The following is a 288,358-nucleotide window of genomic DNA, read 5'->3' on the forward strand; positions in this document are numbered from 1 at the left end:
TCAGGAAAGAGATCATGTCCACAGGCATCACAGAATTTCTAACTCAATAAGAGCAGTGGTCCAGCTCTGTTCTTCATACACACCACTCCTGCCCCAACCAGGAACCTGCTTCCATGCCAGAATCCCCTTTGCTTTTCTGGCTGCAGCTTCACCCCACCCAAGGGAAACTTCCACCAGGAGTCTCCTGCTTCCCATGGAAAGACCAGCAGAGGGGCTATGTCTGAGGAGACTGTGACTGTGGATCCTCTCACCATGAGCAGGAGAGAATGATGGACTGGGCTCTTTACACCATGTAATAAGAGTCTAGCAAAGGAGGCAGAGGAACAGGGTGAAGGACCAGGTTGCCAGACAAACACCCACCCATGCTCCAGGCTGAGCAGCATATTGGTGCTCTGTTCTTGAACCTCCTCACTGGAGGTTTGCTTGCTGGCTTGCAGTGTTTTCCTCTGGACAGGGTTTGCTGGTAGATCTGGATCGGAAAGATTGAGAGAAGCCTATTTGAGGTAGCAATCCTGGCTTGATCCTACCTTATTGTGATGCAAAGGATGGTTGGTGGGCTGGGGGGTGTCCCCTCCCTGGTACACGGTTCCCAGCTGGCACATTAAAGCAGTGGTGCAAATGCAGAACTCCAAAGGAAGGTGACTGTTCTTTCTGCTCTTCTGCAGGGGCAATACTGGGGACAGTGGTACACTGGAGGATGCCCCAGTTGTCCTGTGGAAGTGGTGGATGAAAATGGTGGGGTTTTCCAGTCCAGAGCTCCCCTTAGCAGTAAACTCACTGGAAGGTGCAGTTACCCAAATCCAAGGAGGACCCAGATCAGATCAGTCACTTCCTGGGAGAGTCTACTTCTCACTGACTTTCCAGGGTGTTTAGGTGACTCATTCAGATGGCTGCAATGTAGACGCTTAAAGCAAGTGATGTGAATTCTGCTTCATGAGAAAAGCTAAAAAAAGCGAGAGCAGAACAAGTGAAGATAAACAAGCAAAGAAGGTGTGACTTCACCCACAGCAAGGACGATGAATTAAAATGTCGGCAGGGACAATGGTGCTCTACACAGGGCAGTAACTAGCAACATGCCAGTGCTTGTTTTAAAAGGAAGACTGATTGTAAGCCCTGTTCCTAGCTAGAAGCAGGAATCAAAACAGGGAAATTGAGCACCACTCTTATTTTCTTTACTTTGTGCAACTTATAAGGAAACTTACTGTGGGAGAAAGCCCTGCCAAGAGCCAGGATTCTTCCATTGTGACAACAGAAGTGTCTACAGACTGCTGGGTAACTGCTAAGGAGCTTTCCTGCATCACAGAAGATCTGAAGCATTTTCAAAGTGAACATTTTCTAGGAATATAGCACATAGCCCACTGACATTGAATATGCATGACTGCAGCCTCAGTATTCCTACAATGAGGGAGTGATGGGTGAGCATCTGAGTCCCCCAGGCAGCTGCAGTGCCATTTCAACTCACCCACTTTTTCAAGAGATTTTTGCCATTGGTAAAGTGCCTGCTGTGTGTGCAAGTGTTAGGGCAGACACAATAAATACAAGGAGGAAGTAATAATTAGAAAATATCCTTCAGACATTTACCTGACAGTGGACTATCTGCTGCCTGCTCTGATTTCCTTTGTAGATTTCACCTTTCTCCTGGGCAATATTCATATGTAAGTGACCAGGGGAACTGTTGGGCCAGGTTCAGCTCAGCAATTATAATTCTCTGAGAGTAGCACCTGGATACCTTATTCTGTATTATGGTCCCCTTGTGCTTAATCCTTAAGCGATGTAATATAAGGCAGTCTATACCTTCACAAATGTGACTTGAGCAGAGAGGAGAAATGCATGCTCCATGGGTCAGTACTAGTGCTAGTGCTTGCCCCATCTCTGTGTGATCCCACCTTTTTCTAGCAAAGCCTAGCCCTAGGGCAGTTCTGCCTGCCCAATTGCAGTTTATGTCCTGACTGGGAACTAGGAAGCACAGATGGAGCACTCTGAGTTTGGAATTAGTCTGATTTCGGATCCACTTCTTTGGGCCAACTTTATCTCTTCCAACATTGTCTCCAGTGTCTTTGGACTCTCCAAAAGGAGCAACCCTTTGCCCGGCCTGGGTATTGTTCTTCAAGGGCTGTGCAGAGCCAGCTGCTACCGTCACAGGTCATCATGGTCCTGTCTGAGGAGCTGTGGGCCAAGCAGTCTTATTCCTAAGGCAAAATAAACAGTATCTCCTTCTTTATTTGACATTTAAATGTTATTTTAATGCTTAGCTCTTTTTTTTTTTTTTGCTGTGCTTAAAGGTTTCTGAGGTATTTTAATCCAGTGCTATGTAAATGAGCAATGTCTTTATCTGTTGAACGTCAGGAGCAAAGCATTTATCTACTCTAGCTGTCTGCTAGAATTTTAAAGGAAGTAAATTCCTAAATTTCTTAGGCACTAAACCTCCATTGTGACATGCCTCTGTATGGCTGGGGGCACTTGCTAAATTCCTTAGGAAAAAATTGGATCAGACCCAGGGGAAACATCCAAAATACCTTACTTTAATGACAATGCCAGCTACTGAAGCAATTATTTTGAAAGCATGGAATTTAAATATGATATTAAAGTGAAAGTAGCTCCATGGTTATAAAAAGGGAGATAGTAATAGAAAAAAACACCTCACTAACATCCACAAACAATAGAAAGCAGCCCAAGCTCAGATGTTATCTAAGGTATGATACAAACATAACACAAAAGCTCAATAAGTAGCCTGTTGTCCTTATGTCAACATTTACCTCACAATAAAACCAACCTGATTGCTTTGACCATCTCTTTGTTCAGTGAACTAAATGAAGCTCTGCCTACCTCTGGGTGCAAGGGCTCTGGTTGCCAGACAGCCCCAGTACAGTTTCCCAGTGGAGTAAGAGGCCAGCTGCTATGTGGTAATGTCATGCCTGGAGGCTAATGCTATGGCTCTGGAGGGACAGTTGCTGCTGCCAAATGTTGGTCCCACTCTGGCTGGGCATATGGCCCTATGTTTTTCCCTTATTTTGCTTTTGATGGAGGGGACTTTTAAAAATATTCTAATTATGGGCACATTTCTAAGGATGTGAACAGATAGCCCACAGCTGGGTCTTGAAGCATGAACTGGAAGAGGGGAGAGGGCTGATGCCTATTACTTTGTTGCATGTTCTTCTATGGGTCTTCTAGTGATGTGGAAGCACCATTTCCTCCTCAGCTGCCAGCAAAAATCTGGCCAGCTCTGTAGTTCTGGGAAGAAGCCAGGGCTACAAATGATCTACATGTAGCCTTGTAGTCACAAGTAAGAATGTCTTCCATGCACATAGCCATGAGTGGGCAGGTGGCTTTGTGCTGAGGAACTGCAGGGATCCTGAGAAGAAGGAGCTTGTGCTCTGATGGTGGGACTGGGACCAACTGCACTGGTCAGTACGAGGCAGGATGGAACAATCTGGGTACTCCAAGGAGGGCTTCATTGATATAAATGAAGATGTGCATAAATGAATGCTAAAAAAGAAGCTCACGACCCGGGTCATCAGGAGAGCAGACTTTGGCCTCTTCAGGGATCTGTTTGGTAGAGTACCATAGGATACAGACCTGGAGGGAACAGGGGCCCAAGAAAGCTGGTTGATATTCAAGGATCACCTCCTCCAAGCTCAGGAGCGATGCATCCCAACAAAGAGGAAGTCAAGCAAAAATGCCAGGAGGCCTGCGTGGATGAACAAGTTGCTCCTGGACAAACTCAAATACAAAAACAAAGCCTACAGAGGGTGGAAGCAAGCACAGGTAGCCTGGGAGGAATACAGAGAAATTGTTTGAGCTGCCAGGGATTAGGTTAGGAAAACAAAAGCCCTGATAGAATGAAATCTGGCCAGGGATATCAAGGGCAACAAGAAAAGCTTCAATAGGTACGTTGATGATAAAAGGAAGATGAGGGAAAACGTGGGCCCTCTCTGGAAGGAAATGGGAGGCCTGGTTACCTGGGACATGGAGAAGGCTGAGGTAGTCAACGACTTTTTTGCCTCAGTCTGCACCAGCAAGTGCTCCAGCCACACCGCCCTAGTCACAGAAGGCAAAGGCAGAGACTGGGAGAATGAAGAACCATCCACTCTAGGAGAAGGTCAGGTTCAAGACCATCTAAAGAACCTGAAGGTGCACAAGTCGCTGGGACCTGATGAGATGCACACATGGGTCCTCTGGGGAACTGGCGGATAAAGTGGCTAAGCCACTATCCATCATATTTGAGAAGTTGTAGCAGTCTGATGAAGATCCCCTGACTGGAAAAGAAGAAACAAAACCCCAATTTTTAAAAAGGGAAAAAAGTAAGACCCAGGGAGCTACAGGCCAGTCAGTCTCACCTCTGTGCCCAGCAAGATCATGGAACTGATCCTCCTGGAAACTACGCTAGGGCCCATGGAAAATAAGGAGATGACTGGTGACAGCCAACATGGCTTCACTAAGGGCAAATCATGCCTGACAACTTTGGTGGCCTTCTACGAGGGGGTTACAGTGTTGGTGGATAAGGGAAGAGAAACAGACATCATCTACCTGGACTTGTGCAAAGCATTTGACACTGTCCCACGCAACATCCTTGTCTCTAAATTGGAGAGGCATGGATTTGAGGTTTGGACCACTCAGTGGATAAGGAAGTGTCTGGATGGTCACACTCAAAGAGTTGCAGTCAACAGCTTGATGTCCAAGTGGAGACCAGTGATGAGTGGTGTTCCTCAGGGGTCATTATTGGGACCGGGGCTGTTTAACATCTTTGTCGGAGTGTGGGATTGAGTGCACCCTCAGCAAGTTTGCTGAGGACACTGAGCTGTGTGGTGTGGTCGACATGCTGGAGGGAAGGGATGCCATCCAGAGGAACCTTGACAGGCTTGAGAGGTAGGTCCATGCAAACTTCATGAAGAGCAACAAGGCCAAGTGCAAGGTCCTGCACATGGGTTGGGCAATCCCAAGCACAACTACAGGCTGGGCAATGAATGGATTGAAAGCAGCCCTGAGGAGAAGCACATGGGGGTATTAGTGGATGAAAAACTGAATATGAGCCAGCAATGTGCGCTCGCAGCTCAGGAAGCCAGCCATATCGTGGGCTGCATCAAAAGAAGTGTGGCCAACAGTTTGAGGGAGGTAATTCTGCTCCTCTACTCGACTTTCATGAGAAGGCTCCAGAGAGACCTTATAGCAGCCTTCCAGTAATTAAAGGGGGCCTACAGGAAAGATGGGAAGGGACTCTTTAACAGGGAGTGTAGTGATAGGACAAGGGCTAATGGTTTTAAACTGAAAGAGTGTAGATTTAAATTAGTTATTAGGAAGAAATGCTTTACTGTGAGGATGGTGAGACACTGGAACAGGTTGCCCCCTCCCTGGAAGTGTTCAAAGCCAGGTTGGTTGGGGTTTTGTGCAACCTGGTCTAGTGGAAGGTGTCCCTGCCCATGGCATTGGATTGGATTGGAACTAGATGATCTTTAAGGTCTCTTCCAACCCAAGCAATTCTATGATTCTATGTTAGCTGTGCAGCCACATTAAGCTCTCCTGTCAGAAATACAGTCAATTAGCAACATCTACTCACTATACTGAGAAGGATCCAGAACATAGAGCTCATTTCATCCTCAGGCCAATGTCCCCAAGGTTGACAAATGATGCCACAGACCCTAACAACCACCCTACATCCCACTGGCCAAAGCCATTTGTGTCTGGAAAAGGACATCAGAATGGCAAGATATAGGCATCTAAAATTTGCATAGAGGAGTATTGCTCTGACTGAATGGGTGTATTTGAAATAGACCATTGGGCCATGCTCAAATATTCTCTCACGATTTTTAATCTCCTACTGGGGCAAACAGTTTCTTCAGTGAGGTCCTCTGAGAGGGCTTTCCAGGCTGTCTTTTTGCCATCTGTGTCTTAGTTGGCATTGATTAGATTTTGAAAGGAATTAGCAATCAGTAAATCCCTAGAGCCAGGGAAGCAGGAGAGCTATTGCTTTTCCATTGCGTATTTTGTATAGCCATTGCTAACTAATTAGTTTCAGTAAAATGTCCTTAACATGCAGTCCTTCAACAGTATGCCAATTTTTTCAACTTTTTCACTCAGACAGTCATGCTTTCCACATAGGCAGTCTTTTAAGGTCTTGTTAAGCTGTGCCTGGAAACTGGGAGGTAGGTAACAAAAGAAAAGCCAGATAATTTTGGGTCCCTACACCTCACATAGTTCACCATTGCTTTTTCCTTTTACCCCTCTGCACCCTGACACATCTTCACAACATGGCCCAGGGTATATCTTTGACATTGACTTGTAAAACCACTACTCCGGCTTCAGAGTCCTCACAGCTGGAGCTGGAACTAGTGAGATACGTGCAGAATGAATAAATAAATACACTGACAGCAAAATGAAGGCTAAGGAAACTGCCTCCCCTTGCTTAATCAGGCAGAGGACCTGGTGACAAAGGATATGGAAATGGTTGAGATACTGCTTTTTACTACAAAGGTTTGCCCTCAGGCCTCTCACGTCCTTGACCCTTCTTGCAGTCTGTGGGAGTGAAGTGTGTCCTACAGCAGAGGAAGATTGAGCTAGGGAGCATCCAAGCCAATTTGACATATGCAAGTCCATGGGGTCTAATTGGATGGATGCCTCCAAGAGTGCAGATGCAGCTGGCTGACATCATTGTGAGGCCACTATCATCTTTGAAAAGTCATTTGGAGGAGATTCCTGAAGGCAAGTGTTACACCCATCTTCAAGAAGGGGAAACTAGGAAACTGTATGTCACTCCCTGTGAAAGTGATGGAAACCTTCCTCCTGGCCAGGCATGTGAAAGACAAACAGGCATTCATCAAGGGAAAATTGTGCCAAACTAACCTGATTGATTGCCTTCTGTGACAAGACTAGCTGTGTTGTCAATAGGAGGAAGCAGTGGATGTTTTACACCCTAGTGCTAGCAACACCTTTGACATGGACCTGTTAGAGCAGATCCAGAGGAGGGCCACATAAATGACTGGAGGGCTGGAATGTCTTTACTATGAAGAAAGGTTGAGAGAGTTGGGATTGTTCGACCTGGAGAAGAGAAAACTCCAGGAAGACATTTCAGTACTTGAAGAGGGTTTATAAGAAAGGTGGAGACAGACTTTCTACCAGGGCCTGTAGTGATAGGACAAGGGGTAACTTTTAAACTAAAAGAGGCTAAATTTAGATCAGATATAAGGAAGAAATTCTTTACTATGGGAGCAATGAGACACTGGACCAGGTTGCCCAGAGACGCTGTGGATGCCTCATCCCTGGAAGGCCAGATTGGATGGGACTTTGAGCAACCTAATCTACTGGAAGGTGTCCCTGCCCATGGGAGGGGGGGTGGACTAGATGATCTTTGAAGACCCCTTCCAACAAAAAACATTCTGTGATTCTATGTTTCTATGGTCTCCTGTTATCACCTCACAGTCAGATTGGTCAGATAGTGGGTGATAAAGCAGATGGAATACTGGCTGGACTGCCAGACCCCAAGGGTTGTGATCAGCTGTACGAAGTCCAGTTGGCAGCCAGCTGCTAGTGGTGTCCTTCAGGGAATCACACAGAGATCAACACTGTTTAGTGTCTTTATTAACAACCTAGATGATGGGACACAGTACAATCTCAGCAAGCTCATGGGTGATGGATGGGACATTGGTCAACACCTTGTAGAGCATGGCTGCTGCTCGGAGGTACCTTCTTTGCTGTGAGGGTGGTCCATCCTTGGAGATATTCAAAACCTGAATTGACAAGGTCCTGGGCAACCTGTTCTAGCTGACACTGCTTGAGCAGGGGGCTTGGACAAGATGATCTCGTGAGGTCCCTTCCAACCCAAATGATTTTGTGATTCTGGAGCCAGCAAGTTGAGGAAAGTGAATCTTCCCTTCTTTGGAACTTTTGAGACTATATTTGGAGCCCTGTGTCCAAACTTGCCTGTGGTACAAGAAAGACACTGATATACTGATGCAAGTCCAACAGAGGCCATCAAGATGATCGGGGGCTGAAACATATTATGTACAAGGAGGGGCTCACAGAACTGAGTTTCTTCAGCCTGGAGAAGAGAAGATGAAAAAAGATCTCATTGTTGTCTGCAGGTACCTAATGGAAGGGCATAGCCAGTCTCTACTTGGAGGTGCACAATGAAAGGACAAGATGCAGTAGACACAAGCTGTAACACTGAGAATTCAAATGGGATATTAGGAAATAATTTCATTGTGGAGATAGTCAATCAGTGGAACAGGATCCTAGAGGAGTTGTGGACTCCTGATCCTTCATTTGAAGCTGAGCTGGACCAGGCCCTGAACAGCCTAATCTGCTCAGAGTGGCAGGTGTGTCCAATGGTCTCCAGAAGTTGCCTCCTGTCTTTTCTTCTTTATGAGTCTAGATTCTGTCTGATCAGATAGGTTGTATATCTTCTCCCTTTTAAAATTTTCTTTCTGCAGTGTAATTTTGGACAGGTTTTAGATCAGCACAGCTAGTTTCTTTTTTTCATTGTTCAGCTCCCCCACGAAAAACCCACAATGAGACAATGCCAAATACAAGGAAGAGAAGAAGATGAACCAAAAAGGAACAAAAATTCATTCAAAATTTTGGACAAAAAAAGCACAAACCCCCCAAAATAATAGCAAATCAAGAATTTAGAAACCCAAATATTCAAAAATTTCATAAAATATTTTGGAAAAAATGTATTTTTTCCAAATGCAAAAAAAATGGAAATTATTTTAAGATTTTTTTCCCAATATTATTTTCAGTTTCCAATTTGTAATTACCTATAAATTTGCAAATTATGAGGAATTACTTATTATCTGTACGTTCTGTCTTTCCTCTGACTAAAAACACGGAGGCCAGGTTCTTCTAGATGAATCATGAACCAGAAGATCACAGATCTTCCATTCCCAGGTTGATCCTTCTCCTTTTTTTCTACTCCACCTTCTTGCCACTGAAACAATTAAATGCATAATTTTGAAACATGCATTAAAGACATAATTTTATTTGTTTGCTTGCATTATTCCTCAGTATCTGTTTTGTGTCCTTCCTCTGTCTATGTACATATAACCATCTTGCTGGCTGCTTGCCCATTGTGCTGTTGGAGGAATGCCTTCCCCTGGGATGTGCCAGTGGGACCACTGGGATTACTGGTAGTTTCCCATCAAGGGAACTGCTCCCACAGGGATGCAACACTTCCCTCCTCTTTTTCATCCCCTGCTATCATGGCAAATGGCAGTCTATGAATCTACCTCTTTATGACCCTCCATCCTCAGAGGTTTTCAGATCTTAGCTGGATGAGGCTTTGAGTAACCTCATCTATAGCTTTCAGGCTGGCCCAGCTTTGAGCAAGAGTTTGGACTAGAGACCTCCAGACATCCCCTTCAGTTATTCTGTGATTGGACTTGTGTTTCCTTATACAGGGGCTATTTCAGAGTCTCTGACATTTATGAAAATAACAGCAAAGCTGAGATACCACCACAGAGGACATCTCCACTGTTTGTCCATGTGCCTTGTCACATTGCCTGGCACACTCTTGTGTGCTGTAGGTCTTTATTGGAGAGTAATGGAACATGCACTTCCCATAGACTGCTTTTTCTCACAGCTTTGAATATTTGAATTTCTCTTAGCAAAACATTGTTAGGGACATAATGGGAGTTGACAGGCACAAGTGGTTTTGTAAATAGAATCAAAGTGTATTGTGCTTCAGTATTCAGTATTTTCTCTTGCTCTTCTCTTCACATACTTAATTTCATAATAGCCTGTAAGGCAAGGCAAGGATGGCAAATAACAGACACAGGTCTATCACTTGTAGTCAAGAACACAAATATTTAGTCAATAGCATTCACATTAATGAGCACCTGGGGCAGATGGACATTTCCTCCATAGAGAATTGGCCTCAACATCAGAGCTGAATGTCAGCCCAAAATCCAAGATTCTTGGCTGTTGTATGCAGGGATCACTGTCAAAAGAAATAAATGTTGACAGCCTGTTTATAGCCCTTTCCTTTCCATTCTGTGACTGATGATTGCTTTATGTGCAATGAGCCCAGATCCAGCCAGTAATGGATATGACAATAACCAGACTGTGTGTGGACATGTTGCATGGGCTCTGGGTACTCCCCTGTGTCAGTTCTCAACATCTCTTTCAAAGTGAAACTCACTGGATGCCCCATCCAATTTCTGTCCCACTGTAAGTGGGGTGCAGAAGATGTGCTGCTCTGTTCCTGGATGGGTTTTACCTGAGGGGAAGCAGTAGTTGCAATTACAGCTGATGACAGTTTTAATTTAAAAATATACCAATTCAGTGAATCATGAGTGCTTTGTCCTTGATTACTGGTGGACTGCTGCCTTCACCTTTGGCTCTGAGCAGCCAGAAGGCAAGCACCTGTGTCCTGTTAACCTGGAAGCAGGAACCTGTATATCTTGGGAGTTCAGTATGGACACCAAGACCTGACAGTCCCTCTTCCCCACAGCAGTGTGAGGGCTAGGAAACCTGGGGAAGGCTCCCAGGGTACGTGACTGTGGAACAGCCCTGCTGTAGGCAACTATCATGCAAAATTAAAATGCTGTGTACGACTGATGTGCCAGCATCTTTATAGTTGTTAATCATGGCATAACCCTAAAGAATGAAATAAAATTTATTTCCCAAAACCTATTTTTCCATGAAAATGTTTTCTCTGACATTGGATGGGCTGAGTCTCTTTACTAGATCTGGACAAGGTGAGCATCTGGTTCAAGGGAGCTCCTGGTTCAAGTTCAAACTATTTAGAATCTTTTCCAATTTTTTAATATCCACTTTTAAGTGTGAGCATGAGAGCATGGAGCCTCAGACAGATGTGTTTTACAGAGCTCAGCATGTATCATTTTGTTCATGGGACATCAGCTACAGGACAAACAAAAAAACTTATGTGAATCTCACTAGATGACCAGGATCAAAACAAACAGCTCTTCATTCACAGTGTGACATATGTGTTTTCATTTTAGCTAGTACTGAGAGCTTCAAGGTGGGTTGTCTTTGCCTCAGAAGAATCAATTGGCAGAGGCAGTTATTAGAAATCACGAGAGAGGGACCCTGTCTGGGAGTTCGCTCATGAATCTGCTCTCATGTCATGAATCATTCAAAGCTGTTGCTATGCCAAGCAGTGCTCTCGCTCTTCCTCTGACTGCAGTGCTGCAGTTTATCACAAGACTGTTTACAGATAAGGATACTTGCAGCATGCCTCCAAGTCCAGATATCTGCTTCCATGGCTCAATGAGTTGATTTGCACCATTCTGTCCCCACCACACTTCTAACTGACACTTCCCAGAGCTTTAATTGTTTTACTCCTTTATGACAATGGGAAATTTTCCAGTGAGACAGTCTGATGAGCAGGAGCTGCCACTCTCCTTAATGTCTAGTTGGAATTTCCCTTGCTGCAGCTTGTGTCTGTTGCCCTTTCACTGTGCACAGCTGAGAAGAGTCAGGCATCATCTTCTCTATAAGACCATTAGTTAGCTGAAGATTGCAGTTAGATCCCCCTTTCCCTTATCTTTTCCAAGATGAACAAGCCCAGGTCCTTCAGCCTCTCCTCAAGCAATGTGCTCCTGTGCCCTGATTGCCTTAGTACCCTCCAGTGGGTTGTCTCCAGCCCTGAAGCCAGTACTATATACTCTGTCCAGAAAAATGCTTCACTAAATCAGTGGAAGAATAGTGCTGATAGAGACTTCCTCTTCCCTGAGGAAGGAAATTACTGTTTAGCTGTAACATAATTTTTTTTGTTTTATGTGTAAATAAGGCCTGTGACCTCATGGAGCTTCACTGAGTAAACATGACCTCTTGGAAGCTGGCTGCATTCTTTAGCCATCTTCTGAATTAATCAGAAAGTTCAAACAGGTTCAAGCAACTTTTTGGGGAAGGCACAAGTACCTTAGTTCTTTGGGGAAGGTACAAGTTAAATTAGCAATTATAAGACAGGGTTTGTATTTTGATACTGTACCAATTTCTGAGCATTTCTCTGCTTGATACAGAGAGAGGAAAGAGAGGAGCCTCAGGAGAAGGAAGCATCAATTGGGCTCTGGGCTACAGTCCTTTGCAAGGCTGAGAAAAAAGCTTTGTAAAGCCAAAATACACCTTCTGTAGAGAAGCAGTGCCTGAAGAACTCTCCATATGCCAGCATGTAACTGTGAGGTTTGGAATATGACAAAAACGTGGAATTCAGAGGAAAATGACTCATGAAGGAAAAGTAAGTACTGTGAGATTCCTCTTTTTGAGGGAATGTCGGGGTCTTTAATTCAGTTTTCAATGTTAAAAGTGAGTTGACATCAAGTACCAAAGAGCAGACATAATTCCTGAACCAAGAGGAGGGACCTCACTTGATGCATCTGCCTTCCTTAGCCAAAGTAAATTTCTTTGACAAGAAGCCAGTACATTCTGTTGACACAAAAAAAGAGTTGTTTGGTTAATCACAACAGTAAACCTCAAGGAAGGACACCATTGGACACAGAAGAAATAGATGTAAATTAGCAATGGACAAACTTAGGCTGACAATTAGAAGGGGCCTATATATTCATTTTCTGACCATAATTTAACAGTGAGCAAAAGCAGTTTTGAGGTACTTCATTTAGTTCTCAGGATGATGCCAGTCCCCCTCTTCTTCTTTAGTCTGGGCTTGGCAAGATTTACAGAGGGAAAAATCATTATCTCTGTTCACATAAGCAATGGATCTGACTGTGATGCATCCACAGGGAGCCACACCACTGATGAGGAAGGAAGTATTTTTACTTGGACATCATCCAGGCTGTAGCCATTTTAATGTCATTTCCCTTCTCCCTAGGAGGATGAATTCAGGTGGTGGTTTCCATGCTGTTCAGAATTCACCTGAATTGCCCTGTCCACTGACCCTCCCATCTGCTGGGCGATGCAACTGTGGCAGTTCCCAGCTCTTGAAGAGCTTCAATGAGGGCAGCAAAATAATTCCAATCTCAGAGATTTTGTCTTGACTTGTGTCAGTGGTGCTGATGTTCAGTATAACACAGCAGTCTTTAAGTAAACCAGGAACAGATCAGTTCATGAATATGCACAGTGCTACAGAGGTTTTTATTACCGATTGCCACCCCTCCTGTCAGCTCAGACAAGTAAAAACACTCCCCTAGCATATCTGGAAAAGTTAAATAATTAATCTTCATCTCACTTCCCTGGGGAGTCATAGTAGAGGAAGCAGCATCACTCTAATACATTTGTTTGATCTTGAGCTAGATCAGACCAGAGGACGGCTCAAAACCAAAGATCCTGGGCTCACTCCTAAGATTGAACAGCCAATACTCTCCTACCCTTGCAAAGAAAAGCATCTGTTTTATCTTTGATTGCCTTCCAGCTACACCAAGGAAGGAAACTGTTTCTCACACCATGAAAACCTCCAGTTTTCAGCCTTTCTTCTGCAGCAAGGGAATAAAAACCTGAGCCTTTTGAAATCAAACACCCAGAAGATGCACTTCACCACCTTAGAGCAACAGTCTTGTCAATACTGGTGAGGCATTCACTCGAGATTCTGAAGAATTAAGTTTAATTCTCCTTGTCCATGTCTGGGACCTTTACCCCCTCCCAGTGTCCCAGGGACCCAGGCTCAGCTGTATCATAACCTTGGCTCAGACTGCTGAGGAAATTATTAAGCTGTGAGAAACAGCAATGGGAAATTCTTAGAATCATGCATGATAGGAAACAAAATTAGAGAGGTAGGACAGCTGAGATGGGCTCAATTTGAAAAGGAAAAATGGAATCAGCCATGTGAAAGTCAAATAAATGGATGCAAGGAAGAAACTCACTAAGAGCTGTGTGTGAAGCCCAGATCTTCTCCAAAGGACCTGCCTCAGACAGCACCAAGTGGTCGCAAATGTACCTGAGCTACACTGATGTACAGCTACAACTGCTCCAACACAGGAGTCTACAGACTGAGCATCACTACCACACTTCTTGTGACTCTGTCAACCTTGCCAATGCAGCTATATTTTTTTTCCTAGAGTTAAACCAAAGAGTAGACTTGTTTCAAAGGCTCCTTTATTTGTAGATCTTCCTGTCATACAGGTGCACATTCCTACTGTCTCTGGGCATGTGCACCTTACTGTCTTTGGGCATGTGCACAAATTCTGCCTGTGTATCCACCATGCCAAAAAAAGAAAAAAAAAAAGAAAAAAAAAAAAAGACAACATATCTCAAAAAAGAATAGTTGCATTATTTTTCTAAGCAGGACATTCAACACAGGAAATTAAATACAACACTGATTTTGACCTTATAAAGCATGAGTGAAATGAGCTATAGCTGTTATTAGGCAAGAGAGTGGCTGGATGATCAAAGTCAGAGGGAGAAGGAAAATGTATTTTTTTTTTCTTAAATACCTGAAGACCAGTTTGCACCCCAAAATTCTCTCTGGTTTTCCCAGTCAGCCTAAGGAAAACCACCAGACATTTCCTTTTTCTGCATGGAGTGAAAGTTTCTGAAAAATATCTAACATCTGTGAAGCCCTGGCATGGGAGACCAGACCAACGACTTTACAGCAAATGTTTTTCCTGTGCTATGAGGAATCTGGCCTCTGCCTACAGCATGCAAGTTCCCCAGTCAGGCTGAGTGACTGGCAGGACAGCAGTAGCTGGCTCGGGGTGGCCGCAGACCTCAGACCAGCTCGCACTCTCTTCTGCAAAGCTCTGCAAGATTCTCTGAAGTATCTCTTGCCCTGAGAGGGGAATTTATTCTTCAGTTGGAGATATAAAAGAGCCAATCTCTTTCCTTGCACATTGTATCACACCAAACACATTTCCATCCATGAAAAAACACCCACATTGTTTGAAAGGAAAATAAACTGAGAGGCATCTTCTCTAGACTTTCAAAGAAAATCAATTGTAGCTACATTTGCCTCAGTCTGTCTAGGAAATTCTGGAGGCTCAAAAGATTCACCACATATCATCTCCCAGCCCGGAAATGAAGTGATACTGCAAGGAATTATGATTTTTTTTTTTTTTTTTTTGTATAAGATTCACACCATGGTGGTGCAGTTTGAAAAGCCCCCATTTTCCTCTCATTCTTAAGTGAGGCTGTAGCTTTATGACTTACACAATACCCGGCCTCTTCTTTGGGTTTAAAAACATGTTCTAAGTCTTGAATTGCAATGGAGAATAGATAAAATGCTGCTGTTCCTGGCAGTAGCCAGCTATTTGAGGTGCTGAAGTTGGGACAACTCTGGAGAGAGCATAACATTTCTTCTGAGACTGACCTCAGGGCAGCTACAGCAGACTGGCTCAGAGTCACAAACTTTTTGCGTGTTAATGAGTTTCAGACCATCACATTGAGACAACATGGTGTAGACAGCAGACCCTGGCTATCAGCAGTAGTAAGTGTTCAAAACCGATGAGATTGTTTTCTGAAAATAACACAATATGTAAATTAGCTGCCAGAGGGGGCTGGAGACAGCTGGTTGGCAATGGTTAATTTAAAATCTATTTAAGGCCAAACGATACTGCAAAGGGACTGTGACTTCAGCATTGCTCTTTCAAGACCTTGGCTCTATTTGAATTGTTTTTATACAAATGTTTTGTCTAGCATGAACGAAGTTACCACTTCATCAAAAAAACAGCTTTCATTTCTCATTAGCGACTAAAACCAGCTTAAAAACACTAACTGCATCTCCCAGAAGAGCTGGAATTAACACTCTGGGTCTCTGAGGTTTGGGTGTGGGAGGTCTGCACTGCTAGAAGGGTACGAGCCCAAGTCGGAGGTAAGCCCACATAAGCGTCGCCTGCTGCAGTCCGGCAAGCCCATCCAGGGAAGCTCTGGGCCCAGATCTACTCTTGGCCGTAGATCATGCCCTGTTGCCCTTCAGGGCGTCATCATGATCTTGCTGGGTTACTTATCTTCCGATCACCCGAAATAGCGCGAGGGTCTGCGACACGGCAGCCTGCCAGAGCCGTGTTTCACGGCACTGGGGTCAAGGCCCAGGCTGGTGCAGCACGGTCCGGTGCGAGGACCACCCCGGAGGAGGGCCGCAAACCCCATCCCCGTCCCCTCTCGCCGGCGCAGCGCGGCCCCGGCGCCCACCCCCGGAGACGGGGATCCCCTCTCCAGGCGCCACGGGCGCGTCCCGGGGGACTGGGGCCGGTGTCGCTGGCGGCGCGGGGGCCGCTCGCTGCCCCGACCCAGCCCGACGGGCAGAGCCCCGGCCCGGCCCCTGGGGCCGAGCCGCCGCCGCCGCCGCCGCCGCCGCCGCCGCCGCGCCCGAGGAGCGGCCGGGCCCCGCGGCGCCGAGCGGAGCGGGACGCGCGGCGGCGGCGCAGGCGAGCCCAGCCGGGGCCGCCGGTATTTAGGGCGGGCGCTGCCAGAGCCGGGCGAGAGCGGGCGGGCGCGGGACGGCGGGGACGGCAGGTGAGTGCCGGCCGGCGGGGCGATGCCACCGCGCCGACGGGGCGGGCTCCCGCCGCCGTTCGGCCCGGCCGGGCGGGGGGGGCGCCCGCGGGGCCCCGGTTGAAGTTGGTTTCCCCACGGCTCCGCCGGAGGGGACGGGGCGCTCGGAGCTTCCCCGCCGGCGCCCCGACGCTGCGGCCGCGGCTGGACCATGCCCCGGCGGCTGTGGGGACAAGCCGGCCGCCGCCCCGCGACCCGTCGCCGGAGGCCGGTGCCGGCGCGGGAGCGGGGAGCCGGCGGCCGGGGGCCCGGAGCCGAGAGCGGGGCGGGCAGGAGGTGGAGGCCGGGGCCTTCGGCGGCATCGTCCCGGCTCGATGGGCGCCGGTGGATGGGGTGAGGAAAGCTCCCGCGTCGGCATCGCCCTCCCGAGCCCCGGCTGAGCGCGGACAGCGGGGATCCAAGCCGCGGCGGTCATGGGCGTCTATCGTGCAAGTTGATCTTGAAGGGAGTCTTTGCTCTCACGGGCAATTTAAATGGGTATTGCAGGTCTCTTCCTCCAGACACAGGGTAATATTGGGTAAATGAAGGCACCGCTTTAAAACTGTAAATTTCTGTGGATTGCTCTGGGGAAAGCTTTGGGTGACAGCGGCTCTGAGATTTGTCTTGTTAAGGTCGTCCCAGCATTATCCCACACCCACATTCTGGTTTGCATACCACGAGTGACCCAGCTGCCTGGCTTCTTCCTTACTCCTTCTTCACATACGGTGGTGACCAAATGTCACCTCCATTTAGGTGCTAGCACACAAGCCAGGAGCCTCGCTGTCACATTGTGCTCCTGGAGTCCTCATCCTTCCATGCTTATGTACCTGCCTGGATGCAAGCCAGGATTTCCAGGGCAAAGCCCACCATTTTCTCACTTATAGCCAGTGGACTGCCACCATGTCACAGGTTGCAGCAAATTATGACTGCGAACCACTTCAGGGATGAGCTTTGGTACTACAGAAAAGAGCAGGAGCCAGCCAAGGACAAGGACTCCCTGTGATCATGAGATGGTCCTGATTTTTTCCAGGATACTGTGGGCAGCAATGAATGAGACCTGAACAAGGACTTCAAGGAGAATAACGTTTCCCCCCAAAGACAAAGACGGTCCCTTTCCCAGTTGTGAGCCTGACGTAAACCCCAAGGAAGAAACTCCCTTTGCAAAGCTAAGTGGACAACTGACTTCAGAGTGGTAGGAATTACTTTGCCAGTAATTGTAACTTCCTCATTGCAGGAACTGTTGCCAATGGAGCGTTAAACAGATTATTCCAGGAAGAAATGGCTGGAATCTGTGAGGTTTCTCAAGACAAATTTGCTTTTGTTTTTCATGTTCTCCCCAAAGTTAAGGTGGCATCATAACAAAGGATTTAGGCTGTACATCATGCATGCTTCTCAAATATTAAAATGACCAAATATCAAGCAAATTGTCAATCTGTTGTTTTTCATGTAAGATTTTCTGGTTTTCCCATCTACCCCCAGATCCTGATGGTTTCAGAGTAGCATCCTCACCAGTCATCACTCATCCATCTTTCCTGAAATCACAGATTGTTCCTTCCCCTTTGCAGCTGATGGTCACTCCCTATATTACACTTCTGATGGGCTGGGAGGAGATTGAGCATGTGTAATGCAGGCGTGTGTAAGAACATGGCAGAGAATAAGGAAATTTAAAAAAAAAGAAACCTCTGCGGTGTGAACAATGCTGGTTTGCAGCTTTCTTAGAAATCTGGGAAGTATATTTCTCAAATTGAGACATGTCAGAATGCAGGAAGATGTGAGGGGCCTGGCTACTTTCAGTGTCTAACACAGAGTAAGCATGATGGCAGTCCTCACCTAAATGCAGAACAAAAACCAATGGCAAAGTTCACTCTCTTCTGGAATGTACACAGCAAGGCAATGCAGTCATCTTGGAGCCATTTGCCTAGCTAGAGTTGTCTTACATACAGCTCTGAGGGGAACCATCCTGATATAATAAATTAGCATAAAAAATGGACTGTTTTTTCCTCTGCCTTTTGAGTAAAGATTCCTTTCTGCCCCCTTGGCAATGCACTCAGAGATGCATGTAAAGAGAGACACCTTTCAGAGTGCACACAAATTATGATCCACCCTCCATGATCCCCAGAGTTGCAGTGCAGGACCCATTTGAGATGTTCCTTCTGTCTGTCCTGCCAGCTCCCAAACTGCCCATTACTGACCCTATATAAGCACAGAGACATTGTGCAGAGGAGAACTTAGAAATTTTACCATCTCTCAGCTCATTGAAATTGGGGTGGCTAGGGGAGTTTATTCTAAACCAGGGGAAAAATAAGCATCATCATTGCTATAAACACTGTAGTCAGAGCAATAACTGTTCAGCTTCTTATTTGCCTATGTTTCTATAGCTGGAGAGCTCTTAACAGGTCATATATGGGAATGCTACTTTAGAGTGCCTTACAAATGTTCAGGAATAAAAGGAACAAGCATTGTATGTTAGGGGACCCTGTGTCTGTATCCAAGGAAGTGAGTAAGAAGGCAGAGGAGTGTAGTGTGAGAGTGCAGTGAGAGAGGAGGGTAGAGAATTAGTAAGGAGCAACACTCAGAAAGCCAGGACATGTGAAAAATGCTGCTGGGGTTGGTGCAGTTGTCTATAAAGAGAACATTTTGGTACAATGTTCCTACCTGGTACAATCATGGGGAGTTCCTTCCTCCTGTTCATGCTCTGAAATGGTGGAGGTTGGGGGCTCTGGTGCCCAGATGACACCCAGTGGCAGTTGCTACAATCAGCTGTGTCATTCCTCACCAGTCTGTGCTTGAAGGCAATAAAAATTATCTTAATTCTTCTGCCCACATGGAGCACCACAATACCACAGTGCTGAGTCCTGAGCCAGTTCCAGACCTGAACTGTGATGTTCTGCAAAGCTTGCACTGTCTTGGGTTTTTGTTCATTTTGAATTGGCTAATTTTACACTGTATTGCAATCGAAAAAAAATCTTATGTTTTGCACCATTTTACACAGGGCAGACTTGTCTAATCCATTTTGCTTCTCCAGTGCTGAATTGGTTATTGGAAATCACATTCCAGAAAGATTGTTTGACCTGTCCTTAAAGACTTTCTATGATGGAGATTTCACAGTGTCCCCAAGCAATACTTTAAGAGTTTCACTACACTTATCATCTGGAAGGTTCTCCTAATGGCTCAGTCTTCCTTGCTGCAGTTAAATCCCTCTCCTTTCAGTGATATTAGTCACAGGCATGCGGAGCGGACTATTCCTTCCTGTTCTGCAGCAGGCTTTCATGCATATAAAGACTGTTGAACATCTCCTTCAGCTGTGTCCTTTCTAGCCCAGACAGTCCTGTTCATTCAGTTTGTTCCCATATCTTCACTTTTCTGATGATTCTCACTGCTTTCCTCTGATCTCTTTCTGTGTGGTCCGTATCTTCTTGGGAACCAGTGCCCAAAGCTGAACACAGGGCTCCCACTTGGCCTCATCCAAGGTGAACAGAACAAGATCTATTTGAGGTCTTATTCCTAGTTACACACCTGCCAAGGTCCTTGCCATTTTGCTGGGGTACAATATAACTGACACTGCTGACAGTGGATGTTGGTCCTACACTATGCAGAGCTTTTACTGAGCTGGTTACTCTCCATCACACAATAAAACAGCTGCTCATTTCTACCTGAACTGAATACCTTGCACTTGTTCTTAGACTCATGCTTAAGCTTCTTAATCCTGTTCCCTAGTGCGCTGGAACCCTTCCAGTGTCATTTCAGTGGATGAAGCATGCCATCCACTTCATGACCCAAACCATTACTCAAAGTACCAACTTCTGGGCCTCCTTGTTCCCACCGCGGTAGAATTGCTGTGTGTTTCATTCTGCATGTGTGTAGGTTAAATCCCTGTGTGCTCTCTGACACATCTAGCTGCCAGCTAGACGTCGTTCAAGCAAAAGTTGTTTCCAGTTTCTTCCTGAATTGCCTCTGGGACAGAGAGTAAGAGGAAGCAGGGTGGATGAGTGCTTCTTCCAAGAAGTGCAAGACCATGTTTCTTCAAAAGTGCATTCTGAATTTATTTACTAGGTGAGGAAGTGCTTCATGACAGGTCAGTGTGCTGCCTTCTGAAGCTACCTCATTCTTTGTGTTGGCAATAAGGGGGTATGCTCTGATTAAATGTCTATAGTTAGGCAGATCAATTCTACCATCATAGCTTGCATTTTTAAGGCTTGACTGTTTATTTAAGTGCAAGTATTAACACACCAACCAGTGCTTCCCAAAACCCTCTACAGGCAAAGCTGTAGGATACTTTCTGGAAAAAATAGAATTCTTCTTGACTTCTGGACTGGAGGAAAGGTCAGGCAAGGAAAAATGGCTAAAATGTAAAAGTGAAACTTGGTGCATTATGTATGGCCCTGAGACATCCTAGTAGACCACTGTGCTCAGAGATGAAGTCTTATGGGAATGGCTGAGCACACTGAAACCAAGTTAAATAAAGCATCAATGGGTGATCCGCAGAGCACAGTGCAGTCCTGAACTGAGCAAAAATAGTTTGCATGAGACCTGCAAGAACTTTTCCTTCTTTGCATCTCTTTCCAGCATTTATTGTTATAGATTCCAGCTGATTTTAAAAGTGCCAAGGTTTGAGCACTGAGGGCTTCTTCAAATGCACTGGGCTTTTCCAGAGCACTTAGTGTGAGCCTAATTCCCATTGTTCCATTGAATTAATGCTAACATTTTGTTGGCTTAAAAATAAAGGAATTAGAACATCATTAAACACTTGGAAAAGTCCCCTAGTCTGAAAACGGTCTAGAGGCACTCTGTAGGAAGCTGTAACAGTGATTTCCCATCCTTTTCTAAACGGGCTCTAGTACTTCACAGCAGGTACTCAGAAGACCCCTGACTGATCTCCTGTCCTTGCTCCAGTTCTCCTGCTGCCCAGCACTGCTTTCAGACTCCAGGCAAAGCTGATAGGTTCAAGCTATCAGGGCTTTTACATGCCAACATCACTCCAGGCTTCCTTTGCAGGTACTGGAAAAAAATGGGCACCACCTAAAACAGGCTTCTAGGACAGGAGGGAAAAGTAATCTCCATAGAGGGAGCCTGAGATGATTAGCAACTCTTTAGATATCAGATGTGCCAGGTCAGGCCTTCTGCATCAGTTAGACCATCCAGATCAGAGCCAGTGTCACTCTGCTTGTCTCAGATCCCACCTTGCAGGCACTTGGACATAGTCTACATTACAATCTCACACCCAACTGTATTTCATTGGCTCTTACAATTCCATGTATTATATGACTTCAAATAATAATGAGGGAGGAAACGTGGGAAAGAAAAAGTTTATTGGAGATTTTGCATTGTGCATGTTTGTTATCAGAGATTTTACAGCTGAGGGAGTTTAGGTAATGCCAGAGCTAAGTGCTCTAGCCCCTGCTCCCTCCAAAGAAATTATTCGTAACTTACTGTGGAGTATGTTTTTGCAGTGTAGTATTTGCCAGCATCACTGCCCACTAAATCCCAACCTTTCTTGTTGATAAGTAATATTTAGTTATAAGGTGTAACAGCAGTTGTAACTTGGTAGTTAACAATAGGTTGGGTAGCTAGTACATGTTGGCTGTGTATAAAGGCAAGAGAGAAAAAATAGCAATACTTTATTGAAAGCTGACCAAAAATAGAAGGTGGGGAGAAGGGAGAAAAGGTATTAAACTTTTCCAATATTTGCTTGCCAACTGTCATATTTGCTTGTTTAGAATGGGAAATGTTTTGTATACAATTTATCATATAGAGTACTGTTCCTTGTATCAAAGAAACAAAATAGGCATACCTGATTTACTTTGAAATAGTCACAATAATCCTAGCATTAGAGATTTAGTTGTGCTGCATAAACCATGCTGGAATGAACATATGCAGCATCTACTTCTCTAGAAGCATGAACTCTTTTGTACCAGCTCCCCTTACAGTCAATAAAGAGAGATGCTCAGTCCTAAAGGGCTCAGTTGCCTGTCCAGGCTGACCAGCTCTGGCTGGGTTTTAGATGTCTAAGTGGTCTGTGTTGAATCCCACCTTAACTTTGTTATTTTGTGATGCATCACTGAAGTAGGGGGCAAGGAGGGGGATGTTGAAAACAGGGCTCATATTACTGATTTCATAACTGGTGGAAAATGTTATATCCATAGCAAACAGAACTGATACATCAGTATAAACCTAATGTAATAAAACAAAGAAAATAACTTTTTTCTAATGAAAGGCTTAGAAAATGTACAGTTCATTGTATTATGCCTAGCACAATACAGTGTTATTGATCAACAGTTAATCTATACTTATGGTATTTGAGGTTTGTAATTTCCCCATGTTGGTTGGACAACTCATTAAATGCAACACCCTGAATTCCGAAACACTGTTGAAACATCTCAGAGCAAAGAAAGGTCAGGAGGCTGCAAACTAGCTATGACTGGAGTATTAGAGCTCTGTTTCTTGAAATATGTTCCAGTATTAAAAAGTTGTTTGGTGTTGATGTGAAGTACACCTGAGATCTCAAAAGCATCTTGAATTATCAGAATAACCAGTCTAGCCAGTAACACAGTAGCCTTGCTACTCCCTAAACACATGAGAAATTCAGGTGCAGACTCATGCTCTTATTGATTCAGCTCAGAGCCTGAAGAATGTTAATCATTTATTCTCCTAACACAGGTACCTGCAAAAATCAGGAATCAGGATCCTGTGTAAAATGTCAGGGTGGAATCAGTCAGTGAAAACTACTTCCCAGATGCATGGAGGTGTGAGTAGAGCTGGGTATGTGTCTAGATGCCTACACTGGCAGGTGTCTACAGGTGTGTGAACTACCTGCCTGTCACGTAGTAGGAGGAATTCACCCTTCATGCTGTGCTATGAGAGGCACCCACTAAGCTGTGGCGAAATGAGAGCCTGCACTGGGGGCAGGACCCTGATCTGTCAGCCCAGAGCACCCAGCCCTGGTTGGAGGCTGTCAAAGAGGGAGAGGAGGCTGAGACTAAGCAGTACCTCTTTCCTCCTGCCAGCAAAAGTGGTCCTGCACTCTGCAGACCTGAACCTTGCTCCTCCCTGGCTGGAGCATGAGACAATGGAGGAGCTGGAACCAGAGGTGTAAAGAACATCACTCTGCCACGTACATCAGTGGGTGAGAATAGAGGAGCAATGAAAGACTTTGCCATAAGCGCTGCATGGCTTTCCTGTGGCCTTGAGGGTTGCCGCTTCCCACAGGTGCTCTTGGCTTCTCCTTCTAGCTCATGATCCTTGCTTGAGCAGAAAACAAATGAGCAATTGCAGTTGTGGTCATCCCTCTCTCCCAGGGACATGGCAGCTTGTCTCAGGGCAACAGGGACACTTTTGTAGATTCCCCTTGTTTTGCTCTGAGTTTAGCTTTTGTAGCCAATGTTGAAATCATCTCCTCATCATATGAGGACACTTGCTTCTATTCTAGATACTCTGCTTTCTTTTCAAGGTGCTAACTGTTAAGTTCAAATGGCACATTAGCTTGTGCATAATGGACAGCAAGTAACAAAGCTCCCGTTACAGTTCTTAAACTAATCCCGCCCCACCCCCACCCCCACCCCGCTTTTCTTCTTTATTTGTGATGGCAGTGTGACAGACTTTTCAGTACATAGTGCAGCCTAATCCTACTTTATTGTGCAAGGTGGTGCATATGTATTTTATTTACTGTCAGGTTTATTCTATCTTATTTATAGCTTTTGCAAAATGTTATGTATTTCAGGCAGCTTAATCCAAGGCTAGGAAACTGGTTAGGACTGTGGTTATTTTTGAGGCATATCCAGTCCTTTATACTGATGCATGCAAACCTACTCACATTACATTTTACAGATTTTACCAATTTTTCACTTTTACACAGACTCTACCTTTCCTGTGGATCTTAGTTTTCAGTGCAATACACTATGGCATTGCCTTGTTTTTTTTTTCCCAGAAGCTGCATCCTGTTTTGATTGTGATCTACGGACTCACACATTCCTATAGCTTATTCTAAAGGTATTTCACCAAGTTTGAACAGGGTTCTCATCTCCAAGTTGGACTCCACAGACACTCTTATGCTGCATGATTGAGTCAAGTGTCCTAAATATGCAAGAAAGTATTCAAAAATTTCTCCCTCTTTTGAGTTCTGTGAAATGTATCTTTCAAAGGTGTGATTACTGTTAGGAGTGCCATCTGGTGTTTGTCAGCTTACACAGGGAGTAGCTTTATTGCTGGTCAAGGTTTCAGCATGATAGAATATACCTGTTTTATTTAGGCAATAGAGCAGCAGATTGTACATTCAAATGAAAAATTAGAATTAGTTACAAGAAGATGGGAGACCAAATGGATTTTCAGTAGTTTGCTGAAACTTAGCTCTGTTCTCAGCCATCCCTTTGCAATTCCCCTGGTTTTTACCCAGCTACAATGGGAGAGAATGAATTCTTTAATTCCTCTAACTTCAGTGTGAACTTAAAGGAAACGTTCAACTTATTAGAAGACATTTCATCTTGTTCCTTTTTTCCCTTGTTCTGTTCAGTGCAAGAGCAAATTCTGTATTTTCATTTCAACATACTTATTTTTGTATACACTGTTTACCTCACTCTGACATCGATCTGCCTGGGTGCACCAAAGCATTCTCTTTGCAGCTGAGCTTGTCAGAAAGTGTTTTCAGCTGCACCATAAAATTGCTGTCTGCAGGAATCGCCCTGTTCTCCAGAAATAGTAGCTGTGCTCTGGAAGAGACAGAAATGTGTCATGACTTTTTTTACACTCGGGACTAAGTATCTTCGGCAATCCTTGGTGGCCGCTCTCCCTGCAGGGCTGCAGCTCTGTGTCTGCGTGATGGCACTTGGTTGTAACGTGCTGTCAGTCCCACGCACCCTCCTGCTTGCAAGTTTACCTGCCTTGTCACAGCTTGGCGCTTGCTTTCTCCTCTGAGTTAACCAGGCTAGAGACCCTCTCCTGCTGCCCTTACTGTTTCAGTTTAACTGCAGAGCTGGAACACCAAGTATCTTTTCAAAAGAAGTACCTGGTTTTACGTAAGGACCCTGAACTGTGAAGCAATCCCAGTGGTTATCACTAACAGCTAAAGTGTGTTCTCTTTTCACATTGAATATGTGCCTCGCTTCACATTCCAGACCCTGAACTGAGCTTTCTGCTAGGTTAAATAGCACTGCACTGTCTAAAATTGTCTCTCCATTTAAATACTCTTTCCTTCTTTTTGATGAATGAAAAAGAATCTCCCCAATCTCTCCAGGACATCAAGGTATCATTACACACCTCCTCACCTCCTGGACTTTCCAAGTAACCACTGAATGTTGACTCAGAAACTGACCAAAAGGTCCCTCCCCATGCAACCTTTGGTACTGTTGGAGGTGTATAAATGAGGGACATGGTCAGCCCAGGTCACATCTAAGGTGAAGGAGAGTCGCAGCTGCTGAGGGCAGTCCTTGTCTCTGGTGGTCCTTCAGTGAGGAGGTGCTGTTCTCTCCCCACTGGCTACAGAAGAGGCTCTGTTGACTGCACTGCTTGCTGTGATTGTATCATCACTGTCAAGTATCTTCACTCCAGGGTCACTTTGTGCCATGGTTTCTCATCATCCTCACTGCATGCTAAGTTTGCCCCATCCTCCCTTGACTGCCAAACCTGCATGCCACTCTGGGAATGGTACTGTGGATAAATCACAGGGACAGTAGCATGAATAAAGCAAGGACAGGTTTGGCCTCCTTTGCTCCATGCTTTGTAGAAAGCCTTGCCTGCAAGTATCCAACACAACCCTGCAGTTTGCCCCAATCTATGCATTGTATGTCACACGTGCTGTGCTGTGAAAACCTCACTCTGGTAGGCCGTGGAACCACCTTCAATTTATTTCAGACACTTTGAACTGAAAAAATACCCACAGCCCATGGCCAAGGAGACCAGGTGAAGCCCAAGAAGAGATGGGCCAAGGACAGTGCTGATGCAGTCAACTCACCTGAGAGGATTTCCATCTTAAGAAGGGTGGGTGAAAAACATACTATGTCTTGCCTGGTAGGAGGCCAGAGGCATGACACGGGCTGATGCCTTCAGCTCTGTAAGCGTAACTGCAGGCACACAGCCTGCAATTACCCAGACTGTAAATTGCACATACTGAAGACAATAATACTATCTAGATATGATATCATCAGGTTCTACTCAATACTCCTCATGCTCCAGACATCATGTAAACTGTGCCTAGGCAATATGTCCCACTGGGAGATTGCTCTCAGCTGAAGGTGCCGGATGGCCTCTTCCTCCTTCTGGGCTCCGAGTTTCAGGATGTTTATGTCTATACATTTGTGTTCTGTTTTCCTTAATATGCAACTATATGTATGACCTTGTACTTGTCTTAATTTAGTGAATGCTTGAGATTTAATGTTATTTTTCTTCAGTGTGTGTAGTTTAAGCAAACAAAATTTTTTTTCTTTTTTTTTTGTCAACAGGAAAATAATTTATCTTTATTCAGGATTTTTCTTGAGTAAAAGGTAACTTAATTGAAATATTAAACTATTGGGAAGACATTAATTTTGTCTAAATGGTAACTATAATTCATTACATCCTAACATACTAATTCTAACTGGAGTCCCATTACTAATTTTTTTTTATTATATCAAAGGTAGTGATCACCAACTCACACAAATTAAGTAACAGAGTCTCTAAAACAGGCATCGCAGGGAAGTACATTCAAAAGAACTTTTAAAAGTAGCTTCAGAGTCCCTGATTCCTAAACACATATTTAAGCTACACTGTGTTCTTAGTAGTCCTTTGAATTTAATAGTTATTTATAGTATATGAAGTCATATCATTAAGCAAATGCATAAGTCATTGCAATAGAGGGCCTATAGATTTTAAGAAGCTTTTATGACCATCCTATCTGACCTTGTGCATATCCCCAAACAGACCACTGCCTTCCAGTTTCATTCATGGAGCCCAGGAGCTTCCAACCAGCTGAAGTGGATCACAGTTCTGTCTAGATACTAAACTGTGTTGTTTTTTTTTCTTAATTTTGCATATTTACAGTTCCATACGTTATACTGCGTAGTGGCACCTTACTGCTTGTAAGTGAAGGATTATTTTGACTAATTATTCTGCATAAGTCTATAGTCCCTGGTGATAATTTAGCATATGGGGAATATATTTTAATGTCAGCACAGCAAACAGCCAGAATAAAGCTCTAAGTAGGGAACAAAAATTATGTGAGTCCCATGCACTCTCATAATCTGTTTTAATCTGAAACCAATGAGTAATATTGACTAGCTGCCTTGCATGATTATTGATACATCTCCGATAGATGCTGCCCTGCCAATCAGAATGGATAACAGCTGCTCAATATGCTATATGCATTTCTTGGTGAATGACTCACAATCAAAAGACTTTTTCTGTATGCACAAGTGCATAATTTTATTAAACTTAAGAATACATGCTATTAAGGTTTTGAAGACCCCAGCAGAAATCCTACAAGATGTGTCTGTTGTGGGGTTCAGAAACCTGACCTGGAGTTACTTCTAAAAATTACTTTCAGTCATGATAGCCTTATTTGTGGTGCAGGAAACAGCCAATGCACTCTTTCTGAGTACATGATAAATAACTGACTGAGAATTTTTGTAAAAAAATTGGTTCTTTTCCTTTGGTGATCACATCACAGGAAAACATCATTTATTTATAAAAATTAATTCAGTAACTCAGTACCTGTTGAGGCATTGTTTCGTTTCAGCAAGACTTTCTCCCAGTGTCAGGCTGTCCTGTTTAGTGGTATGTTGAAGATTAATAATTCATTTGAACTCTGGACTAGTTAATTTGACTGAAAATACCATGTTGGTTTTTTTTTTCCCCACAGTCGTTGACAGCAGTTGGAAGCAATTAGGACTACTAATAGGCTTGTTCATATACAGGTGGGTCGGTGATATCCACTTCATTTTATTTCACATTGCTGGAATTGTTCTAACACTGAACAATGGCTGATACTTGCAATATATGGGAAAGGCTCAATATCACTTTTCTCAGTAACTGAAATCAAGATTGGACTTGGCTTTAGTTTTTAAGTAATACAGTCATTGTCTTTAATATTGCTAATCAATCTGTCTGGTGGTTTTGGTTTAGATTTTCTCCTGCGTGGGATGTATGATCAGCCCAGTGTTCAGGTAAAGAGGTTTCTTAGACTCTAAAAGTGACAACTCTATTACTGAGTCAGAGAGTTAAAGGGATCGTAAAGGTATGGGGAAAAAAACCAACAGGGACGACGAAGGAAATTTCTCACACAGAAGCTAGATTAACTTTAGCATCAGTGTTCACTGAAGAGAATTTGGAGGATGTTTAGTGGAACCTTTATTTCTGGCCAAAGTGAACCATAACAAATCTTCACTATCGGACAGTGCTCAGCTAAAGAGTTCGATGCAACTCAAGATCCAAAGTGCAATGGTATCAGCAGGTTTTTCAGCCTCTACTTAAAACTCCCCTTGCACCTGCCAACTGCAAGACAGCTACTGTGGTACCAGTTTCCAAAGACATCTGGGCAACTGCTTATCCATAAGCCTGATGTCTGTACCTAGTCAGTTTGCAGAAATTATAATAAACAATAGTATTATTTTACACATAGTAAATATGGTGTTTTGGGGAACAGTCAAAATGACTTTTGTAAAAGTAAGTTATGCCTCACAAATCTGTTGAAGGAATTAAGAAAAGCTGATGAGTATAGGGATTGAGTGAAGTCCAACTGATATAATTACTTGGACTTTCAGGAGACTTCAGGTGATCTGGAAAGTACATGAATAGTGGGTTGATGACATCTGCTGAAGAAACAAAGCTTTTCAGGGTAATAAAGACAAGGACTGACTGTGCAGACTAGTAAAGAACCTTAGTTAAAAAGTGGGAGAAGGAATACAATACAGATAGATGTAAAAAGTGGGCAAACAGGAAAAAATGCTGATGTTGCCACTCATGGCTTTGGAATTATATTAATTGGGACTCTTCTGTGGAAATGTCAGATCAGTGCTATATAATGATTAAAAAAGCAAAGTAAATCTCAGGAATCATTAGGAAAGAAATTGAGAAGAGAACAGAAAATACGATTATGCTGCAGTATAAATCTATGGTGCATCCACATCTTCAACACTGTTTGTGGTTCTGGTCCCTCTGCCTCAAAAAGAATGTATCAGAGTTGGGAAAGCATCAGAAAAAGTCAGCAGGGTTGAGCTGAACGTATGGGCCATTGTTGGAGACAGGTGCCTGGATTTGATGGACTTTGGTCACTATCGCCATTCTTACCTGCAAAAATTCTTATAAGTTGAAAATTTGCTCAGTGTGACAAAAATAGTCGTTAGGAAAAGAGGTTAGCCTTACTGGAAAAAAAAAATCAAGAAAGTAATAGTCTAGTGTGAAATATGAGACTCTTCTAGGTCCCCTTTATTGGAAAAATACACCTCAAAAGAAAAAGCATGTCTAAAAATAAGTTTGACTCACAGAAGGTGGATGTTTATGAAAAAATCAAACATGCAAAACCAACCATGTTTCTTATGTTAGGATTCAGGAGCTCAAAAGAGGCTGTTTGACACCAAAGTGTTAGTGTTTCACGTAGAATATGTGATGCTCTTTCTCCACAGATTCCTAATCGGTGACTCTCAGTTCTGTGTCAGATGGCATGAAACTGTACCAGTTATGACTGATAGAGGTGTTTTTCCTCAATGGTTGGGAGGAGGCTTGCCTGGTGATTATCGTCTTGGAAAAGTTTGTTGTGTCTCCTTGTAGCCCTCACAGCATGCTTCAAAGCTGTTCATGACCCATATTCAGGATCTCTTTCAAGAAGGCTTGGGCTGGCATAATGTAAGTGACATTCTGGTACTCAGGAGGAGATCTGAGTGAAAGGTCGCAAGGAAATCTGTCTGAGGTTGTTTTCTTCAGGTTTGTAAAGATTTCAGGTTACACTAAGTGAATCTAAAGAAAAGTATGGAAAGGCTGTAGACTGTATACTGTGATACCTCAACTTCCACAACTCTTGTATCACCATTCTGGACTAAAACAATCGCTTTCTTTTTCCAGATCCCCTTAAACACTCTATTCTTCGTCTTTTGAGGGAATCACCACTCCATAAGGGCATGCATTACAATCATTCACCATGTGCACGATAAGGAACACCTCAGTACTTGGAACATGCTGTGAGCTTCAGTGCCAGCGTATTGAATTCTGATACCCAACACCTGACTTCAGCATTTGAAGACTGAGTGCTGAAGAGAAAATCTGAATGGTCTGGAGGAATAAATTAAAATACAGCTCTGCACTTTTCAAAAAGAGGTCTTGATTTACAAATCTGGCAGAAATTACATTTACAGAAGGAATCCAGACAGTATTATTTTATATCTTTGGTCCTCTACTAATAAAGTGTCCCTTATAAACATAAAAAATGTGACATTCAACTATTAGAGAGGAAGGGAAAATACTCCTGAGGATAGCTTTGTTCCAAGCACAGGGGCATCAATTATATGCCCAGATGTTTTCAGCTTCTCACTCTTCAGTACTGACTTATGGAGCTTTGCAGAAAATTAGTTCAGAAAGGAGGTGCGAATAAAAGATAATAGAGAATCATTTAGTTGTCTGCAAGATGTAAATGAAAACCACCTAAATGCCCACCACTTACAGCACCACTTGTCATATACCAGAATCATGTCTGCATGATTATGTTAACATTTTGCTTTAACAATGATGTCATTGATGTGATGTGATGGAAAATCTAGCTTAGGAGAGTACCTCATCTACTGTGTAAGCTGAAGTTTTCAACAAGTTAATATTTCTTCAGTGTTGGACTCTAGTATGAAACATTCTATTTCAGCAAAAAGTAAGCATCTTTCTTCATCATCCCAGAAAGATTACACTGGAAAGTGGAGAGTGAAATCAGAGCAGAGGATGACTCAGTATAACCATTCAGCAGAGCTCTCTCTCCAGAGCTCAGCAAATAAGTCATTAAATTTCACTGAAACACCACTGGCTTTGGATGAAAGGACACTATTAGGGCTGAAGATTTCACTGTCAGTCCTTCTGTCTGTTATAACTTTGGCAACGATCCTTGCAAACATTTTTGTTGTTATTACAATTTTTCTGACGAGAAAGCTCCACACACCTGCAAATTACCTCATTGGCTCCTTGGCAGTGACTGATCTTTTAGTGTCTGTCCTGGTAATGCCCATCAGTATTGCTTACACTGTCACCCACACGTGGGCCTTTGGCCAAGTGTTGTGTGACATCTGGTTATCATCAGATATCACGTGCTGCACAGCCTCAATCCTACACCTCTGTGTTATTGCACTGGACAGATACTGGGCTATCACAGATGCTTTGGAATATGCCAAACGCCGGACTGCTGGCCGAGCAGCGCTCATGATTGCTGTGGTCTGGATGATATCTATTAGTATTTCTGTGCCACCATTTTTCTGGAGGCAAGTGAAAGCTCATGAAGAAATTGCAAAGTGTACTGTGAACACAGATCAAATTTCCTACACAATTTATTCCACTTGTGGAGCTTTCTACATCCCAACTGTGCTCCTTCTGATATTGTATGGTAGAATTTATGTAGCAGCTCGATCCAGGATTCTGAAGCCGCCCTCATTATATGGGAAACGTTTTACTACTGCACACCTGATTACCGGCTCTGCTGGGTCTTCCCTCTGCTCCATTAATGCCAGCCTTCATGAAGGGCATTCCGATTCAGGTGGATCCCCCATATTTATCAATCATGTTAAAATAAAACTTGCAGATAGTATCCTGGAAAGGAAAAGAATTTCTGCTGCAAGAGAAAGGAAAGCTACCAAAACTTTAGGCATTATTCTGGGAGCTTTCATTTTCTGCTGGCTGCCTTTTTTTGTCATGTCCTTAGTCCTACCAATCTGCCAAGATGCTTGTTGGTTTCATCCCATCCTACTGGACTTTTTTACATGGTTAGGTTACTTAAACTCATTGATCAATCCAGTCATTTATACAGCTTTTAATGAAGAATTTAAACAGGCTTTCCAAAAACTAATACGTTTCAAAAAGTGTTCATCTTGAGCCTCTCCTGTTGTGTTACTGACCTTTGTGGAATCTTGCAGCCTACCTGGGAACTTTCTGTGCTTTTACGCTGCTGCTACCCTGTTCTGTGCATGTAACTGGGAACTTCTTGCCAGTTTGGTACTTTCTGTCTGGAATTCTGTATCCCATAACAGAACTTGTCTGTGGTCTATGCAGTGATTGTTTGTGTATGTAAGATCAACACATGAAGTAAGCTTTGTAACAAGTGAAGGAGTGTGAACCAGATGTATGATGAGATGACACATATTATCCAAAGCTGCCATGCCTTTCTAACCTGATGGGAGGAAAAATGTGTGCATATTTGCAGGATGTCAGTATTTCTGCTGTATATTATTAACAATTTATGTAGGCTGAGAAAATTTCTGGGGAACAGGATCTGATGTCTACATTTTCTATGGCATGTATCCTATCCATTTGAAATTGATAAAACCTGTAATTTTTTCAGAAGCCTGACAGCCTGACTAAGCAGCAGGACATAGGAGGCATAGAGTGTATGTAAGTTCTGTGGATATTTCACAAATACTGCATCTGAAGCTCTGCTTTTGGTGAACTGTAGAAAGAAGACAATTTGAAAAAAATTTTACATGTTTTATCATGAATAGAATAGCCAGTGCAGAAATACCACAAAATAAATAGCATGAAAATTATTGAAAAGTACCTTGATCTTATATTTCTGTTATTTAATTTTTTGCATGCACAAACTGAAAGAGGAAAATATGGTTAGTGCCAGTGTGGAATGACTGGGACCTCAAAAAAGAGCCAGAAGGTTCACTCCCTGGTGACAAGAAATGAGGAGTTAGAGAGGAGAGAATGAAGTGACGTATCAAGGAAAACTTTCTTAGTGATTAAGGTTGTTGGGGTGGATGTGACATCACTGTCTCTGAAAGTCTTTAAGAACTAGTCAAACAAATATCTGTCAGAGATCACAATGTCAGGACCCTCCAATGGGGCTCTGGAGAGTGGAGCAGGTCCCCTCTAACCTGCACTTCTCTGTCTCTGGGATTATTTCCCCCATTCGGCAGGTGGGAAGCTGGCACATGGAGGTCTTAGTTGAAGTCTTGGACGGGACAGCACACCAAGTCATGCAGCCCAAATGTCATTCAACTTTTTAGAGTCTCTGGGCATTTTACAGCAGAAGCGTCATGTCCATACTGCATATGAGCAGCACGCATTGCTTTGAAAGAGTTGCCCCATCATCCTTCTGACTGCCCTTCCATCTCTCAGCCTGCCCAAATTAATCTCCACCATCCACTACTGTGACCATCCCAACACACTCCACCACAGCCCATGTCCACGACAACTCTTCAGCCTCTCCTTTGCATTTGCTGCACAGTCTTGTAGCTTATTCCTGTTGCTGGTGCCTCTGCTGAGGACCAGACTATAAAGTAATGCCCCAGGACCACCCACATGTTGCAGAATCAGGCAGAGCAGTTTGTGTAGGTCACAGAATCGTAGTCCCCTCTCTCACAGTACACACCTAGGGCAATTAGGGGTGCCCTGTTTGGGACACAGCTCCTCTCCCCTCCCAAGAATGAGCTGATCTAGCTTAGCCCAGCTCAAGAGATTTTCATGGTGGCACTACCTGGCCATGTCCATGCAGTCTGCTTCCACAGTGTGTCCAGAGTGCCCCCTGGCAGTAGCTGTTCTCTCACCTGTGCTCACTCCTGAACTGTGCTTGTGCATTGCCTGGGGGCATGGGAACTGACATGGGCCACAGTGATATTTGGAAATGCATGAACTGTTAACTAGTGTAGACACCCGAGTTCTCACACCTGAGGCCAGGCCCTGGCACTATTTAATTTGCTGTTATAGACATAACCTGTGTGAAGAGGTAGTGTACAACTTGGAGCTCCAGGCTCCCTTCTGGGCTGCCATACTCATGTCCAGGCCACTCATAGCTTCTACCATTGTTGGACAGATGGTGTGGCACTGCCAGTCTGGTGTTGGTCCGGTGGTAGCTGAGGTATGTAGACATCACAAAAGGTTGGTATAACCACCTCTGTCAGAATAATGGGATATACAGTCTCATCTTGAGCCTGCAGCAGGGGACCTGCGTGACTACACGAATTCGAAGAGATACAACTCCAGGATCCTGCAAGGTCTTGTCACTCAAAGAATCATTTGTGGAGACTGGGGGAAAGTCTCCTAGCTTAACATAGGACATTGCAGATTCCAGAACATTGGCATCTTCTAAAGGAGATAGACAAACAGCCAATTCCTCCCCAAAGGACACAGTCTGTGTTATTTTAGAATAATCTTTTTCATCATGGGTCTGGGTGATACCGGTCTTCCTGAGCAATAGTGTCTCACATCAGGGTTTCAGTCAGCCATTGAGCTCATGTGTTTAAGGCGCCAATGTTTAAAGATAGGCTTTATGCCCCTGGGTCCACATCACTGGAGCTCTTTGCATCCTCTACCAGCTGTACAAGGATTTGGAAGAGCCTTTCTGTTTGACATTGACACAGCAAGACAAGACTGCTTTTAAAATGACCCAGCAGCGCTGCCAGCTGTGGCTGATTCCCAGAATGAAGAGCACCCTGGAAAGTTTCCTGCAGCCATATAGCGTAAGCACTAGTATGAGAGTGCCCATGATATGACATCCCCTCATTCCCTTAGGGATCCTTTCCTGTCCCCCAACAATTTAACCTGGGAGACAGTCACAGCCTGAAGAGTATGTACTTCCAGAAGTCATGGGATCTCTGCAGACTTTCTTTTTTTGCACTATAGGCCAAGGTTTGGATATCTCTGAAGTTTCCCCTCCTTTTCCTCAGATGCCCTTTTAATGCTGTCCATCCTGCCTGCACCCTATGCTTTCTGGACCCCTTTGTCTACTGTGCTCGTCTGGCACAGCCCTGTGACCTGAGGGGCCCAGGATACAGGGAGAGTGTCACACAGCTCTAACTGCACAAACATACCTGTTTTATAGCTTGAAAACAAAAAAAAGACCCAACTAGGGCAAGTGGATAAAGGACAAACCAAGTGAACGATAAGTCACGGTGACGGTCAGAACCCAGAATGAAGGTCTGGGTTCCTCAGGGACTTGAATAACAGAAGCAAAGACAGTTTCTCTGCCTCCCCTTCAGCAGCCTGGCCAGCATAGCACTGGTGCCTCCTGCTTTGTACCAACCTCTGTGGACAGCTATAGGCTGGCATTCCCACCATATGGCTTCATGCTGCCTAAGGAAGGGCTTACCTACAGCCAGGTCCCTTACAAACTACTGATTCTCTTCCTATGTCATGTTTCAAGATGTCATGCTAGCAGTGAGCCCTCAGGTCACAGTGTTCCTGCAGAAACTTGGCAGCAAGGCTGTCACTTGGTTGTCTAAATGATGCTGAATTTTGGCCTGCATTTCACCTAGGGAGCTTCTCCACAGTGTCCTTCAGGTGGCCTCATGCCTGGTTCTAACCTTGAAATCAGAGCCTTGGAGCAGCTGATGCCAACATCTCATTAGAAATACTGATAGAAGCAATGACAGCAAATGTGTCAGTCCTTGCTCAGATGTGGGGACATGCAATATATAGAATCGGAGTAATTCAGGTTGGAAGGGACCTCTGGATGTCGCTAGTCCAAAATCCTGCTCAAAGCAGGACCAGCTGTGACATCAGACCAGGTTACTCAAGGTTTTCTTCAGCCTTCCAAGGATGAGGATGCACAACCTCTCTGGGTAACCTGTTCCAGTGCTTGACTGTCCTTATGGTGAAAAAAGACTTTCCTTATATCCAGCTTGAAGCTCTCTTTTTTCCCACTTATGTCCATTGTCTTTCAGTCTCCCACCAATCACTTCCTCAGGTCCTGGGGGAGCTGCTGTCAGGTTCCCTCAAAGCATTCTTTTCTTCAGACTGAGCAAGCCCGGTTCATTCAGCTTCTCCCTCTGCATTCCTGGGGCAAGTTCTCCACTCTCCTGACCACTCTGGTGTCCATCCATTGACCTCACTCTGGTTTAGGTATGTCTTTCTTTTACTAAGAGGCCCAGAACCAGACACAGTATTCTAGATGTGGTTTAACAAGGGCTGAGTAGAGCAGGATAATAACTTCTCTTGATTTATTAGCTATGCTTCTGTTAATGTAGCCTTCTCTGCTGCCAGGGCACACTGCTGGCTCCTGTTCAGCTTGCTGTGTACCAAGACCCCCAGGTCCTTTCCAGCAGAGCTGCTACCCAGCCACTCAGACCTCAGCCTGTATCACTGCAAAGGGGTCTTTCTTCCGTGGTGCAGGATTTTGCATTTGTCCTGTTGAATTTCATAAGGTTCCTGTTAGCTCCGTCCTCCAGCCTGTCTAGGTAACTCTGAACAGTGGCTCTACCCTTGAGTGTATGCACTGGATGCCCCAGCTTAGTGTCATCTGCAAACTTAAGTGCACTCTGTCACTTCCTGCATGCAATAGATAAAGATGTTAAACAGGACAGGTCCTAGGATAGCCCCCTCCAATACTCATTAGCAGGCTGTCCACCCATCCAGACCACAACATCCCAAACTAGATACAAAGATACTGTGGGAGTTAGTGTTGAAAGCCTTGCTAAAGTCAAGGTAAATTACACTCCTCTCTGCTCATGCACAAATCCAGTAAATGTATCATACAAGGCAATCAGACTGGTCAGGCATGATTTACCCTTTGCAAATCCATGCTGATTGTTCACCTTCTCCTTCACAGATGACTGTTCACATTCTCCTTCACAATGCTCTTGCACAGATCCAGCCTCCCAAGGCAGTACAACTGAAGGCTGCAACTTCGTCATTTTTTTCAGACTGTGTTGCAGGATTGGTTAGAGAAAATCTCTGGGCAGGACGGCATAGAAGCAGGAGCCTGAAAGAGGTCAGCCTGAGTGACCTCTGCAGCACCTTGTAGCTTAGACCACAGGAAAAAGCATCTCACAGAACAACAGAACAACATGGTTTATGTCTGCTATGTGAAGAGTTCTCATAAATAATGTTTCCCTGCTGTACCTTTATAGATGGTTCTAAGCGGTCAGTTGATTGAGATTCCTTCACTATTGCAAGCAGTCCTGGAGAAGATGGCTCAGATGGATTATACCAGTGGCCAAATGGAGGCAGGGTATGTGGAAACCCAAGTCTTGGGGAAGTCCTTAAAGAAAAAGGCCTCCTCTCCATCTCATCCCTTTGGATTGAGGGATATTATGTCTGCTTCCATGCTAATGTTCTGAGCCTGGTCTTTGTGAAGGACCTGGTGTCCTCTGTTTCTTCCCACTATTCAGATGGGCATCTGGAACCTTTCTACCCACCATCCTTCCCACAACTCCTGGACCATGAGCTGCTTGACTTTCCCCAGCCCTGTGACAGTTCCTAGCTAGAAAATTTTGCCCTCGTACATATGCAGAAGAAGCTGGGAAGAGGGAAAGGGGAGCAAGACCTTGACAGTACAGGCCGCTAGTTAGAACACACCTGGAAAGCAGAAAACACAGGGTCAAGTCTGTTCTCTAATGAGTAGTAGATGGTTTATACACAATAGCAGGTGAAACTGTGAACTTTGTCCTTCAGTATCTAGGCAGTGACATTGTTTAAAACTAGGCTTCCCAGCAGAGTGTTTTGGTCACTGACTTAGGGGTTGGCATCAGTATGCAAAGCCAAGGAAAGTTCCCAGCTGAGAATCCTGGGACTGTAAATACCTGTGCACAGGGATCTGGAGGCCAAATGTCTCCACGAATTTCTCCTGATGGTTCACCTGCCCAGTGTGAATCATAAAGCCACAGATAATCGTCCTGGAAGGGCCTCTGAGAGGCTGGCTAGTCCATGCCCATTGCTCTATCTATCTGGCTCAACTATGCTTTTGTCCTTTTCCTGCCTTGCCTACTCTTGAAGATTTCCAATGACGAACAGAATGGCAAAATGCAGCATAGGAAGATAATCCACTACTATTCTTTGGGCTTTTATAAGACACTGTTTAATTCAAGAGCAAACAAACTAGGTCCTTTCTTTGATTAGATTATAGGCTAATTAAAAAAGGCACATGGTCTAATATTACACGATTCTTAATGCTGGTAAATATTTGATATAGTGCTTCAGGAACTCATATTGGAAAAAAACAGTGATATGGAACCATCAGAGGAAAACACTAGCTAAGGATCATAAGTAAAAGATAAATAACACCCCACAGCCTCTGAGTTGAAAGGGGGAGGCTATCATGTCACAGAGATCAATGTCCATATTTACCATGTCATTAATGCTCTGTGGATCACAGTCAAAAGTACACAAATGCGTTTCACAGAAGGTACATGAGGGCTGCATGATTTCTAAGTGCCTCTCCAGTGAAGCTCTTGCAATATTAAGCACACGGGTAAGTTAAAACACATATTTTTATTTGTACAGAAGTACATATTATGGTTGTCCCAGTGGATAGTTATTTCAATGATCAAGTGGAATTTACTGGAAACAGAAGAAATAGCTAAATAAAAGTCAAAGCATGTGTGTTCACTGCAGCACCCTGCAATTAAATTTCAGTGCAGGTTATTCCTACAACTGGGGAAGTGGGAGAGTGTCAGCAATGAGTCACCATGACTGAAGGCTGGCAAGACAATGGAAGCAGAGGCTGATCAGTTGTCCCAGGATAAGCCTGAATCTTGCAATGTGAAGGGAAGATGGTCATGGAAATGGTGTTGGTTGAAGCAATACTGCCATGCTTACCAATCCAAAGATGGTTCCTTGTAAGTGGGGTACAGAGGAACAACTGTTGTATGTGTAAGACTACTCCCTCTGCAGTAAACCTTGAGAGCCCTTGAAGGAATGTCAGGAGGGATGGCTGCAGTTATGGCTCCCATGCAATTTCCATTATGACAATACACCTACTCAGGTGCTCAGTAGCTCTTGTCACTCAGAGGTAAGGATTTCCCAATGGCTTCAGCAAAATTCATTTAACTTTCCTGAATTCTGTTTCAATGCAGCCAAGAAGCTTCTGTTGAAAATGCCAATGACCAAACACATACTCCATAGACTTGTTGTCAATAACAGATTTTGCATTTAGATTTCATCACTGGTGAAACAGAAGGAGGAAATGTAGATTAGTAGGTAATGAAGTTAAGAGCCCTCTCAGCCAGATTTCCTCTAAGCCACATTCACATACACGCTATCTCCAGCTTCTGGTGGCAACAATCACATTTTCATAGCAGTTGTGTTGCCAGCATCTGTTACTGAGAGGGAAGCCCTTTTCCCTAGCCTGCTAAGGTCCATCTGAGTAGCAGCCCTGCCCTACACCATAGCAATAGTTCTTCCCAATTTGGTATTGTCTGCAAACTTGCTGAGAGTGCAAGACAGCTCATTGTCCAGGCCATTAATAAAGACATTAAACACTATCGACCTATCAGTGTGCATCCCTGAAGGATGCCCCTAGTAACTAGTTGCCAGTTGAACTTCATATTGTTGATATGACCCCATCAGCCCAACCATCCAGCCAGTTTTCCATTCAATTCACACTCCACTTATCCAGTCCAAATCTCACCAACTTGCCTACAAGTAGACTGTGGGAGACCTTGTCAAAGGCCTTGATAAAGTCAATGCTACAATCAATCAATACAACATCCAGTGCCCTCCTGTTGTCCACATAGGCTGTTGTCCTCTTGTAGAAGGTAATCAGGTTAGTCAGGCACAACTGGCCCTTGGTAAATCCCTGCTGGCTGCTAACAGTCACCTTCTTGTCCTTCATGTGCTTGGAAATAGCTTCAAGGAGGATATGGTGTCCAGTCTTTGCAGGGACTGAGTTGAGGCTGACCAGCTGATAGCAGGACCTTTCAAAGATGACAGAAAAGCAATCTTGAAATTACGTTGGCAAGCATCTTTGGCACCCTCAAATGCATCCCTTCTGGTCCCATGTGTAGGCCTAATTCAGCTGACATTTTTAAGACGTCTGCTCCAGGAAGGGGTGAAACACCCCCTAAATTCAACTGACTTTAATGACAATTATTTCTACTATCTAGGAAGGAAGACTGAAATAAGACTTGTATGGAAAATCTGTAGTGCGGATGTCTAATGTATTCAGACGAACCCTGCTCTCAGTGTGTGTAAATCCTGTTTATTATTCCCAGCAACTGCCACTCCCCATCCTGGTGGTCTCCAGATATGTCAGGTTCTGGCTCCTGATGAAGCTGGTGAAGACAGATAGGAAGATTCTTGGTCTGAGGAGGACATGACGTTCTCACTGTAATGCCATGCATATGCTTTTTGACAAAAAGGAAGATGACAGCAGTATGAACTGAACAAGACATCAACCTGCTTCTGATGTTGCTCCTTGCTTCTCAGTGCGTTCATTACTGTACCTTGATATGGCTGCAAGCTCCTAGGGGATGTAATGGTGGTATCTTGCTGATCCTAGAGAACAAGAAATAGTTACACACACACACAACCCCCCCGCCCAACCCAACAAAACTTATGTTGGTTGCCATATAGAGGGCTGATAATGATGTAAGACCAGCAAGGTATGCAGCACTGCTGCCCACACAAGCGTGCACCTGTTTCTTTTTTTCTGCTTACAGTGTTTAATAATATTCCTAAACTGTGTTGCACCTAGCACAGCCAAGGCTCCAGCTCTGTCAGGAGCTTTTAGAAACCAATTCAATAAATATCAGGATCTTATAAAGACTCTGATGTTATAAATACTTAAAGCCTGAATACCTGGAATCAGGTAATAACAGCAGAATCTCCACTTCCATTTAAAAACAAATCTAGTTTTACTTTGCAGAGAGAAGCAAGAAATTTTGATGGATACCACTGGCTCAGAAAACAGTGGGCTGATTCAACTCACTAAACTGGCAGAAAAGTATTCACTCTGTGTTAATTTTCTGCCAGTTTAATGAACTGAACAAATGCCAGAACTGGTGCAACAGAAGCAGCACAGATGCACAAGTAGTTTCAGAAGGAGGGAAGCAGAACTGCATGTATCATCAGCAGCAAGCTGTTAGATCAACTTAGACACCTCATTTAAATTCACCATAGAAACAGAGCAAATACGGAATAGCAAGAATGTCTGAAGAGTCAGTTCAGGGACTTCATGAACTGGAAGATGACTCAGATAGACATTTTTAACAGCCACTGAGAAATCTGTTCTCTGTGAGCCTGTCCAATCCCTTTTCCTCCTCACGCCTCTGGTGTTCGTGGCATCCCGCAGCCATCCACTTCTCACATTACCAAGCTGTGCATAAACTGTATGAGCTACTTTTGTTTGTTTAAACCTACTACACCCATATGGGTCCTCTGTTGTCAGACATGCTGACAGCTTCTGTTGCTTCCCCGTATTATACATGATTTTAAGGGTGTTTTTCATCTTCCCTCCACCCATCATCTCTGATCACATCTGCCCATATTACTTACACCCTGCACCCTTGGAACTAAACAACCTTTCTATCAAGTACCATAAGAAGAGAAGGCTGCCACTCCACAGTGAGAGTCTTCCAGGTAAGAAAAGGATCACTGCTTCCCTCTCAGCTTTAACCCTGCTATTCATATCTGCCCACAAGCAGAGCAGTCTTCTCCAGCCCACCCTAAGCAAATGCACAACACCAGCAGTGTAACCTCTGGCACACCTCTTCCTCCACTCCCCTGTGCCTCTGCTCCTTCTTTCTGTTCCAGCCCCTGTGTAGTTTTCTCCCATCCTCATCCCCTTTACGCTTTAGGGTGAGTTGGGCTCCCCTACTTTGCTCCCACCTTCCCTGCCAATTGTATACCTGTTGTTCAGCACCGCTGCAGTCCAGCCAAGAGCTGGGTCTGCCTCCTCACCTTGATACATCCCCCATTCCACTTGTCCCTTTCTGTCCTTTTTGTCTGGTGCTTCCATTGACTGCACTAAGTCCCCATGAATAAAACCCCCCAAAATTGCTCCTTCCCTTCAGAGCAGCCAGAGCTTCCTTATTTCTCCTCTTTTCCTCTAGGTCATGTATCACATTTCCTTTCCTGGGACAGAACTTTCTAATTCTCTAACCTCACAACACTAAGCTTTTTTCTCTGAGACTATCTGCCTAGGCAGCTGCAGGCTTGTTACCACAGTCACTGTATCACCAGCTGCAGCCATGCCACTTCTGCACCACCCACAGCGGGCAGGATGTCTCCCACATGGATCCAGAGGTCTGACATTTGTCACTCCCTGGTCTTTTTGTCACTCACTGTCTCTTCCTCTAACTGGAGTCCCCAACCGGAAGTTGGTTCAGATGCTGCCTTGGTGAAGGGCTTCTTTCTCCTCCTTTATTTCCCCTCGGCTGTTTGTTCCCTCACACCTCCCTTGTCTACCTCCCATCAGTCATGCTGGGTGGTAAGGACTTTACCTTCTGCCTTGTGCTTTCCATCCAGCAGCAGTTCATTGTCCAAATGCTGCTGGCACCTTGTGGCACAGGTGACTGAGAAGCGTCTTTCACAGTCTGTAGTAAGCGTTCTGCTCTTGATTGCATTACTGCATGATGAGGACTTGCCAAGGCCTGGGGCATGGTCACAATGGCTCTCTCTTGTATTGGAAGGATGGGTGCTGGGTTTCCAAAACCCAAAGCAGGGTGCCAGCACCACTGGTAGAAATCTGTCTTCCCCAGATGTCCCCTCAATGGCTGCTAAGTAGCCCACCTAGGTGCCTGGAAAGATCCTGCTGCAGCCAGCAGACACTGCTAATGACAATGACCAGGTGGGATCCACACAGATGGTATGAAGGATACACCAAGGAGAGGACTTGCCTTGGGGAAACACATTCCCTCTTCTGCCCTTTCTTGTCTCATCGTCTCCTGAACATTATCCCCTAGAGCCCCTGAGTCCACCTCAGTAGCAAAACTTCCACCTTCATAATGATGGAGGCTGAACTATGGACAAGGATGATGAATGCAGACCGTAAGACCCATGACTCCCTTCTGCCCTGGGACGAGGCTTCCTCCACAGAGGAGTGAAGCTGTAAGGAGGTCACTGTCCTTGGTCAGTGCTGGAACAGGGTTCACCCCTGGGCTCCAGGAAGGACTCCTCTTCAAGGGTTGTGACTTAGCTGCCATTTCCAAAGTCGGACCTCTGCCAACCAGGGGAGCAAACATAGCCCAGGAGCAGAGCTCTGGGCCTTTAGGATGTCCCTGAATGGTGAAACCTTTTGGTGAGCATCCAGCACATATCAGCGGAGCCTGCCAATGGTTAAGGGTGCCAACCAAGTCCTGCTGCTGGTCCTGCTCGTTACATACAGCCTTCTACACCTGGTACACATGATGGTGGTGCTGAGCCTGGTGGCAGGGACAGACCCCTTGCTTAGTCCCTGTCCTAGCCTGTATCCCCAGCTGTCCCACCATCAGCAAAGAGCCAACACATGGCGTGCTGTCAGGTAGCAGCAGGCACACAGCTTTCACAAGGCCTTCCTTGCCCTTGGGGAGCAGTTCAGGTGGCTGAATCATTTTCCTGATCACAAGGGTGCACCATAAATGTCAAAACCCAGCATCACTGAACATCTCAGGGTCTCAGGTGATTCTTTGTACTAATAAGACATGTCCAATAACTATCATGTTCTCAGCACTGCATTCTTGCAGGGGACTAATGTCAGTGCAGCTCCTGAGCCTATGAGGGGGAGGCTAGAGGGTGAGAGAAGCCACTTCCACCAAAATCTCCATGAGGAAGTGGAGAACATGTTTTCCTCATATCTAGGGACAAAGGTGTGCTGTTATTTACACACCTACACCTCAATGCTAGGCCCAGGGTGTGTGCACTTCAGCAGGTGTCCACCTTCCACAGATGTTTGGATCCACATGGAACCTGCAGAGCGGTTTTATCATGGTGAGTCAACAGGACTGTACTGGGGGAGAAATGCTTGGCCACTGCACACTCAGGGTCTCTCATGGGTGACTGCTCTCTGGGGCATGTTGGCCTAACCAGACTTGAACACCTGTGCTTGGATGGAGAGAAACACATTGACTTTCTACCAACTGAACTACATTTATATTTTAAATTTAACTGCCTTGCAAGATGTTTAAACCTCTCTAGTGCAAGGGTGACTTGTCTCATGGGCCTCACCTGGTGCCCACGAAGGCTGCTGTAACTTCAGGCCAGACAGATGCCATCTATTGGCACTTAAAGCCATTTAAATCATGGGCTTTGTACAGTGCTCTTTCTATCCAGACAGAAAATGCTGGATTTTTTTCTCACCAAGGCTCACTGTGTTTGCAGTCACCACCAGGTCTATGCTTTCAGACACTGCCACAAACATCTATCTCCCGCAGACAGCCTGTATGGAGCATGCTGGTATATGCCTTTCTTTAACCACATGCCAGAGCCTGGCAGCCATTTTGCATCCACCTGAAAGACCCATCCCAAGAACACATCCTTTCAGACCTCCTCAGAATGCTGAAGTACTCTTCAGGCCCAGTTTTGCTACAGCCACAAAACGGGACAGACAAATTTTCTTTAAGAATCCCCATTATAAAATTCTACCTCCATACACAAGTGGTTGTTGTCCCTGGAAGGCCAATGCTGGACCTGGCCAGTGTCATCAACATCAGATACTTCCTGAACTACAGTCAGCAAGACCAAGCAGATCCCATTGTGCTGACTTTGCATATGAGGTGGTCCACCCACAACATCTCTCAACTAATTTATCCAGAAGATGAGTGTGTCCTACATCCCCTATTTTGCTCCTACAGTCACCAGGTTCTGCAGGAGCAATGCCACCCAAGCCACTGTCACCTCTGGCCTCATAACCAGAGGTTTTGGCCTCCAAATATCTCAATGCTCTGAACTCCTTCATGTTCTCCATATTGAGAATTTGATATGGAGTTGGATCTTTTCTATTTGGCTGCACCCATCCATGTCCAGGAAGGCATTTAGGCTTTTGATACACTTTCAGCTGTTTTCACTGTGGAAACCGATGAGGACAACAGCAAGTAGATTATGCCTGAGGAAGGGCAGAAAAATATGCCAAACATATAACACCACTTTCCCAACATCTCTTCACGTTCTCCTTTAGCCAGAGGAGGCACTGTTGAGATTCCCTGGCAGCCCCTGACAGAATTTCCTTCCCTTTATTTTTTTCATGTTTTTTTGAAACACTGAGGAACCTCTGGTGCCAATATCATACTGCAGCAATGAGTTTCGCCATAAACTCTGTACAAAAGAGTACCCAAGCACAGCCCCATTCCTCTCCCAGCACAGCAAATCCAAGAAGCACATGGAAAGCACCCTAGGCTCTAATGTACACTGCTCCTGACAAGTTTGGAGCACATGCATTTAGCACATGCTGAAGTAAAAACCTACCTTTTTTTTTCCATTTCACCTCCCAGTTATACCCAGCTAGATGGATTTCAAGAGCTGGCATTAGCAAACCTCCCTCTTACCAGTTTGGAAATTAATAGTGGCATCTGTAAAGCAGAGAACCAAAAAACTGCTGAATGTGGTTGCATGGCAGAGCGCGTGTAACATGCGCCTCTGCTGCTGAATGCTGGTGTGCAGGTGGAGTTTCTTTTCTGAAATATACTTTCCCCAGTTAGAACGACTGTACACAAGCCCTCCTCAGTTTGCCTACACGTAAGGTCTTGTTCATTCTGTATCTTTGTGTGAGCTTGGACTTTGGCTGTAAACCTAGCAAATTCACTTTAAAGTGTTGATACTTCATTCAGAACAAGTATATTTCAGACTGTGCTATGGAAACAGAACCGAAGAGTAATATTTTAACTCAGTATGACACCATGGACAATATTCTATCAGAGTGTTACAAGCCAAATCATCTAGCGCTCGAAGCATCTTCCTTTGGCATTGTCTGAAATAAAACAGCATTGGAAATACAATTTCAGCTAACATACCTACTGGCAAAAGGGGACGATGCGTTCTACAACTGCCTGGTCCAGCTGCATGGCCTGGAGGTTGGAAGCGCTCACCAGCTGCTGACTGGATCCTCTATTGACTCAGCTGGGCAATTGCAGCACTGAGCCATAGCTCCTCTGTGTTCATTGCTGTACCACCCTCCAGGTCAGCATCACTTGAGTCCTGTGGCTTTGCTTACAGCCGAATAACACTTTGAGCAGCTTTTCCCAGTTACTGCTGGAAGGTCTCTTGTCTCTGATCCCATCTGAACATCTTCGGACTGCACATACCAGATGTGGAAACAACCATAGCTGGGTCCCCACTTGATTCAACACCAAGTCCCAAACTTTGCAAGAGATGACACGGAAGGATAGATGCAAGGAATGCCCTGGAGGACAAGTGTCCAGTGCCATCTGGCATACGGCTCTCTGCCCTGTTCTTAGGGAGGCAGGTCTCTGGTAGATGCCTGGTGTTAGCGGGCACGGAGGGAGCGCCTGCGAAGGCACCGGCAGTGCCCACCCCGCCACCAGCCCCTCCAGAGCCCTGAGGCGGTGGCGGAGCCTGAGCTGGTGGCAGCCCCGGGAGGAACCACCGAGGGACTCGGTCTGGAGGGCTCTCATGCACAAACCCACCGTGAACCTAGTCATCAGAGGGCCCTCACCTGCACCCTGCGCTGTCCCGCAGCCGTCCCACGACACCCACCCCCGGCGAGCTGCTCGCCCCCTCCCCAGCCTCCCCGTGTCCCTTCCGGGGCCCTTCAGCAGGCAGCAGCCCCTCGGCGCTAACACAAGGCTACCACCCGCCGAGCGCGGCCCCACCCGTTCCCCCCCAAAATGGCCGACGCTCCCTCACCACCCTCTCCCAGAGCCGGGGGAGGGCGCCGCGGAGCTGCACCGCGTCCGGGCCGGGCCCGGCAGCCCCCGCCCCCGTTGACGTCAAGCACCGCCCGGTACCGCGTCCCTCCCCTCATTGTCAGCGCCCGCACCCGCCGCCCGAGCCTGGAGCCCCCCGCGGGCTGCGGCTGCCCAAGCCTGGGCTGTCCCGCCGGCTAGAGCGCGCCGCGGGCGGGAGGGAGGCCCGGCTGCTCCCGCTGCCCAGGTAGGCAGAGGCGGGCGACGAGGGTGCGGGCGGGGGGTGCCGCAGCCCCGCCAGACCGGCGGGGCGGGGAGGAATTCGAGGCATCCGCTTTGTCTCCGCGGACAGCAGACCGCCTTCCCTGACCGGGCGGGCGCCGCAGGGCCGGGTCGCCCGCGGTGTGGCGGCGGCGGGGTCTCCGCCGCCGCCACACCGCGGGCGACCCGGCCCTGCGGCGCCCGCCGGGGCCTCGGCTCCCGCTCGGAAATGGAGCCGCCGTCGGGCTCCTTCCGACGTGACCGGAACAGCCGCTTTCCTGACCGGAGAGCGGCCCCGCCAGCGCCCGGTCCCCGCCCGGGAAGGGCACGGTCCCTCAGGGACTGCTGCGAGCTGCCTTCAGGGAAGCTCTTAAACCCGTCGGTGTGCATCGTTGGATTTTGGCGTAGTTGAGATTTTGGAGGCTTCCAGGCGCTCAAAGCATGGGATTTCTGTGAATAACCTTTTTTCTTTTTTTTTTTTTTTCTTCCCCCCCTTGCTGCAGCCACATACTCCCTTTCCTGTTGCTTATTTTTTTTAATTCTCCCTTCTTTCCCCAGCCCACCCACATTTGTCATATAATTAATAATGTTCTCCCTTTTATATGGGAGCTTTTCTGATGCTCTGCCTTTGTTAATCACTTTAGTATTCTTTGCTCCCCTGTCGTGAGGGAACCTTTCTTTTTTTTGTCATAAAATTTCTTAAAAGTACCACATTTGGCTTTGCCAGGTGTCCCACGTGCTGGTATGCAAAGCAAGTGGAATAGCAGACCTTTGGTGGTTGTCCTTGGTGACTGTGCTTTCATTGCAATTCTGCGTTGTATTTTTTTTTCTTCTAATGCTTCATCTGAAGCCTTTAAACCAATTAAACACAAGTTAAAGTGACCGTCTCAAGTAATCAGCACATTTGAGTTAGGCACAGTGGAATTAGATTTTAATGGGTACATAAATTCTGTTAAAATCTTGCACAAAAATCACAGGAAAGAGTGCTCCTCATTGCAGCGAGCGTTGCATTGGGGTTGTTTCTTATCAAGTCCTTAGCTGAGAGCCGTCTGGGCTGGCAAGCGCCTCTCCAAGTGGTACCACACAGTGATGACAGTGAAAGGGGGGAAGTATTTTTACAACTCTGGAGTAGTTTCAGGCATTCAGAGTTTAGGGAAAAAATGCAGTTACTTACCACGTGCCTACAGTCTCTTGGCAGAGATACGCATTTGGCCTGCTGGATAGTGAGGAGGGACAGTGTTCCTCAGCATTTCTGTGTGAGTACAAAACTAACAGTTATGTGCTTTGGTCAGTTAATGCAGCCCCTGGCCAGCCATCGTGTTTCGGCAGGGGCAGCATGCTCTGTGGCCGTTTTGCGTACGCAGCACTTGCAAAAGAATAATTCCTCCATTGTTTTGGCTCCGCAGTGGTAAGGATGGCAGAAAATGGTTGACGCTGCCTGCTAGGCTGAGCAACCCCCTGGGGCTCCGAGGGTCCTGAGGGAGCGATGGTCATGCGGGGTGCTGGGGTGCAGGACCCCTCCTGGGTGTGAGGCCCCCTTGTTGGGATTGTGCCCTGGCAGCTGGGGCTGGTCAGGGCAGCCAGACCTCTGTACCAGGCCAGGCACTGCGGGAAGGAGGACATGGAGACCTGGTTGCTGTATTTCTTTTAAACATGTGGCTGAAAGTTCCTGTGGGCAGGAGTGAATAGGCGTAAGGGTGTGTGGGAGACTGGAGCAATTCAAGAATAGGCAGTTCCCCATTAACTAACCCCTATGCCTCTATTCTGGTCTGAGCAGCCCTCCAGCCTCAGCTTCCCCATAATCCTATAAATGGTAAGTTTTCTTCATTCCAGTACAGGGCAATCTGACCCATTTCTACTTTCTTGGAAGTCAAAATAAATTACAGCAATGTGGGATCTTCACTAGCCCTCTGGCTTTCTCTGTGCTCTGAAAATTTGGCCCAACTGAGAATAACTTACTGAATTTATTTATTTAACATGAGTTAGGAAGTGTAGACAAAAATAGCTCTTAAAAAGGAGTACTCTTAAATGTGGCTGTTACCAGAAATGGTAATGTTTAAAAGCCCAGCATGCCTTACAGTCTAGACCATGTTATTTTGTTTGTTAAAATGGGTTGGTGATTACATCTTTGAGCATGACCTTACTGTAATATTGTACACAGACACTCTGACGTTATGCTCATCCTCCACGAAACCTTTCCTTCCCACCAAGGACTGTGGTTGCTGAGGAACCGGACGATATATGCCTCCTTCCTCATGGAAGCTTTTCAGAAAGCGTGGCTGGCGTGACTGAGCCAAATGACAAAATAGGACAATTTTGATAAAATTGTTACACTAAAATGAAGTGAATAATCTTTTTAGGAGGTCAGTTGCATTGGAAGATTCACATGATGGTGATGATTAGTAGCAGTAATAAGTTTTGCACTAACTAGTGCAATGCAGGTCATAGGAACCCTTAAAACGTATCAGAAGGAAAAGCACTGGTTGTGGTGGTTATGGCTTTGTTAGTTATGTCTTCATGAGTCTAAGGCCTGTTGTACAGTCTTTTTGCCTTGGGTAATGTTTGGATCTGCATATGTGAAGGAGAAAGCATGAGTTTTCAAATACTTGGTGACAGCTGATGGGCAAGTGTTGCTTGCCAGCACTTCCTGCATCCCTGGTGCTGGTGGTCTGCTTCATCCTTCCATACTGTTATTTCCTCTGCTTTAGGCAGGCTGCATCTTTGGAGGGCTTTTAGTCATTTAATTTGATCTCTCTGTAGCCACCAACGGTGGGATTCATGTCCCTGTCCAAGCTCAGCTGTTTGCCAGGGTAACAAGGAAAGGCAGCCTTCCCCTGGTGGTGACTGTGGCCACCCCCTGCAGACAGTCACATCTCTCTGGGTTTGAGGGTTTAAAGATGGTGACAGAATTAGTTTGGTGGAAAACCCACACACTGTTTGCCTTTAATTGTCCAGATTTTGGAGACTTCATAACCACCCTGACTCCGAGAAGGCACTGCGGGCATGGCATTCCTGTTGAGCCAGTGGCGTTTAGGTTGATGGAGCAGCCTGAAAATCAGCACTTTTAGAGATGATCAGATATGAAGTGTGGCAATTTAGGCATCTCTTTGTGTCTCTGGCTTTGTCTTAGGTTTTGGCAGTGATGTTCCCCTGCTGAGGCCCAAATCTCAGCAGATAAGGGGTTGCAAGGCCACAGTTCAGCCCTGTGTTCTTTAACCCTCGCCAGGGTGGAGTAAGATATCCAGGTGCAACAAGCAGCCTTACCTAAGCGCACTGTCAGTATGCACAGGGGCATGAACACCATGCACAGTCAGTTTCTGTTTCATTCTCCCTAAAACAGAGCTGAGACTGTTTCGGTGCTTTCTTGCAGTGGTTGTGTAGCAAACTTAATGTTTGCATTCCTGAATGTTTGAGAATTCTATGAGAAGAAACACAATCCAGAAAGGTGAATGCACTGTTACAGTAAAGGGCTGAAAGGAGGGAGGGTGTTTAGAAAATATGAGTTTTAATGTTGCACTTAGCAATCAGCCTGCTATGCAGTCCTCTGCCATGAGAGTTGGATAAGCTCTGCCAATGGTGGAACCTGTTAGGATCCACATCAATAACCCCAGGAACTAAATGGATCAGTTATTCGCTTAGGAACAAAGTTACCAAAATACACAGCTATAAAGTGTAAGGAAACATCAGCCGATAAGTTTGTTTCTGTGTGACAGTGGGCAGATGAGAGCTGCTTCTGGCTGCTGCAGCTCTGCCAACTTGGAGGAGGGACAGGGATTTTGGGAAGTGCTACATCAGTGGAGGTGGGCACTGTGGCTGGAGGAGATGGGTTTGCCTTTCCTCTCTTCCTGGCCGCTTTCTCCTCCGGATGCCCTTTCCAGCCCTACCCCAGCTGACGCAAACTCCATGCAGCTGTGTGGAGGGAGCTAATGTGGGCAAAAACCATCAGCCTCTCACCCATCCCCTTTAACCCTGCCTAATTCCCAGCCTGGCTGCAGGGTTGCTTTTGTCTGGCCAGGAGAGAGGAGCATGGGGCTAGAAGGGGGCAGGCGCAGTGCAGGGCCACCTAAAAATGACTGTAAAACTTCAGTCTGAGGATCTGGTCCAAAGTCTGTGAGGGTCACTTGTGCAGTGATAGCATGCCCAGAGCATATTAAGCATTGCTGCCTGTGTTTGTATCTCTGCCACCACCTTGCTTCCGTGGTGACTTTGGAAGTGCTGCCTTTGCAAAGTTCCTGCTCACACAAAGTGCTGCTCAGGTTTGGGCAGCAGGAGTACAGACACCACATTTAGAGGACTTCAGTGGAAAAGTTCCTGTGTTTATTAAGTCCCAACAATTTTGGCCCTGTTTCAGAGTTTCACTGGATTGAGCAAACCTCAAATATATTCTTAAAGTAACTTCTGAGCTGTATTATCTGGGGTCTGATCAGCGGTATTGAAGTTGGGCCAGCAAAATGCACTGGTCTTCCAACAAAATGCATTGGTCTCACTTGTGTAAATGGTTTGTGTGAGCTGGAAACTTCTATATTGCTCCTCCTTGTCCCGCCACAGTGTAACACCAGACATCCTGAGCCACCTCATCCCCTGCACTGCCCTGGCCCTTGGGGAATGGGTTGTCCACAACCCAGCCATGCTTGGTGCCAGCCCTCATCCTCCCTTGGCAGCAGGCATGGGTGGGCTGGCCTGGCTCTGTGCGCAGATCACATTTCTCACAGGTGGGTTTCTGGGTGCTTCAGGATGAAGCGGGAAGAGGGGGGATTTGTGCTGCCAAGTGCGGGTGCTTCCTCACCACCCTCTTGCCATCTCCCCTATTTTGGGAGGAATGTGTGGTGGTTTTGCCCCTTCCAGTCATGAAGGGGAAAGTGTAGGCTTTAATGATTTTAATCAGTACTGCGTGGACTAGCCCCTGCATGTAAACATTTATAGTTCTGAATTTACTTAGCTAATTGTTTTTTAAGTCATAGTTTGACCAGCTGTACAGCCTAGGCTGTAGTATCAAACATCACTTAGTATCAAATTAACTCATTAACTTAACCATTTTTGAGGTTTGTGATTTCAAATTGCAAACTTGATGGTTGGGGGGGCATTGGTGGATATAAATAAGATTTTTTGCCATGAAAACTGATGTTCTTTGGTTGGATTTGTGATTGTTTGGCTCAGAAGTAGCAGGACAGATTTCATTTGAACACCCTGCAAACAGCATTATGGCCAAGACCAGACACACATCCTTGAGTGTGCACTGCATGCCTCTGAAAAAGCAGAGGAGCAGGAGGAGAGAGGAGATGAGAACTGAGGCTTTCTTAGCCCTAGTAGGAATCAGCTTTGGGGGTTAATATTACAAAACTCCTGAAGTTTGGGGCTCATGTTGTCAGGCTGCATGGCAGAAGAGAAAAGCAACTGCTTCTGTAGGTAGGTGGTGTAAGAGGGATGCCTGACTTGCATCACAGCATAGCAGACCTGCCCAGCAGCTGAGGAATGTGCTTTCCAGTGGCACATCACCTTTGCTGCAGGACAGCACCTCTCCCACTCTGGGAGCCAGTGGGCAACATGTATCAGGTCATCCCAATCAAGCACTCACATCTACTCCAATGGTGTAGAAGTGGGCGACAGCAAGCATGCTGCATTGGAAGTGCCAGTGCCACAATAGGAAAAGGTGGAATAGGGGTGAAAGAGTGAGCACGTTGTTGTGTGACGTGGTCAGACCCATGTCCATACTTCTCATATATGTGTTGCAGTGTTCTAATTGACCTCTAAAGTGGTAGCTTCACCCTAAGCTGAAAATGTGCCTTTCTACATGACTGATTAGGATGAACATAAGCTCAAGCAACTCTTTAATTAGCTCAGGTCCTTTACTGTGAATGTTTACTTTTCACATTTTCCTCTGTTGTTGCATGCAATCCAGACGCTTGCAGAAAGTTAAAACAGCTCAAGGCTGTGTAGTGTGGGCTCCTGTCAGCATAGCTCTCTGCTTCCTGGTGTCCTCAGCTCTGCCACACCATGCTGCATGCAGCACGGCATCGTTCAGCTGGGAATGACAGATTTTGCTGCAGTGCTGCACCCTCATTACGTGTTGCAGCAGAATCTGTCAGACTTTTTCACATTCATTCTCAAAATTGCTTTTATATAAATTGCTTTTATATGCATTATCTGGGTTTTAAGCTACAGCACTGGCTTGTGGCTTCCCTGTTGGGTTGGTTTGAAAATCGCAGGATATGTTTCCAAAGCTGAAAGGAGGCTGCAGAGGCTCCAAGTTTGTGCTGATCATCTGATTCCACTGCAGCACTTTCAGCTGCTTGTGCCTTTGAGGTGCCTGTGCCTCACGTGGGAGTGCAGTGGGTTACCTTAAAGGGAAAATCTGATGAAACTGCTTCAAGAACTTGTTGTTACATGTGATATCTTAGTGGAATTTACCAGAATAGAAAGGAGATTCCTGACCTAGGATCTGGAACAGAGCTGCAAAAACATTAATTCATCAGGTAGTGTGAATCATTTGGAAATATGTCTGTTTTTACTGGAGAACAATAATTCCTGTGTGATAATAAATAACTGTTAGTACTGCATTGTGGTGAGAATTTGAACTTGGAGCATTAGGAGAAATCCTAATGAAGCTTCTCACTCCATTGTTTGTATACCATTTTGTATAGCTACTGTTTGGTATTGTTTTTAGTGTTGTTGAGTGTGATTAATGTCTTAGCATAAAGGTATCCTGTGCAACATGGATGTTGATGTTTCTCTGTGAGATTTGGCATGAGTATATTATAAACTGCCTGCACATGCTCTTAAATTCTCTGGATGTTGCCTTCAGGTAGCTTTTTGCATTGGGCAGAGTGTAGCAACAAGAAGAACAGTTTGGAATAGGGCATTTCTTTTTGTCTGAAATGAACTGTCACAGAGATACTGTGAAGGGGGGAGAGAGAGAGAGTATCATCATTGTTTTGGGAAAGCTATGAAACTGTGTGAAGGTGAATGTGGGAGCAATGCTGTAACCCGCTGTGAAGGTGGGGGGACCACTTTCCTGTGGTGATTGGAAGATGGGGGGGGGGGGGGGGGGCACTCTTCCAGTTCTTAATCTCTGCAGAGCGTAGACAGCAAATGAGCTCCTGATAGCCACTAAGTGTTAAACAGCTACAGATATGAGGCTGTCTTTAGGCACAGGCAGAGGAAAACAGCAACTGCTGAGTGCAGAAAAACAAGTTGTTCCCTGTTGACTGCCTTGATTGCTGTGTGGCACCTTAATTGCCGTGTGGCACTCCTTGAGCCTGGGTCACCTTCCCTGCATCTTCCCTGTGCAGCAGTAGTGGCAAGCCCCATTCTCTAGCTTTCTTTTACTGACTGTCTTACAACAGAAACGTGCTCCCAAGGCCTTACCCACAGATCATCTCCATTCACTTTTTCCTCTGCTGCCTACATTTTGAGCTGATTTGCAGAGCAGGGCTCTTTTCCTCCCTCCCCGCCCCTTTTTGTCCTCCCTCCCCGCCTTCCCTATGTGCCTCCAGCGACCGCTGCAGCATGTGGCTGAGGATGCTCAGCACAGTCCTTTGCCTTGGAGCCCAGCTGTGCTGTGTGTGAGCTGGTGGGGCACACAGCACCTCTACTGCGAAAGCAGGTCTGGTGGCAACAAGCTGAACGGGGTCAGCAAAGCATCAGTATCATGGCAGTGACGGCATGTGGGGCTGTGTGAGTAACAGCACAGCGGGCAGGTGAAGGGGAGAAGGTTGTTCTCTTCTGCTCAGTACTGTCGGGGTGGTGTCTGAAGTGTCATGAGAATCGGGTGGATCTTTCACTGGATCAGGTTGCTCAAAGCCCCGTCCAACCTGACCTTGAACACTTTCAATGATGGGGCATCCACAGCTTCTCTGGACAACCTGTTCCAGTGTCTCACCACCCTCTTCATAAAAAATACATTCCTTATGTCCAATCTAAACCTACCGTCTTTCATTTTGAAAACATTGCCCCTTGTCCTATCACTACAGGCCACGGTAAAAAGTCTCTCTCTGTCTTTCTTATAAACACCCCTTTATGTATTGAAAGACCACAGTAAGATCTCCCCAGAGCCTTCTCTTCTCCAGGCTGCACAAGCCCAACTCTCAGCCTTTCTTCACAGGAGGGGTGTTCTGGCCCTCGGATCATTTTTGTGGCCTTCTGTGGACCTGCTGTAGTCTTTTAGGGGACTCCAGAGCTGGACACAGTACTCTAGGCGGGGTCTCACGAGAGTGGAGTAGAGGGGCAGAATCACCTTCCTCGACCTGCTGGCCACACTTCTTTTGGTGCAGCCCAGGATACAGTCGGCTTTCTGGGCTGTGAGCACACATTGCTGGCTCATGTCCAATTTTTTGTCCACCAGTACCCCCCAAGTCCTCCTCTGCAGGGCTGCTCTCAAGCCATTCATTCCCTAGTCTGTACTGATGCTTGGGGATTGCCCCAACCCAGGTACAGGAAGCTGCAACATGGTAAATTCTGACTGGATGTAAAGGAAAATAATTTTCACCATGAGGTTGGTCTGATACAGGAACAGAACCCCAGGGGTTGTGGCATCTCTGACCTTGGAGATTTTTACAACTTGATGCAGTTTTGAGCAACCTGCTCCAGCTTTTGACACTAACCCTGCTTGGAGTGGGAGCTGGGCTAGGTTCTGTAAAATTTGGGGTTAACTTCATCCCCTTACTGGCAAGCAAGACGAGACAGAAACTGTGGGTTTCCCACTCCTTCCCTCCTCTGTAGAAAGGAACAGCGTGGTGGGGGAAGTGATGTGGTCCCATCTCAGTACAGCCAAGGCAGTCCTTCCTTCCTGTGAAACATCCTTCCTTCCTTCAGTCCAGGGAGTACAAGGGGAAAAAGAACACATAAATAACAATGTGAGGGAGCGAGGTTACCCAGCCATGCCCTGTAAAAGTGCTGGAGGGAGACCTTCTGCTGCCCAACAGTGGCTGCTGAATCCCCTGGCCATTCACCAGACCTTGGACCTCTAATTCATGGAGAGCATCAAGTCTTCCATCACAGCTCTTAGCTCAGAGCAGGGTCTGTAATGCACATGGCTGGTCTCTGCCTGCCAGTGCAGTGAGACGTGCTCACATTTTTGGCCCATTTGCCCAGTTTCTGGCACAATGCTGTGTGTCTCGTGTGTGAAATGCCCATTGTCCTTCTGAGATGCTCAGCCTGCAGGTGAAAATACTCTGTCCATAAATTCATCAAGGGTTTTGAGTGGGCTTTTTTCAATGGCATGACTGCACAGTGTCATAACACCATCCTGGCAGCTTGTCTTGGATCCTCCCTGTTGTCCATGGAGCATTAAATTTGAGGTTAATGTGTTTGTCCCCACAGCTACAAGTGTGCTCTCACAAAGGCAGCGTGTTCCTGAGAAGATCCAGACTGTGACCTGTTTGTAAATGTTATTTTATTTACTTTTTTGTTACCTGAGGGTACTTTCAGCAATAAATTGAACACAAAAGACTCCTCTTAGAGTCTTCCAATCCACCTAGCTGTCTTCATTGAATAAATCACACTTAAGAGAGTGACGTAAGCTCCTGAATACCTCCTTTCATTTGACTTCACACTTACCAGTGAACAAAAAAGATATCTTCTGAAGATGCAGGGTGAGAGCTCAGAGGGAAAAAAATTCCTGTTGTTAAGGGAGTCCAAGATCACAGTTAACATTTGTGGTACAGCCAGGGGACAGGGTACCTGAGAGTTTCTGTTGGGTGGCTGTGAAGGATTTGGAGATTACTTGCAGTGCGTTAGTTAGCCAGCCAGCCTTCATTTACCTGTGCATTGTGAAATGCTGTACGTGAGGTCCACCTAGTTCAAATGACTTTGGGGAGAATCACGCAGGCTTTTGGCTGCGTTGCTGCCCGCCTGTGAGTCAGTGCGTGTGGTGGGTGGGGTATCCGCTGCTCCTGCACTGCTAATGGCAGGGCTTCGTGCTGGAGTGTCGTGCCTCATCTTGCCTGCCTGCTGTCCTGCTGGCTCCCGGCCCACGAGGGGCTGGCTTGGCTCAGCTGGCTGCTCCCCACAGAATACCTGAGCACCTCTGGAAGAGACCCCAAGCTGGTGATGGAGCCTCGGTTTAGTAACAGCACCCAAGGTCTTGCTTTAGAGCAGAGTGCGGATTTAATTGATTGGAAAAGGAGCAGATGGAAGACAGTCTCTCATCCCTGTGCCGAAAGGTTTGCTTCGAGCCCGCGGTGATGCTGCTGGTGAAGGGGAGTCCTGCAGCCGGGCTGCATGGTGTAACCCAAGCTGGTCAGCCTTCATGCCAGAGGCATTTCAAATGGTTGACCGATTCCTCGTGCCAGAAGTGTTAACCCCTGCTGTTCCCCAGCTAGCTGTGCTGAGGGATGCTGCTAGTCTCTCCCCTTTCTAACAAATGCTTGTCCAAAAGCTGCAGACTCATACAGTGGTTCTGGTGCCACTGGGCATGTGAGCACGCATGTGAGCTGCTGCAGTCCTGCCACTGCCTGCATGCATGCAGTGCACTGCAGGCTACTGTAAAGATACAGCCCTGCCACTAGAAGCTTATAGTTCAAGTCTAAACCCTGGTTTGCTCTGGGAGCAACAGCAGTGGCACCTGTAACCTGATTCATCTTCCTTGGCTTCCTTGAGGGCCCTTCCACAAATCTGCTTGCTACTAATAGCAGCCTTCATTCAGCCCTGTGCATTTTGGCTGCAAGCACAGGGCAGGGCAGGCTGCTGAGTGCCTGCAGAACCACTGCTGTCCATACATCCCAGTGCAGTGTCCTAAAATGGTGCCAGCAGTTTCGTCTTCTGCATCTGCAATATGTGGGGCAAGTGTTGAATTTGGATCAGGGAGGCTGTGTCAGATGTCAGCTAGGCCAGGGCAAGCTTCTTGCAGACAAGCCAAGGGAAACAGCAGTGTACCCTGAAAAGGGGAACCCCCCCCACACCTCCCAGCAAGAGCAGCCTTCCAGAGACTTGGGGTAAAACTTTTCCTGATTTGGGGGATTTTGATGATCATGTTTCTAGTGGCAGGGCTGTTCTGTTCAGTGGGTGGATAGCAATGCTAATGATTTATAAAGTAGACTACAAGAGAGCAGTTAAAACTGGGCTTATGCTTGAATGTTGAATTTTATCAGAGTAATGTCTGATGAGGGTTATTGAGTTAAGGGGCTATTAGTAAAGATTAATGAAAAATTAAAATTTAGACATTTAAATCTGAATGATCATTTTTAATTCAGTTCACATTTTATTTCCTTGTGCCGTCTGTCTGAGGGCCTGTGCAGTGCCTGCTGGGCCTGCTCAGAATGAGTACCTGTGTGCAGAGAGCAGAAGAAAGTGCAGGGCAAGGTGGGTAGAGAGGACAGGGTGCTTTTCCTGAACTGTAGCTAAAAGTTGGCTGTTTGTCTAAGCTGTTCCAGAAAGATTTTCCCTACTAGTACTAAGGAGTGCTAGAGGACAATCCTGAGCCATGGATCACCACCATCAATGCTGCTTTTGTTTGTACAGTTCTTGGCATGGCTTGGCCTGGACCTTCCCAGACATCTCCTGGGGATGGCTCAGGAGTTAGCAAGGACTGTCCCGTTTAGAGGCAAAGCAGGTTTAATAGGGCAGGGGGGCTTGTTCCATACTAGTTGGCCTTGGGGCAGAGGACAGGCCTAAGCAAGGCTCACATACTGATATAGGTGTACCCTTAAGTGCTCTCTTTGGTCAGCAGGATGACAGTGCAGTCTCCAAGGGGCCATTCATCCACCCAGCCTTAGGCAGCAAACTGAGATCAAGTGAAGTTATCTGACAGTGCTACCCGCTTTCTTTTTTTTTATCTGTGGAGGGTGCCTGGACCCTTTTATATTGAATACACAGCTTTAGAAGGCTAAGTTTTGGGGACACAGGTACAGTCCATGGAGATGGGCTGTTCAAGCAGAGAGCTAAGTCAGGTTCTTTCCTCAAACCATACAACAATAGGCCTGGGTAGGACCCTGAGGTCAGGCAGTTGAATTTCCCAGTGCAGGAGAGCTGGGAGGGATGCCAAAGGGCTGCTCTGCTCACCTTTGGTTTTCAGCAGCTGCTTGGCTACCTGTGATGGTGTGGCACTGCAGCTGAGCTGGGCACTTGGTGCTGAGGCTGTGCTCCCTGCCATGGGTGGCTGAGCCCTGCATACAGGTGGGCTGTGAGCAGGACATGGGAGTGAGCCAGCAAGGAGCTGCACAGGTGGCTTGTAAGGAGAGCTGTGCCTCTGAGCCCCATACAGCACTGCGGTTGCTTCTTCAGTGCAGCACGGAGCTGCCTGCTGCCTCTGGCTGATTCCTGGATAACGTGGTGATGCCTTGGTGATCTCTTCATGTGGCCAGGTACCCCAGAGTGCGGCCCTGTAGCCAAGCCCTGAAGACAGTATTGTGTCTCAGGCCCCAAAGTCCTCAGAAAAACAGAAAAATTACTTCATCTGCTGTGTGTACAGCTCTTCTCTTCATGTGTCCAGAGCCTGACTTGCCTTTTTCACAGAAGATGGCCTTGTAGGTAGGTGGAAGCTTGCTCTTACCTCTGCATTTGCTTTCTGCAAATGGGTGAGTCCACCCATTCCCTGTTTAGGTGTTTCACTTGCCTGTGGTGCAGGACTTGGCCTGGGGTGAGTTTTGGTTTGGGTTCTGAAGTATTTTTTCTGTTCATCAGGATTATCCTCTGTTCTGGGCTCACCATTGCTCTCAGCTTGGTGGCATCTCTGTGTTGTCTCAAGTCTCCTTTCCACTCCACTACCCAAGCTGGTAATGAGACTGCTCAACAGACCGAATGGAGGGGTTGTGCTAGGAAAACCGTAAGAGAGGATAGATCACTGTTTGTTATATTATTATATTCTCTCCCCAACAACCATTGCTGGCGATGTTCAGAGACAGATTTTGGGCTACACAAACCTTTGCCTGACCTCCCTTAGGAGTTCTTACCATCTCTCTTTTATTATTGAGAAGGCTTCTCATTTGCACACTGGATCAGGGGACAATTTCAGAGAGTCCTGGGCTTTCTGGCTCGTTGTGCTTTCATCTAGACTTGTGTTTCCCTACTCTGCTTATGGGAATCCATGTGGGAGACAGTGTCAGAAGCCTTAATAAAGTCAAGATACCTTATGTCTACTGCTTCTTCAGCTGTTCAGTGTAACTGTTACCCAGTTTAACAAGGGTTAAAGAAGTTACCAGCACAGCTATGAATTTGAATGTCCCAGTTCTTTCTCCACTTTCACAAACTTACATTCTTCATACTTCGGACTCTGCCTTCAGCTTGATTTTTGAGATGAGAACCTCCCTAACCTGGGATCAGTCTCTTTTAACAGATTTTAGGCTAGTTAGCAGGATTATATGGTGCTCTTGATGATGAGCAGAGTCTTGTTCACTGAGGCTGGCACAAAACTACCTACTTTAAAAAAAAACCCCAAAACAAACAACAAATTGGTTTGTTAAATAATCTGTTGACAACTCTGTCTTGGGTTGTGACACAAGACCAGAAAATTGCCTCTCTGAAATTACATGTTGCTGCCTCCTTGCAGGGCCTTCACCTCTGGGCAAGTGTGGAGTCAAAGCCCTTCTGAAACAGCAGATGGTGAACAATACAGAAGCGAGCACAGACCTACCCATGTCCAGCCCCAGACTGCGTATTCGAGTTGTATAGCCATGCACAGTCCTCTTGGGATTTAAAACTCCAAGGACAGGAGCAGGTCACCTATGTCACCTTGTGTGTCAGCTTCAGGATCAGAGAAAGATGCTGAGTTTGCTTTAGCTTCACCTTGTAGCTCTGCCCTCCTCCAGGCGTGTGCCAATGTGTGCCTGAGATGAACCCATTCTTTACCCTTACTGTTAAGCTGCGCTGTTGTGCAATGTGGGATCCAAGGTTTTTACATCTGGTCAAAGTCATAAAGCAAAGCATAGCTGCTGCTTTGCCTGGCTTGCCAGAGAGGGCAGAGACCTGTCAATGAAGAGCCACTATCAATGGTTTCCACCTCTGCCATAATCCTTGTTTCACCCAGCTCCTGATGTTTTGTGATTATAAGCTGGGCTTGACTTTCCTACCCAAGGCCATTATGTTTGTCCTGGATGAGACCACAAGTGTATCTAGCCCAGTATTATTGTAGTGGCCAAGAACAGGGCCCTAGGGAAGAGAGCAGAAAGAGGGAAAACCTGCGGTAAGTAGTTCCTGTGTGCTCTCCCAGCCTCTGGCCCCTTGTGGCACAGGCACTTACAGAGCTGGATGTGGCTTCTGTGGATTTACTAACCCTCAAAAGACATCTGTGGTGTTACTTTACCTGTTTCCCCAAACCCATGGAAACTTTTAGTGTCCACAGCATCCTCTGGGAGAGTCCAACAGCTTATCTGCATGCCATGAGGAGCAGCATCTCTCCTTGTTTGTTGTGACTGCAAAGTCAGTGAACATTTGATCATATCCCTTTTCTCCAAGCTACTCATAATTTTCTAGATCTGTCATATTCCTCCTAGGTCATTTAATTTTCCAGGTTAAATAGTTCTCGTTTGTCAGTGATTTCCTCTGCAGAAATCATACTTTTGACCATCTTTGCATATCTTTTCTAGCTGGCAGCAGCGGCTGAGATGGGACCAGAACTGCAAACAGCTTTGGAGATTCTGGCACACAGTGGGTTGATACAGTGGCAAATTAATGTTTTCCCTTTTTTGTGTTGTACTTATTTCCTAGTAACTCAGTGTTAGATCTGATTTTTGACCACTGTGGAGCAATGAGCTGGTATTTTCCTGAATAGTTGCGGTAAGCTGAAAGCTTGCTATTTTACATGTAAAGTTAGGATTTTTTTTTCCATGTCTGTAACATAATGCTGATCTACACTGAATGTTATCTGTCCTTTCCCTGATGAGACTTGGAAGGTCCTTCCATAGGTCTTCAAAGTTAGCCTTTGTCTTTATGACCCCGAGCTCAGAGTGTCTTCAGCTGCTTTTACTAATGTGGTGGAGGAATGCATTGATGTGGGGTGACACCGAGGGCAGGTCCTGCATTGCTGGTGTCACGTGGGGGCACTAGCTTCTCTGGGAAGGTGCGAGTTCAAAGTTGAAGTGCAGATCCAGGAAGCTTGCTGGAGGTAAACCCATTTCTGCTGCTTATGTAGGTGGGAACTAATAAGAGCTCTGTCACCATTTTCCTTAAGAAATGCTGCTGGCAGCTGTGTGCAGTCGGAAGTCTCACTGATGGAGAAATGGTGCTGCCTTCTGCTTCTTCCTTCCCTGCCCCTGTGCTGCTCACTTTCACCCTTGTTCATACCTTGTACTCCTTTGTGCCGGGACAAACATTTTTCTGTCCACTATTTCTTACCTTAATGAGGTTAATTTTAGCCTAGATAATCCTGCATGAATGTGTGGGATAGGAGTGGTGAGTGTGTGTAACAGGGGGGAATATGCAGCTGAGAGTGAGGAGGCATCCAATCCAACTCAGCCAGCACACACTGCTCCAGCAGCTGCAGTGTTAGGACAGTTTGGAACATCCCTGAGCAAGCAGCAACAGACCCAGTACTTGTTTAAATGGCTGAAGCAGAAGAAAGTGTAGGAATCCAAATTGCAACGCAAGCAAGGAAACTCGTGTTTTCATCAGATCATGGACCTCAGGAAAGACAACTTGCAAACCTTGTGACCAACAGGCAGCAGAAGAAAGAGGGCCTGGGGGAATCCTTGATCAAATACTATTAAAGGGTACCTCCTTGGGTAGACTAGCTCAAAAAACCTGGAAAGTGCCAGCTTCCTTCTGGAGTGTTATTGTATAGTCTGAGGGCCAGAGAGCCATTGCTGTGGCAACAGATTTTTCAAATGCTGCTTTATTTTGGTGGGATGACCAAAACAATGTTGAAAATAGGCCATGGGACTAGGTGTGCAGCAGTGCATCAAAAGACCAGTCAGGGAAGCTGGGGAAGTCCAATAGCAGTGGGCTGGGGTTCAGTGTGATGCCCTACAGCCTTTTTTAGGTGAATCAAACATGCCACTGTGGCTTTCAGAGTTGCTTCCTGGCAGTAGCAGGCAGCCTTGGACCCTGCACTCCAGGGTGATTAGCAGAGCTGCTGCTTTCTTCTGAAATACACTTCAAACTATGAGGACAGCAGCCCTGCTGGTCCTAAAGAAGAAAAAAAATTGGGGCATGCATTAGAAAGCTAGGAACATGCACTGTCACGTTGAACACTGGGGATAGCTGGGACTGTGTGGGTGGGGATGAGAGGTACATCCCATTGTTCTGTAATTGCACTGTTGAACAGCACACTGGGAGATGTTAGCGGGTTGTTTTCTGCTTAGTATCCCCACATGGCTTTGCTTTGCAGCCACACTGCTGTCTTGGCCCCCAGACACTGGTGCAGGTGTGAAGTGTAGCTTCTTTTGGGCCTGTATGCTTCCTTTTTTCAAAACTCTGCTCTGTCCCAGTTTTTGAGATCTGCTGGGAGTTTGCTGAATTGCATTTCTGTGCCAAGGCTGGGCAGGCACCCACACACAGCCTGGTTGCCTGTCTGTCCTTTCATTTCTGTCCAAGGCAGAAAACAGATGGTTCAGTAGCTGCAGTGGTTCAAGGCAGTCAGTAGCTATGGCAACTCCCCAAGCTGTTCTGGTGTCGGGTGTAAGGGAGCTAAAAAGCTTTCGTTTTAGCACTTAAAAACTTCATTGATTGAGTTCTTCCAGGAAGAAAGTCACAAGAATAACCAGTTTTCTGTGCTACTGGGTCCATGAACTCATTTTCTTGGGAGGGCTTTTGGAGCAATCCCCAATTTCTGCAGGGTTTATAGGGATTCATGTGGAAACATCTGAATGGCTGAGCCAGGCTTTTGGCCAGGAAAGCTCACAGCAATCAAAGGAGTGTTCCTGCAAAGGAGTTGGCTGGGATGTCCTTCTACCACTCTGTTAAGGAGAGTGGAGTATACTCTGTATCAGACAGGGTGCAGAGAAACATATAACACCCTATAGTTTTCATGCCAAGAGGGATATATCAGTGCCCATATGGTTTTCGGGTATAATGCTAGGAAGAATGTGAAGGTTAAAACTGCCTACACCTGATGAAAAAAATGATTCAGAGATGGTTATGAGTACTAGAAGCTGATCTTATTAGGTATATCGTACCAGGGATGCCTTTCCCAGCTTTGTAGATGATTGTGTGGGTTTATGCTTATGGGTACTTAGCCCATTTGTAGTGTGGGACTTGTCAGATGTGCAGTGTTAGTCCTATCTGACTTGGATAGGTGTTTGGGATGGGACAGTACAAGAGCCCCAAGAAGATGATAAGAGCTCTACTGGATGAGAACAAAGGTTTATCTACCTCATATCCCATGTCCAGCAATGGCTAGAAATGGAGTCCCAGAAAGGAGGATAGGGACAGGGGAAGTATGCAATGATGCAGGCCAGAGGATTCTCCCAACCTCCAAGTTTTGGCTCTGAGACTTGCTGAGTTAGGAGTGGGTCCCTGTCTCTGTATGTACGACTTTCATAGCAAAATCCCTCAATTTGTGTAGTTGCTGCTAATGAACCCACAAGGACTTTTAGCTTGCACAACATCCTGCAGCAAGGAGTTCCCCAGTGTAACACCACGTACAAGCAGCAGCAGGGCACTGAACAGAATGAGCCCAACCAGAGACGAGTTTCAGACTGGAGAGGCTGATTCTGGGCAGTCTCCTTACATACAGCTTTTCTGAGATGGACAAGCCAGAAGCCCGCAGTACTCGAGACTGAGCAGTAGTTTTCCCTCCTGGTCTACATTCCTCCTCTAATACTCTGTTTGGTTTTTATATTGCTGTTAACATTGAACCAATGTGTTCATAAATACTGCAGTATCCCTGAGGAGTACAAGGCCCCTTTCCTTGAAAGGGGCAATGCTGGAGAATTACAGATAAAAACCAATGACAACTGGGTACAAAGTAGACAACAGTAATAGACAAAATGCTGGCCTTGTGGCTGCACAGTTGGGAAACTTCAGTTAGTCTGAGGCTTCTAAAGTCTGGATCCTGTGGCTTTCAGCTAGCCTGTGGGTGGTTCAGCTCCAGGCAGCACCTTCACGCTAGCACATGTTATGGGGGTGAATTGTTGGTGACAAGCGTGGTCCCTGAAGCCCTTGCAATGCTGAGCCTGACGGAGGTGGGGTGGAGGGATGGCAGAGTGAAGAAGGTGGAAGACCTCCATGTCCAATAAATATTACAAAGGCACTACTGAGCGGAGGCTGCTTTTCCCATGCTGTTGGCAGGATGCTGCCAAGTTTGTGACTCGCTGGAGAGATGCCCGCATAGTGTTTGTGAAATCAAATGTGACAGTAAAATCTGTTTCTGAGGACAGTACAAGTAGCAGCATGGGACACTGCATCAGAAAAGAAAAACATCTTCCTCAGCTTTGATTCCAGTGCAGGATGGGGCATTTTACTTGAAACAGTGTGCAGAAGGCAGGAAGATAATTCTTGAGGTCTATGATGTGATGAGGTCCCCAGCTGTCCCACCAACTCTTCTGCTTGCCTACAATACAGAAAAATGTTTTGCTGAATTCAAATATAAGGCAAATGTAGAGCTTGTCAAAATAGGTAACTTGTCTACTGCGTGTACAAGGCATTTTTTGATACCGGGCAGATAGGAGCAGCACGCTGAGGGGCTTTGAAAGTGTCAATCCATTTCTGATCAAGAGCTCCAGAGTACAGGTAACATCCTCCTTGCCGTGGCAAGGATGCCACCAGCTGCAGGGCTCTGTTTGATGCTTGTGCAGGTTAAACACCATTGTGTATTGCTGGAAGGAAGATGCTGCACTTGGTCACCAAATGCACAGACCTGGTCTCAGTGAGCCTTTACTTGTGAGTCTTTCCACTGGGAGGCAAGCAGTGATTTTGAAGGGGAGCCAGAGGAGAGCAGTAGCAGCTTTGTAGAGAAAAGCAAAATCTCTGCTGTGCACAGTAAAGCAATAGTGACTGCGTCTGCTCAGACCCCAGTGCTGCTCAAAGCATCTGCTGTGAGCAAATGGGAGTGGCTTTATGCTCTGCTTCTTTCACATTGGCCCTGCCAGCTCCATGTAGAGAAAATCCTGTTATAATGCCAGGAGCAGAGCAACACTGAGGAGTTTGGTGGGTGATCAGAGTGTTGGTGTAGGGTCAGTGTGACTTAGTGACATGCCAGATCCTCTCCTGCATCTGCAGAGCTGCTTCAGTCTTCCACACTTGCTGTAGATGCTATTGGTGTCTTTGTTTTAGTCTCCATGAACATTGTGGTTGCTGTGGTTATTTTTGGCTGCTTTCTCTTTATTTCACTTGTCTCTAGTCTAGCATTGTATTAGTCAATATTCAAACCACTTCCAGATTGTTTAGCTTGTTCTGACTTTGAAAATTTCCTCTCCAGCTAGATGCAGATGTTTCTGAGACAGTTCATCCCTCAAAATACAGACATCCCCAAAAGTCTCTTGGCATTTTGCCTTTGTGTTCAGTGGGGCGAGGGTGCCCCTTTCCACACCCTGTATAAGCAAACACATCATCTGCCTCTCTTCAGCTGCCCCAGGAGGTTGTTAGGTGCCTGCAGGTGGCATGCGGGATTGATGACACATAGTGGACTCTGGCTCTTATTTAGTCTGAATATCTTGGTTTATACCCTTTTTTTCTCCTGTTCCCATGACTATGTATCATTGTGTGGGGTCAAGAACCAGGTGCTGGAAGGAGCTCATAAAAGGCGAAATCAAATTAAGAAAAACTTTCCTTCTGTCTCTCTTTAACTTACTGAAGACTCTGGCCACGGAATCCTCATCTGCTGCAATCTGTGACACCCATGTCCTTTTGCTATATAAGTGGCAGAGAAATTTTGCTTTACAAATGAAGAATGACATGCTGGACTCCTCCCAGCCCATTCCACCCTGGGGCAGGGAAGAAAAATCCCACTGATGCTCTCACCATGTTGAGCTATGATACAAGCATGAATCGTCAGCAGCATTACCACATTTGAGCATGACATGTTCACACTCCCTTGCATACGTATGCAACACCAGAAACCCTTTAATTAAAACTGCAGATGTCTATGCATACAGGGCAGAATCCAACAAACACACCTAACCTATACTTGAGGCAGAAAAGTATGCATTAGAACCATAGCGTAGTCTAATCAACTCCCCCCTGACCTGCTTGGCTATCTGGGACTGCTGAGAGGACCCCCCCTTGCTACCTCAGGTTTTGCTGATGTACGTCTCCAGAGCTGTCCTTCTGCTTGAAGTGACTGTCAGCTGCCTAATACAATTAGAATACATAGTCTGGAGACCTGTGTTGCTTAAGGCTCCCTTTCCCCAGGTGTGTGCAAACACTCCCAGCATTGTGTTCAGTGCAAAAATACAGTTCCCATGGGTATTCTAAGTAATAATTTAGCAGAAAACAGAACAGGGAAGATCTAAACTCACTCCAGAATTTGGGGAGGTGGAAGGAGTAGTACCAAGTACACACTCCATCCACAAGAGCATGGACAATAGCCCTACTCTGCTCCTGCCCTGAAACCAGACCAGCTGTCAGCTGAGGGATGTAAAACCCTTAGCCTGTGTGGATTTGACAGTGTGGAGGACCCCAAGGACTCCAGCTACAATGGGGCAAATTGCTATTCTTATCTCTGATTATAGCTGTGTTTGAGTCTATTGATTTTCTATTGCCTGTGATGAGTGCTGCTCTCCAGGGTCTACTGGAAACCCCTACAGCTTCAAGAGCAAAAGAAGAAATGAATAAAAAGAGGCTGTAGGCCAAGGCATTAATAATTCTCATTCATCTTTAGGATTGGGTAAGGCTGGAACTTAACTTTTGATGGCGAGTACTGTGGAAGACCAGCAGTGCTGTCACTGGCAGCCTGGGCTCTCCCAACCACAGTGAGGGATGTTGCACTATCAGTATAAAAGCATAAGTGAAAAGATAAAAAAACCAAAGATTAAGTGCAAAATGTGCTCGTGAGAGATAGCAGAGTCTTCTAGCACTCCACAGACATGCATGGCAGCTGGCAGCATTTTTATCTTGGCATAGCAGAGAGCATAGTAGGAGTGGGTGCCAACAGTTATTTCCACATGGTCATGTTGGGCACATCCTGAAACCCAGAGCAGTGGGTGCTTGTGGGACTCTTACCAATAACCAAATCAGAGCAAGGAACATGTCATGTAGGGTAAGATGCTTCTGTGCATCTGGGGAGGAACAGTGTCACAGTCCTTCTGGCAGAGGTTATCTGTGTAGGTCTCAAGTCATAGTTAATTTAATTGCTATTCCTGAAATACAAGATGGTTATCTCCTAATTCATAAAGTGTTTCAGCTAGCATCAATGTTTCTAGCTAGAGGTTTTTTGCCTCCATGCACAGCTGTGAATTGACTGTGTGTGTTTTGTGCAGACAAGATAATACAGTCCCAGTGGAAGATTATATCCAATGATGCTGCTAAAGAAATGTTTTCCTAAAACTGTAGATAAAGATGAGCAAAACTGAGTGTGCAGAAAAAATTAAATTTAAGAACATGAAGGGTAATTGAGAGTTATGAAAGTACTCTAGTAAATGTCCTGGATACTGAATTCTTACAGCTGTTTTAACAGGATGCTGTGGCCAAAAAAGCAGGGTAGATTTAGATTAGATGTAAGGAAGAAGTTCTTCACTGTGAGGGTGGTGAGGCACTGGAACAGGTTGCCCAGAGAGGTTGTGGATGCCCCATCCCTGGAAGTGTTCAAGGCCAGGTTGGATGGGGCTTTGAGCAACCTGGTTTTGTGGAAGGTGTCCCTGCCCATGGCAGGGGGATTGGAACTAGATGATCTTTAAGGTCCCTTCCAACCCAAACTATTTTGTGATTCATTCTATGATTTGAAACCACACAGAGTCAGAAGAGCCCTGAAAGACAATCTGTACTATACAGGGGGCGGATGCAATTGATAATGATAAATATAAATAAAGTTAGGAGATACACGCACTTGTTGAGGAGGACCAGAAAACCTAATGACAAATCTGTGGGGAAAAGTAGAATCAGAATGAGTCATTTAAATAGTGAATCCTGGTAAATTCACTGATGTGTTAATAAGTTACTACTCTGAATCACCTAAATTGTGTGCCACGTTTCTCTTGTGAAATTGGGTTTTAGCTGCAAGTGCTATAATAAAGAACCTTTTAGATCAGACAAAAATCTTTTCTCTCTGTAGGTATTTACTGGCCACACCTTTTGCCTTGATATTTACTTTGAATAACAGATAGTTTGAGATTTCCCAGGCTTCCTACCTGTCTCATCGGAAGGGCATTTTTTCAAGAACTTGAATGCAGGATTGCCCTTATTCTGGTGAAATCAGTGATTTCTTAGTGTTTTAAAGGGTAAAAAAGCATTCATGACTACTTTTCTGAGCTTTCACAAAACTTTCCCCAGCTTTTCCCAAACTTTCAGCTTGTGTTTTTGACGCATGGCCCCTGGAGAGAGAGGGGCATCATTCCCAGGGGAAACGATTGCCGTCCAGATATCTGTGCCTGAGCCCATGTCTAGGTTCCCTTCATCGTCAGTGGGCAGAGTACGATTCCTCAAGGGGTGATTCTTCTCCTGTGAAAAGTCCTGTGTCCCTGGGAAGGTCAGATGAAGACACTTGAGCATCTTTTTCTCTTTGAATCTAGAAGATTCAAGAGCAATTTGTAGGTGTCTCTCTTGCTCTGTGTCCCTACTTAAGCAAGGTGAGATGTGTCATACTTGGGTGTGTAAATATACAGTTCAGTACTGCATACAAAATAATGTAATTTCTTCTATCATACTTCTAGTCAGTATTTCCTGCTGATACAGCAAAGAGAGTCTGCCTATGAGCTGCAGCAGTACATCAGCTGCTTCTGTAGAAAAGATTTCTTTTGTCATCATTTAAGCCTTTTCAATGTTTCCAGGATATAGCCCTTCAGAGTTTTTGAACCCACTTTATCAGTGACTCAGATGGCTCTGTTTAACTGAACTGTCCTCATTATATTTGCCACTGCCACAGATTTTTTGCTATTTGTGAAAATTATCATGCTCTTTTCTTCCTGTTTTGTTTTGGTTTTTGTTTGGGTTTTTGGTTTTTGGGGTTTTTTTTGTTTTGTTTTTTTTTTTCTAAAAATATAAAGTAGGGCTAGGATGAGAACTGCTCACTTTCTGGAAAGAGAGAGAAATCTGAAGTCCATACATCCATGTCAGATTGTTTAGTACCTTTACAAGCTGAGCAAGTTATTGCCTTATTGGATTTATTTAACAAGTCCTTTTAAGCATCCCCCAACAATATTAATTAGCATTAATAGTAGTCCCAGTGTTTGAATCCTGCACCATTCCTTTTGATGTTTTGATATCAGTGACAGATTGCAGAACAGTCAGGAATAGCCAGAGTAATTTAGGTTGGAATTATCCCTGAAGGTCTCTGGTTCCAGCCCTCATGCAAAGCATGACCAGCTTAAAGCAGCCACTACATCTAAGCTAATATTTTATATTGGCTGATTCCCTTCAATCTTATACGTGTGCACTTTATTTGTCATACTGATTTGTTTAGGTTCTGTTTCCAAGCACTGGGGTTAGTTCTGGCTATGCCAGGAAGTTAAAGGGCCTTCTGCTAGAAGACTTCTTGTGGATACTTTCTCTCAACATATTTGTTTGTAGAAGATGTTGCTTTATGTCTCCTTCTTCTCCTCATTAAGCTAATTAGATTGAGCTGCTTTCATCTTTTGCAGTAAATCATGTCAGGTGGGGAGGTATTGGGGAGTTGGAGGGCTGCCTCTGGTAGAGCTCTGAGTACCTCCACAGATGGAGTCCCACAGCCTCTCTGGGACCCTGGGCCAGTGTTTGACCACTCTCATGGTGTGTGGGGTGGGAAAGAAATCCTAATATCTACTTGGAATTTTTCTTCTTGCAGCTTGAATCTTCTTCTCTCACTGTGTGCCTCAGAGGAGAGCCTGACTCTGTCTTCTCTATACCCTCCTGTTCAGTAGCTGCAGGCAGCAAAAGGTCTTTGCCTTCCCTTCTTCAGGCTGAGTAAACCCAATTCCTTCAGTGTCTCCTTTTATGTCGACTGCTCCAGCCCATGGCCATCTTAGTGGCCACTGCTGGACTCAGCCCAGTACATCTGTATCTTTCTTGTACTGGGCAGTCCCAAACCAGTCACTGCGCCCCAGATGTGGCCTCACAAGAGCCAAACAGAGAGGAAGGATCACCTTCCTCAAACTGCTGGCTGCACATGTGCTGACACAGCCCAGTCTATGGTTGGCTGCCTTAGCCAGAAGGACACACTGCTGACCTCTGTTCAACTTTTCATCCTCCAGGACTCCCCAGATCCTTTTCTGTGAAGCTGCTTTCTAGCCATCATTCCTAGCCTGTGCCGGTGCCACAGGAGCACGACTCGGACTTCTTTTTGCCAAGGCTGCTGTCCACTCCTTTCTCCAGCCTGTCAAGGTCCCTCTGAATAGCAGCCCTGCTCTCCAGCATGCTGGCCACGCTTTCCCATACCTTCCAGTCCAGTATCATCCACAAACTCACTGAGAGTGCGCTCCATCCCATCATCTCTGTCGTTAATAAAGACATTAAAAGTCATCAGCCCCTGAGGGACACCACTTGTAATTCTTTCATGCAACTAATTGCTGAGTTCAATTTTCTGTTTCATTCAAAGATTTGAGTGTTTCCTCCTAAATCAGGTTCTCCTCTGGGTCTCTGAGCAGCCTCTGACATCCACAGAGGAGATCAGTGACTCAGTCCCAACATGCCTCTCCTGCTCTTTATGACCCATGAGCTGTGACAATGTAGCCAGAGGGTCTAAATCCTGACTCATGGCCCACACTGAGGTCTTCACCCAGCATTATCCTGTGTAGACACAAAGGCATGTTATTAGCCATGGTCCAGACTCTGTAGGAACCAGCTTTAGGAGCATGGTTTGGTGGAGCAAGGAGATGGGTAGTTCACCAGCAATACTGGGTCCCTTTCCAAGGATCTGTGCCTGTAACATCCTTCCTTCCTGGTGGAGACTGCATTGGACCACCTCAGGTCACCTCCTGGGGTGACTGTTTCTTCTGTCTGCAGAAGCTCTTTGTCTTCAGGGCAAGGTCACCTCTCTGCACCCAGTTGCTCACTGAGCTTGAGCCTCTGCTGGCCTCCACAGTGGGACTTCCTCAGGGTGCCAAATGTGTGTGTATGTGGGTCCTACTCCATCCAGGTGGCAACTGATGCTGCAGGAATATTTGGGATGTAGAAAAGGGAGGAAAGGGAAGAGCAGTCCCTCTGCCCACCCACCTTTGGAGGTAGCTGTCCATTTCCTACCCCTTCCCATGAAGATGAAGGGGGCTGTGGGACTGGTCTCACTAACAGAGCTTGCTGAGCCACCACCGTCTCTCTGTGGTGAGAAGCCTGTGGCCTGGGAGCCAGAGCTGCCCCCCTCCCGGCTGGCACGACGCTTATGGGCCACACACAGCCCTCTCTCCTGAGCTCTGCAGAAACAACCTGCAGGAGCTGTGGCCTGAAAACCAGCGCTGCACACAAGCCTTGCTGCGTGTCTGCCTGTGTTACGCTCTGCCAGCTGTGTCCTGGGGAGAAGGCTGCTCTCACTTCCTAACTGGTGGCTGATGCTGGGTTAACCATTAACTCCCTGCTCCGAGGCCTGCTGGGGACAGGGCTTTGTTTTCAGGGTACTGCGAAGCTGCTTGCTTTGGCCTTTCCTGTGACGCTCTGGTGATGTTTCTTGATGGGATCCTGCTGGGGTCTGAACAGCCTTTCCTGTCTGCAGACAGCCGTGCAGCAGGGCCGTGGCCCTTACAGTCTGTAGGCAGCACGAGGGAGGGAGGCCCAGGAGCGGGATGTGACCATGGTGGTGAGGGAGGGGACAGGCGCACCAATGTGCGCTGAGGTTCCTCTTCGGGTGCTCTTTGCGGTGCTCCTTTTGGCTGCCTGAGGTGCAGGAGACCAAGCAAATAGGCTGGTGACCTTCCCCCCAGAGTGAGAGAGGTCCCTCAGGAGAGGGGTTGCAGGGTGCCTGGTGTGTACCGTGAGTGTCCGGTGTGCGTTGCAGGTGCCTATTGGCAGCCCAGGCCCCCCTGCCTGGTGGGAAATGAATCACCTTCAGTCAAAGGCTTTGCACGGGGGGCTGCAGTCTCCCTTACCGGTGCTATCTCCTCCCCACATCTTGCTCTTCGCTTCTTGGCGCTGTGACATAGGAAACTCCTGAGTATTTCCTCTGCAGGGAGTTCCACAAAAATGCTGGAGGCCAAGTCCTGCTTCAAGGCAGACAGCCTGAGCATGGGCACAGGTCAAAGAGCTGCAGTCACTCCCCTCCCCTGAAGTTTGCAGTAGCCCTCTCACATGTTGGGGATGTGCCCAGGACAGGATGATGCTAATGCTGAGTGCCAAAGAGAGACTTAAGATCTTCCCAGCAGCCATTCTGGCCCACTCAGGTCCCCCATCCCTGCTTACTCCCTGCCATGCACAGAGGGGCTGTTTAAAAAAAAAGCCATGCCACCGCTGAGCTGGGAAGAGATCTACACTCAGTGCATCAGAGGGTGCCCATGTGTTATAATCACTGCTCATCGTCAGCAAAGAGGAGAGGTATAAGCGTTTGCAACTCCTCATCTCCTGGGTGGGTGAGTGGGTGGCAGCTGAGGTCAACAAGAGCTCTTGGAAGAGGAGGGAGAAACTTGAAACTCCACCGGCAGAGTGTCCTTGGGATGTGACTACAACCGAGGTGAAGATTTCTGCCGAGCATCCTGGGCTGCAGGAGAAATACTGGTAGCGATGGGCAGTGCCAAGTGGCAGCAGATTTCACACTTTCCATGTGTGAGCCAGGTGTGTGGGGGCTTACCCCATCCTCAGTGGCCACCAAATGGCTGGGGGTTGCATTTTCTAGTTTCCAGGTCTTGTTTATGGTTCCTGAATCTTCAGCTCTAAGGCATCTTCAGGACACTGGTGCAGTGCTGAAAAGAGGTGTCTACTGCATGGACATGTCCGTGCACAGCGACTCGAGTCCTACACATGCATGAACCTCCGCAGCCCAAGAGCTTTCAAGTAGGCAGCTTGTACTGACTGTTGAGCACTGGGATGAAGGTCTGCTGGTTGTGCACACACCACCTGTGCAGACCAGCAGAGGAGGGCACTTCCTTCCCTCAGCTACTTGGAACAGGTTATTTTTGGAAACCCTCTGTAACCAAAGTAAATGGACTATGGCTCTTCTCCACAGTTTCATTTCTCCTAATATAGCACTCAAAAATGTGTTTAATTAAAAAGTTATTTATATAAACATTCATAGTCTAACTTATACATTGAGAATACTTATATTCTGAGCTCTTATATTGATTTTTAAACATTTTTTCTTTCAGGGTAAGATTGCCTCTTTTCAAAGAAACTGTAACATACCAGGAATACACAAGGTGTTAAAGACCACACCATTCACCAAGACTAAGTAAAGCTTTCACCTAAAAGGAATAAAAAAATAAACATGGCAGAATTTACAGGTTACAAGGAAACCTCAAATCGGCACCTACGATTCAAATTGCAGAGTCTTAGTCGCCGCCTTGATGAACTGGAGGAAGCAACTAAAAATCTGCAGAAAGCAGAGGATGAGCTGCTTGACCTCCAGGACAAAGTTATCCAGACAGAAGGCAGCAATTCCAGCATGCTGGCTGATGTTGAAGCCCTGCGGAAAAGAGTGCTGAAGATTGAAGGCAAGGATGAAGAAATTAGGAAGGCTGAAGAGCTTTGCCGGTTAATGAAAGAAAAACTTGAAGAGGAAGAGAGCCTCACCCGAGAGCTGAAGTCAGAAATTGAACACCTTCAGAGGAGAATGGCAGAGCTGGAGAAGCTGGAGGAGGCCTTTGGCAGGAGCAAGAACGACTGTACACAGCTGTGTCTCAGCCTCAATGAAGAAAAGAACTTGACCAAAAAGATATCTACAGAATTAGAAATACTTAGAGTGAAAGTGAAAGAACTGGAAGCATCTGAGGACAGGCTGGATAAAACTGAGCAGAGCTTAACGGGCGAGTTAGAAAAACTGAAATCCTTAGCGCTGAGCTTTATCACTGAAAGAAAACATTTTAATGAAAGAGAAAAGCAGAATGAAAAAATAATCCAGGAGCTAACTCAGAAATTAGAACAAAACAATAAACTAAATAGGGCAGATCAAACTAGAAATGCATCCAACTTGCTAGAAAGGTCATCAAATAATCTCCTGGACAGAAATGATTTGAGAATTGAAGATGACTTGACTTCTGCATTGCCCTCTAAGGAGTCCAGGAGAAAGGGAAGTATGGATTACCTGAAACATGTAGAAAATGAGACCAGGAATAAATCAGAAAACCAAAAGAATAAAAATCAGGAAGACAACAAAGTGAAAGATCTCACCCAAGAAATTGAGAAACTTAAAACTCAGATTAAACGTTTTGAATCTTTAGAAGAAGAACTTAAAAAAATGAGAGCCAAAAACAATGATCTGCAAGACAGTTATTTGAGTGAACAGAATAAAAACAAACTCTTAACGGGTCAGCTAGAAGAAATAAAAATGCAAATAAAGAAACAGAAAGATATGGAGAATGGAGAGGTCGAAAATGAAGATACAAGCTTTTCTAGCAGGGGAAAACATGACAGACCTAAATACAGAGGTGTCACGGCTGATTTGACAGCTGCCAAGCACAAGTCAAGGGAGCTCTCACCGCAGCAGCGCCGGGAAAGAGCAAGGAACAGAGATTTCTCTGTCAGTAATGACAGCTACAGCCACGGTGGTAAGCAGGTGCCCAGTCCAAGCTTAATGAACAGAAAAGCAGGAAAAGCATCTGGTGTATCTGCCCTTTCAGATGCTGCTGTGACAGATACAAAAAGACTGGAAGAGAAATCTTTAGTTTCCACTTTTTCTTCTGGTCAGAAGGAAGGCTGCATCACGCAGAATGAGGGGAAGAGATCAAAAGAGCAGCCGTCTGTCCTCAGCCGATATCCTCCCGCTGCACAGGAGCAGAAATCTTGGAAAGCACCTTCCAAACCTGTTGGTGACACAGGCCCAAGATCCAAGGCTGAAAAGCCATCTCAGGTGCTCCGTGGCAACTGCCAAACTGGTGCTGATGCACGGGATGAAAAGTCAAGCAAGGGAGAATCAGTGGCTTCTTTGGCCGAGAAGCTGAAAACAAGTCAGGCAGAAGTCAGTGACTGCTCGGGAGACACGCTGCTCACCAGGGGTAATCACACGTCTTCCAACGGCACAGCTTCAGCATACAGGTACCACCTCTCATCCCATGTGTCGGCATCGGACTCCACTGGCTCTAAAGCAGAAGCAGTGAACACTTCTGCTGCATCACAGAGACAGCCCTCGGAGGGGAGGGCTAAAAGAGCAATAATCTCCCAGGAAAAAGAATTCACAGACACATCACTTGAAAGTGCAAAGCCTTCAACACTAACAAAGCGTTCCCATCGCTCCAGGAGTCAAGAAGACATCCTGCAGGTTCTTACAGGTCTTGATAAAGAAGACACAGAGCAGTCTTCAACTTCAGCAATGGATCATGTAAATGCTGGCTTAAAAATGGACTCCAAAACCATCCAGAGTAACCAGGAAAAACTTAATTCAGATGAAGAATCGGGAAGAAGCAAAAAACCAATCACTCACTCAGATTTTGAGACAAGGAAGAAAGTCAGTTCCAAGCAGTTCTCCAGTTCCAGGGGAGTTTTTAGAGCATCACTTTTTGAAAATGACAAAAACACTGTAAATGACGAAGACTCCACCAAGTGTATAAAACCATCAGATGCCAGCACTGGAGGATTTAAATCCAGAAGGTCGTTCAGCCCAAGAGAAGCTCTGAGATCAAAAGCTGTCATTAAACCTGCAATTGTTGAAAAGGATATGAAGGCAGTCATGGGAGGGACTGTTTCTGAGGCAGAGTCAGAAAAACAGAAGTCTGTTTTTAAAATGGTAACAAATAAAATGACAAGCAGCATCACAATCTTCCCTTCTGAGTCAACAGCTTCAAGGACCAGCGCAGATACAGCAGCAAAGGAAAGGCATGTTACCACCAGCAACATCACAGTTGCTCCAAATGAGCCTTCACCAATAACAAACAATCTCCCCACACCCTTCGAGATATCGATTAATAAAAGTGCTCTGAAATTATCTGAGACAGACAGAATTGGAGAGGCAGCACCGAGAAGTAAAGCAGAAACAGTGGTCTCCAGAAGCAGCTTTATGATAAAGACTTCTGAACTCACGGAGAGGAACAACTGTGAGCCGCCTTCAGAGACAATCTGCTGGAAGAGCCATGGCTCTTCAGATGCAGCTTCATCTGAAACAAAACATGTCACTGTGAGAAGTTCCTGGAGAACAAGACAAGGCTTACATTCCCTGGAGGACTCTCAAACCAAAGTGGAGAAAAGCACAGCTTCCATTACTACAAACATGTGTAGGTCCTCAGTGGACCTCTCAGAAATGGAAGGGAACAGTGCAAGAACAAACTCCCTGGAGCAGACCTCAGCAAGGACCAGTGCCACGGCTAATTCCTGGAGTGCCCCTGAACTGGGGTCCCGAAGGACCAAAAGTAACTTAAGTGCGTCTGAACTGTTGACACGCAGGAGCTATGCAAATGATCCTACAGCAGCTTCTGCTTGGCACCGGACCACGCTACCTGTAAGTATCCTATGTCAAACACTCTTTCTCTTTCAGTTGATGAGCTTTTCCAAGTTGCCTGTTAGTTGTAGGGTGCCTGATTTTAAATTCTTACAGCTTATTTCCTGAAGTGCTGCCCTCTCCCAGCTCCTGCTATCTTCAGTGGAGCATCTCGTATATGAAGTACCCTATTTAGACTTCTTGAAATTGGATCCATCTACTTGGGTCTTGTAATACCATATGAATAACTATAAAGTAGCATTTCGTCTTGCCAAGATCAGAGAAGACATAGTCACAGCTTATGTAGGACATGGTGTGCTTTTCAGAGTGGCTTTGCATGGCACTGTCAACTTGGAGCAGTCATGAAAAAATGATCAAAATGAGCAGATTTTAATAGGGCAGAGCTGTAGCTCTAATGGCAGCTGTAGAGATATAGCTCCTTTTGGTAAGAACTGCACGGTTTCCCCATGTGTAACCAGACTCTGGTCTGGAAATGTTTCCCAGGCATCTCCTAAACAGATGAGTGGTGGCTGGCTACACAGGGCTGCTCCCTTCTTGGTCTGTGTCAATATGCCACCTGAAAAGAAGAAAGAACCACAGGGATGGCTGTGTTCTTTTCCTATTCCTTTGGCTGGTACCAGTGAGGGGAGTCCCTCAAAGCTGGGCTGACATATGTAGACAGTTGGTCTGGTGAGCTATACTTGCCACCAGAGCTGCAGGCTCCAGCATATTTCAAGCAAGCTCACTCACACCAAGTGCCCCTCCAGTCCATTAAACCACATGCCGGTTCCTGCTGCAGCTCCTGCCTCTGCTCTTTACTTAGAGCTGCTCTAAGCAGCTGCTGCCATTGCCAGTCTCCAGGAGGAGACCAGCTGAGTAATCTGACAGGGCTGGTGGCAGAGGGGACAGATTCATAACCAAATGACTCTGGCGTTGACAAAAATGAGGTGGTGAAGATGTGAAAGGAATTTTACATTTGCAAAACTTCTCTTCCCTTCTCTGGCAATGAGAAGCACAGAAGAATTTGCATCATTGCTTTGCTTTGCTTTGCAGAGAGTCTGTTGCCTGGTGTTACAAAGTGCAGGTTGGCCTTCTAGCTACGTTTAGACACTGGAAATACATCTTCTCCCTGGCCAGGGTTACTCGTGGGTCACAGTCAAGTCTGTACTTCTCGTTCATGAGTCCAGGCAGAACTGACATGACTGAGGTTGTCCTTTTGCATAATGGCAGCTTATATGCTTGGGAAACAGGAAATCTATCCCTGGGCTTCCCTTTATCCTAGGACTTTGAATTCACAGCACCTGTGACCTTGAGTCTCACAGCTGAAGAGGTCTCTACTTGAGCTGGGCTCATGTGTGACCAGTCATGGAGCCCTAAAGAGCAAGCACTCACATATTTCTTTCCCATCTTTCCTCTAGCAGCCCACCACCCAGGGCTGAGTTTAGCTCTGCAGTATGTTCTGCGGATGGCCTCAAGGTCAGTCAGATCAAATTTGCTAGCTATGCAGTGTGCCTACAACAGCAGCTGAAATGTACCTGACAGAGCAATGTGCATGGTCATCCTGGGTATTCCTGATGAATTAGCTGTCTTCCAGCCTTGCCAGGGTCTGCAGTGACAAACAGTCAGGAAAGCGACCGCGTGGTTAGTTCACATAGGGCTGTTGAGTATTGAGTTAGGTATCTCTGTGCATCATACTTTGAAATAAAATCACACACACCACATAGTCACAAATCTGAATTCTTGGTCATAAATTAAGTATATTTTTATCTTGTAAATGAGGAGCATGAAGTTACCCCGAAAGACTGCAGATACACAGATATACCAGATGTTATACCAAATTTTATGTACCTGGGCAGGTCAAATTATTGCATATGCCCTTGGAAAAAAACCAAAGTATCTGCCTTTGAAGGGTGTCCTCAGACTTATAATATGCCTCATATCACAAGCAACCTATTTCTGCTGGGATTTGTGTTTCAGTTAAAGATGTAGCTATTTCTCTGGCAGAAGGCTTGGCACTGATCTATGCTAACTTTGCACGTTCAGCTCTCCTGTGAAGGCATCACTGTCACCTCTTCCCAGCTCCACTATCCAAAGTCTGAGATTGCCTTAAGAATCCTATTTGGGAAACACAGGGTCTTCCTCTCCTCCATGAAATACTCATGATGTTTGACCATTTGCTGCAGCACAGCAGGAAGCTATAGCAAGCTGGAAGCTCGGCCCCTGCCTCAGCCTGGCCCTCAGGATAGACCCAAACTGAGCACCTGGAAATAATTCTTGCAAGGAGATGCCAAGGCACAAGGTGTAATTTCAGCCTTCCGGTTTTGCACGGCCGATGTAGGCAAATGTCCCTAATGAAGCTACTTGAGGTATCGGCAGCTCTTAGCAATACTTGTGCTACAGCAGCAGCAGCTCTTCGGAGCGCTGCTTTGGGAGACCCAGAAAGCAATAGGTGCTGCTGGATAGATGCTACAGCTTGAGGACCAGCTCCCTCTAGTGCTTGCAGCCAGCCTTTCTCGGGCTCCCATAAAAGCCCTGAGGAGATGCAAGACCTCAGGCAGTCAATTCTGTTGGGCTTGTGTTTCAGATAATGAAGTTGGTATTTCTCTGGTGTGATGTTTGCTGAAAATTTGCAATGCCCAAATTAGTCCAAAGGCACTGGCAAGCAGCGAGCAGACAAGCAGGCAGCAAAGCAAAATGAATGCTCTTAATTAATTTTTCTTGTGGCTGTGACATTAATATGACTGGAGCTGGGCTGTGTGCTGCATAAATTAGGTAAAAACCTAAAGGTAGGCTTTTCTTCAAGTGAAGCTATGCATATCTTCTTATGGTGGGTGGGTCTCATCAAAAAGTCTCCCTGACAGTATCCAGGGATGTGCTGCCTCTCGCCCCTTCTCTGCTTTAGGGACTAATATAAAGTGCATCCATCACCATTTCACCCTTGCTGACTCCATATAAGCTTCTACTTAAGCAGTTATGCCACATTAGTGTTCTCATCTTTCCTTGGACCTTAGTAACTTTGTCCAAGGGTTCTGTTCTGTTTTGTGCGAATCCTGGGGATCACAGCCTGTTCCCAGCAGCTTCCCAGGTGCTTGTCAGTGACTAGCTAATTGTCCTTTGGGGTGCCATGGAGCATGCTGCGCTTCACACGGACCTGGCTCTGGTGCCATACCACGAGGTACTGGTCTGCAATACCAGCACATCAGGGGTGTAACCAGCCTGATGGCCCTGGCTCAGCTCTTTACCTACAGAACTCTCTGAGACCAGTGTATTTGGGTTGCTAGTCATAAATTCATGCTGCCTGACAGCAGAATGCTCACTGTCAGGTTGGAGGTCCTATATGCTCACCCAGGGCCTTGTCTCTAAAGACAACCACTGTATCAGAAATACAGAGGTGCCTAGCCCTTGCTAAGCTGTCAAGGTCCACCAAGATTACTGCCATTCACTAAATTAAAATTATCACCTCAGTTTTATGAGCAGCCTGGCCCACCATGATTATCTCTGGCCCATGGTTGGTTGGAGGTCCCTGTGGGACCTGTCCCTGTGTTGTGCCTATTCACCAAGGTGCTGCTGCTGCTCACATCTCACAAGGAGGAGGTCAGGTCCAGTGTTTGCTGGATGTCATCCACAGTGGGGCCAGCTCAGGGCAGATGTTTGCCTATCCAGACCCACCAGATGTCACAGCGTCTTTCTGGGAGGCCATCAAAGCCTGGTGTCCATCTCACAGATGCTTTTCTGCCAGGCACAGGGGCTGCTGCCTCTCCCTTCCCTGCTATCCTTTTTGCCACAGGGCAGGCACCAAATCTGTTCCACCAGTGCCCACAGCCCTTTCATAGGGCTGTGCACTGCGTTTTTCAGCAAACACAATGCCATCCCCAAAGTGAGCAGAGCTGATAAAGCCTTCAGGAGTACAATGCAGCTGTTGCGCTTTGCCCAGTAGCTCATTACATTATTGCAATCACACCATTGTCATGATTTGTTTTGTTTCTGATGTTGACACGATGGTACCTTACAGTGTGCTGGAAATTGTGGATAAGGAGTTTTTTCCAGCCAGCAACAGCAAAAGCACTGCTGCGGAGCTGGACGGTGACAGGGACTCCTCACCCTCATGACTCACAGCAGGGTGCTGTCTCAGTAAAAGACACAGGTACCCCAACCAGCCCTAAGGCAGACCATAGGCATCTGAATCAAAGGGTATGATCCTATGAAAACATTAGTGAGTTTAAAAGTGCCATTTAGATGCCTATAGCAGGAAAACAGTGTAGGACACTCCCATATGACATCCTCATTGCCAAGAAAATGGGACATTCAGGTTGCTGGCCACCCCCCACCCATGATAGAACTCAGAGTTAATACTTTTAAGAAACTGCTTCAGTCACTAAACCATGGGATTTTCTGCTGGTAGTCCATCATGGATACAAGCACTCTGGGCCCAGCGAGCCATGCAGGTTGAGCACAGATTTGTGCACAGGTCAGTCAGCTGAAAAGACGACTCTGCATCCATAACTTGGATTAAGATTACTGGCTGGTTTAAAAAAAAAAAAATCTTAATGAAATAGCACATAAGTGAGGACATGTCAGAGCTGGCCTTGTGGCCCAAGTCCCTCCTTGCCAAAGGGACTCAAGCCAGCACTTCGCACTGCAAACCCAGGACCAGGAACCTTGTGCTATTCCAGACCCTTTCATAGTCCTCGAGTCCCAGCCTTCTTTATTTTCCTTTGCACAGGATGAAAGCAAAGATTTTGCGCCCAGTTCCAGAGGAAAACAATATGGCTCTTCTGAGTACCTCTCACAGGTTGACACACCAGGGAAAAGGCCAGCCACCAAGATGGAGCTGCAGGACCCTGAATCCAACCCCCATGCACCACTGGGTCTCCAAGTGGAGGAACAGGTATGTGAGTTCAAGGGCCATCCAGAAAAGAGAGTTACAAGGCAAGAAGCCAATATCTGAACTGACCTCCCAGCAACGTAACTTAGAGAACTTGTCCAAAATTAATGTAAATCTTTTATGAGAAATCCAGTCTTACATTAGCACTGCCCAGAGGTGTAGTGTCTACTGTATTGCCTTGGTAAATCATTCTACTCCTTTCCTATACTGGTAAAAAAGTACTACCTTATTTTTCTGTTCTAAAAACCAGTTCTTGTTTCAACTAGCTTTATGGCTAAAAACATTCTCCAGGGAATAAGAGGCACTGCCTCCAGTCATCCTGTGGCACACATGGGACAATCAGGGTTGGAAACAAAAACATTTGGAGAGACAGAATCAGAGCTCTTAACTTACCTGCTTCAGCTGGCTGCTGTAGTATTAGGGTGCTTGTCTGCTGCTACATACCTGCTGTTCTGCCTCCTTAAACACATCTTTCTGGACACAGAAAGAAGTGGAAAATGGCCTATATTATAGTGACTATGAAAAACTTGTATTCTAGCCTTTTCATAGGGGGGTCCTTTCAGAAGAGATAGGGGTCCAGGCAGACTTTAATTCTTAGGAGCACAGCCATGCTTATATCTGTATAAAAGACTTTCTTCCTCTCTTGGCATTCCCTCTTTACCTGTGCAGCTGCCCAGAGTGAAGTGCATCTTTCCATTTATAGATCACCCACAGCAGGAAATATCTTAAGACCTCAAACCTGTCATCAGTGTATCTTACTGGATGTGCACAGGAGTTGCTGAGTCTTGATGTGAGAGCAGCAGGACTGCTGTAAGGCAGCTGAGAGCCCTACGTAGTCATGCCTTTTGATGAAGTTGCACAAAATTAAGAGCCCAGAGGAACATGGTCCAGGATGAGCTTTGCAGACTGGCAATTAGATAGGTAATGTTTGCAGTAGAGAGTAGTGAACTCACACTGTCCTTGGCAGCTGAAGAAAGGGACACCACAGTGATGCTCTGTGTGGTCACCAAGAGGTGTTACCCACAGTGACATTCATCTGGCCATATGCAGACTCCTGTACCTGAGGCTGTGCTGTGCTTCCTTTGTCTGCACAGACTGGGTCAACAGCAAATAAAAACTTGGGTAAAGTCAGGTCCCTGTAACATACACACCGTCATTTGGATCTTCTGTGTTGCCCAAACCTCCATGACTGTAACAGGAGCCTGAACACCTTGCACATGGAGATGTGCTCTGACATTAGATCAGCTCCATCTCCTCTGTGTTGTCACGTGGTATGCATCTCACTTGCAAGATCCACATGCTGGGTGTGGAAGTGGGTGCAAGGTATGCTACAGTATAAAAAAAGATAGTAGGCCCTGCCTTTGTGAGGCAGGGCCGGGTCATTCTGTTTTGGGCTTACTCCACTGTAAACTCTGATGGAGCCTGTATCTTCCAAACTGATCCTGCCACTGCTCTCCTGTGCCCCACCATCGGGCTAGTATCCTGATGGGCTTTAGGATGGTCTAAGGGCAATCACAATAGTCTTCCCCAGAGCAAAAATGCTGCCAGAGGCAGCTGCCAGTTCTGGTCAGTCTGTGATGCTGTGGGGTTCTCTCTTACAGGGTGCTTTCCGTGCCTGCCGGACAACATCTCGGAGATGAGTTGTATTCCTTTCCACTCAATGGACACGCTGCACAGTGGAGCAAGAGGCAGGACAGTACCAAGCTCACAGGCGTCACACCTGTTTGTAACCTCTCGGGAGGCTTCAGCTAGCCTGAAACCAGTTTTCTAATGCGATTTGCAAGGTACAGGAGCTTTACCAGTGAATTCTTCATTGCCGAAGAGGCAGCTGCAGAGACTTTGCTCAGGGGACTCCCACTTCTCATCTCTGTACCTGCAGTCTTAATCTTCTCCATAGGATGATAGGTCTGTCTCCATATGGAAACCTTGACTTGCATAGCCACTCTGAATGATGGTACTCCCTGGACAAGAGAGAACTTCTTGTTAATCACTTGCATTTAGACAAGATCCCAGAAGTATCCTTGTGACTACAGTCCACCAGCCCATGACAGCAGTCCTACATGGCTCCACAACTGAAAGCTTACAATTCCTAGGGGGAGTTTGCATTCTCCCAATACACCCTTATTGGCTTGGGCTGTGGTCACCTCATTACCTGTGTGGCCAGTACCCTCTGTCTCTAGGCAGGAGGAAACCATTCCCCACTGGCTGCTTACACATAAGAGGGAAAGAGAGCAGAAAATGTTGTTTAGAAGCAGTTTCTTCCCTATTGCTGTCAGTCTCCACAACAAGCTTTGCATGACCTACTGATCACCAGCTGAGATCTTGCACCAAGAACTCATCCACTGAACGAAACCAACAGCAGTTCACGCAGCAGTGAAACTTCCTCCTGACTTGGACTGGGGTGCTTTTTTACCTGAAGCTTTATGCCCATCATGCTCTGCAGGCACCAACTCTGCTGCTCATTCTCAGCAGTTGAGATCTAAAGGAAAAAGAAACAAGTGCTTTTCCTCACAGACAAGCAGAATGTCCTTGATTCCTTCCAAAAACAGGGTGGAGACAGCAGGATTGGACCCTAAGCTGAGCAGCAGTATGGCTATCTAGGCAGCCTCGGTCTGTGCCCCTCTTCAGGACCACCCCATCTACCGTGTCTGGGACCCAGGTATGATCAGAGACTGCTTCAAATACAGAGGTATGTCACCCTGTCAGTGCCCACAGGCCACTGAGTGCAGATGGCATCACTGTTGGGGGAGACACTGCCCCCTGCAGCTCCAAGAGATGCTCAGATGTTGGACCAGCATCTGCCTGGAGCAAGGTGATTGCATCTGGCTCACACAGTCAGAGCCCTGCCACTCCTTTACATCCCACCACGCAGCTGCAGAGCTGGCCCGCAGTTTTCCTGTCCTGTACACAAACACCATTGACTTCCCCCAGTGCTTTCTTCTGCCTGCTGGAAACAGACGCCCCTCTCTGTGGAGGGACAAGGACAGTGCTGCAGAAGGGAAGAGGGTTGTTTTGGAGGTGCTGTGGGAACAGCTGTGACCCAGCAGCTCCCATATCTTGAGTTGTACCCCACACTCATTCCCACATCCACCTTCCAGACAAGCAGCTACCACAGTAGTGCGCATGTGACTATCCGTACATGCACATTATATGCTGTATCTCCTCCCTCTCCCTTGGAATTATATGCCTCAATTCTGAGAGGCAAATGAATCAAGAAAACAGAGCCAGTTGGAAAATATCTATGGAAACATTTATATAAAAAAGGAAAGTGTTTCAATGACTTTTTTTTTTTAATAAAGATTGCCTGGAGGAAGGGAATTTTTTTTGTTTTTAAAAAAAGTGTTTCCTTTTGCAATTTTTAGATGGTTTCCCAAATTTGTATTTTTAACCCTTCATTTTATTCTTTTATTTTTCATGATGTGTAAGTGTCAAGTTACATAACAAGACAAAAAGATAATGATTTTAAATTAGTATGATGTGGCAGCTCTAATAATCTTATATTAATATAAATTATATCAACTGCTATCACCAGTTCATGACATGGCAATATTAGTACAGAATGGGATAAATATATCAGGTATAATAGGAAAAAAATTTTAAACTCAAAATCCAAACTAAAAGTGAAAGAAACTTAAACTCTGAAGTTAAATTCAGATTTCTGAAATGCCTCCCCCTGCCCCATGTTTATCAGGAAGTATTGAAAATTAATGCATATTTTGCAATTTGAAACCACAGTGGATTTTTTTTTTTTTTAAAAGCCTGTGAAATTGCAATATCCACCCTGAGCACCCTGCTTTGCTCAGGTTAACTGTATGGCACGATCACAACCATCACCGCCACACAAAAAAAGACATAACTGAGATCGATTGCTTGAATGGCATCACCTTCCCTTACCTCATTGGTCAATCTTCCAGGCTTTCCACGGCTGATAAACAGAATTGCAGCCTGACAAGAAGTGCCACATCTCGGCAGTGCTCTCATGGGGCTGGCTTGCTTACTAGCCTCTGCCAGCCTCAGGATGCTACGTTCTGACTCTTTGCCCTTATTTTCACGTTAAAGAAAATGTTTCCCTTCAAAACTAAATATGCTGCCTCAGGTCCTCTTCTACGTGTTGCATAGGAGACACTGCTGCAAAAAAACCCCCTGAGGCAGTGCAGCTGCTCTGCAGCAAGTGGCCCAAAATGCCTTCTGCAGTACCTGCTTGTTTAACCTGGGAGTTTGCATCTTGGAGGCATCTTAGCATGTACCTGCCTCTTCAGATTTCACAGTAATTATTTACCTCTGTTTACATTCCCAAACCTGCTGCTAAGCAGCTTTCCAACCGTATAATATATACCCAGTTACAATCACTGTGGAAGAACTGCTGCTGACGGCTTGCTTGGCATTGCAGTTCAGTCTCTCAGAGAAGCAGCGTATTTAGGAGGGCCTCCCCCCTGCCCTGTGTCACTGCTGCCCAGGACTAACAGCTTAGTTTTTACAAAGAGCCAGACAGCACATACACACTGAAGATGAGGATTGCTTTGAGTGTATAGCTTTCCTCCCAGTGATGAGCCCCATTCTGCTGCGGTCCAGCAGTCCACATCCCGCAGGACACTTGCGTACCCAAACACATCCACTAGCCCTCTCCATCTCATGTTCTTGGCATGGATCCAGCTTAGCATGGTGCTTCCAAAACTCCTTCCAAGGGAACTGGCTTCAGTCCTGGCCAGGAAAGCTCTGCATCCCTGCAACACAACATGCTAGGTTAACACAGGCTTCCTTGTACTTACCCACAAAACTCTGGCTTACCCATTAGCTTTTCAACCCCACAGCTCACCCCAGTAATGCAAATCCATGTCTGAAGTGCAAGGGAAAAACCACCAGCAGCAATAGCTGTTGGGTTTTCCCCTTCTGTCAGCCAGGACCAGGCTTTTCCTTAGCCATGGGCAACCAGGCAGTTTTACCCTGCTGCTCGGCCAGCTCACAGCATGCAGCAGGAGCCCCAGCTACTGACCCAGCAATACAGCTCTTCTGGCACTGTCTGCTCTCCTCAGGTGTTTCTCACAGGTGACGTCTCTTTCTTCAGCTGCCTCAGTGGTTTGTTCAATATTTTACAGCACATACTTTGAACTCTTGCTCTAGACTTAGTCTCACTGCTTGTAAATAATGAACACAGATGTCACTCAGTAACTGTACACTGGGTTGTTTTTACCACAACCAAGATTAAATCTGAGAAAGAAAACCCTCCTTAAAATTGAAAGGGGCCACGCCCTCTAATCATGAGTGCAATAGGAGCTGATTGTATTATTAAACTTATAGCAATGACTTCAGGAAACACGATGTGTTTTACTCAAATTGCACACTTTTTTTGAACAGCTGTAAAATAGAGTCTATGTGTAAATATTGCCATCACTGAAGAAGTATTTGTAATTTTAGCATATAAATATAACAGGCTTTCCAGTGGGCTTGATGATGCCGTGAGGCTGTGCATCAAGCACTTGGGTAATTCCAAAGTTGTAAATGTATTTGCTGTATAGAGGAAGTGTGTCAGTGCTCACTTCTCCCAAGGAAACGGAGATGCTGGTTCCTTTTGGACAGCCAGTGGCTTTCCCCAGAATGGCTGGCACCAGCCTGAGGGGTCAGCAGCTTGCTGCTTCATGGAGTGGCTTCCTTTGTGTCCAGAAACACCACTGCAGCATGCAGAGCAATGCCTCTCCAGGTGCTTGGGTGGCATGGAGGGGTGACAGCTTTGCAGTGCAACCACCAGTGCCGTGCATTGTCAAACTGCAGCTCAGGGGACACAGACGAGGGGAGACCTACAGTCCTCCTGCAGATGTTACCTCCAGAAAAGGAAAAGGGCAGGAAGCACAGGGCAGGGAGGCACACCTTGGTGCTTCAAGAGACACTTGACGAGCAATTTCCTAGCTACAGATTGAAGCAATAGGCACACTGGTGTCATCTGTAATATAGGAGGCCTCATCTCTGCCACCTTGCACATCATTGTAGTGGTCAAAGCACTGCTCCAATGTCAGCCTCCAGTGGACTGCTCTGTATGTGATGAAACATGAAGCCATTGTTTGCAGATGCCTCTGATGGTCAGTAACCTAAGGACCAAAAGGATCATCTTCCTAGGCTGCCCAGCATGCAGCACAAGCTCCTACCTTGGGGAAGCAGCACTCCAGGCTGCATGGAATGTATTTTTAAGAGAATAAATCTATTTTTTTGTATTTGCAGACATATATTTGGGCTGGGGCAGCTTAGTTAGAAGACAAATAACGCAAGAAATCTTTTCATCATCACAGACTCATCCAAGTTAAGCAAATTTTCCAGGGTTACAGTATTGCCTATTTCCCTAAACCAAACTTTGTGTCCAATAGAGCTATCATCAGCACTGTTTCACCCTCTCAAAACTCTCTACTGGCATACTCAGTAGAGGGAAGCCAGCTCTTTCCTCCCCAGGCTGCCCACGCAGTGGATACAGTTGGTGCTCACTTCCTTCCAATTCCACAGTGCTCTTAGTCTGCATGCCAAATGTAAACAGACACTTTATCTGCATGTCTCTCCTGATTCGAACACTGTCAGCTCTACAGTATATAACCAATAAAAACTTCTCTTTTTACATGTTTGTGATGTGGTATTTATAGCTCTGGCTGAATGCCTGCAGCGTCCGTTACTCAGAGGTACTGATCTGCCTTGGTGAAGTGCTGAGGCAGCTGCACTCTGCAGAACTGTGTGTTAGTGCTGAGTCCGACTACCTTGTTCTTAGGTTCTTGCCTGTATCCAGGCTGATCTCATATATCCATTCCTAGGCTGCATTTAAGACATGGACAGTGCAGACATGTGGCAAATCAAATTGAACACAGCCACTCTCCACTTTGGATGACCTGGACTTGGCATTGCTGAGAGCAGGTTGGAGGAAGGGCTTTCCTACAGAGGGAAATGAGCCACCGCTTCATTACATTTCCTTGACTCAGCCAATATAGATTGTATTGGAACCAAGATCCATTGGCCATCTCCTGGAAGAAGCTGGAGGATATAGAGGTCAGTACAAGTGGCAAAGTCTCTTTCACAGTTCCTAACTTTCTGGCACATGCAGGTACAATTAGCACCTACCATATGCAGGACAAGTCCCTGTGACTATAACCACATCATTTGGAGAGAAGTACGTTGATTTGTAAGGGGCTCTGGGCACCATACTATATTGGACAAAGCTCTTTTCGTTATATCTGGTTTATTCTGTTTGACTGCAAAACTGGATGCATTTCCAGAAGCTTTATTAAATGGGTTATTAGTATTGACTGGCATTTTAGAAGCCATCCATAGCTGTCACTTCAGCTGTTACTCTCTGGGTAGAGCTGTAACTAGAGGTGAAGTCCTACAAAGATTCCTTCTGTTAAATACCTAAGAAAACTGACTTTTGGGTTGGCTGAGACCCCTTTCTATCCCAGTTTACACAGGCAGCTATTGAACATCACTAAAGGGGTGGTTCTTCAGCTCTTAACCACTACTGTAGCTACAACACAGATGCTGCTGTGTCTGGCTTGCTAAGGACAGCAGAGATCTGTAAACGTGTAAGTGAAGAGTTACTCCATAGCTTCCACATCTGCCCTAAGTCTCCCCCCTGCCAACACCTTAAGCACGTACCACAGGGTTGTTCTTTTCCTTGTTTGTGATTCAAGGCCAGGCTCACCACTCCTATGTCAGGACATTATAGTAGGTGTACCATAGCATTGCTGCTTAGCCATGAATCTTGACTCTTTCTGAAGCCGTTTTTAATCTGTTTTTTTGATCAGTCACATCTACTTGCTTTGGTGGGTTTAAGTAGTCCTCATGTTGCCTACAAACAAATGTATTCTCTTATTACTCCAGCTGCAAACCTTTCTGCTTTAGTTGTACATGTGAGAAGGTTGCTGCTGTAAATCATCTTTATTGGTGAGATTCTGAGCCAGACCATGTATGCTGCCCGTGCCCAGATCAAGCATTGCTACTGCTCCCGTGGGTTCATGATCAGCCACTCACAGAAGTCTAAGTAGTGTCTTACATTTTAACTCTGGCATCACATCCAAAGCACTATTTACCCAAGCTACCGACGCAGCTGACAGCTCCCCTTAACTGTGTTTCCTGACCTTGCAAACTGATCTGCTTACCACCATTACCACCACTCCAATCAGAGAAAGTCCTTAATGCTCACCACCCTTGTAGACAGGTAGGGAGCACCCACCCAACTCTGGAGCCAGGCCCACTGATTTCTGGATGCCTTTAGCATGCAGCATTACTTTTCACTGGCACAGGGCAGCTGCCTGCCTGTTGCCCAGCTACTCATGTTCCCACCAAGAGCCTTCCTTCCATCAGCTTCCCAGTGTGCTTATCCTGTTAATCTTTATTAACATGCTTTTTAATCCAAGGCATCTGAAACCCAGATTTACTTCCTTGCTTTTGGCATTTGCATAGATGGACATACACAATTGTTTTCAAGTTACCTGCATTCAGCTTGCACAGGAATTCTGTGCAGCTGTCATCAGGTTATGGAAACAAGGTTTAAGGATATGTAGACCCTTCAGTTCCCAAAGACATCTGTCTTACACACTGTCCAAGCACACAGATGGCACAAAGTCAGGCACAGCAGCCAGAGCCATTTCCCTTCAAAACCACCACCAGATAAAGCAGTTGTATTTTGTATCACTTGGTGGCCTAGACACCACAGGAAAGGGAAGGTCTCTTCATTCTCAGCTTGCTGAGGATTCAAGCCAACATCTGTTAGGCCTTAGCAGACCAGGGTAAAGCAAGGGGGCAGAAGGGTGAAGGGCACCCTCCTTCTGAAGCACAGGCTCACACAAGCAAGAACGCAGTTGGGTCAGGAGGAAATAAATAAACAAGTAGGATGCTGAGGCTTTGCCACTGCAAAGCTTGGGAAGAGAAACACCTAACTTGGTCCAAGGCCTCCCTGGACTCTTCTGCAGTAGCTCCGCTCCAAGCCCCTCCTGGGACTTCAAGGCCAAGATACATCATGTGGCTCCCATTCACAGACCACGATGCCACCACCTCTCTAGACCACAAACATGAAGGCAAACCCTTCAGCCCCCTTTCCCTCCAGCCCCCTAACAGGATGGCCCCAGTCAAACAACTTCATTCATCCTTAGCAACACTCCCTTACTCAGGCACCAAGGACTCCCCTTATCTTCCTTAAACCCCACCATATTATTGGGAGCACAAGCTGTTTCCTTCTGCATAGGAAGCCCCAACACTGCCTGTCGGTGAATATATTTGACATTAACTCTTACTGACCCAGACTGGGGCCCAGCACTGCTCTCACTTCTCTGGTGCACCATGAGTAACGCCTCTGCATACCTGGGACTAATCACCTCAGTTATGATGCTGTGGAGAATAAACCAACATCCTCCTAGCAATGACAGAACTAGGCCTGGATTAGCCATAAAGTTGAAGCCATTAACTTCAAGCTCCCATCCAGGATGCTCCTAAGGTTCATCCACCAAAGCTGAGATTGTACAGGGTAAATCATGAAATAAAAACTTAGTAGGCTGAACATGACAACCAGAGGGAAGTGAAGGCTAGGACAAAATAATCCCTTACCATTTCCTTCATGAAACACCTGTGCTAGCTCCGTGTTCTCAGCTGGTGTTTTTTCTAGGCCCATGAAGATCTTACCAGCTGCAGCCCTTCCCATCCCTCCCTTCAGGAGCAGCTTGGCTATCCTGTCTCCTCAAATGGACCAGCTACCTCCAAGAACTATGATGAGTTGCCAATAAATAGGAATCCTGTTTTCTTCAAAAGCTGCAACATCACAGCTGCTTCTGAAAACAGGCACAGTGCCCAAACTCTTCACACTTCAACCATGAGGAAATGCTGGGTGGATCATACCAACCAGAACACCCTGAAGCCTGGTAAATAATATCCTAAATACTTACGCACTCAAAAAGCGTTTCCTCCTGTGCTGACCCAAACCAACTGCACACTGGAGCACACCAGGAAGATACTGCATAGAGTACTGAGAAGATGGTGAGATTTCCAGCCCCTCTGGGCTAAGGGGCACACGTGAAACATCAGGTGGGGTGTAAGGCTTGAAGGCAAATGGGAGTACATCGAGTACTCCAGTCACACTCAGTTCTGAATTACATCCTCCCATCATCGTCAGCTACAAAAAAAGTTGGCTTCTGTTGCTGAACAGGAATTTGGTAGTCTTATACATACATTGCTAGTTGCAGTAGTATTTTTTCATGCTTACCACCAAGCTGAAGTATCCTCAGTGAATCAGGAAAAAACATTCAAATTGAGCAATTTGACAAGCTTTATGTGTTATTCAGTAGTGAGGATACAATTCTGTGAGGGAGGAAAAGTCACTAAGGACAGAAGTATGTTGTCCAAACATCAGTTCTAACTCTGCCCAAGAACTTGAGATTGGAGAAATTTCTGTCCTATAACAGTGAATCATGGCTGAGGCTTGAACCTCCCCATGTGTTAAGCCATGAGCACACAAGGCTTAACAAAAAACCTGAAAAAAAGTTATGTGGGACTGTGAGGAAAAAGAAGTACTGAGTATGTGGAGTACATATGTCATACAACACCTGGGTAAGTAATGTCCATTTTCAGGTGGTTGTGGTCCACATGTCTCTTCTAACCTTGGGTAACTTCAAACACAATTCCACATAGGTGCAGCTACCCAGGGGTGGCTTGGAAGCAAAGCAAACAGTAATTTGCAAAATCTAGCACTAATTACCAGATGCTCAAGCAGAGAAGCAGCATTTGGTGCAGGTATGGAGAAAATGCTGCACAAGCTGTGTGGAAGGATGGACACACTGAGCACCACTATTGGGGATTATGGTGTCCTGCCATGAGGTGCTTACAGCCAGACTACACTCAGGTAACTGCAATCTAAAACAAATGGTTACCTACACAGATGATCTCTGCGGAGACACGTACCTAGGACCTCTCCACAAACAACTGTATTCAGGAGCTTCTGAAAGGCACGAACCCATAGATGGAAAAGCTACTTTATCATCCAGGCTGGGTTGGCATGCCAAGATATCTGTCTTTTAAGCATGAAGACTAAAAAAAAGGTAATCTACCCTTGTTCAAGTGAAATAGCCTTAAAGTTATTGGGGTGTGGCGATAGTGTCTAGAAAAGAGAACAACAGAATAACAGTGAGCAGAAGTCCCTTCATGGAGAGGTGTAATTAACACTACATTGATGGGGACCAACAAACAATTCAGTAAAACAGAGATCCAAATTTTTGGGCACATGAGACAGCAGACCCCCAAGCATAGGATATTTCCAAAGCATTTCTGCAAGAGTGGAAAGCTGTGAGCTGGGTCTGGAACATGGAAGTGGTAAATAGAAGCAATTTCCAGAAGGTCCTTGAGCTGATATACAACTGTAGTAACAATACCCAAGGTCTGTGAGCATGGCACATTGGCCACATACTAGTAAGAAAGATTTCGATGTAGGTCCTGTATTACCAGAACTCAAAGACCTAATTAACAGACTCAAAGGTCCTGAAACAATTTGGACACAGGGACATAATGAGTTTCTCTAGAGAAGTGTGGCTGGAGGGAGTCTAGACAACTAGTGCAGAGGAAATGTATAAGGTTAGGTGAGATAAAGCCCACCCTAAGTAGGTATTTCAAACATTACCACAATTCTTCCTGCAAAATCTTCCATGAAATGTCTTTGCACATCTTTTATTTGGCAGCAGTCTGAAGTTTGCACTTACTGGTACAGCTGAGTCCACCTCTAATATTTTGATACAGCATGAACATGGCAAGTTATTTCTTCAGCTCAATAGCACTTCTGGATGCTTGTGAACAAGTCACCCTGCTGCTATTTTTTTGCTTGTTATTTCATGAAGTATGTACTAAACTAGACAGTATTTGCATGAGAAACTACAAAAATTATTCCAAGTATAAACAGGCCCATTAATATAATTGAAGAAAGGCCAGTCTAGATGTCAGCCTTTCTTACAGATTCATTGGGCAAAACACAGAAAGGCTGAACCTACAGCTACAGTAAAAATATGTCTGCTTTGTTTCTTTGAAGCATGGCCACCCTTCATATGACTTTAAGGCTCCCAGTACCACATCACCATGCGTGACAGTGAATTTGGTCAGCTACTCTGCCCCGTTATCTATGTGTGTATGTTAAGAACATGATGATGCTGCGCACACAGAAGTGCAGGATGGTGAAGCCTGGGCTGTATTCCTAACATCAATATTTGCATTGGATATTTTATTGTATTTCTCAGCCTCTGTGATTGATGTTTTCCAGGGAATTTCTAAACACCATGTTGACTTGATGCCTATTAGTGCCTAGAAGTAACGGACAGACTCCACAAGCGCTGTAGGAGCTTTGCTAATAAAAGCCAACGGACTCTGTAGAGAAGCAACAGCTTTTAGTAGACAAATTGGCAAAGCTGGAAAAAAACCCCTAATTTTAAGAAAATTTGTTCTTTGGATAAGACACATTCCATGACTGATATGTCATGGAATTAAAAGGTAATTAAAAGGATGCTTTCACTCTCCACTGACCTCTCTAAAGGTGACTTGTGGGGTTTTTTGGTATTTATCCAGCTGATGCTGGTATCACCCAGAGCATAAGGTCTGGAAGCACGCCAATAGTTCTGTAATATCTGTGTGCTTTAGGGAAGAATGTCAGTGTAAGCATCTCCTGTATCTTTCAATATTGCTTCCAAATGAACAACAACAAAAAAAAAAAATCACACCTTCAGAAATTAGATACATTGGAAACTACAAAAAAATCATTGGTAAAAGCAGCAAACTCAAAAACAAATCAGCCCATGGCATCTAATTCTCTTTTGGTAAACATTTCTGGGAAAAGTAACTCACGGAATTATCACCACCTTTAAAAAGAATCTGAAGTATACAAGTAAATTAAGTTTAGTCACCTCACTTTATGGAGCCACTTCATGGCTTGAAGACTGCAAGATGAACTCTGAGCACCTTGTTGACCATAATACCCTCAGCTGAACTTTCTCAGAAATATAGCAAGAGACCTAGTCAGATGAAAAGATTAATAAGAAAAAACCTGAATCACCCCAGTGAAGTTGTTCCTCTAGGTTTATGATCCAGTCAGTTGCTAAGACAGCAAAACAGGGAGAACCCATGCTTTGCAATTAATTTCCACTACAGGCAAGACCATAGCAAATATTCTGAATTCCATACAAAGACTGTACACAAAGACCCTGAGCTAACAGTAGTTTATTGCAAAGTAGGTGCTAGCACCTGTCAAAAACACAGGCATCTGGAGAACTGAGAAATGCAAATCTTCCTGCAGATTCATCCCATCCAAAATCACAATCTGACTAGGCAATGTGTGCATTCACTCAGGATTTAGAACCCCATGGCAGATTACTGTGGCCCTTAATCTTCAGTACAGAAAGGGAGGTCCAACTAAGGAAGAACATTTTTCTTTCCAAAATGGGCACCAATCAGTTTTGTTGTCAGAAATGCAATTCACCTGCCCATGGAGCAGAGCGAGAAGTGGCAAGTCCCTGAGAATAGGTGGAAAGGTACGCTATAGAAGGTGCAACCAGACTTGATCACAAGTTTTTGTGACTGTGCCCAGCAGCCTCAAATCTGTGATAAAGGTTATCCATGATCTACTGAAACAGATCAGGCAATCCCTACAGGGAAGTTAGGGCAAGCAAACAGCAGCAAGGGGAAGAATGGCTACACCATGAAGGAGGACGCTGAAATGAAGAGTGCCTGGTGACTTAGTTACAATGCCATCTCCTCCTCTGTAGGTCACAGGGGTAGGAAGACTGCACAGACAGCACTTAAATAGAACCAGCCATTATGGGTCAGACCAAAGGTCCATCTAACAGACCTTGGCACAGGGAGCAGAAAGCAATATGCTCCTAAACACATACATTGATAGCCTGGACTTGAAGCCACCATTTGAGGTACAGCAGAAAGCACTCCTGGGATAACAGAAGCAGCGGGGTAAGAGCTGCTAACTGCTGGAAGAGTACCTGCTCAAGGAATATCACACAATGGTAGTGCTGCAAAGAGTGCGAGACCATCCTGCTCCTGGACAAACAATGGCAGTTTCACCATGTGGCCTGGCAGAGCTGAACCCCAACACTAAGTTGACTTAGCACTATGTACTCAGGCCACCTTTTCCAGGTCTCCAGCTGGCCTTGGGGTGATAGTGCTTCCCCCCAAGCTCACTGCACCCCCCATGCCAGCAATTCCACAGGATACAACCAGACTAGAGGGAGCAGTCTTTGACGTCCACCCAACCACTGCTCCCCTCTGCTTAGGACGCAAACAAAGCCACTGACCATGAGAAACTGGGCCATGCAGGGCAGGAGCTGCAGCACAGCAGCTCTGAAGTGTCCAGCAACTAGCTGCACAGCCTTATCTGTGTCTTCGCTGAGCCTCAAACACCCCTCAGAGCTGAAAGTACTCTGAGCTGTTCACTCTCTAATACCTACTAGGTCTTGGTTAGCACGGACTGGCTGAGGAATAGGTCCAGACTCCCCAGAGATAATGGAGGGCAGGGTGCAGCAGGCCACAGATCATGGTCTTCATCTTCCAGTGAAGACTCTGAAAGCAACAAATGGGCTACATCAAGTCACAGGGCCTCTTCATCTCCTCCTGGCATTCCTATTCCTTTGCTCATGCCCATCACCACCATCAGCTAACACCCACCAACTCCTTGCACACCTTCAAAAAGGGTGGGAACTGCCAGGACTTCATCTCCACCTTCTTACTTCAGTGGTCATAGTTTTCAGATGTCTTTTTGAAAAGGGAAAGCTGGACAGTCTGGTTGTCAGGTGAAAGATTAGCCCCACTCAGTCAAACCAATGGCAATGTGCAAAAGGAAGTTTGTTTACATTTGAAAGTCTTCGACAAACTACTGCGTGTTGTTTGACAGAATTAGCCTGCTGAATAATCTGCTAAGTCTCAGTCAGAACAAACATAAAGCAGAACAAAGCAGCTGAAAGTAACATCAATAGGCTGATGCAGAAGTGGCTTGATATTTGACTAGAAAATACACCATTTGGCTATGTTAAGTTGAGGACTATTTTGTTTTCCTGTGGGCCACAAGTGCTTTCCTGACTTTTTGACACTTTGCTAGAGCAAGTGGGATAACAGTCCTCATGGCAAGAGACAGCAGCACCACCAATCCCAATAGCAAATGACCCCACAAATATGGAGACCCACAGAGGCTGGAAGCCTGGTTAGAGAACATAGCACCCCAACTCTCAGGTCCCTTTCCCATCTTCAGACTAGCCAGGAGACTATATCAGCTGTTGGTGGATTTTAAACGCCTGTCACACCTCTCATCCTGGATCAGGATTTCTCTGGGTAGTGGTGCTGATAGGCTTTTACCTGAACATAAGGTAGGGAGTCTTCGGTCTCAAATTACTATTTACTCTCAAGTCACCCCCTGGACACCCCTCCTCCACGTCCTGCTGGGCTTCCAATTCCTGCCCCACTTCAGTGGCAGTTTTCTGACCAACCATCACAAAATCTGTCTTGTCCCCTGGAAGGGAAAGTGAGGATAAGTAGTGTTGCTGAGGAGTACCCCCTTCAGTAAAGGGCTCAAGTAGCAACAACCTTTACCAAGTTAGATATATGGGGAAGGCAGCACTAACTTAGACAGAGGTTCAGGATAGAGGGTCCCCCATGGCACCAAATTCAGCCACTTCAAATGGGCTTATTCCCCTAACAGCTCAAGTCTGTGCCCCCTCACAGACTATTACCCCTGCTGCATCAGAGTCCTCCCCTTTCTCACAGCTTGTTGGAAGGACTGCCTATGGAGATACCCCCCCCTCAGACTTCAACATCTAATGAGAAAGCAACCATAAGATAATAGACATAGTCAGGAAAAAGAATGATCTCCAGCTACTAAGAAGGAGACACAAGAAAACAGGAGAAGCAATGATGCTAGAAGATGGAAAGTCTGTGGCCAAAGACAATATGGCTACAAACAAGTAGGGGCTGCAGTCATGTTTGTGGGTGCATTTTCATCACGAAGAAGTGTGGGCCATGTTATTGTAGAGGGATGAGCATGGAACTAGAGGAGGTACCGGTCCTCCAGCAGAACAGAAGGTGCAAGGACAGAAGGAAGCTGGGACAGACTGCATATGTACAGACATGGGGTCAGATAGAGTGAGAACAGAAAAACTGAAAAGTAGAAAAAACCCCAGTGTGAACAGAGACGACAGTTAGATGAGATGGAAATAAACTGTAGAAAGAGGAGGATGAGAAAAGTTGGAAGAAATAAGAAAAGTCTAACGCTAACCGGGGAACGAAGGACAGGGAAAAAGGATTTACCCTGTATGTAAATAAGACTGCTCTGTGCAATGAAAGGAAGACTCTATGCACTGAATTAATAAGAAGAAAAATATCTGGAAAAGCAGCCAAACCAAAGTGATTTTCAGCATAACAATGGCAGCTGCGACATCATCTCATCAACCTAGCAGAAATGAAATCAACAGGTACACAGAGTGCCTACCTGCAGCGTGCAGAAGTCAAGAGATTAGGTCCTTCAGCTAACTTACTGTCTAGGGAACTCTGTTTCCATATAAACAAATAGGAATAATTTTTCTAGCTTTTAACTTACAAATATCCACTTCTGATCATTTTTTTTGTTGAAAGTATTTAATAAAACAGTATGCTTAGCACACTCCTAGTAATACCAGCTTTCTTTCTAAAACAGGATGCACATGGCGTAGCAGCCAATGGACCATTTTGGAGGGGTGTGATTTGCTGTTACTGGTAGGGAAACAGGTGCACCAACTTCTCAAATGCCAGGTAAGAATAGAATTGGTCAAAAAATACTATTCCTTAAAACAAAACAATAAAAACAAAACAAAACCCAAAGAAGTTTACATAAATTCTACACTAAGCTACTATTCGTAGCAACCAGCTTCTAGAGGGCCTTGTGCAATTACCAAACTGTAAATACATGTCTAGGTAGAAAAAAAACCTCCAGCTATAAGCTTGACTTTCAAAAAGTACCTGCAGAGTCAAAAAAGTCCCTGACCAGCTTGGTAGTAAAGGATTCTGTGTATGCTGACACTTCAAATAGCTATAAGACATTTTGTAAAAGGATGCCAAGTCGAAGGTTAGGTAAGTTTTTGTAAGGCCATTCTAATGGAAGTATTATACAGTAACTCATGGCTGAGTCCTTTCAGCAGGTACTGTTACAGACTACGTGAATATCTTCATCCCAAAGAGTCCACAACAGCAACACTGTGGTCTTGTCGCTCTTCTGATACCTTCTACTTTTCTTTACATGCTGGCAGCTTGTTGTGGGGGGACCCCAGGCGTAGGCTGGCGAGGCAAAGTATACATGGCCCCAAGAAATTGGTCTGCAATGCGACCGGCTTCTCGCAGTCCACTCAGTAAAGCACCATGAACGGTTGCAGGGTAGTTGCGAATTGTATGTTCTCCTGCAAAAAACAGGCGAGGAATAGGCTGGAGGGAACAGAGAACACTGTTAAGGTTTGTTCATGTTCTTTCAGATTCTGCAGCAAACAGCTATTTTAAGAAGAATGTTAAAAGTCCTCTAATCACACTACAGTCTCCATTAACATGAAGGTGGTGCATACAAAATAGTCTGTATTAAAAATATTTTAGCCTCTCCTACAAGTTACCATGAAAATATACCTTTCATTTCACAGGAGAGTTTCATGTTTGTAATGATGGTTATACGGGGAAATATTTTCCAATTATTTGCCAATATCTTTGCTTTGATACAAAGATATTAAAGCTCTACTTGAAAAACAATACTTTCAGAACCAGGTAAGCACGGGAGATTAACATCCCCAGCTGTATACCAAAAAAGCATTTGAATATCGTATCTTCAACTCTACAGCCAAACTGTTAAGACACGTCTAAGAAGAATGATGGTTTCTGATCCTGGGACGTGAACTCTAGCACAGTAAGCAAACAAAACTTCAGCAATTCACTTAAGTTAGTAGTTTCTCTTTAAACTGAGACCTAAACCAACTATTGACAGTGTCAAAAAGTAGGCGAAAAAGATATTTTTATATATTATACTCTGCAGAGAATTATTTTATCCATAGCTATGTTTATTAATGACTTGTATCACTAGAAAAAGAACCTTAATAAAGCCAAAGCCATATATCCTTCTCTGCTAGGACTCTCAGAATGGCTATTGCTTTCAAAACTTCATCCTCTCAAAGTGAACTGGAGATGACTTTGCTCCCAATTTGGGAGAAACCTTTTGATTGCTGTTCCTCTCACTCTGGCCTTCACCCTCCTTCAAATCACTACAATTCACTTAAATATGGTGATAGACAACATAAATATGGAGTATGAAACACAATAAATGCCTAATGTTATAATACTCTGTTCAGACATTACTAAATTGACTTTCTGAATAAAAATGCTTTTTTCCTAGTAAACAAATTACATGAAACCTGGAAAGGCAAAATTCATGGATGGAAAACAGAATTTTATTACAGGTTCTAATCATTCATCAGAAGATGCAAGTTATCTAAACTTGTGTTTAGATCTGTATGCAAATTACTTGGAAAAATCATCCTGTTTTGAGGTTTTTCTAAAAAGAGTTGGGACATCTCTCACCTGAGGAGCACCTGGAATGGCTGGCCCTGGAGTAATTGGCTGAGCCATCAAATCATAGTCATTTCCAGAAGATCCAGCTGCTACATAGGAGTACGATCCCCGGGCCCATGGGTCAGCACGCCAGCGGGACACCACAGTCTCTTTAGGCTGAGACAAGACAGAAACTTCAGTTGTTGACACAGTGCAATTTCTACAATTAGTACAAAATAAAAAAGATGCAAATTGCAAGAATAAAAGACACAAAGTCCTTAGGCTAACGTTAATGGTGGAACTCCCAGTTTATATTCCATGATAACACATACTAAGGTAAATAACTTGTCTTTGGTGGCAATACCTTAATTCTTTCCAATATATTACCAGAACCTACTGCACATAGCTTCTGGATCAGAACTCAGACTTTGTAGTCAGCTGTACACGCACACTGTGTAGTGTTTGCTCTGTTTCTTCTCTTATTATCAACATAATGACAATGCATACTTCCTACTCCTTTACTTTCTTTCAGCCACAGCTCATCTGAATCTCTTGATTTGACTATGACATAGGCCTATATAAGGTCTATAACTCACCAGGGAAAATGACTGCATGAGGGGTACCTACACAAATACCTATATTTCTCCAATCCATCTGGTGTGCCAAGGTAACGGTCACGATGAAAGATATTCCACTGAAAGATGCAACAGTGAGAGCATCACCAGGACTCAAACCAGTATCACTCTAAAGCATAACAGCAGTCAAGAGAAAATGGGACATCTTCATAACCTTGCAGACATAACACTGAGAAGTGGTGGGTGTGAGTCTTAAATAGCCCAGACTCTGTCCAAATGTGTAAATGTGTAACTGAGTTTTAACAGGAATCATACCCTGTAAAAATGCAAACATCAAGACAGGAAGCTCATCTCCTCTCCTTGGCCATGAAGGTATTTCATGGAATTGTTTATACTTGAACAGACCTTCCCACAAGGGAAGAGAAGGAGGCTCTATCTAGCGAGGACATTATCCAGAAAGCAATCCAGCAGGCATCATATCACATCATGGCAAGAGAAGTCTCCTGGACTCAACACCAACAGATCTGAGATGACCTCCGAGGCTGGCCTCAGCTGGACTATATCTGATGCCTTCTGCTGAGTCTGTGGAAAGGCCACAGAGAACTGGGGCCACGTTCCAAGGTGTAAGACACCACTGGGGGCTGGAGACCACATTATCCAATATAGTCTGATAACTTGAGAAAATTCTTCACCACAATTTTCAGCACTTTTTTATCCAAAAGGTAAGAAACTTGAGTGATAAGCCAGCCTTCATATACTGACTGCTTCTTGAGAAAAAAGCAACCTCACATTTCCCTCCTTGTTGGATGGAGACCACTGTGATGGCACTGTAGGTTACCACATATATGTCTGACAAAGAAAACTTTGAGCCATTTCATAAAATTCTTCATTCTCTCTAGTAATGACATGAAGCACTGCAATCTAACAGGGAATAAAGCCAGACAGAAATTTTACTTCACTGAGGTAGTTTTGAAAGTATGGCTAACCCAGGCACCATTGTAGAGCAGAATACAGAAGTACCGGTTCCCCAGTCCAAACTGCAGTAGTCTAAACAGCAACTGTGATGTTCATGTGCCCACACACCCATGTATGGGTATGAGTCAACTTTTATTTTCAGACTGACAAGCAAATGCTGTAATTAGGATTCCCTGTGAACAGGAAGAAGGATGGTTGGAGGATAAAACATGTACTACAACAGAAGTGGTACAAAACTGGAATCCTACTCTACAGGGGACATGAAGCTTGCAGAGGTTAGCTGCACAGCAGGTTGAGAAAGTTTCCATGTGTTGAAGAACAGCAGAGGGAAAAAATGGTTCTATCTGTCTTTGGGAAATGAAAACCAAACCAGAAAGACAAAATAAGACAGTACTAAGCAGCAGCAGCACAGGAACGAGGAGGATGGCTCACATTCCAATGAAGTGTTACTTTTGTTTAATTTTTCTGCTTCCCTGTTTTGGACAGATATGAGGAACTGCACTTGCACAGCAAGCTCTGCTTCATACATAGTTGTTCATCCAATACAACAGATGAGAGTGCAGTTTATCCAGACTGATGAATGGCTGTCCAGAAGACAGCCTCGAGCAAATCTCTCTATTATCAAGTGCTCATAGTACATAAGCACCTGAACTGTGAATATGTTAAAACAGAGACTCAGAGATCTCACTTATCACAACCAAGAACTGCATTCTCCTTTGAAAGACTGACCAGATATGGAGTCATTCCATAACAGAGGATTATCCGTTAATGCACTGAAATATTTTAGAAGTTCATGGAGTTCTCTAAATTTGATGTTTATCGACAGTAGAATCCATATTTCTCAAGATTCTGCAGTTTGCTAGTGTGTGGGTTTTTTCACTTGAAAATCCTACTAGAGAGCAGCTGCAGTAAAACACTTTGCTCTTGGTTCACTGTAGAGTGATTTCTACAGCACCTGTAGACAAAAGAGTCTCAAAGCTCCTCTCAAAGAGAGATCTCATTAGGAAGTGAAATCATCTTCTGAGAGTTCAGAGAACGAGCTGTGGATTTATCAGAAAGGCAAGCCTTCTTTTGTGCTCTCCAGTCTGAGACATAAAATTCAACTGATTGAGCATTTCCAAAACAGGAGATCCACTCATTAACTAAAAATCCATGCTTAGAGTCAGCTGTGAGGATTTGTCCATCATATAGAAAGAAGTAAAATACTGGGGGTTATAAGGCCATGTTCAAGAAGAGCTCTACAACTACTCTACAATAAAGACAACGAAGTGAATCTGTTCCTCACATGAAATACCAAGCAAGTAAACAGTCCAATTTACACATGGCCAAATGCTCGGAGAAGACTGGTGTGTTAAAGTTACCATGTATTTTTTCATTACTTTACTATATAGAAATCCCAGTGTAGGAGAGCTATTTATTTACAACCAATGCCATTTGTAAGAACTGCTTCCATGCTGCCTGTTAGGAGAACAGACCAAGTATTCAACTAAGTGACACACACTGTGTGTTGAACGGACTTTTCAAATCAATGTCCTAAGTATCCAAGCTTCTTTCGAGTAATATTAACTATTTTCCAAACTCCGCCTTAACTAACCATTCCTTTTACACTTATTGTGCCTAAATAACTGTTGGCTAGCTCCACAAGGAACTGATCCAGATGAAAGGTTGCCTTTACTCCCTTCCTTCCCCTTCAGCCATTTTCCAGCCAAACCTGTTTCTCTGCAGAATTCACTGGTCAAGAGCTTTACTGTACTTTAGAGAAGGTGCAGAACATGGCAGGGAATATCTAAGCAGTGCTGTCACTAGCCACGGACAACGCTGCTGTAAAGCCAGAAACGTAAAAGGTAGAAAATTTACTGAAGTGTTGGATGCTCTGGAAAAGCTAGAGTCTTACTCAGTCTAAAACAATCTTCTCAAGAAAAAACCCCACCCCAAACGAAAAAAAAAGCCCCAACCGCCAAAAAACCCAAACCCACAAACAACCCCTCCTCCCCAAAACCCCTGAACAATCAAAAGGTGGTACATATACCATATACCAAACAGTTCAATACTGCAGCAAAGCTACTGAGAATTAGAATACATTCTGAAATGCAGAGAAGTTACCCAAAGACACTGTCTGTACTAACCTGTGGCACAGCACTGCTACCAAATATGCCTTTGAGGATGGCAAGGCACCGTCCAACAATGACATCATCACTGATATTTTCCATGATTCCTGCTGCTTCTCCTGCTACCAAGGCCAACAAAATTGGTGCTGAGAGGGCAGGGGGAAGAAGAGAAAAAAACCAACTGAATTATTGAAATTGAACATTTTAATCAGGCAAGTTGGACTTGAATAGGCATTGATCTGCAGCTAAGTCATGAGGTTAAAAACTAAACAAACACAACAAAAGTAGTCCTAAATCTTCCACCATCATGTTGAATTACCAAAAGGGAAATTAATTAATATATGCTATAGTACTATTTAGAATTATCAAGAGAACTGATGTATTAAAAATTAAATACACACATTAGGAAGTACAGCATGCAGAAGAGAGGAAAGGTTTTCTTTAGTGAAGACATAACTTGTTTGACATAGGAGCTTCCACTGGGATTTAACAGTCATCTGTGCTACATTTAAGGGAACTTAATACCTTCCAAACAATCTAATTTAGGTACAATTAACATCAGCATAGCAGTTAAGTTACCTGTATAGGTACTTCAGTTGTATAAAGTATCTAGATTTCTTCATTACCAATGCACATTCACATTAAATAATCTCAATGGAGTGGAAACTATGAACAGTAGAACAATATCAAGAAAAGCAGTGATTCTAAGAAGAACTCAGAAGTCAAATGGACAGATATCAAGTAACTCAGCTGTCCATGTGATGCTGTGGTGAAGAGTGTTAATGTGACTATACAATCTACAAACAAATAGATGAGGTCATTTTACCTCTGACCAGCTATGGTAAGACTAAGCATACATTTGTGGTAGCCACAAATTCAAGGGAAAACTTAGGTAAGTATCGAAGAGCTACCAAAATAATCCAATGACAAGAAACATGCATTTCAAGAAGTGACTCATAGATACGAGCATGGTTACTTAATGAAAACTCTCTTAGTTATCTTTCTCCTCCTGGAGAAATTTATGGATTCCTAAATTTAGCAAGGGAAATATTACAGCTAGAAACAGATGTGAAGCATATTGAAATGGGAAATACAGTCCTTGTTAAAAATTTGGCTTTAACTTTTGTACAGATTTCCAAAATGATTAGCGAATTCCTTATATCCTGGTATATATGGAGATCTCCCGGTATACATTCCCAGCGAGTTACTGCTCTTTAAAGAAAACTGGCTGAAGTTCAGTTGCAATACACAGGCTGGAAGACCCAGTAATATATTCTGGTTAAAAACAAAAGCCTGAAATTCTGAAGAAGTTAAGACTAGTAAGGATGTTACAACTACAAAGATAATTACACTACGCAAGATACAATTAAGACACTTCAATACACAGGACCTCTGGGACTAGAAAGAGTTTATTAGACAAGAAAGTTACAGGATTGCTCCTCTAGTTAAACTCCATTTTATGAAAGATTAAGCCTAGTCTTTTAAACAATTGAAGGAAAGAACAAAAAACTGGTCTCCTATCATCCACAGGCATTGGGAATTTTTTTTTTTGTCATTTCAGCAGCAAAGTTTTTCCTAGTTTGCCATCCTTGACACAATGAGATCCCTGAACTTTCCAGCAATTACTATCAACGTATTTCTTCTTGATGGAACAACTACATATTAAAAATGCAGCTTCCAGTGAATTTGGTCATGATAACTTGTATTCAGACAACCCCAAAATATTTTTATGGAAATCCCACCTTTCCAGGTATGAGACCCTGTTCTGTAAGCATTTATCCAGACCTGAAAATGTTGCTATTCAGTCACCTGGATTAATTCAGAACTGTAAGAAAAAGCTGGAAGGTTGTAGCAAAACAGTGATTGTTTTGCTATGCAAATATCAAAGTGCTGCTCAGAAAAAGCTTCTGGCATGATAAGCATGTGTCACTGCACCACAAAAAATTCTCGAGGCAGTGATGTTTACTGAGCCTTGATACCAAACAGCAAGCAGAGAACGTGGTTTAGCCAGAGATTATAGATTAACCACAAAACTATGACAGAGAAAGGGCCTCATCTTTTTCATCACATTTCTAGGAAAAACAGAAGAGTGAGGCAAGAAAAGAGAGACTGAAATGTCATTGGACTTCCAGAAAACACTGAGTGTTTCTGCCATGAGTTCCTCTACCCTGTGCTGATGGAGTCTCTCCATCCTAAAGTGTGTCTACAAGGCTACAACAATAATCCAACAGCATTGCAGAGCAAGAGGCACCAACAGCACAGAGCAGCTGCTCTGGGACACGTATAGCGTTCCTGAGGCTACAGGTTTTCTCAGCAGTCATCATCTGAACTAGACTTAAACCACAGGGAGGATTCCTGTCTGAGGTACAACAGGTCACCCAACAGCAGTACAAACACATGCAGTCTTTTCATCCGAGTTTCACTGCATTCACCCACCTATCTTTAAACCCTTCTCAGAGGCCAGTTGGTCCCTGCCAACACACGACCTTTAAAGAACTTTCACAGATCTAATACAGCATGTGCTGTGATACTTCGTTTTTTTTGTTTCTGAATTAATAATTGTTCTCCGATCTGTTCAGTTTAAACAGTCTCTGCCCAAAGTGCTATGGCTCCATAAATACAGAATATGACAGAATAACAGCTTTACAAGTTCAGTCAGGTCTGCTTTAGTACTTCACAGTGTAATCATTTTAACTGCCACCTAACTATTCACAAGAAATGGTAATTGATTTTTTTCTATTTCAGCCATCTGACTTATGCTTTAGCATACAATTTTATTGCATTTCTATTTTATTTCTATGCGCTCTGCCTATTTTCATGAGAAAGAAGGTTTTGCATCTAGCAGCAAAACCTTTGTATGCGAGATTGTCTTTCAATCTAAACCAAAACCCCATCACTACTTGTTAAGTATGTAACACAGCCATCTTAAAGCCACAAAAGCAGATACAGAAACAGCCTTATTATCCAGGGCTCATTGCTTGTATCTGTCCAGTCAAGTCTTATCAAGCATTGTAACAATTAAATACCCTAGAAAGACACCTTCCTTGTACAGCAATTTTCTCCAGTTAAAAGAAAAACCTGTCCTGCCCGTGACAGGCTGGAAGAAAACCCCGTGGTACTTTAAACAGTCATCTGCAAGAAAAATAACTCATTTAATAGTGCTCACTGTATATACACCTTTGCTTTTAGTATGGCAATGAACAAAAACAGTATGCTTACTGAAAAATATCTTCCGACAACCTCTTGTCACAGACACCAGCTGCAGATTAAAAAAAACTACTAATAGCAAAGTCCAGCTGTAGAAACAGGCAGAGCAAAACCTTTTGCCTACTTAAGCATTTTCTAAAGAGGAGTTCTAAAATCATCTGTCAGTCTGAGACTCATGGTCTGTAAGTCACAACCGCTTTGCTGCTCAAAACAGGAAACAGTCATCCATTCAACAAATTGGATCCACCGCAGCTAGCTTGCCTTTCCTCCAGGGCAGACTGCATCTTAACCATATGGATGGGCCTGCAGCTCATCAGGCTGGAAAGGTAATGCTCAGCAAGAGGAATGGAGCTATCACAAAGCCTCTAGTCTGCTCCACTGACATCTGAGTGTTCAATACTCTGTAAAGGCTGCACTGCACCCCCCTGAGAAATCAATGCAGGATAACATACAGGCACTGAGTTCTGCAAGTCAGCCATGTAAGAGAATACACAAGACAATAACACCCCTTACATCTGAAAAAAATGTAGTTTATCTTGGTTAGATCCTAGCCACTTAAGTTTGAAATCCTGGGCAGCAAAGTCACCTGTACCAGAAAGGACTGGAGGTCACAGGCAAAAGGGGGTCATCTACAGTTACCAAATCATCCTAGATTAGATAGACAGTCCCATGAAAGAGGTCTGGCTTCAAACTATCAGTTGAAATTGAAAAACATCCAGGAAGCTGAGGTTTTCAAAACTAAGACTAAATTGGATCCCAGTCCCATCTGCATGAGAAGCTTAGTAAAAGAGGGGAAGAGCTCAAACAATATTCTAAGTGGCCAGAGAGAAACTCAATTTCAAAGAGACTTATGAACTAAGAAGTGGCTTTTAATTCAGAAAAGCTGCAGAGGCAAATCACCCTTTTCTTGAAGAACTCGGTACATCCTCCTGACAAAGTAGATACTGAATTAATACAACACTGCTCTTCGGCAAACAGAATGCACATTATTGGCTGTATTTTTTAAATACTATATAAACATGTTAGATAAGGTTTGGGTTTTCTTTTTCTTAATACAGAACAATAAAAATCAAAAAAGTTAATTTTTTCAGAATACCAGTGGCAATTAAATAGATGCTTAAAAGAAGCAACCAAGATAATACTGAGTAAGTCACAGAACAACTTCAATGTGCAAGACAAGTGTTACGGTAGATAGGTAGCAACACAATTTAACAGACATAGCCTCCAATTCAGCATTGGTAAACCCATACTCATCAATGTCCTGCCCTAATTTACTACAGAATTGTTTACAAGTCAGTGCTGCTCTCTGCTTCCATTTGTCTTCCTACAAATACTATCTTCTTATCATACCCATATGTGAACACTCACAGCATCATAAAAAGTGCTCTTTTCTGGATCTGAAACTACACAAATGAGACACTGGCAAAAGTAGACATGCACCCCAGCTACCTTTGTACAGGTTCCAAAACAGGAAAAGTTCTCCTCTGCTTGCAGTAGTGCTACCAACATGACCAAACAAATTGACACTTGGATCCCAGAAGACACGATCAAAACACAACACAACCTAGAAACAAAAAAAATCAAGACTTGGGAAGCGCACACAATAAAAACAAAAATAGAGACAATTACACTCATTGGTGTTTATCACTGGAAAGGTCAAGAAAGGAAAATCTGGTGAATATATACTGCATATACATAATACATAAAGGTGTATACCTACACTGCCTTCCATAGGTTAGTGTGCCCTCACAGTTTACAAATTTGCTGGTTAACAAGCTACAGCAGACATATTGAGTCAATCTACTTCTGAAATGTAACTATTTAAAAATTGTGTGGGAAATAGAGAAGAGGTCCTTACAGTTCTTCAGATAATTTTCAGCATCAAAATCTAGCAAAACAGCAGTGGAAAAAACGTTCTTCCTCTCATCCACCAAACATTTTCCATAGACATTTCAGATTCTACCTATTGCAAACCCTGGTCTGCTGCAGTTCCCTCAATGACCAAGTCACCTTGTTAAGGTTGCCAAATCCCATACGCTGCACTGCAGAAGTTTTCCACTCAGGAAGAGGCGGCACAAACTGTACTGCTGGAGGTTGCTGTTTCAATACTCCCAAGGGAAGAGTACACAGCACAGCATCACATTTGTAAATGAAAGTCTGGCTAGTAGATCGGGTATTTACAGCTATCACTTCACAGCCTGGAAAGGGAAGAGAAAACCAATCATTTAATAGGCGAGGAGGCAAGAGCATTAGATTAAATATTAAAGAAACTACCATAAAAACATATCCACATCAGAAAACATTTTGTTTATCGAGACAACTTTACACTAACAATTACTTAACTTGTAGGCAAGTGAATGTTACTGGCCACATAGCTCAATTCCAGAAAGTGTAATTTACACAGCATCTGAAAATGGTCAAACTGGGATAAACCTAAAGGTTCATTTAGGCCAGTGAATGATATTTAAAAATATGCATAAATAGAGCAAGTAGAGTGAGACTCTCATTGAGTTGCTCTCCCAGTTGACAGCTTCCTATACAATCTCAATAAGAAGCGTGGCTGTTTATCTAACCCAAAACATATAATGGGAGGGTTTTTATGAGATCAATCTTCACATCTGCTTCCAGAAGCACTTAAACCTAATTTCTATGATCATACTCCCTCAGAGCAGTTTTCCAGAGGAGGTGGCTTCATTTACCTGATGCTGTATAGCGAACCTGTCGAACTGCTGTGTTTAATTTAATATCTAGCCCTTCTGCCAAGGCTACAGGCACACAGGAATATCCATTCCTCACAGTCAAGTGACTGCCTGTGAATTCGAAGTCATCATCCTACAACAAAAGATGCATAGAAAGCATGCATTTATAATGAAATCACATAATTAAATAGAAAATAATCAGCAAATCTACACAATGGCAAAATTTTTTTCTAAAACCTTTTTTCAAAGAGTCAGATAAATTTGAAAATCTTTCTGTTAATTAGTCAAGTAGTAAGTATAGGAACTTTCGGTAGACAGTATTATTAGATTGTTTTGGCACTAACAAAAAGCTGACAGCACTTCAGTGTTTAGAAGTTATTAACATAGAGAAGCTTCCATGAGAATGAAGTAAATATAGCTTAAGTTTTTAGTGTATTGCTGAATGAATACATTAATTAGCTACCTGGTCCCAGTGCTTCAGTGAAAGCGTAGATAGGGGTGTAGCATTAGCAAATTCTAGGTTTGCAAAATGCCAGTCAAGTATTTGCCTGTCTCTTGATGACAGATAAACATCACTAGAAAAAAACAAACATAACACAAAGACATTTAGTTTGCTGGAGTATGATGTTGCAAATACTTTGCTTTGGCAAAATTTATTCACAGTCTTTTTTGAGTCCCTCCTTAGTGGAAAAATAAAAAAAGAATACAAGCAGATTCTGTTTCAAGGAGTTGGACCTCCTTCATGAAAGCTGAGCATCAAAGCCCAGCAAATTCACATTTTCAAAGTAGAGTACGTGTAAAATATTCTAAGTGAAGCTAGAAACTTAACTTTAGAAATAAAAAAGTTACATAAATAATGGCTTAAGTAGCATGTATAAAGACAACAACTAAAAACCTAGTGTAATCACACAGAGGACAAAATAATAATATTCTGCCAAAAAAAGCAGGATTGGTATGCTATCATTAGTGATGGGAATTTAAAATCTCAAAGTCTTCCTGAGATCAGGCACTGATTACAGTAAGGACTTCTACTGAAATGCACCCTGGCTAAGAACCACCTTTTTTGTCCGAGTCACCTCTAAAAATGAGGAAGATTAGTTTAAAGCTGAAGGAACTCAAACTTCATGTTTGTACCTTCCTAACCCCTTGAGTTACCATAATTAAAACAAAGCATACCATAGCATTTTTGAAACTAAGTGAAAAGTAGTAAAAAACCTGCTTTCCTGAGTATTTATTTTTATAGTTTGTATCTTTACCTTGGTGGATTGGCTTCAAGTTCTTGTAACTTCTCTTCCAGCTTTCCTTGTGTTTCTGCCAATTCATCATACTCCTAATAAGATTTAAAGCTAGCATTAAAATCAGTTTACATGTAAAAAGACCCAAAGACATCATGTAGCATCAGACTAGACCTAAGCTCAAGAGAAATCAGTGGAAGATTCATGGTTTTAGTGGAATCTAAATCAAGTTCTTTATTTTTTTCAACATTTAATCCAGCATATTTTGCCCTTCTGCTGTTCGAATATATAGAAGTCTATGCCACACTGCAGAAAAGATCAGTACACTAATATTTCAGGAATTTAAACACTTAGATCTAAAGAACATGCAGGTTCATTACAGTCCTGCAATTTTAAGGGATCCTATGGTACTGAGAGCTTTTTCATATAGGACAAAATGTTATTTCTATTCTTCTTTCTCTCTTGAAAGATTATAGTTCATATCAAACAGAGATTTTCAAAGCAGAAGCAGTCATGCAAAAGGCAAAGACATGATCTAATTCAAGCTCCTTTCAGAGGTTTGGGGTTTGTTGGTTTTTTTTCCCCTTATTTTAAAAAATATTAGTAGAACTAGGTATAAACGCAGCTATCATTTTCCTTCAAGGTAGAATAATTTGGAGAGTCCAACAATAGCAACAGGAGCACAAAGCTGTTCACTGGTGACAAAATAGAAGAGCTACTACTTATGTATACATAAAAACATTGAGCTTCCAAATGAAGGTATGTATCTTCTATTGCACAAGTCGCTGAAAAATGATCCTTAGTTCTATCTGACCTAGTTTAGCAGGGTGTCTTTCACTATCACAGAAAGCACAGTTTTTAAGGTTTCCTTTTTAAGGCATATTTCTACATCAACATACACCCAGAGAGGGGGACTAACTCTGCTTGTCAAGACAGAGCTCTGTAATGATAATCTTTGGATAGAAAGAAATATTTTATTCAGGAAATCACCTTTTCTATCTTGGAAAAAGAGCGTTTCTCTTCAAGTGCAGATTTTATTTCCAGACTATTGTGAGACCCAGCAGTACTAACTAAAGACCAAGTGTGATCTAAAATTTAGCCTTCAAAACATTAAATCCTGTCTGACGTGAACCAGCACAGACTATTACCTAAAATTGAGCCTTCATCGTGTTAATACTCTCCATCATAAGCCATGAAAGACAGGTACCTAAAGGTACTTATTGCAGCCCTGTTATCAGTATTACAATCCAGAGTTACCATCAATCACATTCTCTTGAGAGTGTTGGATCAGAGTGAGAGATGTGGAAACATTTATATTGGCTTATTTTGGCTGGCTGCTGAAGTCCTCAGCAACCACTGACTTAAGTGCTGTATGTATGTCATCCTTTACCTTGCAAAGCGCAGTGAGATCTCTGTGTTTGCTTTTCACAAGAAACTCTGCTGTAATATCCCGAGGCGGCTTCACTTCTGATGCTTCCTTATACTGTTGATGAAGTTCTTTAATCTTCTCTTTTAAATTCACCATCTTTTTCAGGTGGAGTAGAAAAAGGGAGCAAGGGGTGGGGGGAGGGGAAGGAAGAAGGGAAGATAGATTTCATGCATGTTACTGTGTAAAATGGATATTAATCTCAAACTATGCCATTATACCAAAGAGATTTCCTGATTTTGACAGATGTTACTTATATATATGCAATTCTACCTCCAAGAAACCACAATAAATACCACCAACCCCAAAACAACATGGCTTAGACCCAACATCGTTGATTTCTTACAAAATATCTTGCAAATAACTTAGGATCTGAGAGCTATCCTCAGACATTTTTAATTTGAGAAACTTCCATGAAGATGTAAAGATGTCATCTACCACAACCAAAAGTAATTAAGTAGGCCTAAAACACTGTTTCTACACTACAAATCAGATTTGTGGTAAAGAAAGTAAATATTTTAAAATAACCCCCCAAAAGCCTCAGTCATTATTAACATCTCTCAAGGAAGCTATGACACAACACTGTTTACCATGTCTGTCCTCTCCCTTTCTTTTCCCATATTTATGTTTTACAGTCTTCTGCCCAGTCACTTATGTGCTCCTCCTCAAAAATGGAGACTCCTTTGTTATAACAGTGCTTCTAGAAAGGTCTTAAATGAACAGATATGTTTAAGAACAGCATTAATGGCAACTTTCTGATATTTTTCCATGGAAGTTTTTGTTCATTTTGCCACTTTGAGGAACACAATGCTATCCTTTTGTTATAAATGTCATTATCTGACCTTGTTCAGAAGATCTTTCAATTCCTCCTGTGTTTTCACAATTTTTTTCCAGTGTTCAATCTGCTCATCCTTCACATGCTTCTCCTGCAATCTGGAAAAGGTAAGTAGTTAGTTCACCATAAAATCCTTGCATTATTGAGAAAACGCATTATCACAATCTAATTAGTGTAATGCAATAAAAGCATGTCATGGGATATTTTAGTAAATACTCATATGGCAATTAGAAAATTAATACAAGTTTCTGTAAATAAGGGATATCTGACTAGCTAAAATGAGAGTCTGAAGTTACCTACTATTATTAAAAGGCGTATTACAAGCCATTAGCTTTCAAGTAGCCTAAGTGGGCTGTATGTAGGTCAATTATCCACTATCAGTTGCTGTAGCAGTGATTTTCAGGAAGCTTTCAAGAGAAGATGTTTGTTCCTTTAACCATTTTTGGCATATTTTGCTTCAATAAACAAGAAACACATACACAAATGAGAACTCAGCAGAGACCAAACAGTTGTATTAAGTGAGTAATGCTTACCCTAGGGGCATCACAATTGTTTCAGATATCTTTTGGAAAATTCTCCACAAAACAGGAAAGTCTACCATGAAGAGAAAAGTCACTTACTGTATGACAACCTCCAGAGCCTGACCTAGAGAGACAGGCTTATTATTGAGAACATTAAAATCCAGCTGGTGACTGAGGTAGGATGTGGCTTCCAGCAGACGATTAAATTCTTGCTCCACCATTTCATCTTTCTCTTTTGGAACCTAGGAGTCAAAATGACAAACTTTCTTGTTAATAACCTATTCATAAAAAAAAAAAAACAAAAAACTGGTCACCAACAAGACATTCAAGTAGTACAAAGAAAATTTTAAAAGAAACCAGAGCAATGACACAGATTACCTTCTCTACTGCAGTCTAAATTCACAACAACTATCTGATGGCTCTTTTTCAACTGTTATTCACCCCTAACTCCAAGTATACCCTGTGTTGACTGGGAAGTTATATCAGTATCTCATTGCTCTAATTAGGATTCCTCTTCCACTCTGCAGCTGGCCACTTTTGTGCCAATGGTTATCTTCTAGCTCTGTAGATCTTTCTTGTCTGGCATTTTCCCAGACTGAAAAACTGAGGTTCACAACTAATACTTCCATCTCTGGGTACATATCATAAGCATAACAAGCCAACTTTTCCAACTGCGTATACCAAGATGTTGATTCTTTCACTATTCTTGTGGTGAAATATCTTAGAACTCCATACTGTTCTGCAGGTAGTGTCTCCCTGGAGACCTACTGCACCATGAAATGAATTTCCTTATTTCTGATGGATCTACTTTTTTGAGAGAATCTTAAGAATGAAGATACCTCCCCCAGCCCATGGCTGCCAAAGATTAGTGACTCACCTACTCTGCAATGAGTGCAAGGTTCTCCTTTTTTCTTATTACTGAAATTCTTCCATCACTCAAGGTTATTAGGTCTCAAAACGAATGATCTCTTTTTTGACACTACTATATTCTATACCATATCCACTATTTATTTCTCAAGATCATGTGCTTCTAAAACATGATAAAAATTTTGACATACATTCAGCTCACAGGCTGGAATATATACACAACAGCACTACAGAAGACAGATTATATGATGTCTAGAGCACATATATATAAATTAATATTTTTTTAACGATACATGCAGATATTTCAAACTTTCCCTACACTTATCTCCAGTCTTGTCCAATCTACAATTTCAAGATACAGACGCATGCTTACATTTCTGCTTATTTTCTGAAAAAATTGAAAATCTGTCCCAAAGACCTGTATTGCCTTCCCTGATTGATACTGCTCCCCTTCAGAATTACATGCTGAAATTTCCTCTTTAGCCAGAGCTGTACTTAAGATTCTTCTATGCCACCCTCTCCAGTAGCTGCTGCCACTCACATTTGATAACAATTGTGTTAACTCTGTAGCTATGTAACAATGTAATCTCTACCTATTATATTAAAAAAAGATTTGGGTTTTATACTAAATAGAACATGTATTTCACAATTATGAGACTATTTTCGTATATGTACCAGAAAGCTTCAACAAGGCTACTGAACATAGCAGAGGTATAAGGAAAGCTTCAAATGGCAGTTCCCAAATGCAAACTTTTTTGTCAAATTCCAGTGATATACCCACTGCTGACTTAACCTTTGTATTCTTGTACCACACCTGAATACTAGGACCTACTTTAACAACGTGGGTAACAACGTGGATACGTACTGCTGTGCCCTTTTAATTTTTTTTAATCATGAAGAAGGAAGAGCTGGAAATGAAAAGGCATGATCTAAATTACTTGGTTTCTAGGATACTTCCTTACAGTCAATCCATGGATAAGTGATTCTGTCTCTGAAGAGAAGACCCTGGGGATGAACAGGATGCTGCCGCAGCTTCTGGCTTAAGTAGAAGCCATGTCTCGGTGGGCCAGAACTTGGTACACATATCCTCAGCAGAAGTCTCAGTTGAAAACAGAGGACTTGCTACCACTAAGCACTGCCTTAAGACTTAACAGAGGCTCTCCAGAGCCACAGGGCAGACTCCACTCAACGATTAGATTTCAGATCTTTTCTGGATGAATAGGTGTACGACTGAGGGTTGAAACCTTCTTCTGAGGGTTGAAAAATTAAAATTAGAGCTCCAGTTTCAAGAAATTGCTGGGAATCACTTTTATCATTTAAGCTTCATCTTTCAAGTTCCAGCTTAAGCATCTGTTATTACACCACAAGTCAGCTGCGATGAATGAAGAAGCATTGCCCAAGCACGCAGGGATGGCATTAAGAAAATCTGAAGTTAGACAGAGTTGAAACTGAGATGCTGGACCTACAAGGGCAAGAAGGGCTCTCTACATACACAGCAGTAGCAAAAAAGTAAGGATAATGCAGACTACAGACCTGCTGCTGAACCTAGTGGTAATGGATATGGGAAAGGCTAAAACACTAAATTCCTATCTGCCTCAGACTTTATGGGTAAGGTCTGCTCTCAAGCTTCCCCAATCTCTTATCCTCTCAATGTAATCTCAACAAGTTGGGGGAATGGGCTGACAAAAACCTCATGAAGTTCAAAGGCAAAGCCTTGAAACTGTGACAGAATACCCCCATGCCTCACGACAGGCTGAGGACTGACTGTTGGGTATCAGCTTTGAAGAAAAGGATGTGAGGATCCTGGTGGACAACAAACTGAAGATGGCACTACAAAATACACACTTCCCAGCAATGTGAAGTTAGGATAAAGAAAGGGAAAAGAAATTAATTTTGATATTTACATTGACTACCTTTTCACAGCTGATATCAATGCCTTATTCAGAAGCTTAGGCAGCTGTGCAGACGGTAGAACTTTCCAAAGACTATTCAGAACTCCTGTATCAGTAAATTTTTTGGAGAAAACCAACTCACCAACTTACAAATAAAGGATCTGAAACTTGCAATCATTAAGAGCCCATCCTATATGCAGAGAAATTGACTCCATCTTCACTTCTTCAGAGAGAAGTCTTTCTCAACTAGGTAACACCATGGCAAAGACTAAAATAATAACGGCACTTTAGAGGAGTGGAACTGAAGGTATAGAACTGCTAAATCTTGGGCCATCATACAGTTGCAAGCAGCAAGCGATTTATGACTTCACTGCAGAGCTTAACAATGAGGATGTATACTCAGTATATAACTTATGTACTTTCCTCTTCAGTAAAACGCAGATAGCAGAGAAAAAGACATAGACAGACTGGCAGAAATGGTTAACCATTTAAAAGATACTTGTATTAACGTGGAAAGCTGTCAAGACAGTAGCCAAGGTATGAAGGACATGCCATTATTACTTGTACCTAGACTTCTAGATGCATTCCCTGATTTAGATGTCTGAAGTATTATCTGATGTATATTGTTTTCCAATGAGATCTTTGATACTTCCTAGGATGGCTTGGGAATTAGCTAATTTAAAAGCTACAGCTTGCCTCCTGTCAAGTGCCATGAAGTCTGCCAAAATGCCAGAGAGAGAGATATGGAACATTAGTACTCTTACTTGAGACAAGAAAGGTTGTGCTCTTGCCTATTACTGGTAGACACAAATTGAGAAGGTTTTGAGGAAGAGTGGGGTAATGAATGGACTTGGGCTCAGGAATAAGCTGAAAGTAAAATGTGAAGGGACAGTATCAAGTTAGTAGACTCTCTATGGGCAGGGTGAAAAAATTTTTTGCTTTGAAAAAGGTACTTGGACGTTACTTGACCAATACTCATTAGTAACCCAATGTGAATGCACCTTTGGAAGAAGCATATGCTGTAGAAAGCAATTTCAGCTTAAACTAAACTTCATTTTCACTGTTTATAAAGTAGTATCTTGACAGTGTCCTTTCAACAATTGCAGCAGAAAGAAATACAACATAAATAGCCTGACAGCTATTTCAGGATAAGCTTTATACAGTGGGGTGAAAATCAAAGTATTAAGATGTGAAAACATTGCAGAAACAGATAATAGGCATTTAATTTTTAGCAGTGCTAATAATCAAAGGAAAAAGTGTGGCTACATTAAAGAAGGAAAAGAAAGGATTAGTAAAATAACTGCCTTGGTGTAAGCAGCATCATGGAGTATATTAAGGAAAAACAAGAGAAAGACAACATAAGCAGTACACCTCAAAACACACAGCTTTCAAGGTACAACTGCACCACATCTGAGGGAGCAAATTTGAATTTTCTTTCTAGAGCTTCCATTTTAATTTACTGACTCTCTATCATATGAAGTAACAAGCTTTAACACAGCTTAGATCATCATCAGTTGCAGGCAATACAGAGATATGATCACAGATAGATGCACAGATACTGAAAGTCACATAAGCAAGATTATATTGGCATTTGTGGTATCTGGATGGTAGAAGATTAAAATATTGGTCATCATTACTCACACCACAACTTCTCTTACTAATTATCTGTCATAGTTAAAATGGCTTCAAATTAGATAGTTTAGTCAAATGTTCCAGAAGCTATATGTAACAGACATGCTAGGAAACAAGCAGCACACAGAGGCAATCTTATTTATTTATTTTTAAACCAGGGAAAAGCATTCTGGTTTATTATGTAGTCAACACAAGGAAGTGATAAAATTCAGTCTGGAAAATATATCTAGTTATACCTATCAAGCTTTGTTTGCAACAGGTAAGGCAACAAATTTTGTGATATGCCGTTTTAAAATATGACTAGTGTTATAACCTTCCTGTCATTACACTAATAAATGCACACATCTAAACAGCAACAATTCCTTGCTGCAGCAACCACCTTCGAACACAAGGTGGTGATGTTACCTGTGCCACCAGGTTAGCCAAAGGAACAGTAAGAACTTTTTTTGTGCTGAACAATTCCTCCCTACCCCAGTGCTGGGCAGCATGCAGCAACACTGCCAGTTTCCACCCTGACTGTGTCTCCTAGGATAAATAGCATTTGAATGTGGTACAGGAAACACTACAGAGTAATTGGAAGGAATATTCCTTTTCAGACAAACGCTCCATTCTCACTGGCTTCTTCTGTAAGTGCCTATCTGATGAGCAAGAGAAGTCCTGGACCACAGGAGCTGCATATGCCTGAGGGCCTTACCTGGAAATAAGTGATCTAGTTGCTGCATACTGTGAACAGAAAGGAGTGAGCTAGAGAAAGAAAAGCTGCATGGGCAAGCTGCAGGCATCACAGTGCTTACTAAGACAATAAAAGCATGGTATAAAGTTCAAAGTAGCTGAACTGTGTGTCTTATTGGCTAGTGTTAACAGAGGGAGTCTCTTCACATTGCACAAGGATACATCTGCCCCACTGTGAGATACTGAAGCATTACTTGGGCAGATGCTGAAACAGCTGGGAGAGGGGGAACACAGCAGTGCAGAGGCAAGCATGTTACATGAAAGACTGGCTATACAACACGAGAGCAGACTGACTGCTAGAACTGTCTACAATGCTTTCCCCGAGTTTATTATAACACCCTATTCACTTGTGTGCAGTAAGAGAAGCTGCAGGTGCCAGGTTACAACACGTTTGTGCCAAGGATCACTTTTCAGGCCCCTAGCAAGCAGCTCAGAATCCTCATTTGTCTTCTTTCAGAAGTTACTCTTGGTACCATGTTTTAAGTTTCAGGAGGTAGGAACACTTCCAGTCAATACATGTGTGAGATTCAGGACTAAACTAGGATCTCCTTGACACTACAGTGAAAAGAAATAAAGCTAATTAAGTTTGTGAATCCCAGCTCTAGAATATTATTTCTGAACTGTTGCATGTATTCAACCAGCTGACATTGGTTAGTCAATCCTTTAAAAAGTAACAAGTAAGTAGAACAGCACAGCAGACAACTGTTCCAAAGAGGAGTTAGACAGACAACTGCCTAAGGAAAAACAGTAATGAATTTGGGAAGATCAAAAGGGAACTTAGCTTCCGTAAAAAGTCTGAAATTCGAAGTTAAAAACTCAAGTGGAAAGAACAGGTTTTAGAAGAATAGGTGCAGATATGCTAGAATATTACTACACTGCCTAAAAATGGACACACACTTTCATTACTCCATCTCCCTCTTCCTAGAAGCTATCTCCTGCTAGACCAATAGCCTGGTGACAAATACACTGGAGATACTATTTCTTTCTGAAAGGCTCATGAAACAGTATCAGACTTACAGCTTGTCCATTTGCTTCATAAAGTGGGCATTTTTGTTTGATCTTAGCCAATTCCATATTCACTTGTTTGCTGACCACAGCCATGGGATTTCCTCCTGGAAAACATTTTGTATAGTTAACAACAGTACTCCTGCAAAGTTTGTCTGCAATTAAATAAAAATTCCACATTTAAAGCTATTTCAGAGACTAAACACACCAACTCCAGTGAAAAGAGCATTCCAGTGAAGTAGTAGAACACTGCCAAAGGTCTACTCTTCACAGCAATTCTTGCAATAAGGTCATGAAAAAAAACCCCTGCCCACCAACAGTTAAAGGACTATATGTAAAAAGGGCTGATTATAAAAGCAGAGTCCTAGGGTGGCAGCAACCTTAGTATGATTAAGAGTTTATAGCCATAAATGTATCTACAAAACATTTGCGAGCAGACCGTTTGAAAAGCCAAGGAAAGCTCCCACAGCTGCACAGTAATTTCAGGAGCTTTTCTAAGTGTGGTGACATGGAGATGGAACCTAGAGAATTCAGTCCCTAGAAACTTAGTGGAACTCCAACAAGTGATCCTAGTAAATACAATCTATGAAGATGAACCATGTACCCCAACTGTACCTGGAAGATGTGTAACTAAACAGATTAGAAAACAATCTAGGAGATTCCACATAGAAACATGAGAAAGGCAGAAAGCATTGACTTTAAGCATCCAGAATCACTAAACACTAAAGCCTCTCTTGTAAGCACAGCAGACAAAAGGAAAATAATGGTCACAAATGGGAAATGACAGAGAGGAGAAGAAATGTGAGCTTCCTCCATAAAATTAACTTTGGGAAAAGATTTTCAGCTCTAGCTTCCCAATGTTCTCTGATTCTGCAATCCAATCAAACCCAGAGCTTTAGTTCAAAATAAAGAGGGATGTTCAGCCACCTAATACTTTCCTGTCTTTGACTGAACAAGCAGAAGAGCGTTTTGAAGTAGGGCTAAATAAGTTCATGTTTCAAGTTCAACAACCTACCAAAAATTTTAGTTCTTCCACAGTTTACTAACAAAATCAGAAAAGATCCCATAACTTCTTTCACCTTCCTGAACCACAAGCTCAACCCCTTTAGTAGTCTTTTCTCCTCACATCTCTTCCAGATTCAAAAATATGAAGGATGTCCTTCAAACCATCTCCTTCACTACATGAATCTTTCTTTCTCCATAGCATATGCTGCCTCGTTAAAGGCAAAGGGTAGATTCTTTTGGAAAGGAAACACCCATGATGCATTAAATATAAAAATATTACAGTCTTTCACTAAGAAACCTTAAATGTGTTTTACCAGGACTGCAACTTCAATACTCTATCTGGAAATAGTTTCTATATGCAATTTAATAAAGACTAATATGACAGACACCAAGTTTTGGCAGTCAGTAAAAATTAGTTAGGTTTTATTATAGGTTTTATAATATTTTATCATTTCACTGCATTACTGAAGGGTATTCCAAACTAAACACGTGCTCATCTTAATAGAGTAACCAGTATCAATAACTGATGCCATCCTATAAACCAGCATTAAATAGGAATAAATACGGCTTGTTTGCCATTATTTTTACAACTATTTCTGAAATCACTTAGAAAGGGAACTTTTGGGATTTAAATCCTGACTCTAGGAAGGGCTTTCTCTTTAGATTGACTCTGTTCTTCATTCCCCCTCCTCCCTTTTTTTCCTGTGTAAAAGCAAAAACATATTCTATCTCTTTGGGGTCTTTCCCATCTTATAGCTTTGCTATTTATTTGCTCTTAGCTACTCAACTAATCCCCTCACTAAATTCCTACTTCTCCATGTTCAATTTCATGGTTATACTTTGGAAGATCCAAGGGAACAACTAAAAGAGTACCAAGAAATTCAGTCCAAGGACCTGAGCTCAGAGGCCACAGGCAGCTGGGTAAAGCAGCTTTAGAAAAACTTGCTCAGCACATGCAGTGAACCTAGTGCAGATACCACCCTTAAAAGGAACTGGGCAGAGGAATAGACACACTAAAAGACAGAATGCCAAGGAAAGAGCAAAAGAATTCCACTAAGCACAAGCAAACAGCAAAAGAATGGATCTACAACAGTTTGATAATGTGACAAGCACCTGTATGACTTCAGTGACCAATGAGAACTATGACACCAACAAAAATCCCAGCTTTTAGTGCAGGCTGCCATCTGTTCTGAAGATTCATTAATGAAAAATACTAACTACCAAAGAGGCTGAACTAGAACATCTACTTTTTAATAGTTAAAAATACCCAATTATTTTGGTCATGAAAGGAAACAGCGTAATGTTTCAGATTTGTAACATCTTGCCCCACAATTTTCCTCCCCGCTTCTTTTTATTCTGAAAAACTCACCAAGTCCTGTTACCACCATTGCTCCTAGATCAGCAACATAGTTCCCTTTGCGAAAGGTAGCAACTCTTCCTCCTACTCGGTCCTTTTAAAAGCACAATGTATTAAACCTCCTGTAACATTGGGCAATACACCTTACTTAAACATAATCACTGAAACTTCTACAGAACATAGTATAAGTATTCTCTGATCCTAAGGTTCAATAAACAGAATGTACACTTTTCCAAGAACCTCTGCAAATGAACACTTGATCTCAATTAATTTGCCTAAGTTAAGGAATAGCATGTTTAAGTTACATTTAAAAAAAAAAAAAAAAAAAAAAAGGAAAGAAACAGAAAAAGATGCCTAACCTGATTTGGACAGATTTAACTGTATCTACAGTAGGATCTAATGTGATTCTAAAATCAGTCCTTCATTGTCCGTGGATAGATTAAGTTACATACTAGATTTCCTCCTCCCACTTCCTACTACAAAATCCAACAGCTATGTAGGAAATTATTTAGCTGTGCTTGAGAAAACTAAATTTTAGGGTTAGAAAAACTATCAGCCAATTACGCCTATCTATTCTCCATAGAAGAGCCAGCTATCAATCAAGAAGATAACCACAAATCAACAGCCCATTTTAGAAGCAGGAAAAAAGTTTTTGATTCTTGACACATTACCGACGTAAGGATGACACTTATTTTACTACTGCTTCAAACTTAATAAGGAAAAAAAGCCACCTTTCCATATTATCAACTAGCTGGATGGTATCATCAGAAATATCAGTTACAATTGGGCAACGATCCCAAACAGCTACCAATTCATATAAAAATGTAAACTTCTATTTTTAGTAATTAAATCAGCAATTCAGAAGCATGTAAACTAACAGTCTAAAAGTTACAGAAAATGAGTGGACACAAAGAAACTACCACCTGAATCACTGAAATCATAATGTGAGAAAACACCAGACAGCCTTAAAAAATAAAAAAATACAGACTACTCAAGAAGAGATGCAGCAGTGTAGAGAAAAATGACTAAAAAATATTGTACATTATTTTAAAACAGCCTCTTGCTGGATCTACCTATTGGTTATAACAAAGATGCATAGAACAAAACCCAGGTTACAGCACAGATCACTTACTTTCAGCTTGGGGAAAAAAGCCCACAAACCAAAAAAAACCCACCAAAAGCCCAAAACCAAACCAACCAATCAAAAAAACCCACAATACATTTAGGTGAGCAAGAGACTCCTAAACGATTAGGTTGTTGTGCTCTCCTTTGCTCTAGTGGTATGGAACCTGTGAAGGACAGAACCAGCAGCTCTTGCACCCTAGCAACAAGAGCAGTAGCTAGCAAAATGAAGAGCCTGAAACATTACTATAATAAAAAACTTAAGCAGATTATTTTAATCTGTGCTAAAAAAGTGTCAGAAGTAAATACAGAAACAAAATTAAGTCAGGAAGTAAAGCACAAGATAAATTCCAATTTAATTGGTCAATGGATTTATTTATTTTAAATTAGCATCAAGCTGTTCTCAATTGATTAGATTATATGAAAAAAACTTTAACTTAAAAAAAAAAAAGGAGATTCCACTTAGGGCTGGATATAAAAGAATACCTTATTACTGGAAGAACAATCAGCTAGCTCACGTACCACGAAATGTAGCTCTATATAACTTTAAAGCTTCTGTTAAGCACAAAGTAATAAACAAGGAAAGAATTAATGTAGACTTGAAAGGTGCCAAGAAAAATATCCTGCCTGATGTTGTGTGGCAATTCCAAACAATGATTCTATTTAATGGGCAGGTTCTTGACATACAGACTTGTGCTCTGCTTTCCAGTAAAAAAATCAGTTCCTAATCATGAAAGGAAGAAGATTCCAGCCTGTTACTGGTGTAAGCATATGACACTAGCATCTGACTATACAGTCCCAGTGAGAAAAGATACACTCATTTCCTAGTGAGACAGGTTTAGTACTTAGCAATACATCCTGGCTGCCTGTAACCACACACAAACTTAACCATCTTGGGCATGCTGCTGGGATACTTAGCCTTATGCTAGTACTGAATGTGGTTACTGGTTAAGTTTCTGTACAGAAGTAAAATAGCACAGAAATTCATACCCTGGCTTCCAGAACTGTGACATCCATTCCAAAACTCTGCAGCTGGCGAGCTGCTGCCAACCCAGAGACTCCAGAACCAATAATGATCACCTTTCCAGTCTTCTTGGCTAACGAAAAGGAAAAATAAGTTACAAGCTCTATATGTGCATTACTACATTGTAAGCAGTCATGTTAAAGTTGCATTTAAGAGATATCAAAACCAAAAAGCAGTCTCCTTCTCATCAGTGGTTCTGACAGAACAAACTCTTTAACAAAATAGCCACAAAAAGAAAATTGAAGTAATTATGTACATAATATGGTAACAGTAAAAACACTTTACAATTTTTTTTAACGAGACAGGTACAAGAAAAATACACCAGTAGCTCATCTGTGACAAGGAAGAAAACAGGAGGAAAAATACTTCTGAAGGATAATTGTTTGAACAAGAAACTGATCTTTCTGCCCCAGAAGAATAAAACCTAGAAAGGACAGACAAGTTCAGCACTTGTAAAATTCAAGCATCATATAAGAATATAACAGATAAGTACTGTATTACATTTCTGTCTTTTGTTATTCAAAGAAGGAACAAAGATAACTCATTAAACAGTGACATTCACCAAATTATCTACAGAAGATTTGCAAACATTTTCCCTCTCAGTGATTTACCTAAATACATGGCTTCTCCATGCCAAAATAAAAAACGTGAACATCTATAGCCAGACAGCTCTCCAGCCTTTTTTTATTTTCTCAGCACTGCAATCCTAAAAAAAACACTCCAAAATTTGTCCTAATAAATCACAGAACAATAAAACAAAACTCTAATTAAAAACAATTTTCAAGTTTCTTACTTGGAAGGGGCTTCACTCTTTTGTAGATACCGAAGTTGATTAGACCATGCCGCTCCAGATAGCTGTGTACTCTGTGAACGAGCACCGTATCACCTACAAAATTGTAATGTTTTAAAATTATTCTGTACATTCGGCAGCACGTATGTACTAAAAACATACTCACAAGCAAACGTATCACAGCAGCAACCCAGCAAAGTCACACTGAACACATCCCTTTCTGCACCCCCAGCTGCCCTACTGAAGAATCCATCTTCTTGAAGAAGGCTGAGGTTAAAGTTTTCTGGAAACCACAAGCTGTTTTCCATGCTATAGTGCAGTTTTAAATACTGCCTGAACAGCTGTACAAGACATTAAATGCTTCTATTTATCTAGTGTGGAAGAACACCTTTTCTGAAATTGACTGCAGGAATCTGGTGAACTGCACACAGAACTGTAACGTGATTTGCCAGTATTAAGCCAAGCCATTACTGGAGCACTGAGTTCTAATTTTTGTTTTTATAAACACAATAATTCACTATTTTGCAATACTTGACAGTGTATCTGCTTTCATTTCAGCATTATTTTCTTCTTTAATTACTTTTTCTTTATCGCTCCCCTCCACCCTATTCCAGTTTATTGGAATCTTTTTTGAGAAGGGTGAAATGGCCTACATTTGCAAGCAGTAACTCCTCGCTCTTTTACTGCCTTCATCACAACTAGTCTGTTCAAGTCTTATGCAATTTTTTACTGCCTCCCAGAAAGCTTATGATTAAGAAAATCTCACAGCTGCAAACCACCATGAAGTTGTAGCAAACCTCAAAAGCTGCATGTGAATTCACTCACAGGAAACTTCTGTAACAACTCATCTTTTTACCAGCTTTTTTGAATTCTGCTAGGGATATATTTCTTTACCAGACAAATGAACTCTAACAAACCTGAAACATGAGCATACTGCAATATCCCATTCTGTACACGAACGCTCATGGAGCTCCACTAACAAAAGGACCCATCTGAAATCCTCTCTTGATTCTGAGCAGCTTTTCCACAATCAAAACTGAAAAAGAATAGCAATGATACATACAGTATGGTTTTGGCAGTAAGACTTGACTTACTATTATAAGGTGCTTCTAATTGTTGGATAGTTGCCTCAAATGTCAACTGAATCTTTGGGTTATCCAACCAGAGCTGCAGCTGTATTTAAAGAAACACAAAGACACATTATATTAAGCAATACAAAAGAGTTATTTACCATGTGCGTGTTTGTTACCAAGTACTGTTAGTAGATGAAACCTTCTAACGAGTTAAACTTTGGCAGTGCTATCCAAGCTGCACTGAGCTTTGCCTTCCAGTGTTCTTTAGAGTGCCATAGAATCCATTTTAACTTCCTACACCATTTCAAGTAAGTGGAAATGCATCAAGTTAGCAATCTCCTAATCACACATACAAGAAAACATACACTGAAAGAACAAAAGCTGCAAAACTAAAGCACCGGAATGCTTCTATGTACAGCCCTCCTTCCACCTGCATGGCAAGTATGATACATGTGATATTTTAATTGAGCATGCAACATCAGCCAGCATCTGACTTTTCAGCATCAAATTTCATGTTATTTTTGTAAAAGCTACAGAAGTATCTGTCATCTTATGAAGTTTATTTATCTCAGACCTTTAATCATCTAATCCATCTTCACTGATACAAGACACTACCATGGACTACACAGGCCACGCATGTACAAGAAAGAAACGTAGAGGGCAGTTACAGTTCAAAAACCAAGCAGGAGGAGCTGCCTGTGAAATATTAATTATGTCTCTTCATGCTAGAAAAAGAAGCACAGAATAACAGAATCACCACTGTTTCCCCAACAGAACTCCTACTTCATGGCATGGATGGCAATAGTTAATAAATAACATTTTACTGCTCAGTACCTAGATCTAGGTCAGACATAGTATCTCCACATCATTTTACATTCCAGAATTAGCCACTTATTTAGGTATTTCTCTACAATTGCACTACTGAACTTCACAGCTCCTCACAGATACCAAATTAAAGTGGAAATCATACAAATATAACGAATAGGAAAGATTAAGAAAGAATTTCCATATAATTTGGGAGGCCATTTGAGGCAAATTTCATCTTTAGCATAGTACTCTCTTCCACTTGTTTTCCAAGTAATTTTTAACAATGTTCTTTCTGATAACTTCTGAATGTGGAACTACCCATTTTGTAGTACTATGTACCACAATGCTAAGATTCCATTCTCAGTTGGAAGAGTGCAAAGCCCACAATCTATATTTTTATAAATCTTTATGTGTATATATATACAATTACTTCCATTATGCACATTAGTTTACTTTTATTTAAAATTAATTTCATCTGCTATGTTATCACCCAGTTACGCATAAGTCTTCATCTTTTGTAGTTTTTGTAGTCCTCATTTTACTACCTAAAATAACTTAGTATGTGCAGCAAATTTGCATGTCTTTACAAATTCTGATTTGTAGACCCCCTATGAATACACAGAACAGTGCAGGCCTTAGAAGATTTTAAAGGCTTCAAACCACACCTGCCCTGCACTGCCACAACAGATTATTTATCCTTACATTCTGCTTTGTAAATTTTCATGATCTGCTTTAACCAACAGTGATTTAGCAAGAGCTTTTACTGCTTTGGGTGGAGTGGTTTGTTTGGGTTTTTTTTTTCCATTGGTTGGTTGGGTTTTTTTGTTGTTGTTTTGGGGTGGGGGGGGGATTCATGTAGAAGATCACATGAAGTGGATCTCCTTTGTTCACTTTCTCATGAGTCCTTCGAAGAACTCGGATGGACTGTAAAGGGTGACTTCCCTTTATAAGAGCTACTGTGAGCCTTCCAAAATGCATTTTTACTTACCAGGTCATTCATTCAATTCTTGATTCCATTTGTTACCAGGCAAATTGGAAATATCAGACTTACTAGTCTAACTCCTTTAACCTCCGGGAACGCTGGGCATTCATGCCTTCTTCAGTATTTTCAAATCCCTTTGCCAGCTACAAGTAATAGTATGCACACTGCAGTTCACAGCTCTTCCGGAGCTCTACTTATGTTACCATTTGCTTCATCTGCTGTTCTGTAACCTCTGCTATCTTGACTGGAAGAGATTTTGCAAGTCTTCCTTGGAGAGGGATTCCTGCTTAGGAACTTCTCTAAGTTCCTCCATAGCGAATAAGGACCAAAGATCAGCAATGCAGCTTTTCTAGTGCAGGCCTGCAAATACCCCTTCCAAGCATTCCTTTAAATCTCAGTCATTTATTAGTTTCAGGGGAAGGCTTTTCTGCTTCTAATGTGTTTGTAAAAGGACTACTCACTATACATTTTGAGCAAACTGTTTTTCCAACTTTTTGGCTTACCTTGGTCTGTTTTTATGCATCTCATGACTTCCCAAAACTTACAACTTAGGTTAATTAGAGGGAGATTTCACAGGAATAGCAAAAGTCATGCTCTCAGCATGAAGATGTCCACCATGCATAAATTTTTAATAACTTCAAGTTATTAAGCACTGGGTGCTACCATGGTTAATACACTGATGTCCCTTGATCATTTAAGTCTGTGAAAAAAACTGAATGGTGCATAAGGTGTTTTCTCTCTTAACTATGGTAACAAAGCAATTTTCAAAATATTTCCTGCTTTCCTACTCTTAATTTTTCTAGTGTGACCTAAGTTTTCTAAAACACTCTTTTCTAAGTACAGGAGAAAGCCCTGAACCCTGTTTGTGTGCTGAGGAACTTAAAAGCATTGTCACAATTTAAAAGCACCATCTGCAAAACACAATATTACTGTTTTACTAAGGTTTAAACTTCAGGCATGCTTGCCTGAACTCAAGTGAATGAAGTCCCCAATGAATTACTTGAATATTGCCCCTTCTTTCTATATTTTAAGTTGCATGTAAGTTTAATGAATTGGGCAGAAATGCTACAAATGTTCAGAAGCAAGAGTTTCATTTCTTCAACATTACAATTTCTTTTATGAAATCAAAGCTGGTAACTATTCTATTCTGGGAATAAGCCACATGACTGGCTTGATGTCTCAGTATTACAGCTACTGAATGCTAAGCAAAGTAAAAAAATAAAAGCTGAGAGGTTTGCCTTATTCTAAGCAACAAGGTATTGACTGAATATTATGTTTAAGTATTCTACAGAAACTTCTTTAAACTGGGATTAAGTAATAGAACATTTGCACCAGCTTTCTGTTTGCTTACTTTTAAAAAGAATATTAGCTGAATCATGTAGTTTTGATGGCTGTTATGACTGTAATTTGGATATTGTAAATATACTGCAGATTCTTTATGCTGCCTCACAGCACTGCCTCAATCAAGAAATGGATAACACCTTCCTTAGCAACTTAGAGCATGATAGGATGCCAGAAATGAAACCCCACCATCTCAAAAAAAAAATCGACCAACTGTTAGACATGGTAACTGCCAAAAAGTCTTTGCAAGGTACACAAATGTCCTACCCTTTTTTTATCAATACTTTTACAATAAACTTACTGTGCGGTTCCTGATGTACAGAAACACCTTCTGAGTCTGCTGTGGCCCACTGATTATATCAGGGAAGCAGGCAGCTTCTTGAGAAGTCATACGGTCATGTGGAAGTCTACTCTGGAAAGCTGCACCCTCCACACCTACAATAAAAAGACAAGTTGTCTACAGGCACTCCAAAAGGAACTGCTAAATAAGTATTTTTACACTACCCTTCCTAGCCAATGCATCTAGCCATGAGGTGATATGGTGGCCAATATCATGTCATGCTTTCATTTAGTCCTTTTATTTACTTCTGCAAGACATGCAGGTTCCCAAGTCAACAGTTCTTTGAATTACAGGTATCATCTAGGGTTAATGAAAAAACTATACTACAGGGGGAAAAACCCCAAAACAAGACAAAAACCCAAATAAAAACCTGAAAAATAAGAGGCACAGGAGCACAAATCAATATAACATATAATATTATATATAAACATATATCTAAAATATAATATCAATAAAACATAACTGCTTTAGATGCTGTCCTTCATTTGTGTGGTTTCCAGTTTCTATCAGAATATGAAAAACATTTTGGAACCCATTCAATGGCAAAAGATCTATCAGATACAAGCACAATGCCTACAGTCCCCTCTCACCTGCTTTTCAAGGTTTCATTTGCACTAAACTCCTGAAGCTAGAGGAATGCATCTTAACCTCTCTTTTTGCATATTTTATATATTCACAACAGGCAGTGCAATGAAATGCAATCCTTCTTATGCTTTTCCTGTGTCCCTTCCCCAAGTGCTGTCTACAATCAACAACTACAGATTTCTGACTTTTCCTTTTAGATGCTCCACATAAGAGACTAATGTTGAGCATATACAGGAGACATTTTCTCTGTGGAAAGACTTCGTTCATAAAGACACCTGTACTTCTATCCATTCAAACACCAGCAATGAAGTAATAATACAGTTATGTACCCTACATTCCTCAATCTCATTTGAATGTATACTATATATAAAGTAACAAACCAAGACACAGCTGCATAAAGTGCTACAGCACAAGCAGAATGCAGAAAGTGAATCTTGCAGGCACAGCAAGCAAAATGAAATACTGAGATGTGAAATACAACAAGAACAACGTAAATCTTGTATGTCCTAGGAAGTGACTTAAGATCAGGACTGACAGAGGAGAGGACATTCAATCTGGAAAGATATAAGCCAATACATCCCAAGGGGAAAAAAACCCCACAAGTAACACAGTAAGATTAAGATCATTTGCTGAAACTGGAACTGCTCAAAAGAATGTAATAAATATAAAAGAAAATATAAGCTTGCAGTGCGTTACACTAACCAAGACAACTGTCTGAAAGTTTGAAGTTCATGTGCAGAAGTACACGTCACTGTACTGGGGAGTGGAATTCTCTTCTTTCAGTTCTGGTGCAAACATACACACACCTTTAACTTCAACGCATTGTTACACCCCAAAGGTGAAGAAAAAAATTTAAGCAAGGAAATGGTTGTGAAGCTAAAATAATTCATTCACAAGCAAAGATTAGAGGATCTAACTGTGTGATGACTCAAGGTAAAGAAAACTGTCTATAATATTTACAGGAATTTTACAACACAAGGAAATTAGTAAGAGAGGCTACAGAGCACTGCAAGAAAGTAAAATGCAATTAACAATAGGAAAAGTTGACACACCCACAATGCTTCTTGAGACTAATATTCAGCTACAGAATAGAAACCCGTAGCTGTGCTAGAACATCAGCTTCTCCAGTAATAAACATCCCCCAGCCCTTTTGTTGTCCTTCAGTCTAACACTGGACCAACTGTGCAAACACCTACACGTGAATGCATATGCTAAACTATGAACTCCATAAAAATTGTGCACATAAATCAAACCAAAGTTACCAATTCTCTGATACAGTACTAACATTAACAAATCTTAATTAAAGTTCTAGATCATCAAGTGTTAGCAAAGAGCTCGGCAGCACAATTTTCAGAGAATGGCTGGTTAAAGATTTGAAATGCTGAACCCGACTCCCTCTTACAGGCTTATGCTAAATGAGTGTGCCTTCTCCAGATATTTGCTAAAAAGTGTTGACTGTCATGCAGTGATCAACTACCAGGAAACTCTCAGACGTGGATTTAAAGCAACTCACCAGTTTCTTGAAAAGCTTTGCAATTTATTTCTTCAAACTGAGAAGCCAGAGAAACTGGCGCTCCTAACAGCCTTGGAAAGAACTCCAAGGTGGGTTTTTTTTGTTGTTGTTTTTTTTCAAAGCCACATGTCTTTTATGGCAATACCTGAACTTTAAAACTAAAATGTCAGAATAGCTCCAGATGAGCACTGGTGTTTAGGAAAACAAAATGAAACAAAACAAAAACACAAAAGGGTTCGACACCAGAATTTAGAAAAAAATCTAGCTATTATTAGAGAAGATACTGTTTTATTTGGCCCAACCACCAGAAGATCTTTTAAGAACTAAATGTCCTTGAATTTACTTCTGCAACTACACAGCTCAAAGTTAAATCAATTTCAGGCTGATTAAATCCCCCCCAATCCCACACCCTTACTGCTTGCATTTCATGAAAGCAACACATTAAAGGGAGTAGCAGTTCAGAACTACGCATGCTTTCCTTAGGGCAGGCAACTCTTTAATGACTGTAGGAATGGGTCTGCCTAGACTGGATTCTCATTCCCTCTTCACACACATTCGCGCACACACTTGCCACTTCCTGACATTCAGCATCAGCAACTAATGTGCTCAAGTTTTCATTATCTTCTTCCCCACAGAAGAAATCTTGAGTGATGCTGCTCATTTAAAGACTTACTGAAACTTCTGCAGATGAAAAATCCTGAAGGAAAGTTATTGGCTGCTAAATTGGACAATTGCTAAACCATACCCTCAGCATATATATAAAATGCAAAATATGCAGAATTTCCAAACAGCCAATGCCTACCTAAAAATGAAATAGGCAATGTACCCTTAAACCTACAATCTGTAACAGTCAGAAATTCTGTGCAAGTGGTAAGATCCAAAACATAACTTGGCTCCTTTACTCAGAACAGCAAGGATGCACTCTCAGATTAATATCTTGAAGTTATATTTGCTTCAAAAAGAGCAACTTGGAGGTATAGAATAGGTTCTGGAGCCTTCAACTCCTTTGCTTAAAACCCTAGTCCTCAATCCTCAAGTGAGAGCGAAAGCGGCAGAGTTGGAGGAAGATTTTCAGTAGCATTCTAAGTACTTAAAGATACCAATTCTGTGAATTAAGCAGTAAGTGCATACTGCTAGCATCAGTACTTAGGTCAAATGGCAAATGCAATTCACAATCCAGTCCACTGAGAAGCAGACTATGAATCTCCTCAACAGATAAACCTCCTGGGCTAACCACTGGTACACAGCTCAAGCACAAACCCTTTCAAAAGAAAAAACAAAAACAAAGGATCAAAAAGGTAGTCCACACTGTTTCTTCAGCAAATTAGAAAAAAGGTCTACTGTGCTGAAGCCCAGGGCTTTCTGTGTCATTCTAGGTGGTAGAAACTGGCTAGGTAAGAAATAACTTTTTGCACGTTTGAACTCCTCTGAACATGGAGAGGAGTGGAGGGATGAGAGATCGGCCTGAGGGATTTCAACATACGTTAGCGTCCTTTTCCATAGTTGGTACAGAACTCAACTGAAATTTGAAAATACCCTCACTTTTTTAACAGGTGGGTAAAAAACTCCTGTATCTCTTGCTAAGTTCTAGACAACCACACCCATGCGCACTTGCAAGCATCAATCCCTAACTTGGCGGCTCTTGCTACTAAGTGGCAAGCATCAAACGCCACCCTCACCTGATGCTTGGCCGTCTCCATACCCTCCAGAATTGTCGTCTTGAAGTCCTCCTGCTTGCCCTGTGGAAGGAAAGAGGAGAACTCAGGGACCTTACTCCATAAGTTAAACCATACTGGACATAAAGGCCCGGCAGTTGGCGTTTTAGGTATTAAATTTCACCAACTAACTAAACCCATTTTCTGAGAATCCCATCTTCTGGAACCTAGGTTCAGGGTACCAAACTCTGTAGTCTTCTAGTGTCATCCATGCTACTGGAACACTTTACATCAGACTTTATGAGAAATAAGGTAGTACACAATATGTAGCATTCCTGGTGGCTAAATACTTATGATCAACTTCATTAATGGCTAGGATTTGAATAATAAGATTACATTTCTTACTGTCAAGATCCGGTGGACGGATACCATCAGATTCTATGGATCTCAAACCATAAGAATTTGATAATCTTGTCCTTGGTACTCCCGAGTGTCCCCATATGCAAGGGGATAGTTTGAACCATTCTAAAAAGCCTCTCACTTTCAAGAGAGCCTATTTTTTTTTTTGCCATAAACCCTTCCCTGAAGCTTGATGATGGAACTTTTTTGAAAGGCTCAGACCACTTATTTTGGCTTCAGTGCTCTTGATACACCAACAATGTTCTAACAGACTAAGACCACCTTTGAAGCAAAGTACATGTCAATACCATTGATCAGTAATGTGATCAACACCCAGCACTGAAAGACATTGGTCTTTCAACGTATCCAAGGCAGGAAACATGAGGAAAGGCAAAGCACTCATCTAAAAGATCTGAAGAAGTCTCAAAATTACCTTAGCCTGCATCTAAGTCCTGAATAGCAGCCTTGACAGAACTACAACACAACCAGGCACAGGGCATTTCTACAACAGAGATGAGTACAGCTGCGATGTCTGCAGGAACAAAGCCAATATAGGTCACCTCACACACTGCTAATCTTCACAGGAGATGCTAGCTCCAAGTTTAGCTTGCAAGTGATATTCTTCCAGAGTCAGATGTTTGCCTGAAGTCTTGTCACCTTCAGAGAGCAGGAAGTCGTGGAACACTACAGAGACAGCTGAACACTGTTCAGCTAGCTGCTCCTGTACCAAGATTCCTTCAAACCAAATGCTTCAACAGTCAGCAAATTGGGTGTTTTCTAAAGCCCAAACAAACCCCCACTGAAACAAACTGCTGAGGTCAAGGTAGCAAATGGAACAGTCACTTCCTAGAGCACAAGTGCTCAAGGTGTCATCTCTAAACATGTAAGAGTAAGGTCTAACCTGAGGCTGAACAGACAATTGTTAAGATTACTCTTCAGAGTTTGGGATTGGGTCAACAGTTTTGCCAGAATGTAATTTGAGGCTCTTAGGGGATACACTAACTTAAAAGAATTTCACCTGAACTACAAATTTAACCCCTAAAGCAAGACACAGAGAGTGAAACAAATATTTTCATACTTCCGATAGCCTGGAGTAACATCTGGAATATTGTAACAATACATATCTACAGACATATAAAATAGGAACTGAAACAAGAAAGACATTTTCACTCAGCTATAGTAGAAGAGCAATAGTAACTACTTTTATATAATCAGTCTACCAGCAGGGAAGTTCAGAAACTCACAAGAGAGACCATGACAAATAATTGTATATTGACATGCCCCAGAAGTCCCAAAGCCAGGATTCTCTGAACTAATATATCTGCAATAGCAAGAGAAAATTCCTCACTTCACCTACACTGTAAGTACTTTATTCTGCTGGGAACATTGCAAGATCTGCTTCTCTTCTGGAAGAGACTAACAGAACTCAAACATCAATATTCACAGTCCAGCATAGGCCTTTAATTTGCAGGAAAAGTTTCACTTGTGCCTTCCCTAAGTTAAGAAATTGAAAAAATGCTGACATCAGCCTGTGGCATTCATTGTCCCTGAATTAGCACTGACAATGAGTAGAGGGGACAAAATTGCTCTCGGTTTACTTACAAAAAGAAATCAGTATTTTCCTCTTCTGTTAATAACAGATAAACCATTTTCAGTTTTAGGTCAAAAAAAGTATCACTATTACTGCTTGCTCGGACATAATTCTAAAAGCTACCCAGTCTGAGTACAGAAGTGTGGAAAAAAGGTCTACTAGTGCAGATAGCCTCTCCTTCCCCATAAGAAAGTCATGTTCCAGCTGCAAAGGAACAAAGCAGCAAGCAAACTGCTGACCCATGTTAACAACAAATTACTGCAGCTGAACACAACATGTGCAGGAGCAGAATCTGCTGAAAGTCTCAAGGCAACTGAATAACAGACCATGAGCTGAACAGCAATCAGAAAGGTCTACAAAGGAGTCCACTTCATACAATCATCCACTGTCTTAAAATAAATAATAGTGGCACAAGAGTACTGAATTTAATTAGGAAAACAGACAAGTCGGATGAAAGACAGAGACAGAGTACCACTAAGTTTTGGCTATTTACTTGACATTAATCTGGATCATATTCAGTCTCACACTTCCTTGGAAAACAGTCGCTAGGAACACAAGATTACCACAAAGTAAGAACACTGACAAAACTAAAAAGACAGGGGCTGGTAAAGAAAACCTTCAGAAAGCTATAAGAATGAAAATCCAATTTGGTGAGGGCAAACAAAAAAAGATCCTTAGAGGAGAAAAACAAAAGCAGCAAGCTCCTTAATTTCAAAAGGGATATTGGCAAATAACACAAATGTCATAGAACACTGAAAATGAGTTTGGAAGCTTTTTGCTATCAGACAATATTTCTCAAGTAAAAGAGAGAGACACTTTAAGGAAATTACCTTAATCATGAAATACTGTTACGCCTTTTAATACTGCTCTGCAGTAACATGCAGTAAATCTTGCAAATCCAGATGATAACAATCTGCATAGCCAAAACATCTGGAATTCCCCACAGCTGAACACATTAACTGAGCCCACCCCAAATAAGACCCACATTTTGCTGTCACCTAAAGTGTGATACTTAATAACCTCTTTCTACTGTAAACTGTCTGTGAGGACAGACTAATGAAATACCAGCTACTGTCACTATTACATTCTGAAGTTTGCACAATTAGGTTTTTCAACCCAAAAGGTCATAACCTATAACATGACAGCTTTACACCTCTACTGCATTACCTATGTTTTTGCAGGCTTTAAACATACAGAGGAAATTATTAAGGTCTGCAATGAGACTAAATTAACAGTAATACACAAGCTAACTTTTTGTATTTTGTTAAATTTTCAATATGCAAACCTGCTCTAGTATTGCTGTACTATTTAATATTTCTTATTGAACACATATTTTTGCTTCAAAGAAGTCACCAGGGAGAAAACCTCAATTATAAACATTGTTTCTATATATAGGAGACTCCATGCCTCTTCCTCCTAAGGGTTGTTTGAATTAGAAGTTTCAGTGCACTTTAACAGCCAGAATAGATGACCTGATGCTCTTGAAGCCTGCATTAATAAAGACAAAGATAGAGATCCACCAATGTACATAATTTCAGAAGCCTTTAAAAATACGGCAAGACTAGCTACAGAATGACAACTGAAAATCTGTCACCTTTCTACATCACTGCTTCATGCGTATCACAGGATTTCTAGGAATGGAGAAAGGATATGGTGATGTGAAATCTACTTATTTCTAGGCAGCTAGATATAGCCTGTTTTAAATTTAGCTGTATCTAGAGAACTAAATATAGTGCTTGCAGAGTAACTGCTTAACAGACTGTTGTGTATAGAACAGCATGAGTTTATCACTGCCTATCTTCCATGTTTCTTCATTCATGGGGTAAAACACTACTTCATTGACTATGTCTCAAACTGATTTCAATAATCATTCTTAGAGCCACAAAATGGCATCTAAGAAATATCAAAAGTGTATTAATTTTAGATCTCAAGGATTAAACTCAAAGTTTAAGCTAACTTAAATAGTAAACTTAAGATACTTTCTTAATTACACCTATTAAAATTCCATTTTTTGACAGATCAACTACAAGTATGGGCAGGGATGATTTTTATCATTGCAAATATTTTAGACAAGCATATGAGCTATGGTATTCCTGTATCAAGCCAGGAGCCAACAGCTGCAGCTGAGGAGAGATTACAGGGACAAATCCTAAGAGATAAAACACAACTGTGGCTTTTAATATATTTTCTGAATCCAAAGGCAAGTATCCCCAAACTGACTTCAATCCTATTGTCTATGTTCTCAAACCTGCCAGCCAAAAAGAAGCCAACTAAGAGCAGTAGAACTGAAGACTAACAGTTATTCACATCAGTGATGAACCAGCAAAAGTTCAACTACTAGATTTCAGCTATTGTCTAAAACCAACTAGCACACACATCATCTCATGAAATCTGTCTGACAGCTAAACTTTGCAAAAGCATGATTTTGTAGATAGTAGACTGATGTACCAACACGAGACCTAACTAATGGTGGTAGCTGTAAACACAACAGAGGTAAAGAATGGATAGGGTACTGCTAATACCATAAATTTCAAAAGCTGATTCCTGAACAAGACTGACCAAGAAACTTCCCAATATAAAGTGAATCTTTACAACTCTGTCAAAGGTAATGAGAAAAGCACTGAAGTTTAAGCAAACAGTATCCAACCAGAACTTAAGGTTAGAGTCATAGTTTAAAGCCACAGGAATCACTATACATTAAATTTGTTCTCCTGTATAGCAAACCCCCCAGTAAATCTAACATCTTTTCTTTCAGAAGAATAAGTAAATGTTGGTACATGAGCAGGTGTGGCAGCTAAGTGCCAAAGAGGCTATTCTAGTCAATAAGCTTCCGAAGACATGTCAATAAGGATCATAAGAATCTAGTATATGAGGTTTGGCTTAGTTTGGAATTACATCATGCATATACCCATCTTTATCAGGCTGCTCTTCTGCATTTTTCCCCTCCTTCAACATATAGGGCCAGCAAAGAAAACACTGCAAAACAATCATTCAAAACCAATCAAAACCAGACACAGGATTTGTGATGCTGCACCTGACCCTGCTTAATTTCTGGCAGTAAAACAGGTAAGTAGTGTCAGAAGAGAAGGTCTCTCTTTACTCACCAGATGGCTCCTCTGGCTCACTTTCATTCTCTTCTTCTGCAGGAGCTGGTGGAGGTGGTGGTGGTAGTTTTTTCTCTTTCTCAGCTTTAGCATTTCTCTCTTCTTCAGAGTAATACTCATCTTCTGACAGGTTTGCAAGACTCTCATCCATCTCTCTATACTCCACCTGTAAAAAGCACAACAGAGGATAAACACACTGAAGATACTGCTAAGTCTCACTACTAAAACAAACACTGCAAGCAACAAAATTGCTTACAGCTCAGAGAAAAGGCCCGAGTTACCTTGTCCAGAGTCTTATTATAGCTACCACGTTATAAAATCTTCAATAGCTTAACAAGTTCCATGTGGTTTTTTACCTCCACTAAAAAAAAAAAAAAAAGTCTTCAGCACCCAACTGCCCAGTAGTAGGAACTTTCTACTCATATTGAGCCCAGCTTATGTGTATTTGTTATATCATCATTTAACCTCTCTAGTTGTCTTCCCCTCCCTCACCTCCCTGTCAAATTCAAGGATCACAAATTGCCTGTCTATTCCATATGTTCTAACTTGAACTTATCTGTCAAGCATGGGTGACCACAACTGTACACAAGATTTCCTGAGGAAATCCCACTCATGTCCTGTACACAGATGTATCTTGCACAGATAGTCTCCCGTTTACTGGAAATCTTGCCCTCATACAGAGGACCACATCTGCCTCCTCCCCAGGATGGTCACACTAGTGGCTCAACAAAAGACTGAAAAAAAACCCCATCCAACTTTATTGCCATATATGTTTTTTCCTGTTCTCCAGTAAAAATAAATAATATTACCAGCTAAAAAGACTAAAAGAAACATAGAAACCCCAAGAAATAACCTAGAAAGGATACATCTCATACTGTTTAATAAACCAAGGTTTTTTTCCAAAGTAAGAAAGCTTTGTATATTGCTATTGAATTTCCCTACCTGTTGGAAAGGAAAAAAAGGACTTCTCACAATATGCAGCCTTGGGAAAAATAAAGCAAAAGCAGCTAGTGTACCTCCAACATCCTACAGGTCAGCTTCTCCCATGAGATGACAAAAGCAACTCTGCATTTCTCATCAGAAAAAATAACAAATCTTTCACAGTTGAAGTTCAGTCATTAAGAAAGGGCGATAATGGGTACATTTCAAAGTAGCATTGGGAAGCCCGTGTATAGGAAAGCCTAAATTCAGTACCACGCTAACACACTCCATGATCTTCTACCTTTCAAATATTTACGTTCGTTCCATCCTGTCCAGCACATTCAGTTTTTCACGCTGTTGAGCAAATGTTGCACCACTAGGACCTTTTGTGATCTCCCACTCTGAAGCAAGTTACAACGATCCCACAGCATCACAAGAACAGTATGACAGGTATTTGAAACTAACACAAACTAGTTTTGCTCTAAAGCCTTCCATCCCCCTTAAGCTCACACAACTGTCAGAGAACAATCAAGTCCTATAAAGAACTAAGCTTTTCGCTAGGTTTATTTTTAACCTGGATACCCTCCCCAACTGAGTTCACACCACAAACATTCGCAGTAAGACAACTTTGTGCTAGACTGAAGCGATCATGGGGATATACTGTGTTAAAAGAGATTAATGCCCTTAGCAAATAGGTATTGCCAATGCAGAGAAACATCACCGAAATACAACCCACAGATAGTGCACTAATTCCTACTTGTTAACAGGCCACTATAAAGCAAGTAAAAGCCAGGTATGCTGCCTCTGAAGATCACAGAATGGTTTGGATCAGAAGTGACCTTTGAAGATCATCTGGTTCAACCCCCCTCCCATGGGCAGAGACATCTTTCACTAGATCAGGTTGCTCAAAGCCCCATCCAGCCTGACCTTGAACGCTTCCAATGATGGGGGATCCACAACTTCTCTGGGCAACCTGTTCCAGTGTCTCACCACCCTCATTGTAAAAAACGTCTTCCTTATGTCCAATCTACATCTACCCTCTTTCAGTTTAAAAGATGCACCAGACTGACCTACCGAACAGTTCCTATACGCAAAGGACTAGCCCAGCTAGCTATCTTGTCACATAAGAGCTCTGAAGAGCAAGACATTCAATGCTACAGCTACAGTATAACAGACATAGTTCCTGAAAGTAATTTCAGCTTCCATATCAAACACACCCAGCTCTGGGCACAGCCAAGATCTTCAAAGTCTTCTGCAACAAGGTTTCTGAGAAAAAGTTTCAGAAAAAAAAGGTAATGTTCTCAGATGTTCAGAATAAGATATGAGAATTACATACCACAGGCCCAAGTTATTGGAAGCTGTTTACAGCCTTTAGATTTCATTGCTAAATCTCACCCCTAACACAGCACTGGCTCAACTGTCCAATGCCAACTGAGGGAAGCTGAAGAACGGTATACTGAGTATGGCCATCACCTTTATACCTTGCAATACCAGCATCACTCCATGCACATAATCCCCAAGACAAGCTGCTAACAACAGTAAAGTGCTCACGAAAACGTAAGACCACAAAAACACAGATGCAATGCTAGGGTGTGTTTGGTTCTTTTTTTACTGCTCAGTATCTGACCAGGAAGCCCTACAAAGTTCCGAGGACTGTTGCAGACTGCTCTCCTTTATGGAAGTGCACAAGTTCTCCCCAGACCTTATGAAGGTCAGCTATGACAATACGAGACCTTAACCCTCATTAGTTTCTTGCACGTCTGCACGTTTATCCTGCAGGAGAACTCCCCTCCACGGGCAGCACCCGCACCCCACGCACCGGCGCCGCCCGGTAACGCCCGACCGGGCCAGAGAAGTCTGCTCAACCCAGGCACCCCCGCCGGGCAGGGAGCGGTCTCGGGGACTCCCGGTCCGCCGCCCGCCCCACCGGCCCCTTCCCCGGGAGCCGTCCCGGGCGGCGCGAGCCGCCTCACGGAGGGGCAGGGCCCGGCAGCCCAAAGGCCGGAGCACGCACCACCCGCCAGATTCCTCCCTCCACCCCCCGCTCCAGCCGCGGCTCCAGGCCGGCAGGGCCGGGCCCGTAGCCCAAGCACCCCGCCCTCCCCCACCTACTTTGGCCCGCTTGCGGCGGCTGGTCCTGCGACCCTCGGGGGTCTCGGCGATGCCAGTGGTTTCGGCGCTGGGCGCAGGGGCGGCGCCGGCGGCCGGCGGCTCGGACAGACCGCCCGGGGGCGAGGCCCGCGACGGTTCCTTCTTGCGCGGAGTGCGCTCCGCAGCCCCGCCGCTCTCGGCAGAGGAGCCCAGGGCCCCTGCCGCGGCGGGAGGAGGCACCGGCGCCTCAGACCCGCCCTCGCCACCCGCCGCCGCCTCCGCGGCCTTCTTTCCCCCCGACAGCATCGCCCCGGCCGTGCCGCGCCGCCCCGCACAAAGGAGGCCGCTGGCGGGCTGGCGAGACCTCCTCCTGACGTCACTTCCGGGCCGCGGCGCGCGCGCACTGGGGCACTCGAGCCACCCACAGCCGCGCGTGCGCGGCCCTTCCCGCGAAGGGTCCGGTAACACCTGCTTCTCCTGGGATGGCGGCGGGACTGGCGAAGATGGAGGCCACAAGAGCCATGTCTCTCTGACTGCCGGCGCTGCCTGCGTGCTGTAGCTCTCGCAGTTCCACAGACATCATGGTTGCCTTCAGTTCACAAATTACTATTTTTATGTCAGGCATGTTCAGGGGAGCCTCTGGTTACTTGCCTGGCCTCACTGAGCTCATTATGAGGTACGTGTCATGCAAGCCTCCCAAGTGCCAACGTTAGATCACGTTAGCAATCTGAAACTGCACATCCGTCCACTTCCAAACCATCAGACAAATTTACCTACGCACACATCTCTTCCACAGTTTCCCTGCCTACACACTAAGGCAGATAGAAAGTGGCATGACCTGTTGCCAACCAAAATAAGTGGGAAGCCCTGTGGCCACAGCAGTCCTGTGTGGACATAAGTATGTCCACAGCACAACTCACGGAGTCTCCTGAAATGTGACAAGACTCTGCTGAAAGGGAGACGTTTGTGCCTATTTCCATGAAGCATTCCAAGCTTAGTCCTCCTCCCATCTCCTTCCAAGGTCTGGACTGGACTTTTCCTCACCACGTCCTCTCTCAAGCTTCTATTACCACCACCAGAAAAAGCTGGTGAGGCAGGGAAGGGGAAGCTGAAGCTATCAGCCTTTGGGCAGGACACTGCTGATCAGTGCCCACCAGCCCCATGGATGCCTGCGTGGAGCATACTGCTAGAGGTGTTCTGCTCCGGGTTCCCTTGCCTTGAATATTTGAACATTATTAGCTAAAGCTAACAGAAAACAAAAGCCCACTCTTGCTAATTTTCTTGCCTCTCTCCTCAAAACTGGTCATTAATCAGAACGGAGGTGTGGCTGATCCTAGTAGACATACCTTGTCAGCAAGCTGTTTTGTACTGGCTGGTCAGGTGGCTGTGTAGACACTGTAGGAGGATTTAGATACCTGGGAAGGCAGCAGTTGCACAGAAAGATTTAGGTGTGATTTCAACCATTCTCAGGAACACAGGAAGCAACTAGAGGCTGTAGAAGGTCTGCAACGTGTGGCTGATGCATTCCAGATGTCTGCACAGCAGTGTGTGGACAGGCAGAAAGAAGGTCAAAAGCACACACTGACAAACAACGCCAGTGCTGAGAAGCAACTGGAGCAGACTGGAAGGAACTCTGAACCCTTGTTCAGAGGAATTAGATGATGAAATCCAGCTGGGAGAACTGCAGAGATCAACTCCAAACAGTGACAGGGAAGAAAAGGAAACAACAGGCAATTGCCACAACAACACACTCTTCACCTGTAAGCCTATGTATTTCAAATATTTCATGCTTCCATAGGAGCTGGCATTTCCTTCATTATCCCACTTTACTCTCCTTTTGTTTGTTTCTGAAATAGCCACAAAATTAATTTTTGAGTACAAGTTTTACCTAATGGGCGAGACAAATGGTTTTCTCAGAGCACATTTAACATGTTTTCCATAGGTTTACACCAACCACCATCTCAAACTCAAAACCTGACACATTTATTTACTCTTCTGAATTGACAGATTCAAGTTAATCCTTTTATTTTTAAGGGCCATTTATTAAATGCAGTTAACATGACAAATATAGGCTCCCCATATTTGTGAAACTGTCTCCTAAGTCCATATCTATAGTTTAGCTTCATATTCACTAGAGTATAAACACAATTAGAATAAGGCATACAAAGGGCTTCCAGCAACAACTTGTTTCTTGTTGCACCTGAGACATCATCATGCTCATCATCTTATAAGGCATTTTTCCCTATGATCAGAAAAGCAAATTTAAGCTAACAGTAAAGGCTATAAGAATACTCTGACATCTGAAACAATGAGAATTTGCTTCCACTCCTCCTCTCTTTGTACAGAGCTGAGCAGAACTTTTTAATTTACCTCAGCTATAAAATCTGATTTCATTTATATAAAGTATGTGCATTCAGTCTCATCCAAAACATTTGTATGGCACATACAAACTTACATTTAACTTTTATCTTTATTTAAACAAAAGTAAATTTAATTCTACCTTTCATCAGAAAAATCTCATATAATCAACGCAGAAGCCATTTCCGCAATTCACTTTGTCCTTCACTAACCTATATGAACAAACTGTGTCTTGGGCTGTTTATATCAAAATAACGACACGGAATATTTTCTAAGTATTCCAGCTGGATTCATATTAATGGAAAACCCTCCACGGAGCAGAGGACAAACACCCTCAGAATGAAAGTTTGGCTTTGATACACTGCCTGAGCAACTGGACACTTCCATATACACAAAAAATGTAGGCAAAGGACAACAGAAATGGAGGAACTGAGGTGTAGAAAAGCTGTTAACCATTCTGCTCGCAGACCAAAGGGAGAAGAACAGAGAATTAGCAACTTTCTCTAACATATGGGTCCTGTTCTGATTCTCCATAACATACTTCCACATCCCCAGCAGCACAGTGGAAAAGGAGCCTAAACCCACTATAATGCTACTAAATACCCACTAGTGCTCATTTTCAAGGAAGCCATGGTACATTTCCTCAGCTGTAATTCATTCTTCTTCCCACACTTCAGAAAAAGGAGGTTTTATTAAGTGGCATTTTCAATTATGACAGACATGAATCTGGGAGAAAGGCCTGTACTTGCATTCAGCTTTTTAAAACACAAAATAGTGACTGGTGAGTACAAGTGTTATACAGGAAATCAAGTCACTCAAACCCTCTTCATTGTGAAGAGGGTTGAGACCGGGAAGGTTCACAGAATGCTGAGAATGGGAAAAGGATCAAAAGCAATGTTCAAGGCATTCACGAACTGAACAAAGAGGTGCTTTGAAGTCTATATTTTTGTTTTCCTCTCTTTACAAGTCTATACTATGATATGGAGATAAAAGCCAGTGTGTGTGTGTGTGTGGGGAAGGTCTTCACCACTACTTTTTCTAAATTAAGTTCCACAGTTTTGTTTTTGTTAAAAAAAGTCATTTATAATTTAATACCTGTTTCAGGATTCTGAGATCCGTGGTGCTGTTAACGTTGCACTTAATTGGCATTATCCATTTTTAAAAAGAAATTAAAAAGCAGCTCTGAACTTTGCTTCTGAGATGGAAGCACTGTCTCTGAACCAACAATGATTCCTGTCACTCTTGCTTTGCATCTTTCAAGGCCTGAAGTCTTTCTAAAAGGGGCGGATGAGAGTAATGCCACATTGAAAAGATCCAGTCAGAAACAGGGAATCCTAAATTATCTTTGTTTAACTTGATCAAAGCAGAATATAGGTCTTTAGCCTTCCCAAGCTCCTTGGCAAATGAGTCTGCTTGAAACTCAAATCGTCGGCTTAATACAGTCAAGCAAAATGAGAGAACCTGTGGAAAGAAATATATTAAAAATTATTTTTAAAATTCAGCCATCTACAAGTTCCTTACAGTATCAGTAAATACCACTGTACCTGCCTTCCCACATCCCACACATCACTGTGGCTGTAGAATGATCTCACTAAGGTTTATCCAGGCCACACCTGAAACTGGGATTCTTACCCAACATGGAGCACTAAGCCTACTTATTAAAACAAGATACCAGATGGAGCCCCTAAAAACTTCAAATTCCAACCCCCCCCCCAAGTCAAAATAAAATCATTATTTAAATAGGACAATATTTCAGCACCTGTGTCTTGAAAACAATTTACCTCATTGTAAGGTGAAAAAATGAACTGGAAAATAATCATCAAGCCTATCAGGGTAGGCTGGGTGTCATAGAAACCAAATGCAGCAAAGAGTTCTTTTCGACCAATTAACACAGCAAACAGGAAGAAGCAGAGGAAGGAATTCATCTAGAGAAAGGAAACAACATTCATGATTAAGATGAATTTTTCATCTAAGTCTAAATCATGACCTATTCATATTAGATTTGGATAGAAACACCACTGAAAAAAAGCCTAAATAGATTACCTTAGAACTAATATACAAAAAGGAACAAACAGCTGGCCTTTACCTGCTTTCTGTAAATGTATTCAGTAAAGAAACACTATTTTCTGTCAGTGAGCTAAAAAAAAAAAAAAAAGTCTAAGTAGCAAAGGAAGATGAAAAGGCAAGAAGACAAGGTAAGTGAGGACGGAGTACAGGGTAGAATCCAACTCCTTGGAATTAAGCATAGGTTCCAAAAAGTTTAAAATCAAACAAAATGTGTCTGTGCTGTGTCATACTTCTATTCCTAGAAACAATCTACACTTCCATCTAAGCCATGTGTCCCTGTGTACAAGCACTGTGCTTGCCTGGCTTTTCAGAGGCAAGAGGCAGGACCATGCCTTACCAAGTTTTCTAGAGAAGATGATTAGTATCTTTTCAATCCATTCAACTGGCTGTTTGGTCTTTTTAGAGCAATGTGGAAGGTGCCAGAATATTGTTTGTTATTGCAACATGAGACAGAAAAAAGGAGGGACGGCTATGACAGCAAACAATCAACAGAAAAAGTAGAAGACATTGCAGAAGAATCTGTGAAAATTTCTGGAAGTGAAGATAAAATCTACCTATTACAGCAAAATCATAGTATCTAGAAAGTGGATCCAAAGACAAAAGTTACATGAGTTAGAGTGGCAAAAGCATCACAATAGTTGCTATTTAGTAGGGATCAACACTGATGTCAGAAGTTGGAAGGTAATTCCGTTAAAGCAGAAAGCAAGGAGGACCTCACTGAAGTGTTCAGTTGCATGGATAAGAAAAAGCCGGTGTGGAAACAGAATGAGAGAGATTTTCTTAAACAGGAGCTTGATAGTGATGTTTACAGCCTAAAAAGCTTGTGAATAGCCTTAGAAAAAGAAGAGAACAACACTCCTGGAATGGTGCACACATCTCAAGAAAGACATGATCAGAGTTATAGAAGGTGCATAGAAGGGGAGCTAAGAAAAACAAAAAAACAAAAGGCTGGGAACTTGGGAGAAAAGAAGGGTGAATGATACCTGGAACAACATAGATCTACACCAAAGCATCCAGTAGACTGCTGATAGTAATTTAACAGAAGACACATAGCTGTGCCTTCCAAATAAAAGAATTTGAAGTAGGAGGTTTGGGAGAGAATTCCCTTGTATTGTGCAATGCCCAAAAGCATATGCATGAGTAAACAGACCATCAGGCTCCTCTTCTTCAAAGGTGAGGTTGGGCCATCTCTAGAGATTGCTTCAGTGTTCACCCCCATTTGAACATGCACCAAGAATGGCACAATAAAGTTATTTACTAATAATCAATGCACACAGTATGAGAATACAACATAAATAAGAATGCCCTCCTGTGTCAGATTTCATAATCCTCAATAGCATTTCTTCTCAGCTCTCCAAGGAACAAGACTGATATAAAGCTGCGCGTCTGAGAGTTTCTTCGAGATAATGACAAATACCTAAACAAATGCAGGCTGGGAGACAGGATACATTCCCCCCCCCCCCCCCCCCCCCCCAAAAAAAAAAAACCCCACCCAACTTTCCGTCACAGAACATAAGTATGTTGTGTGAATATACACTTACAAATCTGGAAGCAGGTATTTGGAAACAGCAATAATTACAGAACGCTCTAGGAAAACCACCAGTTTATCATAACTTACCTGGCTGATGATAATATTTTTGACAGTGTGACCTAGTTTCCAGTGACCCAACTCATGACCAAGTACAGCCAGAACTTCTTCATTTTTACATCCTTGTTTCTTATTCTGACGGAGTAACAAAGCAGAAGTAGTATCAGGTATGGCTGAACGCAACTGAGTAAACTTCTTATTTATTAGTTTGTTTTTTCCTAAGTCATTTAAGCGTCCCTAGATCAGGCCATTCCCTTTTACCAGCAGATACACAGATATAATTCCTTATAAACTTTTAAGTTCAACAAGATTTCTACCATGAGGTGGTGTTCTCTTATTTCTACATATGCAGACATGCCTATGCAAACCTGGAAGAATGCTAGAGAGATGTGCCTTTCAAACTCTCTCCTACCATCCCTTGATCCCATCCTGTTTCTTTACTCAAGAAAAGGCATTACAGTGGAAGCAGACATTCAGAGCGACAGACTTTCAACAGAGAATTGAGAGCAAAGTCCTCTCCCTTCTTCCTTCAACACTCAACATGTAGCCCTCCTCCCAAGGCACTACCGTTCCTTTAAAAACAGATGACAACATCCCAGTCCTCTGCAACAAAAGCTATCATTAGGAAAGATGAACATCTGTGCCTTTGAAGGTACATTAGCAAGGCAGAAGCAAGCATGTGGGCTTGCATACTGAGAACATAGCCAAAGAAACCTTTTGAAATGGAACAAATGATTCACATTATGACTAGATCAGTTTGAGCTCAAAATCCCCTCCTCTCATCACCCACTTCTGCAGTATACTATACCAAACCATGGATGAAGAGAATTCCACCACCAACATGGTTACAAGAAACAGAAGCTGGACTGAACATTAACCTATACATTGGCCTAACCCTAGGCTGCACGAGGTAATTCTTTCTTCTCAGAATTACTCCTTCAGGCTCTTCATTAAGTATTCCATCAGTTTTAATCATTCCTACACTCTCTCAAAGCCACAAAAAGCTGTTACAGCAGACTCCTTATGTGCAGCTGCACATCAATGGAAAGGACAATGAAAAGCCATCATCCTGTTCTGGACTAGGGCAGGGGAGGATGCACATGTGGAATCTGTACATGTATGCACATATGTGTGCCTCTTGAATCAAAATTCTTGCGTGTAGTAAATGACACAAAAATGACACACTGATAGTCAAAAGCATTTCATTCTAAGGAAAGCTTCGGTGTGGCAGTCCCAAGAGAAGGAACAGGAGCTAAAACCCTGAACAGGTCCCTTATTCAAACAATTACAAGGAAGGCCTATTTTTTACACGCAGGGAACAAATGTTTTGCTGAAGCCCCTGAGGATTTCTATGGTCTCTTTGGTGCTATCTCCAGCACTCACACAGCCCCAGAAATTCCAATAACCAGCTCAACTTTCATGTTGAAATCATCAGGTTTTGGGTTTTAGCATCTTGCTCAGGACCTTTAAAATACATTCAGAAAACACAAGGGAATATCTCACCGCAAAGTTAATGTAAATAGCACGATGAAAACCAAAGATTAACTCACTTTGGTTTTAGACTTTGTGTCTTCATTCTCACCATCTTCTCCTGCTGGCTCTTTGTTCAATGCAGAATAATCTTCCAGGAGGGTGTCAAAGAGTACTATCCGCTTATTCTTGAAGAATCCATAGAAATAAGCATTGCTATGAGAAGAACGCTTAGAACCTAATGGGGAAAATTTACATTGAAGGCCATGATCTGAATAATCCCATGCACTAAAGACTATGCAATATTACATAGAACAGATTCTTCTAAAGGAATTCTCAAAGTCCCCAGATGAACAGTAGACAAACTCAAGCAAATGAGTTTGCAGGTTGAAGCATATTTTAAAATGATCTAAGTAATGATGATCTCATTTACTGACTCCAATAGAGAAATAATTCTTTTCATCTGTAACATGTAATCACTAAAAACGAGAGCAGTCTTGTGAAGATTTAATATCCAGAAGAAAAGCACTTTCTATTGCAATTTCAAGTTCCGAGTGGAAAGAGCATTCTACATAGAACGCGTGCTGCCCTCCTGGCAAAGGGCCTGTGACGAATACGTCTAGAATTCTTTCAATGTGCCAGCAAAGATGATTCAAAAAAGGTAAGGATGAAGATGTTAGATAAGGAGAAGATAAAGGGATGAACTACAGACATCACGCAGTCCCTCAATACTATTTTTGTTTGAAATAGGCAATTTTTTACAGCTACTTTTATCTAGATGAGGTGAATCATGGACTGCTTCTGCTATCAATATACTTGGGGCCAACAAACTCATCTCTTTCCATAGAACATGGACTGTTTCAGTTGATTAAAAAGCTGTCTAGATCAATGCAGCTATTAAAACTTTGCCTATTTTTGCCTGTGGATAGGAGCTGTTGCAACATCAGGACTGAAAGAGGTCTCTAAGAGAAGTGGATTGCTCTGTTTTTTGCAGCAAAAGATACTTCAAGTCGAGGGCGTTTGCCTTCAGCTCTTACTATAAGAGTTGCACTATGTATGAGCTGCATAAACTCCTTAGGGCACAAAATATCCATTGTTCCATTGCAAGCCAACCCATGGTCTGGTCATGGTAACCTTCAGCACCAAACCAAGACAGATAACAGAGGAAGAGGCTGGTCAGAGTATGAAGCCTCAGCATCCAGTCCATTCTCAGTGAAGTAATCTGGACAGCCACAGGATAGCAATGTTCCCTTTCATCTGTGTATCATAAAGAACTTCATCCTCCACTAAGTGTTAGTAGAGAATGAACCTTTGTAATCTGCCTGTTACAGAATGAACCCTGAAATTAAAGGACTTGGTTGCACATGTTACTAAGAAGTCAGTTCTGGAGTGGGAACATCCAAGACAGAATGCAGAAAAACACCGGAAAAAAGATGTTCACACATCTCAGAAGGGAATGGTGCTGGCTCAATGCTCTTAAGGACATGAGGAAAGAAAATGGGGGTTTGGCAGCCTTCCTCCACTGCAGATCACTGCCACTAAATGCAGACATGCTGAAGAAGCCAATGCAGTAGTACACTACACAGGTACCAGAGTACCAACAATTGGCTCATAGGACTTTCACCATAGTTAAAAGCCAGCTGTGCATATGGGAAAAACTTAGTATTTGGCAAGCCTCTACACTGACTCAAGCTTGAAAAGCTTCAGCTTCGCTAGGAGAGGCATTTCTTGGGCCCCAAGTATATCAACAGCAGTAGTTCCCAGCTGCACTGAGGCAGAGCACTGGATGGATTTGGCCAGCCCAAAGTTTTGAAAGCCACAGCTCCCTGGCTAGAGAAAGCCTTCATCACCCTCTCTTACAGCAAAATTGTACCATTTCAGTTCTTTATGCCATCTCATTCTGCTTTCACCAAGGCAATAGAAACACCTCTGATCCTCACAGGTGGGGCACAAAACCAAAACAAAATTTGGGAAAGTCACTGAAATCAAGTTCAGAAAGGAACAAAATGAGGAACAGTGGAAATGGCAAATAGCAAAGTGCTCCATGAACATGGAAGTGGAGAGGAAGTGACATGGCAGCTGGCATGCTCCATGTTACAATCCATGACCTGAGAAAAGAGGATGAGACATTCATTACTATAAAGTGAAAAAATTAGTCTCATGTAGAAGGCGTGAGTACATCCAGCCATACCGTAAGAAACCATCCACGTTAACACTCTAAGAAGGAACAGGTGTTTTTAACTTTCATAACTTTTTTGTTTCACCAAGAATTTGAGACAATTAATGCTAAACTGAGATAAGAAATGATAAAAAACCCTTTTCCCTCTGGTTTAAAGTTCTAAAATTGGAATCTTGACTGCTGCTTCCATATCTGACTGTGCTATGTATTTCCATTCCACAGAGCCAAGGCAACGATTCCAACAAGATGCTGAGTTAAGGCTGTAGATTCAGCTTCACTTTTCTAACCTCAAGGCAAAAAAAGGAAAATGGTACAGAAATTGACGAGTATTACAATAGCTGAGGAATATAAGCAACTGCCCTACTACAGCATCTGCAACTGCCCTACTACAGCATCTGCAATTAAAGCTAAAAATAAACAAATTCAAAATTACAAAGTCTTTTTATTAAAAAAAAATCTCACCTTCAACAACATACACCTTAGTCAATGGGAAGTCAATGCTCTTTGCCATTGTTTCAATTTGTTGCTTGAGCTCTCCCTCAGGAAGTGGAATGAATTTATCAAACAAAGGTGCAATATAATCTGCATAGATTGTAACAAGCACCTGCAAACACATACAGATATTAGAAACAAGGCATACAAATGTGTGTTTAGTACTAAAGGTGGAGCATGAGTAAGTACAAAAAGAGGGCACAATTTCAGAAAAAACACTTGATAAAGCAGAGTCCCGTATGTTCTGTAGCAAGGCTCTCTATGGGTCATCCCCTCTACGAAGACAACTACTGACAGTCAGCAGTTCAACAGCAAGATGGGGGTGGGGGCAGGTTAATCTACAATCTACAGTCCTCAACAGAATTAGTGTAAATAGTGCTTTTGCTCTGACAGTTCATCAAGCCCCAGAAGGCAAAACTACTATGACAGCTGGGAGCAGTAGTCTTATCAGTGACAGGCTGTCACTTTCACTCACTTCACCGATACTGGAAAGCTCTCAAGTGATTCATAATGAGCAGCAGAGATGACTGAACCAGGACACAGTCCAGCTTCTTCAAATTCTTGCTAACTTGCAAAGCCACAGTCTAAAACAGGGAAAAAAATTCACATCCCCTATTTTCTTTCCCTTCTCCCAGTCGTATACAGGGCTAAGGAACTGCCTGATGCCTCTGGTCCACAATGATTAACAGCCATGTCCCAAAAAATCACTACAATGCACCTGCATCTCTTCAAACTGGCAGCAGAGGCAGCCCAGATGAGAAAGCCAGGGCTGGAATAACACTGTGATGGGAAGGAAAGCTGAACTCCCTTCCCTCACACTCTGGACCTTCACAAAGTGATTTTGATCTATTTATTTTAAAGAAAAGGACTGGAGAAAAGTTTAAATTCTGGTTAGCGAAAAAGGAACAGGACATGAGAGGCAAATGGACATCAACATTAACTTTGAAGTTATCTTGACAGTTTTTCTTCCACTGAAAACAAGTACCTTGACTTCTGAAAGTATCTGCACTGTTGAAAAAGTCCAATGTAATCTATAACTAGGGAAACTGACTTTTCCAAAGTCATAGCAAGACAGGGCATCAATATGAAACACCACTAGAAAATAAAAGTTATTTTCATTACTGTAACTGTTAAGACAAGGGTTTAAACCCCTGCAGGTATTTTGCAGCAAGTGTAGGATTGTATTTTATAGAGCAGAAATAAGCTGTCTGTTTCAGTCCAGACAAGTGTCTTCAGACCATGTAGTATGCATGCACTACTTTTAAGTTCTTATCTCTGATCTTTGTGCAATCCCTTTGTATCAGCAGGCATAACAAACTGGTAGAAGGATGCAACTCTAGGTATAATTACAGAGTTATGGAATGTGATTACAAATGGAATTTTTCCCTAAAACAAATGCTAAAGGGTAAATCTAACACCTCTTAAGGTTATTTTGCATGTCAAAGACATGTTCAAATCTACACATTAAGGCCTCAAACCATGATCAACACCCTGTTACGCTGCAGCAACACTGCAAGACACCAGAAAAGCACCAATTGTCTGGGCATGTACTTTAATCCTCATGAAAAAAATAAGGGGGAGGGGGGAAGTGAGTCTATCCGTCTTGCTACATAATCTTTCAGTACAGCAGTCTGTAGCTCTGACAAGACATGTTTTATTTTCTAGCTTTTGCTGTGTAAAAGATAGGCCAACCCCTGTTTTATCAGTTTCTGAAGTATATGTAAAATGTCAAGAAAAAAAATCTACATGGACAGCTCAATTGGAAGGGGCATGCAAAGCAAAAATAAAATACTAGTTTGTGATAGGAAAGTGACAGAGAAAGAAATGTGGTATCAGTTGAGTATGTTCTTGTTCTCACCTTGAAATTTAATGTTAGGTACTACTCACCTACATCTCTTCCTTCTACTAAACTTGCTTGATAAAGACTATAAAATGGACATTCAGAAAGTTTCTCATATGAGATCATACAACATTTTTTACAATATATATATTTTAAAGATAAGATGGCAAGAATAAAAGCAGTCAATGACTTGTATAAAGGAAGTTAAGGAAAAATTTTTCACTTTCGGTGTATAAACGAGTGCAGGCCATTTCAGAAAATCCTGTATCTTTCAATCCTGAAAGTACCAATTCTTTTAAAATTTCAGCTTAATCCTTCCATGAAAAAGCAAGTTTTTAAGGCCTTTAAGACTAAAGACTTAAAATATGAACTGGGTATCACAGGAGGAACTAGTATCTCCTCAATTTTACCAATAATACGGGTACACTAGAATAATCTGTAAGTAAGGACTGTTTCACTCACGTTGACAGAACAGTAGCTCAAATGCTGAATTATGATTTAAGAGAGCAGTGCTGAACAAAGCTTGAAAGAAAAAGAACAATTCTTTAAGAATATCAGACTCCTGATCAGAGTCTGCACGAAGCTTTCTCTAACAGTCATTTCAATACACATGAACTCACATTTTTGAGACCTAACACTATGATTTTTCAGAATACAGAGACAAAAAAAGGGAAGATGTCAGACCATAAGGACACCAGAAGTACAAAAAGCAGGAGCCAGCACAACAGAACAACAGGAAACACTGTATAATTAAGCCAACAAACAAAAAAGAGCTTGAAAGAACTCAAAGTAGCAATTGTAAGCTACACTTACCACCTAAATGGGTCACTTCTGCTACTATACTACTGTCATGGAGTTCCTCAGAAACACCTAGCTGGTAACTGCACTATGCCAGAATTAGTGGCCATACAGAAATCCACTAATCCACACAGTTTTTACTTCACATATATGTTAATCATCAATGAAGCAAAAGTACAAATAAGCAACAAATACAACCCAGATAATGAGATCTGTATCCCTTAAAAACAGGATTATGAAAATACTTTGCAGTCAAGATTTAAACTGAGCCACAACTCCTTCCATGTTGCCATGTCTTGAGAAAGTCAATGCAGCTGTTGGATATCCAAGTGCGAAATCAGATTTTCCTGCATTAATTGCAATGGCCTCCCATGTAGCATCATGATCGCATTTTTGTACAAATGCAGCCTGTGCTTTAGAAAGGAAGCTAACAAATTGCAAGTCCAAAAAAGCTATAAAAGTGATCTGAATCTAGAAGCAGTGGTGAGAAGGAAATGAAAAAACTAAAAAGCAACACTTAAGTCATGAAAGAGAAGCTTAAGAAAGAAAACAATCAGCATTTCCTACCCAGGTATTCCTAAAAATTTTCTTGATGATGCACTGCAGTTCAACCACAAAGTCTGAACTTAACACAAGAATTAGGGATAGATTGACCCAAATTTATTGTTAGGCCAACATGGCAGGCTTTATTACATTACTGTAATGTAGTAATTCTTTCACTTGTTAAGGTGCTCTTTTAATCTAAAAATGAATGAATATACACAATGGTACTTCTGTAATTTCTTCCTTGGGTGAGCAATGGTTAGTATGTTGAGCAAAAAGACAGTAAAGCACAATGTCAAAATAGAAAAAATAAAAATACAGACCTTGAAGCTTATATTAACAATAGAAAACATCAAATCCTTATGATGTATACAAAAAGATCCTTTTAATATAAGCCCTAAAAATGTCATTTACCAATTCAGTGTATAAAAGCAGCTATATAAGCAGAAGCAGAAATGGAAAATTGCTACTAATCTCAATACAAAGCAATGCAACTGAGAATTGCTGTTTGATAACCTGCAAGAAAAGCCCAATGGAAACATTACTGACCAAAGCACATTCTGCCTTGTCTTAGCAATCTGCTGGCAGTTGTCCTCGTGCTGTATTTTCAGTATCTATTCTAAAGTTTTTGAATGTTTACTTTTCAGTTGATGAAGACACTCCAGTATTCAAGAGATAACATAGAAGATATCACATTGATGTGGAAATTAACATGAGCTATTACTCCTGAACAAGTACACTGAGAGCAAGACACACTGTTAAAGTTTGTAGACACTAAAATTCTCAGGAAATTTAGATTTTTCTCCATTTTCTTTCAGTTATGTTTTTAAACCTCAGCACACTAAGCCATAAAAGTAAGCTAGCATTTGGAAGAAACCCAGACATATTCTCATACTCACCAAGGAAACAACTAATGTGAAGAGCCAGGCATAGATGAAGAAGTAGTCTCCCCCTATTTTAATAATGTAAAGCAGAAGGGATGTCACTGGTAACAGAATACACTGAGTCACGATAAACTTCTTGATAGCATCCTTAAAAAAAAATCCCAGCGTCTGTAAAGAAAGGATATCAGTGGTATTTTCAATGTAAATATTGATGTACCACAGTGGTTAATGAACTGATCCCTTCAGTGGATGCAGAGAAACAAAATAAGAAAACCTGCAAAACAGCAATACCAATGTGATAAGGAGGAAATCAGAGTCAGTTAAGAAAAGGTGAAAGAACGTTTTTACCTCCTCTCCCAGTAGCTGTGGCTCTTTACATCCACACAGACGCCAAGCCCAGGCAGATACATCCTTCCTTAGTAAGATATGACCCAAACCCTTATTTTGTGTTGCACATATATACTTTATTAAAGGAGGAAAGAAAAATTTAAGCTTATCTGTTCCTTAATTCGTTTACCAATCTCTATCCTAGACATTATGGGATTTTTAGAGAATAGGAAACTCTTAAAGAAACATAGCTACTGTAAAATATTTTGTCTTTGAAAAGTTGCCTCCATGCACCTTAACTTTCAGTTACCACTAAGCTGATTGTCTTAACTGAAAATATATAGAAGTCCTATTAAAGATTTCTGGATATATATTGGGCATTTTACTCCAAGCTTCCACTGACATGCAGTTACTACCCATGTAGCTGCCTCAGGTTTTAAAATTAGCATAACTTTAATAGAAACAATAGAAATTTCAAAGACCTCTACCTGAATGAATCTGACCTAGCGACACTACAACATGATTACACACCCAACTAGCTCTTTCAGGAATTGTTACTTCAGTACTTACAGCTACCTGCAAGGCACAGAAGTAAGGGGGTTATTATATAAAGATCCTTCCCAACAAGGCTGTATTAAAAAAGCCCACACTACATTAAAGATATGGAACTCGTCTGGAAAGAAAAAAAATACTGGTGAAACAGAATTTAATAAAAACTAAGGATTTGGGGCAAGAATTTGGATAGATGCCTCAGACTTCCATGACTATTGGAAACACAAATCAGACACAAACCCACAATTTTAGACTATCATTTACGTAGATATATTGACTCTGGTCACACAGTGAGCACTCTGGTGATACATTCTTGCTAAGTGACCATTAGTATCAGCAGTAACAAAATTGTGTAGACATGTGCCCACACAAATGGACCACTCCAGAAGATAACTGTTCCTTGCCTGCCTTTAATATTCCCAAGTAGTGTGGGCTACCCTTTCCAGCAAAACAGTTCTTAACTAGAAAAGCAAGACTTGTGGCTCTCATTCACACTAAGCAGTGCTCCCTTCCTGAAAATGCTATGGAGAAGCATGAAAGAAACTCTGTGGGTGATCCTGGACAAAGGAAAAAATTGTTTCTGTTTGATCAAGACTCTTAAACTGGTACAAGCCAGGAGAGAGAAAACAAAATACACAACAGTGTGTTCCTCCTTTATTACTTCCCCAGCTCAGCCAGAAAATGGCCTATTATATAGCTTTTTTCATTTTTTAGCTTAGTAAACAGCTGAAGAAACAGTAACTTAATATAACCTAGAAGAACTCTTAACAGAAGTGTGCTGCCAGCCTGTTTCTACTTGGCTTTCTGAAACCAGTCAACTACAATCCATTTAGTTAAAGTTTTCATTTTAACTCTTTCTTTACTTCCAGCTCCACAATCTAGGAGTAGAGCTATAAAATTGCATGGTGTCTTTCATCTTTGCCCCACCTCTTTCCTGCTTTCTAAGGCAGATGTCACTTCAAGAGAAAACATCATTTTAAGCAAGTCACTCCCATAGAAGAAAGAGTCTATCTGAAGACCATATGAAACCATATGGATTCTGCAAGCTCTCAAGACAGTTTTAAAGAAGCCTGAGCTGCTAAGTGCAGTATTTGACCCTCCACTGCTTCTGCACAGAGGTAGGACCTGATCAAGTCAAGCTCTCCATCCATCAGCTTAGTCTGCCAGTTTGCTCTAATTCTAGTGCTTTACAAGTCCCAACACTAACAGTCTTTGGACTTCTGTGTCCTGGACATAAAGGGCTTGCAGATCTGGCACCAAGATGGAACTTACTCCTCACTAAGGCAGGAGAGACATTCAAGGTGCAGGCCTGATGCGACTACTCAGGATCGACACAAAAGACAACAGTGAAGATTGCTATTGATGCATATTTAAGGATTCTGAATGTCAAAATGATGTCTAGGTTAGACCAGGGCATAAGCACATTGCAAGAATTAGGACTTTGCCAGCCCTTTCAATTTTTGAGGACTACAGAACAGAAGTGATAGCCTGAGAACAAACAAAGTACATCAATTAGGTATTTCCCCAAGTAAAAGGTTGCTTGACTCATGCTCTGGAAACATGGGAACATTCCTTGCTCCCTTGATAGGAGCAGGATGTTAGCCTGCCGGTGTGCTCACTGTAAAGCTTTGCAGAAGGGAATGGGATCTCCAGGACCATGGCTCAGAATCACCTAGGATATGAATGGTCATGTACGCCACCATTCTGACAACGAGTATGTACTTGCTGGTGAGAGAAGAGTGTGATTGTTAGAAGTTAGACATATGTTTTTAGAAGCACAAGATTTTCTTATAAGACTAGAGAGCTAAATGGAGTATAAAAAGAGCTCCGAGTTGGTCACAAGCTCAAAGCTTATGACTAACTAGAACAATCTTCAGATTTGTTTCCCAAAGACTGGAGCAGGAGCCGCCATTGGCACAGTATTCAAACATCGGGGACTATAGGGGCAGAACCAAACAAGCCTTGCAGTTTCCTGGAATACACACAGATGTCAAAGCAAAACTGTGCAGTGAGAAGTTTTATAGTTCCCTGGAAAGAAAATAGTATACCACTAAATAATTGATGCAAATCAAAATAATACAGGATGTGTCAGGATCTACACACTTCTGTTTTAAAGATGATTGAGTGAGGGTGCAAACTGGATCATTGCACTTAGAGCTTTTTTTCTTACTTATTTTCTTACTTGTTTTATAAAAAGGAATAAAAACCGTCAAATTATCAATTTACCAGGAATATAATGAATTGAGAAACAAACTGATTCCACTTCTTTAGGTCTAGCTCAGTCTTCCTGCCTCCATAGAAACTGGAAGATGAAACTGGCAAATACCAGAACATCTCTGCCCTTATTAAAATGAGCCAAACATCCAAATTTCATTCTACTGTTAAAAAAAACCCACAACAACAAACAAAACGCAAAACCCCAAACAACTGCCTAGTAGACTTGGAACAGAAAGTACCGTAGACAAAACTAGCTGGGTCCAAAAGCAGAAAACAAGTCTTATGCTCTGGCGTGAAATGGCTAGTGATGTGTCCCAGATTGAGGTGCCTCTCCCAAACAGAAAATTTGATCTCATGAGAAACTGATATTGAAACAGGTTGAACTAAGTTGGTGAGGGAAAAGCCAGGGCTGGCATTGAGTACCTGACAGAAGTACAAATGGAGAGCTGAATTCTCTAATTTAGTAAAGGCTGATACAAGAAATCAACAAGGAAAACAGAATGAGGAGGAAAGTAATTTCTCGGTTTTGTTTCACCTATTCAGTGTCCATGAGTCAGAACTGCCCCTGCCAAGCAGGGATCCAGACTTCTCAGGAAGGGCATGTGAAGGGCAAGGAACAGTCCATCCAAAAATGAACAGCTGAGGCATGAAATGTTCTTTGTTCCACTGCTAGAATACACACTTCTCTTTGCTCAGAGGCATGGGCTCACACAGAGACATTTTGGTGTGGCATGGGTACTTCTGCAACAGTCACAAACTGTCACTGCTCTTATTTTTATGCAATGCGAGTAGAAATGTTCCTAAAACTAATTATCTTTGGCACAGATATGGACATACCAGTCCATCTAACCAACCAAACCTACTGAAGACATTAGGTCAGTATAAGTGCTATCTACAATACCTGTTGATTGAAGCCATGTTTCTCTTCTATGACAAACGTGTTATATAAACTCCATGGGAGACCAGTCACTGCACTGAAGAGTGTTGCAAGCAGCAGAAATACCAATGACTGAACAATCTAAAGAAAAATATAAAAATAAATCTGGTATTTACTGACCTGTACTAACATTAATATTCTGTGTGTTAAAAATTGATTTTATGTCAGTGGTTTAACTGAAACTGGTTAGAAGATGAAGCTAGATAAATTCACAGAAATAAGACTTTTGTGACGATTATACTACTGATCACTGGAATAGCTTACTATGGTAAAGAAAGAAAAAAAAATACACTGATGAAACAGATTTAATTAAAAACTAAGGATTTGGGACAAGAATTTAGACAGATGCCTCATCCACAGCACAAAGACAACATAACCAGTAGCCTCAAATTTCTTACCTTTTTACTGTGCAGGAAGAACACATCTAGGATTAGTAAAGAGACAACACCCAAACAAAAAGCCCCCAAAACCCAACCCACCACCTCATTTGACTCAAGTAACTTTGAGACTTTTATGTTTTTATCATTTTAGGCTATTTTAATTAGTAAGCTAATTTAAAAGTCACATACTGTTATCAGTTCTCAGACTCACCTAATCATTGTGTTCACCAGAAAATATCTGTTATTTTTACTATATTGTACCCACTTTAAGTAAATGCAAGCTTAAAATATAAAAAATATTATAACAATGTAGTTCACAGACCAAACATTTTCACTTAAATTTTTTAAAGACTGCTTACCTCATATTCTGGTCCAAACCCAGCACGACCAGAGATCTGACCAGACAGATTCCAAAGAAAAGGAATTCCGCCACAGAGCAGAATCATCTTGAAAACAAAAATACATACCACAGAGGCAATATGAAACAGATCGTCATGTTATTCTACTAAAATTTCAGCATGATAAAGACCTTTTAAGGGTGAATGAGAAAAGTCTTATAATTAGGTTTTTTGTCCCCCTCTGATCTTAGCAGTGCATAAAGAAAGCCTAGAATATTTGGCAATGGTTCATTTTACTTTACAGAAGTACAGATCAGGTTAAGCTTTTTTTTTTTGCCTGGGAAATTATAGCATATTTCCAAGCCTATTTACTGTAGACTTTGCTGCTACATTGGCTCAGACATGAGGTATATTTTTCAGAAGACCTTAAAACTCATTTGCCCTAGGGTTGTAGAACATACCATCTCTAGGAGGGGTATGTGAAATTCAGCAACTTGACTGCACTGGGGGAAACTTGCCTGCATTCCACATTGCCTACCAATAGAAAGGCATTCAGAATAAGGTCGTAATTTCACTTTCGGTATTAGTGCTGCTTCAACCATTTTAAGAAAGCTTCATGCACTCCTTCTTGTGCCTGCCTCACCACATCTCCTCCTGCCTGTCTCCTGCCATACAGGTTGCCAAGGAACAGGGAGTGGACTACTTGGGACACACCATCATGAAAGAAAAGCTTGAGACAGAGCTACTAAGCAAGTGCTAACTGTAGTTCAGGGCAGGGTCTGGTAGTGTTTGTTAAACAGCTTGACTTCTAAATTTTTCACATTTACTTTCTTAGCAAGTGATGCATCACTATGCCTATAAAAAACAATCTTCAAGTAGGAAGCCTTCCAGTATGGACAGTACCAGGTTTTTATTTACTTATTTATTTTTAAAAGGCTTACTTTTTTATAACCTAAATATCAGGGTGCATTCTGAGTGTCAGCAGGAGATGGAAAGGACCAAAGCAAGCTTGTTTCTCCTTTGCTGGCTACCTCTAAGTTTCAGAGCTGGAAATCCCAGAAGCACCAAGCCCTGAACAAAGACAGCTATTAGCATGATGTTAATACTACTTATTAGTTAAAAAGAAACCCACATAATTAATGGCTGAAATAAATCAAAGCATACTAGTAATTCCAACACAGCATCTCCCCTCCAATTAACTTCCTAGGTTAATGAATCATATTTCTACCTACTAAAAGGTAGAAACCTCATAATTTCATCAACTTTGGCCACGACAGCCTCTTTCAAGTTCAGGCAGTCCCCAAAGCCAATAAAGGATGCAGTTTATGATTTAAGGAAGTGGCAAATCCAGACCATAGAGGCCACCTCACTGAGCTCTGCTGGAATCTGATAATCCCAGGACAGATTCTGAGAAATGCACACAGCTCAACATCACAGAATAGAGTAAGCCACCCTCGTGTAGAGAAGCAGCTGCACGTACCCTACACACCAGGGGTATCAGCCTGATTGTAGAATAGAATCATAGAATCATTTAGGTTGGAAAAGACCCTTAAGATCAAGTCCAACCACAAACCTACACTGCCAAGTCCACCACTAAACCATGTCCCCAAGCACCACATCCACACATCTTTGAAATACCTCCAGGGATGGCGATTTGACCACTTCCCTGGGCAGCCCGTTCCAGTGCTTGACAACACTTTTGGTGAAGAAATTTTTCCTAATATCCAATGTAAGCCTCCCCGGCACAACTTGAGGCCTTTTCCTCTCATCCCATTGCTTCTTACTAGGGAGAAAAGACCGATACCCACCTCACTATAACCTCCAGCCTCACCAATGCCGAGTACAGGGGAACAATCACTTCCTTGCTCCTGCTGGCCACACAACTTCCGATATAAGCCAGGATGCTATTGGCCTTCTTGGCCACCTGGGCACACTGCTGGTTCATATTCAGCTGGCTGTTGACCAACACCCCCAGGTCCTTTTCCACCTGTCAACCTTCCAGCCACTCTTCCCCAAGCCTGTAGAGCTGCATGGGGTTGTTGCGATCCAAGTGCAGGACCCGGCACTAAGCCTTGTTGAACTTCATATAATTTGCCCTGGGAATGAGGAATGTATGAACAAGCTGCCTGAAATCTAACAAGCAATAATAGCCTTACTTACAACCATACCATTGCTCCAGCCTTCAGACCAGAGGTTATTTTCCCTGTTAGGAGATAGGCAGCAGCCATGACAGCATAAGGGTATGCAGGAAAAGGTTCATACAGTACGTCTTCTTTTTATTAGGTTGATCACAGTAAGTGGAAAAAGCAGGCAGGTTTTTTTGGAAACACAAGCTCTTCTTCAAGTCTGAAGTGAAGCCAGCAGACTTCAGTACAATTGAGAACAAGTTCTCAAAACCTAGGAAGATGCATATCAAGTCTAGAGGTGTTAGCAGCAGCAGATGGAAGAAGATTAGAATGAGCTGGATACTCAGTGTCTCTGTTAAGTCCACTGTACACAGCTGGAAGTTCTCAATGTTTCACAAGCGATTATCTCAAAAAAATAAATCACCTTGGTTCTCTATCCCTACCATTTGGACTACTCTAAAGGTAATGACTACTTTATCACTCAGACTGCTCCAGCTGCTAATTCAGCTCTGAACTTTATTCCAAGCTTGTATTATCTTTTCAGTGTATAGCTGACATTACTGACCAGAAGCAGCTCTATATGCCTCCAAGACCATCTATTTTTTTAGACCAGTTAGTGCAGTTGGGAAAGTACTATTACCTAGATCTTTTTCTGCTCTTTAAAACATACCAAGAAAGGTACCATAAGGATGTGTTCCAACTCTGAATTTTCCAAGAAAATGTCTTGTCCTGGGATGACAATGATGACAATGGATGGGGGGTGGGGGGGGAGAGTAGAATTTCCATTCAAGTGTAATTTTCCCTTTGCAGGAACAAACTAATCAGAGAAACCTGAGGGTGTGCTTTCCTAGGGAGAAGGGAACATAAGAAGTGTGTTAACAAGGAACACAATTTTAAAGGACAGGAATTCTAAGCATGAGGGCAGCAGAGAGGACTAGCTGTGGAGATTTTCCAAAGCTCACAGCTGGCTATGATATACCTCCCTCATTTCATTCCAAATGGGACCCGAGTGTTAAACCACAAACACAAATTTTGTGACTTTAACATAAAATTTGCTAAGGAAACTCTACAAAACTCTTTCAAAAGTCCAGGGCAATGCTGCACAGAAGGAAGTGCCCAGCACCAGAGAAGTAATGTAAAATGGTCTACAGAACTCCATAAAGAAACCTGCTGCAGGGGAGACTGGTTATCAGGGATGCTATATGGTTGTAGATTATTTAGCTCTAGCTAAGCAAAACTTACATTAATGGAGCCATAACGAAGAAATGGGATGTAGGAGCCACTGGACTTGCGTTACCTTGCTTCCACAAAGCTCTGCAACCTCTGTAGCAAATCTGCAAATGCAGGCAAAGCTTGGACATCTAATAGCTTGCAGGCCCATTAGCAACCCTCCTGGGGACAGCTCACTCCCAGTCCCAAACTCGAGAAGTTCTGGGATACAGAATCCCAAGACCACAATCCATCAAGCCCAAGTAGGAACACTAACTTCTTGTTCAGAAGATGAAAATGACTGTCAATACTAGTAGAACATGGGCATACAGTGTCTCAGCTGACTGCTCTGAGACCTGCTTATTCAGGCCAGTGCTTGCTTAATTAGCTGGGAGCTTTAACTCACATATTCCATGTTTTTTTCCTTGGCTTTTGTTCATCAGTGATACTGCAACACAAAAAGCAGAGCACCACAATCAATGCAATAGCAGCAGCAGTTTGAGACACAAGTGCTTCCCAGCTGTTTATCACCATTACAGCTGAAACAGTGGAACAACATGCAGGCTAAGATGCTTGACTTAGTAACAGGTTTTGACTGCTGCTTAGGAAGCACCACCATAAGCCTGGGTTTTGTGGCTCAGTTGTGGAAGACAGCTGGATGCAATAATTTCTTTAACAGACCAATCAGCTGCCAAAATCATTGTGGACCTGTTATTACAGTAACAGGGACAGAACAGAAAGAAAAGATCATGAGAGAAAGCAAAGGCTGTGCTTTTCCTACACAGGCGGAATCACAGAATGGTTTGGATCAGAAGGGACCGACCTTTGAAGATCACCTGGTCCAACCCCCCTCCCGTGGGCAGAGATATCTTTCAATAGATCAGGTTGCTCAAAGCCCCATCCAGCCTGACCTTGAACACTTCCAATGATGGGGCATCCACAACTTCTCTGGGCAACCTGTTCCAGTGTCTCACCACCCACACTGTAAAAAATTTCTTTCTTATGTCCAATCTACATCTATCCTTTTCCAGTTTGAAACTGTTGCTCCTGATCCTGTCACTATAGGCCTTGGTAAACAGTCTCTCTCCATCTTTTTTTAATAAGCCTCCTTTAAGTATTGAAAGGTCACAATAAGGTCTCCTCGGAGCCTTTTCTTCTTCAGGCTGAACAACCCCAACTCTCCCAGTCTTTCTTCATAGAAGGGGTGTTCCAGCCCTCTGACCATTTCTGTGTACCCCCCTCTGGACCCATTCTGACAGGTCCATGTCTCTCTTGTACTGGACACCCCAGAGCTGGACATAGTACTCCAGGTGGGGTCTCACGGGAGCAGAGTAGACAGGGGAGAGTCACTTCCCTCCACCTGCTGGCCATGATTCTTGTGATGCAGCACAGGATACAGTTGGCTTTCTGGGCTGCAAGCGCACATTGCCAGCTCATATCCAATTTTTTGTCAACCAGTATCCCCAAGTCCTGCTCTGCAGGGCTGCTCTCAATTCATCCACCAGTCTGTACTGATACTGGGGATTGCCCAGATCCAGGTGCAGGATCTTGCGCTTGGCCTTGCTGAACTTCATGAGATTTGCACAGGCCCACTCGTCAAGCCTGTCAAAGTCACCCCAGATGGCATCCCTTCCCTCTTGCGTATCAACTGCACCACTGAGCTTGATGTCATCTGCAAACTTGCTGAGTGTGCACTCAATCCCACTATCTGTGTCACTGATGAAGATATTAAATAAAATTTGTCCCAGTACAGATCCTTGAGGGACAACACTCCTTACTACTTGGACATTGAGCCATTGGCTATAACTCTTTGGATGTGGCCATCCAGACAGTTCTTTACCCATCTACCAGTCCATCTGTGAAACCCATATCTCTCCAATTTGGCGGCTGGAATGCTGCGGGGGACCACAACAATTGTAGGCCTGTGTGAAGATAAGCACTGACTGCTGATCAGCTCTTTGTTTAGCAGGGCACTAAATTCAGTGGCAAGAGAGGCTCGTTCCAATCACGTATTTTCTTTAAAAACAACAAGGGAAGCTGTTTTGGCTAAAGCTCTTGAAATCAAAATAAAGCTTCAGAACCTTTTGACTTGTTGCACTTGCTAGGGGGTACTATCTCACCTTGTCCACTAATCCACTGTTGGGAGCCTATCTTCATTTTTCAAATGAAATACTGCCTCTAAAGTCACTCAAAAACATAGAAGCTTTTCAAATTCACACAAAAACTGTCTTGAGTTTTTAGTGTACCAAAAAGCCCAACAAGAAGAATATAACAGCTATACTGACACATGTAACAACATTTTTACAAGTTCATACAAAATGAAACAATGTACAGGTTAGGCTGCGCAAAACATCAGGAAATGCGAAAGTTAAGAGGGGTCGTAGTTCTTAAGTACTGGTTTCACATCGCAGTTATACAGTTACATGACTTTATACTATTTTACAATGACTCAGCACTGCATAGAGAAATTATGTGCTGTCTGAATAATCCCTTTTTATACAGCAAATACAGCCACAAACAAGAAACAAAGAACCCTAGGCCTTCCAAATTTCAGTTTGATGTAAGATGCCAGAATGCCAACAGTGCAGCTGCACAGGATCACTAAGAATCAAAGTATTTCACAGTTTAAGTACATGAAAAGTATCATATGAATGCTAGATCAGCTCAGGTACTTACAGTGCCCTCAACCTCTGAATACAGGCCTGACCAAAAGCTGAAAGTACTTTTGTCCAGCTGATACAGACGAGATTTTTCAAATGTTTCTGAATCCATAATCTGTCCTAATTCCTGTGGTACATGCGTTGTTGTTCTATACACCCGTCTCTGAAAATTTGAAAAAGAAAATTAAAGTCTACATCCAATATTTTTAAGGAGATAAGATGTAAAAGTAACATAACATAATCACATGGGCCACCACAGAAAGTAAAAAAAACCCCAAACAACACAAAACCCAAGAAATATTCCTAAATTCCTGTTTTCTATCAAGTTCCAAATATAAAACTGAAGCATAATTATTACATTATAACCAGAAACTGTCACCTACATATTAATTTATTTCCAATATAGTTACTATATAAAGATCACACACACTCATTTTTCCACAGGATATGACTTACTGTACCACAATAACAACTAAGCAGATTTTAAAACTAAACACTAGATCCTCCCATGAAAACCACACAACTTCACCAGAAAATGTATGTATGATGTGGCTGCATAAATGAGGTGCTATTTCATTTTTGGTAAAGAACTCACCACTTCTTTAAAATTTTTAAAGACTAAAAGTCCTTATTCCATCCACTGCCTTATCTCATTTCAGTATATTTATCCCTCCTCAAAGGAAAAGTTCTTACACTTTGTCACTTTAAGATACATTCTTCCTCTGACCGGAGTACTGGGCTGCAGTCTCACAGGCTGCTTAGCTGATCTAAAGGCTCACAAGTGGATGCAGCATTGCGTCCTGCCCTCCCAGCAGTGTTCTCCCCAGCTGTGCTGGGTCTGGCTGGGATGGAGTTAATTTTTTCATAGCAGCCTGCATGGTGGTATCCTTTGCATTTGTGGCCAAAGCAGTGTTGATAACACAGCAGTGTTCTGACCACTGCTAAACAGTGTCAAGGCTTTCTCTCTTCGCCAGTGAGCAGGCTGGGGGTGGACAAGAGGCTGGAAGGGGACACAGCCAGGACAGCTGACCTGATCCCAGCAAAGGGATATTCCATGCTATATGTTATACTCAGCAATAAAAACTGAAGTAGAGGAAGAAGAAAGGGGAGGGGGAGAGGGTTTGACTTCCGAGGTGGCTCTTACTTGGGAGACTGGCCAGGCATTGGCCTGCTTGTGGGAGGTGGTGAGCGACTGCCTTTGCAGCCCTTGTGAGGGCTTTTTGCCTCCTCCTTCCTTCACTTTAATTAAACTGTCTCTACTTCGACCCATGAGTTTTCTCATTTTTGCTCTTCCTGCTCTCTCACCTGTCCCGGGGCAGGAGGACAGAGCTGCTGGGTAGGTGCTAGGCTGCTGGTTACCCCACCACACCCGCGCTTTTCAGATCCTTCTATGAACTCGCTTAACTCGTTGATGTGACGGTGAGCGTCCCTGCCAGCCCACTAAAACAAGCGTGGTACAGTGCCTTGGCTCATCTGAGGGAGTGCAGCCGGTCCACAGAAGAACGGCCGTGCTCCAGAGCAGGAGCAAGTGTGAGCAGACGCAGACGCCAAGTGGGGCAGGACCCCGCTCCGCAGAGCTGCTGAGAGCTTCGCCATCCGGCGCTGAACCCCCATGGGGCGCACAGACGGACGCGGCGGGCCCTTTCTCCCTCTCAAGGCCGCTCTCACAGCCTGCCGGCGGCAAACCGCTTCCACCCACAGGTCGCGGGCGAGCAGGGCTGACACCGCGCCCCAGCCCCGCTGTCTCGGCCGGGACAGGGCCGAGCCCTCCCCAGACAGGCGACAGACAAAGCTGGGCTCCGCGCCGCTCGGCCCCGGCCCCGGCGCTGCACCGCCCCGCGCCCGGACCGCCGCCCGCCGCCCCCCACGTGAGGCCGGGCCGGGCCGGGCCCGGCACAGCCCAGCCCGGAGCCCGGCACAGCCCGCGGCCCGGTGGCGCCTGAACCCGCCAGAGCCCCCGCCGACCTGCCGGTGCGCCAAGAAGGCCTCCCAGAGGTAGACGGCCCAGGAGAAGAGCAGCACGGAGCAGAAGATGCGTTTCTCGGCCGGCAGCTCTGCCCACAGCTCCCCGGGCAGCGCCATGGCACGCGCTTCCTCCCGCCGCCCGCACTGCAGCGCCGCCTGGCGCCCGGGGGAGCAGCGGGAAGGGAAGGGCGGGGCGGGGCCGGGCCCTGAGGAGAGGTGGGCGGAGGGCGGGCCGGGCCCTGAGGAGAAGTGGGCCGGGGAGCAGGGAATGTGGCAGTGCGGGACGGGTAGGGGAGCGCAGCGGCGGGGCCGGGGAGAGGCGAGGCTGCAGCGGGCCGGGGCGCCATGTCAGCCGGCCCCTGCTGGCGCGGGGCTCCTCCGCCGCCCCTGGCAGCGCCGGCGCCCGGCTGCGGAGAGGGCAGGGCAGGGCAGGGTGGCCTCCCCGCAGGACCTGCGCGGGGCGGGGCGGGCTCTTCTTCCCGGGGAGCAGCGGGAGGGCGTAAGGCGACCGCCCCGGCTGACATCCCAGTCAGAAGCCCGCAGGACTGGGCCAAGGCTGCTCCTGGTGAGGCCTCGTGTGAGGGGAGACCTGGCAGAGACTCCCCGGGGTAGGCGTGCTGGACCTGCTGCTCCTGTGGTCACTTAGAAGAGGTGGAGGAGAGCTGTCCATATCTGCTGGTGGTATTAGGAGACATCGGCAGCACACAAGCGAGGAGGGTACCCACCAGCATTATCATGCTGGACGCCTTACACTGCACAGAAGCCTCTCCTGATGCTCAGGTGCAAAGATGTAGGGACTGATGCTATGGAAATCCCCTTCCCTAACTATTATTATATCAGTCAGTCTTTATAGTATAAAAGTGTACTAACTGTGTTAATATATATACAATAGTTCACCGCAGTGTGATGAGGTAGTGGAATTTTACTGGTATTGTTCATGCTGAAGTAAAACAAACTAAAGGACAGCCCAGCCCCAGAAATAAGGACTTTGCTCCTTGAAGGATTAGAGCTGTCCATGAAGGATAAAGGATATCCCTGGACAACCCCTGAAACCTTCCCAGCATCATCTGGCTTGGTATCCCAGTACCATATGGAGATAAGTAACTCTAGCAAGACTGACTCCAGGGGCATCAGGATCAATGAACAAGCAGCAACAATGTGCAGAAATACAGTTGCTTTGTAAAGTTTTATTATGATTAGTAATTGGTACCGTGGGTGTTAGTGATTAGCCAAATCATGTCATACCTGAAGATTTGCAGGGTATAAGAATCCTGTGTAAAGACACATTCAGGGTGCCCCAATTTGGCTGGGTCATCTTATGAGCATAGATAAATATTTACCTTTGTCATTCTATTCTTTGCATCCTGATTTCTCCTCATTTAGCATAGGCCAGTTGCAAATTTTTATTAAAGCTGAGCTGGGGTGCAGAGCAAGCCATGGTTTCCCTGTTCTCCAGAACAAGACTCAAGGCCCACTCAGAAACCCAACTGTAGCTATGATCGCAACAAATTCAAATGTTTCTTCTGGAGGCTGGCCAGGGCTGCAAGGCTGGGGTGAAGGATGTTGAGGGGCAGAGTGTGAACAAGACCCTCAGAGATGATCCCTCTAAAGGGGAAGACCCTTTAGGAGTTCTGTCCCATCTGTGCAGCCATTCTGGCATCCCAGCCTCCAGTTTGACTCAGCAAAAGGGGATCACAGAGGTACCCAGAGACAGCAGGATGCCAGGGCCCACTCAGTGATGTGCAGTACAGGCAGAAAAAAGTTTGTCTCCACCTGACTCCAACCATGAGGATGCAGCTTGACCAATGTGGAGGAGGGAGGACACTGAGAAGATTTTTGTTGTGGGCCTCTACATGCACCAGGTCTTCTGCATCCTGAATCAGAGAGAGAACATTGGCAGTGTACACCAACAAGCCCAGCTTGTGGAGCACCAACCCCATCATCTCCCTCCAGAAGAGGCAGAGGAGTGGCTTGATAGCAATGGGGTAGAATTGGTTGGGCAAGGGCAGACTTAATACAATTCTCAAGTGAATGTGTTCAGCCAGGTCAATGCTCTTCTGAACTTGCCCAAGCACTTTCTAGCAGTGTGTAGTGTCCATAGGAACAGTGTCCACAGTGCAGGTCAAAGCCAAACTCCTGCAATTTCCCCATGGGGTAGCTGTCATCCCACCCTATCAAATGTCTTTGCTACAAGGCAAAGAACAGACTGGCACTATGTACTAAGTGGAGCAAGTTGGGAATCAGCTGTCCAAGATGCTCCAACCTGAGACCAGCTCAATCTGATCAGGAGGAATCAGCACAGAGCTAGGTCACTGAGATAGCCTTTGCAACAATCTTGTAGTTTGTGCTCAGGAGCAATATTGGGTACGAGTTCTGTAGGGTGCAGAGGTGTCCCTGCTTGGGCAGGAAGACTATGACAGCCCCCACCCCTGCACAAGAGGAGCAGCACAGGCTGCAAACTTGACCCAGAAAGTGGTGAGTTTTGGATCGAGGATACTCTAGAAAGTGCAGTAAAACTTGTCAGCCCATTGATGTCTGGGGAGTTGTTAGTACACGGGAGGTTAGTACACATACACAGGAGGAATCCTGAGCTCAGCCATAGTGAGAGGGAATTATATCTATGGGGACCTCTGTTGCCAGCAGCTTGATGGAGGTGATTCTCCCCTTCTACTCGGCACTGGTGGGGCCACACCTGAAGTGGCCCTCTTGTGCTGGGCTCCCCAGTACAAGAGAGACATGGAGCTGCTGGAGTGAGCCCAGTGAAGGGCCATGAAGGGACTGGAGCATCTTTCATAGGAGGAAAGGCTGAGAGAGCTGAGACTGTTCATCCTGGAGAAGAGAAGGCTCAGGGGGACTTAACAATGTGTGTAAATATCTGATGTGAGAGAATGAAGACAAGGGAGCCAAACTTTTCTCAGCAGTGTCCACTGGTGGGACAAGAGGCAATGGGCACAAATTAAAAACCATGAAATTCCATCTGAACACAAGAAATCACTTTTTTACTGTGGGAGTGGTCAAACACTGGGACAGGTTGTCCAGAGAGGCTGTGAAGATACTCATCTTTGGAGATATTCAAAAGCTGTCTAGACATGGTTCTGGGCAACCTCCTCTTGCTGATCCTCCTTGATGAGTAGGTAGGGGCAAGGGAGATGATCTCAAGAGGTCTCTTCCAACCTAAACAATTCTGTGACCATGGGGGAGTCCCTTCTCACAGGTCTGGCAAGTGAACTCCAGAAAGGGTGCCTTACTCCCTTCTGCATCAGCTCCAAATCCATCAACATACTGTTAACCAGACCATCAAGGAAAGCATAGTAGTTGGAATTGCACTTCTGGGCCTGGCATCAGGGCACAGACATTAAACAGGTTAATTAATCAGGTCTTCTTACAGTCCCAAAGATCCAGCATGCGACCTGGTATAACCTTGGCAACCCAAAGGAAATAGGCTGGCAAAAAGCAGGGTCATTATACCCCTAGTGACAGCTGAGTTCAGTGACTGGAGCATGGTGTATGTCTTGCAGGAACATGACAAAACACCTTGCCTTCTGAAGAGGTGCACAAGGCTCCAGAGAAAACTTATCCTACTGTCCGTACTATTTAGCAACACTTATCCTGCGGTGCTCCTGAGGACTCCTGGGCAGTACTGACACTTGTGCCAGCAGTGCCATGCAGCAACTTGTGCTCATCACAGATGAGAGGTGTACAGTAGCCGTACATTTTCATCTTTGCCTAGTTTTGCTCCTCCTATAACTATAAATCTGGAATCCCTTATTCCACTCAGTGTTTTCTGGGTATTATTCTGACACAAGCACATCTGGTAATGAAATTGATATCAAGCCTTTTCCATTATATTGGTGTCTCCAATTTCAGATCCTATGCAATCAAAATACCTTTTTCACACTGCATTGTTTACCCTGCACAGATCTGAAATCCTGCCCTAACTCCAACTACACCTCTCCCAAATACTTTTCAGCTGTCTCCATCTGATAACACTAGGAAATTTTCCACCAGTCTTTGCTATTTGACAGTTTCTGCTGGTTCCTGCTGCTGCTACTCAGCAATCCTTGTCTGCAGCCATTTACATCTGCCATTCTTCCCAGTATTGCACAACATGAACGAACTTACATGCTAGAGCTGAATCACCTTTCCCAAACACAATGTTACTGCTTCTCTGTTCATACCCCCTCCTGCCCTCCCGGCTCCCCAGTAAAACTAAGATTTCAGCAGAAGGCCTGCTTGGATAAGCAGGGAGTTTCTTAGTGACCTAAAATGCAGAAGAGTAAACTCCTGATTGTTACACAGCTCCTCTCTGTTGCTTTAGCACACAGCTTGAAAGGTGTTCCTTTATTATTGGATGGATGCAATTTTTGCTACTGAGGCCAGTACCTCTGTTCTGTCCTTTCACAAGCTCAAAGAGGTCTCTTTCCTCATGGCTTCTATAGAAAAGATCTTTCCAGAACTGCTCTAATAGTTTGCAACATTTTTTCTGATTTCCAGTACAGTGTTCCTGTTGATTTGTTCTGTGCAATGCTCTCTGCAAGCTCACACAGCTTCTCTGTTATGTGAGGGGAAGACAGGAGAGGCACTCCTCAATGTGTGCATTTGCTGTCCAATCCAAGGGCCATTAGTTTTTCTTCATCCATTAGACTTTTCATTCCCCATGTACTGCAGTCTGTACACAGGATGTTTAAACTATTTTCTTCAGTACAAGTTACCCAGACTGCGCACAATAATGCATATAAAGCCTCACTAGTACTTGTCCAAATCCTTTCACAGCCACACTAAGAGAAGGGAAGTGCAAAAATTAATACTGACTAAACTGGTATGTGACTAGTTTTCTCCCCCGGTATATGTTGCAAGCAGTCCCTTGACTGTCTCCTAATAGCTGCTTTTTTTTTTTCTCCTTGCAATGCAGTATCAGTGACTCTAATTCTACTAGTAAGCTACTAGCTTAACTAGAGTAAGCTCTGTTAAGTCCTTTTTAAAATAAAGCAGGCTGGCACAACACAAATTCCATGAAGTCATTTGTTTGGCTACTTGCTCTGGGACTCCCCATTACAGACAGATACTGCTGCAGGGGAATTTCCAGAATGTGGGTTCTTTCCTTTTTAAAAACAGGGAAGAATTCAAGGTAATTGGCCCCTCCTGGTCAAGCCACCAGAGATCTGCCACAGAGACAAGCAGCTGATACAGACCAACCCTGGAGATGAGCTGAGACAGCAATAACTCAGTACACAACAGTAATTTACTCATGTGAAGGACTGTGATAGCTTATAGTGGAAGAAATGGGGTAGAAGGGACTGTTGCAGAGCACAGCCAGGCATGTTCACATTAGGAAGGCTGTGATTCTAGAGTCTGAGCTGTTATTTTTTGCCAATTCCATTCTCACCGAGTAAGCAAAGGGCAGAACCTGCACTCTGGGTAAGGAGATGGAAGCCCGAGTTTACTCTTGTAAAGAAAGAAAAGATGGAATTTATCAAAGGAAGAAAACAGGAGTACAGAGACCAGAGTATAGAAGAGGGGCAGCCTTCATAGAGGACTGGGATAGGGAGTTTGGGAAATTGGGGTAATTAGAGATGCCATGACAGTTCCAAGCGAACAGCCAGCCTGAGCAAGGATGCAAGGGCATCCAAATGCAATACATATCTCTCACATTAACTGTAGCCCCAATAGCATTAGTAAGTTGTATCTTTGAATTGCAGCCCTATTTCCTTGCACTGTAATGGTAGAAAGGTACTTAATTGTATGTTACTGTTGCTGTGTTTGTTTTCTAACGTTTCAAGGAGTTAAATTAATTCACAGAAGTGCCAGAGCTGACACAAAGGAAGCAGCAGGAGATCACAGCTGAGAACAGAGGAGAAGCAGAGACTCCTTTGGTAGCAGTGAGACATTTACTGCCTCACCTCTGTATTTGAAGCTGATGTGTATCAGCACTGCCATCAAAAGCAGAACACCAACCCCCTTCTCTCCCTTTCACTTCCTGTGCTCACACATTTACATCGTTTTGTAGCAAGGACCGAAGAACTCATCCGTGTTAAAACACTTTAAGCCTTTCTTGTCACAGTTTTTGCCTAACCCAGTTAATTCTGAAGATAAGCAGGTCCCCCTCCTCTCTGAACCAGAATAAACAAAAAATGTTTTGGGAAATATAAAGTTACAGAGCCCTACAAGGAATCAAGTATTTATTCAGACTCAGAAGACTCTTATCATACTTGATATCTGTAATGTTAAGTGAAGACAGCATAAGTGCTGCTGAAATCCACAGAGCTTGCCACAGCAGTACTGGGGACACACCATGCAGAGCACAACGAATGTGTAACCTGATAGAGACACAGTAAGAGGGGTGTTAATGAATGTTCCTTTTCAGCCAATTCTTGAGACAGCATTTTAGTGTCAGTCATTCATCTTCTTTCTACCAGTGTAAAGTATAACAGAACTTGTCTGTGGATTTTTAATCAACTTTTAATAAAATAATGCCAACTTAATTTTCTACCAGTTACCAGTTGTAACTATTTAGCAGAATGACCTGTCAAATAAATTAAAAACCAGCCTTATCTTTTCTGTAAACTGGTATGTCCCCCCACAAGACATACTAAACCTGCCCACTGCCATGAAAGAGAAGGCAATTCTCCTCTCTGAGCTCTGTTACTGGCTGTCACTTTTCTCCTTTCATAGAGGAAGCTCCAGCAATTCATAGAAGCTGGCCAAGACAGATCCCTCCCCAGCACTGCACTGCATCCTGACTAATCCCTTACCTACTTCCTTCCCTATAATTGTAAATCTTAAGACATTTTCAAGGAAGAGCAATAGCTGTCCTATTCCACCCTCACCCCCTCCAAACTCATGGGGGCATAGGGAAAAAAATTGGCGGAATACTGCTGTGGGGGAGTCAGGAGAGCAGAAGGGCTCAAGGGCACCAGCTGCAAACCTTAGAGAAGAGAGAGGAGAACAGGTTTAGCACCTGACAGGGCCAGACAAAGGCAAGGTTCCTTCATTTAAGCCTCCCCTGCTTTCTGCCATAACCATCCTCAGATTCTTGACAAGACATGCTAAGACTTAACTGGAAATTTAATTTCCCTCAAATAATTCACTGCAGCCAAGATGCAGAATTCGTGAAATACAGTGTCACAAGGCTTTATCAGCATCCTCAAATTGAAAGATCTTGCATGACCAAAGACAGACAGAAAACAACGGACAAGTGGAAACACTGAACTAACCTGTTGGCTCTGCTGAGAGCCCTGCCAGAAGTACAGAAGTCAGCCTAAAAGGTCTCTCTTTGTAATGGTATTTATAGTTTTTTACTACCATAGGAACACGGCAGGACAGCCCACAACCTTGGGGAATATAAGTATGCACAACCACTAAACATGTTGTTTTACTATAAGACCACACACCTGAGGACAGTAATTTAAAAAATGGGAGCAACATACCATGATTATGAACTTGCACCTACTCTTCTCAGGTTTCTGCTGTTTACAGTAAGAATCCTTTTTTAGGAAGTCAATGTGGTGCTGTTCCTTTGCTGTGGAACAAAATGTTTCTCCCGTATGTTCAAAAGCAAGAAGCTGGATATGTTACATCTTCACTGTGAGATAAGTTCTGGTAGCACTTGGGAGGAAAAATGATGGCCTACTCAATGATGTGAAAACAGAAATAGACAGTAAAACCTCTTAACTTCAGACCTTTACCCTTTTGTGGCCTACTTCTCTGTTACCCATCAGTGCTAGGCAATTAGAAAGACCATATAAACAAGCCTGAGAAGAAATCAGAATCAGGATGTGGATTCAAACTGTTTAGTTTTGATGGTGTAACATCTATTACCTCACCAAGATGATCATGCATTTTGTAGATTATAAAGAAGTGGAGTTCAAAGACTGAAACACACTGTCAGTATCTGAAATGGGCAAGACATTATTTCTGTAACTAGGAAGTAGTGACAGAGCAGTGCGACATTGGTATCTGTCAACAGAAATACAAATACAACTTGAGACCACAGTATTAAAAATCCCAGTAGTGCATGGGATGCCACATCCCCAGAGGAAAATGTCTCTAAGATGCTCATGTGTGACCACTGAGAAAAACCCACTCACCACTTTCTAAATACAATTCTTGGACTGAAGAATACTGCAGGGCCTGTCTCCATGCCCGACAGACAGAAACGATGTCTGTCTCTTTATCCTGTCCTGCATTGTATTCAAGCCTAAGGAAATAGCAGTAATTTAAATTAACAGCAGCAGCCACTCCACAGGATCTATAAAATACTTCAGAGATGTAATTTGTAAAAGCTTGCCCTGTGTATAGTGGCAATGTTACACACATGCAGTAACTCTTATTTGGTAAGAGCAGAATACCTTTGAGGAATTAAGTGATTCACACACAACTGTTCCATGGGATTACAGAACTACAACTGTCACAAAATTCATGCTTAATATGCAAATTTCTTTATACAACAAGTGGCAGGATTGATTTTTTTAATAGGAAAGCTGAACACTGAAGAACTTTAATACACAGTTTAAACACAGTAGGATTCTATAAAGGTAATTTTATATGATTTTGTAGAGTTCTTTAGTGGCAAGTTTGCAGCAGAGCTTATATGAACACTATACAAGAAATGTAAACTCATTCAAAGTCATAGTTTTAAAATGATCCATAATTTGGGAGCTTGACAGAAGGAAATAGGAAGATATGCTCCAAAGGGAGAGGCAAGGTTGTACCACTGTGTATTTTATTCTGTTTGTTACACTACAAGGACACATGGTACCTCCAAACAACCTGCATTTTGCATTGCTGGTTTTGACAGTGAATTCTAAGTGAACCCATTCCTAACATTCATGTCAGAACAGGTAGACAGATGCACTGTGAGTTACACTGGAGAAGATGGACATTTGCAGTAAGTCTTCATTGACGTGGCAATTTATCCAGCAGTCTTAAGCTAACTCTTGTAAAGTTTTTCTCTTTTACACAGAAGAGCTTCACCCATGCCGGGCAGAAACTCTTTTGCTCCTTATTTCTGGACAACTTCCATGGTCCAAGAATCTCTTTAATTATAAAAAGAATTAATTCACAAACTCCATGAGGTTGTTCACTGGGAATCTGTGATCATAGCTTCCTATTGAGCAGAAAGTTATCAGTGTCAGCTCCAAGAGGCAACAATAGCAAAGAAAGAAAACAACTTGAAGAAAGTTTAAGTACAATCAAACCTGAGTATCGGTCAAGTGTAAAAAGAAAGAGAAGGAAACTGCAACCGGGGAGTTAAAGTGAAATCTTATTCAGCTTCAGATTACAATATGTGCAAAAATATAGCATGGGCAATGGGGGAAGCATGGGTTGGGAGAAGCTCAGCTCTTACAATCAGAGCCGTACCATTTGCAGCATTTCTAAAAACAGTTATGTCTGTTTTCCAAGAACCTCAAGTATTCATTAGAGGAAGGTCTAGTGAATGATGTATGAACGAAGTCTAAAAGAATAAAATGCAAACTTCTCTGAAAAGTTTTCTTCTGTATATAGGTAAAAAGATCACACTGAACTGTTATCCCAGTTAAACAAATTTCTACCTGTCAGCTAAACAACTGTCAACTAACCCAATGAAAATGGAAAGCAAAAAGCCTGTGTTTAAATGCCTTCAGGTTTGCAAAGACACTGTAACTATTCCAAAACTACTATAAAAAAAAAATTAAATCACTAAGATTACATTACATGCAACATACTACCTTACATACGCCATTTACCAAAAGCTTCATCTACATCATAAAGCAGCACCATGGAAATAAATCCCATTTTTAATTTTTAATTTTTCCTCTGGTTTCTGGCTTGTGTAAGCATGTAGGACTATATTACCTTTCAAACTTCTTCTGAAAACCAAGTTGTCCCCAGGTGGCTCAAGACAACTTCAGGTCCTTGCACAGAGTAGATTTCCATCAATGTGTGCTCATGGATGGAAGTGGCAGTCAGCATCAGACGTGATGAAATTGTCTCAGGAACAAAATTTTATTACCTTCAAAGAGGACTCGGCTAGCCGAAGGAGTCATCACAAAATTGTCTCCTACCTTTTAAGTCTGCAGATAACTTGCTCTGGTGGAATCTATTTCTCTTTGCTATTCCCCATGTAAAAAGTTCTTTACTGGTCTCTTATGACAGCTAATTTATCACCACATTAAGTATCAGTCTTGTGTTTAATCATTTCATTTTCTTGACTGTACTCACAGCATTTTAACTTGTAGGAAGCAATCAATTACATCAAAACTACTTCTTAAAAGCTTTGGTACATTTTTAGGACTACATAAAGCAAAAGCTTGCATGGTGCCTTTGTCTCACCCCTTCTCCAGTCTGTGGCATATATATGTATTTTCTGTCTCATTTCAATCCTGCATTCACATCTAATTTCTCTCATTTAAAGAATTTAAAATGTTTGAATTCTTTAATACTGTCATATTTGAAGCTCTGGTTATCTAGTGGAAATACAGCTGCTTGACCTGAAACTGAAGACTCAAAACCTCAATGAATTTACTGTTCATGCTGACCAGTTTTCCTTCTTTAGGCATTGAAGGGGACAGATTGCTTTGTGGGATGCTCAAAAAAAATGGTAGCGTACTGGTATCTCTCTAGGCACATTACCTGAAGCAGTCATCACATGTTTATTAAGGTAGCAGTTAATTTCTTTTCCTGTTTTGAGATCCTGAAGATTCAAGTTATGTCTGAACATGACACAGACTTGACATTAAAAGATAGACTTTTTTTTTTTTTTTTTTTTAAAGAGACAAAAATCACTTTGGAACACACTTTAGCTACTTCAGGTGTCTAACCCTGTTGCAGGGTTAAAACCTTTTGACCCTAACTTACTTCCATTTTTAAAAGCTAGTGAGAAGATTCATGCACCATGTCCCTTTCATTACAAGAAGCTTATAGTTTAGAGAAGGGAAATGACAGGAATAGATATACAATAAACTACACTTCTCCTGCTTGGTGTACAACTTTAAGGACGCCCAAATAACTTTTGTAAATGTAGTATGAAGATGCCATTTCTGCCTAGTTCTGGTCATAACACAGTTCTCCAGATAGTTTTTTAGATAGCCTTCTTCATTCCTGCCGCCAGCCAATATTCATGGTCTTTTTTAAACAACATTTCCCAAAGTTTTCTCCACTTCCTTTCCACTGCTACTTTTCAGATGACAGTATAAACCCCAAACCACCTCAACAAAACCCAAGCCTCTCAATCAATAAGCAGCTGTGAATGCTGCTTGCTCATTAGCATCCTCACAGAGATTGGGAAGTGCCACTCACAGGGGAAACATATTCTGGGCCTCATGATGTGTCCAGAAGTATGGCAAGAAATGACACAGAAGAACAAGAAACAGATCTTAAAATACTAGATTACTCTTCTGGTAAATCTTCCAGCTAGGTTTTATTCATTATCCAAAAAGCTAACCAGGGAACCCAAAACGTGCACTGATACTTTCATGTAACACAACTCTCTTGGAAGTCTGGCAACACTCTACAAACATTTATGTTGTACCATACACTCTCAGAAGCATCTTTTTCCTTTAAAGGGAAAGATTACTAGGACTTTCTCATCTCTTAAGTGGCAAGTGCTTTCTGCCTCTACTAATTATAATTCTTTCAAGTCTGAAAAAAGCACAGAGAATATTATAAAGTGTAATACTTTACTTTTCTGTATCTGTACTCTTTCAGCAGTCTGATAAATTACCTACAAATGCATAAAACTTAAGCAACATTGTCCAATGCACTCAGAATGGTCCCAAATTAAATTACAAGTAAACCACATTAAAGACTTACTGTACAGTAAACAAATGGGTGAAAAACTGTAATTTATTGAAACTCATAACTCAAAAAATATAAGATGCTGTAGTGTACAATATGTTACACAAAGCACCCTAGGGTGCACATTCAAGTCAAGTAATAACTCCATCGCCCCCCAAACCCTGGTACCCTAGTACTTGTTCCATATACAATCATGCACATTTACTCTTCAAGAGAAAGCCCCCAGTATTCTGATGTATTAAATAGCACCAAAATCAGCATAGTCCATTGAAAAAAAATGGGGAGCTAAATTAACTTGGCCAATAATTTTGACAGATATTATACATTCATGGAATTAAACAGTCTAAACTAACCTAAACAGTGTGTACTGTAACAATTACTGTTCTAATTTGAAGTTCTCCCCATATAGCAGTAGTGGAGGCAATATGCTCTAAGCAAAACTACTTACGTACTTCCTACACAAAGCTCATCTCCCTTTTTCGTTGGAAATAAGTCTATGAGGGGTGTGGAAAACTTGGATCTTTCAAGAACAACTACTGGTCTTAAATAATGAAGCTGTTTTAAGGCAAGGTCTCCACAGTCCGTTAGTGCCTTGTCCAAGATTGCCCTCAAATTTTCTAAAGAAGGGGCAGATGATGATTCTGACAACAAGGGCTGGATTTCTGTTAGCTGCCCATGATTATTTTGGGTTATGATTACATTTTTGTCATTTACAAAGTTGTTTACTGGTGTATCCCCTTGGCCATCTCCCTCTTTTTGCAAGGTTTTATCTACTGACAACTGCTCAGGCGACTCCCATTCTACTACCTCATCAAAATCATCATCGTCGTCATCATCTTTTCCCTCACTTTCCTGAATAAATTTTAAAAATGAAGACTCAAATCCCATTGGTTTATATGTCTTTAAATCAAATGGTTTGGACACTGGAGGCTTCTGAAATTTGTCTTTTGTAGCACAAAGCACATTTCTTTTTGCATTTTGATTAACTGCACTATGTTGACATCCTTCTGGGTCTTTCTCTCTTGGCAACTCTAGTTGTAAACTGGAGAAATAAGAGCTATTCTCTCTTTCACTATTTTCAGAAAAATCTTCAGTTTTACATGTAACTGTCTCCCTGATGTTATGCTCTTCAAAACAGGCGTTCTTTGAACTGTGGTTATATTTTAAAGTGCCTGAATACATAAAGGCACTGGCATCAAAACTCGCACTACTTGTTGGGTATCTTTTTTGGTCTTCATTGCTTACATCTTGAGGATCACAGTCAGTATTTGGAACAAGAGGTTTTTCACTTTCTTGCACATAGTCAGGATTAGCTGATTTATCCTCTTTAACTTTTACACTTTTTTTATCCAAGTCTAAAGCTGTTTCAGAGCAGGACTGTTTTTCAATCATTATGCCACATTTAACACAAACAACAAGTTTCTGAATCCGTTGCTCTATATACATATTGGTCATCTGATGTGTGCGCTTATAGTGCCTCACTATACTGCTTTCCAATTTGACAACAGACAAACATCCCTGAACCATGCAAGGGTACTGGGTCTGGTTAGACTTCTCTTTGCACATTTGTAGGGCTTCCTCTTTTGTTTTGAAATTCATCAAATGCTTTTCTCTACTTCTGCTAATTCTTTTAGATTTTTCTTTTAACTGCTTCCCATTCTGCTTGCTCATGTCAAAACTGTCTTTCAAGTAACTTTGTTCATTTTTATCTTTACCTTGATTATCTTCCTCCTCTTTCTGATTTCCAAAAAGACTATCATAATATTCACTATGTCGGAAATACACATGTTGAGAGTAGTGACTGTAATTTGTGAAAAATCGATCACAGCCATTAAGGTCACAATGGATTTCAAAATCTTTGTTTAATTTTTCTTCATTGGCATGTTCTTCTATTAGGTGCTGTTTAAGCTTATTAAAGGTATAAAATACAGCAGGGCACTGGGCTTGGTTACAAGCAAATCTTGCAGATTCAGCTTCAGAAAGCAGTTTTTGATCCTCTAAGTGTTCATTGTGGAAGTCACTACAATGCTTAGCAAGAGCTTTAGAACATAAAAAACGCTTACCACACTCTTTGTATTTGCATGCAAATATTTTTTTACATTTGACAATTTCCCTTTTCGTTCTTGCTTTGTCTTTTTCTAAGCAGAGCTGTTCCTTATTATACTGGTGGACAGTTCTATAATGGCGAATCAAACCTTTCTGGTTGGTAAATGCAGAGTTGCAGCTTTTATGTATACAGTGAAATGGTTTGTGGTACTTATGCAATATATAACATAAGTTTCCTTTAGCAACTGTTCTTTTGCTTCCTCTTCCCTGTCTTGCTTCCAGTTCTTCTCTATGGCTGTCCAGAGAAGCCATGTTAGATGTTTTTCTTGTTACATTATTGTCTGTCTCTTCACTGGACTCCAAATCTGTCTCAGAACTACAGTCTTCTTTTTTAGGATGACACAGCTGTTCAGAGTGGTCTGAATGTTCAATGAATTCAATGTTGGTTGCACAGACAGGTGTTGGAACAGTGCTATTTTTATGCATGTCTTCTGTACGTAAACCTACATGATCAATTTTTTCATTAGAACATACCTTGTGAGCTACCCTCTCACAGCCAATTTGATGTTTGTTTCTATAGTGAATTCTAAGGTGTGTTTTTCTTGTAAATGATCTTTGGCAAATATGGCACTTAAATGGCGAGTACCGATGCTGGAACATATTTAACTGAAGAACCATTTCCTTTGAATAGTTATGCTTTTTAACATAATGCATTAAGAGAGCTTCTCTGGTCACAAACTCACACGTACATCCTTGACATTCACAGAAAAATGGTTTCGCTGCCAGCTGAGTAAGATACTGGCTGGGTAAATTATCTTGTTGCTCTTGAAGCTGAAATTTTGAGGTAGTTTCATCTACTAACTCAGGGCACTTGGCATCCCTAGATGAATAGGACTGTAAAGAGCCCAAAAGAGGCTTGTGTCTTGAAGAATTCTGAATGTTAGAATTTTTTAAGCTTAGATGTTTCAAGCCTAACATTAGTTCCAGCATGTTATCTTCAATATTTGATTCTTTAGAACTGTCATAAAAAGATGTTTCTGGGGAAGAAGGACAAGTTTCTTCCTTCAGGCCATTGCTTCCTTTAGCATCTATAGTACAATACGAGCTTTCTGGAGAGTCAGCATTTGTATCTGAATTATGACCTAACTCTGTACTAATGTCTGTAGGGGATTTACTGTCCTGAGTGTCACTCAACAGGTCGAGAAAGTCTTTAGTTTTCAACTCCATATTTTTTTTACCTTTGAAGTTATATGGATGGGCCCTGCGAAGGTTTTTTTGCATACTTCTGGAATTTTTGTGTGTGGAACAGCAGCCTTCAAAACCACAGGAAAGGTTTTTTTCATCAAAGCAAACTGCCACATTGGAACACTGTTGTTTCACATCTGCTGGATGGAAGACTCCTTCCTGGGACATGAGAAAACCTGAAACTGATTGATTGTGAGCCATTGTTTCAATCAGTAGAGGAGATGCCTGGCCTTGGTTTACTGCAGCATCTGTGCTGTGGTCCCCACAATGAAGGCTGCAATTACTTTCACTGTCTAGATCTTCACTGTCAGAGAGTGCTTCTTCCTTAATCTGTGGAATTTCCTGAGAGCCTGAAGGATCCAAGTTATCATTCAGACTGGAATTTTCAGATTGTTCAAGCAGCTGAGACTCTGGAAGATAACTACATTTGTCTTTTGAAACTGACTCTTCAAGTTTTAGTGTTTGCTTCACTTCCCCATTTGACACTTCAATATTATGCACTGCAAGGTGATTTTGAAATTCAGTTTTTGAATAATAAAACTTTTTGCAACCAAAGAAGTTGCAGGTGTATGATGCATCTCTGAAGTGCTGTGCCTCATGATGGTAAAGTTGCCCTAAGTCACTGAAAACAATATTACAGCCATTTAGCTCACATTTATAACGAAGATCATCATGTGTTTGTTTGTGATTGAGAAGCTCATTAACTGACCCAAATCTAGCATAACAATCCATTGACACACACATATATGGTTGAGGTCCACAGTGCACACGTTCATGCTCCCGCAAATGAAAGGATGTCATGAAATGTCGGCGGCAGAAAGCACACTTCTCTCTCCTGTTTTTCATATCCAAGTAATGTTTTGCATTCTCATCATTGTTTTGATGTTCAGCTTTCAGATGTACACTTAAGTATTTAAACTGTTTAAATACTCTAGAACAATCTGTTCCGGGACATGGATAGATGTCTCTGTCTTGTAGCTGGCAATTTTCCAGTTGGCTAAATGTGACATATTCATGTGTGTCATTTTCAAAGTTTTCAGGCAGCTGTGGCTGCTGTGACTTTTCCTGAAACACTGGGGGCGGGCTGCTGGAAGCTGTTGTCTTTTGTGGTGATCTTTCTTTTTTCAGTATTATCTTCTTTTTGGGTCTGTGTGTTCTACTAGGTGGCATTTTAACATGTTCCATTACATGTGGAACAAAAAATTCCTTTCTCTTGAACTTTTTTGTACACACTGGACATGTATAAACACCATCTTCCATATGCATCTTAGAATGATGCAGTATTCTAGCCTCTATACACTCCCTTTTGCAGAGCACACAAAAAAATTTGTACTGAAGCCATCTCTGGTATCTTTCTGAAGAACCAATTGGTTTTTTTACTCTTGCTTTTTCTTTAGGGTGGTTCATTGTGTCTTTTCCATCATAATATTTATGTTCTTTTGTCTCATCATAGTCACTAAAGAAAGTTTCTAACATGTCAGTTTCATTGATTGACATATTACAACTCGCATCGTCCTCAGAATCAGAAGCTACCTTCCCTAACAGTTTAAGGCAATGTCGCTTTAAAGTCTTCCAGTCCCAAAATTCAGGATCAAATGGCCAATATGCTTTTAAAGCTAACAGCAGCTCACAACGGAGTGAATTTGGAACCAGTGCATTTTCTTCATCAAATTTTTGATCTGGTTGCATATAGAGCTCTTCCAACACATTAAATCCACTCAAAGTTGGCTCAAGTAAAAATTCTGTGAGCTGACAAGCTCTTCTAACTTCAAGGTCTTCTGGTAAAAGGCATGCAATTGTTTTACATACTGATGTCTTCATTTCATCACTTCCATTTGATCTGATCTGAAGGGCTCTCACACATAACAAAACAGACACAGCAAGTCCTGCTTCTTCTGCCTGTTTAAAACAAACAAACAAACAAAAACCAAACAAAAACAACCACAAAACAAATGTTACTTTTCTTTGATAAGCACAGTCTCTCTAGAACTGTTTTAGGAAAAAAAACATGCAATGAGAGCATCCGATAGACTACAGCCCACTCAGAATGTATTCAGGCTTCTGAGTGTTAAGTGCCTGAGTCACGGAGCATAATCTAAAAAGTTGTAGTTTATTTTATGTGAGGAACCTCTTCTACTTTTCAAGCGAGGGCATCCACTTCACATTTAGTGCACTATGTGGAGGAGTCACACAAACTAGTTTAGGCATTCGATATTGCAAAACATCTTTCACACTCCTCTCTCTCTTCATTGAATGACTCTCAATCATGAATAAGTCAGATGTCTAAAAGAGAATGGTGTAAATCTTCCATATACACTCCTCCGGCAGCATCCACACAGGACATTAATTCAGAACATGTGGTACTGTGTAATAAGGAAATTAACGTAAATTCACACCCTGAAACAAAATAATCTTCAACAGCATAAGCAGTACAATAGCAGAAATGATTCCTGATGAAGATAATTGTCATTTCACTTTCAAACATTTTCTGAGGAGTCTATGCAACTTTGAGGTGCTGCTCAATAGTGTCAGGAAGATACCTACAAATATTACTCACATGCTGATTTTAAAAAATAATATATTCCAAATTCTACATGGACAAAATTGAAAGTTACCTTGTTCCAAAAACATACTTTCCAGCATAAAGAATCTGAATGCATGAAGTAACTATTTAGTCATTATTAGTAAAGATAAGTAACAGTTAAGATATTTATGAATAGTGCAGAGAGATGACACGTGGCTAACACAATCAAATCCACACCAGCTTAGATGGCAAAAATCAAAAAGAACTAAAAACAAGTTAAAAGAATTAGCGAGCTCTTACACTCACTGTGCACTGCCTATTGGAAGTCATGCAATTTGCTAGAGACCAATAAAAAAGCTACTTGCCCAGGAGAAGAAATTTTAATATGTTTTAGCAGGAAACACAGAAAGAACTGGTACATAGCTAACAATGTATTATGCTTTATATATAAAGTGCACATTCGCACATGTTTTAAAAGTAGAAATAGGCCAACTCTAGAGAAACTAGGAGCAAACATTACTCTGTGCAATCACTACTGGAATTCATCTTTGCCAAATCAGAGTTCTGGACTCTCCTCTATGATCTGTGAAAAGGACAATCATGTAACCTTTCTGATCTCTACTTTGACTCTAAAACAGGGCTCTGATACTTGCTCTTCTCTTATCAAATCACACTTGATAACTCACTTGGTTCACAGGATTAACTCTGGTCAGTGAAAGACAGTCCCAGACAAACAAACCTGAAGCTGTAGAGAAATGTAATTGAAAAAAGGAACCTTGTCTGTTTTATCCATAATCCATTTGATGCCTTAACTCTTAATTAACTCATATCCATATAAGAATGCAAACAGATGGGCAAATTTGGGAGGGTACTGTTAATTGAAACATTCATAAAACTGAAGTTCATGTGGCAAATTCTACTCTACATGTGCAAAACTATGCTGTTCTTCAGGAAGAAATGTCTGAACTCTTTTGAAAGTGATGACATTCCTAAGGGAAAATCCCATAATTTAAGGTCCATGATCCATGTAATACCGTAACTGAAACAGTTAAAATCCTGTTATTATCAGCTAGCTTACTTTTCCTCCATTGAAGCGTGCCTGATTCACTTTCATTCATAACTGCCCTCCACAATTCTACTCTCATATAGTGACAAGACAAAGGAAATTTCAGTCTAACCAATTCCAAGAGTCAGAGTAGCCATCAAAGGAAGACAAAAAAAATCCTATTGAGCAACTATCCAGATTAACCATAGCTATCCCTTCTGCTCTGCTTAAGAACATCATGCTATATTTGCCTCCTGGGTAGGTGGATCAATTAAAGTCTTTCCATTATGCCTCAAACAGAGATTATGAGTTTATAAAAATTGCTGTTAGGCATCTCTTGAACCTTTCTGTAACTTTCTAAAGATAGGCATCAGAATAGAAGGTAGGATTCCACATGTGACTATCACACATTTTGAAGAAAACCCATTTTCTCAGAATACAAAAATATGAGACATTTCAGCCAAGTCACCATCTCTTAGAGATGCTGCAGAATATTTCTGCTGTGCCTCACTTCTAAACAGGCATCAGCTCAAAACACAGCTATGCTTTGTTTGCAAAATACTGTCATAGTGTATTTTCAAAGTAACAAACCAACCATTCCACACTGATTGAAGGTAACTTCAATGTGTCAAGCTGACACAAAACTAATATGGCAGGCATTTTTCAGAGATTTTTATTAGTAAGTTGTTAGGCACTTATTCAGAAAGTATGAATAATAGAATAAGCTATATTTCATATCAGTTCAGTAGAATTATTAAGAAAATAATAAATTCATGTAAATAGTTCTGGCTGCAACCAAGGCCTCTGGACTGCAGCTTACTTACTTCAGATTGTATGACTCTTATCAAGAAAAATAAATGCTGTAGTGTCTTGGCAATGATGCCAAACTGACGACATCTCTCCAAAAATGAATCTAAAGAAGGATCTATTCTTCTCTGCAGTTTACTCCAGAAAAGTGTCAGTTCCCTGCAAAGAGTTGAAAGCAAAATGTAAGAACATTACAGATACACAGAATTTGTCCAGTCAACACACTTTAGTTCAGAGTTGATGCCACAACAACTTGTTATTAAAAACCAGCACACACTCCAATCAGGCCTCCATCTCTGAGAGATGCTGAAGAGAACTTTTTCTTTGCCTTACTCCTAAACAAGCATCACATCAAAACACAGTATATCTCCTGTTATCTAATGGGGAAAAACACTGGCAATGGGATTTCTCTCACTTAATGCAGGCATCTATAGCTGCACAGACTTCCTTTCTAGACAAGACATCACCTTTCCCCCCCCCCCCCCCCGCCCCGCCACACTTGCAGAGCCTTAACTTTTCACGTAGAAATTTAAAATAGGGAAGATGAATCATAGTAGCCACTTCCCTCCCACTAGGCAAGTAGCTTAGATGTTGACACCTGCATTCAAATGATGTAACTGTCACTCAGTGCTTTAAAAGATACCTCTAACAGAACACACTTTGTACAGTGTTACATAAGGGATACATAAGCTGAGGGCTTTGTCTACTGTCTTTGAACAGTTGTGTGCTTTACTGTTCATAGCATTTGAGCACAGAGCTGTTCTGTTAAGCAATTTAATATAACCAAGGCAACACAGCCATTGAATGATGCAATCTGTCACTTTGTGTTGCTTTGCCATCTCTGAGTGCCACAGAAATGGAAAAACACCAGTGATAGGATCTGTGTCTTTTACATCACTTGAAAAGTTTTTATGTTCCTTTAGTAGAGCAAATGTCACCTTTGCTAATTTAACCACTCTGTGCATCAAATTATACATATAAGTTTCTAGAAGCAAGGTCAGTTGTAGCCTCTAGAACCAAAAAAGCAAGAAAACACACCTAGGCAAACTTTACACTGAATATTAGCAAGGTTCTTCCTTTGAATTATTGCAATCCTACTCTTGAACCCTAAGCCAAGTGAACGGGAATGAGGCCTTGTTAAGGATTTGACATGGGATACATTTATTGCACAAAAATGGACAATATTTACTGGTAATAGTTTTGGGTTTTTTGTTTGTTTGGGTTTTTGTTTTCTTTGTTTTTTATCTTTAAAGGCCTAGCAATGCAGTTAACAGCCTTTCATAGACAGGAAGAGACAGCTGAAAAGCTAGATAGGTCTACAAGAAACTAACATACAAGCAGTACAATTCAAGTTGTTTTAATTTTAAATCCTAAAACAGAACTAGAGAGGAAAAAAAGGTATACACCCAGAATATTAGCAACTTTTTCTACTGCCCTTTTAGCCCCAAGAAGCTGACAAAATTAAAATTTAATTGAACATCAGGATGACTAACATGGAAGAATTGTATGAAGGGAAGCTTATGCAAGGAAGGCTTAAATATATACATATATATAGAAGTGTTACAAAAAAATTTAACTCAGGATTACCACAACAGAAACAAAACAAACTTGAAAAATAGCTTAAGACATCAGTCATTTTGTATATCTATTCAGTACATTTACACAGTTGGGAGTTGGAAGAATAGTGAGAGAAGGGCTTCACTCTGGATAATCCCTTATTCCTAAGAGTTTTTGGGAGACCAAAAAGTTTTCAGTGTTTGCCCTGTTCTCTTTCTCATCCCATCCCTTCTTTCTGCAAAGCTGAAGTATGCTGTTGGAAGGGGTCCTCAAGGATGATGATGTACAAGTGTTCCTCAAATAATCTTCATATATATAAAAAGGCAAGAAAGGACAACTCTCAGTATTTGGGCAATTTTCCATTTCAAAAGTGATGTGAGGCAGTGCAGAGAACAGAAAGAACTCCAGACAGACAGATATCTAGTAATACTTAGGAAAAAAACCCCTCTTACTACCATATCAGACCAGAGATATGTTTTTTTAAGTTGTTCTTAGCTACAGTTCATACTTAATGCCACTTGTGTAATGCTAATGATTACATTATCTTATGGATTGATGAACTGCCTGACTCCTTGGAGACTAAGGAAATCCAGCTAGCTCAGAACTACTGCCCACAGCAGCACTACTTCTTAGATAATGTTCCAAACACAGCAGATACCTCCACTCTGAAAAGTAGCATTACACGTTTTTTTATGATTATCAGCAACAATCATTGCAAAATCTTCCAATTTTGGTGAAGAATAACATATACAAACCTAAGTTTGCTTTCATCTTCAGCTGTGAAATGAAGCTTCACACCAACAGCACTAATTCACATACATCTATAGTTTACTAATCTTCTCTTGGAGGTACAGACTTGAGGCTACAGGATGAGCTGAGCTAAGCTAATCAAATAGCTTAACCTCTCTAATATGCAAGAATAATAATTAGAGGTTTGTGCTGGGTTAGAGAGTTAGCACTGTGGCACCAGGCAGATGCTAGAGCAGTGAAGACAGGAGGGAAGGCAGGTTAAGTTTTCTCTTTCTAGACTGAGAATGATGTTACAGCTTAATGGATTTAACAGCTTAAAACTTCCAGAAGCACCAGTGTTGCACTTCTTTGCTGGAACTTGCCTGACCACATGGTAAAACTAATCAAGCATTAACCTGTAGAAAGCTATACACAGTTTTGGCTGGGTTAGATTAATGTGCTCGCTACACGTCAGATTGGCCCAGAGCCAGAACAACAGACGAGGCAGACTTGTGCAGCTAGCACAATATGACAAGAATTTATCTTCCACTTTGTGGTAGCAGCAAACTGTTAGGACTAGCTCAAGTATCATGGCACCAAAGCTCCATCTTCATCCACTATGTAAGACACTCATCCACACTAATAAGAATCTCAAAAGCATCCTCACTTTCACGTGCTGTTCACAGCTGTCGACTGGTCTTTCCCTCTGTCCAAACCAGAACACTTTCAATCTGGATCACTTATGCTGGTTCACTCTGACACTGCATAAAGCAAGATACAGAGCAGAATAATGGGAATGGGTGGCTGGTAGCAAGCAGGATAGCACTGGACAACACTGCTTGCTTACAGCATCTGTTAAAGGGCAGTCAGGGGCTAGCAGAAAATGTTTCATCAATATACTGCTACTCTAAAAATCAAGAAGGACGTGATCCAGAAAATCCTGCAGGAAACAGTTTTATTTAAGGATCCTACAGGTGAGTGGAACATTTCCAAGTACATATGCTAGGGTTTGTCTGTTGCACTGAACCTGTAACAGCACAAAGAGAAGCTGACCTGCAAACAACACTGTACCAGGGGGTCTCTGTTCTTCTTACTCCCTGCTCTCCTCTCAAAGATTTTCAGTAAATGTTTTAGTCACCACTCAGTTCTGGTCTATCAAATTACATAATGTATCAGAAGTACACTATGAAAACTGATTAAAGCTTAAATCATTTATTGACTTGAAACACCGTTATGCAGGCTTATGATTAAATACACACAACAAAAAGCTACATTTTATTATTAACAATCAAAATGCAAAAGGTGTCAATGACATTGCTAGAAAAATTGTAAGTAAAGTCCAAATCATCAGTAGATCAAGCATCACACAGTAAAATAACCTCTCAACTACAGTTCTGTCTTTTTGAACCAGACAGGACCTTCTTTGAAGTGAATTAAGCAATTGCTGCCCCTTAAAACCAGCAGCTGGTCACAGAAAGGAGTATGTCTCCATTTATGTATTTGATTTAACTAAGTATTTTAAGTGTATATTTATGCTGTACTTAAGCCTATATAATGGCTAGCAAGCAACCTCTAGCATGTGATTCCTCCACATTAGTTTTAGCTGTAGGATAAGGTTAAATATGCATATTACAGCAAGTCCATCTTAACATTTCCTGTCCTTCCAGTCAGCTCTGACATTTGTCATGCTTTTGACTGACCTCAATTTACTAATGCAGAGAAAGCAACATTATCTTATGACTTTTCTAGGGTACTGATTCAAATCAGCTCTGCAATGATTTCAGTGATCACCACAGTCTGTATGGGGCAGAAGCCTCCTCATTTTTGTGAGCCATAATATCCCCTACATCTGTAATGTGTAATCTCATGCCTTATCAGTTAAGCTGGCTGATCTGACAAAAGTAATCCTCCAAATCAAAAGTTTTATGTCATATCAACCACTTGAATTCATCTGCCTTGTGGCTAAACAAGCACTAGATCTGCGTCTGCCACAAGGAAAGTCAGTGGAGGTCAATAAAAAAGGCCACTCCATCAAACAGCAGTTCACCATTAGACCAGCAAGGCATCCTTATTTTCAAGCAACACTACTTTTTAAACAGACTTAGAGGTATAGCCTCAAAGTGAGAAAGTAATTTGATGGTCAAGAAGTATTACACCAGTTTCACAAGACAGCAGTCCATCAGCAGGTGAACTTCAATCTGGGCTCCAGCACCTTGGAAGCTTTGCTCTTCAGTGGGTCCAGACTGCATCAGTTGTGTGGAATTCTGTTGTACAAGGAGTGCTATGTACGGTACTAGAATTTATACGCCTATACAACTTCAGGGTTAGACAGAAGACTTAATTCTCCTGTCTTGTCCCTGGGGGAAGGGAGCTGGAAATTGAGGAGTTTGTCCAGACAGCAGAAGAGGGGGCAACTCTGGCATGCATGGACATAGAAGCACAGTTTGAGCCAGCACCTTTCATTTGAACGACCACTAACAACAGTGTGGACATAATGACATGACTTCAGCATGAGTGACACAAACCTGCTAACACCTTCTCTAAGTAGGAGCATACTTGTGTTCTAGACTGTGCTAACATTTTTATCTTCAAGCCTTCACTGCTTGTCACCTAGGCTAGCCAATTTTAAAGCTGACATGGAATTACCTACTCATGTTACAGCTGCACCATGTTTTGTGTAGACTTAGTGTTAGGCAGGCCCCATCATGGGCCAGACTAGGATGGAGATGAGAAATCTACAGCTCTAATTGGTATCTCCAGACTCAGTCAGGAGAAAATGTAGATTGGAGTTACAGGACCTGAAAGTTTCATTCAAATTCTAATTCGTTGCAGTTCAGACTTCATACTGCAAGCAAAAAAATCTACCCACAGTTGTTGTCAGAAAAAAGAGATGTTGTTCTCTAACAATAAATGCTACATCAGTGAAGTCTGTTCTCCAGTCCCAATAGTTTCAAAGTCTCAGCTACACATGAAGTCCAACTCTCTTCATTTTCACCATAGGGATACAGCTTTTAGAACTGCTTAACAAGTCTCCTTGGACAACAGCAAATAATTTAGTTCACCCTGAAAGAATGTTAGTTGTTGGGTTTTGTTTGTTTGGTTAGTTGGTTTTGGTTTTTTCTTTAAAAAGAGACCACGGGATGGACTTCAGCCTTGTATCTGTTTGGACATGGCTCTAATGACACATTTTGGTAGTGAAAAACAGTCAGCCTCTAGAACTTTCAAGTGTGGTGGACTCTCCCCTTTGACTCTTCCACAAGTTCATTTCTCTCTACAAGGTATGCTTTTGCTCAAAAAGACGTTTCTGGCCTGAAACAGAAGCAATATGTAAATACTTCTGGCCTTTTTGTACAGATGATTGGACCAGGCTAATCATCCTGCTGACACTTAAGTGCTATGAAAACTTTTCTTAATGGCATTAAAATGTGGAGTGAGTAAATGAACAACACCACAGCTGACCGAATCCAAATTCCCAAGATATACTTGAGATGTCTGGTAATGTAAAACTTTATCCACACCAGTGTTTAAAGAGGAGAAAACTACACATTTAGCCATGCCTTGAAAGCCAAAATTACAAACCCATTTTGTAAGGGGCAGAAAACAGCTTCCCTGCTTTGGCTCTAACAGTTTGCCACTGCTGAAACAGAGATGCAAAAAGTTTATATCTCCAGCCAATTAAGACGGCAGACAAGTTTTATAGTCACAATTTGGCCAAGATCTAGCTAGTACTGCAATTCTCAGTTATAGAAATTACAAAAATATAAAAAGGCTCTCAGAGGGTGGTGGTGAAGTTAAAGGGTGCTGTCTTTGCACATTCCTACTACTTACACCTCTGTGGAAGAAGTGAAAAAAGGCAAACTCTCAGGGGTCTAACTATTCTAGAGGGAAGAACTGAATTACAACATACTTTGTGGAACCACAAAGCTTAGGGGTTTAATATCAACGCAGACAGCACTGATCCAGCACTACTTACAGAGCTACCATATTGCTGAAGCATTACTGTTAATGCCAACAATGTAAGTGCTGTTTTGTTTTTAAATGATTTAAACATTACTTTTGTCTAACTGCTTTATTACTGTAGCAAGATGAGGCCTTTTTCATTTTGTCACAAGTTATCTAGAAGGTACTTCAGTCTGATGTACTTCAAGTTAAAGATGTATCCACATTCTCTACATATTTTTGTACAATATTAGGTCAATCCTCTTGCACTGAAGCCAGTGAGGAAGTTAGGAGTAGCAGTAATACTTATTACTTACCAAGAGCAATATACATTTGCTGTTTGAAGCTGATGAGTAAGGTATGTTGTACAAAGAATAAATGCAGTGTTTTCTTGTCCCTCCGATTCCAGATTACATATGATGTCCAGGACTTCTTTGCAATCCACCTTTGCAATCTTAAAGAAAAAAAAAGAAAATTAAAAAAAGAAAAGGCACTTTATTCTCAGCATGTTTACAAAAGAAATGCATGTTTACTGTATCAAAGGAAATGGTCTCAAAACACACGAACAAAACACTATGTCTGCTTTTAATACCCGGAGCTCATACCACACCTTTCAGGTACAGAATGGCATGAGAAGTTCACATATGTTAGTTCTGATCCTTTCTCGGTATTAGTTTTCTTTGGGACCACCTTCCATTTTGGGCAGCTTAGCAAAATACTTATATACAGGCAACAGTCTCTCTAAAACTTCCCATTCCATCTCTGCAGTTGCAGGCATCCCTGTTCTCCTCTTGAAAATTAAAACCCATGTCCAAAAATGTCAAGAGATGTGAAAAAGCCAGTTTCTTGTCCTCTTTGTCTTAAGTGCTGATTCTGGACAATCACACTCCAAAGCATGATGTTAAAAATAGAAGTGTTTAGAGTAGAGACAAATCCCATGGAAGTTCTGGAAAGCATACTTAAAGGTAGTACCATGTATCAAAACAGGGCATTAGCTTGGTTATAAGTCAATTATTTTAGACCACAAACAGTAATTATGAAGTGCTTTTACTATTAAGACACTATTTTTAATACATTTTTTCCACTGGATCTATTCCACTTCACAGAATAGGCTATATTCAAGCAACATCTACTTTTATCAGCTGTTGCTACTATAAACAATTCAAACCTCTTGTTAATCATGAAAAATAATGATATATTTTAACTTCCCATTGTTATTTCTATACCAAACTAATTTTCACAGACATCTCATTTAGCAGGAAGAGCAGAAGCTGGTATATTACCCCAGTTTTCCATACACACTTGACAATGGAGTTCGTTGAGCAATGTCAACATTTCTAGGGTCCACTGACTTTTGATGTTCAACTTGAGACCCATGACTGACCTTCTCCAGCAGACATTTTTAGAGCAATTCAAAGCTGAAAGTTCTTGCAGATGTGTCAGTTCTCATTTGAAGACGACTAAAATGTAGCAGATTATTTTGGTCGGGGGTTTGTTACTGACTCACTTCTGGCAAGACAGAAACCTCAAGAACTGATTTAAGTGACAATGCTTTGCTAATTAAGGGGACAGACATCACTGCTCCTTGCATGCCAGAGATAATAAGCACTTACAATATCTGCACATGAAGTGCCACCTCCAGCAGGTTGTGGAAGATGGAAAAGCAAGCCCATACCAATGGCCACATGAAAGAATTCTGAAGGTGTTCATCACTGCACAGGAGAGAACAGTGCTGTTCTAGCTTACAGATAAAAACAAAACAAAACAAAAAAGGATACTGCTGCATATCATCTCCCTCCACATCCTTTGCCAGCAGTACCTTTCTTACATTCTCATCTACCTTCAGTACTTACAGGGACACAGGCTTTCAGCTTATGTGGGAAGTCTAGCTGAATACAAGCCTGATAGCTCCAGTCTTTTCAAAGTATTCTACCACCTCTCTCCACTCATTTATTCCTATTCTTTATAGATTACAATTTCCATCAGCACATTTTATAAAGTGAATTAGGAAAACAAAGCTAAGTGACCCAAACTTTTGTCTTTGATAATTTCCACAATTATAAACTACCATCTCCTCAATACTGCAGCAAACATTCTTAAGTAATGCAAGAGGCTGCCTGCAATGGTTTGATACAAGCCTGATCTTCCAAGTCTTGGTTTTTAGAAAAACAAAAATTGTCAGTGCATGTAAATATGGGATGTGTTTCTTCCACAGATCTGAAGACAACGTGGCAGCCTGTGATCTACTTGGCCAGGCATCACTTGACAGAGACCATGCTCAGCTTCCCAGTTCCATTAAAGGAACAATCACTGAACAACACTACCACTGTTTTAAAAACTACAAACTTAAAACCTATTTACTAGGGTTTCTTAGGCTACAGAATGAAGAAACCCCACATTTTTAATAGCCATCAGTTACTCCTCACTCAGACTTACACTGTAACAAGACCTTGAACTTCTACTGTGTGCTGGACCAGCAGGAACAGCACAAACATCGGCTCCAGCAAAGGCATGTCTGTGGTGCTTCGAGCAGCCTGTTGTCACACAGCACATTGGATTCGCTCTCCTTCTCACATAGAAATCTGATTCTTTTTGGCCGAACTCACCCATTGGCAGAACATTAACTACTGTGTAAGCAACAAGGCAATTTGTTTTCAAGTCCTGTTTATTTCAAACTTTGTCAATGGATCCATCTCATTTCAGATCTTGGGGTTTTTTTTTTGTCATTTGGTTTCTTGTTGGTTTGTTTGTTTGTTTTAAATAATATTTAAGACAAAAAGTCCAAATGCACAGCTTGAAATCACCCAACAATATTCAGTCAGTCACTTAAGTGACAAACCTGACACTTAGTAAATTAAAGTGTCTTTAGTAAACCTGGAATGCTGACCAGTGCTTCTGTTATTGTCAGAAACCCAACAAGACCAACAGCTGAATGAAATTTCAGAGACTACAAAATGAACAGTACTAAGATATTTTAAATTAGAATTATTGAAAAATGCTGCCATCCTCCCCACATTCTGTTAACAAGAAGGATGCCAGTTTACTCAAAATTATTCCATGGAACATATAAGCATGTAAGATTTATCTTGTCTTTTCTTCCATGTCATTGTAGTTTGAAGAAAAAGTTTTAACATTACAAAGATATTTCATTTCTTGTGTCGTCATACCACTAACCTAAGCCTTCTACCAGTTTTTTAGTAGGACATCATGTTAATACTCATTAAAGAAGGGGCACCCAACCTGTTTATCTAGGGAGACTTACCCTCCTTTCAGGAGCTAGATATACCATGAACCAACTAAAGGCAATTTACTTTCAGCTCAGAGACTGTAAATTCTCCCTAGCTGAGTTGGGACAACATACTCTTGAGTCTGTAAATGCAGGCTACTCTTCTGCAGCATATTACTTTATTTACATTAAATAATGCTGCTACAGCTGCAAGAATTTGGGAGCTGCTGCCTCAGAATTTAATAAAAAGACATTTTTTATATCAAAAGTATTTCACGAAGCACAGACAGTTTGCAGGGCAAGGAAGACTTAGGTTAAGTTCTTGTAATCTTCCAATCAAATTAGAAATTACAGAGGGAAGAGAATAACTTAACAATGGAAAGAACACAGTAACTAAGAATATTTTTGCAAGCAAACTCATGACAAGCAACTATCCTTTCCCAGTGTTTTAACAAACTTCATTGTCTTTTCCTCTTGCTCTTTTAAGCATACAACCCAGGAACAACTCCTTATTCTGCAGACAGTGTCTAGAGAGGGCCTCCAAAAGATGACTGTTCTTAATCTTCCCAGTTGAATTTTTTCACTGGGGTAACGGGCATTTGCTTAAATTCATACTTCCTCAAGTGCTCTAGTCTCAGATTTTTGAATGGTCTTTCACAAAGAAAGTCCAGACTCAGAACCCCCTACTTTGATGACAAGAGATGGCTATATGGAGCTCAAATGCAACCTAGAAAACAATCGCACTGACACTGTACAGAGGTGATCAGTTACGATTAAATGAATTGATCCGGCTTTGATTTTAACTGGTTGGTTCATTTTAAAACCCTGTTTTATTGCTACATGTGGCTGGCACTTGCCTTGCAGAGAAAGCCATCTCAGATTATGGAACATTTGGGGCTTCAGGCTTTTTGCAATAGTAAAGAGTGTTATTAACTAGTTGTTAACTACTGTGTAGGAGAACCTCTTTAATTAGCATTTTAATTGGTTCAATAAAATTGACAAATTCAAGCCAATCATTGGAATCAGTAAGCCAGACAGCAATTCTTAGTTCTGTTACTTTCTATGTTTCTCACTGAGCAGCATGAGATTCGTGTGAACAAATAATTACATAATCACATTATTTGTTATACGTGTGCCTTAGGATCAATTCAAGGTACTAGAAGGTACCAGAAAAGCAAGGGACAACTTTATATATATAGTGTATACACACACACAGAGTTATAACCATATATACACACATGCATATATGTATGTCCATACATATATATAAACATGTATATATGTGTGTTATTGCCTATAATAGAGATAGAAGTAGTTCACCAGCCTTAACTTTTAGGAGCTCAGCAATTTAACTTCCAAGCCTGACCTAGCCATTCCAATCACTTCCAGTTCCTGGAAAGGGATAACCTTATATTGTCTAATCTTCCAAAACAAATTCTTCCTCTTCAATCCTCCGCAAGCTACCTTCACTCATATTCACCCTTTTTGTAACATTTATTTTCTTAGCTAAGCCCTGTTCCTCCATCTACCCCATCCTACTCTGAACTTCAACTTTCACTTAAACCTTATTTCTTTTATTACAGTTAATACCCTCTTCCCCCTGCTGAGTTTTCGGTCATTGCCATCTCTTGTTCTCAAACAGTGCCATTCTTCGAGCTCTTCATCTTTCTTTTTTTTTTCCCCACCTCTTTTCCCCACTTGACACAGACCTGATAACCTTCTCCCTGAGGAAGACGATAGGTAACATGATGATATAACACAATTCTTGCCTTCTGAAAACAAAGCTGGAAACAAATGTGTTTTAGAAGTCTCAGATTTCAGCAACTCTGTAAAGAGTGCCAACTACACAATACTTGTGACCGAGCATGCAAAGAAACATGACATGCAAATCCTTGTATTGATAATTATTTATGTCAACTTTCTGACACTGTAACACCACTGACTTTACACTTTTCACAGTGTGGGCTACAGGTCCAGTTAAGTCAATAAACCATACTGTCTTAAGATACTGCTTTGATGCTTAGTGGCTTCATTTTCCCATAAAAGTTTAATTAAGTGATTACCATAATTTGATTCAATTCATCAATCTGTGTTGTAGCTTGCATACTTGACTGGCAAGTAAAGTTTTCTGAGTATCTAGGTAAAACAGACACCACAACTCTTAAATGAAACTAAGAAGTGAACACAATTTAATATGGTTTCTATGCCATTCATCATTAGTAGCCAAACCAATCAAAAAACATGTTGTAAGTTACCCATATATTCCCAACACCTCCAGTAAGCAGATTGTGTCTGCAGTGAGCTGTTAAATGCATTCATTGCTCCTACAGTACAGCAAACTGAGGGGAATCTGGGTCAAACTGAAGAGACTGTCTGAGGGTACATTTATCCAAATACATATTTTTCAAAATAAGTATTTTTAAAGGAGTGCTTTTTAAATAGTTTACAGGTTTGGAGTGTTCTTGTGATACAAGTCTGCTACTCACTCAGGAAGTGCAGACATCAGAGCTGCATTTTTCCTTTTGTATGCGAAGCTTCCCCCAGTTTCACAGAGGCTTACTGAAAATGTGCCAAGTCTCACATTTAAGAGTACACCAAAACCATATAACTCTAACAAGAACAGCAAGATTCATAAAATAACAGATGTGTGAGATCAAGATGCAACAGAAACAAGAGTTGTATGATCGCTGTTATGATTGCAATGTGTTAACACAAATCATTACTATGACTGATACTGTAGGAGGAAGACTAACTGCTAAAAATGAATTTAGAGTTCTGGAGCCACAACCCTAAAGGGGTTTTTGTTTGGTTGGTTATGGTTATGTTTTGGTTTTTAAAACCCTTCTTTCCTAGGTCAGAATGACTAGAAGAGAAGTAACTGCACTAGTACTAGTATTTGAGTCAGAAAAGACAGCTTTCCAATTATATGTTGCTTACAAGGGGAACTGAAGTTACAAGTTTTATTTTAAACTTTCAAACACATCTAACTTCAAATGCAAGCATTTAATACATACTTATCTACATCAGCAGTTAACACTTTCCTACTGCAGTCTGCAGTAGGTCATTTATCTTTTGGAACTCCACTGCAATAGTTTCACTCTTCAGCTTCAGTTCTTACTATTGCAGAAATAAATTCTAAAATGCTTGATAAATATACATTAAAAAGGGACTATAGATTACTAACCTCCTTAATGGAGTCTTCATTAGGCAGCATAGAACACACACATGTGATGTAGGCTTGGCGAAAAGATGAAACATTTGCAATTTCTGGAGAATCTGCACACAATTTTGACAAGAAAGTAGCTTGTGGAATGCAGTTGGACTTCATCAAATGTTTTATTCGCATCTGCAGAAAGGAAGGCCCTTCTCGTGTAATCAATTTATTAGCTAGGAAAAGAAAAAAGCCTTTGAGAACACACCAATTTACAGCTGACGCTTAACTCAAATTGTCTCACTGCATTCACACTTTATTTTATTACAAACTTGTATAAGTATGGTCAGCTTTCTTAGAAACTCTAGGTGTGATAAAAGTGACAGCAATAAATGGAATATTTTACCCCAAACAAATTCAGACCAACTGTGTAGGGAGAGAATGCTGGGCTATGGAAAACAGATACCCCTCCACAACCAAAAGATAACACCCATTGACATAATAAGGAAGTATGCCACAGCAGTGGCTAAAGGACACTGATTAGACTATATCGTTTTTGAACAAGACACCAGTAGTTTAGCTGAGATTTGAAATCTTCAGCTTTTAATTGTAGCTTCATAATCCAAAGAAACAAAAATATTTCAAACAAAGCATTACGTACTTTTCAACCAGAGCTTTTTCTACCCAAGTTGTTAAAGACCCACATAATGCCAAAATATACAAAATGAAGTTGAGGGTGAAAATGTTATCTTTGTGGCACTTTGGAAGAATTGTGTTTAAGACATGCTAGGCTTATGCTCTAGATCAACCAAATGCAACTAATCATTATGAGACTTGATGAACTAATTCAATAGTAAAAATGTAACTTCAAATTATTTTTTGCAATAGTCTGCAAAATTTACTTAATCTGATTAAAAACCTCACAGATTTAGTTTGATTCTCTTCCCAGATACTTATCGTAGAACCACAGAATATCTCAAGTTGGAAGGGACCCGTAAGGATCATTGAATCCAACTTCCTGCTCCTTGCAGGACTACCTAAAACTAAATCATATGACTAAAACCATCGTCCAGATGCTCCTTGAACTCTCACAGGCTTGGTGACATGACCACTTCCCTGTGGAGCCTGTTCCAGGGACCGACCACCCTCTCAGTGAAGAATCTTTTCTTAATGTCCAATTCTGAACTTCCCCTGATGCAGCTTCATTCCATTTCCTTGGGTCCTATTGCTGGTCACCAGAGATCAGCACCTCGCTCTTTGCTGCCCTCCTTGAGGAAGTTGTAGACTGTGATGAGGCCACCCTTCAGTCCTCTTTTCTTCAAGCTGAATAAACCAGTGACCTCAGCTACTCCTTGTAAGTCTTGCCCTTGAGGCCTTTCATGATCTTTGTTGCCCTCCTCTGGACACACTCTAGCAGTTTGATGCCCTCCTTATATTGAAGTGTCCAAAACTGCACACAGTACTCGAGGCAAGGCCACACCAGGGCAGTGTAGACTGGGACAATCAGCTCCCTCGACCAGCTGTTATGCTGTGCTTGATGCACCCCAGGGCATGGTTGGCCCCTCTGGCTGCCAGGGCACACTGCTTACTCATATTCAACCTGCCATCAACCCAAACCCCTAGATCTCTTTCTGCAGGACTGCTCTCCAGCCTCTTGTCCCCCAATTTGTACATATAACCAGGATTACCCCATTCCAGGTGGAGAATCCGGCACTTGCTCTTGTTAAATTTCATATGGTTGGTGACTACCCAGCTCTCTAGTCTATCCAGATCTCTCTATATGGCCTCTCTACCCTTGAGGGAGTCCACAGCTCCTCCTAATGCAGTACTATCAGCAAACTTACTTAATTTACATTCCACTCCTGCACCCAGATCATTTATAAAAACACTGGCACTAGAATTGAGCCCTGGGAACCCCACTAGTGACTGGCCACCAGCCTGATGTAACCTCATTTACTGCAACTCTTTGAGCCCAACCCATCAGTTAGTTGCTCACCCAACGTATTATGGGTTTGTCTAGCTGTATGCTGACATTTTATCCAGAGGGATACTGTGAAAGACAGCATCAAAAACTTTGCTAAAGTACATGTACTTTGCCTTAGCTGACAAAATAGTATGCTTCAAGATAGTTATGGTGCTACTTCTAGCTTAACATAAACATCTACAGAAAGGCTTGGTAGTAGTCTCCAGATTTGTTCATATTTCAAACAACCCTTGAGAATTAAGAGGAATCAATATGTTCTTATACTGCATGTAATAATACATATCAACCAAGGAACAAGCTGTCTGATGATTTGTAGAAGAAATTATGGTAATGCCTGAAATGTTCTGATAAAACACATATTAGAACTGGTGTTCTGCAGCAAGCTATAGTCAACCAGCTACCTGTAAAGCCCACAAGAGACTCTGGATTAGTCAAAAAAATAAGTTTGCTTTAGACTAACAAGTTTGTGGAAGAGCCATTGCATAAAAATATTCTTACTATGTTAGTATTTTATTATTACTGTGTGAGATGAGTACCTAAGAAACCAATAGTATATGAATTTCTGAAAGAGAGGATTGTACATAATACAAAACAAGAAAATTCTCTCATGCTTTCTGCACTTTCAATTACTGTCCAGACAGAAAAAGAACATGTTCTAACAGACACTATGCTAGTTGGCAGGGGGCTTACAATGTGCACCTAAACAGAAAACTCATTTCAGAGGCCAAGTACATACTATGTGCTTGTAGTGAGACTTGCTAGTATCCTGCAGAAGTTTGCTTAGAGGCCCATTAGAGGTCATTTTAAGATTCAAGTCTATGGTACTGGTTTCCATTTTTCACAGCAAAAACCTCTGAGCAATAAACTCGACACAGCTACGAGTGCTATGAAACTTTTGCTGGAACAAATCTGGTCAGCCATATATACAGTTGATGTCAGTTCCTTTTTAGGGCCAGACAAGAACATGTCACATTTTAAGGATCTTCGATTCAAGTAAGCACTGACGATTAACAACATGAACTACCAGTTCACAAAACAAAGCTCTGGCTGGGCACCTTGAGCTACTCTCACATCTGTCTTACCAGTGGTCCCCAACAGCAAAAACTAGGAATGCTTTTCAGACATGCACCACAAAAAGCCAAAAAGCACAAAATACAAGCTATTCAAAGAAACTAAGTTTTAGATGACTGAAATAGCATCCATTTACAACAACACCTCAGAAGATATTCTGTGAAACTGTTGTTGCACTGAAGGATAAAATGGCAGTTTGACTAAAACAACTGAAAAACAATTGTGCTAGAGCTCTTTCTGCAGCCCTTATTCAACATGCCTAACAGCAGAACTGTCATCCCTGCTGTGACCTGTAGAAAGCACATTCTGATTCCTGCTATTTCTATCAACTGGAGGCTGGTAGTCAGAAGAGAACATCACACAAATCAAAGAAGTGACACAAGTAAAAGAAGGAAGACAAACTTGATAACTAATCAGTGACTTACGATCTCCTATTACAGCTACAAGCATTTACTTGATGATTCTGAAGGTAAAAAAGGATTAAGTTAATCCAGTAGACATCTAGAGATGGTTGCTTAATTTCGGCTCCAACCATGTCCTACACAAGGCCAAAAGAGTAATCCCAGCTACCCAGACATACTGCAAGCCAAACTATATTAGACCAGCATGTGGCTTCCTGGCACAGAGAAGGGACTGAACAAAGAAATGGAAGTAAAACACAACCAGCAAGATTTTACTAATCATAACACCTGCTATAACACAGCTTCATGGATCAGTTGGTATTTCAGCAATAACTTCTGCAGTCACTGAATTACACTTGTCTGATGATGTCAAGAAGATAAACCAGTTACATTAGCAGCACAATTTAGGAGTCAAAAGATTTTCCATGCCACAATTGTTGGCATAGAGAGCAGTATTTCTTTAAGTTTTCATTTTGCCTTGCACCAGAATGTAGGGTATACAAATCTGGCACATTCATCTTGCCTTCTGAGAAAAGAGTAGACTTTACGTATGCCCTCAATCTACTTCTCTCTTCCTGTAACATTTTAGAGTTTTATGACTCACAGTGACTCATGATATGCATTATTTTGATTTCTTTGAAATGTTATTGAATAGCTGGCAACAGTTACAGGAGACTGAATCCTATACACTGCATTGTCTTTCCCAGCCTTATGTTCTCTCCTACAACACCCTGCAAATCTTCAATACCTCTTCAACATGCTCTTAGTCTCCCAAGAGGCTAACAAGAACAAAACCAACCAAATAAAACCCCTTCTATCCTCTGTAATGTAAGGACACAGGATTATTTAACTACTAAAGCATTACTTCATAGTATTTGTAGCTATTAAATATCCCCATTCCCCATCTTGCTATTTTCCCATTTTCATTACTAATAATGCTACTACTATGATCTCCCACTTTCACAGTATTTGCTGCAAACCAGAACAGCACTCTCACGTGGTACTCTCACTGTCTTTCTACATGTTGACAGATACCACAAGAGCTCTACTACTACTTAATGTTCCTGCATTGTCAGTTGAAAGCACTCAACCAATATCTAAAACATCTTGCTTGGGTGCTAAGACAACACATTCATGTAGCTTGGAAAGCTTGTTGAAAGATCTGTTAGATATGTCTAAGCAGCTATGTTGCATGTCAACAGGCCACAAGAATGACACTTTTCTCTGTTTATCTGCTCTTCGATACCCTGAAAGCAAGCAAAAAACCAAACCAAACCAAGGTTTCCAAGATTGCCACAAAAGCAAGACACTCAGTAAGAAGTGACATTTTAGGCAGATATTTGGCTTCTTAGAACTGCCCTTTATTTAAAATGTCTAACTCTTTACCTTATGATTTACTTGAGAAACCTTCCTTTGACAGACTGGTCTAACAAGGGATTCCAGACTACTCCAGACTATATGAGAATGCACTTGTATGGTTACAAAATTCCCAGAAGAGTTCCAACGAGTGTCCTGTTGCCTCTGCTTGCATTGCATGAAAGAAACACCAGTGAGGACAACTCTTCTGGGCATATATTCAGATCTAGCTGAACAGACAAATATGTACTAAATAAAGAACACTAAGAAATCAATAGTTTCAAGGTTGTCAAGTGACCTCAGAACAGGAACTTACACTAAGCCCAATTCAACATGGTCAGAGGTACGTCAATCGGTTTGTCAGCAGAAACCTTAACCCAAATTAAAAGCCAAAGGACTGAACAAACTAGTTCTATCTTATTACTGCCGAAGTCAAGAGGTAGTCTGAACCATGTCAAGGTCCTCCTGCACAGGAACGAAGAAGTGTAGCAGCATTTAGTAATATAGCCATTGATAAAACCAGTCACGTGTGTAAGACACAAATTCATCTATAATGGAGTCCACACAGATACATATGAGGAAATCACTCCTACTAGAATTCACATCAGTCCTCCAGAACAGCTCTTGGCTTGCCACAGATAAAGGGAGTTGGCAAAGCTAGCTAACCATTAGCCCTCACTGGTATACCACTCGGAGCTGAAGGTTTTCAGTAATATGGACCAATTTTGAAATGCAAGTCCTTTTGAGTAGATATACACTAAGAGCAGCAACCATGCAACTGGATTCCGAACAATACTATAAATGAAAGACTCCAAGACAGGATGTTAGTAGGGAATGCAATTCTTTTCAAGACATGTTGGAGATAGGACTAAATGCTGTTTGCAGTTCAAATATTTCTTAAGTGAATGCTAGCAAAGGCTGTAGTCCACCTTGGCTGCCTTTTTTTTTTTTTTTTTTTTTTTTTTTAAGGATTTCTAGCACAGGGAAGCAACATATCCTCTCAATAACCTTAACATGTTTGTCATTTATTTATTAAAAAATACCAACTTACACAACTCAAAGAGAGGCTACCCAAAGCCAGAAAGAAGGATTCTGCTATGGAAGTAACCTTGACTTAAAATCCCTTTTTGTGCTCCTTTAATTTTTAATAAAATGTTTTAAGCTTTTCTCCTCCTCCATATTATTTTTAACTTTAGATCACCACTGAGATTAACTGCGGTCTCGTGTGCTGTTAACAGAACAGTTAAAAGGAATACGTGCAAGTATGTAATGGTATGACTAATAGATATGAAAAAAAATTCAGTGAGTAAAAGAAGAGACTTTAAGAGAAGACATTCAAAAATTATATAAAGTGATGATAAAAGCTCCCTCTCCCTCACCTCCCAACATTTTCTGATTCAAGATCTTATTTCCGTAGTCTAAACACAATGACCTTCCCAGCCCAGAGCTTAATAAAGGGAAACCTCCATGCTCATGTCACCACTCCACATGCATCTTTTAATGCCTCTGAAAGGTGCGGACACACACAATTCCTCCCTGTGAAGCACTAAAGAAAACATTTAAAAGCACAGAATTATGAAGAACAGACCCCCTCAGGAAGCAATTTCCATATTTTTATGATGGAAAAAGAAATAATTATTTTTAAAAATGGAATTTCAAAATATGCAAACTGATGGATAGTATAGCCCAAGCAGAGATGCATTAGCAAGGACACATTATTCAGAGTGCCAGTGAGACAGTTTCATCATAAATATCATTTAGCAACATACAAATACTACTGCACAATGCAATTTAAAATACAACTCTCTTCTGGCTTCAAATCACTGGTTCCCCACCAAAACTGCACCAAGTAATTTAATAACCACATATCATCTCTAAAATCAGATTCTTACCTTCCTCAGTTTCTACTGGTTGCTGGGATAGAATTTTAAGAAGAACAGGATTTTTCCATATGCCTTCCCTTGTGATATCCACCAATATTTGGAGGTTGTTATTCCCAAATTCCAGTAAAGCATCATGTGAATCCTACAAAATGAAAAAAAAAAAAAAGAAAAAAAAGAAAAAAAAAATCATTAAGTCTTTCCTAAAAATTAAACCAATGTAATTTTACGTTATCTGTCCTAATATTTGACTGTATTCTAATAGTTTCACACCATTCTTCTAAGTTATTACAATTTTGACATGTTTGCATTGGGATTTTAACAGTACAATGTCCTTTGACTTCTCTAATCCTACAGCAAAACTTCCCAATTTCTAAGTACTGAAAGTTAACTGAAATGGCTTAACTCAAAAAACCCATTCTGCAGTTGTAACTTCTGCAACTTTTGTTTCACCGTGTACACACATACATATAAATAAAATCACAAAATTATTTTATAAAAGACAAAGGATGATTTTGTATCAAAGCACTTAGTGTCATTTAAGAAACCAGAATGAAGACTAAATAGATTTCAAAATGAGTAACAGAATGCCAAGAGTGTAAAATTTTACATTTAGTGTTAACACCAGTGAGATGAGCCAAGTCAATTCACTTCTCTGAGAATTATCAAAGCCATCGCTCACTAGTCTGAGGAAAGTTGTGTGTGAGAAGACCCTTAAGCTACAAAGAAAGCAGTACAATGGGAGAGGCTCAGAAAGGACTCTCAACTACCAAAAGGGTGAGATTGGGGTCATATGAAGATGCAGGTTTCCTGGTGCTTAGAGATGCAACAAGTCTCAGGAAACTTAAGAAAGAAAAAGCAAAGCACAACATACACAGCAGAGACTGCTGTACAACACTCACAATCTACACCAAACTGGATGATGAATAATTTCCTTTAATAAGATGAAAGCATCCTTCTACTGGATACAGATACACCGTTTCCTTAGAAACTAATCCATGTCCAGTGCATTTACTCTAAGATCCAGGGATTTCCAATCCTGACAGTTTTGATGTTGTGAAGGCTGACCCAGAGACCCTCCACACTGAACAGGTCTCCAGCGGAAGTTCATCCACCAAACCTGTATTCATAGCACAACACTCAGAGTGATCAAGGCCCTACCACTTTTAATTCTGGAAATCTGGGCAGTGAAGGAGAGAAGAAAAAAAAAAAAGAGACATTACACACAGAAGGAAGGTGAGAGTCTAATGCAGAAGAAAAAGCAACTGGAAGCAGATTCCAGCACTTGATGTCCTCAGCAGGAAAATCAATCTAGGGTGACTTGCACTGAAAAAATTAAAGTATCACCATGCAGGATTCCCTAACACTGACAAATTGAAGCCAACTAACTGTAGGCAATTTGTGGCTACATGTTCAGTAAAAATGATTCTCATATCAGTCACAACTCATTTTAAGTTTAAGAATTAGTTTGATATGTGACAATGTCCCCTAGTTCTAGTGAGCTGTGTTTTAAGTTGGCAGTACTTCTAACACTATTATTAATCCCAGGTTTGCTTTCGATAGCCTCTGTTGTATCCTCTATATATATCGTTATCAATTCCATGTTCTGAATTATCAGAATTAAATGGGGCTAATGCTATGACCACTGGGAATATCAGAGTAACCAAAGAGCCTTGTATCACGGACTGTCAAAAGACAGCAACAAACTGCATTCCGCATTGCAACACGTGTTTTTCGAGTTCCTGAGTTACCTTCTATAACCAAGTGAATCTACTATGAAAATACCCAAGACTTTCCTGTTAGCCTTTCATAGTAAAAGGCATCTTTGCCTTTAATGATTAGATGCCCTTTAATAAATTAAATATTGATGTTCGGCATCAGGTATCAGATGCTAATTTCAGACCAACTTCAGTGTTCTGATGTAACTACCTATGTTCTTTCTAATACTGCAGCAAACTGCACTCCATAAATCTCTGCACAAGAGAACCTGGATTTAACTCTTGGGCGAAGCATCTACCCACTAAGCAGTGAAGCTTTATTCCCAGCAAAAGATTCACAAGGGGAAAATTATATCCTTGCAGTGAAGGTTTCATTTACATTGATCCATAGCTGTCGTAAGTAATAGTCTCAGAAGTTTCTTAAAGGACTCCTCATATAACTACTAAACTATACTATCAGACATGCTACTTAGTAAATCCCAAATTAAAGTGAGGTATAGCTAACACAGGGTTCTTCCCTCCTCACTCCCTGATTACGCGTATCCGCTCCAAGTATATCATAGCATACTTGTGTACTGTACAGCATAAACTTGAGTATTACTTCACCGCTGAAGTCTGTCTAGTGGCAAGTTTATATGGATCCATTCATCCCCTGGATAGTCTTGTCAGTCTCTAGCATATGAAATTAAGTGTTATGGGGCTCTTCTAGGAGTTTATGCATCTGGGTGACTTTGGGGCATTCCTTCACTAAACTGAGAACACAGGCAATTTTAGAAGAAAATAATTCCGAGCAAGTACCAAGTAAAAATTTCAGCAATCAAAAGGGGACCACAGAAAGATGCTTATACTCCTACAAAGCTCATTATAACAACCACCTTCCTGCTTGCTCACCTAGCACACAATGAATTGTGAAATTTTAAAGGGTAAGCAAGAACACCAGGTGGTGTTCTGCAACACAGGTGTTAAGTATCTGTAGGAGGTCTTGCTGTCACAAGAAGCACAGGGAAGTCAAGGAAAAGTAAAGCATATTTTGTATGTTTCTGTGTAAGCTGGTAAGACAGCACAAAATGTATTCCTGATTCCAGAAACTGGTATTACTGTGCTCCATAGCTAGGCTAATCTTCTTCCTACACTACTCATGACATTGAAGTAACATGATGTCCTGACTAACCTTTAAATAAACAGGATTTCCAGCTATAACCAGACTTTAATGTAATAGGCAAGATGGGAAAGGTGGAAGGAAACAAAGCAGTTGTCATTGTTAAAATCCTATGTAAGCATTTGCCACTTTAAGCTGCTAATCAAACTTCATGTCTCACAAGGTTTGGTGCTTGACAGGGACTTGGATCTGGGATATTGTTAGAATCTGCCAAGGCTTGTCCTCAGACCATCACCACTTGCTGCTGACACACCTGGATGACAATCACACTGCACATCCGGAGTAAATACAAGGCTCTGGGGGCCAAGCTGAAGGACAGGAGCACCTATCTGGTCTTCTTTACTTTGCTGAGGAAAATATAAGACTGAAAGCAAAAGAAAGGCCAAGGAAAGTGTGAGAGCAGGCCACTAGTACAGGACATCAAGTAACATAGGACACTGAAGAAGCTAAGGCACACTGAGAACTTTGCCTCAAATTTTACTCTTAAGGTCTGCACTCTGGCCTTGATAGTCCCTATGACTAGTGGCAGAGTTGGGGGCAGTGAAGGGGCATGAAGCAGCACAACAGATGAAATGTTAAGACAATCATGTTGGCATCCATGGTACCAAACAGAAACCAAGTGTGTCAATGGAGACCATGGATGTCACTGCGAGACCTATACTAGCTCTGAAAGGTCATGGCCACTGGGGAAAGGTTCCTGGTGACTGGAAGAAACCACCATGCCCATTTTCAAGACCAAGAGGAGGAGACCTAGGGGAACTACAGGCCAGTCAGCGTAACCTGTCCCCAGAAAGACTACAGGGCAAATTCTCCTGGAAACCACATCCAGGCGCCTGAAGAACAAAAATCTGACTGTAGACAGCCACGATTTGCCAAGCACAAGTCACATTTTATCAACCTGACTACCTTCTGTGATAACAGGCTACAGATGACAGTAGTCAGACTTAGCAAGGCTTCTGACAGTCTCCCATAGTATCTTTAAAATCAAATTGTTAAAAATATGGAGAAGTGGACCATAATGCAGGTGGAAAAATCAGCTCAACTGCCAGGCTCAGAAGGCTTGTGACCAATTGCACAAAAACCAACTGGCAGCTGTCTCCTAGTAGCACTTCTCGGGGGTCAACACTGAGCTGATACTTTTAACATCTTTATTAATTGTCTGAATAATGGGACAAAGCATGTTCTCATAGTCCACAGCTCATACAGAACTTGGAGAGCAGCTGACACTGGAGTGCAGGGCTGCCGTTCAGAAAGACATTCAAAAGGCCACACAAACATCACTGACAGGGACTCATTTATGTTCAACACAGGCAAATGCAAAGTGCTGCACCTGGCAGAACCCCAGCTATCAGTAGTGGCTGGTGACCAGCTGGCGACATTCCAGTTTGGCACAACAGGCCTCTAGGGTCTGTAATTCAAGTGTAGGTCAGCAGTGAGCCCTTACTGCAAACAAGGCAAACTATGCTGAACAGTTTCAAAGAGAGCATAACCAGGAGGTTGGTGAAGTGTTTATTCCCGTCTGTCTGGTACTTTTGAGACTCCACTGGAGTACAACACTCAGTTTGTGGCTGTCCTGTACAACTCCTTTGCCACAGTGGAGCAAGTCCAGCAAAGGCCACCAGAGGGCCTATACAACCTTAGGAAGAGAGGGTGAAGAGGGAAATTTTAGAGCTGTCTACCTTCACTATACTCCCCAGTAGGTAGTTGGAGCTGGACTCTTCTTTCTGTCTAGTGAGTGAGTCAATAGACAAGTCACATAAAGGGAAATTCTGTAAAGCGTGTGTGTGGGAAGTGTATCAATGTTTAAATACTCCCGCTTCAAAAGGACTACCCAAAGTTTGTGCAATCTCCTTAAGAGACACTTAAAGCTTGGTGGGGCAGGACCCTAAGCAACCTGATTCAAGATAGCCCTTATTCTGAGTGAAGAGGTGGATCAGATAACTTGAGCTACCTTCCAGCTCCAGCTACCTCATGACTCTTCCAAAATACACTTTCAGAGGGCTGCATATTCAATGCATTTACTACACGTACTGAAAACACATTTAGTGGGAGTCAGTGCTTCTGCCCTTACACTAGTTCTTCTCTGACTGCAAGAACAAAACCAAACTAACATCAGAAGTAAGTGAAAAAGTACACATTAGGAGTTATTTCCAAACACAGAACTATACTACAGACTTCCACCTTCTAAGGAGCACAGAAGTTAAAATCCTCATAGCTGAATGCAACAATCAAGCAGTTTTGATAACTTTACCATCTCATCTTCCTTAGCAATACTCAAGATTTTCTGTAAATATTGTGGCAATGTTGATTCTATTTTTAGATAAAAATCAATTATTAAAGACTAAACTACTTCTAAAAATGATTATAAAGTAAAACTAGCAAGTGAGCTATCGCCGAGACCACCTCAAAATCAGTTGCTGATATCAGTAGAAGAGTTGGTGCTAGTTTGCAGATGCAAAGATAGCCAAGTATGATGTTTATGATTTCTGGCCTTGAGCCTGAAATATTACTCACAAAGTCAAAGGGAAAAAAAAAAAAAGAAAAAAAAAAAGGGAGTGTCACAGCTGTACCCTGAAGATGCAAGTGACTTTGTATTTTCTTATCCAGAGCTCAAACTGCTCTTAACTAACAGCATTGAGGGACTAATACATGAGCTACAACACACAAAGGTTTCAGGCTGTATTTAAGCATTTGAAAACATCACTTAAGCAATCCTTATGCTCACACAGCTGTTCCTCCTCTCAAGTCTTTCCTTCCTGTGCAAGCTGGATCAGGAAACCAAATTCAGCAAAAAGAGCCTCAGGGGAGGAGTGGGGTTTTTTTTGTTTTGTTTTTAAAAATTGAAGCATGATCAATTCCCCACTTTACACAAAGCTAAATGGCATGCCAGTAGAATCAGGCAGGTGAATGACAGACTCAGTGCTGCTGCCAAAAGATGCTCAAGTTATAGCCTCAGGACAGCTTTAAAACTGTCAGTGGAAAACAACAAACTGATCTAAATTTATATCTATGAAGTCTGCAACCACAGTCCAGAGTTTCGATAAGTGGCAGTTATGATCATATAGGAAGTCTATGTATATAATTTTATCCTCCGATTTGGGTGATGAAGAAAATAATTATGGATGTGCAGGTAGGAGGGATACTGTATCTTATCCACAAAATAAATGCAAGCCCATTTTGACAACCTCTACTTTTGACATCTCTCAACTGTGCAGCACCATGCATTAAGTCTTTTCAATACAATAGGTTGCTAGAGCATCCATTGTGCATTCCCCTCCCATATATTAACATTACAGCTTTAACCTGTATCAGTCTCAAGTGTAGGTCATACGTTAGGTCAAAGAGTAAGTCCAAAAACCCATCAGCATTTAACACCCTATGACTTTGCATTTCACCTGGAAGACTGAACTCAATGAGCTTTACTGAGCTACAGCGTTTTTCGAAGGCATTCAGCACCTGTTATGCCTCATAAAAAGGTGGAGCAGAATAGCAAGGCCCTTCCAATCAGTTTGTATGAAATAGAGGCAAGAAGTGCCAGGTTCTTCACAGTTATGACTTGTAAGAGGAGAAAGAATACCACATCTTTGAAACCGCAGGTTTTCTTGAAGAAAAACAACAGCTGAATCAGAAGAGTTCTCATTATCAGAAGACCTTTGGTAATTGGCCTACATTTCCTTTGACGGTATCATTTGTATGTTCTGATTCTTCACAAAGAGCTTCAACAAAGCATTAATAATCAATAAAAACTTATCAATTTTACTGCAAGTCTTGAGAATTTATGCCATTTCCTGGCATCATTTGTATAAAGCATACAACTCAGACATTTCCAGCTCTTAGCGTTGAGAAATAGTTTAACAAACAGGAGACAAAGAATCACCTCTTAAATTACCAATGCTTTACTGTACTTAAGCGTACCACAAGAGACACAGCTTTAGGAAGCCACAGAGAGCTCTCAGCACATACTACATATAGCGGTGTCACCCAAATATCTGTTCCAGCAACTCAAGAGATATTTATCATGAAGAAGAATGAACTACAAACAGGATTTTCAGCTCTGAAAAGCAAAGAAAGGGAAACACCAACTCCTGGTTGTACGAACTCACCCTCTCTATGCATTATACCCATCCTAGTCCCAGCAAGCACTCGCCAACCAGCAAGTTCCAAAGACCATACAAGCAGATTTTGTAATGGCACATTACACTAGTTAAGATTGTTCCCTCTTAGTGATACTTATCCCAAGTCCCTCTGCTACTGAGTTGCATGTTCTCAGGAGCCAGAAGCCACTGCCTCAGAGAAAGACAGAACAAACCATTTATCTGCTGCCAATGCTGGAATGATGTAGCTGACAAAAAATTATCATACAACTTGGACAAAGGTGAGGTACTACTGCTGAAAAGACTGCTATCCCTCAGTTTATGACATTCTGCAATCCAGCTATCCGGTGTAAACAATGTTTTCCCAACAGCAACTCTTCCCTAATCTGAGGGCTTCAGGATGCAGTACAGACCTAGCAGAGCCCAGTTCAGTTATGAGGATCATTCGCATTTCAGCACCTTTGCATTAAGGGCTGGAAAGAAGAACCTTAGAAGGTGAGAAAGAAGGGGCCTATTATACAAGCCAACCGATTTGCCGAGTCAGCACTGTGTTTGAGATTCAGGGTATCAATATTGAAATACCAAATATTAAACTCACCAACGTACGTAGCATAAATAACTAACTACTGTAAACACACTCCAATTCTATTCTAGACACTTAGCTGAACCTTTCCTTATTGGACCTACTGGAGAATATAAGGCTAATATTAATGGAAATATTTATGAAAATCTGCTACGAATACTTCAAAAGTCTTTGAAGACATCTAATGCAAGATTTAACCGTATCATAGAATCATTTAGGTTGGAAAAGACCCTTAAGATCAAGTCCAACCATAAACCTAGCACTGCGAAGCCCACCACTAAACCATGTCCCTAAGCACCACATCCACACATCTTTGAAATACCTCCAGGGATGGTGACACAACCACTTCCTTGGGCAGCCTGTTCCAATGCTTGACAACCCTTTTGGTGAAGAAATTTTTCCTAGTATCCAATGTACACCTCCCCTGGCACAACTTGAGGCCATTGCTTCTCGTCCTATCACTAGAAGAGACTGATGCCCACCTCATTACAACCTCCTTTCAAGTAATTGTAGAGCACGATAAGGTCGACCCTCAGCTTCCTTTTCTCCAGGCTAAACAACCCCAGTTCCCTCAGCTGCTCCTCATAGGACGTTCTTCTGCAGACCCTTCACCAGCTTCGCTGCCCTTCTTTGGGCACACTCCAGCATCTCAATGTCTGTCTTGTAGTGAGGGGCCCAAAACTGAACACAGTATTCAAGGTACAGCCTCACCAGTTCTGAGCGCATGGGGACAAACACTTTCCTAGTCCTGCTGGCCACACAACTTCTGATACAAGCCAGGATGCTATTGGCCTTCTTGGCCACCTGGGCACACTGCTGGCTCATATTCAGCTGGCTGTCGACCAACACCTCCATGCCCTTTTCCACCAGTCAGCCTTTCAGCCACTCTTCCCCAAGGCTGTAGTGTTGCATGGGGTTGTTGTGACCAAAGTGCAGGACCCAGCGCTGAGCCTTGTTGAACCTCATACAATTGGCCTTGGCCCATTGATCCAGCCTCTCCAGATTCCTCTGTAGAGCCTTCCTATCCTAAAGCAGATCAACACTCCTGCCCAACTTGGTGTTGTCTACAAACTTACTGATCCCCTCACCCAGATCATTGATAGATATTAAACAGAACTGGCCCCAATACTGAGCCCTGTGGAACACCACTTGTAACCAGCCACCAACTGGATTTAACTCCATTCACGACCACTCTTTGGCACCGGCCATCCAGCCAGTTTTTTACCCAGCAAAGAGTAAGCCATGAGCAGCCAGTTTCTTCAGGAGAAATTAGGATAACACCATAAACAGGTCCTGAATAGAGGGACACAAAGGACTTCATTCTAAACAATGTCAGGAAAGGGTAATATAGTAAGAGCCTATGGACAAAGTTAAAGAGAAAATACAATCCCTGGAACAGTTTACTAATGATACCAGGATTTTTCAGTCCTGACAATTTAAAGCGATCAGCAACTACTACAGTGTCACAAAAGTTGTTGTTTTTATGCCCACCCTCAATACACAACTTTTCTAAAGAAAGCATTCATGCTCTTTGTTAGGCTTGAAGGGAACCCTGTTCTGCAATCCATATTCAATTCCTGTGACAATACATCTTTACTCCCACTAAAGCCATCTTTGAATGCACTGTTTTACCTTCCTCAACTGGTCAGATTACATCTATCCCCACAGTACCTCACCAATGAGTTCCTCGCCCAGATTAACTGAGTTTACCTGTACCAAGGGCCCTGTTGTAATTCTGCCGCAATCGTTTCACTCGTATTTTACAGCATTTCCCCACCTGTGTCCACATCCTTTTGCCTGCTGCTACTGTATAAAATCTGTGCTGAGACTCCTGCCATACAATCTTACATCTTGTTTTCATTTTGCACAGGCTGCCTCTGGTCTTGCTTAGAGATAAGGAAAACTGGACACATGGGGGACTGCAGGGCATAACTACTGTCATTTAAGATTAAAGAACAAACACGTTCAGACACCAAAGAAAGCTTTTGATAGCATTTTGTATCTGGACATCAGTGACACTCCATTTTCAGCTTTAGAACAGTCCCTACACCTTGCTTCTCTGAAATACAAGCCCTTACTTTTTTCAGTCCTGGGATGAAAATTTATTTGAAGTTTCACTGACTGTCACTACCTGTGCAGACTGCTACAGAGCAACAACTACTGCAGGTGGATCTGAAAGAACACCTCTGTCCCACATTTGCTCCAACCACTAGTTACATTTGGAGTTATATTCCTCAGCAGCCACACTCGCTCCTTTTGTTAGGAAAAGAATAAGCACATTCACATCTGTCAATCTGGGGCATGTGCTAAAATATAAATTTGCAGTACTTTTCTATGGGATTTGCCTGGATTTGCCAGCACATTAACATGGTCACAGGCTTTAAACCTATAAGCCCTCTCATGAGAGCCTATGAATGATTCCTGTCTAAAAGTCTATATTGCCCTCCGTGTGACTGCATACTCCTTCTCTGATGACAAGTAGGTTCCTACTGTATTTCAGGGCAGGGTACAAATGTTCTCATTCTCTTATTTCTGCAAGAGTTCTACTTCAAAATCTCATTAGAAGAACCTGTTTGTAGAGGTCCACAAACAGTAAGGTTTCAGAGTACTACCATGTTTAATAAGCTTTGCCCAAATCTTTTACTATCTGAACTACGGGGAGCATTAGATGAGTGCTAAACCTGGAAGCCAGTTTCAAAAAGTCAGTACAAAAGCCAAGTATATTACTATACCTTGCAACAGCACATCTTGAATTTTCCCTTAGTTCTAAAAGTTGACATGAGATATCTGGGCTTGTGTCACCCTTCTACCCCTCGAATTTAATGGTTTCCTTCCAACATATTCAGCCTGAATAAAGGCATCTCATCTGACTAAAAACTTGCTCTCTACAGACAGAGGTATCAAAGTTCAATCACTTGCTTCAAAACCTAGAAACACACGTGCTTGTTACTGATTCTCCTTGGTAACAATTCTTGTTGCAGATCCCTCCAGTTAAATGCTAGTATTTCTTAGAGCTGCTTTATACCTCTGCCATAATGGGAAAAAGCCTGTATATGCCCTCCCATACTCTGAATATGAGAACATCTTGTTTCAGGTCTAGGCCATCTCAGTTACAAACTTATTATATGCCTTTTAAGTGTATGATAAGCTCATAAGGCTTAGGGGAGACCTTATCACCATGTTCCAGTATTTAAAGGGTGGCTACAAAGACTGAGACTCCCTTTTTACAAGGAGTCACAAAGAAAAGATGAGGGTTAATGGGTACAAGTTACTCCTGGGGAGATTCCAATTGGACACAAGAGGAAAAATTTTCACAATGAGAACAATCAGCCATTGGAATAATCTCCCCAAGGAAGCGATGGATTACCCAACCGTCCTGGTTTCAGCTGGGATAGAGTTAACTGTCTTCCTAGTAGCTGGTACAGTGCTATGTTTTTGAGTTTGGTATAAGAAGAATGTTGATAACAGACTGATGTTTTCAGTTGTTGCTAAGTAGTGTTTAGTCTAAAGTGAAGGATTTTTCATCTTCTTATGCCCAGCCAGCAAGAAAGCTGGAGGGGCACAAGAAGCTGGGAGGGAACACAGCCAGGGCAGCTGACCCAAAGTGGCCAACGGGGTATTCCATATCATGTGACGTCACATCTAGTATATAAACTGGGGGGGAGTGGGAGCAGAGGGGGATCGCCCCTCAGGGACTAACTGGGCATCAATCAGCAGGTGGTGAGCAACTGCACTGTGCATCATTTGTATATTCCAATCCTTTTATTGTTACTATTGTCATTTTATTAGTGTTATCATTATTAGTTTCTTCCTCTCTGTTCTGTTAAACCATTCTCATCTCAACCCATGAGTTTTACTTCTTTTCCTGATTTTCTCCCCCATCCCACTGGGCTGGGGGGGAAGTGAGTGAGCAGCTGTATGGTGCTTAGTTGCTGGCTGGGGTTAAACCACGACACCAACATTGGACACTTCTAAGATTCAGCTGGACAGAGTGCTGGGCCATCTTGTCTAGACCGTGTTTTTGCCAAGAAAGGTTGGACCAGGTGATCCTTGAGGTCCTTTCCAATCTGGTATTCTATGATTCACTCCTTGTCCAAGGATGACCGGATTAGTAAATTTAAGGGCTACCTTGTAAACAGTAAGTTTCAACTTCTTCCATCAGCTCTAACACAAAAGATGAACCTGTGGCTGACCACCCTTATTTGTGGCATCCCCAAAAATGAATGGGTTGAGAGCACAGATCTAGCATCTGCAACACCATGGCTAATAGTTACAGACTGTGTGTAATAGATGGCATAGCTGGGTATTGTCAAAATAAACTGATATACCTTCAAACTTGGTTCTGGGTTGCTGCAATGGCCACTATGATCTGCTGTAGTCACTAAGGGAGTCACAGGACTTATGCACCAGCACTCAAAATAAAGGACACATCTTTGACACCACTAAGACCATAGGATCTAAATTGTACCTACTGCGCTTCTTTCTAGTATCAAGTACATGCCACACGCAACTGTTTTTGGGGTTGCTATGATAGTAAGTATTCCATGATATTTCAGGAAAAAGAGGTCTGTCCAACACCTCAAGTCACCAACCACAGACCACCTCTGTCCCTACCACTACTAGGAGGACTACAAAGCTCTACTAGTCTGTCTCTCTCAGTATAAAGTGCCAGGTTTATTCACCTTCAGTCTACTGAAAGAGTTTCCACACCTGCTATTTCCCTGACTGCGGGTGAAACAAAAGTAGAAACTCCTTCAGAACCTCAACACCTGCATCTTCAGAGCAGCAGCAGCCAAGCCTCAGACTGACGAAATCCGCAGTCACAGAGGTATAAGGTCTTGTGGCAAGGTCTGCACAAGGACAGCTGCAAGGTCTAAGTTCACTTACTTCCAAGTACATCCAGCCAAAGTCTTTACTTCAGTAACTTATAACTGATGCTAGCTTCCAACTTCATCAGTCACAGTTAAAGCCAGAACAGGCAATAGCAACAGATCAGTCCCTGGTCCTGGAAGGGTCTATTAGTATAAACACAGCAAGACTACCACTCCTGTCTTTCAGCTCCACAAAGAACACAAGTCATTGCAGTCAGCTGGGTACTACCTCCAGACTAAAACCTTGAAAACATCTCTTCCTCCTACATAGCCTACAAAAGCCATCTTCATTTGAGTGTAGGAGTAGTAGTATTATGAGCTTGTTTCAGCACCACCTCAGAAGAAACACTTCTAGAAACCACCTGGACTAAAGACCTGTCCTACTATTTTCATCCCTCTCAAATCAGGAATCAACACTAACTTACCACTTAGATCTCCACAAAAGCTTTTTAAGTCACCTTCAAAAGTAATACTTCAGAGCTGTTACATCACTCCATCTAACTCAGTCTTACTCTCACACAAACCATTAGATAGATCAAGATTTGCTACAGTTCTCTTGCTGCAGTTACCATTGATTATGCAGTCATAAATCTGCTGTTGGCCCTACGGCTGCCAATATCACTCTTGCAGTTAGTCTTTTGCTGCTCAGAAATTCTTGCTGCCTAGGTAACAGCAATACAGGACAGGTGGAATTCAGGACAAGGGTAGAAGAAAAGGAGCATAACAGCTGCCTTTTTTTTTTTAATATGTAAATTGGAAAAAATAAATTCAGAACACTTACCTGTATGGACTGATGGAATCCTAACCACACCTCATGCGGCAATTCACTTTCAGGAATTGAAAGCAGTAGCTCAAAACAACTCCTGGAAAAGTAAGAGGCAAGTAAGCAAGCTACCTGAACACATTCTGTCGTTACGTTAAACATCATCTGTGGCACATTTTACTTAGCATTCAGATAAGAAATGACAGTAACATTGAAACATGTTTGATTGCACAAATCACTTAAAGGCCAGAAACAGCCCTAGAATCAGGAATGAGTCATCATATGGAAAGAGTGCTTTTTACTATGCACAATCTTGCTAGGATAAGATTGCAGCTACTCTTATAATCCAAGATAGTCTGTTCAACATGGCTCAGGAACATTGCATTACAGAATTTCTGCTCTTTCCTCTCACAGAGGAATCCTAATATCCATTATGAATAAAACTCATTTGATCCCAGCATGGTATCTTTGCCTAGAGTGAGAATGAAAGCCAGCTTTACCTAACTTAAAGTTTCAGATCTGTCATATATAAGAAAATAAAACTGAAGAACAGCTTGACAGAAGACCCATGCATTAGCACAGAAATGGACCTAGAGAACAGATCCCTAGCAGTATCCTAAAAGCAACAGACTGAGAAGCGATGTCAAGAAGAGCATCAGTACAGAATCAGACCTGCAGAATAGATTCCTAGAAACAGCTTATGAGTCTTTGATAGCATGGGGGGGAGAGGAAGCATTCAAATACCCATGGTGCAAACAGCAACAAGCTCAAGAGCTTACCAAAGCAAAAAAAAACCACTCACATTGATAGGCATACAAAAGATGTTCAGATTAAAGTCAGACTTAAATAGATCAGATTGTAAAATTCCCAGTTCATTAATTCAGGGAGCTGCTGTATTTGTGTAGCTCAGTTATCTACACAACACAGGTGGAGAACATCCCCTTATTTCTTCATGAAGCCAAGGTCCCGCTTAAAAATAGGACACTAGTCACCTAGTCTTGATTTCACACCCATGAAAGTTTGTTGCACAGTTGAAAATGGGATGTAACAATTAATGTTAGTATAAGTTAGCCCCATCACAGTGGCATGTGAATTTCTGCTGTGTATCAGGTTTTCCAAATGAAAATTTAGGAAAGTGGGAAGGGTTCAGAAAGTTTTAACACCTCTGAAATAATCAGCAAATTTGAGACCTATATATTGCATACAGAAGTTCATATTCCAAAAACAGAAGCAGAGGAAAGCAAGACCTACTTGATATTCCCTCATTTACACCATCAGGTCAATGTTATCCCTTTTCAAAAACAAAAAGGAAGCAACTGTATGTATTTAGCATATCCACCTCATTCCAGGGAAAAGTCTTGGAGAACAAGAATCACTGTTTTCTAGGAGACAAAGCAATGGCACGACTACTGCCTATATTGTTCTCAAACAGGGGCTATCTAACCTTGTACGGGACATATGCACTACCTAAACCCCAGCTGCTGCACAGAACAATTTGACCTAATCAAACTAAATGTGTTAACTATGGCAGTGTCTAGATTTACACACAGCAAAAATGTTCTCATAAGTCACAGCAATATAAGGAAAGAAAACTAGTCTAAGACTCTGCATGTAATAAATGCACTGAATAATCGCTATAAGCTACATCTACATTGTTAGTTCCAACTCATGCTATTTTTTTCTTCAAAACCTCCACTCCCAAATACTAAATAGAAGAACGACAGACCAACACATTCAGCCTTACCATAGACAGAAGAGCTGAGCTTGGGGAAGGGGAAAAGGAAGAGATGACCATAAAGCAAACATGAGTTTCAAAACTGCTTAGTACCCAAAAAGAATCGCTTTCCTTTCCCCCTTCCTCCTGACTCTTGATAAATAAATACAATGAACAGTTACCTGCAAAATGCTATGCCTTATCAGTTTTTAGCCAGATTCAGCAGTAATATACATAAACAAGATCAAATGGACAAATAATGAATTAACATCTGGCCACCTTTTTCACATTTCAGAAGTTTGCCTTCACCACCCAATCCTGTTCCATTAAATAGAGGTTTAGACCTGCAAAAGCTCTAAACACAATTATGCAGAAAACACGATAGCCTTCATCACTGTCATCCAGTAATTATTCACATTATCAGACACTAGAATCTCAATCATTACTACATCCATGAAAAAGTGGGCAACAGGATCAACAGATATTCCAACTGTCATAGGTCTCAATATTATAAAATAATCAGGACTTACTTCTCCCTTGTATTGTACTCAAGCTTGGCAATCCAAGTTAATTGACCAGTCCAGATGTCTAGACCCAGGTGGTTGCTACCAGACTATCAAAACCAACTTTAAACAGTCTCACAGCAGCTGAACTCTATTTTAACATAACAAAACAAACCCAACAAAAAATCCCACTAGGTACGTGTCTAATTTTCATGCATGTCATACAGAGACTCTCTTCATCAAATAAAACATTTGCAAACTTCACGGTTAATGTGCTTTTGAAAAGTCTTTTGATGCACACCTCATTTTCAGTCAACCAATCCCATCTACTTCCACTCTTAATTCCCACAAATACTTTTTCTAGAATATTACTTTTTCATATATATATATATATGATATTGATTATATAAAATACCAGATTTAAACAAAATGGCAAAGCAAGGTTTTACAAATCACTTTTCTGTACTTAACCCTTAAGGTGCTACTTGGACAGTGAAAAAGATCTGAAAGTAGATTTTCAAAGCATTGTGTATACAGAATGAGATGACAGTCTATGAAGACAAGAGGCCGAATTTATGCTTCAAGAGTTATCATCTGTTGTGGTACCACAGGACTGAGCTGAACCAAAAACTGCGAATTCTTTTGCTGTGAGTCCTCAAGTCTTCCTCAGGATTGCAACACCAAGCAGTCTAGCTTGAAATTACTCCATGAGAAATCTGGAGCTCTGGGTATATAGCCACCACATAAAACAACTTACAGCACAACGGCAAAAGTAATATCCAGATATTCCAATTACAATTTCCTTGGCAGAAAAATAGTTAGAATTCTAAGTCAATTGCCTAAGTTTTTGTGTAAGAATTGACTCAAACACACAGCTGCATAAAGACTAGCCAGACTTCTCTACTGGCAAGGGGGAGAAATGGCCATTTAGCTTAATTCTTCCTTTTGGTCCTTATTATACAACACTTCAAAATGCACCTCTATCCCTGAAAGCTCATTTCTTTACTGTAATGCAACTAAATGGAATTTAGGTATCATGGCTAAGATCACAAATCAAAATAACAGGACCACTTCATAAAGTCAAGCCTTTCTACCCAACTCTACCAGTACCACCACAATTCTTACTTAAACAAAAGCCAATTCCGAACTTTAATCACAATTTCTGCAAATAAACTGTAACTGGTGCTTGAATGCTTCCATTATTAAAAAAATCACTGATCTGAAACACTCAACTTCAAAATATCTTTTAGGAGAAGGTCTCCTAGATTTGAATTTCTTCATTTTGGAAGGAACAACGCTAGGCCAAAATCAACAGATTATTTGCATACAATTATTCTGTAATCACTTTACACCTCATTCACTATTATTTCAAGAAATAAATTTTTAAAAGTAAATTTTAAAAGCTTTCAGAATTGTGCTCATCTTTAGATTGTATTAGAAAACTTATCCTAAGCTTCTTAGAATTAAAAAGATTACTAATTATACATCGGATGATCAGCAGGAATAGTTCACTTGTTGCCAGGACTTATGCTGCACTTGCTAAGATTTGAGTTAGCTCTTAATGATAGACAGCAGAGTGGTAAATGCAAGTTAGTGAATCAAATTGCAACAGTTTATTAGGTTGAGAAATGCTTTGTTAGATAGACAAACTGCCCCATGTGCCCCCTCACAGAGGTGTTATGGAAAGCAAGCACACTGTTCCTGGAAGCAACATGTGTTAGACTCAATAGGTACAACCAGTAGGTGAGATACAGCTCAAGAAGTTTGAGGTAGACTGGTTGTCCTGGTTTCAGCTGGGATAGAGTTAACTGTCTTCCTAGTAGCTGGTACAGTGCTATGTTTGAGTTCAGTATGCGAAGAATGTTGATAACACTGATGTTTTCAGTTGTTGCTCAGTAGTGTTTAGACTAGAGTCAAGGATTTTTCAGCTTCTCATGCCCAGCCAGTGAGAAAACTGGAGGGGCACAAGAAGTTGGCACAGGACATAGCCAGGGCACCTGACCCAAACTGGCCAACGGTGTATTCCATACCATGTGACGTCCCATCTAGTATAGGAACTGGGAAGTGGGGGCGGGGAATCACCTCTCGGGGACTAGCTGGGTGTCGGTTGGTAGGTGGTAAGCAATTGCCCTGCGCACCATTTGTACATTCCAATCCTTTTATTACTACTGTTGTCATTTTATTAGTGTTATCATTATTAATTTCTTCTTTTCTGTTCTATTAAACTGGTCTTATCTCAACCCACGAGTTTTACTTCTTTTCCCGATTTTCTCTCCCATCCCACTGGGCGGGGGGGAGTGAGTGAGTGGCTGCGTGGTGCTTAGTTGCTGGCTGGGGTTAAACCACGACACTGGTCTTATCAGATGAATCCAGTTTTGCTACTTAGACCAGGTGACATTCAGATCTCCTTTCTCTTTTTATGGTTGAAAAAGCATATAAACACCTTCTTGAAGATGTAGAAGTGGTAAACTTCCTTTTAGACCAGTGCTGTCACAGCAAATGGGAAAAGGTAGAAAGTGGTCAAATATTAGCTATTAGCAAACACAATGTGAACTAGAAACAATTCTTTCTACTTCTAAAACTTTAATCTACTAATCTTAGGACCATATAAACTATTTTCAGATGAAAGTAAAATTTTCAAACCAATGGTAACAGGAATGACACCTTCCCCCCCCCCCCCCCCCCCCCCCCCCCAGTATCCTCAGAAAAAAAGCACCTGCAGAAGCTCAAGTGAACAATCAGCTTCAAGGGCTTCCAAAGGTTTGCAAGGATAGCCAGCTAAGCAAATCTCAGTGAAAGACACCATTGATATGGCTAATTCTTCATTAATTCTTCTATAGATGCAAAATGTTTGGTATAGTAATACCGGGAGGTGAGGGGAACGTGTTGTGCTTTGTGGCTGTGGAAACAAGCAGTCTGAGTTCCAACTTGACCAAAGCAGGTTATGTCCCTTCATGCCCATGGCCAAGAAGAACATTCCTGTTTGTCCACAATCATTTGCCAAATCTGTAACCTACAAGGGCAACCACTCCAAGCTTTTCTTTTATATCCTAAGGTTAGACAGTGGACCAACAAGGTCTCACACTGCATCAGCATCATGTTTCTTATGGAGGGCACAGTCTCTACATCATGTCAGATTTACCATGACCACAAAATTGACCTGGTCAGGAGGCAGAGAAAAACATAGTATATTGAGTTTTGCTCTTACTGGCTCATCCTGCTGAGAAGGATGTCAGGAGGAGGAAGTTCTTTCCCCCCATCTCCAGAAGGGATGTTGGAAGGCAAGGAGGATTTCAGTAGTAAGTAGAGCACTTTTGCTTTAAAAGAGGAAGCTTGTTCTTTTCATTTCTCATCAGGGTTCAAGCCTGAAAATACATAGCGTGTACGACAACTGTGGGTAACCCAGCAGTCTCCCCAAAAATCACAGTTACAGGGGAACAGTACACTTTCACATCCCTAACCAGGTAATAGTCTTCTTCTCTCATGGAACTTAATTTTTATCTTTAATTCCCTGCTCTAACTTCTTTCTCCCTCCCTTGGAAACTCTTACGTAGAAGAAAAACATGGGAGAGTTGAGTTAGGTATGCCATTTACCTCACTCTATCTGCAACCTCACTCATCTTTCTCATTCTTTAGATTCCTCTCAAATGTAATCATAACAAGAACAGGGGAGATTCCAGCAAGTCAGCCTCTCTACTGTCCTCCACCACAAAGTTTTCTCAATATACAAGCAACAGCAAACTCACTCCTTACACTGAAAGATGGAAGAAACCATATTAGCAGAAGCAGAATATTCTAATTTTTCCCAAGAGAAAAGCAATTTTGATAAGCAATTTTGACACAGAATTGGGATTCCTGCACCAAAATATAAAACAGTGGCAAAATATATAGAAAGTACTCCAGGTGTGGATGACCTCCATAGAAAGACAGTGAAAGACAAACTTTAAGTGACATAAGTAAGAAACAGCAGAATACACAAGCTAATTAATGATAATATGATGAACATGAGAATACTGTATCCATAAAGGGACAGTCTGCCAAAGCAATTAAGATATTTTGCCAAAAATATATGTATCATATACCAGGTAAATGATTTAGCAGTTTAAGTCTTCAGTTTCCATGTTAAGAATTTAAGACTTCCTGATTTCACGTTTTCCCTTCTTGACAGAAGGTTTAAAAGAACCAACCAAACAAAAAAACCCACTCCTAGTTCACGTATTTCTCTAACTCTAAGAAAAAAAAATACTGAAGGCATCATAGGGAGATACGTGGTTCCAAGCTGTTGATTTATATTGCAAGTTAGTACATTAGAAAAAAAGCATTTGACCAAGGAGTTCATTGCAAAATCCTTCTCAAAAAGAACACTTGAATTCAGCCCACAAAGCAAGTAAGCTACTAATAACAAAGTAAAAATAGCCCACTGAAAAACTGTCACAGAATTGCTATTATTCTATAATGATCTTTACATTCAAGGTTCTAGATCTTCACTCTCCCCCCTAGAATGAAACCTTACCAGCAAGGAGTGACCAAGGCATCAAGTTATCCTTCTCAGGCTCTGCCTAGTAACTGATTATACTCCGGTGTATGTGAAAGCCCTCAGGCTACACTCTTCAATTACAAATAGCTGCTTTGCACTTAAAACACTCTTCGAGGAACTACTATTCCAACTTAGCTGATGGACTGTAAAATAGTTCTCTCTTTTGTTTGAAGAATTGCTGTGCTTTAAGTCATGTCTACAAACACTTGTCAAAGAGCTCAGGTTAAATTACTCTACTCTGTTTTGCTATCCTATTGCAACAGCCCACATGCACAACTTAAGATTGCCATAAATACAAACCAGCTTGTCCTTTTCAGAAAGGGACATGTTCAGAACTACCTTGGGAAAGGACACACAAAAGCAGCAACCGCAGAGCAAATGATACAGGTTTATTAATCCATGCATAGTCTAATATTAAAGCTTCTGTTTAATGAGGACTACACTAAGCTTTTTCTACAGAAAATAATAATAATTTTCAGAATGTTTAAGAAAGAACAGAACCTTCTTAATACCTGCACGATTATCCAAATACAGAAGAACAAAGCCTTGTTCACATTAATTAACAAAATGCTCAAGTATATTTTTGTGGTATGATTAAAAAAAGTACTAAAGACATTTACTAGATAATAAATCATAAACACAGTTGTCAAATTAAGCATTACATTATTTCAACATCTTGCCTTTTCATTTATAAAGTACAGCTCCATTTTTTATATATTAATGTACCAACTTAAAACTTACAGCACTAGCCTGCCAAGTACCAAAAGAACATCTTCACATTCTGTAGTCAAGTAAGGTCGTGCATTAGCAAAGCTTTGGATGGAGATTCGATATACTTCCAAAAAAGGTAAAATATGTTCCGATGCACCCCGACTGCCAGCATACTGAAGTAGTGTCTGAAAGAAAATGATTTATCATTAGAAGTTCTCATAACGTACTTGTGTCTAAAAAACAAGTATCAATATGCAACATTCAGAGGGAAATTTAAAAATGGTAGCTTTTCTCATCAACAGAAGTTCTCCCTTGGTAAAGTTATCAGAATTTCTACTGGGGAGCAAGCTAGATGCAATCGGCAGAAATGTAAACTGTTAAGTTAAAAATCCAGGGAGAAGTTCTGCACTCAGCTTCTTTTGTACAACTGCCAGAGACAGAACCACATATGTAACACTGGAATCTTTATTACTAGTGAGAATGCAGAAAAATAGGTAAGATGTTCAAGGTTAAGAACATTATTCCAGCTGTAGTATTTGAAAGATATATGCATTACCCATACAACAAACATGAAGAGGACACAAAACCCAGATCGGACCGTTATGTAGTCATTTCTCAAATGCAAAATTACCTTAGATTTTACTACTTGACCATAGCAACCCTACATTATCCCGGCACCATACTGAAGAAGCAATGTAAAATCTAGCCAGTTTTAAGAGAAATCAAAATAAGTTTCAAAAATCAGCACAGGGATGACAGTAGTATCTCCCAACCATTTCAAAACTTCACTACACTACCATGTTATTTTCCTACAGGTTATAAAGTAATATTGAGAGCAAGGCAGGGCACTGAGCTAAGGACTCCTTAGCTCTACTAACAGCTTGCTTCACAAGTACCATCCCTTCTCCATATGCACGCCCTCCTACAACTCCAGACCAGTTATGCTTGTGTTCTTACCAGTTACAATCAATCCCTCTCTCATGTTGCACCCTCCCTAGACCAAACAAGGTACCAATCTTGATTAAGGCCAGCTGCGAAGAAAACAAAAAACAATGAAAAAGACTATACTTTGTGGAACCCTTAGGGCCAAGACTGTATGGAAAAAAAAAGCTCAGAGTGCCCCACCCTCTAATTCAATACAAGCCAAATTGTCCTAAGAGGATGATCAGGTCATACCAGGCTTCAAATTACTTCACTTCAAGTTGGGACTCTGACACAACCAATTTATTTTAACAACTTAAACACATGATCATATCAGATTATGACTGGAAGGAGGACACTACTGAACAGACCCTACAATGAGCTTAGAAAGCCAAGTGCAGTCATTATAATGGCCAGAAGCTTCTAAAACGAAGCCTAACTTCCAATACAGCAAAAAATAAGTAGCCAGCTACACACTATTTCGTGGACTATCTGTTGTTATGTCAGTGATCTAACTATACAATATAAGTCCTAGGGTAAAAAAAAATAAACATGCAGATATCCACTAGACTGGCACAATCATGTGTGATATTTAAGAAAAAAAAATCTATTAAAAATACCATCTAAGAATCAGTAAAAATCAAGAACGTTTTGTAAATTATTCTCTCAGAACTCAGTATCAGTAATATAATGCCTAGGTGAATGAAAGTTACTAACTTTCCAAAACCCCACACAATATTAACAAAGACATAAGGAGGATGTGGGAAGGGAAGATTGGAAGTTTACAGAAGTCATACTTAAACACAGCACAAAGATCATTAACAGAAGCTATGAATGACTAGTAACTAACTGGTCTAAGTGCTTCTTTAACAGATTAATGAAGGATTTGATAATATAACTCAAATTATATATGGCATTAGAAGCATTAAGGCTGTCAAGCTGTAATGCCTAGAGATACTCAATTGATGACTATCATAAAATCATCTGTTTAGTAAACCCAGCAGTAATGCTATCATTATAGTGACTACAGAAATAGAAGATCAAACATACAAAGCTCTGCACTTTTATAAAAATACATCCATTAAAACCAATCTATTTAAAAAGGCAAATTTAGTACTCAATTATTTTGACACAGACTTAGATCATAAACTATCAAGTCTGTGTAAACCATAAAACATGGTAGAATATTTCCTAAGATTAAATAAACTTACTAGAAAACACTGTACCTTTGCTTGAGTGCAATCCTAGCATTGAGATCGAAGTTCTACAGCTGTATTAGCAATTTGTTGAGCAGCGATTTATCAGAAACTTCTCCCCAAATAGATGAGCAATGATGGTTTTGGTGTATAAGACAGATTCAAGGCAAGAGACTTATTAAGAGCTTGAACTTTAAAGATATGTAGTTTTGAACATTATTATGCTATTAGTATTAGCATACTGACAAATAAGCAAAACACAGTAACTTTTATTACAATGGCTCTTAAAAGCCCTTCTGCTATTTCACAAGCAATATAAATTTTAATAGTCCACTACAGACTCTTCCTGGCAGTCTATATACAAGATAAAATTAGATCATTTTTAACTTGTCAGAATTAAATAATCTACATGCTTAACGAACAGTCAAGTAACAATTTTATAAGCAAATACTACCTTACAGTCTAATTACCTGAAGACTGTATTCAAACATTTTAAGTCTGGTTAATAGACATCCACTTACACTTTATTCTATCCTCTCTCCTTTGACTACAGTAACACATCTAATTGGCAAGTGAGGGAAGAGCAGAGGCCACACACATCCACCTACTGTGTAATCTACAGACCAGCCTAGGTCCTCAACACTGCATAGATTCTCATGTCCTGCAATGCTGGAATACCTGCTTAGCTGCATTTCTTCTGAAGCATCAATTTTTTGCTCAGAACCAATTTAAACATGGCCAAGTTGCCTGACCTGTTACTACAGCTTTAAGTCTCCATTAAAGAAAAAAACCCAACAACTTCCACCTCTTCTTAAACATACCTGATTGCAATTGACAGTTCTCAACTGTGTCACCTTCAATAATTTCAGCAAGCCAACAGGTTCTGGGTATTCGCAGATGGGATGCTCTGATGTCCTACAACCCCTGCTTTCCTGATAACTGTTCTTCATATTTATGATAGCACACCCTCAAACACACACACACACACTGTTCATTCTAGTTGGCTGTTTGGGTACATATTGAGTTCCCCAACAGACATGTTTTTCCTAAGGTGAATATGTAAAGCATTCACACTTGTACAATATAAAGTTGCAGAATCAACCCACTATTTAGGCTTCATGAGTTTCTTTGCTGTGTTACCCTGGACAGTAATCTTACTCCCCTGCTCAAAAATAGGGATCTTCAAGGAAATTGTGCCATCTGACATCACTCCCAAGAAGAGCTACTGGAAAGCTGCACGTGGCAGCACTAGTTCACATGTAGTAAAATGTAGCATCCAGACAGCTCAAAGCATAGGAAAGCTACTGATTTGGTTCACAGTTTGTTGTGTCCCAACAGCCTTGATAACTTCCACAGCAAAACAGAGCACCTTTCAGGACCATACCACACATGTACACACAGGATGGCAAACCCATTGCTTCCCCAAAACATTTCAGCTACCCTCATTGCAACTGCTTCCCAAGATCGTATTTAAGCCCAGTTAAATTTAGGCATGCTCTAGGCATGCTCTGCTGTAGTTTAATAAGCTTACAACAAGATACCAGTAGTTGCCTCCAAGTTGTTAATACAAAATTAAGTTGAGCTCCTTAAATTTCACTTAGGGGCAGACCTTAAGTTATTTTTAAGTTTTATCACTCAAACTGCAACATTCACAAACATGCCCAGTCAGAAGGAGAAACCAAGATGTAAAATTATATCCTAACCACGGTGGTTTGACTGCACAATGACATCACAAATTCATACTCCATTGAAGTTGCTGCATAACAGATTAGCAATTTCATGTTTTCCACTGTATCTCTTGGCGTACAGTCATGACAATCAGAAACGTCCTAAACTGATGGCAACACAAGACAGATCTTTTTCATTTTTATCTGTACTATCTATCACAGTGTTCTAAAATGAGACTACCATTCAAAGACAGCAAAAAGACCTAAAGAGATCTACATTTTCTGTGGGACAGTATTTAGGGTTTGTTTGTTTTTTAGGTAACAGAACTGTCTTCCATCAAACTCCACTGATCAAGTACCTCTAAAGCTTTATCTGTACCAATCTAATCCAGGTGACTGGATATCTACATATATTGATCATCTTGACAACCTCTACTAAGTGTTAGCTGAATATTTGTTTCAATGTGCTGATACAATGAATGCCAGTGGAAACAGTTTTAGCAAAACCTGAAACATGGAGAAAGTCACAGACATTATAAAGACCTCGTGTAAAGGTGAGGTCACAGATCGTAACAGTATGCTTAACTTGGGACGTACATAGCAGTATGCAACAGCAGCAGCATCCTTCAGTTTGAGAAGCAGGAGTTTTGAAACCTAACAAATAAACTCCTCCTTTTGTTTTGGTAAGCAATGAGCAAAACATTCTCCCAGAACGATATGGCAAAGTACACAACCTGTGGATGTAAAATGGAAGACTGTGAAGGGTAATATCACTTAACTGTAACGCAGCAGTAGGATTTTTTTGTCTCATTTGGCATTCAGTTTTGCCACTCACCATTCAAACGCAGTGGCTGTATCAGCAGAGGTGCGGTTAAACTAGCTTGTAAAACAGATTATTTAAATTTTTTTATTTTAGAAACCATAATCTCTTCAGATTCAACAGGGATGGCTCTCCAACCCAGTGACCTAACAATTATTCAACCTTAGAGCTCACAGTAAATGATGCTGGGGGGGATTAACCACTGAAACAGTTTAAGAATAAGTTATCTCCATCACTGGGACTTTAATCAAGTTCAGCTCTTCTTCTGGAAGTTAGAGGCTCGATTCAGAAATTGCTGGTCCTTAGCCTAATCTGAATTAAGCAAGTATTCAAGCAAGATCACCAGACCACAGCAGCTCATTCATGACTTATGTGAACTGCAGGCCTTCGCAAACCAGCAAGCATTGTTTATGCCACAGCAGATCTCAATCCAGGCGGAACACAGAGTTTTGATCCTGAGGCAGGTAGAGAACAGAACGGCAGAGGTCTAGGAACAGAGCCAAGACGGCACCGAGAAAACGTGGGGCGGCCCGCTTGCCCCAGGAACTTCCCGGGGCCACCAGCTGTCCAGGCCCGAGGCGCTGCCGCGGCCCAAAGGCGATCGGCTCCCTCGGTGTAACGGGCCCGGCCCCAGGCTAGCAGCGGAGCGCTCGCGGGGGCACCCCGTCGGGCAGGGCGCGCACGTCCCCGCTCGGCAGCGGCGCACGCCGCTCCGAGCCCCGGGCCGCGCCGCGGCAGCTCCGGAGGAGCGAGCGGAGGCCCGCAGAACGGCAGCCCTTCGCCGCCGACAGCGCTGGGCGCGCACCGCGGCGGGGGTAGGCCCGCCGGGCCCGCCCCGGCCCCGGCAACCCGGCCTGCAGCCCGCGCCGCGGCCCACCCCTGCCCGGCCCCTACCTGGCAGAAGCCCCGGCAGTAGGCGCGGGACGAAGCCTCCGACACCTCCTGCTCACGCAGCTCCGTCTGCAGCTGCCAGAGGCGGGCTCGGAGCGCCGCCACCAGCCGCTGCATCTCGGGCCGCGGAGCCGCCTCAGCCTCAGCGTCCGCCATCTGCACCCGGCCCCACTGCGCGTAGGCAAGGATCACGTGACCGGCAGCCACTGACATCATCGTCCTGGGACGGCATCACGTGACACGCACGTGACACGGCGCGCGTGTCGCTGTCCACGCGACCCGCCTTCTGGGGCAGCGAGCGGACCCCTCCCGTCGAGCGGGGTCACGTAACGCGACGGAAGCCCAACGCAGGCGCGCAGATCTCCTGCGGGGAGGAGGAGGAGGATGAGGAGGAGGAGGAGGGACCAGGGACCAGGGACCAGGGGGCGGGGCCGTCCGCCTCCCGCCGGCAGCGGCCGCGCGCTCCGCCCACCAGGGCCTGGGCCTGGCAGCGCAGCGCGGGCGGCCCCGGCCCTGGCGAGGGGCTCCCTACGCGGGAGCGCAGGGGAGGAGCGCGGCGGCAGCGCGGGCCGGGCGCGGGCCAGCCCCGCTGTCGCTTGAGCGTGGTTCTCCGCGCGGTCTGTGGAGTGGAGTTGCGCAGAGCGTCTCCCCGGGAGCTTCTTCTCTCGCTACCACGCAGAAACGCGACACCACCCCGGTAGATATTGGTACCGGTGTTCCTCCGGGCCTTTAGGAGAAGGTCACCGGAAGGGGCTGGAAGCTTTCAGCCTGCTGCTGGTCCCAGAAGTAGCACCAGTAGGTACCCGTGTGTTATAAAGGTAATTGCAGAGCAAGAATCTGCAGAAGATAATGACGGACACTGGGGAGAGTCAACTTGTTTAACTTAGGCTGCATTTATTTTAATCTCTTGTTTAAGAGCACACTGTTGAAAGCAGAACATTCCTGATTTGAGGAAAGCCCTGGAGGGTCTGATGCCCAGCCAAACATGGGAACCAGGAGAACAGTAAATAGCTTTCACCAAGAACTTGCAACTTGCAGCATGTCCTATGAAATAACATGGTACGCCCATGGGTCAGGAAGCTCTACAGTGCATTGATGCAGAGCCCTCTGGTTGACAAGTTGACCTGCCAAGGTAAAAAAGGAGGGCAAGCCTAGCAGCAGCAGTTGTGAAATCTCGCAGGAAGTAATCAGTGCCAGTAAGGCTTGCTTTTACCACATCTGACTGCGAAGGGAATCCATGAAGGCCACTCCAAAGTAGAGGCTGAAATAGTACGCAGTTGCATGGAGCTCCCAGGCCAGAAATATGCTGATAGGCATTTTGGCTTCCTTCATTTCTGTGGCTTAGGAAGGAGGGGAGGTGAAGTCCTAGCTGTTTCTGCAGGGAAAAAAAAAAAACAAACCCGCAACCAAAACCCAACAAACAAAACATTTTCCTTTGGTTTTAGTCTGGGTAGCTCAAAGGTGTGCTATCTCCTTTTTTGATTTGAGAATTTATGTCAGGAGGTCCTTTGGCTTGCTTATGAGCATATGGTTGGGGTTTCTACCCTCCAGTGAGACGGGAACTCTCTTTTTCCTTGTCATACTCTACCTAATTGGGCATGAACAGTGGGAAGGAAACATGTCTCTGTCCATCTGGTAAGAATTACCTGCCTTTTTCCCACCTCAGCCTCTGCAAGGCAAATGAGAAAGGGAGAGAAGTGGAGAAGTCAGGAAGACCTGGGGTGAATTGACATGGAACCATTTGGGATGCTTTCCCTACCTGCAAGCAAGTTGTGTGATTTCAGCTCATAGCTTTGTGGTACAAAGCAAGTGGAATGCTTAATGTTTGGAGAGGTGGGTGAAAACTAAGAGATGAGTTAGGAATGGTAAAACTATCACCCTGCAGATTTAAAGCCAAAGTGGGGGGGCCTTAAGAGGTGTCCTGTGAAGGAGAGATGTAAAACAAGAGCCTGGAGTTCCCAGGCCACAGATCTGCCCATGAGCTTTTGCACATCCCCATTATTGTCCTACAAGTTAAATGGTTCTGTAGTTTTCTTGTTGGGAGAGGGTGTCTCCTAGATACCAGTCTGGATTGCATGGTAGAGTGAACAACAGTCTTTAAGTATGAGAAGTCTATTGCTGGGGCGAGGGTTATTGTTCCACCTTCAGAATGCACCCTTCACCCTTTCCAGAATCTGGGAAAGTCTCCTCCTTGCACAAGACATTATATGGGGCCATAGATATAAGGAAAAACTTTTTAACTCTGAGGACAGTCAAGCAGTGGAATAGGGTGCTGAAAAAGCTTGTGCAGTCTCTCTTACAGATGTCTAAGACAAGACTGAGTAAAGCTCTGTACAGCCTCACCTGACCTCATAGCTGACCCTGGTTTGAGTAGGAAGTTGGACTAGAAGCCTCCTGGGGTCTTTTCCAATGAGAATTATTCTGTCATTCTACTGCCATTTTTTTAGTTTGGTACAGAATCTGGGGCCAGGAGCACAAGAAGGTGAGCGCATGGCCAGAGAGGTTGTCATCCTCTCCTCTGAGCTTGCTTATGTCCTGCTGTCCTTCCTCTCAGCTGGAAGGGGCAAGGGACATTTACCAGGCCTGCACTGTCAATGCCAACACCTCTTCTGGCAGTGGGAGGAGGCCGGAATGGACCCCTCATGGCAGATACACAGTCAACAAAGAGCAACCAGGCATCAAATCAGTTGGTAGAGCTGGCAGGCTTGTGATGGCCCCTGGGGAGTGTCAGTCCTTGGTTTTTCTCTCTCACCGTGCTCAGAAGAGAACCACAGCAGCCTGCCAGGCACACCTAACCTAGCACATCTGACTCTCTGTTAACTGTAGGCCACCGTAGCCTGCTGTCAGGCCCTCTGCATGCTGGCAGCTCTCCTGCCCATCACCCCCCAGGCACTGGGGAAGAGTCACCAACTGTGTGATCCTGCAGGACATCCATTACATGGAGCAGCTGCAGTGAAGAGCCAACCTGAGAGCCAGTACATATGACTTTGAAGCTTGTATGTCTCCCAGCAGCTATTAGGAAAGGAGGGAGGAGGAAAGATCCTTGTAGAAAGGCCTCTTTTCCATCGCTCCTCTCTGATGGTTTTAACCTTCTCCCCTCATCCCATGTCTCAGTTCTGCACTCCTGTTGATGTGAGGCTGGCGCAGAGGGAAGTCTCTGCATTTCATCCTGCAGCAGTGTGATGGAGCACTGAAGACATGCAGAGGGAAAAAATAGGGATCTGAGTACACCTGGAGGCGAACGGTAGACATTGCACAGAGGGCGGTGGAGGATCAGTGGAGTGTTTACATGCACATCCGTATATATAACAGGGATAAATGCATTTTATATGCGTTTGTACAACTTTGTACATATATGTTAGTTATACAGGTTTAAATGCATACATATGTATGGATAGATAAAATACGTGCTTATACTTACATACATGTATGAGAGCCATTGAAGTAGCTGGAAGATAAACCTTTCCCTTTACCCTGGAGAAACATTAAAGGCCCTTAGGGCCAGGACATTGTCATTAGCCATGTTCTGTCCCACAGGGGTACCTGGGATTTAACAACTCCTTGCCACTGGTTACCATCTGAAGCCCAATCTTTTTGTTTACATGCACTTTTTATAATGTAGTTACATATATATATATATACATAAAAAGGTATAAAGAGTTTCATTGGTTGGATTTTTTTTTAATGAGAGATAATGGAATTAATTGTAAATTTTAAAATTACATTAAAATAAAATGTGGCTTCAGTGGCCACCTTTTCTACAAGTCTGCCACAGAAGCTTTAACAGGTCTGGGGTGAGTGTACTAAGAGGGAGCAGAGCAAAGGGCCAGTCCGTTGAGTCAAATCAAGGGACCCCCACTCAACTCTTGCTCATCCAAAGGACCGACCCATCTGTGAGTCTAACTAAGAGACCCAACCAACCTCCTCCCTCTTTCTGCTCTGCTAAAAGCAGTCTTTGTCCTAGCTAGTCATACATGTTTCATTGGCATGATGTGGTGGCAAGAAAAACCTGTATGAATTTACAGACTTTTTAGAATTATGCTCACTTTAACTTCAGGCTGTTATGCCACAACTAGTATTTCAGTTCTCTGCTTCTGTCATCCGTCATGGATATTTAGCTTCAGAAAGATTTTAGAGAAGAAAACGTGGTCATATGAGGAGAAAAACACACATTAACTTATGAAGAGTACCACAACCATTAAGAAAGTCTGTCAAAATCAGGACTGTACATTGCCAGAGGAGTACAGCTGAAGAGTCAGGAATCTGTATGCAATGCAGGGAGCTACCATCAGGGTTGGACATTCCAGTAGGTATCCAGTAACACCAGTGGCCCACTGCTGGAAAGTCGCCTAACTCCTCTCTTACAAACAGGAAAAGCCAAAGTAGGAAATACCATTTGTTTGAAAGATGTTTCCATATTAGATTGCTTTCTGCATCTGCCATTTCTTTCTTTCATCCATTCCTTTCTTCTGTATATCTGCAGCCACAGAAGCACAGTTCTTTGCTGCTCCTGCCAGCAATGGTAGCACATTCCCTGGAGAGCTGCAGAAATGCAACAGCATGCAGTATGAATCTCAGCTGTTTTTTTTTCTTTTCTTTTTCCTGAGGGGTGACTAGTTCTCATTCTGTCTTTGCCCCTCTTTTTGAGTCTTTCTGTCAGCAATGTTTTGCCCTCCAGACACAACTGAAAGGGCCTTCTACTTTGACCAATGAGCTGAACGATCAGTGGTCTAATAAACAATTGCACTTTTTCTACCCCATAAAAGCCTGCAGGTAACATTTCTAGTATAAATGATGCCCAAAGAAAGTGTTCTAATGTGTTTCATGGACCACAGGCATGAAGGTTGTACTCTATACTTATGTCCCCCCTCTGGACCCACTTTGACAGGTCCATGTCTGTCTTGTACTGGACACCCCAGAGCTGGACGTAGTACTCCAAGTGGGGTCTCATGAGAGCAGAGTAGACAGGGGAGAGTCACTTCCCCCCACCTGCTGGCCATGCTTCTTGTGATGCAGCACAGGATACAGTTGGCTTTCTGGGCTGCAAGCGCACATTGCCAGCTCATATCCAATTTTTTGTCAGCTGGTATTCCTAAGTCCTTCTCTGCAGGGCTCCTCTCAGTTCATCCCCCAGTCTGAACTGATGCTGGGGATTGCCCAGACCCAGGTGCAGGATCTTGCACTTGGCCTTGTTGAACTTCATGAGATTTGCATGGGCCCACTCCTCAAGCCTGTCAAAGTCACCCCGGATGGCATCCCTTCCCTCTTGCGTATCAACTGCACCACTGAGCTTGATGTCATCTGCAAACTTGCTGAGTGTGTACTCAATCCCACTATCTGTGCCACTGATGACGATATTAAATAAAATTTGTCCCAGTACAGATCCTTGAGGGACAACACTCCTTACTACTTGGACATTGAGCCATTGACTGTAACTCTTTGGATGTAGCCATTCAGCCAGCTCCTTATCCACCTAACAATTTATCCATCAAACCCATATCTCTCCAATTTAGTGGCAAGAATGTTGTGTGGGACCATATCAAAGGCCTTGCAGAAGTCCAGGTAGCTGACATCCATAGCTCTTCCCTTGTCCACTGATGTAGTCACTCTGTTGTACAAAGCCACTAGATTAGTCAGGCACAATTTGCCCTTGGTGAAGCCATGTTGGCTGTCTTCAGTCACCTCCCTGTCTTCCATATGTTTCGACGTGTCTTCCAGGAGGATCTGTTCCATGATCTTAGTGGATGTGGAGGTGAGGCTGCCTGTTCGGTAGTTCCCAGGGTCCTCCTTTCTACCCTTTTTAAAAATGGGTGTGATGTTTCCCTTTTTCCAGTTGCTGGGAACTTCATTTCACTGCCAGAGCTTTCAAATATGATGGAGAGTGGCCTGGCAACTACGTCAGCCAATTCCCTCAGGACTCTAGGATGCATCTCGTTAGGTCCCATGGACTTATGCATGTTCAGATTCCTCAGGTGGTCTTGAACCTGATCTTCACTTACAAAAAATGTTATTCCCCTAGTCCCTGCCTTAAGGTTCAGCGGCTTGATAGATGTGGGAACAGAGATTACCATTGAAAACTGAGGCCAAAACATTGTTGAGTACCTCAGCCTTCTCCATGTCAGTTAATTTTCTTTAATCTTCCTTTTCTGACCAATGTACCTGTAGAAGCCCTTCTGATTATTCTTCACATACCTTGCCAAATACAGCTCCAACTGCGCCTTAGCTTTCCTGATCCCCTCCCTACACATCTGGACAGCATCCCTATTTTCTTGCCAGGATACATGTCCCTGGTTCCACTGCCTCTGCATTTCCTTCTTACACTATCATTTGACCAGGAGGTCCTTACTCAGCCATGCTGATCTCCTGCCTTCCTTTCCTGATTTCATACATGTGGGAATTGAGAACTCTTGCACTCTTAAGAAAAATGTCCTTAAAGAGCTGCAGCTGTGTTCAGCTCCTTTATCCCTGAGGGCAGTTTCTCAACAGTCCCATCCCCACTTAAACAACTGAAAGTTTGCTCTCCTAAAATTCAGGATCCTGACTCTACTCTTCACCTGGCCCATATCCCTCAAGATTGTGAATTCCACTAGGGCATGATCACTGCAGTGCAGGCTGACGCTGATCTTGACATGTCTAATTAGTTCATCCGTGTTGGTAAGCAACAGGTCTAATAATGCTTCTGCTCTCGTTAGGTGTCTATCACCTGGATTAAATTATCCTCAACACACTCCAAGAGTCTCCTGGACTGCTTACAGCTTGCTGTGCTGCTTTTCCAGCAGATGACAGGGTGATTGAAGTCCCCCAGCAGGATCAGAGGCTGTGAGCGTGATGCCTCCTGTAGTTGAAGTAAGAACGCTTTGTCAGCAGGCTTACCCTGATGGGGTGGCCTGGAGTAAACACCAGCCACAAGGTTTCCTGTGTTGGCTTGGAATGTACCTGTACAATGTACCTGTCCATCTCTCAGACATCCTTCACAAACAGGGTACGCCAACTGGAGTCAGCCTTCAGGTGTTTTCCTGCTTGTTTTGGGTTTGTGTGGCAGGGGGTTGGTATCAGTGGAGAGGCTGCAGGGGTGGCTCCTGTGTGAAGGGGCTAGAAGCTTCCCCAGCTCCAAGTGGGACCCAGCCTCTGACCAAGGCTGACCCAGTCAGTGACAGTGGTAGCACCTCTGCGATGATAACATAAATTTAAGAGGGAAAACATGCAGCAGAGAGGGGAGTGGAATGTGAGAGAAACACCTATGCAGATTTGGAGGTTGGTGAAGGAGGAGGGGGAGGAAGGTCGCCAGAGGAGGGGATGCCCCTGCAGCCCATGGTGAGATGGCAGGCTATCCCCCCCAGCCCATGGAGATGACTGAGGAAGCAAATGCCCACCACCTGTGGAGGAGCCCACGCCAGAGCAGGGGGATGCCCCCAAAGATGGCCATGACTCCATGGGAAAGCCCGCACTGGAGCAGTCTGTGACTGAAGATCCGCCCATGGAAAGGACCCACACTGGAGCAGTTTGTGAAGAACTGCAGCTTGTGGGAAGGACTTGTGTTGGAGAAGCTTGTGAAGGACTGTCTCCCGTGAGAGGGAACCCACGCTGTGGCAGGGGATGAGTGAGGAGTCCTCGCCCTGAGGAGGAAGGAGCGGCAGAGACAACGTGTGATGAACTGACCCCAGTCCCCATTGCTTGTCCCCCTGTGCTGCGGGCAGGGAGGAGGTAGAGAGAACTGGGAGTGGAGTTGAGCTGCGAAGGAGGGAGGGGTGGGAGAAGGTGTTTTAATATTTGGCTTTACTTCTCATTATCCTTGTTTTGATTTGATTGGTAGTCAATTAAGTTGATTTTGTTTTTTTTCCCCAAGTTGAGTCTGTCTTTTGCCCATGACTGTAAGTGGTGAGTGATCCCCCCCTGTCCTTGTCTCAACCCACGAACATTTCCGAACATTTCTTTTCATTTTCTCCTCATCCCACCAGTGCCCGGCCGGGAGGAGTGAGCAAGTGGATTCGTGGTCCTTTGTTACTGGCTGGGCTTAAACCATGACACTGGCCAGGGGAGCTGCTGGGACATGGTGGTGATCTGAAAGTACAGAAGGAGATGAGTTCTTATGAGTATGGGATGAGTTTATGGTCCATTTTGCGCTCACAAGCTGTGTGCCTGCTTCTGCTGCAGGACAATTAGGTGGTGTGTTGTCAACGCCTTTCTAGCTACACATAGAAAGCACAGCACTACTATAAGGGCTGCTATGGGGAAACTTAACTCCATCCCAGCCAGACCCAACGCAATCCCCACCCCTTACTCCATACCATTTGTGTCATACTCAGGTCCCACATAATTTAATATATTTATATATCTTTTAACCATCCCTTTGTATCTAATTCTCATTACTGAAATCCCTTCTTACTAACACTTACAACTTACTTATACTACATACTTAAACCATGTTTCTACCCAACATACAGATTTATACATTCTCATTAACTACTATCCCCTGTCCCTTAACAGATAGCTATTATTCTCCCATTCCATGGATTTCTTCCAATCCTCCAAACGTTCATAAGAACATGCTATGACTTGGGCCCCTTCTGTCAAGATGGGTGCTCAGGGCAGGAGAAGCAGCATGTTTGGTTGTTGGGCACCAACACCGGCTTGGGTTGGGCCATCATTGCACTTGCCAGGTACCTTGCAAAGCTCACTCTTCATCGGTTCAGGTTCCTGCTACATTGGTTCCTACAACATACAACCCACATCACAGATTATTTTTTCCCCAAGATTAAATGTCCTTGAGGCACACACTGGCTCTCCCCATCCTTCCACATTACCCACTGAGTACAGGTCCTTGAGCAAAGACAATCCCATGAATGGGTTTTCCTTTTCCTAAGGGAGGAGCAAACCACGACACCTTCCCCAGCCACTTCCCTATGTGCACTATGGGGACCTTACCACCTCCCACAGTATGTAGGGGTTTTGTCTGGGCAGGACCAGGATGCTTAGGAGATCCTCTGGTGTTAAATGGCAGAAGTCAAGTGGCTTCTGCTAAATTTATAGCCCAGTGCTTCCATGCCCCATTGCCCAACAGTCTCAACATAGTCTTTAACAGTCTATTATATCTCTCAATCTTTGCAGAGGCTTGTGGGTGATAGGGGATGTGATACACCTAGTCAATGCCGTGTTTCTTGGCCCAGGAGTTTATGAGGTTATTTTGGAAATTAGTCCCATTGTCTGATTCAATTCTTTCTGGGGTACCATGTTGCCACAAAATTTGCCTTTCAAGTCCTAAAATGGTGTTTTGGGCAGTGGCATCATTTACAGTGTATGTTTCTAGGCAACCAGCAGTTGCTTCTGCCATGGTGAGTATGTAGTCCTTGCCTTGGTGTGTTTGTGGCAGCGGTCCAATGTAGTCAATTTGCCAGGCCTTGTCATATCAAAAACACAGCCGCCACCCTTTATTCCAGCGAGACTTTACTCATGTGGCTCGCTTGATTGTGGCATCTTTGACATTCATGAGTGACCTGTGTGATGGCCTCCATGGTCAGGTCCACCCTCAATCATTAGCCCATCCATGTCCTGATATTTCGTGGGCTCATTAAGCTACAAATCGCTTACCCTTATGCTCCCAGTCCAGGTCCACCTGAGCTACTTCAGTTTTGACAGCCTTATCTAGCTGTTCATTGCTTCAGTGTTCTCCAGTGGTGCAGCTTTTGGGCATGTAAGCAGCTATATGATGTACCTTTAGAGTGATGTTTTCTACCCAGGCAGTGATGTCTTGCCACAATGCAGCAGCCCAGATGGATTTACCTCTGCACTGCCAATTGGTCTCCTTCCACAGCTGTAACCACCCCCATAGGGCATTAACCACCATCTGTGTGTCAGTATAGAGATAGAGTACTGGCCACTTTTCTCATTCAGCAGTCTCTAGGGCTAGTTGGATGGCTTTCATTTCTGCAAACTGGCTTGACTAACCTTCTCCTTCAGTGGCTTTAATGACTTGTCATGTAAGAGTCCACACGGCAGCTTTCCAGTTCCAATAGTTTCCTACAACACGACAGGATCCATTAGTAAACAGAGCATAATGCCTTTCATCTTCTGATAACTCATTATATGGTGGTGCCTCTTGGGCATGAGCCACCTCCTCAGACAATGCTCAAAAATATCTGCCTTCTGGCCAGGATTCCTGGGCAGTTGGGTTTCCCAACTTGAGCATGTGGTGTGATCAATGCTATCCACTTACTCCATGTAGTGCTGGTTGCATGTTGTGTAGAGGGGATGGTCTTTTTGTACATTCAGTTTAGCATGGGCAATCGCAATGCCAAGAGGAGATATGCTTCTGTACCAACAACTTCTGAAGTGGCTCGAACCCCTTCATATGCTACTAGTATCTCTTTCTCAGTCAGGGTGTAGTGGGCTTCTGATCCTCAATAACCCCGTCTCCAAAACCCTAGTGGTGAACCTTGGGTTTCTTCTGATGTTTTCTGCCAGAGGCTCCAGGTGAGACCATGATCCCCAGCTGCAGTGTAGAGTACATTTTGCACAGCTGGTCCTGTCTGGACAGGCCCAAGACCTACCACACAAGCTGTCTCCTGTTTCATCTGCTCAAAGGCTTGTTGTTGCTTGAGGCCCCACTCAGAATACTTCTTTTTTTGGGTTACTTGATAGAGAGGGCTTACAGGCTGACTATAACCTGCAATATGCATTCTCTAGAATCCTACAAAGCCTAGGAAAGCTTATGTTTCTTTCTTGTTAGCTGATGGAGACGTAACTGCTATCTTGTTCATCATACCCTTAGGGACATGACGACATCCATCCTGCCATTTTATTCCCAAGAACTGAATCTCCTGTGCAGGTCTCTTGACCTTGGTTCTTTTTATGATGAAACCAGCTTTCAGAAGAATCTGAATTACTTTTTCCCTTCTGAAACACTTTGTCTTCTTTGTTGTTCCACACGATGATGTCATCAATGTATTGTAGATGTTCAGGGACATCACCCTGTTCCAGTGCAGTTTGGATTAGTCCATGACAAATGGTAGGGCTGTGCTTCCACCCCTGGGGCAGTTGATTCCAGGTATATTGGACACCCCTCCACATGAAAGCAAACTGTGGCCTGCACTCTGCTGCCAAAGGAATTGAAATAAATGCATTGACAATGTCAGTTGTAGCACACCACTTGGCTGCCTTTGACTCCAGTTCATATTGGAGCTCTAACAAGTTTGGTACAGCAACACTCAGTGGTGCTTCAGACAACAATAGTTTGCTGTTAACCTCCACCCTCTGTCAGACTTTTGCACTGGCTATATGGGACTGTTCAAGGGTGTGTGAGTCTTCCTGACCACTCCTTGGCTCTCCAGTTGATGAATGAGCTTGTTAATGGGAGCCAAAGAGTCTTGATTTGTACAGTGTTGCCGCCATTGCACCATCCTGGTAGCAATCAGCACCTGCTGTTCTTCAACTCGCAGCAATCCCACAATGAAGGGATCTTCTGAGAGGCCAGGCAGGGTAGATAGATAGCTGTTTGATATCTGTCTTCACAGTGGCTACACCAAAAGCCCATCGGTACCCCTTTGGGTCCTTGAAGTACCCTCTTCTGAGATAGTCTATGCCAAGGATACAAGGGGCCTCTGGGCTGATCACAATGGGGTGCTGTGGTGGGTTGACCCTGGTTGGATGCCACGTGCCCACCAAAGCCGCTCTATCACTCCCCCTCCTCAGCTGGATGGGGGAGGAAAATATAACAAAAGGCTCGTGGGTCAACATAAGAACAGTTTAATAGAGTGATAGCAAAGGTCACGCGCAAAAGCAAGGAAAAAACAAATGATGTTATTCTCTACTTCCCATCAGCAGGCGATGTCTAGCCGCTTCTCGGGAAGCAGGGCTTCAGTACGCGTAGTGGTTGCTCTGGAAGACAAAATGCCCCCCTTCCGTCTCCCTTCACTTAGCTTTTATATCTGAGCTGATGTCATATGGTATGGAATATCTGTTTGGTTAGTTTAGGTCAGCTGTCCTGGTTATGTCCCCTCCCAAGATCTTGCCCTGCCCCAGCCTGCCATTGAGGGGAGGGCAAAAATGTTGGAGAGACAGCCTTGATGCTGTGCCAGCACTGCACAGCAGTAGCCAAAACACTGGTGTGCTATCAACAGCTTTCTAGCAACTGATGCAGAGCACAGTGCTATGAGGGCTGCTATGGGGAGTATTAACTCCATCTCAGCCAGACCCAATACAATCTCCACCCCTTATTCCATACCATTTGCGTCCTGCTCAGGTCCCACATAATTTAATACAGATATCTTCTAACCATACTATTGTATTTAATTCTTATTACTGAAATCCTTTCTTAGCAACACTTACAACTGAAACTACATACTTAAACCACTTTTATACCCAACGTACAGATCCATACATTCTTATTAATTACTGTCCCCTGTCCTTTAAGAGATAGATATTCCATGGGCTTCTTCCACTCCTCCAGATGTTCACACACAGGACTTGGGGCCCATCCATCAACATGAGTGATCAGGACAGGAGAAGCAGTATGGTCGATCGTTGGGCACCAACACCGGCTTGGTTTGGGTCACCGATGCACTTGTCTGGTTCCTTGTGAAGTTCACTCCTCTGCAGTTCAGGTCATTCCTGCTACATTACTTCCTGCAACATACAACTCACATCACAGATTATTTTTCCCCCAAGGTTAAATGTCCTTGAGGCACACACTGGGTCTCCCCATCCTTCCGCATTACCCAACTATGTACACCCAGGTCCCTGAGCAAAGACAATCCCACTAATGGGTTTGCCTTTTCCTGTTGGAGGTGCAATCCACACTGCCTTCCCCAGCCACTTCCCCATGTGCACCATGGGGACCTTGTCTCCTCCCACAATATGTAGAGGTTTTGTTTGGGCAGGACCAGGATGGTTAGCAGATCCTCTAGTGTTAACTAGCCAAGTGGCTTCTGCTAAATTTGTATCCCAGTGTTTCCATGTCTCATTGCCTAGCGCTCTCAACATAGTCTTCAACAGTCCATTATATCTCTCAATTTTTCCAGATGCCTGCGGGTGATAGGGTATGTGGTACACCCACTCAATGCCATGTTTCTTTGCCCAGGAGCTTATGAGGTTATTTCGGAAATGAGTCCCATTGTCTGATTCAATTCTTTCTGGGGTACCGTGTCGCCATAAAATTTGCCTTTCGAGGCCTAAGGTGGTGTTTCGGGCAGTGGCATGGTTTACAGGATATGTTTCTAGCCAACCAGTAGTTGCTTCCACCATGGTGAGTGTGTAGCGCTTGCCTTGGCGTGTTCGTGGCAGTGGTCTGATGTAGTCAATTTGCCAGGCCTCCCCATATCGAAAGCCCAGCCACCGCCCTCTGTTCCAGGGAGACTTTACTCTGGTGGCTTGTTTGATTGCAGCACATGTTTCACATTCATGAGTGACCTGTGTGATGGCCTCCATGGTCAGGTCCACCCCTTGATCACGAGCGCACCTATATGTTGCATCTCTCCCTAGATGTCCCGATGTCTCATGGGCCCATCGAGCTACAAATAGCTCACCCTTACGCTCCCAGTCCAGGACCACCTGAGCTATTTCTATTTTGGCAGCCTTGTCTACCTGTTAATTATTTCGATGTTCTTCAGTGGCACAGCTTTTGGGCACATGAGCATCTACATGACGTAGCTTTAGAGTCATGTGTTCCACACGGGCAGCAATGTCCTGCCACAATGCTGCTGCCCAGATGGGTTTACACCTGCGTTGCCAATTGGTCTTTTTCAACTGCTGTAGCCACACCCACAGGGCATTAGCCACCATCCAGGAGTCGGTATAGAGGTAGAGTACCGGCCACTTTTCTCATTCAGCAATATCTAGGGCTAGTTGGATGGCTTTCACTTCTGCAAACTGACTTGACTCGCCTTCTCCTTCAGTGGCCTCAATGACTTGTGGTGTGGGACTCCACACAGCAGCTTTCCACTTCCGATGGTTCCCTACCACACGACAGGATCCATCAGTAAACAAAGCATAACACCTTTCATCTTCTGATAACTCATTATATGGTGGTGCCTCTTGGGCACGAGCCACCTCCTCAGGTGATGCTCCAAAATCTCTGCCTTCTGGCCATTCCATGATCTCTTCCAGAATTCCTGGGCGGTTAGATTTCCCCAGTCAAGCCCATTGCATGACCAGTGCTATCCACTTACTCCATGTAGCGGTGGTTGCATGTTGTGTAGAGGGGATGTTTCCTTTGAACATCCAGTGTAGCACGGGCAATTGTGGTGCCAAGGGGAGATATGCTTCTGTACCAACAACTTCTGAAGCGGCTCGAACCCCCTTATAGGCTGCTAGTATCTCTTTTTCAGTCAGGGCGTAGTGAGCTTCTGATCCTCGGTACCCCCGACTCCAAAACCCTAATGGTCGACCTCGGGTTTCTCCTGGTGTTTTCTGCCACAGGCTCAAGGTGAGACCATGTTCCCCAGCTGCAGTGTAAGGTACATTTTGTACATCTGATCCTGTCCGGACAGGCCCAAGAGCTACTGCACAAGCTATTTCCTGTCTGATATGCTCAAAGGCTTGTTGTTGTTCAGGGCCCCATTCAAAATAGTTCTTTTTCCACGTTACTCGATAGAGAGGGCTCACAAGCTGACTATAACCTGGAATATGCATTCTCCAGAACCCCACAAGGCCTAGGAAAGCTTGTGTTTCTTTCTTGTTAGCTGGTGGAGACATAGTTGCTATCTTGTTAACCACATCCATAGGGACATGACGGCATCCATCCTGCCATTTTATTCCCAAGAACTGAATCTCCTGTGCAGGTCCCTTGACCTTACTTTTCTTTATGGCGAAACCAGCTTTCAGAAGAATCTGAATTATTCTTTTTCCCTTCTCAAACACTTCTGCCTCGTTGCCCCACATGATGATGTCATCTATGTATTGTAAATGTTCAGGGGCATCCAGTTTGGATTAATCCGTGACAAATGGTAGGGCTGTGCTTCCACCCCTGGGGCAGTTGATTCCAGGTGTATTGGACACCTCTCCATGTGAAAGCAAACTGTGGCCTGCACTCTGCTGCCAAAGGAATGGAGAAAAATGCATTGGCAATATCAATTGTAGCATACCGTGTGGCTGCCTTTGATGCCAATTCATATTGGAGGTCTAACATGTCTGGTCCAGCAGCACTCAGTGGCGGTGTCACTTCATTCAGGCCGCGATAATCTACTGTTAACCTCCGTCCTCCATCAGACTTTTGCACTGGCCATATAGCACTATTAAAAGGTGAATGAGTCTTGCTGATGACTCCTTGGGTCTCTAGGTGATGAATCAGCTCATGGATGGGAGCCAGGGAGTCTCGGTTTGTCCGATATTGCTGCCAGTGCACCGTCCTGGTAGCGATTGGCACCTGCTGTTCTTCAACTTGCAGCAATCCCACAGTGAAGGGATCTTCCAAGACGCCAGGCAGGGTAGATAGCTGTTTGACCTTCTCTGCATTTACAGTGGCTACACCAAAAACCCATCGGTACCCCTTTGGGTCCTTGAAGTACCCTTTCTTGAGGTAGTCTCTGCCAAGGATACAAGGGGCCTCTGGGCCGGTCACAATGGGATGCTTTTCCCACTTGTCCCCTGTCAAGCTCACTTCAGCCTCCAGTATAGTCAATTCTTGGCATCCCCCTGTCACTCTGGAGATCCAGATGGATTCTGTGCCCCTGTATCCTGATGGCATCAGTGTACACTGTGCACCAGTGTCTACTAAAGCTTTATACTTCTGTGGGTCTGATGTGCCAGGCCATCGAATCCACACAGTCCAGTATATCTGGTCATCCCTTTCCTCCTCCTGGCTGAAGGCAGGGACCCTCTATTGCTGTTCCTCATCAGAATATTCACTGTCCGATCCTTGCGGTACCAGACTAGAAGTCCCCTCACCAGAATTAAGGGAGGTGGTTTCAGTTCTTCTATGCCTGGAGGATCGCCAAGTGCCTTCTTGGGCCTCTACAGCAACTACGCTGACAGTCTTCTTCTTGGGTGACCCCTTCTTAACAGCTGTCTTCCCTCTCAGTTCACGTACGCGGGCTTCCAGCTTAAAGGTGGGTTCACCATCCCACTTCCTCATGTCCTCCCCTTGGTCACGCAGGAAGAACCAGAGTGTACCATGTGGCATATGCCTTGGGCTCCCTTTCCCTCTGACTGGGGCAGGAGAGGACTGCTTTCTTGAAGCATCCCTAACAGCCAAGGCTCTGTCCTGTAGGGATGAGGAAACACAGAGATTTTCCTCAAAGTTTTGGAGCCAAGAGGACACTTTCTCCACAGTTGGTGTTTCCATATCTGGACAATACATTGCTGCCAAGCTGTTAGAATACGATGCTGGGGCACCTTGAATCACCTTTCGCCACATGGCCCATGTGCACAGGACATCCTCTGGATCTCTGGAGACTTCCTCATCATCTAGATCACTGTAGATGACTTCCACCACTGCTAACTCTCTCAGGTACTGGATGCCTTCATCTGCGGTAGTCCACTTTTCTGATGAATTGACAAGATCTTCCTTGAATGGATATCTTGCCCTCACACTTGAGAGGAGCCGGCTCCAGAGACTGCAAACTGCTGCCTCTTTTCCAATTCCTCTTTCAATTCCCCGGTTTCTAGCGAGGGATCCCAGCTGTTGAGCTTCCTTGCCTTCCAGTTGCTGACTATCAGCCCCGTTATCCCAGCATCGGAGCAGCCAGGCAGCAATCCGCTCACCTGGCTGGCGGCTGTAATCTTTCTGCAAGTCCCAAAGTTCTGAGGATGTCAGGGACAGGGTAGTTTCTGCTTCCTGTTTAAGTTCCCTCACTCCTTCCTCCAATTTCTTTATCAAAGGACCAGCTTCTAAATCAAGCCTTTCCTCTTCTTCTTCTTCCCTCACTAATTGATGGTATGGACCCGTTGATCTCCTTGTCCAGTGTTTCTGTTTCACTATTGGGGCAATTACTGTAGTTGTTGTTGTTTGGGTCCGTATCTTGAGCACGGTGTCCTTAGATGCAGTCTGGGTCCCTGCCTCAACCATGGTCCTTTGAGATTGTTGAACTATGGCTCGGTAGGCATAGGCCAGGCCCCAGTACAGTGCGAGAAGCTGCTGGTTTTCATTGGGATAGGCAAGGCACCCTTCTATCAGGTGGCATGTCAGTTTGCCAGGGTTACTTGCCTGTTCGGATGTAAAATCCCAGATTATGGGAGGTGATAACCGTCCTAGGAATCTGCCCAAATCCTTCCATATACCCTGCCACCCAGGGACCAGTCACTTGAGGGCACATTTCAGTATTGCCTCACCTAAAACTTGCCTTCTCTTATACCAGGACAAGACCAGGTTCCACAATACCCATAATATGCCACCAGTATTAATTATTAGTATTGAACAGCTCACATAAGGGTGAACAAGGACCTCGGGAGCCTGCATAATAAAACCATTCACATCAATGCCTGGTAGGGAGAGGGAGATGTGTTCCCTCATCTCGTCCACAAGATAGCTCCCACAACACAGCAAAGCCATCACTGCCAGGACAAAGCACATAGATATTATTTGTATTAGCACGTTCCCGCGTTCCTTCATTCTCCCCACAAGATAGCTCCTGCAGCACAACAAAGCCATTAATGCCAGGACAAAGCACACAGCCATTATTTGCATTAACATGTTCCCAAACTCAGCAAGCTAGAGATAAGCAAGCAGCTAACAAGCTCTGTGACCTGCACAGGAGCTTGCCACTTAATAACTAGCTATAGAACGCTTAATGCAAAACTGCTGTTGTCTTGCCCCACGTTGGGTGCCAAAAAGGACTGTGGTGGGTTGACCCTGGTTGGATGCCACATGCCCACCAAAGCTGCTCTATCACTCCCCCTCCTCAGCTGGATGGGGGAGAGAAAATATAACGAAAGGCTCGTGGGTCAAGATAAGAACAGTTTAATAGAGTGATAGCAAAGGTCACGTGCAAAAGCAAGGAAAAAACAAATGATGTTATTCTCTACTTCCCATCAGCAGGCGATGTCTAGCCGCTTCTCGGGAAGCAGGGCTTCAGTACGCGTAGTGGTTGCTCTGGAAGACAAAATGCCCCCCTTCCGTCTCCCTTCACTTAGCTTTTATATCTGAGCTGATGTCATATGGTATGGAATATCTGTTTGGTTAGTTTAGGTCAGCTGTCCTGGTTATGTCCCCTCCCAAGATCTTGCCCTGCCCCAGCCTGCCATTGAGGGGAGGGCAAAAATGTTGGAGAGACAGCCTTGATGCTGTGCCAGCACTGCACAGCAGTAGCCAAAACACTGGTGTGCTATCAACACCTTTCTAGCTACTGATGCAGAGCACACAGTGCTATGAGGGCTGCTATGGGGAGTATTAACTCCATCTCAGCCAGACCCAGTACAGGTGCTTTTGCCACTTGCCCCTGTTAACCTCACCTCAACCTCCAATACAGACAATTGTCACTCCAGAGATCTAGGTGGGTTCTCTGCCTCTATACCCTGGTGGCACCAGAGTACACTGTGCACCAGTGTCTACCAAAGCCTTATACTTCTGTGTGTCTGATGTGCCAGTCCATCGAATCCTCATAGTCCAGTATACTTGGTCATCCCTTTTCTCCTCTTGGCTGAATGCAGGGACCCTCTATTCCTGTTCCTGGTTGGAGTATTCACTGTCTGACCCTTTCAGTGCCAGACCAGAAGTCTCCTCATCAGGATCAAGGGAGGTGATCTCAGTCCTATGTTTCGGGGATCACTGATTGCCTTCTTGTGCCTCTATAGCAACTAAACTGACAGCCTTCTTGGGTGGTCCCTTCCTGAGAGTTGTCTTCCCTCTCAGTTTGCATACATAGGCTTCCAGCTTCAAGTTGGGTTCACCATCTCATTTCTTCATGTCCTCCCCCTGGTCATGCATGAAGAACCAGAGTATGCCATGTGGCATGCACCTCGGGTTCCCTTCCCTCTGACTAGGCCAGGAGGGGACTGACTCCTTGGGGTGACCCTGACAACCTCCCAACCTCTTGCCCACCCCCAGCCCACTGGCCTTTGGAGGGTGGATTTGGAGAGGCACCCTTGGAGCTGTGTGAGCACTGCTCAGCAGTAGCCAAAACATCGATGTGTTATCAACATCTTTCTAGCTACAAATACAAAGCACAGCATGTTGTGAAATGGAGCGGTTTGGACCACTTAGAGAATCACTTCCAATGGTATTAGCAGAAGAAAAATTGTTTCTTGATTCACACAACTTGATGGCAAGGTTCACTCTATTAGTTAGTACATGGGTGAAATGCACACAGGAAAATTAAGTTAGAATCAGACTAAAATTAGGTATACAGAAACTGAAAATTCAGTAAGTTAAAAAAAGAGAAATATCCAAAGAAAAATTGAGTTAGAATTGATTTCTCATGATTTGTACAGAGATCGGGAATGTAAAATGGTAAGGGAGACCCTCCCCTATCCTGCTGCAGTGGAGTGAGTGAGCAGCTGTGTGGTGCTTAGTTGCTGGCTGGGGTTAAACTGCAACACTGGCATAGTAGGTGTGAAGGACAGAAACTGGCACAGTCAGTTGACTTCCCCTACTGCTGAGCTTTTCAGCATTCCGGTCATGTGCTTGAGCTGCAAAGCAGTTTCTGATTCCTACAAGGCCTTCCTGGGTGTTCTTTTGTTATAAAAGTAAGAGGGTTTGTAATTGTGCTTCAAGATATCCCATGGCCCCTGTAGCTTTCCAGAATCCATGCAGTTGACTTAAAAATGTATACTGCAAACAGAAGAGAGCTTGGTGGTGGGTTGGAAGTGGAATGGCCTGTGTCCTTCTGGGGAGGCCATGGCAGAGGTCTTTCTGTAGGTGCTGGGATTAAGCTGGACAAGCATGCATTATCCTCTGCAAACTTGACGTACTCTTGTCCTTCCTTTTGCTTCCCTCAATACCTGTCTGACTCCTAGGCTGATGGGTTGTCTTGTTTTCATTATTGATGACCCTGCACACCATTGGTAGCTGAACTGTGCGGTGCCACAGACAGGTAGCTCTTGATAGTCCCAGGAATCCCTTGGAAATGAGGGAAATGTTCAGCCCTCTTTCTGCCTCCTTCTGGACACTGCTTGCGGGTTCATGGGTATCCTCAGCTTCAGCTACCTGTGTCTTTGTGTAACCTCCTAGTAAGTGTTTGGGAGGGGGTGTTTCCCTGAGATCAGTGGTCTCCTTTCTCATTCCTCCAGGCAGCCTCATCTATCACTGCAGCTCTGGAAGACTTTCTGAAACCTGAGCAGCTGGACGGTGAAAACTGTTTTAAATGTAGCAAGTAAGATGATTACTAATGCCATAATACTAGATCCTGTGTGAATGTGTTGCATGTTGTTGAGCGTAAGTTATCTTTTCCCATAGATTGGATGCACAATAATGAGACTCAGTTGAGGGTTTTTAAAAAATTTTTTTAAATTAAGTTCTTATGGAACTGAATAGCCTTAAAATAGTGTAAGGATGTATGAGACATGAAAGCTTGTCTGGCTTTCTTGGGGGGAAAAAGGGTGCATTTCAAGGGTGCATCACACTTGGCTCTGTGCTTGGTTTCGAGGTGTGAAAAGATGGTCTGCTCCGACAGAGCTGCTTTGACCAAGTGTCATGGTTTAAGCCCAGCCAGCTACAAAGCACCACGAGGCCGCTCGCTCACTACTTCCACCCTCCCTGCACCCTCTGGTGGGGTGGGGAGGAGAATCAGAAAGGAGAAAAAAAAAGAACGTAGAACCTCATGGGTTAGATAAGGACAGTTTACTGGGACAACACAAGGAGAGAAGTTACAATAATAACAATAGTACTAATAAAAGAATATACAAAATGAGTGATGCACAATGCAATTGCTCACCACCCACAAATTGATGCTCTGTACTTCCTCTGCTGTGATACCACCTCCACCGCTGAGCCTGCTCCCCAGTTATATACTGAGCATGATGTCACATGTTATGGAATATCCTCTTGGCTAGTTTGGGTCAGCTGTCCTGGCTGTGCCCCTGTTTTAGAGTGGTTTCGAGGATTCCCGAGAAAGTAAGCACACATACACTGATTAAAAGGGAAAAAGCAAGCATTTTATTGACTACAGACATGCATTACACTAAGGTTATTTTTGCAAAGCAATTAACATACCGACCCAAGGATCATGAAGAAGACGGTCCATCCGTACATTCTTGTGCCGTCTTGCGCCGCGAACTTAGCCCAGCAGTCAGCGGTGCAAGCCCAGTCCAGCAGTCAGTAGGTGTCAGCTTTACGTGGGCGTCCCAACGGAGGCAAAGGTGACATTGCCATACACCAGCCCACTGCTCTTCGGGAAACCCCGGTGTTTATACATTTGCGGAGAAACGGTGTTGACACTCGTGGCCAATGGGTGCCAAAACACACCTCAGTTGCAACATAGGGAGCCTATGGCACATGCGCCCGCTGGCCAGGCGCGCTGCACATGCCATAGCCATCCCTTCTATTGGTTCATGGGCTTTGTACAGATGGCATTTTAACATAATCCATCAGTCATGTCAACTATGCTCTAACCAATAACGGGATTTTTGCAAGGCAAGCAAAATGCTGTGCCTTAGAATCATAGAATCATTTAGGTTGGAAAAGACCTTCAAGATCATCAAGTCCAACCGTTAACCATCCCCACTAAACCATGTCCTGAAGTACCCTGTCCACTCACTTTTTTAATATCTCCAGGGATGGCAACTCAACCACTTCCCTGGGTAGCCCATTCCAATGTTTGACAAACCTCTCAGTAAAAAAAATTTTCCTAACATCTAACCTAAATATCCTTTGCCTCAACTTGAGGCCATTTCCTCTTGTCCTATCTCCAGCCACCTGACAGAAGAGACCAACACCCACCTCGCTACAACCCCCTTTGAGGTAGTTGTAGAGAGCGATAAGGTCTCCCCTCAGCCTCCTCTTTTCTAGACTAAACAGCCCCAGTTCCCTCAGCTGCTCCTCATAAGACTTGTGCTCCAGGCCCTTCACCAACTTGGTTGCCCTTCTCTGAACATGCTCCAGCAACTCGATGTCTTTCCTGCAGTGAGGGGCCCAAAACTGAACACAGTACTTGAGGTGCGGCCTCACCAGTGCTGAGTACAGGAGGACAATCACCTCCCTGCTCCTGCTGGCCACACTATTTCTGATACAAGCCAGGATGCCGTTGGCCGCCTTGGCCACCCGGGCACACTGCTGGCTCGTATTCAGCCGGCTGTCAACCAGCACCCCCAGGTCTTTCTCTGCCAGGCAGCTTTCCAGCCACTCTTCCCCAAGCCTGTAGCGCTGAATGGGGTTGCCATGACCGAAGTGCAGGACCCAGCACTTGGCCTTGTTGAACTTCATACGATTGGCCTCAGCCCATCGATCCAGCCTGTCCAGATCTCTTTGTAGAACCTCCCTACCCTCAAGCAGATCAACCCTGCCTCCCAACTTGGTGTCATCTGCAAACTTGCTGAGGGTGCACTCAATCCCCTCATCCAAATCATCAAATAAAGATATTAAACAGAACAGGGCCCAACACCAAGCCCTGGGGAACACCACTGGTGACCCACCGCCAACTGGATTTCATCCCTTTCACCACTACGCTCCAGACTTGGCCATCCAGCCAGTTTTTTACCCAGTGAAGAGTGCCTTGTGTTCCTCCATTGTTGCATGTCCTCCCCTAACATTGTTCAACTTCCTTATTCCCATGGTCAGCATTTCAAACAACAGACAATAAACCATCTGTTTCTTGTGCTGACTGCGCTTTTCAGCTATCTACTTCTTACTCAGTGTTCATCCACGGACCAAAATTCCACCTTTTAACCTTTCCGTACACAGCCCCCTCCCAGCTTCCTGTGAATATTAACTCTATCCCAACCGAACCCAGGATACTGAGAAGTTTCCTACCATCCAAACTATTACATGTTACTTTAGGGAAACCAAGTGTTCATAAGCCCCAAAGATGTATTTATACACCTCTAGCCCCTGGTCTTGGAAAGCTATTTCATGAAGAACTTCAGGATCATTTCTGAGCCTTGTTGGTCTCTCTGTAGGTTGTGAAATATCCTAAGTACTTGGATCTTTGGTCATGCACATCACAGACAGCTGGAGAACTGCTCCTCTACACCTTCTATGCTGTCCTGGTACACAGTGGTGGCAGCTGTCATGGGGAACACTATTACTGGTATACAAAGGTAAAGAGCAACTTCCTTCCTAACAGGAAAAATGTGTGCTGAGGAAGACAAACTTGCATGGCAGTGTTACTGGCAGCCAAGGTTTTGGGGGAGAAGGTCTTCTTATGGGCTGGATTGGATTTGTTTTGGCATGCTTTTGAATCTGCAGGTTTTTTGCCTGTTTTTTTTTGTTGAGAAACCATGCAGTTCATCTCCACATACTGATACCTTCTTTGCAGGGAAGCAATGGACTGTGGTATGAGACAAATGATATGTCTGTTGTTCTTCGTGACGTCAACAGCAAGCAACAACACTCCGTGACATCAGGCAGCAAGCTTATCTATTGTTTAATGTCAGATAATAACAAATATTAAAATGTATTTAGAATATGTTTCCTTTTCATTGTTTTGGTATTGTTCTTCTCATCATCCTGAGTGTTTCTCTTTGTGCCATAGGAGACAATTACTACCTGCATCAGTTGCTCTCTTTTCCCTCCCACACTGCAGTTTTCTTCACAGCTGCCCTGCTACAGCCACGCTCCTTCAAAGAGTGGCTACTGCTAAGCTGTGGATCCATGCTGTTTCAGGTCTCCATCATCAAGGGCTTTCTAGCCGCTGCTGGATGAAGCCCCAAGCATTGTGGTCAAACCTCCTAGCCACTGCTGCTTGGAGGTGGAGGCCTAAGGCCCTCCTGATGTCCTTTTACCTGGAATGAACCAATGACCTTGTCACTCCTGGATTTGTAAACATAAGCTGATTTCTAAACATAACTCCTGCCTGTAATTTTTCCAGTGAATTCCTTACCAATAAATTAATTGGTCTTCCTTCCATTATCACAAACTGATGGTATAATAAATGAAGACCTACTTCTACTAATAAAGGGATTGTTATCCCCATTGCCAATTCCTAGCATCTAAACTTTCTCTTGACTTAATTCACCTGAGTATTGATTTATCATAGAGTATGTAGCACCCATGTCTATCAGAAATTCTAAAGTGTGATTATTGACTTTTATCATGATTTGAGCATGATCTACCACAAGTTTGCACGCCGCAAGCGTTCCAGGCTCTTCCACCTCCTGTCACTGTTGAGCGTCATACTGAGGGAATTCTGCCAATTCCTCAGCATTTTCTCTGCTTGGCGGTTTCCAGACAGGGGGATTTCCAAATCCTCTGGTCATTTGTGGCTGAACTGGACAGTCTCTCTTCCAGTGGCCTTCTTTCTCACAGTATGCACAATGATTTGGGTCTAACTGTCCTCTTCCTGTTTCTCCTGCTGCTCCCACACCCCTTCCTCCTCATACTCGTCCTATCATATTCACTCCTCTGCCTCTCGACATCGGAGTTCATCCCAGTACTACTGCCAACATACTCACTTCCTCTCTCTTTCTTCATTCCTTTTCTTTCTTTTCTGTCTCTGACCTGCTATCATATACATGTGCTGCCAGAGACAGTATTGTTTGTAGATTTTTTCCCCCTGCCATGCCAGAGCATGCTTTAGAAAGTATTTATGAAAGTCTGGAGCTGCCTGTTGAGCAAATACACTCATAGCCCAATGGATGTGATGAATAAAATAACAGAATTGTCGCCACCAGCTAACAAAAAAGAAACACAAGCTTTCTTTGGTGTCGTGGGTTTTTGGAGAATGCATATTCCAGGTTATAGTCTGATTGTAAGCCCTCTCCACCAAGTGACCCAGAAGAAGAACAACTCTGAATGGGGCCCTGAGCAGCAGCAAGCTTTTGAACATATTAAACAGGAGATAGTTTGTGTGGTAGCCCTTGGGCCAGTCTAGACAGGACAAGATGTGAAAAACATGTTTCACACCACAGCCGGGGACCATGCCTCTGGCAGAAAGCACCTGGAGAGAACTGAGGTCAGCCTCTAAGGTTTTAGAGCCAGGGTTATAGAGAATCTGAGGCCCACTACACTCCAACTGAAAAAGATATATTAGCAGCATATGAAGGCCTTCAAGCCACTTCAGAAGCACAACTCATCTTGGCATCTCGATTGCCTGTGCTGGGCTGGATGTTCAAAGGTGTCGTGGTTTCAGCCCAGCCGATAACAAAGGACTACGCAGCCGCTCGCTCACTCCTCCCGCCCCCCTCCCGTGGGATAGGGAGGAGATGGAGGAGAGAAAACAAGACAAACCCTGGAACCTCGAGGGTTGAGATAAAGGCAGTTTACTGGGACAAACACAAAGAAATTACAACAACAACAACGGCAATAATGAAAAAGTATACAAAAAGAGTGATGCACAGTGCAACTGCTCACCATCCGGGACCCGACGCTCCGCCACTTCCCCCACTGAAAACAGAGACCACCCCCCGGCCCGCTCCCCATTTATATACTGAGCATGATGTCACATGGTATGGAATAGCTCCTTGGCTAGTTCAGGTCAGCTGCCCCGGCTATGCCCCCACCTCCCAGGTTCCTGTAAAAATTAACTCTATCCCAGCTGAACCCAGGACATTATCCACCCCTTATTCTATACCATCTACATCATGTTCAGATCTTACATTTTTCCAATCAACGACTACCACTTTCTTTGTCTTATATATAAGTATATGGACTCCCCCCCTGACCTCGCACACACACACACACATGGTGTTCATTTAGCCTATGGGCTATCCCTCTAATGTGTCCATCGATTTTGGGGCTCTATCTGTTGTAACAGTTCTTCAGGATAAGAGAGAGATGGTGTGAGATGTTGGGTTGTTGTACGCTGCCTCTGGAACTTGTGGCTAGTACATTTGGTGCAACTCATGCCATTGGTCTGCAGGTCGAGGATGTTGATCTTGAGGAAATTGCTGGATGCCAGTTCAAGTTCTATCACTGTTGTACTTGGCTCAGTTTCAAAAGTCCATCCTGTAGTCATCTGGATAATTCTCACAATAATACCCTTGATATGGCATATAGACACTGTAGATACAATGACATGCATTGGCAGGTTATTTAGCAGTTAAATATCATACAGCCCAATTCACTGGCTATTCTCTCCCAAAATCAAATCTCTCTGAGGTACACATTGAACTTCCCCATCCTTCTGCATCACCCACCAGGTGTACCCAGGTCCTTGAGCAAAAACAACCCCTTGAATGGGTTTGCCTCTGCTTGAGGAAGGACTAACCCAGACTGTCTTTCCTAACATACTCCTCATGCACACTACAGGGACTTTATCCCCTTCTACAGTATGTGGAAGTCTTGGTTGGGCGGGGCCAGCCCAATTGGCGGATCCTCTAGTATTAACTAACCAGGTGGCTTTTGTTAAATGTGTATCCCAATGCTTGAAAGTTCCACCCCACATCGCTCTCAATGTAGTTTTCAGCAGTCCATTGTATCGTTCAATTTTTCCGGAGGCCGGTGCGTAATAAGGGATGTGATATACCCACTCGATGCCATGTTCTTTGGCACAGATCTCTACAAGGTTGTTTCGGAAGTGAGTCCCGTTGTCCGACTCGATTCTTTCTGGGGTGCCGTGTTGCCATAGAATTTTCTCTTCAAGGCCCAGGATAGTGTTCTGGGCAGTGGCATGGGACACAGGGTATGTTTCCAGCCATCCAGTGGTTGCTTCCACCATTGTAAGCGCATGGCACCTGCCTTGGCGTGTTCGTGGGAGTGTGATATAGTCAATCTGCCAGGCCTCCCACTGTTTATATTTCAGCCATCACCCTCCATGCGACAGGGGTTTTTGCCGCTTGGCTTGCTTAATTGCAGCACATGTTTCACATTCATGGATGACCTGTGCGATAGTGTCCGTGGTCAAGCCCACCCCTTGATCTCGAGCCCATCTATATGTTGCATCTCTTCCCTGATGGCCTGAGGTATCGTGGGCCCACTGAGCCATAAATAGCTCACCCCTACGTTGCCAGTCCAGGTCCACCTGAGACACTTCAATCTTGGCGGCCTGATCCGCCTGCTGGTTGTTTTGATGTTCTTCAGTGGCTCAACTCTTGGGTACATGAGCATCTACGTGACGTACTTTTACCACTAGCTTCTCTATCCAAACAGCGACATCTTGCCACAGTGCGGCAGCCCAGATGGGTTTACCTCTGCGCTGCCAGTTGCCCTTCTTCCATTGCTGTAGCCACCCCCATAGGGCATTTGCCACCATCCATGAGTCAGTATAGAGATAGAGCACTGGCCACTTTTCTCTTTCAGCAATGTCTAACGCTAGCTGGATGGCTTTCACCTCTACAAACTGACTCGATTCACCTTCTCCTTCGGCAGTCTCTGCAACTTGTCATGTAGGACTCCATACAGCAGCCTTCCACCTCTGATGTTTTCCCACAATGCGACAGGACCCATCAGTGAACAGGGTGAACAATGAACAGTGAACAATGCCTCTCATTTTCTGGCAGTTTATTATACAGCGGTGCCTCTTCAGCCCATGTCACCTCCTCCTCTGGTGACATTCCAAAAATCTTTGCCTTCTGGCCAGTCCATGATCACTTCCACAATTCCTGGGCGACTGGGGTTTCCTATGCAAGCCCTCTGTGTGATCAGTGTAATCCACTTTCTCCACGTGGCGTCAGTCGTGTGATGTGTAGAGCAAACTTTCCCTTTGAACATCAAGCCCAGCACTGGCAGTCGGGATGCTAAGAAGAGCTGTCTTTCAGTACCAACCACTTCTGAGGCAGCTCGAACTCCTTCATATGCTGCCAATATCTCTTTTTCAGTTGGAGTATAGCGAGCCTCGGACCCTCGATATCCTCAACTCCAAAACCCCAGAGGTCGGCCTTGGGTCTCCCCAGGTGCTTTCTGCCAAAGGCTCCAGGTAGGGCCATTCTCCCCAGCTGCAGTGTAGAGCACATTTTTAATATCTTGTCCTGTCTGGACTGGCCCAAGAGCTACTGCGTGAACAATCTCCTGCTTAATCTGTTCAAAGGCTTGTCGTTGCTCAGGGCCCCATTTAAAATCGTTCTTCTTCTGAGTAACTTGGTAGAGAGGGCTTACATTTTGACTGTAATTTGGAATATGCATTCTCAAAAAACCCACAACACCTAAGAAAGCCTGTGTTTCCTTTTTATTAGTCGGTGAGGACATAGCTGCTATTTTGTTGATCACGTCAAGAGGGATCTGATGACGTCCATCTTGTCATTTTACTCCTAAGAACTGGATCTCCTGCGCAGGTCCCTTGACCTTACTTTCTTTTATGGCAAAACCAGCCTTCAAAAGGATTTGGATTATTTTCTTCCCTTTCTCAAAAACTTCTTCTGCCGTGTTGCCCCATACGATGATGTCATCAATATATTGCAGGTGCTCTGGAGCTTCACCTTTTTCTAGTGCAGCCTGGATCAGTCCATGGCAAATGGTGGGGCTGTGTTTCCACCCCTGGGGCAGTCGATTCCAGGTGTACTGGACGCCCCTCCAAGTGAAAGCAAACTGAGGCCTGCACTCTGTTGCCAAAGGAATGGAGAAAAATGCATTAGCAATGTCAATTGTGGCATACCACTTAGCTGCCTTTGGTTCCAGTTCATATTGAAGCTCTAACATATCTGGCACAGCAGCGCTCAGCGGTGGTGTGACTTCATTCAGCCCACAATAATCTACTGTTAGTCTCCTTTCCCCACTAGATTTCTGCACAGGCCATATGGGGCTATTAAAGGGTGAGTGAGTCTTGCTGATCACTCCTTGGCTCTCCAATTGGCAAATCAGCTTATGGATGGGGATCAGGGAGTCTCGGTTGGTGCGATATTGCCGCCAGTGCACCGTCGTGGTAGCAACTGGCACCTGTTGTTCTTCAGCCTTCAGCAACCCCACAGCTGAAGGGTCTTGGGAGAGACCTGGTAGGGTAGACAGCTGTTCAATCTCCTCTGTCTCCAAGGCAGCTATAGCGAAAACCCATCAATACCCCTTTGGGTCCTTAAAATACCTTCTCCTGACATAGTCTATGCCAAGGATACACAGAGCCTCTGGACCAGTCACAGTGGGGTGTTTCTGCCATTCATTCCCAGTTAGACTTACTTCAGCTTCCAATACTCTTGGAATCCCCCTGTCACACCAGAAATACAGATGGATTCTAGCCCTTTATAACTTGGTGGCATTAGAGTACACTGTGCGCTGGTGTCTAACTAAATCCTCATACTCCTGTGCGTCTAACATGCCGGGCCATTGAATCCACACAGTCCAATAGACCTGGCTATCCCTTTCCTCCACCTGGCTGGAGGCAGGGCCCCTCTAATTCTGGTCAGAGTATCCAGTACTCACTTCTTGTAAAATTGGCTCAGAAGTCTCCTCAAGAGGATCAGAAATAAGATCAGCTCTTCTAGTCTGTTTGGAAACTGGAGCAGCATTTTTCCTGGCAGAATCCCCGTTTGTGGTGTTTTTTCCCTGCAACTCATGTACCTGTGCATTTAGGACCGAGGTAGGTTTTCCATCCCATTTCCTCATGTCCTCTCCGTGATCACATAGGTAAAACCACAGGGCACCTCGTGGTGTGTACCTTCTATATTCTCTCTCGGGCAGAAGAACGCTCACTCCTAATAGCTGAGACATTGGTCCTTGGAAGTGGGGAGTAAGACATATCCTCTTTGATTTGCTGCTCATCCTGGGACAAGCTTTTAGCCCCATTGTATTGGAGGAGCCAGGTGATAATATGCTCACCTGTATGGCAGCTGAAATCTTTTCACATATCCCACAGCTCACTCAAGGATAGGGATTGGGTGATTAGTTCTGGTTCTGCCTCTTCCTCCTGTTCCCATGATGACCCTGGCTCATCTTCATCCTTTGCTAAGCGAACTGATTATTTTTTGGTATAATTCTTCTTTTGTATGAGGTCAACTGATACTGGTGCATGTTGGTCCACTGGTTCAGTTGCAGTACTGCTTGCTGAGGTCTGGATAGCTGCAGTGCTCATCGCTGGGGCTGGGGGGACCACAGTACCTGTTGCCGAGGTTTGGGTAGCTGCAGTGCTCATTGCTGGGACTGGAGGGACCGCAAGCCCATCACTGAGGTTTGGGTAGCCGCAGTGCCTGTCGTCTTGTTGTCAGATCTAGAGACCTTTTCTTCCCCTTGAGGGTACTAAGTGGTGTTGAACAGGGCTCTATAGGCATGGGCAGGCCCCAGCATGTTGGACTAATTTGTATCTCTCTGGAGTTGCCAGGGTGACAGCATAACTTTTCCAAATATTTTACTAGTTCTTCTGGATTCTGCACTTGTTCAGAGGTGAATTTCCAAAACATTGGAGGTGTCCACTGTTCTAGGTACTTGTCCATACTACCCTGCCACTCAATTATCCAGCCTCGGGGCAGATCTCTGGGTGATCTTAAATAGTTGTTTAACCTTAAACAAGAGCTGAACCACATTCAGGAGCACGCTAATTCCTAGCAGTAGGGCTAGGACCGTGCTGGTCTCAACATCCCAAGGGTATTCAAATTTTTGAAAGTTCCCAAATGCCATTTTAACTGGACTGAAGGAGAAAGGAAAGGAGAAGAAAGGGACCCCACCCATAGATTGGCTCTCTGAGGAGGAGAGGTAAATGGTGTAATTATTAAAAGTTTCCCACAGATGACTCCTGAAGTATAGAGGTGACAATGCTGAGTGCAAATACCAGATTAAGCCCACAACCAATAACTTTATCATACCATATACATCAAAGCGAAAACCTTAATCCACCTCCCAGCAGCAGAAGAGGGACTACATAGAGCAAGCAAGGTGATACATAACAGAACTTTAAAAACCAGAGCAACAACTCTAAGAACACATAAAACAACATAGTAGTGACCAGCAACTATTAGACCAATATAATGAATGCTTATAACAAATTTGTTTTAACAAGCTCTGGTCAGGTTTGTCATTATCTCGACCCTTCGTGCCCCACATTGGGTGACAAAAAGGACTGTCATGGTTTAACCCCAGCCAGCAACTAAGCATCACGCAGCTGCTCACTCCCCCCCCCCCCCCCCCCCCCCAGTGCGATGGGGAGAAAATCAGGAAAAGAAGTAAAACTTGTGGGTTGAGATAAGAATGGTTTAATAGAACAGAAAAGAAGAAACTAATAATGATAATGATAACACTAATAAAGAGACAACAGCAATAATAAAAGGACTGGAATGTACAAATGATGCACAGTGCAATTGCTCACCACCCACTTGGCCAGTTTGGGTCAGCTGCCCTTGCTGTGTCCTGTGCCAACTTCTTGTGCCCCTCCAGCTTTCTTACTGGCTGGACATGAGAAGCTGAAAAATCCTTGACTTGAGACTAAATATTACTTAACAACAACTGAAAACATCAGTGTTATCAACATTCTTCGCATACTGAACTCAAACCATAGCACTGTACCAGCTACCTGGAAGACAATCAACTCTATCCCAGCTGAAACCAGGACACTGGGGCTTTCACCTGCTCCAGCTCCCATGGGCAGACACCTCTCACATAAGAGACAGGCAGGGAGAAAGGTTTTATACCTGGGCAGGAACCTGGAGCCCAAACTGCCCTCCCTGCTCCTGCTGGTGGGTGTCCCCACCCCTCTGCCTCTTCCCCAGTGGGCTTCTCTGCTGCAGGCTGGAAGGTGCATTGGGTGTCTGTGGCAGGTACACTCATCCCAATAAAGACCGAAACTTCTTGACCACTGGAAGGTAAGCATTAAACTGGAAACAGTGGTTTGGGGGTTGAGCCGCCTGGCATGCGTGGTGAGCCCCAAGTCACACACTGCAGGTACATGAGCCTGCCAGAAACACCTCATCCAAGGAAACACCTCTGTTAAGAGAAGTTTCTAGACCCCCAACCATATAAGACCACGAGCCCCGATCTGACTTAGGGTGTAGGTGAAGCCCACTGGAAGACCCCTTTAAGCCATTATTCCTCGGAGTAGTGGGTTGTTGCATTAAAGGGCAAAGAAGTTTGGCAGAAAATAAACTCCTTTGCTTTCCAGCTTGTCCTCAGATATCAGAGACTGGGTGTGGCTAGGCTTAGATTCTGAGTGATGTCCAATTCAGCACTATAAGTATGGTCGTATTCAATATATTGAACTACCATGATCATGGATGCACAAATAGCACAAGGTACCTTCAGTCTAGTTGCGTTCAATGAACTATCACGGCCAGACTTAAGGAGTTTGGTTGCATTCAGTGAGAAATCTCATGGCTAGATTAATGAATAGTAGAGTTTATTAAAACAACAGGAGTACAGGTTCTTTTGGATTGCTAGCGATTAATACATTGTCTGCAAAGTATGTGCAAGTACCAAGAATATGAATAATACAGCCGACTACAAATACTTTAAATCGTGGAATATCTCTATAGAGATGTCTAAGTTTCCCAGAGAAGCACTCGGTAAAATCGAGGGTTCGAATCTTACCCAATAGGTGTCCCTATGGTGGGGGAGAGAGGTCCAGCCTGTCGGCGAATCCCAGAAGTCAGTGTTGTCCTCCCAACTTGTCTGTCACGGTGTCTTCCCTAGCATCCCTCCTCTCTTAAGCCCTTTTAGACTATTTTCTTGGTTTTGGGTAGAGCTTGAGTGACTCCAGTCATACATACCTTTATTATGATTGGTATAAAATCTCCTCGCTTTACTTTTAAAGGCACATGCTAGAGAAAATTCAGAGCGCATGCTCAGTGAGGGGTGGTCACACCTTAGAAGTGGGTAGCTTTTGGGATGGGATGGAGGTGTGTTTGGTATTATAATGAGATTATAATGAGCAAAGTTCACCCAGAAGACATGATTTTGCTTGACACTACTCCTGAACTGGGCACTTATAAACCAGAAGCAAGACAATAGCGTCAACAGAACCCCACTGTTTCACCTCCTTGCTTCAGTGGATTCAATGCAGGGACCTTCCATTCTTGTTGCTGTAGTTCCAGTACGCCATCTCTGCAGTGATATCACAGAGCCCGGCTGCAGTGTTTCCACTCCGCTGCACCCTCCATGTTGCTTCTCTTAGGTTCAGCATACCAAGCTCCCCGGTTTTGCTAACATCTTAGGTTGCAGGTTATGTTCCTTAGGGAATTATTATGCAACAGATTCCTTGCATATCCACCGCATTCCACCCTGGAGGTTTACCTTCCCTTAAGAGGTGGACCTATCAATAAGTCATCAGCAATAAGTCATCTCCAGCAATTATTCCAGAGGGGTCTGCAGTCAGAGACTCTCTCATTAGATCAGGACACCATCTAAGGAAACTTCACAGGACTGAGTGCCTTGCCTTATCAGTGAGTCATATGTGCATTTTGAATCCTCATTCTAAGCTTAGATTTGGTTACAGTTTGTGTAGTGATAGTTCCCAACTGACGTCCTGAACCTGTAAATAAGTGGTGTTTGTCGCAGCATTTACAACCTAATATTCCTGTTCAATCTGGCTGTTATACTTCAATATCACATAACATTCCTGTTTTTGACCATTGCATTTTGATATAATTAAAGAAAATTGACTTTCAAAGTATATCGCTGTTGGCCTAGTGTTTCTGTGACATTAATTGACATAGTCAGAAGGATGTCGATTGAGGGGCTATTATAGAGGTGTGGCTGTGCCCTTTCTCCCCTGGGACTTGCCTGGGCAAAGGAGAAGTGGTACAACCCAGCAGTGGTAGGGAGAGAATAGGACAATGCCGTGGTAAAAGCCAGGAGGGCAAGGAAAAAGAAACTGTGTGTGCTATCCTTGGTGCCTGTTTAATTCAGGCACAAGATCATTATAAAGATTTCATTAAACAAGAACTAGAGATAGACTGCCTAAAAAATAAATTAAAGAGAGAAGAGGAGCATACACATTTGTAGGAACAAAAGATTGAACTCATGCTAGCACAAGCAGAAAAGCCCCCAGTATTGTTCAAATCTGGACATTGATTACAGTCACAGGCCTGGAGGAATGGGATGGGGACATCTGGGGAGACCCCTATGAAAATAACTCAAGAGAGCCAGAGGAAAGGGCCTCCAAGGAGGTGGAGGAATTGGAAGAAAAGGATGTACGACCACTGATTAAAACAGAGATACATACAGGCCCCCATGGTGGCAACTCCCACACTACCATTCACATGTCCCCCTGTACCGGACCTGAGCTTAGTGAATTCCAAGCCAGGTTTTTGCACAAGCAGGGCAAAACTGAAATGGAGTCTTTGTGGAGAGTTTCTTGGGGGGGTGGGATTAGATACTGTTGAGCGGTGATGAGGTGACAAGTGATGGACCTGTGAGTGATCCCTTGATGATGTCCGAGTAGCCTGTTGGGATGGGGGTGTGGACCCCAAGGAGAGAAGAGAATCTGTTACTGTCTGGTTAAAGGGACTGCCGGGGTTAATGGACGGAGGGCAAAAAGCTGCCAGTGTTCAGGCATGTGTGACAGGGGACAGCAAGGAGGACAATGGCTGCACTGGTTGACCCCGGCCACCTTACACCCCTCATGAGAGGACTGCCAGATGCCTTAGAAATACATGTTCAGTGTCTCACAAAAAAAATTGAAGGGACCATAGAACATAACCAGTGGGATCCCTGAAACTCAGAGCATATACTTACCCGGGGAGAAATTACTGACGGCTGTGAGATGTGGTGCACTGACCCAGCTGGTGGCACCAACTGGACTAGGCAGATCCAGCAAACCAGTTGATACTCTCCTCCCAGGCAGCCCCATCCCCCGCCTCACCCCCGTGGCAAACTGAGCTCTCTCAAGGGGTGCCTGGGAAGGCCCATGGCCTGGAGAGGAATGATCTTCAGCAAAAGGCATTGGCTCCAGGGGCACCTCAAACAATACTATAGAGACAGCCTACCTGCTAGCTGGTGGCACTGCTGGGAAGGAAAGAAAAGGGCCCAGACAGTACAGAGGTAACTGCCCACCACGATAGTACAGACACAATTAACCCTTTCATGCTCTTGCAAGAGGGACTAAAAAAATTAAAAAACTAGAGGTTGCGGTTTGTGGTTCAGGCCACCCATTCTGCATGGTAAATTCCTGCCAATGGTCCACTGACAAGGAACGTTATATACATATTCCAGTAGTCCCATAGTGAATGAGTTTGGTATTTTTGATTGATACAGGGGCCCAAATTAGTGTTTTAAATAAGTGACAAGCTGATGCACTAGGAATTAAGCCATCAAAAAAAGCCATAAATATAGTGCGGGTAACAGAAGTGGCAGAAAGATGTCCCCTAGTTCGGACCCCATTGTGGTTGCCTGGAGAAAGGAGGATGACTTCCTTGGAAGTGGCCTTGAGCCCCCATAAAAGAAACATACTTGGATTTAACACGCTAGCAAGTAGACGGTGGTGCCTGCCTGGCAGCAGGGTATGAAGTTTCAGAAGCAGAGAGGCAGAAACTACAGATGTAATTGTTCTACAGAACACTCCCATGCTACCACACTCCAAATTAACTTGTGTCCTTCAATGCCCTCCACCTAGTGCAGCAAAACATGGTATCACGACTGATGACCTTGAAAGAAGGCAAATTATAAGCCAAACCCATTCTTCCTATAACTCCCTGGTTTGGCCAGTCCGTAAGCCTGATGGATGGTAGCACTTAACTATTGATTACCAGAAACTGAACAATAATACGCTGTTACTGACTACTGCTGTTCCAAGCATAACCTCCATACTGACTGTGATACAAGCTGCTGCCCACCCCTAGATGGCTACCCTAGATATAAAGGATATGTTTCTCATGGTTCCCTTAAGGGAAGAGGACAAGCCCCAGTTTGCCTTCACCTGGGAACGGACAAAATACACCTTTAACCACCTCACACAGGGATACAAACACTCCCCCAGCATTGCCCACAATGCCCTGGCTAAAATTGATACAGTAAAAGTGCCATCAGGCATCCATATCTATCAATACATAGACAACTGTCCTGGTTTCAGCCCAGCCAGTAAAAAAGAATCATGCAGCCGCTTCAGCCCCCCTCTGGTGGGATGGGGAGGAGAATCAGAAAGGACAACAGAAAAAAAAACAACCCTGGAACCTTGAGTGTTGGGGTAAGGACAATTTACTGGGACAACACAAAATGAGAAGTTAAAACAACGGTACTAAAAAAAGAATATACGAAACGAGTGATGCACAGTGCAACTGCTCACCACCCGGGACCGATGCTCTGCCACTTCACCCCACTGAAAGTCCAGCCCACCTCTCAGCCCACTCCCCATTTATATACTGAACATGATGTCACATGGTATGGAATAGCTCCTTGACTAGTTCAGGTCAGCTGTCCAGGCTGTGGCCCCTCCCAGGTTCCTGTGAAAATTAACTCTATCCCAGCTGAACCCAGGACAACAATATCTTAATTGGTGGAGATAATAAAGAACAAGTGCAACAAACAGCTGAAGCTGTATGGAACTTGCTAACCAAAAATGGGCTGAACATGTTGCCCTCCAAACGTCAAGGTCCCCGGCAGGATATTAAATTCTTGGGAACTTGGTAGGTAGCTGGAGTGGTAGTAGTGCCCAATGACATTTTGCCCACCATAGAGAATGGGCAGATCCCAAACAACAGGATGGAGTTACAGCAATTACTAGGGATGTTGGGTTATTGGAGGAAACATGTACTGGGGTTTTCGGTACTTGCCCACCTGCTCTATAACTTGCTGTGGAAAAGCAGGGAATGGGACTGGACCTCACAGCACACAGAATCCCTTAATATCCTAAAGAATGAGCTCAAAACCTACCAAGGACTGTGACCCCTATACCCACGAGACCCACTGAGGGTAGAATGGGGATTTGCTGCCCACACCTCGTATTGCAGTGTGTTCCAAAAGGTACCACGGGGACCAGCTAGACCTTTACTGTTCTCCTCCACATCATTTAAGGAGACAAAGCTGTGGTACTCAGACTGAGAGAAGGGAGTCCTCTCCCTTACCAGGGCAATCAAAGAAGTGCAAAAATTGCGTACCTCACAGGGTGTTGTAGTGCAAGGCCTTTTCCCTCTCTTGAATTCAATCCTCAGTGGATCACCCCCACCTGAGGGTGTAGCCCAATAAGGCTACCATTTGGAAATGGTATGCATACATAGAGGGGATTAGCCGGCTATTACCTCTAAAGGAGGGTCCAGCTAAGACCTCCAAACTGCAGCAACCCATAAACCTGGACCCAGCGTTACTGAACCAATCCTGTAAGCCCTCCCCTATTAAGGAGGCACCTGAATTCACAACTGACTCAGAAACACAGGGGGTGTGGTTTACCAATGCATCCACTAAATGAATGGGGTTAAAATGGTGATACAAAGCAGTAGCACTAGAAATTGGTACCAGGAGGACCATCCAGCAAGAGGGGGAAGGCAGTGCACAGGTCAGAGAGATGCAAGCCCTCGTACTGCTGCCAAAAATGGTGCCACTGCTATTTACACTGATTCTTAAGCAGCCTACAAGGGTGCTACTGTGTGGATATGCCACTGGGAGTCTAACAAGTGGGAGATAAGTCATACTAAGGTGTGGAGAGCAGAAGACTGGCAGTGTCTATTGGAAAGGGAGATCATGACCCTTAAGATAGGATGGGTGAAAGGCCACATGCAGGATGAGACCCCCACGACTAAAGCAAGTAGACTATTTGGCATGAATCAGAGTAGCTACTTGCAAGAAAGAAGACTGGGGTAGCTTAGTCAAGTGGTTACACACTAAGCAAGGCCACTCAGGCAAATCAGATGTTTACTATGAATGCTGATCCCGAGGCTGGCCGATATCCATGAAAGCATGAGGCTACCATTACCACTTACCCACAATGTCAAATAAGACTTAAAGCCAGCCATCCAAACCAGGTTCCTCCCCAACATATCAGACAAGGAAAGGCCCTCTGGAGTACCTGGCAGGCTGACTATATTGGGCACTTAAAATCATCCCATGGGAAAAGATACATCTTAGTAAAAGTAGAGGTGGTGTCAGGACTATGGCCACAGTAGCTAATGCTGCTACCTGGGAGTGAATGATTCAGGTTCTGCGAGAGTGGTTTAGTGTTTTACCCATCCCTGACTGTATCCAAAGTGAAAACAGGTTGCATTTTACAGCCACTATGGTACAGGACTGGGCACGAGGAGAAGGTATCAAATGGGTGTTTCATACACTGTATTATCCCCAGGCCAATGGTGTGGTCAAACAAACTAATGGTTTAATTAAGAAACATGCTGATGTCTCACATCACAACTGGATACACGATTGCCACAAGCGGAATTTATCATTAATACCTGTGACAGATACACCCAGCCTGATAGGAAATGAAACTTCTCTGCACAGGGAGGAGAGAAAAAAAAAAACCACGCCAAAGGCTGCGGCTTGGAACCTGACCTGACCAATCTGACACACATCAGGAACCTGGAATTGTTGACCTTTTGGCCAACGGGGATTAAAGTGACCACAGATCAGCTTTGACAAGGGTACAAATGGAGCTATGCCAGAGGATGTTTTGAGTCAGACGTCCTGGGAGCAGTGGGTCTGCAGTTGGGGACTCTCCCATTGGGTCAGGATGCCACCCTAGGTAACTCCTCGAGGTTTAGACCCCTCATCTTACAGGTGAGTGATATGAACATTTTGAGTCATCACTTCTAAACCATAAGAACTCTTAAGTTGTCAGTGTAGTACTAATTTCCCCTTGCATCACTGAGCCTGTGGTTCACTAACATTATTGAAGTTCTAACTTTTTTTATTGAAGAATTAATCTTCTTTTTAACACCTGTTGGATTTGATTGTATGTGCTTCTATAACACCTATTCACAGGCACAACAGCAATGGGGATCTGTGCTTTCCCACAGATGGCATATCTCACGGATCTCTTTCTCAGCAGAGCCTCTTTCAGAAAAGGCAAAGGTCCGGCTCCTTGTCCACAAGGAAGGTGGCAGCCCTGAAAGCTGTTGCTGGTCTTCAGCGTCTCCGTGCAGCCTATTCACAGGCACAACAGCACTGGTGATCTGTGCTTTCCCAGAGACTCAGCATCTCATGGTGCTCGCTCTCGGCAGAGCCTTTTTCTGAAAAGGCAAACTTAAGGCTCCTTCTCCCACAGGGAAGGTGCCAGCCCTCAAAGCTCTAGCAGGTCTGCACTGTCCCCCTGCAGCCTATCTTTAGCCGCAACAGCACTGGGGATCTCTGCTTTCCCAGAGACTCAGCATGTCACGGTGCTCGTTCTCGGCAGAAACTTTTCCTGAAAAGGCAAACGTCTGGCTCCTTCTCCCACAAGGAAGGTGCCAGCCCTGAAAGATCTTGCTGGTCTTCACCGTCCCCCTGCAGCCTGTCCACAGGCACAACAGCACTGGGGATCTCTGCTTTCCCAGAGACTCAGCATCTCATGGTGCTCGCTCTCTGCAGAGCCTTTTTCTGAAAAGGCAAACGTCTGGCTCCTTCTCCCACAGGGAATGTGCCAGCCCTGAAAGATCTCGCTGGTCTTCACCGTCCCCCTGCAGCCTATCCACAGGCAAAACAGCACTGGGGATCTCACTGTCCCAAGGACTCAACAACTCATGGTGCTCGCTCTCGGCAGAGCATTTTTCTGAAAGGGAAACTTACGGCTCCTTCTCCCACAAGGAAGGTGCCAGCCCTGAAAGATCTCGCTGGTCTTCACCGTCCCCCGCAGCCTATCTTTAGCCGCAACAGCACTTGGGATCTCTGCTTTCACAGAGACTCAGCATGTCACGGTGCTCGTTCTCGGCAGAAACTTTTTCTGAAAAGGCAAACGTCTGGCTCCTTCTCCCACAAGGAAGGTGCCAGCCCTGAAAGATCTCGCTGGTCTTTACCGTCCCCGTGCAGCCTACCCACAGGCACAACAGCATTGAGGATCTCTGCTTTCTCAGGGTCTCAGCATCTCATGGTGCACGCTCTCGGCAGAGCCTTTTTCTGAAAAGGCAAACGTCCGGCTCCTTTTCCCACAAGGAAGCTGCCAGCCCTGAAAGCTAATGCAGGTCTTCAATATCCCCCTGCAGCCTATCTTTAGCCGCAACAGCACTGGGGATATCCGCTTTCCCAAGGACTCAGCATTTCATGTTGCTCGCTCTCGGCAGAGCCATTTTCTGAAAAGGCAAACTTACGGCTCCTTCTCCCACAAGGAAGGTGCCAGCCCTGAAAGATCTCGCTGGTCTTCACCGTCCCCCTGCAGCCTATCCACAGGCACAACAGCACTGGGGATCTCTGCTTTCCCAGAGACTCAGCATCTCATGGTGCTCATTCTCGGCAGAAACTTTTTCTGAAAAGCCAAACTTAAGGCTCCTTCTCCCACAAGGAAGGTGCCAGCCCTGAAAGATGTTGCTGGTATTCACTATCCCCTTGCAGCCTATCCACAGGCACAACAGCACATGGGATCTCTGCTTTCCCAGAGACTCAGCATGTCACGGTACTCGTTATCGGAAGAAACATTTTCTGAAAAGGCAAACGTCTGGCTCCTTCTCCCACAGGGAAGGTGCCAGCCCTGAAAGATCTGGCTGGTCTTCACCGTCCCCATGCAGCATATCCACAGGCACAACAGCACTGGGGATCTCTGCTTTCCCAGAGACTCAGCATGTCACGGAGCTCGTTCTCGGCAGAAACTTTTTCTGAAAAGGCAAACTTACGGCTCCTTCTCCCACAAGGAAGGTGCCAGCCCTGAAATATCTGGCTGGTCTTCACCGTCCCCCTGCAGCCTATCCACAGGCACAACAGCACTGGGGATCTCTGCTTTCCCAGAGACTCAGCATGTCACGGTGCTCGTTCTCGGCAGAAACTTTTTCTGAAAAGCCAAACTTACGGCTCCTTCTCCCACAAGGAAGGTGCCAGCTCTGAAAGATCTTGCTGGTCTTCACCGTCCCCCTGCAGCCTATCCACAGGCACAGAGCACTGGGGATCTCTGCTTTCCCAGAGACTCAGCATCTCATGGTGCTCGCTCTCTGCAGAGCCTTTCTCTGAAAAGGCAAACGTCCGGCTCATTTTCCCACAAGGAAGCTGTCAGCCCTGAAAGCTAATGCAGGTCTTCACTATACCCCTTCAGCCTATCTTTAGCCGCAACAGCACTTGGGATCTCTGCTTTCCCAGAAACTCAGTACGTCACGGTGCTCATTCTCGGCAGAGCCTTTTTCTGAAAAGGCAATTGTCCGGCTCCTTTTCCCACAAGGAAGCTGCCAGCCCTGAAAGCTAATGCAGGTCTTCACTATCCCCCTGCAGCCTATCTGTAGCCGCAACAGCACTGGGGATCTCTGCTTTCCCAGAGACTCAGCATGTCACGGTGCTCACTCTCGGCAGAAGCTTATTCTGAAAAGGCAATCCTCTGGCTCCTTCTCCCACAAGGAAGGTGCCAGCCCTGAAAGATCTTGCTGGTATTCACTATCCCTCTGCAGCCTATCCACAGGCACAACAGCACTGGGGATCTCTGCTTTCCCAGAGACTCAGCATGTCACGGTGCTCACTCTCGGCTGAAGCTTTTTCTGAAAATGCAATCCTCTGGCTCCTTCTCCCACAAGGAAGGTGCCAGCCCTGAAAGATCTTGCTGGTATTCACTATCCCTCTGCAGCCTATCCACAGGCACAACAGCACTGGGGATCTCTGCTTTCCCAGAGACTCAGCATGTCACGGTGCTCACTCTCGGCAGAAGCTTTTTCTGAAAAGGCAATCCTCTGGCTCCTTCTCCCACAAGGAAGGTTCCAGCCCTGAAAGATCTTGCTGGTATTCGCTATCCCTCTGCAGCCTATCCACAGGCACAACAGCACTGGGGATCTCTGCTTTCCCAGAGACTCAGCATGTCACGGTGCTCACTCTCGGCAGAAGCTTTTTCTGAAAAGGAAAACTTACGGCTCCTTCTCCCACAAGGAAGGTTCCAGCCCTGAAAGAAATTGCTGGTATTCACTATCCCTCTGCAGCCTATCCACAGGCACAACAGCACTGGGGATCTCTGCTTTCCCAGAGACTCAGCATGTCACGGTGCTCACTCTCGGCTGAAGCTTTTTCTGAAAAGGCAATCCTCTGGCTCCTTCTCCCACAAGGAAGCTGCCAGCCCTGAAAGATCTTGCTGGTATTCACTATCCCTCTGCAGCCTATCCACAGGCACAACAGCACTGGGGATCTCTGCTTTCCCAGAGACTCAGCATGTCACGGTGCTCACTCTCGGCAGAAGCTTTTTCTGAAAAGGCAAACTTATGGCTCCTTCTCCCACAAGGAAGGTGCCAGCCCTGAAAGATCTTGCTGGTATTCACTATCCCTCTGCAGCCTATCCACAGGCACAACAGCACTGGGGATCTCTGCTTTCCCAGAGACTCAGCATGTCACGGTGCTCACTCTCGGCAGAAGCTTTTTCTGAAAAGGCAAACTTACGGCTCCTTCTCCCACAAGGAAGGTGCCAGCCCTGAAGATCTTGCTGGTATTCACTATCCCTCTGCAGCCTATCCACAGGCACAACAGCACTGGGGATCTCTGCTTTCCCAGAGACTCAGCATGTCACGGTGCTCACTCTCGGCAGAAGCTTTTTCTGAAAAGGCAATCCTCTGGCTCCTTCTCCCACAAGGAAGGTGCCAGCCCTGAAAGATCTTGCTGGTATTCACTATCCCTCTGCAGCCTATCCACAGGCACAACAGCACTGGGGATCTCTGCTTTCCCAGAGACTCAGCATGTCACGGTGCTCGTTGTCGGCAGAAGCTTTTTCAGAAAAGGCAAACTTATGGCTCCTTCTCCCACAAGGAAGGTTCCAGCCCTGAAAGAAATTGCTGGTATTCACTATCCCTCTGCAGCCTATCCACAGGCACAACAGCACTGGGGATCTCTGCTTTCCCAGAGACTCAGCATGTCACGGTGCTCGTTCTCGGCAGAAGCTTTTTCTGAAAAGGCAAACTTATGGCTCCTTCTCCCACAAGGAAGGTGCCAGCCCTGAAAGAAATTGCTGGTATTCACTATCCCTCTGCAGCCTATCCACAGGCACAACAGCACTGGGGATCTCTGCTTTCCCCGAGACACAGCATGTCACGGTGCTCACTCTCGGCAGAAGCTTTTTCTGAAAAGGAAAACTTACGGCTCCTTCTCCCACAAGGAAGGTTCCAGCCCTGAAAGAAATTGCTGGTATTCACTATCCCTCTGCAGCCTATCCACAGGCACAACAGCACTGGGGATCTCTGCTTTCCCAGAGACTCAGCATGTCACGGTGCTCACTCTCGGCTGAAGCTTTTTCTGAAAAGGCAATCCTCTGGCTCCTTCTCCCACAAGGAAGGTGCCAGCCCTGAAAGATCCTGCTGGTATTCACTATCCCTCTGCAGCCTATCCACAGGCACAACAGCACTGGGGATCTCTGCTTTCCCAGAGACTCAGCATGTCACGGTGCTCACTCTCGGCAGAAGCTTTTTCTGAAAAGGCAAACTTATGGCTCCTTCTCCCACAAGGAAGGTGCCAGCCCTGAAAGATCTTGCTGGTATTCACTATCCCTCTGCAGCCTATCCACAGGCACAACAGCACTGGGGATCTCTGCTTTCCCAGAGACTCAGCATGTCACGGTGCTCACTCTCGGCTGAAGCTTTTTCTGAAAAGGCAAACTTATGGCTCCTTCTCCCACAAGGAAGGTTCCAGCCCTGAAAGATCTTGCTGGTATTCACTATCCCTCTGCAGCCTATCCACAGGCACAACAGCACTGGGGATCTCTGCTTTCCCAGAGACTCAGCATGTCACGGTGCTCACTCTCGGCAGAAGCTTTTTCTGAAAAGGCAAACTTATGGCTCCTTCTCCCACAAGGAAGGTGCCAGCCCTGAAAGAAATTGCTGGTATTCACTATCCCTCTGCAGCCTATCCACAGGCACAACAGCACTGGGGATCTCTGCTTTCCCCGAGACACAGCATGTCACGGTGCTCACTCTCGGCAGAAGCTTTTTCTGAAAAGGAAAACTTACGGCTCCTTCTCCCACAAGGAAGGTTCCAGCCCTGAAAGAAATTGCTGGTATTCACTATCCCTCTGCAGCCTATCCACAGGCACAACAGCACTGGGGATCTCTGCTTTCCCAGAGACTCAGCATGTCACGGTGCTCACTCTCGGCTGAAGCTTTTTCTGAAAAGGCAATCCTCTGGCTCCTTCTCCCACAAGGAAGGTGCCAGCCCTGAAAGATCCTGCTGGTATTCACTATCCCTCTGCAGCCTATCCACAGGCACAACAGCACTGGGGATCTCTGCTTTCCCAGAGACTCAGCATGTCACGGTGCTCACTCTCGGCAGAAGCTTTTTCTGAAAAGGCAAACTTATGGCTCCTTCTCCCACAAGGAAGGTGCCAGCCCTGAAAGATCTTGCTGGTATTCACTATCCCTCTGCAGCCTATCCACAGGCACAACAGCACTGGGGATCTCTGCTTTCCCAGAGACTCAGCATGTCACGGTGCTCACTCTCGGCTGAAGCTTTTTCTGAAAAGGCAAACTTATGGCTCCTTCTCCCACAAGGAAGGTTCCAGCCCTGAAAGATCTTGCTGGTATTCACTATCCCTCTGCAGCCTATCCACAGGCACAACAGCACTGGGGATCTCTGCTTTCCCAGAGACTCAGCATGTCACGGTGCTCACTCTCGGCAGAAGCTTTTTCTGAAAAGGCAAACTTATGGCTCCTTCTCCCACAAGGAAGGTGCCAGCCCTGAAAGATCTTGCTGGTATTCACTATCCCTCTGCAGCCTATCCACAGGCACAACAGCACTGGGGATCTCTGCTTTCACAGAGACTCAGCATGTCACGATGCTCACTCTCGGCAGAAGCTTTTTCTGAAAAGGCAAACTTATGGCTCCTTCTCCCACAAGGAAGGTTCCAGCCCTGAAAGATCTTGCTGGTATTCACTATCCCTCTGCAGCCTATCCACAGGCACAACAGCACTGGGGATCTCTGCTTTCCCAGAGACTCAGCATGTCACGGTGCTCACTCTCGGCAGAAGCTTTTTCTGAAAAGGAAAACTTATGGCTCCTTCTCCCACAAGGAAGGTTCCAGCCCTGAAAGAAATTGCTGGTATTCACTATCCCTCTGCAGCCTATCCACAGGCACAACAGCACTGGGGATCTCTGCTTTCCCAGAGACTCAGCATGTCACGGTGCTCACTCTCGGCAGAAGCTTTTTCTGAAAAGGCAATCCTCTGGCTCCTTCTCCCACAAGGAAGGTGCCAGCCCTGAAAGATCTTGCTGGTATTCACTATCCCTCTGCAGCCTATCCACAGGCACAACAGCACTGGGGATCTCTGCTTTCCCAGAGACTCAGCATGTCACGGTGCTCGTTCTCGGCAGAAGCTTTTTCTGAAAAGGCAAACTTACGGCTCCTTGTCCCACTAGGAAGGAGCCAGCCCTGAAAGATCTTGCTGGTATTCACTATCCCTCTGCAGCCTATCCACAGGCACAACAGCACTGGGGATCTCTGCTTTCCCAGAGACTCAGCATGTCACGGTGCTCACTCTCGGCAGAAGCTTATTCTGAAAAGGCAAACTTATGGCTCCTTCTCCCACAAGGAAGGTGCCAGCCCTGAAAGATCTTGCTGGTATTCACTATCCCTCTGCAGCCTATCCACAGGCACAACAGCACTGGGGATCTCTGCTTTCCCAGAGACTCAGCATGTCACGGTGCTCGTTCTCGGCAGAAGCTTTTTCTGAAAAGGCAATCCTCTGGCTCCTTCTCCCACAAGGAAGGTGCCAGCACTGAAAGATCTTGCTGGTATTCACTATCCCTCTGCAGCCTATCCACAGGCACAACAGCACTGGGGATCTCTGCTTTCCCAGAGACTCAGCATGTCACGGTGCTCACTCTCGGCAGAAGCTTTTTCTGAAAAGGCAATCCTCTGGCTCCTTCTCCCACAAGGAAGGTGCCAGCCCTGAAAGATCTTGCTGGTATTCACTATCCCTCTGCAGCCTATCCACAGGCACAACAGCACTGGGGATCTCTGCTTTCCCAGAGACTCAGCATGTCACGGTGCTCGTTGTCGGCAGAAGCTTTTTCAGAAAAGGCAAACTTATGGCTCCTTCTCCCACAAGGAAGGTTCCAGCCCTGAAAGAAATTGCTGGTATTCACTATCCCTCTGCAGCCTATCCACAGGCACAACAGCACTGGGGATCTCTGCTTTCCCAGAGACTCAGCATGTCACGGTGCTCGTTCTCGGCAGAAGCTTTTTCTGAAAAGGCAAACTTATGGCTCCTTCTCCCACAAGGAAGGTGCCAGCCCTGAAAGAAATTGCTGGTATTCACTATCCCTCTGCAGCCTATCCACAGGCACAACAGCACTGGGGATCTCTGCTTTCCCAGAGACTCAGCATGTCACGGTGCTCACTCTCGGCAGAAGCTTTTTCTGAAAAGGAAAACTTACGGCTCCTTCTCCCACAAGGAAGGTTCCAGCCCTGAAAGATCTTGCTGGTATTCACTATCCCTCTGCAGCCTATCCACAGGCACAACAGCACTGGGGATCTCTGCTTTCCCAGAGACTCAGCATGTCACGGTGCTCACTCTCGGCAGAAGCTTTTTCTGAAAAGGAAAACATACGGCTCCTTCTCCCACAAGGAAGGTGCCAGCCCTGAAAGAAATTGCTGGTATTCACTATCCCTCTGCAGCCTATCCACAGGCACAACAGCACTGGGGATCTCTGCTTTCCCAGAGACTCAGCATGTCACGGTGCTCACTCTCGGCTGAAGCTTTTTCTGAAAAGGCAAACTTACGGCTCCTTCTCCCACAAGGAAGGTGCCAGCCCTGAAAGATCTTGCTGGTATTCACTATCCCTCTGCAGCCTATCCACAGGCACAACAGCACTGGGGATCTCTGCTTTCCCAGAGACTCAGCACGTCACGGTGCTCGTTGTCGGCAGAAGCTTTTTCAGAAAAGGCAAACTTATGGCTCCTTCTCCCACAAGGAAGGTTCCAGCCCTGAAAGAAATTGCTGGTATTCACTATCCCTCTGCAGCCTATCCACAGGCACAACAGCACTGGGGATCTCTGCTTTCCCAGAGACTCAGCAAGTCACGGTGCTGGTTCTCGGCAGAGCCCATTTCTGAAAATGCAAACCTCTGGCTCCTTCTCCCACAAGGAAGCTGCCAGCCCTGAAAGCTTTTGCAGGTCTTCACTATCCCTCTGCAGCCTATCCACAGGCACAACAGCACTGGGGATCTCTGCTTTCCCAGAGACTCAGCATGTCACGGTGCTCACTCTCGGCATAAGCTTTTTCTGAAAAGGCAAACTTATGGCTCCTTCTCCCACAAGGAAGGTGCCAGCCCTGAAAGATCTTGCTGGTATTCACTATCCCTCTGCAGCCTATCCACAGGCACAACAGCACTGGGGATCTCTGCTTTCCCAGAGACTCAGCATGTCACGGTGCTCACTCTCGGCAGAAGCTTTTTCTGAAAAGGCAAACTTACGGCTCCTTCTCCTACAAGGAAGGTGCCAGCCCTGAAAGATCTTGCTGGTATTCACTATCCCTCTGCAGCCTATCCACAGGCACAACAGCACTGGGGATCTCTGCTTTCCCAGAGACTCAGCATGTCACGGTGCTCGTTCTCGGCAGAAGCTTATTCAGAAAAGGCAAACTTATGGCTCCTTCTCCCACAAGGAAGGTGCCAGCCCTGAAAGAAATTGCTGGTATTCACTATCCCTCTGCAGCCTATCCACAGGCACAACAGCACTGGGGATCTCTGCTTTCCCAGAGACTCAGCATGTCACGGTGCTCACTCTCGGCTGAAGCTTTTTCTGAAAAGGCAATCCTCTGGCTCCTTCTCCCACAAGGAAGGTGCCAGCCCTGAAAGATCTTGCTGGTATTCACTATCCCTCTGCAGCCTATCCACAGGCACAACAGCACTGGGGATCTCTGCTTTCCCAGAGACTCAGCATGTCACGGTGCTCACTCTCGGCTGAAGCTTTTTCTGAAAACGCAATCCTCTGGCTCCTTCTCCCACAAGGAAGGTGCCAGCCCTGAAAGATCTTGCTGGTATTCACTATCCCTCTGCAGCCTATCCACAGGCACAACAGCACTGGGGATCTCTGCTTTCCCAGAGACTCAGCATGTCACGGTGCTCACTCTCGGCAGAAGCTTTTTCTGAAAAGGAAAACTTACGGCTCCTTCTCCCACAAGGAAGGTTCCAGCCCTGAAATATCTTGCTGGTATTCACTATCCCTCTGCAGCCTATCCACAGGCACAACAGCACTGGGGATCTCTGCTTTCACAGAGACTCAGCATGTCACGGTGCTCGTTGTCGGCAGAAGCTTTTTCAGAAAAGGCAAACTTATGGCTCCTTCTCCCACAAGGAAGGTTCCAGCCCTGAAAGAAATTGCTGGTATTCACTATCCCTCTGCAGCCTATCCACAGGCACAACAGCACTGGGGATCTCTGCTTTCCCAGAGACTCAGCATGTCACGGTGCACACTCTCGGCAGAAGCTTTTTCTGAAAAGGCAAACTTACGGCTCCTTCTCCCACAAGGAAGGTGCCAGCCATGAAAGATCTTGCTGGTATTCACTATCCCTCTGCAGCCTATCCACAGGCACAACAGCACTGGGGATCTCTGCTTTCCCAGAGACTCAGCATGTCATGGTGCTCACTCTCGGCAGAAGCTTTTTCTGAAAAGGCAAACTTATGGCTCCTTCTCCCACAAGGAAGCTGCCAGCCCTGAAAGATCTTGCTGGTATTCACTATACCTCTGCAGCCTATCCACAGGCACAACAGCACTGGGGATCTCTGCTTTCCCAGAGACTCAGCATGTCACGGTGCTCACTCTCGGCTGAAGCTTTTTCTGAAAAGGCAAACTTATGGCTCCTTCTCCCACAAGGAAGGTGCCAGCCCTGAAAGATCTTGCTGGTATTCACTATCCCTCTGCAGCCTATCCACAGGCACAACAGCACTGGGGATCTCTGCTTTCCCAGAGACTCAGCATGTCACGGTGCTCACTCTCGGCTGAAGCTTTTTCTGAAAAGGCAATCCTCTGGCTCCTTCTCCCACAAGGAAGCTGCCAGCCCTGAAAGATCTTGCTGGTATTCACTATCCCTCTGCAGCCTATCCACAGGCACAACAGCACTGGGGATCTCTGCTTTCCCAGAGACTCAGCATGTCACGGTGCTCACTCTCGGCAGAAGCTTTTTCTGAAAAGGCAAACTTACGGCTCCTTCTCCCACAAGGAAGGTGCCAGCCCTGAAAGATCTTGCTGGTATTCACTATCCCTCTGCAGCCTATCCACAGGCACAACAGCACTGGGGATCTCTGCTTTCCCAGAGACTCAGCATGTCACGGTGCTCACTCTCGGCAGAAGCTTTTTCTGAAAAGGCAAACTTACGGCTCCTTCTCCCACAAGGAAGGTGCCAGCCCTGAAAGATCTTGCTGGTATTCACTATCCCTCTGCAGCCTATCCACAGGCACAACAGCACTGGGGATCTCTGCTTTCCCAGAGACTCAGCATGTCACGGTGCTCACTCTCGGCAGAAGCTTATTCTGAAAAGGCAATCCTCTGGCTCCTTCTCCCACAAGGAAGGTGCCAGCCCTGAAAGATCTTGCTGGTATTCACTATCCCTCTGCAGCCTATCCACAGGCACAACAGCACTGGGGATCTCTGCTTTCCCAGAGACTCAGCATGTCACGGTGCTCACTCTCGGCAGAAGCTTTTTCTGAAAAGGCAAACCTCTGGTTCCATCTCCCACAAGGAAGGTGCCAGCCCTGAAAGATCTTGCTGGTATTCACTATCCCTCTGCAGCCTATCCACAGGCACAACAGCACTGGGGATCTCTGCTTTCCCAGAGACTCAGCATGTCACGGTGCTCACTCTCGGCAGAAGCTTTTTCTGAAAAGGAAAACATACGGCTCCTTCTCCCACAAGGAAGGTTCCAGCCCTGAAAGAAATTGCTGGTATTCACTATCCCTCTGCAGCCTATCCACAGGCACAACAGCACTGGGGATCTCTGCTTTCCCAGAGACTCAGCACGTCACGGTGCTCGTTGTCGGCAGAAGCTTTTTCAGAAAAGGCAAACTTATGGCTCCTTCTCCCACAAGGAAGGTTCCAGCCCTGAAAGAAATTGCTGGTATTCACTATCCCTCTGCAGCCTATCCACAGGCACAACAGCACTGGGGATCTCTGCTTTCCCAGAGACTCAGCAAGTCACGGTGCTGGTTCTCGGCAGAGCCCATTTCTGAAAATGCAAACCTCTGGCTCCTTCTCCCACAAGGAAGCTGCCAGCCCTGAAAGCTTTTGCAGGTCTTCACTATCCCTCTGCAGCCTATCCACAGGCACAACAGCACTGGGGATCTCTGCTTTCCCAGAGACTCAGCATGTCACGGTGCTCACTCTCGGCAGAAGCTTTTTCTGAAAAGGCAAACTTATGGCTCCTTCTCCCACAAGGAAGGTGCCAGCCCTGAAAGATCTTGCTGGTATTCACTATCCCTCTGCAGCCTATCCACAGGCACAACAGCACTGGGGATCTCTGCTTTCCCAGAGACTCAGCATGTCACGGTGCTCACTCTCGGCAGAAGCTTTTTCTGAAAAGGCAAACTTACGGCTCCTTCTCCCACAAGGAAGGTGCCAGCCCTGAAAGATCTTGCTGGTATTCACTATCCCTCTGCAGCCTATCCACAGGCACAACAGCACTGGGGATCTCTGCTTTCCCAGAGACTCAGCATGTCACGGTGCTCACTCTCGGCAGAAGCTTTTTCTGAAAAGGCAAACTTATGGCTCCTTCTCCCACAAGGAAGGTTCCAGCCCTGAAAGAAATTGCTGGTATTCACTATCCCTCTGCAGCCTATCCACAGGCACAACAGCACTGGGGATCTCTGCTTTCCCAGAGACTCAGCATGTCACGGTGCTCACTCTCGGCAGAAGCTTTTTCTGAAAAGGCAAACTTATGGCTCCTTCTCCCACAAGGAAGCTGCCAGCCCTGAAAGATCTTGCTGGTATTCACTATCCCTCTGCAGCCTATCCACAGGCACAACAGCACTGGGGATCTCTGCTTTCCCAGAGACTCAGCATGTCACGGTGCTCGTTCTCGGCTGAAGCTTTTTCTGAAAAGGCAAACTTATGGCTCCTTCTCCCACAAGGAAGGAGCCAGCCCTGAAAGATCTTGCTGGTATTCACTATCCCTCTGCAGCCTATCCACAGGCACAACAGCACTGGGGATCTCTGCTTTCCCAGAGACTCAGCATGTCACGGTGCTCACTCTCGGCTGAAGCTTTTTCTGAAAAGGCAAACTTACGGCTCCTTCTCCCACAAGGAAGGTTCCAGCCCTGAAAGAAATTGCTGGTATTCACTATCCCTCTGCAGCCTATCCACAGGCACAACAGCACTGGGGATCTCTGCTTTCCCAGAGACTCAGCATGTCACGGTGCACACTCTCGGCAGAAGCTTTTTCTGAAAAGGCAAACTTACGGCTCCTTCTCCCACAAAGAAGGTTCCAGCCATGAAAGATCTTGCTGGTATTCACTATCCCTCTGCAGCCTATCCACAGGCACAACAGCACTGGGGATCTCTGCTTTCCCAGAGACTCAGCATGTCATGGTGCTCACTGTCGGCAGAAGCTTTTTCTGAAAAGGCAAACTTATGGCTCCTTCTCCCACAAGGAAGCTGCCAGCCCTGAAAGATCTTGCTGGTATTCACTATCCCTCTGCAGCCTATCCACAGGCACAACAGCACTGGGGATCTCTGCTTTCCCAGAGACTCAGCATGTCACGGTGCTCACTCTCGGCTGAAGCTTTTTCTGAAAAGGCAAACTTATGGCTCCTTCTCCCACAAGGAAGGTGCCAGCCCTGAAAGATCTTGCTGGTATTCACTATCCCTCTGCAGCCTATCCACAGGCACAACAGCACTGGGGATCTCTGCTTTCCCAGAGACTCAGCATGTCACGGTGCTCACTCTCGGCAGAAGCTTTTTCTGAAAAGGCAAACTTACGGCTCCTTCTCCCACAAGGAAGGTGCCAGCCCTGAAAGATCTTGCTGGTATTCACTATCCCTCTGCAGCCTATCCACAGGCACAACAGCACTGGGGATCTCTGCTTTCCCAGAGACTCAGCATGTCACGGTGCTCACTCTCGGCAGAAGCTTTTTCTGAAAAGGCAAACTTACGGCTCCTTCTCCCACAAGGAAGGTGCCAGCCCTGAAAGATCTTGCTGGTATTCACTATCCCTCTGCAGCCTATCCACAGGCACAACAGCACTGGGGATCTCTGCTTTCCCAGAGACTCAGCATGTCACGGTGCTCACTCTCGGCAGAAGCTTTTTCTGAAAAGGAAAACTTACGGCTCCTTCTCCCACAAGGAAGGTGCCAGCCCTGAAAGATCTTGCTGGTATTCACTATCCCTCTGCAGCCTATCCACAGGCACAACAGCACTGGGGATCTCTGCTTTCCCAGAGACTCAGCAAGTCACAGTGCTGGTTCTCGGCAGAGCGCTTTTCTGAAAATGCAAACCTCTGGCTCCTTCTCCCACAAGGAAGCTGCCAGCCCTGAAAGCTTTTGCAGGTATTCACTATCCCTCTGCAGCCTATCCACAGGCACAACAGCACTGGGGATCTCTGCTTTCCCAGAGACTCAGCATGTCACGGTGCTCACTCTCGGCTGAAGCTTTTTCTGAAAAGGCAAACTTATGGCTCCTTCTCCCACAAGGAAGGTGCCAGCCCTGAAAGATCTTGCTGGTATTCACTATCCCTCTGCAGCCTATCCACAGGCACAACAGCACTGGGGATCTCTGCTTTCCCAGAGACTCAGCAAGTCACGGTGCTGGTTCTCGGCAGAGCCCTTTTCTGAAAATGCAAACCTCTGGCTCCTTCTCCCACAAGGAAGCTGCCAGCCCTGAAAGCTTTTGCAGGTATTCACTATCCCTCTGCAGCCTATCCACAGGCACAACAGCACTGGGGATCTCTGCTTTCCCAGAGACTCAGCATGTCACGGTGCTCACTCTCGGCAGAAGCTTTTTCTGAAAAGGCAAACTTATGGCTCCTTCTCCCACAAGGAAGGTGCCAGCCCTGAAAGAAATTGCTGGTATTCACTATCCCTCTGCAGCCTATCCACAGGCACAACAGCACTGGGGATCTCTGCTTTCCCAGAGACTCAGCATGTCACGGTGCTCACTCTCGGCTGAAGCTTTTTCTGAAAAGGCAATCCTCTGGTTCCATCTCCCACAAGGAAGGTGCCAGCCCTGAAAGATCTTGCTGGTATTCACTATCCCTCTGCAGCCTATCCACAGGCACAACAGCACTGGGGATCTCTGCTTTCCCAGAGACTCAGCATGTCACGGTGCTCACTCTCGGCAGAAGCTTTTTCTGAAAAGGAAAACATACGGCTCCTTCTCCCACAAGGAAGGTTCCACCCCTGAAAGAAATTGCTGGTATTCACTATCCCTCTGCAGCCTATCCACAGGCACAACAGCACTGGGGATCTCTGCTTTCCCAGAGACTCAGCATGTCACGGTGCTCACTCTCGGCTGAAGCTTTTTCTGAAAAGGCAATCCTCTGGCTCCTTCTCCCACAAGGAAGCTGCCAGCCCTGAAAGATCTTGCTGGTATTCACTATCCCTCTGCAGCCTATCCACAGGCACAACAGCACTGGGGATCTCTGCTTTCCCAGAGACTCAGCATGTCACGGTTCTCGTTCTCGGCAGAAGCTTTTTCTGAAAAGGCAAACTTATGGCTCCTTCTCCCACAAGGAAGGTGCCAGCCCTGAAAGATCTTGCTGGTATTCACTATCCCTCTGCAGCCTATCCACAGGCACAACAGCACTGGGGATCTCTGCTTTCCCAGAGACTCAGCATGTCACGGTGCTCACTCTCGGCAGAAGCTTTTTCTGAAAAGGCAAACTTATGGCTCCTTCTCCCACAAGGAAGGTGCCAGCCCTGAAAGATCTTGCTGGTATTCACTATCCCTCTGCAGCCTATCCACAGGCACAACAGCACTGGGGATCTCTGCTTTCCCAGAGACTCAGCACGTCACGGTGCTCGTTGTCGGCAGAAGCTTTTTCAGAAAAGGCAAATTTATGGCTCCTTCTCCCACAAGGAAGGTGCCAGCCCTGAAAGAAATTGCTGGTATTCACTATCCCTCTGCAGCCTATCCACAGGCACAACAGCACTGGG

The 288,358-nt window shown here is 43.6% G+C and overlaps 5 protein-coding genes and 3 long non-coding RNA genes across 32 annotated transcripts; 5 read left to right on the forward strand and 3 right to left on the reverse strand.

Annotated features, from left to right (window-relative positions):
- The first annotated feature begins 24,801 nt into the window (after nt 1–24,801).
- On the forward strand, nt 24,802–33,072 carry HTR1D (5-hydroxytryptamine receptor 1D). Of its 7 annotated transcripts, XM_049820996.1 has the most exons (7): nt 24,802–26,343; nt 26,805–26,846; nt 27,382–27,419; nt 28,199–28,253; nt 28,462–28,502; nt 29,961–30,180; nt 30,397–33,072. In XM_049820996.1, exon 7 carries the CDS (start codon nt 31,165–31,167, stop codon nt 32,392–32,394), a length of 1,230 nt encoding a protein of 409 aa, XP_049676953.1. In that variant the 5' UTR covers nt 24,802–26,343; nt 26,805–26,846; nt 27,382–27,419; nt 28,199–28,253; nt 28,462–28,502; nt 29,961–30,180; nt 30,397–31,164; the 3' UTR covers nt 32,395–33,072. The 7 variants fall into 7 exon arrangements, with proteins under 7 accessions (XP_049676953.1, XP_049676949.1, XP_049676954.1 ...); XM_049820992.1 differs by having other exon boundaries at nt 29,961–33,072; XM_049820997.1 differs by lacking the exon at nt 29,961–30,180.
- A 7,734-nt stretch (nt 33,073–40,806) lies between these two features.
- Nucleotides 40,807–100,550, forward strand: LUZP1 (leucine zipper protein 1). Of its 7 annotated transcripts, XR_007508571.1 has the most exons (6): nt 47,129–47,259; nt 74,498–77,778; nt 82,481–82,645; nt 84,244–85,301; nt 99,324–99,418; nt 100,485–100,550. XR_007508571.1 is itself a non-coding variant. In XM_049821134.1 (5 exons), exons 3-5 carry the CDS (start codon nt 74,617–74,619, stop codon nt 84,280–84,282), a joined length of 3,366 nt encoding a protein of 1,121 aa, XP_049677091.1. In that variant the 5' UTR covers nt 47,129–47,259; nt 48,461–48,529; nt 74,498–74,616; the 3' UTR covers nt 84,283–89,240. The 7 variants fall into 7 exon arrangements, 5 of the variants coding, with proteins under 5 accessions (XP_049677092.1, XP_049677091.1, XP_049677090.1 ...); XR_007508570.1 differs by lacking the exons at nt 99,324–99,418; nt 100,485–100,550 and adding an exon at nt 89,431–89,520; XM_049821134.1 differs by lacking the exons at nt 99,324–99,418; nt 100,485–100,550 and adding an exon at nt 48,461–48,529 and having other exon boundaries at nt 84,244–89,240.
- Nucleotides 89,657–142,924, reverse strand: KDM1A (lysine demethylase 1A). Of its 8 annotated transcripts, none has more exons than XR_007508573.1 (21): nt 142,619–142,924; nt 139,586–139,751; nt 134,516–134,575; nt 130,700–130,833; nt 127,290–127,368; nt 126,199–126,291; nt 125,372–125,478; nt 123,272–123,353; nt 120,910–121,004; nt 114,869–115,011; nt 114,256–114,346; nt 113,378–113,512; nt 112,009–112,082; nt 111,216–111,327; nt 110,753–110,885; nt 110,064–110,251; nt 109,503–109,617; nt 104,865–104,992; nt 101,219–101,365; nt 97,991–100,084; nt 89,657–97,201 (listed from the first exon to the last, which is right to left on the reverse strand). XR_007508573.1 is itself a non-coding variant. In XM_049821141.1 (20 exons), the coding sequence occupies exons 1-20, from the start codon at nt 142,901–142,903 to the stop codon at nt 100,009–100,011; spliced, it is 2,418 nt and encodes an 805-aa protein (XP_049677098.1). In that variant the 5' UTR covers nt 142,904–142,924; the 3' UTR covers nt 89,657–100,008. The 8 variants fall into 8 exon arrangements, 6 of the variants coding, with proteins under 6 accessions (XP_049677098.1, XP_049677096.1, XP_049677100.1 ...); XR_007508572.1 differs by having other exon boundaries at nt 97,322–100,084; XM_049821141.1 differs by having other exon boundaries at nt 89,657–100,059.
- LOC126047465 (uncharacterized) lies at nt 112,093–116,592 on the forward strand. Its single transcript, XR_007508574.1, has 3 exons — nt 112,093–112,746; nt 114,308–114,355; nt 116,462–116,592. It is a non-coding gene; the product is annotated as an uncharacterized LOC126047465 (long non-coding RNA).
- A 1,681-nt stretch (nt 142,925–144,605) lies between the features above and the next one.
- ZMPSTE24 (zinc metallopeptidase STE24) lies at nt 144,606–169,682 on the reverse strand. Of its 2 annotated transcripts, XM_049820616.1 has the most exons (10): nt 169,528–169,682; nt 167,579–167,725; nt 161,589–161,675; nt 160,814–160,930; nt 156,832–156,984; nt 152,722–152,863; nt 150,161–150,318; nt 148,641–148,745; nt 146,737–146,880; nt 144,606–146,416 (listed from the first exon to the last, which is right to left on the reverse strand). In XM_049820616.1, the coding sequence occupies exons 1-10, from the start codon at nt 169,642–169,644 to the stop codon at nt 146,192–146,194; spliced, it is 1,395 nt and encodes a 464-aa protein (XP_049676573.1). In that variant the 5' UTR covers nt 169,645–169,682; the 3' UTR covers nt 144,606–146,191. The 2 variants fall into 2 exon arrangements, with proteins under 2 accessions (XP_049676573.1, XP_049676575.1); XM_049820618.1 differs by lacking the exon at nt 167,579–167,725.
- A 10,658-nt stretch (nt 169,683–180,340) lies between these two features.
- On the reverse strand, nt 180,341–234,652 carry RLF (RLF zinc finger). 4 transcript variants are annotated; one of them, XM_049820567.1, is made up of 8 exons: nt 234,415–234,647; nt 228,947–229,101; nt 221,470–221,551; nt 208,276–208,408; nt 201,605–201,807; nt 195,512–195,648; nt 188,987–189,128; nt 180,341–186,492 (listed from the first exon to the last, which is right to left on the reverse strand). In XM_049820567.1, the coding sequence occupies exons 1-8, from the start codon at nt 234,625–234,627 to the stop codon at nt 181,747–181,749; spliced, it is 5,811 nt and encodes a 1,936-aa protein (XP_049676524.1). In that variant the 5' UTR covers nt 234,628–234,647; the 3' UTR covers nt 180,341–181,746. The 4 variants fall into 4 exon arrangements, with proteins under 4 accessions (XP_049676524.1, XP_049676525.1, XP_049676526.1 ...); XM_049820569.1 differs by lacking the exon at nt 180,341–186,492 and adding an exon at nt 186,499–186,956 and having other exon boundaries at nt 234,415–234,651; XM_049820570.1 differs by lacking the exons at nt 180,341–186,492; nt 188,987–189,128 and adding an exon at nt 191,230–194,564 and having other exon boundaries at nt 234,415–234,652.
- A 302-nt stretch (nt 234,653–234,954) lies between these two features.
- On the forward strand, nt 234,955–242,484 carry LOC126047243 (uncharacterized). 2 transcript variants are annotated; one of them, XR_007508539.1, is made up of 4 exons: nt 234,955–235,229; nt 235,328–235,680; nt 236,078–236,244; nt 241,104–242,484. It is a non-coding gene; the product is annotated as an uncharacterized LOC126047243 (long non-coding RNA). The 2 variants fall into 2 exon arrangements; XR_007508540.1 differs by having other exon boundaries at nt 235,328–235,543.
- A 12,097-nt stretch (nt 242,485–254,581) lies between these two features.
- LOC126047244 (uncharacterized) lies at nt 254,582–257,862 on the forward strand. The gene is made up of 3 exons (XR_007508541.1): nt 254,582–254,651; nt 257,392–257,532; nt 257,751–257,862. It is a non-coding gene; the product is annotated as an uncharacterized LOC126047244 (long non-coding RNA).
- Nucleotides 257,863–288,358: the final 30,496 nt, after the last annotated feature.

The sequence above is a fragment of the Accipiter gentilis genome, chromosome 17 (genome assembly GCF_929443795.1).
Source record: "Accipiter gentilis chromosome 17, bAccGen1.1, whole genome shotgun sequence".
In the NCBI taxonomy this organism is placed as follows: Eukaryota; Metazoa; Chordata; class Aves; order Accipitriformes; family Accipitridae; genus Astur; species Astur gentilis.

Bases quoted from the DNA above. Each gene is read 5' to 3' on its own strand.
- LUZP1 (XM_049821135.1), top strand. From the start codon at position 74,617: ATGGCAGAATTTACAGGTTACAAGGAAACCTCAAATCGGCACCTACGA. The intron at 77,779-82,480 runs GTAAGTATCCTA...TCCTTTGCACAG, and splicing joins GGCACCGGACCACGCTACCT to GATGAAAGCAAAGATTTTGC. The intron at 82,646-84,243 runs GTATGTGAGTTC...TCTCTCTTACAG, and splicing joins GTCTCCAAGTGGAGGAACAG to GGTGCTTTCCGTGCCTGCCG.
- ZMPSTE24 (XM_049820616.1), bottom strand. From the start codon at position 169,644: ATGGCGCTGCCCGGGGAGCTGTGGGCAGAGCTGCCGGCCGAGAAACGC. The intron at 160,931-161,588 runs GTAAGCAGTCTT...ATTTTTCTTTAG, and splicing joins GGTTTGGACCAGAATATGAG to ATTGTTCAGTCATTGGTATT. The intron at 146,881-148,640 runs GTAAGTTATGAT...TCCTTTCTCTAG, and splicing joins AAAATATTATCATCAGCCAG to ATGAATTCCTTCCTCTGCTT.
- RLF (XM_049820567.1), bottom strand. From the start codon at position 234,627: ATGATGTCAGTGGCTGCCGGTCACGTGATCCTTGCCTACGCGCAGTGG. The intron at 208,409-221,469 runs GTAAGTGTTCTG...TTCATTTTGTAG, and splicing joins GATTCCATCAGTCCATACAG to GATTCACATGATGCTTTACT. The intron at 201,808-208,275 runs GTAAGAATCTGA...TTCTTTTCCTAG, and splicing joins ACCAGTAGAAACTGAGGAAG to CTAATAAATTGATTACACGA.
- KDM1A (XM_049821139.1), bottom strand. From the start codon at position 142,903: ATGCTGTCGGGGGGAAAGAAGGCCGCGGAGGCGGCGGCGGGTGGCGAG. The intron at 130,834-134,515 runs GTGAGGGTGGCG...TTTTTATTGTAG, and splicing joins TGGAGACGGCCAAGCATCAG to GTGTGGAGGGTGCAGCTTTC. The intron at 125,479-126,198 runs GTAAGAAACTTG...CCTTTTCGTTAG, and splicing joins AAGAGTGAAGCCCCTTCCAA to CCAAGAAGACTGGAAAGGTG.
- HTR1D (XM_049820992.1), top strand. From the start codon at position 31,165: ATGAAACATTCTATTTCAGCAAAAAGTAAGCATCTTTCTTCATCATCC.